The sequence below is a fragment of the Adiantum capillus-veneris genome, chromosome 18 (genome assembly GCF_014529385.1).
Source record: "Adiantum capillus-veneris isolate H3 chromosome 18, ASM1452938v2, whole genome shotgun sequence".
NCBI classification, from domain to species: Eukaryota; Viridiplantae; Streptophyta; class Polypodiopsida; order Polypodiales; family Pteridaceae; genus Adiantum; species Adiantum capillus-veneris.
Genome location: NC_140948.1, coordinates 118,146,365 through 118,434,722, shown reverse-complemented (window position 1 = coordinate 118,434,722; position 288,358 = coordinate 118,146,365). Strand labels below are relative to the sequence as shown.

General features: G+C 47.2%; 2 protein-coding genes across 5 annotated transcripts; one reads left to right on the top strand and one right to left on the bottom strand.

Moving 5' to 3' along the window:
* The first annotated feature begins 55,498 nt into the window (after positions 1 to 55,498).
* Positions 55,499 to 274,554, top strand: LOC147436281 (Zinc finger, C3HC4 type (RING finger) family protein). Of its 4 annotated transcripts, XM_086489206.1 has the most exons (14): positions 55,583 to 55,926; positions 66,191 to 66,243; positions 66,411 to 66,941; positions 87,806 to 93,717; positions 131,023 to 132,563; positions 132,638 to 132,922; positions 133,117 to 133,355; positions 169,196 to 169,467; positions 172,062 to 175,029; positions 175,109 to 175,241; positions 254,532 to 255,049; positions 255,129 to 256,046; positions 256,155 to 256,331; positions 274,085 to 274,554. In XM_086489206.1, exons 1-14 carry the CDS (start codon positions 55,713 to 55,715, stop codon positions 274,280 to 274,282), a joined length of 13,959 nt encoding a protein of 4,652 aa, XP_086345332.1. In that variant the 5' UTR covers positions 55,583 to 55,712; the 3' UTR covers positions 274,283 to 274,554. The 4 variants fall into 4 exon arrangements, with proteins under 4 accessions (XP_086345331.1, XP_086345332.1, XP_086345333.1 ...); XM_086489205.1 differs by having other exon boundaries at positions 55,499 to 55,926; positions 66,191 to 66,941; XM_086489207.1 differs by lacking the exon at positions 66,191 to 66,243 and having other exon boundaries at positions 55,756 to 55,926.
* LOC147436282 (uncharacterized) lies at positions 145,316 to 149,463 on the bottom strand. Its single transcript, XM_086488829.1, has 3 exons — positions 149,124 to 149,463; positions 148,835 to 149,072; positions 145,316 to 145,409 (listed from the first exon to the last, which is right to left on the bottom strand). The coding sequence occupies exons 1-3, from the start codon at positions 149,461 to 149,463 to the stop codon at positions 145,316 to 145,318; spliced, it is 672 nt and encodes a 223-aa protein (XP_086344955.1).
* Positions 274,555 to 288,358: the final 13,804 nt, after the last annotated feature.

The window sequence follows — 288,358 nt, the reverse complement described above, 5'->3', positions numbered from 1 at the left end:
CAGGCTAGAGGTATGCCAAAATGGATGGTGCACACTTTGCGTGATAGTAAATTGGATGCACCTTTGTCTAGTCATACTCGTTCGGGTTCTTGCCATGCCTCTTATGCATCAGATTGTTACACTTTGGTTGTGTCTAGCTTACATGATGTTGAGGAACCTTTGTCTTTCATGAAGCACAAAGTACAGAAAATCGGATTGGCTGCCATGCAGTCAGAATATGATGCACTTACAAAAAATGACACATGGACTTTATGTGATTTGCCTCTTGGCAAAAAGGCCATTGGTACAAAGTGGGTTTACAAGTTGAAATGCAAGCCGAATGGTGAGATCGATCGCCATAAGGCTCGACTTGTTGCAAAAGGCTATGCGGAGCAAAAAGGTATAGATTATGAAGAAAAAATTTTCTACCACTTGTCGTATGACTACTGTTCATTTTCTATGTGCATTGGCAGCTCATTTTGGTTGGGATGTACATCAGTCAGACATTGTTACTGCTTTCTTGAATGGTGACATATTTGAGGAAGTTTATGTAACACAGCTTCGCGGTTTTGTCAAGAAAGGACAAGAGGACAAAAGTGTGCAGATGTAAGAAGGCTATGTATGGGTTGAAGAAATCTCCTCGTGCTTGGTATGAGAAAGTTGACGCTCATTTGGTCAAACGAGCTTTTGTAACAGTCCAATAGAAAGCACATTGTATATCAAGCATGAGGGCAATGTACTTCTCATTGTTGTTCTTTATGTGGATGATTTGTTGATCACTGGTCCCAATGAGGCATATATTGCTGAATTTAAGGCTGATTTGAATGCTACTTTCAAGATGAAAGATTTGGGGCTACTGCATCATTACTTGGGCATACACTTTAAGCAGTGTGATGGTGGTATTGCCTTGTGTCAGAAAAGTTACATAGAGACATTGCTATGTAAGTTTGGACTTGAGAATTGCAAACCTATTGCCACTCCCATGTAAACAGGTTTGAAGTTGAGTCTACATGATGTTGGTGATCCTGTTGATTTCCCTCTTTACCAAACTGTTGTTGGCTGACTCATTTATGTATGCAACACAAGGTTGGATATTCAATTTGCAATCTCATAGGTCAGCAGAATTATGCATAGCCCAGGCTCTAAGCATTGGCAGGTTGTCAAGAGGATTTTCCGCTACTTGAGAGGCACTTTACCTCTTGGATTGTTTTATCCCAAGGGGGGATCATTGCCGCCAAACTTACATGCTTTTTTAGACTCAAATTGGGCTGGTTGTTTTGACATGTGAGTGTCCACTAGTGGTTTTTGTTTCATGCTTGGCAGTTCATGTATATCATGGTTGAGCAAGAAGCAACCTACTATGGCCACTTCAAGTTGTGAGGCTGAGTACAGGGTATTCTTCACAACTACGGTTAAGTGTGTATGGCTCATACGCCTTATGGCTGATTTGGGTGTTGGACAGGACACTGCCAACACTATCTACACTAACAGTCAGAGCACATTGGAGTTGCAAGGAACCCAATTTTTCATGCTCGCACAAAGCACATTGAGATGCATTATCACTATGTCAGGGAGAGGCTCTCAGCAGGAGAAATCGGCTTGTCTTAGTGCCAACACAGGACAACCTTGCAGATCTTTTCACAAAGGCATTGTCTCATGAGAAGTTCGAAGCTTTTTGCAAAGCTTTGGGTTACTCCCCTTTGTGGAGTGATCATGTCCTCAGGTCATGGCACTCCCCTTAACTCATATGCCATCTCTCGTTCACCGCATCACTCCAGGGGGGATTTGTTAGCATATACATGTGGTAGTGTGTGTGAACGCACTTAGGATCACCGGGGCATTTTTTCCCTGTTCAGGAGGTTTTTTTCCCCTGTGCATCGTATACACGCCCATCACTCTAGGGCTATCTATCTTTCCATTTCACACTAAGTATTATACTCTTTGTTGTGTGCCTTGCGCTTGCTTTGTCTTCTCCAAGCTGTGTGTGTTTTCTTGCAACCCTAATTCCAACACGTACATGAAGAAAATGCATTTTATTTTTTTGCGTAGACGAATATTAACCCGCCAATTGCTTGCCTTAAAAGTGTGCAACTCCATGTAGCTTGCATCTTGTATATATGGCTCTCACAAAAGCATCACTCTATTGATGTCCAAAATAATCAATCTCTGCAAACATTGTGTGGAACGCATAAGTAGTTAGAAACGAGAAAGACTCTTTTATTTCACTACCTTGGATATTACCGGAACAACCATGTCTACTTATAGCAAAGGTCCATACTAGCTTCCACTATTGTTGAGGTTGCCATGTCCAGTGTCCACATTGTCATCTATTTTTTTTTCAAGGTTCTCCTCCTTAGGCCTTTGTGCTTCCATGTTCAGAGGATTGTGTTTCCATGGCAAAGGTGTCAACTTCTTGAGATTTATGGTCTTTTGTTTGAGACTTAGGCATTGTTTCAGCCTTAGGAGGTTGAGGCTCTTTTGTTTGAATGCGAGAGGACTCTGGTTGGTACTATCATCCATTGTTGAGAAATCTCAATCTCCTTTCTCCTCATGGTCCCCTCCCTGTGCACATAGAATATCTTCCTCTTCCTCTTGTGCATTTTGTTTATCTTGCATTGTCTTTTAAGGACCAAGTCTCTTGAAGAAGACTCGTTCTTTTCCATCGGCTTAAGTACCTCACCAATCATTGTAAACAACATCGCATGATTACGGCCACCAAGCTATCTTTTGCATCCAAAATTTGAGGATCAGGTTCAGCTAGTAGATGTCAAATAAGTGTAGTGTGGTATCGTTGCAGATATTATAAGGTGTATCTCTCAAATGCACTCTACAAAATTAAAAGAAATTTTTGTCATTCAAATTTCTATTAGTCGTTCAATCTATATAACTAGCGAAGTTATTGTAATACATTGCAAAATGTCTACCTTTGACATGAATGGTTTTAATGCAAAGAGACTCTACCATATTCCGTTTGATTTGGGACGATGATATCTATAATGTCTACCTTATACATCTCAAAATTGCTAGATAACCTCCCATATGCATGCAATAATCTCTTTATGCAGCTGCAAACAAAAAAAATGGTCGATTAAGTACAAGGATTGCTTTATGCACCTCTAGCTATACTAAAAAATAATTTTAAATTTTAGACACTCACAACCTTAGTTCTGGATGGGTTCCTTGAATTGAATTGAGAGTCCCTACCATTGACTTGTCAAGCTCAGTGCATATTAGGCTCTAGTGATTGTTGCTTTTGTATGGAAAAACAATCATAGTTACTTGGAGCATAGGGCAATGAGCAGACCATCTCTCTAATGTATCTCGAGGGGTATTTCTCATTCAAAGAAGCACAAACAGTTGTGGATCCAAAATATATATTTTTTGGTTTGTCGTTGTTGAGGAAGTTGTCTCTTTATTAAATTGCAAACAGTAAATGCAAGTTATTATCCAATCAAACTCCAGAAGCTAATAAGTAAGTTAAAGCAAGAGGATAAGACTTACTTTAGGCCTATATAGATAATAGAATTGGTATTGTGTGCATCTGGATCTCATCTAGATCCTGCAATATATTAATATCCATGGAGTTGATGGCTAATTTCTTTGACCCATCTTCTAGTGGTATCTATGTTAACAATCCTTCTTTCATTGAGGACAAGATTTCTTTATTTCTCTCATCCATCTCACATGTGACTCTGGTATAGTTTCCTTATAGCAACTGAAAGCTTTTGCTTCTCCCTTAGTTTTTTAGCATCTTTAAGATGGTGGGCTTCCTACTCAGGTTTGGCCTTGGTGTTAACTTCATGAGCCATTTCTACAATTTTTACTTTTGGTTGTGCTCGTGCAAGAGGTAAAACAAAATCTCCCTCATTTTGTTGTCAATGAATTCATTGGGCACGAGGAGCTTGTCATATCTCTAGCGGATTGGAATGGAGCGATTTGAGCGAGCTATGGAGTAAGGTTTTTTTAATATATTGCTCAACTAACTAAATCTATTAAAAAAAAGCTCGCTCCAAAAAGAGTTTTTGAAGTGAGCTTTTCAGAGCAAGCTTTCTCTCTCTCTCTCTCTCTCTCTCTCTCTCTCTCTCTCTCTCTCTCTCTCTCTCTCTCTCTCTCTCTCTCTCTCTCTCTCTCTCTCTCTCTCTCTCTCTCTCTCTCTCTCTCTCTCTCTCTCTCTCTCTCTCTCTCTCTCTCACACACACACACACACACACACACAGCATAATTGAAACGTGAAAACAAATTCTTTAATTGTAAGTACGTCATTACATTTTTACGAACACCATGATATCTACATGTGGAATTTTTTTTCTCTCACTATTCAAGTACATTCTTCCATTTACACCATCCAATAACTAGGGTATAAACTAGGACACATCGAATTGCAGATTCACCTATAGTCCACATAAATTATCCTGGTGTGCCACAGTTGAACATCTCAATTTTGATATACATGACAAATATTCCAGTCACAACAATGAACCTACTGAGAACAAGTGTTGATGTTGTGAGTATGACACCCATTTGAAGCAAATGATATTGCTTGTCATTAAGCATAATGTTAATGTAATCTTCAATATCATACACATAATCGGGCAATGTAGAAAATTTATTCAAATATGTACAAAGTATGCCTCCAAAAGCATTTCAAGCTCTTCAACATCGATATGCTTAGAATGTCCATTGCTTCTAGTATTTGTGTTGTTTATGCTTTCCATGTCCATTCCAATATCATTGAATACTATAGTACCTTGTGCGTCTGTGGGAGTAGACCGCACATTCTGTGACTCCCTGACATTGCCTCTAGCCACATGAACTGTATCATGCTCCACCTCTGAGAAATTGTCAGCAGGTTTAAGCTGGTTGGTAAAATCATCAATACCATCTAATGACATTCGTGAAGAATGTCCATTTGCTTGGCCCATCAATTTGTCGGTCAAGTACATCTCTACAATGTCACTATCATTGTCGAATAATTGCTCAAGCTCATCTCGGACTTTTTGTATGCCACCAGAGATGGCTATGAGGTGGCTTTTTATATGTCAAACACATTCCAAGCTCTCTCTATCTCTTTATCTCTTTCCCCCTTCTCTCTCTCTCTCTCTCTCTCTCTCTCTCTCTCTCTCTCTCAAGCACATGTAGAGGTGGGTGCTACCTCTACATGTGCTTGAGAGAGAGAGAGAGAGAGCTACCATGTCATCAGACTATCATCTGCATGGATACTACATCAAGGCACGCATCATACAACATCATGGTGTCCATGGGGAGGGGAGTGAGAGTAGCAATGTTTCTCCAGTGGCACATGTCTATTCTTTTGCACAAGATGAGTATAACCAGTCAAGAAAAAAGTTGGAGGTTTTGTGCACTGACAACGAGCTAGGGAGAGTTGTTGAACTATAATATTTATGTGCACAAGTACCTAGGCAAGCACTAAGGTCTAGGTGATTTGAGTGGTCACCTAGGAAGAGGTGTCAAAGGCCATGGAGAAGTTTTAAAGTGAACCTATGCTTTGTAGCAAGACTCAATCAATCAATGAGCAAGCCTAGAGTGCCTGTTCGTGTCTCTCTCTCACACACACGTCATCTCTCTCACGCTCTCTTCCTACCCGTCGTCATCTTTCTCTCTAGTATCTGTGGGCAAAGGGGTTTTACACATGGCGATCTTGTTATTTGTCGCTTTATAGAGATGGAAACAACATCCAAGCGTCTTCGGAGAAATGGCGGGGTGGTTACACTGGTGGATTGAAGTTACTTCGCGTGCATGAGAAGTGTTCAAGTCTTGCGAGGTTCCAAAGTTTTGCTAAATTGCGCTTGCAAAAATATGTTTACTTCACTCGCATGACAGTGGGTATGGAACTAATGATAGGGCAGTTACAACAAAGATGTGAAACCACTAGGGGAACACCATTTCATGTTCAACAAGTAATATTGATATAAACTAATTATTATTGTTCATTGTGAGGGTAGCATAACGATGACTACGAGGAAGTAGTCAATGGCAAGGATTTTTGTGTGCAAAGATAAGGTAGTAGTGTTGTGACATTGAACGCAGGATATGAACAACATCAACACATCAATCTATTGCTTGGATACCCTTAGTGTGTTTGACATTGTGCAATTTATAATGCATGTGCTTTCTGAAATGTAGTAAAACAACCAAATGTGGAGGATTTGAGTACAGCAAGAGAAGACAAAAGTGCCAATTGTAAAATGGTGTTTGTGCCATGATAAGGGAGGCTATTTACCATCTCACGCAAAGCGGTATAAGGGTCATCTATAGGGAGGCAATCCATTGCAGATATTTTTGTGCGCTTGGCCAAGACACCACTGCAACAAAAAAGCATCGAACTTGAGAAATGGTTGCAATAATCCAACGTTCAACCATAGATTTCATGCTCACATTCAATTTACGTAACACATATTGATGCTAATTATTTGTTAACCCTCAAGGCTCACGGACACCCCATCACCTACGACGGACGTGTATTATGTATTTGGTAGAGTCAAGTACCGGGCTTGTCGGACCAATAGGAAAAGGGTAAGAGTGATCTCCGATGAGAGGCGCACTCTAACTGGGACATTCAAGGGATTAGTTGGCTAAGCATGGGCGCCCAAGTGTGAATGGGGTGAGCTCATATAAAAGCCAACTAAACCTAAAATTCACTCATTCTCTCATTTGTGCAATAGAAGAGTGCTCTTGCTCCATCTCCATCTCCATCTTCTTCTTCTTCACCTCCTTGTGTGTGTGTGTGTGTGTGTGTGTGTGTGTGTGTGTGTGTGTGTGTGTGTGTGTGTGTGTGTGTGTGTGTGTGTGTGTGTGTGTGTGTGAGAGAGAGAGAGAGAGAGAGAGCGCGATCGAGCATTGCGGCAGCCCGACGGCGGTTGAGCGTGACGTAGCGGCGTCTCCTTCTTCTTCGCGGAGAGGAATCCTCCACGGTAGGAGCATAGAGCGGTGAGTGACACACCATTGCCCTCTTTTGAGCTTACTAGTTAAGCTAGTTGCGTGCTTGGAGCCGTCTATGGCTCGCACACAGTGTTAGGCAAGGCCCTTGCTTCGACAGTGCGGCAAGGAGTGCACATTTTTGGCGCTGCTGCCGGGGAATCGCCCTGCACTAAGCCCAAGAGGCACTTTGTGCTTCTCCTATGAGTTGTTTGTAGTAGGAAAGAAGAGGAAGAGGAAGAGGAATGAGTTATTTTTCTGCAAGTTGTTAATTTCTGTATTGTCTGCAAGTTCTGTGATTTCTGCATAATGTTGTGTTTTCCGTTTGCACACAGTTTTTGCACAATTAGTAGTCGTTAGCTTGTTTGCAGTGAATGAATAAGTAGGAAGGCAGTTAGCAATTTCTGTTTGCACACAGTCTGTACACAGTTTTCTTTCAAGGTTTGCCTGCACACAGTCTTTGCACAGTAAGGTAGTGAGAGAGGAAGTAGGTGGACAGTTGGCTCACTGTCAGTAAGCAGTTAACAGATTAGTTAGTAGATTAGTTAGTGGTTAGCAGCACTGTTAGTAAGTAGATAAGGTAGTGAGTTGTCTTTGAGCTGGTGACAGAGAGGTTAGGTAGGTGTTGACAGTGTGTGTGGCCAAGAAAGGGTCACCTAAACCGCGTGCTGTCGTCGCCTTTAAAAAAATAAAAAATAATCTTAAAAAGAACCGAAAATATTTAAGCATGAGTGACTGGGGGGCTACACTAAAATTTTGATCGGGATCGGGATCATTTGCCCAGGCCCAGGCCTCAATCCTCAGTCTTATGATATATACTAGACTCACTCTTATATATATACCCTACCCCCTCAAGAGGGAATGAGAGCATGTGGGGCAAGTCCTCCACTCTCCTCCCTTCTCTTCCCACTTGCACCCTTAGACTTTCTAATTTGGGCCTAGTTCCCTACTAGAAATTGACGGTTTTAGGGATTCCGAGGGCATAAAGTGACCAAACGGAGGGTTGTAAAGCACGGCACGTCCCTCTGACCGAGACGCTCGTTTTGAGCTATCATACGTTCTATTCTATAGCTGGGTCAGAAAAAAAGGACCAAAAAATCAAAAAATAAATAAATAAGAAAAAACTTGGGTTGCAAAACACCCAAAATTACTAGGTGAGCAGCCTTCACGGGCACTCACTGACACTTCTAGGGGATCCAAGTCATATGAACCTACGCTCTGGAGGAGTGTTAGAGCATGAGCATATTGGTAGTGCCTCCATTTACGCGGGCACCCATTATTCCTCCACCCTAGGTTCTGGACCATCGACCGGGACTCAAGGTAGCGCGACCCAAGATCCTCATATCGCGTCTAGTGATTCTTCCTCTGACTACGAATTCATGGAGGGGTATCCTACACCAAACCCTGATAGTTCAAGTCAAGACATGCATGCCATGGGCCCACGGCCCGGGTCCAGCGTGTTTAGCCGCTTAAAAGAGACCCTTAGTAGACCTACTCGCTCCGAACATGCGGTTAATGAAATAAATGAAGTGAGTGGGGAAGTAAATTCGTCATTCATGCCTAAAATAGACCCTATGCTTCTTGAGAGTGTGCATGTGAATGTTCCATCCACTGCACCTCCTGATCCTTTAGGACTATCTCCCTCTGAGGTTCTACTACCCGATGGTAGCAGTCTTGCCGAAGTGCAAGAGATCGAACGCTATATGCAAGCAACAAGGGAGAGGGAAATTGAGAACCTACGAAGGCTAGAACAAAGTCGAGCCCTAAAAGCAAAGGCTCCTATGACAACAATCATGCCAGCCGAGCAACCGAGTGCTCCCAAGGTAGCAGTCACGGAGGGGCAAGCGATGGGGAGCAATAATGCTTCCACTTCAAGGGAAACCTCCAGCACGCCAGGCCTAGATGGGATATTCCTAAACGAAAATTGGGAGTATGACCTACAAGCAGAAGCTTTAACTGATCGGTACATAGGACACACCTATCATGTGGGTTGGTTAGATGTTCTACAATCCACATCGGGTGCTACTAGCATAGATGAGCAACAACAGAAAGTCTGTGATGTCCTCCATAGGATTGTCGAGTTAGAAAGACAGAACACAGGGATCAACATGCCTTCAACAGGCCTAATGAGATTCTTGGATACGGGAAAGGCCAACCAACCAACCCTGTCACAAATGGAGACTCCCTCAGTGAGCCCCATTGATCCTCCATATGTTGTTTCGCCAGGAGCCTCAGTACAATCTGAGCCCACAAGTGGCAGCTTTACCTTCCCAGATCTAGCTCATCTTTCTCTTAATGACACTACGGCTACCATGCATATCCCAGTGGTGAGCATGACAAGAAGTACACCATGGAGTTCATTTGTTAACACTGCGCCGATGCCTAGTAGCACAGTGCCCCCAACTATACCAACATGTATGTATCAATCATGTGCACCTGTCGTACCTCAGCCTCATGTAGCTCCTACACCTCCGATTATTCCAAGAGCTTACAATCCACAATGGAATTATCCAAGCTCTTATACAAGTGGAGCCATGCCATTTAATAATAACATGCCATATCAGGCACCCCCTATGCCTAGGGCCACGCCTGTAAACTTTGGACCACCGTCTGGTACACCACCATACGAAATATGGGACCCAAGAGCCGCGCGTATGCCAAGGCCAAGGCCAACTCCCATCTCACATGTGGTTCCAGGAGCACATACACCCATTATACCTGCTCAAATAGGAGATTTGGCAGCATCTGCTCAAACTATCGGTCGCTCTATTGTGGAAAACATGCGTAGTGCACCTGATAGAGAGCCTAGGAGCAAGGCAGTTCAAGTAGCTAAGCTCACACAGAAATTCAGTGGAGACGGAGATGCTAGAAAGCATATGGAAGTCTTTGAACATGTGTGCGATTCCTTGGAAGAGCACAATGAGCTACATAAGTGTAAGGCTTTGAGTTTGACCCTAAGCGGAAAGGTTGGAGATTGGTATAGAACCTTAAGAGTAGAAGAGAAAACGATCTACTCTACTCTTAGGAGACTGTTCTTAAAAGAATGCATACGAGAGGGAGTACTTTGGGGTGTAGCCTCTCAGCTCCAGAAAGCCCAACGAGAAGAAGGTGAATCCGTGAGAGACTTCATTAGTCGCCTAAAGAATTTGAATTCTCGATGCAATCCAAACGAGCGATTCAACAACAACCAATTGCTCGATAGATTCATTAGGGGACTACGACATGAAAGTATCTATAATGGCCTAGTCATTAGAGGTATCACTACTTGGGAAGCAGTCACCATGAATGCAATCCAATTGGAGGATAATTTAATGATTGCAGGAGAAAGAGTGTCCGCCGAGCCGAAGTCTAGTAGCTCGCAAGCGTCAGGGCATGAGCCAATGAAGATAAAGCCAATCGTGAAAGAGCAAACGATATCTGAGATGACTTTGGCAGATCTCACCAAGGCCATCCAAGAAAGCCTTAGGGGTAATCGTGCTCCACAAAACACTCATATGTATCCAAGATGGGAGCAACAATGGTGCTCAATTTGCTTGGGCCCACATACTACGAGTGAATGCCCTACTTTCAGAGTAAAGTTTAACGAGACTTGTAACTCGTGTGGTAGGTATGGCCATCAAGCGAAGGATTGCCTAATGCTTAAACGCATCATGGAAAATAGACCGCCTATAGCTTGGACAGACTCACCTGGAGTTCCTGCATTGATGCCTACCCCACCCATGGAGCAACAGTTGCCATTACAGCACATGGTCCCTAGAACCCAAAATGTGGTCCAAACCACACCGTTGCCACCTCCAATGCTAGGACCGCAACCCCCTCATCCAAGAGTTACACCTATGAACCAAATAGGTTGCGACTCATCTAGTACTTATGTAGATTGCGAAGAGGACATAGACTCTAGTATCACCTATGGAGTCGACATGCTTGAGGAGTGTCCCATGTACTATATGGAAGACCATTGGGGACAAATCAAACCGGTATATCAAGCTACTGCGCTAGCAGCAAGAGGCCAAAACATTAATAGTTTTGCCAGGAGACCACCTCTTCAGTGCTACGAATGTGGTGGACCACATCGAGTAGTTGAGTGCCCCATTAGAATGCAAAAGAATGCTGCACTAATGCAAACAAGTCAAGGGAGTGCATTGGCAATGCCAATACTCACTTGTAATCGTTGTGGCATAGATCATTTGATCGCACAGTGTCCTAACAATCCAAACGCACCGAAAATCACACCAGTGAACATAATAGAGATTGTTAATGGGACACCACCAACTATAAACATAGCACCAGTGAATGCACTCACACGGTCGATGCTCCAAAAGCAAAATTACATCCTCGAAGAGAGAGATGCTCCATCCATTGGCCGAGCGAGAAAGAAGAAAACACGAAGAAAGAAATCCCTTAATGCTTCTAGCTCAAAACCTAGTTCAAATACTAACATAGGGATAGGAGAGGATCCCGTGTATATGAATGACCCTGAGGATGACTCAGATTCGATAGAGACCACGGAGACCAAAACTGTTACTACAAAGGAAAAAGCCAGTGAGGAGGATCACGAGAGGGAATTACGACGAACACCAAAAGAGTATTCAAAGTTAAACCACCCAGTTGCGAACCCCCAAGATAAGCCACGAGAGACAAAAAATGAGGATTGCAAGTGAAAGATTGGAACCTATCCAAACCCAACAGTGGAAATTGAACGAGTCCAACAACTGAGGGGTTTGGTGGAAGAAACTCAACGAACATTAGAACCTGAACCCAAACATATCCAGTTGTCCGACACAGTGTTTCCCGCACAAGTTCAACCTCACAAGAACTACAGGCCATTAGCTATACCCAGTATCATTTGGGAAGAGAGTGAGGGTAGGACATCTGAAAGTGGACACACACCTTTCCTACTAGAGAGAATGTTTGGTGAGGGAATGCCCGACCCCCTTGAGGAAGTGGAGATTCCATCTTCACCATTCTCTTGTCAGGGTCCTACATCCCACAAGATGCCATTAAATGTTGCCAAATTGATGGATTTCATGTCTTCAAAAGTTAGAACCACCATCATGTCCAAACTATATAAAGACCTCGAGCTAGTCTCAGCTCTTCGAGCCTTCCTCAATGGAGAATTACAGGCCGGATTACCACAGTTTGCACATATGAACAAACCTGACTCGGTAATGAATGATGAGGAACATTTAGCACCACCATCTGACCTAGTGGGACATGAATCTGTAATTGAAGTACCCGTTAACAAGTTGGGGCAATACTTTGAAGGTGATGAATCTAATGCTACTCTACCAATCACTACTAAAGGATTAACTATAAAGGGGGTCCTTGACGGTGGTGCAGGAGTCAACATGGTGACAAAGAGTTGTTGGGAGTCTATGGGGCGACCTCACCTTGAAGCCACAAGCGTAGTGGTAAAAATGGCTAATGGATCTATTGTTACGCCTATTGGAATGCTAAAGGATCTCAGGATCAAGGTCTTGGGACACAAGGTAAGGCAGACTTTCATTGTTATGGATTTTTCCAAGCATCCTATGTCATTTGAGATGATCTTAGGGCGTCCATTCATGAGGGAAGCAAAAATGGTGCATGACTGGTCCAAAAACCACGTCTACTTACAGTTCCAAGACTCTGTCATTCAAGTTGATCTTTTAAGTGGTCGAACGCATCCTCTAGGAAAAAAATTCATCATTGATAATCGATCAGACACAACAATTCACTCAGCTCCATTATAGTATTGTTACACATGTAACGAAGACACGGATATTAGGGAGAACTCTCCTTATATGGATATCCTACCCGTAATGGCTGAGTCAGACAATGTCGATTGGGTGCACCTAGCGGAAACTATAGATACATGGGGAGCTAGAGGAACAACCTGGGTAACACCAGATGGGGAAGAGATACCACACATTGCACCAGTAAACATGTTAGGTGTAGCGCATGTAACATCCGATGATAAGAAAGAGGCACACCTACCTAAGAGTGAAACTGATGATTCCTCAAAGGCTTCATGCCAATACACATCGGAAACAGAATCTCAGGAAGAAATGGATTCAGAACCTGAGGAAACATCGAGTGAACCAAGTATAGAAACTGAACACTCAAGGCCTAGTACGACCGTCTATGGTAATTTATATGAGAGTGAAGAAGATACAAGCGAAGACCTATCAGGCGAGTCGAGTTCAAACATTTACCAAAATCAAAACCTTAACAAGAAAAAAAGGACATATAAGAGACGGCGATATCGAGAAAATGTGAGAGCTAGGATAAACAAGGAAAGATCTACTGTAGAATGGCTTAGCTATCTAGGGGCATGTGATGCTCATCGAAAGCTAGTAGACAATTGGGGTGAACATCTCCAGAGTGTCATGTGGTGCAGCCCGCGACCCATTGACCTCGCTCAATTGGAGGTTACAGAGCCGAAATTGAGTCGAACTATAAGAAGACGTCAAAACCGAGAGTTAGCTCAACAACAAAAGGAGGCAGAACTAAAAGAAAGGTCTCTATCAGGACAAGAGCCTGCTGAATTACATACGGCTCCTAAACATTTTAAATCTTATACCAAGGGGGAGCGAAAGGTTGTGTATGCCAAAGCCCAACGAATACCTACCAATGGAAGTAGTGGAGTCTATGATGGTCCAGCGGTAGTTAAAGAGATAGAATTAGCAGAACCAGGGGAGGAGTCTAAACCAGTCTTTATTGCTCAAGACCTTACCGAAACTGAAGAGGTTGTACTTAAGGAGCTCCTCAAGGAATACAAGGATATCTTTGCTTGGACATATCATGACATGAAGGGCGTTCCACCTTCTGTGGTGCAACATACAATTCCCATGATCAACACTGCTAAGCCCGTCCAGCAACGACCCTATCCAATGAATCCTAAGTACGCCAAAATTGTACAAGAGGAGATTGAAAAACTTATCCAATGTGGATTCATATACCCTATTGAGCACTTAGAATGGGTTTCTCCAATAGTCATTGTGCCAAAAAAGAATGGGAAACTAAGAGTGTGCGTGGACCTCAAGAAAGTTAATGCAGCTACTAGGAGAGATCATTATCCCTTGCCATATTCAGAACATGTGCTTGAAAGAGTTGCGGGCAAGGAAGCTTATAGCTTTTTAGATGGGTACTCTGGTTACAATCAAATCACAATTGCATTAGAGGACCAAGCTAAAACTGCTTTTATCACAGAGTTTGGAGTGTTTGCATTTCGTGTTATGGCTTTTGGCTTAACAAATGCCCCTGCTACATTCCAACGATTAATAAACACTGCGTTTAAAGAATTTCTAAGGGAGTTTTGTGAAGCTTTCCTAGACGACCTTTGTGTTTATTCTTCTTGGGAGAAGCATTTGTTATATCTACGAAAAATATTTGAAAGGTGCAGATTTTATCGCATCTCATTGAACCCTTTCAAATGCCAATTTTGGGTTAAGCATGGAGTCATTCTAGGGCATATAGTGTCCAAGAACGGGATATCCACAGATGAGAGTAAGATTAAAGCCATTGCTGATTTGTCACCACCTACTAACTATAAAGGAGTTCAAAGATTTATGGGCCATGTTGGTTATTATCGAAGGTTTATTTTAAACTTTGCCGAGATAGCGCGTCCATTGTACAAGCTTCTTATCGAGTTTCACTGGACGGAAGAATGTCATCAATCTTATGAGTTATAAAGAAGGCCCTAACAAGTGCTCCAATCCTGCGAACACCCGATTGGAATGTACCTTTTCATGTGCATATTGATGCATCAAATTTTGCCATTGGGTGTGTTCTAACTCAACCAGGAGAACATAAATTGGACTACTCTATTAGCTTTGCAAGTCGCCAATTAAATGATGCCGAGATGAACTACACTACTACAAAGCGCGAAGGTCTAGCTATGATTTACGAAGTAAAGAAATTTCGCTATTACCTTCTTGCTACCAAGTTTGTGTTTTATGTTGATCATCAAGCATTGCTATATTTGGTAAACAAGCCGTGTTCCACAGGTCGAATTACACGATGATTGTTAATTCTTCTTGAGTTTGACTTCACCGTTGTTGTGAGGCCTGGGAGGAAACATGTCATGGCGGATCATTTATCTCGTATCCCTAATGGCGAAGCTCCTACGGGGGTTGATGATGAATTGCCTGATACTCCTTTGTTCATTGTTGAGACAATGCCTGAATGGAGTGAAAAGATTGTTAACTTCTTAGTTAATGGTTTTCCACCCAAAGAGCTGCGAAAAGATATAGCTCGAAAATTAATCAAGGAATGCGAACCCTATTGCTTACTGGCCGGAACTCTCTATAAGAGAGGAAAAGATGATGTTCTTAGACGCTGTGCCCGCGAGGATGAGTATTTATATATTCTACAAGAGGCACACATGGGCGTAGCTGGTGGTCACTTTTCAGGAAAGTTGACTGTCCGAAAGATCTTACAGTCAGGCTATTGGTGGCCCACTCTGTTTAAGGATGCATCACTTTTTGCAAAGGGATGTGATGAATTCCAACGCTTCAAGAAGCCACAAAGAAGTGATAGGATGCCTCTACATCCCATCAAGGTAACCCAACCATTTGAAAAGTGGGGCTCAGACTTTGTAGGACCGATTAGTCCGGTTGCACGTAACACGCAATCACGATATATCATTGTGGCTACCGACTATGTAACCAAATGGGCTGAAGCAAAAGCAACACGAAAGGCGGATGCAAAAACAACAGCTAAGTTCCTCTTTGAGAACATTATCACACGTTTTGGATGCCCCTTTGAACTTGTGAGTGACAATGGAACTCATTTTATAAATGAAGTAATAAAAGAACTCACATCAAACTTCATGATATCTCACCACAATTCTACACCCTATTATCCCCAAGCAAATGGCCAAGCTGAGAGTACCAACAAAACTCTCATATCCATTTTGACAAAGACAGTTGAGGCTCATCGCACTGATTGGGACCTAAAGCTTACATCAACTTTATGGGCTTATCGTACTGCATATAAAGTTGCTATTAATTGCACACCGTTTAAGATGGTGTATGGCCAAGAAGCAGTTATGCCATGGGAGTTTGTCATTCCTAGTCTTCGAGTAGCTTCTCAAGAAGGTTGGGATGGTAACCCCTTAGTGGAGCGATTATATATCCTGGAAAGGCTAGATGAAGAGAGGCAATTAGCTGTGCGAAATGCTCTAATGGAGAAGGATAGGAGAAAGAAGTGGTTTGATAGCCATTTAAAGGATAAAGACATCAAGGTTGGTGATAAAGTTCTTATGTACGGGGTACGTAATGAAAAGAAGAAATTGAAATACGCTGGTAAGGGACCATATCGAGTGTGTGAAATTACCCCGCAAGGTACTATTCGTGTGGAGACTCTAGATGGAGTTGAAACCATTGGACTCCTTAATGGGAGTAAATTCAAAATATATTATGATCCTCTAAGCCAGGAAGAGTTGCAAGCCATCCATCAAAAGAAGGATGCCAAGGAACAAGCAAAGCTTTAAAAAATCCAAGCAAGAGTTGAGGCTCGAGAACGACAACAACGTCTTAGACGCCAACGAGAGGCTAATCTGGGAATCACGCAAGCATTTTTCGAAGACACAAATGACGACTCATTAGAATGTGAGCCACCCCTACGATACCCAATTGAGCTAAATAGCCCCTATGGGAAAGTACTATACAATGCCTTACTAGATACGGGAGCTAAACACAATTTGTTATCCTATGGAGTTTGGTGTCAATTAGGGAAACCGACCCTATCCCCGAGTACGATGCAAGTCAAGGGCATTAATAAAAAGAAAACTGCTATTCTTGGAGTCCTTCAGACCCCTGTTGTCTATGACAATGGAAGCATAGTGCAGAGGTTTCTAGTCATGCCCGCGGGAGCTATGGAAGGCAACGTAAACCTGGGACGCACGTGGATGTTGGCAACCAAATGCACTATTGATTGGGATACTGGTAGTGTCACGACGCGACCACCGATTCTTACCCCTATCATTCAAGCAAGGTCACCTACGTTGCAAACTCTAGCAAAGTTGAAGGATAGCCAACATTCACAAGCCAAGGTGGTTAACTCGTCTTTGCCGGCTACCCATGAACCTAGCACTTCAACACTTGTAGTTGCAGCAAGCAGTAATATTGCAAGTACTCAACCTGCACGACCGAAGAGTACATATCAATGGGTCCCCAAGGCCTTACTTCCAACTGCCTCAACCCTCCCATCCATTCCAAGAAAAAATTTCCCTGGAAAACCAAGAGCGCGCTCTAAGAGGGTCAAGACCAAATCACGATGGATTCCAAAACGACTATTAGAAGCCCAAGGCTACTATGATGGAAATGAGAAAATCTGGGTACCTAAACGTAAAATGTGTCCTTCCCTATCGACAACAAACCCATATAAGTCAAACAGTGTAACGCTAAAGCCAATGGCAGACCGTGGGAAGGGAAAGATCACAGAATGCTACACCCCTAGTCCAGAGCTAGTTTGGGCTCCAAGGCAAAACCAATTTATTCCACCTAGCTCAGGAAGGGGGGAGTTCCATGAAGCTTCTAGCTCCTCATGTAATACATCCATAGAGGTAAAATCTTCTACACAGCCTCCACCTACAATAGTGGACCTCCATGAAGCTACAAAGGAATCCACACCTTCCAGTGTTCAAGAATCACCTAATGAACCACTTCAAGTTCGATCCTGGGAGAGTACCTTACCACCCTTGCAACTCGACGAGGCACCTAAGGTACTAGAAAACTACTGGGAAAAATCTTCACCTATAACAACTTGGAACAACTGGTTTCAAAGGGTGACGACATCATTTCAAACGATATGATCTACCCAAGGAAGGGGGGAGTGTTTGTGGACATCTATTATTCACTTGCTTCCCTCTCAACCTTTCTCCCTGACCTCTTAATCTCCAATCTTAGGGAATGTATATATAAAGCCTTATACTCACAAAAACAAGATAAAAAAGTAAAAGAGCAAGAGCCATAACACAAATCATAAAAAAAAATTATGCACAAGAACATGACCCTTGTAATATTTGCACTCTAACCATCATCTATTTGCGTGTACAGATATGGCTAGTACGCTAGAGTCATCCATTACTGCCTTGGGTGAGAGGTACCCTCGTTACTTTTCACAAATATTTCACATGGTCTTTCCAGTGCTTGCATGTGAATGGGATTTGATAGGTACGCTAGCATGTGAGAGGAATTTTGAGGAGTTAGAATGGTTGATACGTCTCTTGACCACATCTGATCCATACTTAGTAGAGAGCGTTTCTCCCATTGCACAAGCCTACCCTTTTGACAAAGATGACTATAGACGTCTAGTGACCTTCTTAGTAAACATGGGCACCTATGATGAAGAAGAAAATTTACAGGACTACACGGATGGCACATATGGTCTCATGGATGATGACTTTGTTTATCTCGACGACGAGGATAGGGGTTTAGCCTTAAGGTTTCCCCCCAACCTCTACAATATCCTATTCCCTTGACTCTCTAGGGGAGTGCAAATAATTAGGTTAGGGTTCCTTATGTTTTTTGTTGTGTTCAATAAGTGTTGGTACCTTTTCCCACTAATGTGCCTCCTGGAGGTATTCCTTTTGTTTCCTCGTGTGTATAGGAGCGTGTTGCTATTGATAGGATTTGGACCTTCATGGAATCTTTATCTCGACTCACTCTTCAAATCAAGCGCGACCATCGACACAAACAGGTGTTTCTTGTCCATTAGCATTGCCCCTTATCTTTTTTGCATCTATGATTGTCTGCTTTAATTGTGATTGGTAGGATAATATCCAGCACATTTGCTTAGTAACAAACATTTAATTCAATGTAATTTTTTGTCATAATCACTTGTCTAGGTTTAAAAATCAAGCAGTCCGACTAAGCTAGTTTGACCAAGTTAGGTGTTAGAGATCTTCTCTTAATACCATGGGGAATGCCTTCCTAATAATCAATGGTTACTTAGGTTCTTAATCCGATTTAGGTAGCATTGTGTGAAATGTACTAGGGCTTTCTAGTGGGCTTGACCCTATTGACCTTTAGCTTAAGTATTATAAAGGGAGTTTACTAGTGTGATGAGCCTGGGGAGGTGTATCAGTGTTATATGACCCCCCAAAGTTACAAAATTAAAATGCTGAAAATGAACAAACAAAAAATCAAAGTGCCACACTGTAAAATCTTAAGCTGGAAGAAAATCTCAGCTTGATTTGGTACTTCACTCACATGTATTGCCTATGGTACTAGAGCCCTAGAGGTTCCCAGTGTGGGCGCTTTTCCTTGAAAAGCAAAAAACCCAAGGCATACAAAATAAGCACACACATCAAATTGAATCACTGTGAAAAGACTTTGGGGGGTCAAAGAAAAAGTAATCAGTCCGGCGATGATTTCATGAGAAATTCCTTTTATGGTAGCTTAACTACAAGGTCTTCTAGATATAGCCTCTAGTCAGCCCTCGAACATGAATACTTGGCTCTCGCGATTAAACAACTTAATTGACCACAGAAAATTAAGAAGCTTACCCATGGTATTAATATTCGATCTCTAGTGCCTTTCGACCGTCAAATTAGCGACCCCAAACTTGTTTAATTTTTTACCTTTACATCTGTTTATGCATTTGATTACATTGCAATTTAATGTTCATTGCTGACAAATTGTTTGAAATTCTTTTACCAATCAATTTGTCTACCTAAAACTGCATATGCTTTTTAATCACTTATGAGAATGCAATTACTGTGCCAATGTTGTTTGATTTTTCAGTGACTGAAGAAGGCTAAGGACATTCATCTCAAATGCTCTTCCACCTCGACGAACGAGCTTCAACTCAATAGCTTCCAAGGACGGAATCTACATCAAGAAGGGGGGCATGTTAACCCTCACGGCTCACGGACACCCCATCACCTACGACGGACGTGTATTATGTATTTGGTAGAGTCAGGTACCGGGTTTGTCGGACCAATAGGAAAAGGGTAAGAGTGATCGTCGATGAGAGGCGCACTCTAACTGGGACATTCAAGGGATTAGTTGGCTAAGCATGGGCACCCAAGTGTGAATGGGGTGAGCTCATATAAAAGCCAACTAAACCTAAAATTCACTCATTCTCTCATTTGTGCAATAGAAGAGTGCTCTTGCTCCATCTCCATCCCCATCTTCTTCTTCTTCACCTCCTTGTGTGTGTGTGTGTGTGTGTGTGTGTGTGAGAGAGAGAGAGAGAGAGCGTGATCGAGCAGTGCGGCGGCACGACGGCGGTGAAGCGGTTGAGCGCGACGTAGCGGCGTCTCCTTCTTCTTCGCGGCGAGGAATCCTCCACGGCAGGAGCATAGAGCGGTGAGTGACACACCATTGCCCTCTTTTGAGCTTACTAGTTAAGCTAGTTGTGTGCTTGGAGCCCTCTATGGCTCGCACACAGTGTTAGGCAAGGCCCTTGCTTCGACAGTGCGGCAAGGAGCGCACATTATTCAAAAAGTAGTAGAATTTTCAGCTTTTTAAGAGACAATTCCCATGCTCCTGCCATGGAGCTCATAAATGATAACTAAAATATGTGTGTATGAAAACAGTCAGTGGAACATGCCAAAAAACCTTACATCTGAATAATTTTTTGTCGCAAAGCTCAATTCTAAGAGATATTAATGTGCATGTTATGTTATGGAGGTAAAATGAAGCCATGGGAAAGAAGTGTAAGCAACCTTACATTTTTTGCAAGGAGAATGGCCACAGATGGGAGAAGTGTCGCAATAAGCCATCGTCTCAATGTGATCATGAAGACCACAAAGCACGACATTTCTCAATAACCCTTTTAGAGCAATATTATGTTCTTGAACATGATGGATCACAAAATCATTTTCATAAACCCAAGGCATGGTTGGATGACTTTGTTGATGTAGTAGAGAAAGCACATACATGGTTTTACAAGCATGGAGGGAACTCACACAATGCATATTTGCATTTGAAACGCATTAAAGAGCTACAAGAGAACACTCAAAATTTACATGAGTTTCTTCATAAATGGAGGTTTGGTTTAAAAAAATGTTGAGAGCATGGCATTCCATAGCTGTTGAGGGAAGATGATTACTCAAGTGATGATGATGACCGTGATGAACGTGAAAATGGTAGGAATAGGGTGGTGATTGAAGCAAAGAGAGAGGACCCTATGAGCCAAGAGAGCCAAGGAGAGTCCCCGAGTAGCGCAACAGTCACATCCTACCCCATCAACCAAAGCATTTTGGGTCAAATTCCATATATTTTTTATGGAGAATTCCATAAATTTGGTGTTGATAGCGATGAAATAGATTTATTATCATGAGATAAATCGATAAATAAATGTTTGCAACTCTAAATTAAATAAATCGTTTGATGAACTTTGTGATGAAACTTTGAAGAAAAATGATGATGAAATCTCACTTCTTGTTGATGAGGGAAATGATGTCATCAATGCTTTTGTAAGCTCGCTTGCATTGAAGAAGATTTTTGTGTCTCACATGAAATTGATGTAACCAAACTGAAGTTCTTCATGATGAATTTTTCAAGCAACAAAATGCGGTGTGTGTGAAGCATCCTAATCATGGTATTTTGAATGAATGTTTGCTTGCGGCAATGTTATGTGATGGGATATGTATATCTATGCACGCAATTTGTGCCTATGTAAGCATGATGGGGCTTGTATGCCTATCCATGCTAGAAAAGGTGATGATGTTCTGATTTTGACCAAACTAATGCTTATTTTTGTGCATAATGATGCAAAGATCTTATGCCTTGACACCACAAGGATGACTCGGAGAGCAACCACAATCGATTATTATGATGCACAATCCATATATCAGACTGAAGGATGGCATATACACTGCCAGCTGAGATGCAGTCCAATCTAGTCGTAGCCAGATTCCAATCAGAGAAGCGAGAGTCCACATCCAAAGGAGGGATGGGTGAGTAATCAGCAAGCATCCTTTGAATTCTCCGCCAAAGAGAAGCATAGTGAGGACCCAACCGAAAGCGGGACACTGCATCAACGAACGAAATAACATAACCCGAGCCATCCAACACCTGATGCACCTGACAGATTCCTTTTTGGGCAAAAAAATATGCTTGGCGAGGAGACCACTGAACCAAAGTGAAAGTGAAGGCCCTGCTCCAATGCAGACTCTCCAAACGAAGAGAATTACCTACAGCTGATGGTCGACCATTCCAAGCCAAATGCGAAGTGACAACTTTCCAATCAACAATGAGAGAAGAAGTAAAGGGACATCCAGGAATGTGTCCTTCAAGCTTCCCAAAAACAACATCCCAATAAGTCGGTTGCCAATGACCAAAAGCTGGAGTGACAATGTGTCATAATAATCAATATCTAATTCTCCTAAATGATTTTCTCATATTTTCAAGTACCATGGCTTGCCGATGTCCATAGTGTCGGATAGAGATCCTAGAATGACCAGTAATTTCTGGAAGGGTCTCTTTGAGAATTTAGGGACAAGGCTAAACTTCTCTTCGGCCTATCATCCACAAACGGATGGCCAAAGTGAAATAGCTAACCTAACCATTCTCGATCTACTAAAATCCTATGTAACGGAAGTAGATCAAATATCCCAATGGGAGAAGTAATTACCCTTAGTGGAGTATGTTTACAATAACACTGTACATACTTCCATGGGAAAAGCACCTTTTGAGGTAATTGAGGGAAGATCAAAAAGTCCCTTGGTACTTAAGGTACATGGGAAGATCTTCGCTGCAGATGAGTATAGCCGAGACCTACAAGAATCTTTTCAAAAGATTAAGGATGCTATCTCTATCTCACAGCAAAGGCAAAAGGTTGCTGCTGACAAGCACAGAAGAGCCCAAGCCTTTAAAGAAAATGATTGGGTCTTATTAAAGTTTCCCAAGGCTCGATTAAGGCACACGACGGGCAAGAATCCTATGGGCCACCAAAAGTACTATGCTAAACTAGAAAAAAGGTACTATGGTCCCTTCCGGATTCTTAGGCCAATCAATGAGATGGCCTATCAACTCAAGTTGCCCAAACATTGGCTCATACACAATGCTTTCCATGTGAGCCTATTAAAGCCTTACAAAGGAGAGCCACCTCAAGAACCAACTATTGAAGACCCACCGGAGATCGAGGAGCAAGAGGAGGTGCTGCAGCCCGAGTCCATTCTCCGACATGAAGACAAGGTATTAAGAGGCGGTAAGACTATCCGACGATACCTTATTAAGTTTAAGAATTATCCTTTTGAAGATGCTAGATGGATGCAAGGCATACAATTAAAGGATAACCTAAACCTTGTCAATGCTTACAATGCTTCCCAAGAGTAAGCAAATGTACAAAATGTGAAAATGAACAAAGTTTTTTTTGTCTTATAAGACTCTCTTTTTCTTTATTGTGCACAAAAATAAAGTAGTATGCATGCTTAGATCCAGTTTGCGGAGACGACGTCTCCCAAACACCAAGTAGAACTTGTCACTCTACTATGGAAGACTGATAGGACTAATGTGCAGACATGCTTGCGGCAGCCTCAGGCTCTCAAGCGCCAAATGGACTAGTCATCCATTGTGGAATGATGTCGTAGGGTAACATAGGGATCCTCTACCCGCTAAGAAAAGGACTCATGAATATGCTTTATCTTCTCTACACCATAGTCGAGGACGACTATGATTTCAAGAGAGAGGTAATGTCATAATAATCAATATCTAATTCTCCTAAATGATTTTCTCATATTAAACTGATCATTTAATGTGGGGAAGTGCCAGGGGAGAAAAAGCTAGAATATTGGTTAAGCTAGCAAACCGGCCACTGTAGGGATCCAAAGGAGGGAAAATAGGGATCCAAAAGGGGGGCCATCTACAAAAGATCCATGTGCAACAATGGGCTAAAAAGACCCTAAGGTTCAGCCCATTAAGACTTCCAAAATGCTAGGGTTCCAAAATTCAAAGGTTGTGTCCAAAGGTCAACCCTAGGGGAAATTGGATGCTTTGTGTGTGACCAAAAAGTCTTTGCAATCCCTACTTGGGAGGGGGCGAGCCTTTCATGTAGGGGATGAGAGAGAAATCCACACATACACACACACACACACACACACACACACACACACACACAAGCTCCCTTTACACAAAGGGAATGAGGGACACATGTCAGCTCCCTAGGCCAGATGCCCACAAGGTGTACCCAGTTCCTATTGGATGGCCTTGGAGGTGGACCAATGAGAATTAGGCTAGGGTAAATCTAGTTTAATTAATTTAAAAACACTTAATAAAAGAACCAATGAGAATTAAGTCCTCTAGAAGACTATTGGACAATCTCCCAAGGGGTCCAATGAGCATTCAACAGCCCAATGGCTTGCCTGATTCCTATTGGCCATGAGCCAAAGGGGTCCACCAATGAGAGTTTAATTGAATTATTAATTTACCTAAAGCTCTCACAAAAGGGGAAAGGGGGACACATGTCAGAAGGCTATTACTTATGCTGCTTAATTGTCATTGGCTTGACTTGGGGAGGTCCAATGAGGGTAGAGGAAGAGCAAATAGCAAGAGGGCTCGCCCAAGAGAGAGAGGGGGCTGATTTTTGCAAGGCATTATCACACACACACTCACACACAGTCTATGTGTGAAGCAAAGAAGACTATCTCTTCCCAAGCTTTAATGGAGAGCTCATCACCTACTCCAAGCTTGTGAGATAGAAGCCTACATCGACACACTCTTGGCATGTGGATGCAAATCCAACCAAGAGCCAAGCTTCAATGCATGCTCATCTCCTCTACCAAGCTAATTACTAAGCTAAGCTATGCTAATATGAGTGATTATGTGAGGAGATGTACATCTTTCTCGTAAGATACTCCTTCTTCCTCTCAATCTACTCTCATACCCTGCTAGCTCTCACCATCTTCGAAGGTGTGTGAGGTCTTGGGTCTGAGACTGGGGATAATTTATGTTGTGTTTGCTAAGTGTTTTGCTTAGTGCATGAAGCTTTCATCTTCATTGCACTAACTAGTCTTGAAGGAACACAAAGAATTGTATTGTACAATGTCTCTCTTGATGGGAGAAACCATAATACAAAGCCTTTTGGAGGGGCCCGGCTCCATGCAAATCCGGTCCTCGACTGTTGTCAATAGCTTAATTTCTCTCTCTTTTGAAAGTATTGTTCATGCTATCTAACTAGGTGTTATGCTTTCTGTTGCTCTCTCCACCCAAGCACTCTTGTAATTCTCATTAGGAATCTATTCTAATGAAATGCCCACTATGTTCATGCTAATTTCCGCTACACACAAGTTTTTAGGCCATTAAATGTTACACAATGTGCGTACACAAATGTGTGACCATGAGAGCCCAGGGTTGCTGCTACTGCACCAAGACTGGCAATAGCATAGCTTTTCGGGCCAAAAGATGACGTCGCAAGTCCAAAATATTTAACCCTCTATACCGCTTGGGAGAACACAGCTTGTCCATAGAGAGAAGCCGAAGACCCTTCTTGGTAGACGAGGTCCGCCAAAAATGCTCTAAAATATTGGACATGAGGGACTGCAAGCGCAATCGAGGCCAGGATAACAAAGGCAATTAAAACTGCACATAAGCCACAAGGATGCATTGGACAATCCTGAGACGTACATGAAGGTGGCCACGTGGACAGTTTCCAATAATTTAACTTGGAATGTAGATGTTGGAGCACCCAATCTAGTTTTTGCATAACCGATACATTCCAACCCAATGGATAACCCAAATGACGAACCAAAACATGTGGAGGAACAATCTCCCCAGGCCATAATATCCGATGCCAGTCACACTCCTTCAGAGGCAATACCTTGGATTTACTAAAGTTAACTTTGAGACCCGCCGCCAATCCAAACAAGTCAAGAGTATGCATAATTTGATGTACATCATCATAGTGGTTACGAGGCATAAACAAAGAGTCATCCGCATAAGCCTGACCAGCAAATTGCCGTCCCAAAGGTAAAGACAGGCCATGTAGCGTGCCACTGGAAGTCAAGGAATCCAAATACATAAACAAGGGGTGAGTGGCAATCGCATAGAGCATAGCACTCAAAGGGAAGCCCTGTCTCACCGACCGTCCCAAAGGCCAAGATTCTGTAAGGGTTCCATCCAGCAAGCCCGCATAAGCACTATGTGCATACAAGAACAGCACGACACGGGATATCCTAGGCCCAAATCCCAAGTGTTGCATGGTGCCCGCAATATAATCCCAAATCACAGTATCAAAGGCCTTTTCAATGTCAACCTGCATGACCAATACATCCTGTCGAGTTTATTTTGCATATTCCATACCAATGATGACATTCGCGAGGTTATCAGTAATTTGACGTCATGGAATGAAGCCGTATTGAGATTGATGCAAGCCTTCATGCAAAAAGCACTTGAGTCGGTTAGCTAGCATTTTGGCCATTAATTTTTATACCACAGGCATAAGTGTAATAGGCCGCCAATGAGAGAATTCTTCGCACAATGCATGCTTAGGTATCAGCTTGAGCAAACCTTCTTTCCAAGAGGAGGGCAATTCTTGTTGTTCCCAAGCTGTATTCATCATGAACAACAGAGGCATCTTCAAATAATCCCAAAAGGACAAGAAAATTCCACAGAGAGGCCATCCCAACCAGGAGCCCTCCATCGACCCAAATCAATCAAGCTAGCATGCAATTCCGGCTCAGTGAAAACAGCCTCCAAGTCTTGAGCCTGCCGCATCGAGAGGATGGGAGTAACATGGGCTAGAAAGATGCGACGCACTTGACAAGCTGCGCTCGTGGGAGAAGAAGGGGCCTCAAAAATCTTTCCATAATGAGAATGTAAGGCAAGTGCTAGCTCTTGTAAAGTAGAGGTCCATTCCCCTGACAGTAACTTAACTCTTCGTATAGCTTGAGACTTCCTGGAGTGATGCAAATGCTGGAAAAATTGTTTAGAAGAACAGCCTTTATCTGCAAAAGCTTGTTGTCGAGCTCGAGTTTGCCATTTGGCCAATTTCCTCTCATCATTGTGCCGTAACACATCGCAAGCAGAAAACAACTCAGTCGCTTGAGTGTCAGTAAGAGAAGAATGATTCACCAAGTGCATTAGTCTACTACAAGCATCCTTTGCCTGAGTAACTTGTTCCCTGAATTGTGACAAATAATCCCTGCCATAATCCTGGATAACACATTGAACACGCATAACAAAGCGGAACCAGGCTATGTCCATATCAACATACATCTGGGAGATCAAAGGCGGGATGATATCCACAATCATAGCCCAAAAAGGCTCATGCTTGAGATAAGCATTATTGACATGCAAGAGCCTCTTCTTGGGCAGGCGATCATTGGCACCAAAAGAGCCAAAACGAAGCTTCAAGCATACAGGAAAATGATCCGAAAGACACATAGCATAATCAATCTTCAACTCACATACAAAGTTATCATATTGTTGCATGTGAAAAAGATACCAGCGATCAAGCCGAGCGCGATACATAGATTGAGCATTATGTTGAAAAGTGAATCATGGATCAGTAGCATGCGATAGGGGCCACAAGTCAAGTCCATTACATGGCATCATAAATGGATCCCACGATTGTCGTTCCGTATGAAGCATGTGAGAATCCCAGTAGTATTATCTGCATGGTTAGGTGCATTATTAAAGTCCCCACAAAGAAATGCATTAGAACGCCAACAATAAGAGGAGATAGCGCTCCACAATCATGCCCTATCTGCAGAAGCTGTGTATGCATATAAGCCTCCAAATTCAAAAACTTTCCCATTAACAATACATTGGATGACCATCCATCTCCTAGCCGGGTCATTGAAAACCAAGGTCGGGAAGAGTTCATGTGAACAAGTATAAGCACTCCAGAAGACCCAGCTGATTCTACATAAGCTATCCAGTAGCCCGCAAAGTAAGAAGTCTGTCCTGCAAATTGATGCTGATGATGCTCTTGAAGAACGACAATGTCCACTTTACATGTATGTACATAGTGCCAGGTAAGTAGCCACTTGTCGTGATTGCATAACCCATGCACATTATAGGAGATGCACTTCAAAGAACTATGCATTCTGATATGGTATATACAGTGGGCGAGAAAATGAGAAAATGGGAAAAAACTCAAGTACCAGCGCCCATCGACACATCCTCCCCGGCTGCAATCACCTGAGGAGGTGGGTCAAGACCTGGACTTGGAAGATTGAAAGTAAAAGCACCTTGCGATGAAGAGGCTTCGCCTGTAACAACTTCCTTATAAGAACGGACCACCTTGTCCCAGGCTTCAGCCAAAGACGTGTTGTCATTACAAGGGAGCTTTTTTTGAGCAACATTCTTCAAAGGGGGCACATAATTATGAGAAGATGCCGAAATACGCACTGTAGCAGCTTTAACGGGTTTCTTGGGCAACATCCAAGCTTGGGAGGTTGAAGCCGGTTCTTTGCCTTTGTCTTTAATATTCGGGGAGGCAGAAAGTGCAGACAATTGTAGTTGTTTCCCCTTGCCTTTATTCACCCCGGCTGTCGGAGAGGAGGTTGAAACACCTTTGGTTTGAGAGTTAGCAGAAGATTTCAAATTTGAGTGGGGTTGAGGAGTAGGAACAGCTGAAGGCGGTGGTTGCAGGTTGGGTTCCGGACATTCGAACTGCATATGGCCGAATTTGCCACATCGAAAATAAGAGTTTGCAAACTTGCCCCACTTAAGCTTAAATGGACGCTTGCCAACCACTGCATCCCCAAAATCGATGGAAATACCTCCTGGTGTGGGTATATCTGTGTCCCACATAATACAAAAACGGTTTGTATTTGCGTCCAGCTTCGGAGGACAAATGACTTTGCCCAACTGAGCAGCTAGCAAAGGAAGGAAGTGACCCCAGGTGCGAGGAAAATCGACCACCTCAACCCAAACGGGACACTTGTGACGAATGAGACTTTGATAGTCCTTGGTGAGAGCCCAGGGCAGTACATGAGTCATCTGCATATTGAAGAAAAGAGGAGACATTTCAAGCAAAGCGTCCCGAGCATCCATGTCGGCCAACAAGAATTCATAGAATGCGCGCCGAAGCAAATCCCTCGGACAGCTTGCCGTTTGAGCAAGAAATTAACCCATTGGCCTACATCCTGAGCCGTAGGCATTCTTCCCGGGAAAAAAAGAATCACCACGTTGAGCGCATATTGAGCAATGGGATCCATAAGCTCCTGTATAGGAATGCGCACTTCCATGTCAGGAGCGGATCCTTCCCAGGCTTGACGAGCATCCTCGAAATCCTCATGCAAACATTCTTTGATAAGTCTTAAAGCATCCATATCCGAAGATTCCATGGCCTTCTGGCGCTTGTATATACACTGCTCGGCCGAATCCATGTGAAGCTCCCACACACACACAGTCTTGTTTTTTTTGGGTTTTTGGATATTTGACTGCTATCGACACCGACAGACACACACAAGCTAGCTGTACAGGAACCTGTTGCTTGAAAAGTTTAATCAAACTGAAAAACCTAAAGATGTACAGAACCTGCGTCGGAAGCAAGCTGTCAAGGCAAAGCCTGAACTGCAGATGGTACAGAGTTGAGGGAGGCCACAGGGAATTCTCTGGTGGGACACCGCACGCACACCCAAGCTACCAGTTCCGAGACCTTCACGCTTTGATGTTCCACTGTGAACCCCTAACTCGCTGCTGCTTGACTGTGAAACCCTGACTTGCTGTAGTCCGATTTTGAAACCCTAACACTACTGCCCGACTGTCAAAGGCGCTGGCACAGCAGGCGTCAACCCACACACATGCGCGCACACACACACACACGACGTGCTACTGCCCTGCTGGTCACGAGAGAGAGAGAGAGAGAGAGAGAGAGAGAGAGAGAGAGAGAGAGAGAGAGAGAGAGAGAGAGAGAGAGAGAGAGAGAGAGAGAGAGGAACAGTCTGTTCGCCTCTGTTTTAGGATTCGCGAAGATCTGTTGGCGTTGTTTTTAGGGTTCGTGATAATGACAGTCTGATCGTCTCTATGTTTTAGGGTTCGCGCATGTGTTGCTGACACACACAGACCTGCGTGCAGCCCACAGACCATGCACACAGACATGCGTGCGGCTCACAGACCATGCACAGGGACCTGCCCGCTGCTCCACAAACCCCACACCACACACACACACACACACACACACATCTCACACACACGCACATACACACACACACACACACACACACACACACACACACACAACAAGCTTCAATTGCTTTAGAGATGGCCAATGGTCTAGGTAGTTGATGCATCATGGAAATTGGAGATTTGCCGATCCAATCGTATGCAACGATGCTATGTGGAAATTGTTGGATATTCACCAATTGTTGTAAGAGCCAGTTTAAAAAGACAATTTGAAATTGTGGAGGGTGGTTGAGGCACCCCCAGAAGGTAGCGATCACCAACGGTGTCCACCTTTATCAGAATTGTGCAAAGAAAATGGGTATGTGGCACGCGTTTTGTGATTTGAGGCCCCTCCAAAGGTGCCTTTAGAGGACCTATGGGGGAGTCCTCTTAACAAGGGAGAATGTAGCGAGCCATCTGCATAAAATATTGGCTATATTTGAAGAGGTGCAATAAGGGCTTGCGGGAGAGGAGCCGAAAACATCCAACCACCTCTTCTTGTTGACTCCATTACCACCAACAAGTGGAAGATTTCAGCCAAGGGTTCACACAAATATAAATTAGATACATTTTTTTACCATCTGCTAATCCTGTTTTGATCAATAGAGGGCTCATAGATGGAATGCTACCGGGGCCTTTACCTCTTATGGATCCATACTCTTACGATGTATATGTCATAAAATCTAATATCTAACCAATCCAAATGATTTTCTCATATTAAATTGATCATTTAATGTGGGAGAATAAATGGGAACAAGGGTTAGAATATAGACATGTGCTTATGGATCTATCTCAACACGGAGCCAAGGTTAAAGGGGTCCAAATCAGAGATGGTTTGTTAAAGAGCAATGCTACCTAATGGAGTTTAAAGACTTAGGGTTATCTTCATTAAAGACCTCCAAAAGTTAGTGTTAAAAAGTCCTTTGATCTTAGGCAAGTTAGGGCTGACCTTGAGGTGGGAATCCTACCCAACCATGAGGTGCTTGTCGGGCTTGCTAAGTGTTAGTGGGAACCTTACCCAAAAGTTTGAGGTGCTTCTCGCATGTTTAAATGACTAAGCTTCTTGAAGTGTTCAATTCAAAAATAAACTCTCAAGAGGCATCAATGTTTACATGCTTGATTGACTAAGTGCTTGAAGTATTCAATTCAAACCAAATGACTTAATAAGCATAAAAGATACATGTTCAATGATCCTCTACATGTGGCCCTCATGATGTGCTTGAATGCTATTGGATAAGTTTTAAAGGGGTCCAATGAGAATTTAGATACATAAAAATAAATAATTAAGTTCTTTCTCTCAAAGAGGAAAAAGAAAACACATGTCCAAATGAAATAATTAAATAATACGAGAGAGAGAGAGAGAGAGAGAGAGGTGGACCAAGCATGAGAGGGGAGTATACTCTCCCACACACACACGCTCTCTCTCTCATTGTGTGGAGTGCAAAGTGCAAGAGCTCCATCTCGTTCTCCAAGCTTGTTGAGAAGTGGAGAGCCTATACCAACACTCTTGGCTATGGAATGCAAATCCAACCAAAAGCCATGCTTCAATGCTTAAGCTTGACATCTTCTTCATCTTCATTACTATGCTATTATGCTATGGTAAGCAAAAAGAATGATGATAAGTGAGGAACTATTTCTCCTATGGATGATTCTTCTTCCTCTTCCCTACCCTCATTCCCCGCTAGCTCTCTCCACCTTCGAAGGTGTTTGAGGCCTTGGGACTGAGGCTTGGGATAGTTAATGTTTTTTGCAAAGTTTATGTTATGCTCGTGATGCATGAAGCTTTCCATCTTCATAGAATCACCAAGGTCACAAGGAACACAAAGATTGCATTGTAACAAGTCTCTCTTGATGGGAGAATCTATAATACAAATGCCTTTTGGAGGGGGGTCTGGCTCCAAGTGAATCTGATCCTCAACTATTGTCATGTTCTCTAATACTCTCTCTCTTGCAAAAGTATTGTTCATGCCAAGTTAATTAAGTACTATGTTCATGTTGCTACCATCAATTAAGTTCACCCTCTATGTTCTTAAAGTAATTTCCCTAGAATGCTCACTCCAATTCTCTTATTCTCAAAGTTCATAGGCTATTTCCGTTACAGTATATGCAAGACCTACCCATAGAATTTCTCATGATGACTTGTCAGATGTGCAATGGTGGAAGCAACAACATTGTGACCCTACTCAACATGGTCCAAATAAATAAGTTTACTTTATTTTTGTGCATTCACAGATATAGGTGTAGTATTTTGTACTTGCTTGTATGTATTTTCTTATTTTCTATGGTGATAGCTCATTTTGTTCATTATATCTGACTGCGTATAAAAATTAAGAAAGATCATATATCCCCTATGACCTAAATATGGGTATGCAAATTAATTGTTTTCATGCACTAATTGCACTAATGTTGGATTAAGAGAGAGAGAGAGAAGGATATATATATATATATATGTGTGTGTGTGTGTGTGTCTATACACACACACACACATATATATATATATGTATAGACATAGATATATATATATATATATATATGTATATACATATACATATATATATATATATAGAGAGAGAGAGAGAGAGAGAGAGAGCAAGAGAGAGGGGAGAGGGAGAAAATTGAAAAAAAGGTCACTCCAAAGGCTCGCTCTGTATCAATCACAGACGCGTTAGGAGCGAGCTAGGAAACGTAAGCAAAAAGAGGAAGAAAGCTCACTCCAAAGCTCACTCCAAAATCTTGCTCCATATCAATCCCCCAAGAATCAATCAATGAATGAGCAAGCCCAATGTGCCTATTCATCTCTTTCTCTCTCTCATGTCACCTCTCTCAGGCTCTCTTGCTAATCGTCGCCTCCTTCTCTCTCTTATCTATGGGCACGGGGGTTTAACAAGAGTACGTCTCTACTGAGTTTAAAAGTTTCTTGACTTTCATAGATGAGTCTACTCAAAAGGTGTGGGTCCACCTCTTGAAGAGGAAAGACAAAGTCTTTGGTGTCTTCTATAAGCTTCTAGCTATGGCAAAAATCCAGTCAGGTAAGAAGTCAAAGGCTTTACACACTGACAATGGGGGAGAATACATCTCCATTGAGTTAAAAAAAATTTGTGGCAAATGAGGCATTTGTTGGAATTAGGGTTGCAGAGAAACACACACAGCTTGGAGAAGACGAAGGAAGCTCAAGGCACACAATAGAGAGTGTGTTACTTACCCTGGAGTGATGCGGTGAACGAGAGCTGGCACATGAGTAAAGGGAAGTGCCATGCCCTGAGGACAGGATCAGTCCACAAAGGGGAGTAAGCCCAAAGCTTTGCGGAAAGCTTCAAGCTTCTCACGAGACAATGCCTTTATGAAAAGATCTGCAAGGTTGTCCTGTGTTGGCACATAAGCCAAGCTGATCTCTCCTGCTGAGAGCCTCTCCCTGACATAGTGGTAATGCACCTCAATGTGCTTTGTGCGAGCATGAAAAACTGGGTTCCTCGCAACTGCCAATGCGCTCTGACTGTCAGTGTAGATAGTGTTGGCAGTGTCCTGTCCAACACCCAAGTCAGCCATAAGGCGTCTGAGCCATACACACTCAACCGTAGCTGTGAAGACTGCCCTGTACTCAGCCTCACAACTCGAAGTGGCCACAGTAGGTTGCTTCTTGCTCAACCATGATATACATGAACTGCCAAGCATGAAACAAAAACCACTTGTGGACACTCGCGTGTCAAAACAACCAGCCCAATCTGAGTCCGAAAAAGCATGTAAGTCTGGCGGCAATGATCCCCCTTGGGATAAAACAAGCCAAGATGTAAAGTGCCACTAAGGTAGCGGAAAATCCTCTTGACAGCCTGCCAATGCTTAGACCCTGGGCTATGCATAAATCTGCTGACCTGCGAGACTGCAAACTGAATATCAGGCCTCGTGTTGCATACATAAATGAGGCAGCCAACAGCAGTTTGGTAAAGAGTGACATTAGCAGGATCGCCAGCATCATGTAGACTCAACTTCAAACATGCTTCCATGGGAGTGGCAATAGGTTTGCAATCCTCAAGTCCAAACTTACATAGCAATGTCTCTATGTAACTTTTCTGACACAAGGCAATACCACCATCACACTGCTTAAACTGTATACCCAAGTAATGATGCAACAGCCCCAAATCTTTCATCTTGAAAGTAGCATTCAAATCAGCCTTAAATTCAGCAATATGTCTCTCATTTGGTCCAGTGATCATCAAATCATCAACATAAAGAACCACAATGAGAAATACATCATCCTCACGCTTTACATACAATGTGCTTTCTGTTGGATTGTTACGAAAGCTTCGTTTAACCAAATGAGTGTCAGCTTTCTCATACCAAGCACGAGGAGATTGCTTCAACCCATACAAAGCCTTCTTACATTTGCACACTTTGTCCTCTTGTCCTTTTATGACAAAACCGCGAGGCTGCGTTACATAAACTTCCTCAAATATGTCACCATTCAAGAAAGCAGTAACAATGTCTGATTGATGTACATCCCAACCAAAATGAGCTGCCAATGCACATAGAAAACGTACAGTAGTCATACGACAAGTGGGAGCAAAAGTCTCTTCATAATCTATGCCTTTTTGTTGTGCATAACCCTTTGCAACAAGTCGAGCCTTATGGCGATCGATCTCACCATCCGGCTTGCGTTTCAACTTGTAAACCCACTTCGTACCAATGGCCTTTTTGCCAAGAGGCAAATCACATAAAGTCCATGTGTCATTCTCTATAAGTGGATCATATTCTGATTTTATGGCAGCAATCCAATTTTCTGAATTCTGTGCTTCATCAAAAGACAGAGGCTCCTCAACATCATGTAAACTAGACACAGCCAAAGCATAACAATCTGATGCATAAGATGCATGGCGAGAGCTTGAACGAGTACGACTAGATAAAGGTGCATCCAATTTACTGTCACGCAAAGTGTGCACCAGCCATTTTGGCATACCTCTAGCCTGCTCATTTTCAGCCCTTTCCTCATCAAGTACATCATGTACATCTGCATCAGTAATAGGCTGTTCTAAAACATTTTCAGAAACCCCCATAGGCTGTACATTTGCCTCATTGGAACTTACATTCGTATTTCCACCACTGAAAAGAGGCAACAAAGTGTCATAAATGTCCTGTGAGCTTACATTACTGTCTCTAGTACATGACAGCAAGGGCTGAACAGAATCTTCCACAAACACTACATCCCGTGAAACCAGAATACGTTTTGTTTGCGGATGATACAACCTGTAACCTTTGCTTTCAGCATTATAACCAACAAAAATACATTTGACAGCCTTATCATCCAATTTTCTACGCTGCACTTGTGGCACCAAAGCATATGCCAATCAGCCAAAAACACGCATGTGCTCAATAGAAGGCTTTCTATCATGCCATGCTTCATATGGAGTAATAGACTGCAAAGCTTTTGTAGGACACCTGTTAAGTACATAAGTGGCACACATGATGGCCTCAAGCCAAAAAGAATGCGGCAAAGCTTGACTTTTGACCATACATCGTGCCATTTCCGTTAGTGACCTGTTTTTCCTCTCAGCAACACCATTTTGCTGAGGTGTATAAGGCACTGTACATTGGTGTTTTATCCCACAACTAGCCAGAAATGCATTAAATTCATGAGACATATACTCCCCCCCTCGATCGGAACGGAGGGTGCCCATAGTACATTTTGAGACATTTTCAGCCATAGCCAAAAATTGTTTGAAGCACATAAAAACTTCGGACTTCGCTTTAAGCGGAAATACCCATGCATGCCTGGAGTAATCATCAATGCAAGTCACGAAGTACAGGTAATTGCCCAAGGACGGAGTTTGCATGGGCCCACAAACATCACTATGCACAAGCTGCAACCTGCATGTGGCCCTAACTGAACCATCCTTTGGAAACTTAGAACGCTGCATTTTACCCAGAATACAGCCTTCACAAACATGTTTGACAGGTGCTTCAAGAGGCGGCAAAGAAGCAACCATATCAGATTTCTGCAAACGCAGCAAACTGGCAAAATTCAGATGACCAAAACGTGCATGCCAAAGTTTTGCATCTGAAATAGCCCTTGAATCTGCAACAGCATTTGCAAAATTTTGTCCACACTTGTCATACAAAGTGAGCTTATACAACCCACGGCACGAAAGCCCAAATGCAACAATTTCATCACCAAAACTGAGATCATGAACTGTACATCTGTCATCCACAAATTTGACTACAAGTCCAAGTCTAGCAAGTGCGGATACAGACAAGAGATTCTTCTTGATCCCAGGTACATAAAGTGCATCAACAAGTGTGAAGGAGCTGCCATTAGCAGCAGTAAGCACAATCTTTCCAACTCCCTGAACTGGATAAGAGGCGTTGTTGGCACAAGTGACTGAATTCCCATGAGGGACAGACTCGAGAGAGGTAAACAATTCACGATGTGAGGTAATGTGCTTTGTAGCACCACTGTCGAAATACCACACATGTGAATCTGCAGCAACTGACAAGCATGCATCATGGACAGCAGGATTGTAAGTGCACTCTGCGCTAAAAGCCCATTCTGCATCAACATCAACATCACAATCTCCTTTCACAGAAGACTCAACAATGGCTGCATTTGTAGTGGAACCAACATTTGCAGTGGAACCACCCTCTTTCTTCTTAGCCTCTTTGGCCTTCAACTTAGGACACGACTTGATCAAGTGATCATTGGCTTTACAATAATGGCAACGCATCTTCTTTTTGCCCTTATCACCAGAATTGCCAGACGAAGTGCTGCCACCAGAAGCATTAGGAACAGAATTTTTGCCACTCGCAGCAGAACCATAAGAAGTGGCTGCATTACTGTTACCACCCTTTCTTTGAGAAGCAATAAAAGCCTGTTCAACTGCACGCTGCCTAGTCCTGTTTTTTCTAGAAAGTGACTCTTGCAACAGCAATGTGCATAATGCATCAAACTTGACAACTTCAGGATTTCCTTGGGTCATGAGTCTCCAAGTACTAGCAAAAGTCTGGTAGGAATCTGGTAAGGCATCAAGAATAGTCTGCACAAGGGAACTGTCCGAAATGACTTCACCTGCAGAAATGAGTTGCTCATTGATATCCTTGACACTAGCAAGGAAAGTGTCCATATCATCTTCCTCATGCATAATCTTCGACTCTAGCTCTTTACGCAGCAAAGCAATTTTAGCCTCATTGCGGCTTGCATAAAGACTTGCTAGAATATCCCAAGCCTGTTTTGCAGATTTTGCTGAGCGGATGTGAGGAATGATGGTGCGCTTCACAGACAACGCAATCAATGCATGAGCCTGCGCATCCTTAACATCCCAACGAGCTTGTTCTGCCGTAGGCAAAACAACTCTAACAGCTGCAATCCTTGCAGCAAGACCTGCAACATCCTCAACATCGCCTACATCTTCAGAACCAGGACGTACATCAATGCCCTGCACAATGTTCTAGACACCTTTTGACACAAGAACATGTTGCATCATATAAGCCCACATAGGGTAGTTGTCCCCATCCAACCTGTCCTCAACAGCAAACATCTTGAACACATCTGTGTTGTTGTTGTCAGCCATGGTAAATGCTGCACCTGATGTGAAAACTGCCCGAAAATAGGAGAAATGGAGCGGGAACAACTTGTGCTATATAGCACAAACCGTAGAAGACTATAAGGCACCTGTTATGCAGAAAACGGCACTGACAGAAAATCTGCACAAAATGACGAAATAGCCTGTGCAGTACTGCCTGTAGTGGAAACGGAGGCCGAAATGAGCCCAAATCAAAATTCTGAGCAGACCAGGCTCTTTGAGCTCACCCAAAATATTTGTCGACCTGCGAACGCTCGCCAAAGCTCACTGAAATCGGAGAAAGTGAGCAGGCGTGTGCTGGAGCAGCTGGCGACTAAGCCCGGGAGGACGTGACCTGCTCTGATACCAATTGTTGGAATTAGGGTTGCAGAGAAACACACACAGCTTAGAGAAGACGAAGGAAGCTCAAGGCACACAATAGAGAGTATGTTACTTAGTGTGCAATGGAAAGATAAGTAGCCCTAGAGTGATGGGCGTATATACAATGCACGGGGGAAAAAACCTCCTAAAGAGGGAAAAAATGCCCCGACGGTCCTAGTGTGTTCACACACATCACTACCACATGTATATGGTAACAGCATTCTGAGGTAGTTTACTATGCCATATACACCTACTCATAATGGAATTGTTGAGCACATAAATCGGACTATTCAGGAGAGGGTGGCAAATTTACCTCAAGAATTTTGGGGAGAGGCTATTACGACAGCGGTGCATATAATCAATAGGTCCCCTAGTACACCATTGATTATAGGATTCCGCAGGATATGTGGACAGGAAACAAGCCCAATTATGACAAATTACATGTATTTGGGTGTGAAGCATTCTCACATGTGCCTAAAGAGCGTAGAAAGAAGCTGGACCCCAAGTCTTTAATGTCTTCCATAAGTTCCTTGCTATGACAGAAAGCCAGTCAAGAAAGAAGCTGAAGGCTTTGCACACTGAAAATGGAAAAGAGTACATCTCCACTAAGTTTAAAAATTTATGTGGCAAATGAGGCATTAGGAGACAATTTACTACATCATATACACCTACTCGGAATGGAGTTGTTGAGTGCATGAATAGGACTATTCAGGAGAGGGTCACTGGTGTACAAATTGCGTAAGGCATTGAATGCCCTAAAACAAGGCTCAAGATAGTGGTACATGAAGTTTGACAAGTACATGCAGTCCCAAGGGTATGAAAAGAGCCAGGAAGATCACTGCTTCTATACGCGGGAGTCGAACGATGGTTCACTTATCATCTTCATACTTTATGTCAATGATATGCTCATTGACGGGAAGTCCAAAGACAAAAATATCATCTTGAAGAAGTCACTTAGCATGCAGTTTCTATGAAGGACTTGGAAGATGCAAGTCATTTTCTTGGTATACATATCAAGAGGGATAGAAAACATGGAATACTAGGGTTGTCTTAGGAAAAGTATATCCACAAAGTTCTGCAACATTTTAATATGCAAGGAGGGAAGGCTACATTGAGTAACCCAATGTAGGCATATGTAAAACTTAACAAGAATGATACTCCCAAGTGTGATGCTGAGAATGTGAAAATGGCCAAGGTGCCATATTTATCAATTGTTGGTAGTCTTATGTATTCCATGGTAGCCACGAGATGGACATTGCTTTTGTAGTGGGAGTGGTCAGTAGATTTATGGAAAACCTAGTAGAAAGCATTGAGAAGTAGTGAAGTACATCTTGATATATATGAACAGTATGACAGACAAGTGCTTACGCTTTGGGAATAGTGATGCATCCATTGTGGGTTATACTAATGTGGATTATGCAGATTGTATGGATAATAAAAAATCTATGCATGGCTATTTTTTTGTATTTGTTGGAGCGGCAGTGTCATGGAGATCATGTCTCTAGGACTGTACATCATCTTCCACCACAGAGGTAGAGTATGTAGCAATTTCTGATACTAGCAAGGAAGTTGTGTGGTTAGCTTGCCTAGTGGAAGATCTTGGCATTACTCAGACTCCAATGTTGCATTGTGATAGTCAGAGTGCAATTGCATTAGCGAAGAACCCCATGTTTCACTACAAGTCAAAACACATAGAAGTTCGTCATCACGTGATACACAACATATTGGCTAGCAAGCACAATGAGCTCGACAAGGTTCATATGGATGACAAACCTACAAATGATCTCACAAAGAGCCTACCCTCAGAGCAGTTTGCACATTGCATGGAGATCATGGGTGTAGGGGGAAGCCACATGATTGCTTCACGGTTGTAAAGGTTGTACATACATAGGCCACTTGGGCAAAGCATAAAAAAGGGTGTTTCTTGAAGATTCCCTTTAAGGATGGATTCTTAAAGGATGAATTTTAAATTATGGTGGTTTAAAACTGTTATAGATTTTTTGAATACTTATTGAAGTTGAGGCTGTCGATACATTGAATTGAGAGCGGGTCTCGGGCTGCGGGTGAGCGGAGCGTGAGACAAACCCTCGAGATATTGCAGCAAGCAGAACGTAGGTTCAATGCGCACTTATTCACCAAAGCCATGCCTCTCTCTCTCTCTCTCTCTCTCTCTCTCTCTCTCTCTCTCTCTCTCTCTCTCTCTCTCTCTCTCTCATGCGAGCGTAGCCATCCTCATATACGGGTGTTGTTGCAGAGGTTGAGGCAGTGTTAGTGGTGGCAAGGTGGACAAGGTTGTGGGTGGGCATGCGTCTGATTCGGGCGAGCCTGCAACATCTTCAAGCCACACACACACACACACATAATACACACCGCTAAGCCTGCATGGGGCGAGTGCAGCTCGGGAGTCATTGCGGGCGCCACGCCCTCGCAATGCATCCACGCCGTGCATCCGTAGGTCATGTACAACTCTGCAGCTACATGCAATCCGCTCTCTCTCTCTCTCTCTCTCTACCCATGAGTGGATGTATGATATGTTCAACCTTGCACTTCAACATGGTATGCCTTATGATTGGAGTACTAATTGGGTTAAGCCTTTGCATAAAGGAGGGGATGTAAAGAATGTAAGCAACTACCGGACTATAATGATTGGGTATCTTATGGCAAAGTTGTTTGGGTGCATAATGGAGATGAAATTGAGTGATTGGGCTGAAGAGAATGACAAGCGTACAAAGGGATAAGCGGGTTTTCGTCGATGCCATAGCACCATTGATCATCTTGTCACTCTTCGTGTTCTCATGGAGGAAAGTCGGTTGAAAGGCAAGCGATTGTATTGTTGTTTTGTGGACTTTAAGAAAGCCTTTGATATGATTCCACGTAACAATTTGTGGAGAAGGATGGAAGAACTCCAAGTGCCAAGTGAGTTTATGCTTGCGGTTTCTCGAATCTATGAGAAGGTGATTTGTCAATTGCGCATGGGAAGAGAAATTTCAGAAATTTTTGTAAGCACTATTGGGGTTAAACAAGGATGTCCATTGTCACCAACTCTCTTTGGTCTATGCATCGATCAATTGGAACAAATGGTACTTGACTTTATACAAGAAGAAGGCATTGAAGAGGTCACTATTTGCAATGCGGTAATCATGCTTTTGTTGTATGCGGATGATGTAGTGCTTCTAGCACACACTTTAGAAGATGCACAAAAGCTTATGGTTGTCCTTGAGAACTTTTGCTTGCATAGTGGGCTGATTGTAAATGAATCCAAAACAAAGGTTATGCTTGTGAAAACCAACCATAAGGAGAAGCCATGCATTGTGTACAACAACGAGACACTTGAAGTTGTTGAGAGCTTTAAGTACCTTGGCCTTGAGGTTCCATCCAATCAGAAGTGGCATGAATGTGCTATGCGTCATTTGGAAGCGGGAAAGAGAGCATATTATGCATTTGAGAACATGTGTAATGCGGGAAACATCAAGTGTTGGGCTCTCAAGAAGTATCTTTTTGATGCATTGGTGACACCGGTTCTTCTTTATGGAGTTGAAGTGTGGGGCGGGAGCATCTCAAAGTCTACTTGGAAAGAGTTTGAGAATGTCCAAAAGCGTTTTCTTACAAACTTTCTCCAAGTTAAGACACAAACACCATATATGCTCCTACTTCTTGAGTCGGGATCTCTTCCAATTGAGGTTATGGGCATGGAAAGGGTTGTGGAGTACATGATAAAGATGCGTCAAAACCCCTCACATCGAATTCCTACAATTGGATGGGAAGCAATCAAAAAAGTTCAAAAGACGCATAAAAGCAAGATCTTGAGCACGGGATGGATGCAAGACATAAAGAAGTGGTTTGGGAGATGGGATGCATTACACTTGCTACATGATGCTTCAATTGACTCTCAAGTGAATGAAGCTTTTCTACAACGCCAATGTATTACGGCTTGGGAGAAATCCGGTGGGTCATGCTTCATACATTACACCACCTATATTGCCCCTAACTACAAAACCATGTTCTTCGCTGAGAGAGGAAACCGTACTCACACTTACATGCTTGAGCCTATTCCCTTGTCCGCGATACGCACTATCGCAGCAATTCAGCTTAGCTCCCATTTCCTTCGATGCGAGATAGGGCGTTGGGGCAATGGAGAAGAGTCAAATCGATTGTGCACATTATGCTCACTGCAAGTTCAAGAGTCTGAGTACCACACACTACTAGAGTGCTCAGCTTTTGATCACATCCGAACTTGCTTCTCTCACATTTTCAGCCATAACTTAGACCTACACACTTTCCTCTCCCAGCCAAAGTGTGGGCTCTCCATTGCGACTCTCATCACTACAATTTTGGAGCATCGAGAGTCACTCATCAGCCATGCACATACTACATCACATGTAACTTTGGTCCCATAGGTCATATTTGACCTCCGAGGATGATAATAAAATCTATCTATCTATCTATCTCTCTCTCTCTCTCTCTCTCTCTCTCTCTCTCTCTCTCTCTCTCTCTCTCTCTCTCTCTCTCTCTCTCTCTCTCTCTCTCTCTCTCTCTCTCTCTCTCTCTTGCGGACGCAGCCACCTCATATATGGGTGTTGTTGGGGGGGCTAAGGCAGTGTTGGTGGTGGCAAGGTGGACAAGGCTGCGGGTGGGCATGCTTCTCTGATCCGGGCAAGCCTGCAGCATCTTCAAGGCATACATAGACACACAGTACACACCGCTAATCTTGCATGGGGTGGATGCAGCTCTGGAGTCATTGCGGGCGCCACATTCTGGCAATGCATCCACGGCCTGCATCCCTAGGTCATGCACAGCTCTGCAGCTACATGTAATCCACCCTCGCACAACTGGCTGCACTTCACGGAGCTGTGCCTACAGAAGTTCAATCGCCATTTGTCGATAGAGAGAGTTGATGCGCAGGTGTTGGGTCCGGAGACACCATATAATTGTCTTTTTCTTTTAGTGAAAATGAATTGGCAAAACGTTTACGAGATCATGATAGCGAGAGAGAGAGAGAGAGAGAGAGAGAGAGAGAGAGAGAGAGAGAGAGAGAGAGAGAGAGAGAGAGAGAGAGAGAGAGAGAGAGAGAGAGAGATAGATAGATTTTATTATCGTCCTCGGAGGTCAAATATGACCTATGGGACCAAAGTTACATGTGATGTAGTATGTGTATGGCTGATGAGTGACTCTCGATGCTCCAAAATTGTAGTGATGAGAGTCGCAATGGAGAGCCCACATTTTGGCTGGGAGAGGAAAGTGTGTAGGTCTAAGTTATGGCTGAATATGTGAGAGAAGCAAGTTCGGATGTGATCAAAAGCTGAGCACTCTAGTAGTGTGTGGTACTCAGACTCTCGAACTTGCAGTGAGCATAATGTGCACAATCGATTTGACTCTTCTCCATTGCCCCAACGCCCTATCTCGCATCGAAGGAAATGGGAGCTAAGCCGAATTGCTGCGATAGTGCGTATCGCGGACAAGGGAATAGGCTCAAGCATGTAAGTGTGAGTACGGTTTCCTCTCTCAGCGAAGAACATGGTTTTGTAGTTGGGGGCAATATAGGTGGTGTAATGTATGAAGCGTGACCCACCGGATTTCTCCCAAGCCGTAATACATTGGCATTGTAGAAAAGCTTCATTCACTTGAGAGTCAATTGAAGCATCATGTAGCAAGTGTAATGCATCCCATCTCCCAAACCACTTCTTTATGTCTTGCATCCATCCCGTGCTCAAGATCTTACTTTTATGCGTCTTTTGAACTTTTTTGCTTGCTTCCCATGCAATTGTAGGAAGTCGATGTGAGGGGTTTTGACGCATCTTTATCATGTACTCCACAACCCTTTCCATGCCCATAACCTCAATTGGAAGAGATCCCGACTCAAGAAGTAAGAGCATATATGGTGTTTGTATCTTAACTTGGAGAAAGTTTGTAAGAAAACGCTTTTGGACATTCTCAAACTCTTTCCAAGTAGACTTTGAGATACTCCCGCCCCACACTTCAACTCCATAAAGAAGAACCGGTGTCACCAATGCATCAAAAAGATACTTCTTGAGAGCCCAACACTTGATGTTTCCCGCATTACACATGTTCTCAAATGCATAATATGCTCTCTTTCCCGCTTCCAAACGACGCATAGCACATTCATGCCACTTGTGATTGGATGGAACCTCAAGGCCAAGGTACTTAAAGCTCTCAACAACTTCAAGTGTCTCGTTGTTGTACATAATGCATGGCTTCTCCTTATGGTTGGTTTTCAGAAGCATAACCTTTGTTTTGGATTCATTTACAATCAGCCCACTATGCAAGCAAAAGTTCTCAAGGACAACCATAAGCTTTTGTGCATCTTCTAAAGTGTGTGCTAGAAGCACTACATCATCCGCATACAACAAAAGCATGATTACCGCATTGCAAATAGTGACCTCTTCAATGCCTTCTTCTTGCATAAAGTCAAGTACCATTTGTTCCAATTGATCGATGCATAGACCAAAGAGAGTTGGTGACAATGGACATCCTTGTTTAACCCCAATAGTGCTTACAAAAATTTCTGAAATTTCTCTTCCCATGCGCAATTGACAAATCACCTTCTCATAGATTCGAGAAAGCGCAAGCATAAACTCACTTGGCACTTGGAGTTCTTCCATCCTTCTCCACAAATTGTTACGTGGAATCATATCAAAGGCTTTCTTAAAGTCCACAAAACAACAATACAATCGCTTGCCTTTCAACCGACTTTCCTCCATGAGAACACGAAGAGTGACAAGATGATCAATGGTGCTATGGCATCGACGAAAACCCGCTTGTCCCTTTGCACGCTTGTCATTCTCTTCAGCCCAATCACTCAATTTCATCTCCATTATGCACCCAAACAACTTTGCCATAAGAGACCCAATCATTATAGTCCGGTAGTTGCTTACATTCTTTACATCCCCTCCTTTATGCAAAGGCTTAACCCAATTAGTACTCCAATCATAAGGCATACCATGTTGAAGTGCAAGGTTGAACATATCACACATCCACTCATGGGTAAAATCTCCCGTCCATTTGATCATCTCCGGCTTGATACCTTGAAGATCTCCCGCTTTGCGAGTGGCCAACTTTTCAAGCCCACCGCATACATCCTCAATAGTAAAAAAAGACGGCATACATGGGAGTGAACCATAAAATGGCATTTTTTCAGTATTTTCTTGCTCATATAATTGCCTACAATGTGTGTACATATCCACTAGACTCAAGTTACCAAAATTCTCAACCCGCTTGCCTCTCAAGTTTCTCCAAAATCTTCCACATGCATGTGCCTTTTCTTGGACTTGAAATTCTTGTTGCTTTACTTCCCATCTTCTTCTCTTCTTTTGAATCAATGCCTTGTATGTACGCAAATGACTTTGATAGTTGTCTTTGTCCATAGTTGCATCAAGCTTTATCAAGGACTTTCGAGCATCTTGACATTCTTTATCAAACCACCTTTTGCGTGATCTATCTTTGTGGATACCATGGAGATGCTTTATGGCAAAGCATTCTTCCGCACAAGAACAAATAGCTTTCTTGAAAGCTTCCCATTTAGTTTCCAATGGTGTATCACATTGAAGCTTTGTCATCCATAATTTTTGCTCAACCATTTCAATGTACATTGGTGCCCGTTTGAAATCCATACATAGTGATAACTTCTCTTTCCTTTGGCTGAGATTATCATGCTTAGTTGCTTCTCCACATGAAAGGTCAATACATAAGGTGCGATGGTCGGATTCCGGGGTCCATTGACCAAACATAAAACTCTTTATGCGATACATGATGGCTTCAGAGAGTAGCATATAGTCAATCACACTATCCCCATTATGTCTTCTACATGTAAATCCATTGGTTCCACTCCACAAAGATACACCATTGGCAATGAGCATACCCGTGCTATTACACATGTGTAAAAGTAACTTTCCATAGTGATCCGGCTCTTTCTCATCCATTGAAGTACGATCATACAAGTGAACTTCCTCCAACTCCCTTGAAATGTATGGCATATCAAATTGTTGAGTATCATGTTGCAATGTTTTTGTGCGAGCATTCATATCCCCAAATACAATAACATCACCTTCACCTTTGAAATAAGCAATATCCTCTTCCAAATCAGAAAATGGTTGATCTCTATCCATGAAAGCATAAAAGGGAGAATCATGATGAGGAATGTAGCAACCGGCTACAAAAATGGGTGCTCTTTTTGGTGTCATAATTTTCAACCATACATAATGTTTGTACTTGTCATCTTTCACAATTGATACAAAATCTTCCAATCCTTTCTTAACCATACATGCTAACCCTCCTTGTCCTCTTCGTTGCTTGAGATTCTTTGACCACATCAATGAATGTACATTGTAATCCTCCAAGCCGTTAATCCTTTGTGTATCATGCTCCCAAGTTTCAACAAGAAGTACAACATCGGCTTTGCTTGTTAGTTCATCAATGCCAACCCCCGCATTCCATGGGTATCCATTACAATTCCAAAAGCATATTTTCAATTGTAACTCGGTCTCATAGGTCACGCATCCCTATTTGCTTGAGAGACTTGCCTCCTCCTTGGGCACATTTCTTCATGAGAGATCTCCTTGTTTTTATTATTCTTTTCCTCATATGCCTTGCGACGCATATTTTGTTGCTTAATAGTGCGATCTTCACATACAAAACATTTTGTATCCCTCAAATAGATCCAACTATTATCAAGGATAATCTTTCGCTTGGTCTCATCCGGCATGGTGCATACAATTGGCCGTTCTCCCGAGCGAGGAGCTCCTTGCTTCCCCACTCTATGTGCTCCATAGACCATAACTCCGGACATGCCAAAGTGGGTTTTGAAGAAATCTTCAATAACAATGGCAAGAGAAGGAGGTGTCTCTAACTTCTCTTCGGGAATTCCACGAATAACAATGTTCTTGGAACGTCGCTCCCGTTCCTTCAACTCCTCCACATCCACATTCTCAACATTCTTTGTTTGAACCATAGCTTGCATGAGTGAGGAATTAGAAACCACATTGCTACCACATACATCAGCCCAAGACTTGTTTGTGCATACATTTTTCATGTCGCATACATCCCGGCTCATAGTGTCAAATTTCTCCTCTTTCAATACATGGTCATGCTCTACTTTGCTCACCCGCTCCTTCAAAGCATTCAAGTCCACAAGAGAGCGTTTACATTCCTTGACTTCCTCTTCAAGTTGCATCAAACGTGTTGTTTGCATCTCAAGTGTCCTCTTGAGATTCTCATTCTCAACCACAAGTACCCTTAGTGTGCCATTCTCCATTGCAAGTGCTCGTAAGTCTTCGCCTTGTTTGTTTACGGTCTCTTGCAATGATACCAAGTACGCCATGATCATGGTTTCCGATGTCGTTGGTTGGGTGGTTGTGTTGCTATCTCCATACTTAGGAGATTTTGGATCATTTTCCACAATGGTTGTGGACCTTGTTGAAGAAGAAGAACCCTTGCGAGTGCCGGAAGACATTGTATGTAAAATAGGAGATGAGAATCAATTTTGTTGAACCTGTTCACTTCGGAAATGCTGCTACAGAAACGCCTTCCATAACTCTGAAAATTTCTGTCTTTACATCAATGCGTAGAGGACTTCGTGCTCTTCGATTGAGGCTATAGATCACCCAAATCGGAGTTCGGATGAAGAAGTTATGATCAAAAGAGTGGACTGTTGTCTACTAGGTTAAAAAACGGCTGCACTGAGAGAGAGAGAGAGAGAGAGAGAGAGAGAGAGAGAGAGAGAGAGAGAGAGAGCAAAGAACTCCTCCAAATCTAAATTTAAAGGTGAGAAGACCTATTTTCTTATGTAGGTTTGCCAAGTTTTTGGAAAAAAATTTCTTTCGAGCATTGGTGTTGTTCCATTAGAGAGGGTTCAAACTACCCAACAACCTCAACTATTTTCCAAGGTGGACCAATGGCAGCAGTGCCGATGGAGAACTTGGTTCACGCAGCCCATGGCTGCTCCACTTATTGTGCTTACGTGGCAGACGAGCAACCTATATGACCAAAAGGTTACAAAGTGATGAATCTCATGTCTGAGTACCAAAAAGGACTCATGCCTCCTCTACAGAAACACTATTCACACATATACGAAAAAGGCTATAACCTTAAACTAGCGCAGAGCAATCAACAATGTACAAAGACATCGTGGTTAAAACGTATGTATATTGCATGCATAGTCAATATGATATGTTGAGTTCAATATATTGTGTGAGAGCAACCCAGAGCACAGGGAAAAGGAGGAGAACTGTGATGAAGAGTGTCTTAGGATGCGGAAGTAAGGTCAAGCAAGATGGTGCTGGTCAGTTGGGGTGTAGAGCTGGACTAGAATGTCATTGAAGAGGTCGAGGTATCTTGGTTTTGTGAACATAGAGCAGTGCAAGAAAGCAGTAATATCCACCACACAAGCAAGCATGGAGGGAAAGAGAACAAGTCATTCTTTTGTGAGCTCAACAGGTCCTCGGCGCTTCCTACCGCAATGCTCTCTCATGTAGTGCATTGATTTGCACCATATGTCCAACAGGGTCAGGAAGCTTTCTGCTGTTTTCAACAGATGTAGCACAAATGTTGTGCATGTTTCCAAGTGTAGTGCATTGATTTGCACCATATGTCCAACAGGGTCAGGAAGCTTTCTGCTGTTTTCAACAGATGTAGCACAAATGTTGTGCATGTTTCCAAGTGTCAATCATGTACATGCATGTGGCAGTACAAAAAATGCTGATACGGGCAAAAGAATTCACGATGATATTGTTAGTCAGGGATTGTTGAAAAAAAATGTCGTACTTGGCACTACCTTGGTCGACATGTATGCCAAATGTGGCGCACTTCATAAAGCACAAAAAGTGATTGAGGAGCTTCCTGTCCGGGATGTCGGTGTCTCTTCGAATGCACTGATTGCGGGATATGCCCATCTCAGGTAGAGCCAGTAATCTCTGGGCTGTTTTGGCAGATGCAAAGTGAGGGTGTCTCTCTAGATGCAATCACATAATCTTGCATCTTGAAGTGAAGGGTTAGGAAGCTTTGGGCTATTTTCAGCAAATCCCAGAAGAGAGCATTCTCCAAATGCAATCACATACAATTGCATCTTGAGGCACGTGGCATTACACAAGATGCTAATATGGGAAAAAGAATTCATGATGATATTGTTAGTTAGGGGTTGCTCAAGAAAACTCCACATTGCATCGCGCGAAGGCCGCAATGTCATACTAGTTATATTAATCTATACAAAACTTAGCGTGGTATTTTCTGGGATATAAATCCCAATGTGGTCGCCCAGGTAAGTGGGCGGGCCGCCAGGTATGTACACATATTCTTTTGTAAAAACCTAATAAGAACTCACTATGCACTACACATTACAGTAGAGCGAGTTCACCATATCATCGTGCTCTTCTTCTCGCACTCTCTCTTGCGTCGCACTTCCGCTCGTACTCCTTCAACTGGTATCACAGCTCAGATCGAGGCTCGGGGCAGCATTTGCAGGTAGCCACAGTCACCTGCTCAGATTGGAGTGAGATTCGACAGGCGAAGACACGGCCCCAAATCCTGTGGAAAAGCCCGAAGGGCTTGGTGTTATTCTAAGGTCATCTCAGCCACCATTCGGCTTCGACAAAGTTCTGCGCATGCCATTTTCGACTACGTGGTCTCGGCGGGTGCAGATCCGATTCTGCAAATTTGGGGTCTCAGCCTACGACTGCAGGTGCTGAGGATATCGGCACTCCCAGAGTGTTTATTTGTGGCTGTCTACACATCGAAGGACGGCTCACAGTTCTTGGAGGCGTGTCACATACGACACGGGCGCATCTACACACAGACTGTAGTAGGCGACATCCACTAGTTCATCAGGTAGCTTGTGTTTGCTGCTTGATATTCCAGATTTCATCCTGACATTGCAGGTACTTCCACATGGGATGTATTGTCAGAGATGATGTATGCCTGTTGAGGGTTTGCTGGCTGTGAGTCACGCAGTAAACAACCGCCGCATCGGTTACAGCATATAGTGGGAAATTTGTGGATGTATGACTTTGTGGGAAGTCTATGTATTGTCAGATTTACTGCAGCCTTTGTTGAGGGTCGAGTGAGGTTTTATTGAGTTGGGGGATTCTCGAATGTTGAGATCCTTTCGGTGATACAGGTCTTGGAGCGATCCCTCGAGCACCCTTAGATAGGCAGCTAGGATGTATTGACTGTGAGTTAGACAGTTGGGATTGCATCTTTGCTTTACTTCCATTGAGGCATTGTCGCAGTCTATGCTTAGAGGACAGTGAGAGACAGTACAAGTGCATAACAAGTTTACCCGCAGCTTACAGTGTTAGAGAGACAATGTTTTTTGAGCTGTTTTTGGTTTGTTTTTTGAGTACACCAGAGCCATTTTACAATAGGTTGATATTGGTTCAGAGGTCAGTTTACAAAGGAAACTCTACCGAATTTTTCCCAAGAAAGTAAACTAATGTGAAGCGTAGCTATGGCTGGGGATCATAGGACACTGCTCTTTACAATATTAAGAAGCTGGATGGAACCAATTTCCCATTGTGGAAGAAGCAAATTTGGCACGTGTTGGTACAAAAGAAGCAGATAAAACCTATAAAGCTCAAAGGGATATAACCACAAGATATGGAAGAAGATGAATGGAGCGAAATGGATGAATTGGCACTTTCTACCATTATGCTGACTTTGGCAGAAAGCGTTTACTTCAATGTAGCAGACGATATGTCGACTTATGTAACATGGACAAAGTTGAGTGATCTTTATGAGAAGCAGAGTGCAGCTTCACAGGTATAATGGCTCAAGAAGCTTGTTGACTTGAAGATGAAAGAAGGGACACCTATGTCCAATCATCTGAATGAATTCAACACCATCTACAGTCAGTTGTCAGCTCAAGGTGTCAAGTTTGATGAACCTGCTAGAGCTATGTTCCTGTTGATCACATTGCCGGAAAGTTGGGACACTTTTCGCACAGCTTTGAGTAATTATGCACCTCCAGATGCTTTGACCATAGCAGGTGTAGAAGGCAGTCTGCTTACTAAGAAACCAATAGAAAGACAATGGACAAAGGCAAAGGAACAACCTTAGTTGTCAGGGGAAGGACCAAAGAAAAGTACAAAGGTGGAAAGAGGAATCAGTCTCGTAGCAAGTCCCGCAGTGCTAAAGGCAAGAGTGACATAGAATGCTACCATTGTGGCAAGAGGGTCACATGAAAAGAGACTACAGAGAATGGAAAGCAGAAAAAGGCAAAGAGAAAGCTGAAGACCATGATGAGAAGAACAAGTCCTCAATGAAGATTCAAGAAATAAATGTGACAAACACTGTTGTAGAGGATGATAGTCTAGTGTCAGGAGACATCTACTTCTTGAAGAATACAATGGACTCAGCTCTTCTTACAGCATCTAATGGAAATGCACTGAGTGACTGGATTATAGACTCAGGGGCATCACTTCACGTGTCTCCAAACAAGGAGTGGTTTACCTCTTATGTGACCACTAAAGATCATGTTCAGCTAGGCAATGGGCAAACATGTGAGATCTTAGGTGTTGGAGATGTTAAATTGAAGTTTCAAAATGGCTCTTCTTTCACGCTGAAGAATGTGAGACATGTTCCCGCAATTACAAAGAGCTTGATCAGCACAGGTTTACTTGATGATGCTGGCTACATCACCACTTTTGGACAGAACATGTGGAAGATATCCAAGGGTTCTATGACAATAGCACATGGAGTAAAGTCTGGAGGACTTTACATGATTTATGTATCAAATGTCTCTAAAAATGTAATCAATGTAACCGAGCAGCCAAACGTTTCTTTGTGGCATAGCCGGTTAGGACATATGTCCAAGAAGGGAATGGAAATCTTGTCTCGTTCTGGTTATTTGCTTGGCTTTTCATTTAATGATTTTGAATTCTGTGAACATTGTCTGTATGGTAAGCAAACACAGCAGCCACATAAGCATAGAAGCAGTAGAAGAGATACACAGTTGGCACTTGTTCATAGTGATTTGTGTGGACCTATGCCTAACCTATCTCTAGGGGGAGCTTCTTACTTTATGACATTTATAGATGATTACTCGAGGAAAGTATGGGGTTACTTTCTCAAGCACAAGGATAGTGTTTTCAAAACGTTTGTGACACTTGTGGAGAATCAGAGTGGCAAGAAGCTTAAATGCTTACACACTGACAATGGTGGAGAGTATGTTTCAAAGGCCTTCCAGGACTTTTGTGAGTCAAAAGGTATAAAACGTGAACTTACTGCTCCTTACAATCCTCCTCAAAATGGTGTTGCTGAGAGGATGAATAGGACCGTACAAGAGAAGGTCAGAAGTATGTTGTCTAATGCACAGCTGCCAAATGGGTTTTGGGCTGAAGCTGTATCAACAGCTGTTCATCTTATAAATAGATCTCCTAGAAAGGTTTTGCAGAAGGATTCAGTGCCAGAGATGGTATGGTTAGGCAAAATTCCCTCATACAAGCATCTCAGAGTCTTTGGTTGTGAGGCATATACTCACGTTCCAAAGGAATTTAGGAACAAACTTGAGCCAAAGAGTAGAAAGTGCATCTTTCTAGGCTATGGTAATTCTGGTGAGATGGGGTACAAACTTTGGGATCCCGAATCCAGAAAGGTTATCCGCAGCAATGATGTTCTCTTTAATGAATCCAAATATCATTCTAAACCAGAGAGGGTTGAGGAGATTAGAAGAGTTGTCTTCCAAGAAGATGCACCTGCACGTGCAAGACAAAATGTCAGGGCTCAAGAGGAGCAAGGACAGGATAGATTGGAACCACAGGTTGTGGCTGAGCCTGAGCCACCTATTTTGTGTAGATCTGGACGTATCACGCGACCTCCTGATCGGTTTGTTCCATCTATGAACTATGTCATGTTGACTGATTGCAATGAGCCTTCATGTTACAAGGAAGCAGTGCAAATGAAGGACTCCGGGAATTGGCAATTGGCCATGCAGTCAGAGATGACAGCTCTGCATAAAAACCAGACATGGAAGCTAGTTAAATTACCACAGGGCAAAAAGGCTCTACCTTGTAAATGGGTTTACAGGTATAAGATCACCACTCATGATAGTCAGCCAAAGTACAAAGCAAGGCTTGTTGCCAAGGGCTTTAAGCAAGAACAAGGCATTGACTTTGATGAAGTCTTCTCTCCGGTGGTTAAGATGACTACATTGAGATGCTTTCTTGCATTGGTTGCCATATTAGATTTGGTGTTGCACCAAATGGATGTCAAGATAGCATGGTGATTTAGATGTGGAAATTTACATGCAGCAGCCAGAAGGGTTTGTTGAGAAAGGCAAGGAAGATTTGGTATGCCAGTTGTTAAAGAGTGTTTATGGCTTAAAACAATCACCGAGGGCATGGTACCATAAATTCCACAAGTTTATGCTTTCTCAAGGCTACAAACGTAGTGAGTTCGATCACTGTCTATATACAAAGAAGGCTAAGGATGGTAGTTGGATGATCCTTATTTTGTATGTGGATGACATGTTGATTGCTGGCAAGCACTTGGAAGAAATTTCAGCTTTGAAGTCAAAGATGGTAAAATCGTTTGACATGAAAGACATGGGTGAGGCAAGTCATATACTTGGTATGCGCATTGAGAGAGACAGATCAAAGAAGTTGATTTGGTTATCTCAAACAGAGTATATTGACAAGGTTTTGCAACGTTTCAATATGGAGAAGGGAAAGGCATTGAGTGTTCCATTGCCACCATATGTGAAACTTAGCAAACAAGATTGTCCTTTGTCTGAGGAAGAACAACTGAAATGGATAAGATTCCATATGCGTCTGCAGTGGGTAGTTTGATGTATGCAATGATTGCTACTCGCCCAGACATTGCATTTGCAGTGGGAGTAGTAAGTCAATACATGTCAAACCCAGGCAAGAAACATTGGGAGGCAGTGAAAGGAATATTGAGATACTTGAAAGCTACAAAGAGTATGCGTATATGCTATGGGAGTCAGGAGCTAAGTGTAAAGGGTTTTACAGACTCAGATTATGCAGGTGACTTAGACAACCGAAGGTCTCCATCAGGGTATGTCTTTACATTGGCTGGTGGAGCAGTATCATGGCGTTCTAGATTACAAGATTGTGTTACTCAGTCTACTACAGAGGCTGAATATGTTGCAACATCAGAGGCATGCAAAGAATCAATTTGGCTTAATCGACTAGTAACAAATTTGGGAATCAAAGAAGAGACGCCTGTGTTATATTGTGATAGTTAGAGTGCTATACAATTGGCTCGCAATCCAGTTTATCACTCAAAGACAAAGCATGTGGATGTGAAGTATCATTTCATCAGGGAAATGCTCGAGGATAAGCAAATTCAGCTTGTCAAAGTTCACACCACAGAAAATCCTGCTGATCTACTTACAAAAGGACTTCCCTCAAAGAGCTTTGCGCATTTTCGCAAGCAGTTAGGTGTAGGGTAGTACATCACTTCTCTACATCTCTTGTATATTAGCTTGTATAGTAGCTTCTCTCACACTTAAAGTACCACATTGGACTTTAAGTGGGAGGTTATTGGGATATAAAGCCCAATGTGGTCGCCCAGGTAAGTGGGCGGGCCGCCAGGTATGTACACATATTCTTTTGTAAAAACCTAATAAGAACTCACTATGCTCTACACATTACAGTAGAGCGAGTTCACCATATCGTCGTGCTCTTCTTCTCACACTCTCTCTTGCGTCGCACTTCCGCTTGTACTCCTTCAGTATTGAAACTAGCAAAACTTAGAGGGGTATTGAAACTAGGGAAAATTACCAAAATACCCCTATAATTTGTGGAATTCCCCAAATACCCCTCATATTTCAACAAATTCCCATAATACCCTTGTATCTATTTTGGTTGGATTTTCCAATCTTTATTCCTTTTTGACAACTCAGATACATTTCTGAGTCCTTAGCATGTAATTTGTCACAAATTACCTCACAAAAAAAGGCATTTATGTCTAAAACTCAAATTCTAGTTTTAACATCTTATATTGATAGACAATCAATCTTCTTATGAGAAGCTACAATTTTTTTAATCTTTGGAGAAATTTAATTTCACAACTAGGAGTATTCTGGAAAATTTTGAATTTTTTTGGGAATTTATGACAAAATAGTGGGGATACTTTGGTAATTTTTGAAATTAGAGGGGTATTTTGGGAATTTCCTCAAATGAGAGGGGCATTTTGGTAATTTTCCCTTGAAAGTATTAAAAGAAAATCTTTCATTGAAATTTTTGTAGGCAGTAGGAGTGTAGTGTGAGAACTTTGAAAGTATTAAAAGAAAATCTTTCGATGAAAATTTTATAGGCAGTAGGAGTGTAGTGTGAGAACTTTTAGGAACCCCTCTTATTGGTGGAAATTCCCAAAATACCCCTCAAATTTCAAAACTAGAATTTGAGTCGATTATGTAGACTTTGGAGATGAACTGTTTCATTATTTTCAGACATAACCGCCCTTTTTTGCGAGGCAATTTGTGACAAATTACATGCAAAGCACTCAAAAACGGATCTTACTTGTCAAAAAGGGTAGATACAAGATTATTTTGGGAATTTTCACAAATTAGAGGGGTATTTTCCCAAAAGAAAAACAAACAATTGACTTTTTATTAAGAAAGCCGACAGCATACGATCGACGAGCTATTCTCAAGGCAGCGCTCAAAACGGCTGCTATCAAAACGACACAACACAGCTCGTAGCCCTTTGATCAGAAATGGCATCTCCTGGCACTCCTTCCCCTCATGAGATAGCAGAAGATTTTGGGCAGAGAGTGGACTTGACAAGGCGAATCCGAGAAGTTCTTTCAAACTATCCAGAGGGTACCACTATGCTGAAGGAGCTCATACAGAATGCTGATGATGCTGGCGCTACACAAGTTGCCTTCTGCTTGGATAGACGACAGCACGGAGAGGACACTTTACTCTATAAAGAACTCGCTCCATGGCAAGGCCCTTCACTTCTGGCATATAATAATGCGGAGTTCTCAGCTGATGATTTTGAGAGTATTTCGAAGCTTGGTGGTAGCAAGAAGGGAAGGCAACCATGGAAGACTGGGCGATTTGGGTAAGGAAGCATAAGCATAACACAGTCCTCCTTTTTTTTCTCGGTAAAAACCAAGCACCTATCACTATACAATGGTGGTAGATTGTCTGTTGTTTTCTTGTTTGTTTTGTGAGCCTGTTTGTTTGAATGTGCGTGCGTGCGAGTGCAGTTGTGTTGTCCATGGGTGCTTGAGCGCCAGTCGTGCACTGTGGATCCTTCCCACATGTTTTGGTCAGTAGCGAGTGGGGCTATGTTTCGTAGCGGTGGTGTATGTATCTCTATGGGTCCCATCCATGCTTTCTCCGATATGAGATCTTGGGACTTTTGCCCCTAGTTAAGATATTTGCAGATTGGTGATGCATTGATAGGGGCCATGTCTGCGTTAGAGCATGATTCTTGCAACAAGACATGTGCTTTCCTTTGCCACGTACGGAGTTGTAATTTGCTCAAAATTTAATACAAAAAGAAATACCGAAAGGGGCGTCAGTCTTTGGGATCAATCTCTCTTGGCATGGAACTACGCAGAGCAACGTCGACTCATTTTAACTGTGATTTCATTTTGCGAAGTGTTTTAAGTGAATCTCTCTCTCGTGTCGCGACGAATTCTAGACTTGGGGTGCCCAAAATTGTTACATGATCTCCGGGACCTCTCGGAATAGTCAAAGCTAGACCAAAAGCCTCAAGGTAAAGTTCCAGTATCTGTGGAGTATCTACTAGGTTCTCCTCCATCCACTTGGCATCCAATGCCGGAGAGTTCTTGACTAAGTAAGAACCGCCGTTCACTTTACCTTTCACTTTCCTTTCCTGGTGAGAGAGTATTTGTTCTAGAATGAGAATCTCCTCGCTCTCTTTCACTTCAGGTTGCTCCTCAGGCTCCCTGTCCATTGGCACCTTACTCTTGAAAGGTTTCAACAGACTCACATGAAACACATTGTGAATCTTCCAAGTATCTGGCAACTTCAGTCTGAAGGATACATCATCATCTTCTCTTGAATCTGGAAAGGGCCATAATACCACATACTTAACTTCGGAAAAAGCCGCTCCTTTCTCTTTCGTTTCCCTAGGCATGCCTGCTCAAATCGTAAGAGCACCCAATCATTTTCCTTCAGCTGTAAGTTGCACTGATGCTTGCCCGTTGCCTTCTTATGCCTTGAGACTTCTCAAGAGCCTCGTACGCTTTGGCCAAAGCAATATCTAGATCTAGATTATACCGATCTACTTCAAAAATCTTATCTTGGCTTTGGGGAATTCTCTGAAGACGAAGAAAAAATCTGAGTCATTCTCGAAACGAGTACGCTTCTTAGATCTGCTTGCCACCTCAAAACTCGACTTCTGGCCCAAATAATTGGGAAAATCCACCGATTTCCTCTACTTTCGAGAGTGCTTCAAGCCTTTCATTATCTGGTTCATCTTCCGGTCAACAGCTCAGTGCAGCTCTTCCTGCGAGTACAACTTTTGCTTTTCTGCACTCGTTTGCCCTTTCAGGTTTCCTCCCGATCTGAGAGGAGAATCAATGGTCTCTCTCCATCTCGAGTAAATCTCATCAATCAGGTAATCCTTCAGGTGTTTCGCAAATCTTGGGTCTCTAGAGTACTTGACTAGTCTTTTTACACATGCGTCAACTTGCAGCGGACGCTTGGACTCTGCTCTGAAAAACTGCTCCGCCGAAAATTTGCCCAAATCTTCATTCTTTTTTTTAGTTCCCGCGCCAGATTTCAACTTTTCTTCGCCTCCCCCTCGAGAGATGGTTTCTTTGTCAAATTCTTCGCGAGAACCCATGTGTAATCTGGGGTTCTTTATGGCTTATGCCCTGTAAGAGAGCAATGAAGACGGGAGCGCGCTTGATGCTTGATGGACAAAGGTTGGGAGTGGCTAATAAGTACGAGGTCAGGACACGAAGATTCTTTCACAAAAATTTGCGTGTGATTCTTTCATGAAAACCCGCGTCTGCTGCAAAAAGGAACGGATCCTGAGCTCTGATACCACTGTAACAGGCTTGGACACTCCAAGCGAGAAATCAATAGCAACACACGAACATAAACTTCAAAATCATTGTACTTTAATATATATATCTATATATATTGTGGTGTGTGTGGCGGGACGGCCTTGGTGTGAACCTACCCTCATGTAGATGCCAAGATAATTAGTTGGCTGTAGTCTCTCTTGTTTTCAATATAAGGAGCTGCCTACTCGTGGAGAAGGTAGACTCAGTTTGAGCCTAATCCGGTGCACACCACATTGGTGGAGTTGACGGGCATTAGGAGGGTTCTTTAGAGGTTTCGTTTTCAGTTTCTTGGTGCACTGCAATAGAGTAGGCAGCTATGGCGACGTTCTTGGTTGACCTGGGGTAGTGATTTCAGTTTGCATCCTCACTGCTCGCTTTCTTGCTAATCTGCTCCCGCCATCACCATTGACCAAAGACCTCTAGTGTGTGAGACCCCGTCGGCAAGAAGCCCCCCTTCTGCTCCTATACTGTGCCGTCAATTTTGTTGATCCATTGCAGCACCCAACCACGTCATCATTTACCCTAGCTTCTCGCTACTGCGTGCTACCTGCAAGTCCTCTTCTTTTGATGAACATCCCTTTTGAGCCGCAGCCCCAGTCTTGCCTCACACTTCTTGGTGTACCTCCACCTTACCTTCATGCATGGCTTTCTTGTTCGACACAGGGTGATACCGCTTACATTTTCCCCAGTTATCATACCCTCGCAATCTCTACTCAAGACGAGAATTGTGTTTATGGAGAAGCTCCTTGATTGCTCTATTTCTTGTCGCAAATCCTGAGCCAACATTGTCTAATCGTGCATCAAGATCAAGGCCACGTCTTGCCGTGAATCAGGAGCACACACTGCTGCGTCTGTGGTTCTTGTCGTTCCAAGCTCAGCTAATGAAGGCGGTGGTGTTCCTCTCAGCAGTAACAACAATCCGATGACCTTCATCACCCTTCAACAACCTTTTCTTGACCCAGTTATCCTGAAGCTTTGCCTTGCCCCATTAATGTGCCCACACAGATTTCACGCCTTGCCTCTCCAGATGAGCTCTTTAGCTCCTGCAGCAGCCGCAAGAAGAGAAGGAAGAAGTCAGTTATATGCTGCTCCTCAACCGTCTTTCAATGGTCAGGTGGCTTTCACAATTGCTAGCCGTGGAAAGCTCGAACACAATTTGCAGAGAAGCTCAGAGTTCACGAAGCTCAGAGCCTTATGGTGCTTGCACATGGCCATTGCCACAGATTCGTGCGAACATGCAGCAATGCTCGTGGGGAGGGCGAAAGATCAAGAACCTGGTCAGCTCATTTCTTGGCGTGTTTCTTGCTCTTGTAACAGTTTTTGTAGCGCATGTTCTTGTAACAATAATGTTCTCCATTCCTGCACTGCTAGTCCTGTGTTGCTCGTTGGGGTCCAAGTGCAACATGCAATGCACTCACATTGTGCCAACAAAGGGAGTTACTGCAACTTGGTTGCAGAGGTGCCTTTTGCTACTGATTTCAGTTCTTGGAATTTTCAGTTTTTGTTCAAATAAACTCACAATCACACCAAGTCTCTTGTGGAAATGGATTTATGTCGCCAAAATATCGTGTCTAGTCCTCAGTTTGTCCTCCCTCGTCTTGTCCATTACATTGGGATAGCGATCTAGTGTTTGCATAAGCGAGATGTTCGAGTTCCATGCCTTGATGATGATCGGCATGATGTCAATTCTAGCCCCCAAATTCAGACCCTAGCCCCCAAATTCAGACCCCAGCCCCCAAGCCGTTGTATGATCACTCCCCCCGGATGAGGCGTTGGAGTTGATGTAGTCCCTTCAGTCATGTCGAGTCCCTACCCAGTCCAAAACTAGTAAAAAGATGTTCATCTTTTTCTCCCTAAGGGGGGAGGTGTGGTGTGTGTGGCCGGACGGCCTTGGTGTGAACCTACCCTCATGTAGATGCCAAGATAATTAGTTGGTTGTAGTCTCTTTGGTTATCAATATAAGGAGCTGCCTACTCGTGGAGAAGGTAGACTCAATTTGAGCCTAATCCCGTGCACACCACAATATATATTTATATATATATATATATACACACACAGAGAGAGAGAGAGAGAGAGAGAGAGAGAGAGAGAGAGAGAGAGAGAGAGAGAGAGAGAGAGAGAGAGAGAGTTCCATGTCTAGAAGCATTGGCCCCAAAGACTGGCGCCCTTTTTGGTATTTCTTTATTTATTGATCACAACAAGGTACAACTCCCAAGGGACCTCTGCTCTCAGACTCTGCGTCCAGATGCTCTGTAGAGTGAGGTCCCAGGGGCGCTTTTATCATCAAAAGGGATGCCCCAAAAGCAGAGCCCCAAAAGCAATTAGAAAAGCACTTTTCCCCAAAAGCATATGCTTTCTGCACCAAGCGTAATTTCGGGAAATCCATACAACTTGCCACGTCAGCACAACATCACGAAATTTGGAAAATCCGTACAGTCCTGCCACGTTACCTTCCGTACGGACTGCCACGTCAGCATGTCAGTGCATTTTATGAAAATCTCCTTCAAGGTTCAAGCTTTTGTCTGTCAGGTTGAGCGGAATTGAAATGGTGAAGATCTAGTTTTACACTTCACAGATCCTTCAACTTCGTTCCTTGCGTTAGTGATTCCTTTTAGTTGAGATGATGGTTCCTTTTACTTTTTCTTGAAGAGAGGGGTTGGGAGAATGCAATAGAGAGGTGTAGAGGGAGAGAGAAAGAGAGAGAAGAAGAGAGCGACACCCGATGGGGTCCCAACAAACCCTCTCAGGGCCCCCCGCACCGTTGCCGATGTGGTATTTGCCTTAGATTGCGTAAATGGAACATACACACAATGCAATACCTCATGTGTAGACTCTACCGACTCGAGTGACAACAATCACCTCGCAACTCCTCAAGACAAGGCACCTCCAGGGCTGATTTGATGCACCTTTGGATCCTTCTCGATGTGGGAATGGGGATGGCCAACAAGGGTAGATCTGGGGCTGAATTGCGCTCCCGATGTGAGAGGAATGAAGGGCTGAGAGCTGGCTGCAAAAACGCAGATCTGCGACAAAAAACATAGTCTGTTCCGTCTATTCTTTTCCGTTGGCACGTGGTGCCCGTCCCGTGATAGTGGTATCAGAGCTTCAGGCGTGTGCTTTTCTCAAAGCATACCGGTTCTACCAAAGAGCAGACAGAGCAAGTTGGCGCTGCCAAAGCTTACATGATAAATTTTATTAAAGGATCTTTGTGTCCCAATCCCAGACAAATTGTTGTTAAATTGGCTTTATCTGATAGAAATATAATTCTAAATGAATTATTGGATTTATAAGTGAGAGGGTTTTCTCGCTTGGAAACACCAAGGAAAAATAATTCTAAATGAATTATTGGAATTTTAAGTGAGAGGGTTTTTCTCATTGGAGACATTCGAGTACAGAGTATTTCTAGTGCGTCATTCAGAGAAATGACGGGAGCACTCTGAACGGGAATATCTGTAAGGCCACCAGGAACGGGTACTTTTGATGCGTCACATTGGATGGATGACAGAGAGCATCGGGAAGAAGTATCCGACCATTCGGGAACGACATCTCTGTTGCCTCATAGGATGGGTGACACAGAGCATCGTGAAGGAGATTGTACCTTAAGTTCGGTAGGAAAGGACTAGGTGATGGATGTTCCTGATGCGTCTCAAGTTGGGTGACGGGTGCATCGGAAAGGGAATATCCATAGTCAGGAGGAAATTCCGAACTGTGTTAGAATTGTGCACAAGGAAAAGCAAGCACTTGAATGAAGATGGGTCATTGTTTCTTTATAAATCTTTTCTCATAAATCTGTGCTGTCAATTCTGGCCTTGAAAACAATCGGCTTTCATAGGCAATCACATGGCCTTCTTGCATTAAGACCGCACCCAAACTACGACCACAAGCATCACAATATACTTCGAATGACTTTTGCAAATCAGGCAAAGTCAAAACTGGTCCCGTAGTCAATTTCTCTTTCAAAGTCTGAAAGGCAGTCACTTGTGTGGGTCCCCACAAAAAAGGGACTCCTTTCTGTGTCAGAATGCGCAAAGGGTAAGCAAGCTCTGCAAATTTTCCAATGAACCACCGGTAGTAAGAACATAAGCCCAAGAAGATTCTAACTTTATGAACATTCTTCAAATCGGGCCAATCACGTATAGTTTCAATCTTGGTCGGGTCCATCTGTACTCCTGCTGTTGAGATGATGTGTCTTAGAAAGTGTATCTCCGGCAAAAAAAATTTCGCTCTTTTTTCATATTTATAAGCAATTAATGCTTCCTCAGTGTCTGGAAAACCCACAAATGATCGGTATTCTCGGAAAATCCAAAAAGTCGTCCTGAAAGCTGTCTTATAGACTTCTCTAGGAGCAATACAGATCTGATGATAATCACTCTTCATATCAATTCGGCAAGTAGAATTCTGAAGTCTGTCGAGTATATCATCGATCCTCATAATGTGGAAATTTGTTTTGGTTCATTATTTCTTTATCTTGGCCTCGGCTAAAGTTGTAAGGTGGCCGGTTCGGTGGTGTACTACCATGAATCAATCATGTGATCTTCACGACGTAAAGGAGGTAACTCGCTTTATACGCCTTCAGAGAAATAGTCAGCCTCTATTGCAGAAAAATCTTGTCATTTCTTTTCGAGGTCAAACATATTCGACCTTCAATCATCATTCAATTCTCTCAAGAAAAATCAAGTAAAGAAACTGAATTTCATCAAGTACAATCTCTCTTGCTCTGCATGTAAGGTGCAGCGGATGTGAATGTTGAACTTTGCTCAAGATGAGTGTTCCGGACTGTGCTCAAGGGTTCCTTTTCCTTAGGGAAGGGAGACTCTTCCGTTCCTTTAGCCTCGAGTTAGCAAGCTTCCGATCAAAAAAACGTGTGTCCACATTCAAAGGAGGAACAGGGGAAAAATCAGCAAGCATCCTCTAAATCTCCCGTCAAAGAGAAGAGTAATGGTGCCCCAAGCGAAAGCGAGATGCAACATTGGGAAATGAAAGAACATGTCCAGTATCATCCACCACCTGATGCACCTGGCATATTCTTTTTTGCGAAAGAAAATTGGCCTGGCTAGAGACTGCTAAGCCAAAGTCGAGGAGAAAGCTTTGCTCCAATGCAAACTCTCCAATCGAAGGGAATTGCCAAGAAGGTGTTGGCGACCATGCCAGATGCACCTAGCATACTCCTTTTTGCGAAAGAAAATAGGCCTGGCAAGGAGACCGGTGAGCCAAAGTCGAGGAGAAAGCTTTGCTCCAATGCAAACTCTCCAATTGAAGGGAATTGCCAAGAAGGTGTTGGCGACCATGCCATTGCATATGCGAGGTGACAACCTTCTTGTCCACAATGAGAGAAGAAGTAAAGGGGCATCCTGGAATGTGTCCTTGAAGCTGCCCAAAAATAACCTCCCAATATGTCGGCTGCCAATGACCAAATGATGGCGTAACAATATGCTCACACATATGTGACACCATAAGTGTCCAGGGCTGCTGCTGTTGCACCAAGATTGGTAAAAACATAGCTTTCCGAGCCAGAACATGAGTGCGCAAATCCAAAATGTTCAACCTGCCAAGGCGCTTGGGAGAACACTTGTCCAGAGACAAAAGTCGGAGACCTTTTTTGTGAAATGAAGTACGCCAGAAGTGCTCCAAAAAAGTAGACATGAGGGACTGCAAACGCAACCGAGACCAAGGTAACAAGGATAAGAAAAACTGCACATAGGCCATGAGAATGCACTGGACAATCCTGAGACGTACATGTAGTGGCCAAGTCAGACGCTGAAGCACCCAATCCAATTTATGCGCAGCCGATACATTCTAGGCCAACAGATAACCCAAATGGCGAACGATGACATGTGGAGGAACAATCTCCCACGGCCATAAGAGCTTATGCCAATCATACTCATTCAAAGGCAATAACTTGGATTTACGAAAATTGACTTTGAGGCCCAACGAATCCAAACAAGTGAAGAGTATGCATAATCAGTTCAACATCGTCAAAGTGATTGCGAGGATAACAAAGAGTCATCCGCATAGGCCTGACCAACAAGATGCTTCGCTGATGGAAGCAAGAAATCCAAATACACAAGCAGGGGTGAGTAGCAATTGCATAGAGCAAAGCACTAAGAGGACAACTGTGAGAGTGCGCGTGTGCGGAAGTGTGAGAGAGGAGAGAGAGAGAGACTGTAGACACAAACGCTGGTGTGTAGGGAAGAGGGGGCATGACTACCAGAGCAAGAAGACCCGTACAATGATCAGATGATGTATCCTGTGGGTACCCCCCTGCCCCCATATATAGGTGCCCAAGGGGAGGTAGGGCGATGCATGGAAAAATCCAGACGACCCAAACAAGGAAGAATAACCCATGGTGGGCACCCAGTACAAGTGGGCGGCCAGCCCCAATGGCGGCTGGAGCAGGTACAACCTAGACTATGGGTGGCCAGCCCGAAGACATACTAGCCGTACAAGTATGCTGTAGACCTGAGTGAAACGACAGAGAGGTTTAAGTCTAACACCCCCTCTCAGCACTTGCTGCTGAACAAACCGCATGAAGCCGAAGATGTGAGGCAAATGATGAAGATGTTTGCTGCGAAGTCCACTGAAGGACAATACTTCGGCGAACTCCGCGAGTGTAGCAGTAGTCTGGGATGTCCCAACCTTCGAAATATCACCATGATAAAGTGCCATCACGAGCAGTGTAGCAAACTACTGTGCTCCGTCGATGCAGTGTGAAAATACTACGTGAAGGTCCCGAACTCAGTGTGAAAATAACTCCTTGTCGTGAAAGAAGTGCCAATAGACCTGCAAGTGTCCTGCCCAATAGGATCTGTGGTGTCTGTAGTCAAACCGTCTAGAGAAAATGAGGAAGCTCAGGAACCGTCTTGAGAATGACCGGAAGCCTGTCAATGCATTAACTTGCAACCCAAGGTGACCAGGTGGCTAAGCTGTGAAAAACTCCAGGAAGGCCAGATGTAGCAATCTGCGTCGTAAACTCCTCCGAAACAAGGAAAGCTAGACTAAACAGTTTGCACTGTAGAAGCTACCGTAAGCTGCGGGAGTCACCGAGAGACCGCACGGACCACCACCGGATGGTGTCCTGTCAGTAGGTAGGGTAATCCAAGATGAGGGGGAAGCCAGACTCAACAATTTGTGCTGTGAAGGGCTTACGAGAAGAGGTGTGGTCAGACCAAGCTGTCTGCACTGTGATCATCCTCTAGCAGTAGGGAAGCCAGACTAAGCAGTCTGCACTGTGAAGATCCTCTGAGAAGAGGACTCAGGAAAGGCCAGACCAACCTGTCTGCGTTGTCTTGCTTGTATCTCCTGCCTCCAATCCTCTGGTGTCAACCAAAACAAAATCCACGCCAACATTGCCACCAAACCACAACTTGGTGTGGCTCTCAATGTGAATGAGCTGGGAGTGGCCTACTGCCCAGGTCGGGGGATAAATCTGCTGTAAGGTTACTGAGGGTGAACCGTGAGTGTAAGCAACTCTGAAGGTAACAATCCAAATGATCAGGAGTATAGAAGAGCAACTGCAGTACCATCCAAGCCAAGCTCCTGGTGACTCCGGATGTCGCGTAATGATGCCTGATCTCCCGCATCTTGCGGGCTTACACCCCCATTTTGATATAGGGTGGAGTTAGTCAGCTTGATGCACTTCATGATTGTACTCCCGTGAGCATATAGACGTGCCCCCATACCTATTACTCCCTATAGATATAGCAGCGCCCCCCCCCCCCCCCCCAAAAAAAAAAAAAAAAAAAAAAAAAAAGAAAAAGAAAAAACCATGTAACTTGCATTCTAGCCTCCCATGGATCACCACATTTTGTTACTTTTTACTTTTGTCCTTTCCTAATAGATGGAGGACACACGCATGTACATTTTATTTGTCTCATAGGCCGACTTCGGCCCGTAAAAGGTTATTCTTTCTTTCTTTCTCTCAATTTGTTTGGTTGTCTCGCATCTGTACAGACCGCAAGATAAAACCATATGTAGTATGGCTTTAGTTTTCATTCATATGTTTAATGGACTTGTATCACCACTGATCGAGGATATTGAAACCAGGCGGCACACTATTATTTACCTCTTATTGAATATTGCCCTTAAGTGCAGTTCTCTTGTCATTATGATCAAAGCTCCTGTAAATAATCTATATCCGATTTGGCTGCATTGTTGTTGCAAACTCATCAAAATTAACTGCATGATAGAAGTTGGAACTCTAAAGTTTGTATTGTTTTTGTTCATGTTCATGCATTTTTTTTTTATAACTTCAAATGTGATAGCTTTGGTCTTCCTTTTCAGTGTCGGCTTCAACTCGGTGTATCATCTTTCAGACTTGCCATCATTTGTTAGTGGTAGGCACATTGTGTATTTTGATCCACACTGCAAATTTCTTCCCAATGTCTCAGCAGTCAATCCAGGAAAGCGAATTGATTTTGTCAAGTCAGCTGCCTTAAGTTACTATAAAGACCAGTTTTTACCCTACTGCATGTTTGGTTGTGACATGAAAACACCTTTTCAGGGTACCCTTTTTCGATTCCCTTTGCGAACAGTTAGTCAGGCAGCTCAGAGCCAGCTCTCTAGGCAATATTATGATGAAGACGATATCACACAGTTATTTGACGAGCTTTTTGGGGAGGCAAGTTTGTGCATGCTTTTCCTTAAAAACGTGGAGACAATCAAGTTCTATGATTGGCATCCTGGTTCCAACAATCCTTGTGTGCTCTATTCGTGCTCATTGGCATCTCCAACATCTCAAATACGATGGCATCGACATGCCTTAACCAGGCTTGCACATGCCTGGACTTCTCAGCCACGGGATGACGCGCCAATGCCAAAGCATTTTGACTCCTTTGTGTTGAAGTTCGACATTGAGAAATTAGCTGGAGTTGGAAACATTGAGGTGAGGTCCGAGTCCTTCATGATAGTTCAGTGTATGGAGACACTGGCAAGCAGAGTGGGAGCATTGTCAGCTGTTGCTGCCAACGAATACGGTGTATGCTTGCTTCCATGGGCGGCAGTAGCAGCAAAAATTTCAGGAGATAGTACACAGGTACATAATGTTAATGTCTTCTTAAGTTTTCAAGTAGCTTTTAAATTTATTGCTGCTTTTTAATTGCGTGCTTTCCAAATTATATGCTTATAAAAGAACCTCTAATCAAGCTCAAATAATACTCCAATCAGTGTGGAAGTCCAGCATATAGTAGAGAATCCGACTTTAGATAGCATGGTTTGAGCACTGCAGCCTAAGCTTTGTATTCTTTCACATCAGCAGAGAACCAAATCATTACCAACCGTTGGGCTGATGATGATTTAAGATTGGGCATCCTTTTGAGGCGTATGAACATAGTAACTTGTAAGCTGCCCCTGCCCTTTACTACTAATATAGATCTATCAGAGCCAACCCTTTGATGCTCACTTTGTTTGTCGAGCAGCAAACAGTTTTGGAAAGTGCAGGCAAGTTTGAAATTAGAGTCGAATGAGATTGCACAAGAAGGATCCCACTGAAATCAGGTTTTGTCCATTCACTTGTATTGAGAATTGTTTATCTGAAAGGATCTTTACGCTCGATGGTGCTGTTTAATGGTACTTATGCTTCAACAAAGGCAAGTAATTTATTAGAGAGGGCTTGCTACACGTTATCCCTGGCATTGCTCGGTGACCCAGCAAGTTTTGGGAGAAATTGGGGTTTTGAGGTTATTTCTGTTCTTTTTTTTTTTTGGCAAGAAAAAGCTCCTTCCATTAGTCAAGAAAAACTGCCCAATGGGCTACAATCTGCCCATGCTAGAGAGGGCTAGATCAACATGTGGGGCTGTGGCTGGCGTGCAAGGTGGAGCGCTTAGATTTTTCCAAGTGCTCTAGAGGTCCACCTTTGCTAAAGTCAGACATATGGATCAGCTATCGGATTCGATATCGGTGCAACGAGGAGTCTGCCAAGGTTGCCCGGCATCGCCCTGTCTATTCAATGTGTGCATCCGGAGAATTAAGGGACTAATGACCTGGTCATGCTTGCTGATTCACCTGAAAGCCTACAAACGAGCCTTGACAAGGTAAGTGAATGGGCAAGGACCTGGAGCATGAAGTTTGGAATTGATAAATGCATGGTCACGGTTTTCCACGGTGACCTGTAGGACCTCTCTGTGAGGATCTTTCTCCTAGGGGATGAGATGGTTCTAGTTGGTGAGACTTAGAAGTACCTTGGTATTGACGTAGACTTTACCTTCTCCATTGAATGCATCATTAAGGAGCAGTCGGACAAAGGTAAGAAGAGCCTATTCGCATGCCAACGCCCACTGGCTAACCGAGCCATCCCCATTTGGTCTCGACAAACTGTCTTTAAGGCGTGTGTATATAGCGATCTGTTATGGTGCGGAAATTATGGGGGCCCATGATCAATGTGTGCTCCATTCTTTGCAGCGCCTTGTCTTCACTAGGATGCGCACCTCTGTGGGGATGGCGACCCTCCATCACAAATTTAACATCCCTCCCGGACTTGCATTTTGCGGGAGACAACAAGCTAGGGCTTTTGACAAGTACCGCTTGATTTCATCTACTTGGATAGGCTCCTTGGTAAACAAGAAGCAACCGTTCAAGAAATGGACTAGGACAACTAGAACCGAGAATTGGATGAATATATCCGTGCGGTTGACTTTAGCTCAGTACGCTACCCAGCATGGGACAAGTGGGACGAGTGGCACTCGTGCCTTGCGTTGGAACCCTATAAGACGGGCGGCTATGAACAGACTCGTGGATAATTACTGTAGTTCAATAGGAGCACTGTAGTAGATAGGCGAGATGAGAGAGTGCTGGTTCTCGCGAGGATAGGTGGGCTCAAACTGGTAGATATTTGGAGGTGCGGACACAATGTCTATCCACTGTGCTTCGAGTTAGAGGGTCGATTGCTTTCGCATTTGATGATGAATCACTCGACGCTTGATGGTCCTAGGGGGCAATGGCTAAACCAATTCAACGCCACCTTCAATGATATCAACCTGCCGTTGGACCCAGACGAGATGACCATTATCCTCCTTGGCGAGGAGGCTTGCGGGAAGTGGATGTCACAAACTGCTGACGTGCCAAGCCACTGAAGAACGGAGCCAACCTGTAGATTCCGGCCGAGGGGCCTAAAACCTAAGAAGCAGCAGCATCATAAAAAGAAGCAGCATAAGAAGTACTTACAGGTCCTTGCTGAGTGGGGGCAAATTAATAAAAGTTTACCAACTTATGGGACCCTCGTCCGATGGGGCCCAAGTGACCCAAAGACAGTTAATGTAAAGCCGGACCTACCTACCTACACACACAAACAGTCAATCGTGTATGAAGTTGATGACATGGAAGGCCTGTACGGACAACCTACAATTCACGTTGACATGCTGACGTGGCAATGTACGGATTGCCGCAATTCGTGTTGACAGATTGCTGACGTGGTAGTACGGATTTCCGTGAAACACATTGACAGCTTTTTGGACTCCATGCTTTTGGGGTCCAGATGCTTTTAGAACTCGATTCTTTTCATGTACTGCGTTTGATAAGCCCAGGGTCTTTAAATACGTGCCAAGCATGGAGGTGCACAACATGGAGTATCGAGTTGAAGCAATATAAAGAAATACCAAAAGGGACGTCAGGGTTTATGGCCAGTGCTCTCTTGTGGGTGGAATTTCGCCACTTTTCGTCACGTGTCTCGTGCATCTCTTTCAGTTCAGTGTTATTTGAAGTACTTAAAAGTCTACTTAGTGTGTTCTTTCCCGTTGGCATGTCGTGCCCTTCCGGTTACACTCGTATCAATGTCCAGTTGTGTGCTTTTCTGAAAGCATACTGTCCTATCAAAGAGCCGACAAAGTAAGATGGTGCTTCTAAATTTTTCAAAATTTTTGATCAAAGAATGTTGGCGTCCATGCCCCAAATTTATTAGCCACTCCCACCCTTAGTCCATCGCTCATTGAAGCGCGCTCCCGTCTTCATCGCTTTGTCTTAAGGGGCGTAAGCCATAAAGAACCCAAGATCACTTGTAATAGAAGGATCAAAGAGTTTTTTTCAAGCCACTGCTTTCCTCAAAGGTAGTGCCTTGAAGTGGTGGATGTCTATAGGTACCAAGCCACACACTCTAGGGACTCGCCAAGCTTTCAATAATTTTTTTTTCCGAAGTTACATGCCTTCAGACATCTTCCTTCGAAGTGCAGCTTGTGGCAGAGTGGGGTATTTTGAAATGCTTGCCATGGAAACCCTACCAGATTACAACTTGAAATTTCTCGACATCTCTCAGTAGGTGTCTCTTCTCGAATCGATAATCTTGGAGGCTTAGTGTGATTGCTATATCATTGGAGTATGATCACTGCTACAAGAACACTGACTGACCAAGCAAGTTTTGACGATTCAAGAGCTTATGGATCATGCTCAAGTTGGCTACACATTTTTGGAAGAAACCTAACCCTAATTTTTGGTGCAGGTCTCAGAATGGAAAGCTAGTCGTCTTTTCAAGTTCGACTGACATCGAGAATGCTTTTTCACTTTGACTTAGCAGTTTTTTGAATTTTGTTTGAGAACTTGTTTGGTGATCCTGTTTGGAATTTGTTTGAAATGGATGTCTGTTTTAAACCTATGTTCATACCAATTTGAATTGTTTTACTCTGCTTTTAATACTGGTTTCAATGCTTGGTGATTTACTCCCGGGTGGAGTAGTGAGAATGCTGTTTTGATAGTCTGAACCTCGGAACGACACAAACGGGATGTTTGAGGAGCGTTCGTTGTATGCTTGAAAACCTCGAAACAATGCAGATGGGATGTCTAGGGAGTGTTTTGTTGTATGCTAGAAAATCTTTGAGCGATGTAGACGGGATGTTTGGGGAGCGTTTGGTTGAATGCTTGAAACCTCCATGGGATGCAGGTTACAGTCTGGGGAGCCTTTGGTTGTATCAGTCCTCTGAGCTCATGGCCCAGACCTTTTTAGGTTATTTGCAGGGGGAGTGATGAGGTAGTCGTTGAGTAGCTTCATACCACAGACCATCTCTCTCGGGGGAGTGCTCAGCGGCGCTGTTTGTTGTGTCTTGTAACATGCATATGTGAGCATTTGTGTTGCATTGTGATCAACTACGGAATATTCCTAATTGGGTGAGATTGCCTAGGTATGTAATTTTACTGCATCTAGACACCCGTTACAGATGAGCGCAGTCTGGGTGTGATTGCTACGCCAGAATATCAAGAGCTCCAATTTGGAATGAGAAAACTCATTGTCCCCGGAATGTCCCTCGGAATGACCCTCGGAAATCTTTGAGCTAGTTTGAGCTGTTTTGCAGATATACAGTAATCACGGACGATTACTCTTCTTTCAAGAAGGGGGGATGTCACAAACTGCTGACGTGTCAAGCCATTGAAGAACGGAGCCAACTTGCAGATCCCGATCGAGGGGCCTAAATTCTAAGAAAAATGAGCAGAAGAAGAAGAAGAAGAAGAAGAAGAAGAAGAAGAAGCAGTATAAGATGTTCTCACCAACTTACAGGTCCTCGCCGAGTTGGGGAAAATTAATAAAAGTTCACCAACTTATGGGACCCCGTTCGATGGAGTACTGAATTGTACTGTGCCACAAACTGGTCACGTGAAAGAGCCACCCGGTCAACCCCCCCCTAATAAAGTTGTCCCAACTTATGGCCAAGGGACGAGGGGGCCTCAAGGACATAAAAAATAAAGTGAAGAGGCTGCTGACGTCGTAGGGCGTACGGATTTCCGCGAATCCTGTTGGCTATACGGACCTTCGCAAATCGCGCTGACTTTACGGACGTCCGCTTTTTGTGCTGACAACAGCGTACGGACCTCCACAAATTACACTGGCAGCTTTTGGAGATTATGGCTTTTGAATTACTTGCTTTTGGGGCTCTACTTTTAGCAACCCTTCATAAATTGTTATAAGTGGCCTAGGTGAGAGCGAGCACCCGCGGGCTTTATTGTACTTTGCTCAAAGATTAATATAAAAATAAATACCGAAAGGGGCGCCAGTCTTTGGGGCCAAAATCTCTTGGCATGGAACTAGGCCAGGCCTTGTCGACTCTCTTTTGGTTTTGTTCAATTACTTTGAAGTGAATCTTTGCTGTGTCGCGGCAGAATCTTGACTTGGGGTGTCCAAGTTTGTTACAGTGGTATCAGAGCATGGCCGATTTCTCTTCTACCGGGAAATCCAATCCTTTTTTCCGCGACACTCATGGATTCCGACAAGAATCAGTCTTCTTCTTCTACATCCGTTGATGCGGGAGGAGACCACGCAAAAGATTTTAACGAATTAACAGAGGTAGAGTACGGGTCACCTCGGCCTACTCAGTATGAACTTCAAGAGATGGAGCGTCGACAACAGGTTGACGAGTGCACAAAGCAGATGATTAAATTTGCGAAAGACCTTGAGTTTGCAAAATTTTTGTTTCAGCAATCCATCACTGAAGTGCACACTCAGTGGCAAAAAGCCACCGAACCTCCTTCTCCGAGGATGTTTACAGAACAAGAACTTCAAGAGGTGGTGATCAATCAGCTTTTGGATGCGAAAAATCAATCAAAAAAGCAATTGAAAAAGCGCAAGAAGGGGACTGACTACCCTGGTTATTTGGGCCGTCAATCTTCTTTTGTATCTGCAAGAAAGCAAAAGAAGCGTGTACGCTGTGGGGACTACCGAGTTCTTCTTCTTCCTCTTCTTCTCACAATTCTTCTAGCTCTTCTGACTCGAGCAAGGAGGATAGAAAGGGCAAAAAGCGAAGCAAAAAGCAAAACTTCGGAAAGGGCAAGAAAAAGGCAAAGAAACTCAGGTTCCACCGAGTATCTGATAGCTTTACAGAGGAGTTATCCTCTGATAGTTCGGACTCCGATGACCATATGTTTTATGCAAAGAAGCACTTCTACAGAGCCAACCAATATGACTTCCTCGAAGACAAGAGCAAGAAAGAAAAAGAATTTAAAGAAGGTGGATAGTCGATAAAATTTGGGCTTTGGCCTTCATCCAGCAGTTTGACATAGCCTTCTCTGGAGGGCATTACTCAGAGCACTCCAAGATTAGGAGGGCTGCATCTTTTTTCAAAGGAAATGCTCGAACATTGTGCTGTGAAGGGCTTAATGCAAGAAGGCCATGTGATTGCCCATGAAAGCCGACTGTTTTCAAGGCCAGAATTGATAGCAGAAATTTATTAGAAAGAGCGTTTGGTAGTGATCCATGCTCTTACTCAGTGGCGACATTGCCTACTTGGAGCCGATTTCATGGTCTTCACCGATCATCAGAGTTTACGCTACTTCTTGTCACAGAAGCAGCTATCGGAAAAGCAGATGCAGTGGGCTAACATCTTGTCACAATTTCACTTTCAAATTTGTAGCAGGCTACAGTGTCACTTTCACAGGACACACAGTTAGTACAATTGGTCTGGTCTGGTTCATACTGGACGGACTCCCTGGGCTGGGCAGTGACACGTGGCAGGGATAGGGACGGTGGTCTAGTGGACATCGTGGCCAGGTTACCACCGCCACTCAGTTTGGTGATAGACTTAGATGGCTGACATTTATGAGCCATTGATGGCTCTTTATGGTTGTACATATGAGTAGTAGCTGTCGGGTCATCATTATCATCTTCTTCGTTATATGGTCCAGCGTCGTCTAGAGTAGCGAGTCTATACACAGCACGTCTACACCATCCTTGCACATCTGAGCCTCTACACCCCCATTGTACCCGTGAATTCTAGGCTGGAGCTGAGTGTGCTGCCACGCCAGAGATAGTATCGGTTCTTTGAGATAGTTGAGTCCATATGTTGCCTCTATGTTGATCAGCTATATTGTTTCCTTTGTTTTCATTCTGTTTTGAGTGAGATGTCACGCACATTGCACTGAGGAGCACCCAATGTAGAGAGCACGACACACTATCCGCGCTACAGGTGCTCTAATTTTTGGCACGCCAGGTGGGACCTCAACTGAAGTCTCATTTTCTGTTGAGTTACAAATCGAGGAGCTAGCTGGGTTTACCTAGCCTCGTCTACTTCACCTTGCACAGTGCAGCCTACTGGTCTGGTCCAGTTTCACCCTAGACAACTTACTCTAGCTGACCTAGTCTCTCGCCCTGCTGGTGTGGTCCTCTCTCGCCCTGGTCCAACCAAGCTCTTGTCCCTGGTCTAGTCCTTCCTCGTCCCTCGTCGAGCCAGGTGGTCTAGTCACTTGCCCTGGTCTAGTAGAGTCTAGACTTGTGTTTAGCTAGTTAAAGGTCTTCTTGCCCAAAGCTTGGTTGGGTTTGTGGTTGCATGACACATACAAGGCGGTCATTAGAGCGTCAAAGCGCACTACTAAGTCCTTTGAAGTAATACAATAGATGGCGTCAACCCTTGGTACCTAGTAGAAGTCCACCAACCTCATCACCCATACCTCCACATACGGCATCATCCATTCCTCCATCCGGTTCTACATCTTCTAGGTCACCTTCCCAGTAAAGCTCTCTCCCATTTTGTTACAGCAAGCTATTGAGCAAGAGGCCATGGAGGCGTTGACCAGTGTTTTGGCCAAGGTAAACATCAAGTTTCCTACTTTCAAGGGACTCTCCTCAGAAGATGCAGCCGACCATGCAAGGAGGTTTGTATCTCTCTGTAGAGGTCGTGGTCTTAATAGGGAAGATGCTTATTTGGTACTCTTTCCATCTACCTTGGATGGCTTATTAGACAAGTGGTACAGTCAGTTTGCAAAGAACCACTTTGCAACTTGGGCCACTTTACGACAACAGTTTTGTGCAGCATTTAGGCTTGGTGAATTCTAGGAAAAGGTTTTGGATGAGTTGGCCAACATGTCGCTCCAGCTAGAGGAGACTTTTGTAGAACTCATGACTAAAACCAAGTCTCAGCTTCCTCAGCAACCATGGGAATTTATGGTTAAGAAGTGGGTGGAGAAGGCTCTTCCCAAAACTTCCCAGCAAAAACTCCGAGAGTCTCCGACTTGACGCCACTCTGGAGGAGTTTGTCGCGGCTGCTACTAGGATAGAGGGAGCTAGGAAGCTGTTCACCAACTCTCCTCAGGTAGAGACCCCGTAAGTGTTTTTGGAAAGTCCTTCTGATCCTTTAACTTCTTTACGTAGGGAACTGGAAGCCCTAAAGTTACAGCGAGCTCAAGAGGAGAGGTCCTTCTCTCTTAGACAGGAGAAGCCTCCACATCACGAGGCATTGGAACAGATCAAGCGCGAGCTAGAGGAGCTCAAGTCTCAGCAGGAGACTAAGGCTATGGTTTGGTGTAGCTCATGCCGCTCTCTAGGGCACCCTCCACACGAATGCCCCCTTCGGGTTTACTGCCACTTTTGTGAAAAGTCTGGACATGAGGACAAGGACTGCTACTACCTCAAGGGATTGCGACAAATACAACAAAGTCATGGTCCTACCCTTCAACCCTACCCTTCAACAAGGGCCAGCACCTGCATCCAACATGGTTTCTCCCTGTGGCCATCCACACCACATGCCACCTTTATTGTGAGCCCCTCCTATGCAAGGTATGCAAAGTACTTTTCCGTCTTAGAGCTTTATCATGCCCATGCTCCCTCATCCCTTCAAAGCTTCTATGCCTCCCCTCCAACTCCATGCACCAAGAGCAAGGACCACCTCGCCCTTCAATTCGCCCATTGAATCGGCCCATTTTGTGCTACAGATGTGGGGAATATGGCCATTACGAAAGCAAATGCCCCTTGCCAGAAGGGTCTCCTCCCTGTCGTCATTGCCCTGAAACGAAGGATCACCACAATAAAGATTGCCCTAAACTTCGTGCATCCACGGTTGCGAACCCAAGTCAAAGCCAAAATGAGTTTACCTTTCCCAAGATCAATTTGGTAGCAGTTAGCACCACTCCTCAACCACCCCCTTCCGCCCATGTGGTTACCACTCAAGAGAAGTTGCAGTTGGTAGAGGAGCCAGCCGGCGTCCTCACCCGGGCCCAGAGAGCCGCTCTCGGTCTTTGTATTCCAACACGTTCAACTCCCCACACATTCTCCCAATAGTGGATACTCTACCTTTAGCTGGCGCCAAGCCCTCACTCAGTGACAAGCAAGAATCCAAATCTTTCCTCTTTGATATTGATGAAGCCTTCTTTGAAGCAGTGGCTGATCTAGAGCAGATCAAGGTACCAGAAAAGCCACTGGAAGAAAAAGAAAAGCCTATAGCAGAGACAATCTTGAAGAACACTTTTCAACAAGTGTCGCTCTATGACATGCTGCGGCTAGATGCGAGTTTTCGAAGTGACACCCTTACAGTTATTCAATCACTTTACCCCGGAGCAGGTCCTAGTGGCGGGCACCTCCCAGTGCAACCATCCGAGTCCTATATGATATCCCATCACGCTGCTCCGTTCACGGATTATAGAAGCCCTCGTCTCACCGTGTCCATCTTGGGACAACAATTTTCAGGAGTAATGCAGGGCATCAGCTTGTTGCTTCTCAGGCATGCCCTTCCCAAGAATCAGCTCAAAAAGAACCAACTCCAAGTCTCTAAGATGAGTAGTCTGCATTCCAGGATCCTGCAATAGAACATCATTAGTATTTACATGGCCAGATGCCCTCTGCAACAACAGATCTTTGTCTAAGGAGAAGGCATTTAGGTGCAAGCAGAGTTTTTCCATCTCTGAATTAGCCTGGGTAAACAGGCTCTCAGAAGTTGCCTTTTCTTCATGTAAATGATCAGCCTCTGCAACTCCTTGAGGAGCCTCTCATATGCCTCCTTTAGAGCAACTACACTTCTTTGGTTTTCAGCTCGAGAAGTGCCAAGAGTTTGTTGCAGCTCTTCACACTCTACTTGAAACTTTCTAGAATTCTCCTGAATTGTCATCATCTTTGCATGAGAATCCGCCATCCTCCTCTTCCAAGTGTCGAATTCTCTCGCCAGCTGCAATCATTTCTTGCAGTCCGTGGCCTCGAGCTTCAATGAGTTGACTTTTCTCTTCCTTGCAAGTAATCAATCCACTTTTGAGGCATGTAAAGTCATGGTTGGGCCTAGAACCTGCTTCAAGAAATTTTAGATGTGGTACCTAGTGGTTTTCTTTCACAGTTTTTCAGTATTTTGTAAGGTGGAGCGGAAGTGAATGTTGAACTTTGCTCAAGATGAGTGCTCTGAACTGTGCTCAAGGTTCCTTTTACTTACGGAAGGGAGAGCCTTCCGTTCCTTTAGTGAGAGAGTGCAATGGACACAAACAAAGTGGATAAACACTGTGAATGAAGGTGCTGAGACTGAGAGATAGAGAGAGAAGAATACGACACCGGACAAGTTGTCAAACCCTCCTCCGAAGGCCCCACTCTCTATGGCAAGAGCGGTCTACTATTGATTGCACAAATCTCTACAATGCTTGGACTTGCCGACGATGTCGACGACGATGAGGACGACGACGAGACGGGCTGAAATCTGAAAACACTAATGGCTGAAATCTGCAAATCTTTATATGCTGAATTCTGACTCTATGTCGGTGACGATGTCGATGGCGACAATGCAACGACGACACGCTGAAAACGCAGATGCTGGACCAGGTTGAAATTGAAAACTGTGGCTGATCTGACCGTGTGGCGAGGATCTGCTGCGGGAAGGTGAGATCTGCGAGGTTTGGGACTTGTCCTGCGATGTCTGACTGCTGAAAACTGAAAACGCTGGTGCTTTTGGTGAAATCGTCACGGAGAATCTGCAAAACGCCAAGGGCTGATCTGCAAACCAAAAATGCTAGGGCTGAAAACTGTCCTGCTTGTGGAAATCCGCTAACTCTAGGGCTGCTATGTGGTCTTGCTGTCGCCAGGCTACTGCAATGCAAAAACGCTGGGCTGATCTTGGTGCAAAACGCTAGCTTGTTTGCTGATGCAAAAACACTAGGTTTGCTGATGGGGGTCCTGCTGAGAAGGTGCCTGTCGAACACGAAGTTTTTACTGCCTCTTCTGCCAGAAATGCTAGTGCTAGGGTTTTAACTTTTCTTATATATATTCTTATTAGAATTTCCCTACCCAGTTCCAACAAAAGTCACTTAAAAATAATAAGTGAAAAATGCCAAAAATAGGGAAAATAGGTCTATGTACTGTAAAAATGCTCCCGATGGGTTCTGATGGAAATCTGATGATCATGCTATGTGCAACCAGAGGATATGGTCTATTCTAAGTGCCTGGACATGCACGGTCTGCGAACAGACTCACAGAAGTGCCAGATCACTTCCTAATCTAGGCTGACTGAACTGAACTGAACCCATATCATGAAGTAGCTTGTCCACGTACACATAGGGTTAGATGTGCACGTGACATATTTCCTCTCATCGAGATGGTGAGCGGTCTTGTGGCGCGCAACCTGTAGCAGGCTACAGTGTCACTTTCACAGGACACACAGTTAGTACAGTTGGTTTGGCCTGGTCCACACTGGACGGATTCTCTGGGCTGGGCAGTGACATGTGGCAGGGATCTAGACGGTGGTCTAGTGAACATCGTGGCCAGGTCACCACCGCCACTCAGTTTGGTGATAGACTTAGATGGCTGACATTTATGAGCCGTTGGTGGCTCTTTATGCTTGTACATATGAGTAGTAGCTATTGGGTCATCATTATCATCTTCTTCATATATGGTCCAAGGTCGTCGTCTAGAGTAGCGAGTCTATACACAACACGTCTACAACATCCCTGCACATCTGAGCCTCTACACCCCCATTGTACTCGTGAGTTCTTGGCTGGAGCTGAGTGTCCCGCCACGCCAGAGTCTGTATCGATTCTTTGAGATAGTCGAGTCCATATGTTGTCTCTGTGTTGATCAGCTGTTATCTATTGTTTCCTTTGTTTTCATTCGGTTTTGAGTGAGATGTCACGCACATTGCACTGAGGAGCACCCACTGTAGAGAGCACGACACACTATCCGCGCTATAAGATTGTCCATGTTCAGGGACAGAAAAGCTTGGTGGTAGATGCATTGTCTCGGAAGCCCCTAGTCTTGGCTATTTCCGCGATTCATCATAGAAGCTTCAAGGACATGAGTGATTAGTTTGCTACAGATCCGGATTTTTATGATGTATTCACTCAAATATAGAATGGGGAGGTAGTAGCGGGATATTCCATACGGGATGGCTACTTGATGAAGAAAACGATGTTGTGCATCACACAGCCGTTGAGGGAAAAGGTTTTTTGACTGAGTGCCACTGTCCACCTTTTACGGGTCACCGTGGCATTGACACCACCTTGAAAGGTGTAGAGCGTTACTTCTCTTGGCCGAGACTCAAGAAAGATGTGGACAACTTTGTTTGCAGTTGTTTAGTATGCCAGAAGGTCAAGTTTGACAGGCATAAGGCACAACGATTACTACTGCCTTTACCCATTCCCACCCGCCCTTGGGAAAGTATTGCAATGGATTTCATTTTTGATCTTCTGAGGACAGAGAGTGGGCATGATGGCATTTGGACTGTCATCGACAGCTTTAGCAAGCAAGCTCACTTTATTCCTGTGAAGAAAACAGTCAAGCCGGACCATTTAGCGAGACTGTTCATTGCACAGATTTTCCGACTACATGGCATACCTGAGACAATAGTCTCCGACAGAGATCCCCAATTCACGAGTTTGTTTTGGAGGGCTATTTGGGAGAACTTTGGCACACGGTTGCAGTTCTCGTCATCATTCCATCCGCAGACAAATAGGCAATGTGAGATTGCAAATTCAGTTATTCTAGATTCATTGAAGTCTTACATCTCCAATCAGAAGACTCAATGGGAAAAATATTTTCCTTCGGTGGAATTTGCCTACAATAACACCATATACTCTTCGACGGGGAAGGGGCCATTTGAGATCATTGAAGGTGCTAGATAAGCTTTTTGAAGCCGACCAATACACGAGGGACTTGGACAGTGCTTTTGCCAAGGTTCGGGAGGCTTTAGCAAAATCTCAAGAACGACATGAGGCGGCATATCGACATTACGAGATTTGAAATTACAGGAAGACAATTGGGTGCTCTCACGTTTTAAGAAGGCACGCCTAAGAAAACGAGTCCATTGAGATGCCTTACGATGGAAGGCAAACTCGTTGCGCCGCTCCTCTATGGTGATGAGCTCATATGGAACTTGCTGCATCTGCTCCTCCAGCCAAAAGCTACTTGGGTGACGCTCTTGCATCCTCTGTAAGGAAGCAATGCCCCGTCGGAGCTGCTTCTCCTCCTTCCTGGTCGCAGTCAGACGAGTAGTAGACTCTTGGAGGAAGAAATGAATAAGCTCCACAAGGCCAAAGGTTGCTCTAGTAGCAAGGTCCCCTGTGTGTCCTTACTCGCTGTACAAAGCGTTGCAACCTGCTGTCTGAGCTCTGTATCTAGCCAAATCTTCTCTAGAGTGTGTAGCATGACACTACCACTGCTCTGCCTATCTGACACAGTAAGAATCACCGGCGCATGATCGAAAAAAGTAGTCTTGCCAAAATGCATACTGAACCGCCTATGTCACAAATGTGGTCACTCAAAGTCATACATAGGCACTCCCAAGCAACCAACTTTACATTGTGAACAGTAGCTTGTTGTCTCCAATCCTATTCGAGGGGTCCTCTAGCATATTGAAGTCCCTCCCAATGTGCCACGACTCTTCATGAGGAAAGGACTCCACAATGTGTGACTAAAACTCAGCACGTGTCACGTGACACATCCCAACCCTATGTGTCCGTGGACAAGCTACACCACAGTAGGGTTCAGTCAGTTCAGTCAAGTCTAGATTAGCATTGATCTGGCACTTTTGTGAGTCTATTCGTAGACCGTGCATGCCTAGTCACTTAGCATAGATGCATATCCTCCGGTTGCACACAGCATGATCATCGGAATTCCCATCAGAATCCATTAGCATTAGTGAGGGGAATTTTCCAGTTCATTTAGCCTATTTTCCTATTTATTGGGATTTTCACTTATTATTTTTAAGTGACTTTCCAACAAAAGTAGGTAGGGCAATTTTGCTAAGTTACTATATAAGCAAACCCAAGTTAGCACTTTTTGATAGAAGAGGCAGCAGGAGCTTCCCGCTCAACAGGCAACTTCTTAGCAGTACCCCCTCACCATCAAGATCCATCGCCATCCTTGCCTAGCCTTGGCGTTTTTCACAGCATCAGGTTCCCAGCCTCTTCCCTTTGCATGATCGCCCTACAGTGCCTTTCAGCCAGCGTTTTTCATTTGCAGAAACGCCCCATCTTCAACAGCGTTTTTCTTCACAAAAACACCAGCAGACCTCAGTTCTTCCCAGCGTTTTTCAGCCCAATACTAACACTAGCATATCTACAGTTCAGCCTTGAAGAAAACGCAGATTCTCAGCAGATAACAGTAGCAGATTAGCCCTCAAGTTGGTTGCAGATGTTCCCCCATTTTCAGTCATAAAAACGCAGCCAAAACAGTCATTTTCAGCCACCGAAACAGTCCCCGAATTCAGCGATTAGAAGCCTACAGATTTCAGCCATCGAGTCGTCGCCGTCATCGGCATAGTCCCATTGCATCAGTCCATTGCATACGTATTGTACACCTTTGTGCAATCAAAGAATAGACCACTCTCGCCGACGAGAGTGGGGCCTTCGGAGGAGGGTTTTACAACCTCTCGGGTGTCGTATCTCTTCTCTCTCCTTCTCTCAGTCTCATTCACTTGCACGCACAATATCCACTCACTTTGTTCGTGACCACATCACTCTACAAACGGAAAGCTCTCTCTTTTCCGAAGAACTAAAAGGAACCTTGAGCAATAAAGATCACTAATCTTGAGAAAATACAAGATTCATTCCGCTGCACCTTACATTGGTATCAGAGCTTTGGAAGTGTTCTACATTACTCAAGGAAAGAACCACAAGAACCACAAGAACCACAAGAATTTTTTTGCTTGTTGCGATCGCACGAACCCAAGTTTACTTAGGCGCGGCGATTCCTAATCGTGTTTTGTTGAAGAGTGACAGGAATCCCAAGAAAGAAGGGCTTGTCCAGCCTCCCCTTGTGTCTCTTTTCACTCATTGAGAGCGGACCGTGCACGTAGCGGCCGGCCAATCGATGTTAGGTGGGAAAAAGCAACCTTGGTGGAGCGCAAGGCCGCCAAGGGGTGCGCCCGCAGAAAAGGGTACAACTCGGGTGAAGAGAATATCCTTCTCCAACGCGATTTGCAAGCGAAAGAAAACCTCAAGAACCCCAAGAAGCCAAGACCCTCAAGAACCTCAAGAACCCAAGATTCTCACGAATCAAGGACCTCAAGAACCTCAAGATCCTCAAGAATCCAAGTTCCTCGCGAGCTTAAGACCCCAAGATCATAGTGCATGGTCGTCACCCGAAGCGGAATGGATACTTCACATACAGGTAATGAGCATGAGAGGCGACGAAGACTCGTCCCCACCCGGAGATCCCCCTTCGCCATCTACACCACGAGTTGCACTCACTCCTATGGAGATGATGGTCAAGTCGATGTTGGACATGATGGCACAACAACAAGAAACGAATCGAGTTGCATTGGCACAACTCGCAAGCAAAGCAGAAGCACAAGAAGCCAAGGACCGCGAGCGCGATGAAAGAAACGCCACTCTTGCCGCAAAGCAAGAAGAAAATCGCCTTGCTCAGGAACGTGAGCGCATTGCTCTTGCCGCAAAACAAGAAGAAAATCGACTTTCTTTCGAACGCGAGCGCGATGAACAAGAGGCTCAAAGGGAGATTCGTCATCAAGAATTTATTTCCCACATCCTAGCCTCAAAGACCGAACCACCCAAAGATCGTGGGAGTTCGTCAAGTGGCGCAAGCCACGACGCGGATTCCACCCAGTCAGTCACAGAAAAGTTGACTTTCAGTAAGTATGACGGTAAGATGGATGCTACAGTTATTCATTCTTGGTTGCATCAATTTAATGCTTATTTTGCGACAACTAAGAAGACAGGAAATAGCAAAGTTTTAACGGCAGCTATGTACCTTGCCGGTGATGCCATCAATTGGTACCACGCATGGCAAGAGGCATAGCTAGCCGCGCACCTAGAGGTAGCCGACGATTTCACGCCCCTCTTTTAGTTGGGCTGATTTCCAAGACAAGCTCAAGGCGCGGTTTATGGCACCTCAGTACCTTGCACGATTGAAGGACGATTGGCGAGCTCTCAAGCAAAATGGTATGCCGGTTATGTCTTTTTCTAATCGTGTTTTGTAGCAATTACGCATGTCGGATGATGAGCGCAAAGAGGCTTTTCTCTTTGAATTGGACGAGTATATCAAGTACGATGTCGAGGTATTCGATCCAATCGATCTCAACAAGGTGGTTGTGATTGCTCTCGCACAGCAGATGAAGCACAACAAGGGAAAGCCTAAGGAGAACAAGACTTCCACAAGTACCTCGCAGACTTCTCAGAACCCTCAGAACGGTAAGAATGGTAAGAATGATAACTCTTCTAACCAATCTTCCAACAATCTCTCATCAAAGAATTCTTCCAATGAATATAAGGGTAAGGCTAATACAACTGCTAAACCTAAGCTTACTCTAGATGAAAAGGTAGCACAAGGAATTGTAGGAGGATACATCACTTTGGAAGAACAAAGCACGTATTCTAAAGAAGGTCGTTGTTTTCATTGTCACATTAAGGGTCACATAAAAAGAACATGTCCTAAGCTTGAATCGAATGAATCTAAAGAACCCACAGCACCCACTACATCTGTCAATGCAATGAATGATAATACGATTGTGCCCACAGTTTCTTAGGACCCTCCCATTGATGATTCTCTCATTAAATGTTATGGTCGTACGTCGGGGCACCGTTTTGTCATATTGTTTGACCCAGGTAGTATGCATGATGTGATCAGTTCCTCTCTTGTTGAGAGAGCCCGCCTCGAAGTTAGTCCGAGATCTCCTATCGAGGTCTCTGGCTTTCGTCCTGGTATGGACGCTCTCATCATCGAGGAATGCCTTGATGTGTTATTTGCAATTAAATAGACTGTCTTCACTAGAAGATTTGTTGTTTCTCTTCTCTCATGATGTGATATGATTTTGGGTATTCGATGGTTTCGTGATAATGACGCTCTCATGAAATTTAAGGCTAACACTATAACTATCAATGCCGATAGTGATTCTCCTATTGTCTTTCATGGAGAGGACATTGCTCTGTCTCCATCTCTCATTGCTACTATGCAGGACAAGGTTGAAAGGATTCGGGATAAGGAGATTCTCTCAATCTCTTTTTCTCCATAGCATGACACACAGAACTTGCATGATTATGAGAAGCATGATGATTTGAATGCTAATGATTTGCATGATGATTTGGATGAAAAAGATAAGCATGATGAATTGCATGAAGATGATGTGATTGTTCACAAGGATGATGTGTTAGTGGATGCTTTTCCTAGCGAAGCTAACCTCGTGGTAGAGTTGATCAATCACGCAGAACCGATCTTGGCTTTCGAGTCGAGGTCCAAAGAACCCCCACAAGAAGATTCGATAGATCCGGAAGAACCGATCTTGGCTCTCGAGCCTTGGTCCAAAGAGCCATCACAGGAAGTATTATGTGTTTGCATGATTGATACGCACGCATTGTTCGAGTGTTTCATTCGTGAAGGTTTCCTGTATTTTAGTCAGCATCGTTATGTGATCCCTTTTCCTAGGCATGACATATTGTATGTTGAGCACGTTTCTCTCATGGATGAGCACGAATGTATGCGGATTGTTCATGAAAAGCTGAAAAGTTTGTATGTCAGGAAGTCACATTCCATGTCTCTTCCTTGGCATGACACAGTTTCCGAAAGAGCACATGATTGTATGAGCACCAAGCATGGGTATTTCCATTGTGATTTGCCACAGTTGAATGATTTTCATCACACAAAAGATTCGATCTCATTGTTTGCATGTGTTTGATGAACGGGTTGTCACTCCGTCTCTATGTTCATCTACATTGCATACACAGTCTTTAGAGAAGACAAGATTTTTTTCTTTCACTTTACATGGAATGGGTATGTTAATGGTTTTGTGTTGGAGATGGTTTCAGGAATTTTCAGCCATGGAGATTCTTGAAGACGAAAGAAGCAGGACTCTAGACGAAGTTGAAGCAAGAAAGGAGATTCAGAAGACTTATGTGTCGCTTTCGGCGCGGCCCAAAGAAGCAAGCTTTGTAGACCTTTATGAAGTTCAAGTACCGCTCGATCCACCCAGCAGAGTGGGCCGGCGAAGAGTCCCTTGCAGGATTCCGGATGCTGTTGGCGATCTCCCTCGACGCCATACAATTCGGTACCAGTACCTCACTTTGAAAAGGAGGGGATGTCACATGACACATCCCAACCCTATGTGTCCGTGGACAAGCTACACCACAGTAGGGTTTAGTTAGTTCAGTCAAGTCTAGATTAGCATTGATCTGGCACTTTTGTGAGTCTATTCGTAGACCGTGCATGCCCAGTCACTTAGCATAGATGCATATCCTCCGGTTGCACACAGCATGATCATCGGAATTCCCATCAGAATCCATTAGCATCAGTTAGGGGAATTTTCCAGTTCATTTAGCCTATTTTCCTATTTATTGGGATTTTCACTTATTATTTTTAAGTGACTTTCCAACAAAAGTAGGTAGGGCAATTTTGCTAAGTTACTATATAAGCAAACCCAAGTTAGCACTTTCTGGCAGAACAGGCAGTAGGAGCTTCCCGCTCAACAGGCAACTTCTTAGCAGTACCCCCTCACCATCAAGATCCATCGCCATCCTTGCCTAGCCTTGGCGTTTTTCACAGCATCAGGTTCCCAGCCTCTTCCCTTTGCATGATCGCCCTACAGTGCCTTTCAGCCAGCGTTTTTCATTTGCAGAAACGCCCCATCTTCAGCAGCGTTTTTCTTCACAAAAACGCCAGCAGACCTCAGTTCTTCCCAGCGTTTTTCAGCCCAATACTAACACTAGCATATCTGCAGTTCAGCCTTGAAGAAAACGCAGATTCTCAGCAGATAACAGTAGCAGATTAGCCCTCAAGTTGGTTGCAAATGTTCCCCCATTTTCAGCCATAAAAACGCAGCCAAAACGGTCATTTTCAGCCACCGAAACAGTCCCCGAATTCAGCGATTAGAAGCCTACAGATTTCAGCCATCGAGTCGTCGCCGTCATCGGCATAGTCCCATTGCATCAGTCCATTGCATACGTATTGTACACCTTTGTGCAATCAAAGAATAGACCACTCTCGCCGATGAGAGTGGGGCCTTCGGAGGAGGGTTTTACAACCTCTCGGGTGTCGTATCTCTTCTCTCTTCTTCTCTCAGTCTCATTCACTTGCACGCACAATATCCACTCACTTTGTTCGTGACCACAGCACTCTATAGACGGAAAGCTCTCTCTTTCCCTAAGAACTAAAAGGAACCATGAGCAATAAAGATCACTAATCTTGAGAAAATACAACATTCATTCCGCTGCACCTTATAGCACGTGGACTAGCATGGTTGGGTGCATAAATGTACAGGAAGCCCACAAGGCTACCTTGAACCTGCATGGTGATTGTATGCAGAGTCCACTCTGTGTGATCCGTGCCACAAAGTAGGAAGGAAACACGAATTGCTGTATCCAAGGCCTTGGTACCTCTACGTGCAAAAAAGAGAACATGCACTTTGAAACACACTACCTCGAGGTCAGGAGATGGTTTGCCAAGAAACCGCATAAAGTCGTAGTCAGATATGAAGCTGGGTCGAAACCATGGCGCCACAATCGAAATGAGCCCTGATTGCTCGGATGGCCAACGGGCTCATGATTTTGGAAGCCATTTTGGAGTCTTTAACTTGATCTGATAGGAATCACGCCCAAGGAGATGCATGTCGATGATCTTTCCCACCTCCGCAAGAGGGTGAACATGGAGGAGGTCGTGCACCTCACCTCTGCTGGGTCGGATGCCGATGATCTTGTAGATGACGGAGGTGGAGTAAAGGTGCTCCACCTTTGCTGCCAGGCTCGCCTGCTCCGTCGGCAATAGAGCAAGTCGGATGGTTGGCTCTGTGGGGTCTGGCGAGGGGGCTTCGTTAGAGTCCCTTTGGGGCGGAGCAGGGCGTCCATCTGTGTGTGCTACATTGGGGGTTGGGGAGGAACGGTTGTGCTGCGGGTAATGCGGGCAGAGAAGGCAACGGGCATGCATACAATTTTATTGGGCCAGCATTGTCAATCTCTAGGGACTAGCAGCAGTCTGAGGAGATTCAAAATTAGAGGTTGAGTTCTGTCCACAGTTTTCAGCATCAAGGAGGTCTGAGCGGCAAGAGGGAAGGCCGATACAGTGAAGAGGGGGACATGAAAGAGATAAAAGCGGGGGGGGGGGGATTGTGCTGCGGGTAATGCGGGCAGAGAAGGCAACGGGCATGCATACAATTTTATTGGGCCAGCATTGCCAATCTTTGGGGACTAGCAACAGTCTGAGGAGATTCAAAATTAGAGGTCGAGTTCTGTCCACAGTTTTCAGCATCATTATTGTGATGCTGCTTGATAACAGATCCTCAGCTTCACAAATGGAAGGTTTGTTATCCGTGCTTAATGACTCGTGAAAGACCACAGTTTTCAGCATCGTTTTTGTGATGCTGCTTGATAACAGATCCTCAGCTTCACAAATGGAAGGTTTGTTATCCGTGCTTAATGACTCATGACAGACCCAAGCATCTTGAGAAGCTTTCTCTTATGTTTATTCTGAGTGTGCTTTAATACTGGTGGTACTTATGCATCGCAAATTGTGTGAAGTGCGGGGATTTGCAGGATGGCACTTTATCATATCCTGATGATAGAATATTCTAAAGTAATTGTGCAATCATTAACAGAGTTGACACTGTAATTCTGTCACTTTACTGGCCGAATGCTTGCTTTGCCTCATACTCTCTTGCACTCTCTCTCTAGAAATCACTTGCTAGACTTTCTAGACATGTCTGGAGCCGCAGCTTAATTCAGTGAAGGATTATGCTGACTTTCTATTTCATTTGAGATTGCTGTTGTTTAGCATTTTCTCATCAAGCTGCTACTTTGTCTTTTTTTCAGGGCAGTTCAAAATGTGTCAATGATGGAAAGGCATTTTGTTTTCTTCCGCTTCCCCTTAGAACCAATCTTCCCATACATGTCAATGGTTTTTTTGAGCTTTCTTCAAACCGCAGAGACATATGGCATGGCACTGATATGGAGGGCATGGGAAAGATACGGGCAGATTGGAATACCTTTCTTTTACATGATGTTGTTACATCAGCCTATCATCATTTGCTGTCAGTCGCTCCAGAAGACTACCGCTTAAACTATACACTCTGGCCTTCAGGATCTTTCGTTGAACCTTGGAAGAGTATGGTGGATGTTCTTTTTGACAGTATTTCCAAATACCCCATTTTACATTCGGGTATTGATGGTGGACAATGGCTTTCACTGTCACAAGCTGTTCTACATGATGAGGGGATGCCAAATGGTGAGAAACAGGTAGCAGCCTTGATTGCACTTAGGTTACCACTTGTACGGATTCCAGAAAAATTGTTTGAGAGAATCTCTACTCATTGTGATGCTAAACTGGTCTGCCCAAGTCTTCTTAGGCAGCATCTCAAACGTAATGGTGTTAGTCACATAGAGTGGGATTCAGGACTTGATTTTCTCGAGTACTGTTTGGGTGATGTAATTGATAACGATGCCTCTGCAGAACTGTCTGGGTTGCCTCTTATACCCCTAGCAAACGGTAAATTTGGTGTTTTTGAAGACAAGAGGTCAAGGTTACCATACTTTTTGTGCACTGAGAAACAATATTTTCTGATGGAAAAACTCAAAGGCAAGATAATAAACAGAGATATTTCCCAGTTTCTTCTTCAAAGGATGCATCAAATGGCTGAGGCCTCGAGTGTTAACATCAGCTTTTTGAGCATTACTGATCTTGTCAGATTTCTCGATGAGATTCTCCCAGCAGAGTGGAAGGGTGAGGATGTTGTTCAATGGCTACCTACTGACAAGAAAGGTCATCCCAGTGAAGGCTGGCTCGTTAAACTTTGGGAATACTTGAGAGAGTTTTGCGAAGACCTGATCTTGCTGGACTCATGGCCCTTACTTCCTATCAACAGAGGGCTTCTGTGCAGGGCAAAGAAAGGCTTGGGGATTGTGGGCAATGACGGGTCGTTGCCAAAAATAATGGAGAAGATTTTGATGAATCTTGGGTGCTATCTTCTGAGATACGATCTTTGCACAGGTCATCCTTGGTTGTCAAAAATTGTGCAATCTCCTTCAGCCATGGGGATTCTAGAGGCAATCAGTTGTGTGGCTCTGCGAACCAGTCACACCATTCTCTCAGAACTTACGTCTGAACATAGACGTGAGCTTCGCAGTTTCCTGCTTGATGCTAGGTGGTACCAGGACAGTCTAATGAAGGAATCCCACTTGCAAATTCTTAAAAGCTTGCCGATTTTTGAGGTATACGGTGTTTGTGGTACCAAACATGAGGATTTTGTTGATCTTCTAAACTCAAAGCTCTATCTTTCACCCAATGATGTGGATGAAACTTTATTAAGTCCAGATTTTATTCGTGTCCAGTCACTGGCAGAGATTGATGTCCTGACAAAGGTACTTGCTATACCACAAATGGAAAGGGTCACTTTCTACAAATTTACAGTCATTGATAAGATTGCAGACCTTACAGCAGTTATAAGAGATCAAGCAATCCTTTCTATTCTGAAGGAGCTGCCTGTTTTGTGCCTACATGACCCACGTTTCAAGAGTACTCTAAGGAACTTGGCTTTTGTTCCAACACCGAGTGGCGAGCTTCAATCTCCGAAGCTTTTGTATGATCCTCGTGTTGAGGAGTTAAATTTTCTCCTGAACGAAAAAGAGTCGTTTCCTTCAGAGTCTTTTAGAACAGAGGAAATTCTTGATGCTTTACGGCTACTCGGCTTACAGACATCCATCTCACCTAACACAATAATTCAAAGTGCACGCCAAGTTGAGCTTATGCTTAAAGAGAGGCCTGATGAGGCAAGTGCTCGTGGGTTTTTTCTGCTTTCTTATCTGGCAGTAAATGCAGCAAAGTTATTCCATAGTTCGGTGTCGGATGGGGTTAGTAGTATGTTTTCAAAAGTGACTGATATGTTTCAGATTCACAGACCTGAGTCAGACCTCTCAAAAAAGTTTTGGAATGAGCTTGCTTCAATTTGTTGGTGTCCCGTTTTGGTGCAATCTCCTCACCCGGGCCTGCCTTGGCCAACTGTAACAACTCCACTTGCCCCCCCAAAACTCGTCCGGCTTCCTACAGACTTATGGTTGGCATCAGCCAGCATGCGGATTCTGAATGGAGATTGCCAATCTGGTTTCTTAGCTCAGAAGTTAGGCTGGACATCACCTTTGGGGGGTAATGTACTTGCTGCCCAGCTTTTGGAGCTTGGAAGAGATCAGGCTCATGCTGGCAGTCAATCCTCGAAGCAAACTCTTGCAACTGTCATTCCAAAGATGTATGCACTACTGACTGACAAATTGGGCACAGAAGAGCTTGAAATTGTCAAGACTATATTGGAAGGAAGCCAATGGGTTTGGATTGGTGATAGATTTGTGAGTGTGCATGAAGCTGTATTAACTGGACCACTTCATTTAGCTCCATATATGTGGGTCATACCGGCTGACCTTGCTGTTTTCAAAGAGCTCTTGTTGCATCTGGGCGTGAAGGAATCGTTGGTAGTACAGGATTTTGCTTCCGTACTTTCAAAAATGGCCACTCTCAAATCTAATGGTCCTTTGGATTCCCTTGAATTAAAGACAGCTATTTGGATACTCCAACATCTTGCTGATTTGGGTTTTCTTGAAAGGGACAATACTTTGTTCATTCCTGATGCCAGTGGTATTTTATTACCTTCTTCCCAGCTTGTATACAATGATGCTCCTTGGCTTCTCGATGAGTCTCAAGCGGGTGGGGTGCCTCTGGATGCCATGATTGATAACAGAAGCTTACCAAGATTTGTTCATGCTAACATTTCCAATGATGTAGCAGAGAGGCTAAGCATCAATTCTCTGCGCAGATCGCTTCTTGCAGAAAGTGCAGATTCAGTTAATGTGACCTTGCATGGTGCAGCAGAGGCCTTTGGACAACATGAGGCCCTAACAACTCGCTTAAAACATATTGTGGACATGTATGTGGATGGACCAGGGATTTTATGTGAGCTTTTACAAAATTCAGATGATGCTGGCGCGTCAGAGGTGAGCTTCCTACTTGACCTAAGTCAGTATGGGTCATCTTCTCTACTTTCGCCAAGAATGTCAGATTGGCAAGGGCCAGCTTTATACTGCTTCAACAATTCTCTCTTCACATCAAAGGATCTGCACGCCATATCACGTATTGGACAGGATAGCAAGCTGGAAAAGCCTCATGCTGTGGGAAGGTTTGGGCTGGGATTCAACTCCGTATATAACTTTACAGATATTCCAAGCTTTGTTTCTGGGAATAACTTAGTGATATTTGATCCTCATGCTTGTCATCTGCCAGGAATATCCCCATCTCATCCTGGTTTGAAAATTAACTATGTGGGGAAAGGGTTAGCTCAGCAATTTCCTGACCAGTGCCAGCCTTACATGGTTTTCGGTTGTGACCTTCAGCACTGTTTCAATGGAACACTATTTCGATTTCCACTTCGAACGTCTCTAACAGCTGCTCGAAGTCAGATCAAGCAGACTGCTTACAGCCCTGAGATGGTATTGGCCTTGCTCAGAGATTTTCAGACTATTGCCTCTGAGATTCTCCTTTTTTTGCATAGTGTGACGAGCATCAATGTATTAGTTCGAGAAGAATTGGGTCAAGAAATGCACATGCTTTACAAGGTCTCAAAACATGGTCCTGCATACAACAACAGTAAGTCAGTGTACACATTTATTAGAACTATGAGGGAACGGGCACAAGATAATGCCAATTTTTACCAGAAGCTGCATGATATCCGAGAAGACTGTTTAGCATCTGATTGTCAGCTAGTGAACATCACAACAGATGGGATTGAGAGACAATCTACTCAGGTTTGGATTGTGAGTGAATATCTAGGAGGAAGGCAAGCAGTCACTATGGCAAGCAGCTTGGGAAATCGCAATTATGGGTTTGTTCCATGGGCAGGTGTTGCAGCTAAAATTGGAGCAGAATCCAATTTCACCAAGATTGGCAGCTTGATAGAACCTGAGCCAGCATCATCTGGTTCAAGAAGGGCTTCATTAGAAGGACGTGCTTTTTGTTTCTTACCTTTACCTGTGAAAAGTGGCTTGCCTGTGCATGTAAATGCTTACTTTGAGCTTTCATCAAACCGCAGAGATATCTGGTTTGGGGATGACATGGCAGGTGGAGGCAAGCTACGGTCCGAATGGAATAGTTGCCTCTTACAAGAGGTGGCATCTGCTGCTTATGTTCGGATGCTTGCCATTGCTGCATGCCAATTGGGTCCATCAGAGGAGTACTACTCCTTATGGCCAACTGGGATGCCTTCAGAGCCTTGGGCCTCTTTGTTGCGTGGTGTATATGTATCAGCAGTTGAACTGGACATGCCTGTCTTATTTACAAGTGCTAAAGGTGGCCAGTGGCTTCCACCAAGGAAAGCTGTCTTTCCAGATTATTCCTACTCACAAGCTGCTATGCTTGGGAATGCATTGTCTGATGCAGGACTGAGCTTGTTAAATGCACCTGCATCTGTGGTAAATCAATTCCAACAGCATTGCCCTAGGCTAAGGTACCTAACACCACAATTACTGAGAAGTCTACTTATCAGGCGCCAACGAGCTTTGAGTAGTCACGAAGCAATGCTGGCATCTTTAAAATATTGCCTTCGTGATGTAAAGAATGCAGATTCTGTACAGAAATTAGAGGGCCTGCCTCTCATACCACTTGCAACTGGGATGTTTGAAACTTTTAGCTGCTCCAGCTTGAATGACAAAGTATTTGTAGCAGATAAACTAGAGTTTGAATTATTGAAAGATACACATATGGACAGGCTTGTGGACCGCAATGTTGACTCTGAGCTTTTTGAAGAGCTGCGTTGCATTGCTGAGTTTGAAGGCACAAACTTGGTTTTCCTGTCTCCTGTCCTTTTGGGAGATCTTCTTCCTTGTATTCTTCCTCAAGATTGGCATGGCAAGCGCTTAGTCCACTGGAACAGTGGCGAAGCTGGCCATCCCAGTCAAGCATGGATTGAACTTCTATGGAGATTTTTGTGCTCACGCTCTGCAGACTTGTCTATGTTTACGAAGTGGCCCATTCTGCCCACTATCGGTGAACATTATTTACTGCAGCCAATCAAAGGTTCATGTATCTTGATGGGTGATAATTGGAGTGAAAACATGGTCAGCTTGCTTCATAAGGCCAACTGTTTCTTACTGAGTTCATCATTTGGGATAGATCATCCGCAATTAAGAGAGTATGTACATGATGTCTCTGCTTCTGGGCTTTTAGGGGCTCTGTTTGCAGCAGCTGGTGGGTTCAAAGGCCTGCCAGACATTTTGAAAGATATTTCAGAGTTGGAGATGCAGGAACTTAGAGGCTTTTTAATGCAGAAAAAGTGGTTTGTGGATGATTCTATGGGTGCTGTACAGATTGAAATTTTAAAACATCTTTCTATTTACAAATCTTACAGAACTTCCACCTTGGTGTGCCTAGCAAAGGGCATACATTATTTTCCTCCAACAGATGTAGATGTGCATCTTCTTGGTGATGAATTTGTTTGTCCAGCATCAGATAAGGAGGAGGAAATACTGACTTTTTATTTAGGAGTAAAGAAGCTAGGGAAAAAGGAGTTCTTTGAGGATTATGCATTTAAACACCTGGACAGTATTCTACCTGACATATGGGAGAAAGTGATTCTAAAATTGCTTCAGGACTTAGCTTCTCTGGAGGAGGAAGTACCATGCATTAAGAAAGTGCTTTCACAATTGGAAATAGTTCCAACTATGCGTGGCAAATTGAAGTCTCCAACAGAGTATGTTTCATCTTTATACTGCAACAAGCTGGATGTCTTTATAGTTTTGAAAGATTCATGAAATACATTGATGGTTGTCACTGTGCTTTATGTTTTCCTGTTAGCTTTTTCAGAGACTTTAAAAAGGTGTAGCAGTAAAGCTTTAGCATTGTTTTATGGACTCTAGAGCTCTTGTGACACCATACTTTTATAAAAGTTTCCATGTCGTTAACTTTGATCGTGTTTTCTTGTGATGGTATAAGCTTATTACAGTGTTGATTGCTAGTGCCTTAACAGGGGTCTTCTTAGTGCGCACTTTTGCTAGGCAGATGTGTGGGCTAGATGCCCTTGCTGGCCTAGTGTGCTGCTGATTTTACTCATACTTTCCCCTCACTGAAGGGTCTTATGGTAGCTGTGCCACTTTGAAAAAATAATATTAATTCATATTCTCTGGCGAGTGCATAGACCCATAATACTATTATGTGTAGCAGGGCTACAGTGTCACTTTCGCAGGACATACAGTTAGTACAGTTGGTCTGGTCTGGTTCACACTGGACGGACTCTCTGGGCTGGACAGTGACACGTGGCAGGATACGGACGGTGGTCTAGTGGACATCGTGGCCAGGTCACCACCACTCAGTTTCGGGATAGACTTAGATGTCTGACATTTATGAGCCGTTGGTGGCTCTTTATGGTTGTACATATGAGTAGTAGTAGATTGGTCATTCATCATCTTCTTTTACACCTGGTCTAGTGTCGTGGTCGACAGTCTAGAGTCTATACACAGAGCACTTATTCACCATCCCTGCACATCTGAGCCTCGACACCCCATTGTATCTGAGAGTCCTGGGCTGGAGTTGAGTGTGCTGCCAGGCTAGAGTGTGTACCAGTTCTTTGAGATAGTCGAGTCATTTGTTGTGGTCTACTGTTGCTGTTGTGTCTCTGTGAGCTCAGTTGTTGTCTATTGTTTCCTGTTTTCAGTCTGTTTGCGTGAGATTGTCACGCACATTGCACTGAGGAGCACCCATGTAGAGAGCACGACACACTATCTGCGCTACAGGTGTTCTCATTTTGGCGATCATGGTGGCACCTCAACTGAAGTCTCACTCTCTGTGAGGTGCAAATCTTGAAGCTAGTTGGGTTTATCTAGCTTTGCCTACTTTGCCTGGCACTGTGTAGCCTGGTGGTCTGGTCCTCTCTCGCCCTGGTCCATTTGGTCTGGTCCTCTCTCGCCCTGGTCCATCTGGTCCGGTCCTATCTCGCCCTGGTCCAATTGGTTTGGTCTCTCTAGCCTGGTCCAATCAGTCCTCCTCCCTGGTCTAGTCCCTCCTTGTCCTTGGTCCAGCCTGGGTCTAGTAGAGTCTAGACCTATCTTCAACCAATACAGGTTTTCTTGCCCAAAGCTCGGTTGGATTGGTGGTCACTGCATGACACATACAAGGCGGTCGGTCGAGCATCAAAGCGCGCTACTGAGCCCTCTGAAGTACTACAACAGAAGACGACCCTTGGTACCTAGTAGAAGTCCATCAACCTCGTCACCCATACCTCCACATACGACATCACCCATTCCTCCATCCGGTTCCACATCTTCCAGATCACCTTCTCCAGTAAAGCTCTCCTATTCTGCTACAGTAGGCTATCGAGCAACAGGCTCAGCAAGGGGCCATGGAGGTGTTGGCTAGTGTTTTGGCCAAGGTAAACATCAAGTTCCCTACCTTCAAAGGACTCTCCTCACAAGATGCTGACGACCATGCAAGGAGGTTTGTATCTCTCTCTAGGGGTCGAGGGCTTTACAGGGAAGATTCTTATTTGGTACTCTTTCCATCCACCTTGGATGGCTTAGCAGACAAATGGTACAACCAGTTTGCAGAGAACCATTTTGCAACCTGGGGCCTGGGCAGCCTTAAGGCAACAGTTCTGTGCAGCTTTCAAGCCAGGTGACTACCAGGAGAAGGTGTTGGATGAGTTGGCCAACATGGTGCTCCAGCCAGAGGAGACTTTTGCCGAGCTTATGACTAAGACCAAGTCTCTGGTTGCCAAGCTTCCCCAGCAACCCGGTGAATTCATGGTTAAGAAGTGGGTGGAGAAGGCGCTTCTCAAAACTTCTCAGCAAAAACTCCGAGAGAGTCTTCGACCCGACGCCACTTTGGAGGAGTTCATCGTAGCTACTACTAGGATAGAGGGGGCTAGGAAGCTGTTCAACAACTCCACATAGGGACCCCCTCTGTGTTTCCGGAAAGTCCCGCTGATCCATTGACTTCTTTACGTAGAGAACTTGAAGCCCTAAAACTACAACGCGCTCTTCAAGAGGAGAAAAATATCTCTTTTCGCCAGGAGAAACCCCCACATCTTGAGGCTGTGGATCAAATCAAGCGAGAGCTAGAAGAGCTTCAGTCTCAACAGGAGACTAAGGCTATGGTATGGTGTAGCTAGTTTCGCTCTCCTGGACATCCTCCACAGGACTGTTCCCTTCGCGCTTATTGCCACTTCTGCGAGAAGTCTGGGCATGAAGACAAGGATTGCTACTATATCAAGGGATTACGGCAGATACAACAAAGTCTAGGTCCTTCTCTCCAACAAGGGTTAGCACTTGCATCAAACATGGTGTCACCATATAGCCATCAGAACCCGATGCCACCTCTACTGACAACATCTCCTATGCAAGGTATGCACAACAACTTTACATCCCCCAGCTTTTATCATGCTAGTACTCCTTCAGTTCCCCAAAGCTTCTACACGTCAGCATCCGGTCCCATGCAGCAAGGGCCGAGACCGCCTTGCCCCTCAAATAGGCCAATTTTGTGCTACAGGTGCGGGGAGTATGGACACTATCAAAGCAAATGTCCCTTACCAAAAGGGTCCCCTCCTTGCCGACATTGCCCTGAAGCTAAGGATCACTATAGTAAGGATTGCTCAAAACAACGAGCGTCCACATCGGTAAGCACAAGCCAGAACCAGCAAGAGTTTACATTCCCGAAGCTTAACCTCATCACAGTAAGCTCCATTCCACAGGCCCCGCCTTCCACTCTTGTAGTTGCCTCTCGAGATGGGTTGAAGCAAGTGGAAGAGCCGGCTAGTGTGCTCACACGGGCACAGAGAGCTGCTCTTGGCCTCAGCCTCCCTGGCGGTCCAGTTTTTCCATCTCTTGTCACACAAATGGGTCAAACTCCATTAGTAGCTGACAAACCAGCAGGTAGTGTCAAGAGCCAACCTACCTCGCTTCTATCAGATATTGATGGTGCTTTCATGGAAGCAGTAGAGGACTTGCAGAAGCTGAAGATACCAGAACAAGATCTAATCAAAGGAAAGAAGCCCACAACAGAGTCTATCTTGAAAAACACTTTTCAGCAACTGTCACTGTACGACATGCTTCGACTTGATGCAAATTTTAGAAGTGACACCCTTTCCATCATCCAGTCTCTGTACCTTGGTGCAGGGCCTAGTGGTGGGCACCTACCTGTGCGGCCCTTGGAGTCCTACATGATTTTATATCCAGCTGCTCCCCTCACTGACTACAAAAGTCCTCGTCTCATTGTGTCTATTCTTGGGCATCAATTCTTAGGCGTCAGTGTGGATGGTGGATTTGGGATCAATCTGATGCCAGAATTTACTATGTTGGCCTTAGGTCTGTTGCCTACCCGCCCTGCTCCATTCAAGTATGAGCACCAAGCATGGGCATTTCCATTGTGAATTGCCACAGTTGATTGCTCTAGATCAAAAGAGAAAGATTCGGTCTCATTGTTTGCATGTGTTTGATGACAGGTTGTCATTCCGTCTATTTGTTCATCTACATTGCATGCACAGTCTTTGAGAAAGACGACATTCTTTCCACTCACTTTACATGGAATAGGTATGTTAATGGTTTTGTGTTGGAAGTGGTTTCAGGAATTTTCAGCCATGGACATTCTTGAAGAAGGAAGAAGCAGGTCTCTAGACGAAGTTGAAGCATCGAAGGAGCCACAAAAGACTTTGTGTTGCTTTCGGCACGGCCCAAAGAAGCAAGCATTGCAGATCTTTATGAAGTTCAAGTACCGCACGACCCACATATCAGAGTGGGCCGGCGAAGAGTCCCTTCCAGGATTTCGGATGCTATTGGCAATCTCCCTCGACACCATACAGTTCGGTACGAGTACCTCACTTTGAAAAGGAGGGGATGTCACGTGACACATCCAACCCTGTGTGTCCGTGGACAAGCTACAGCATGATCAGGGTTCAGTCAGTCAAGTCAGTCTAGATTAGAAGTGATCTGACACATTTGTGAGTGTATTCGTAGACCGTGCATGGCCAGTCACTTAGTGTAGATGCATATCCTCTGGTTGCACACAACATGATCATCAGTATCCCCATCAGAATCCATCAGATTCTATCAGGGGAATTTTCCAGTGCATTTAGCCTATTTTTCCTATTTTTGACAATTTTTACTTATTATTTTTAAGGGACTTTCCAATAAAAGTAGGTAGGGCAATTTTGCTAAGTTAATATATAAGCAAACCCAAGTTAGCACTTTCTGGCAGAAGAGGCAGCAGGAGCACATGCTCAACAGGCACCTTCTCAGCAGAACCCCAGCAGTACCCCGAGCGTTTTTGGTCTCCATCACCATCTCCCTCTAGCCCTTGGCGTTTTCAGCTTGCATCATCTCCAACAGTTCTCCAAGCCTTGGCGTTTGCAGATCACTAGCAGCAGTATCAGATCCCCTAGCGTTTTCCAGTATGCCATTGCCGGAACTTCCCAGACAGCCTAGCGTTTTCGCTAGCGTTTTGCAGATGCAGCAGCGTTTTCATTTTCAGCCATAAATGGAGCACCTGCAGCAGTGTTTTCAGCATTCCCCACAGTAGCAGATTCAGCCCTTGAAGCATTGCAGAAGACCCCCATTTTCAGCCTCGAAAACGCAGCCAAAACAGTCATTTTCAGCCACCGAAACAGTCCTGAAATTCAGCAGTTAGAAGACCACAGATTTCAGCCCTGAAGTCGTCGTCATCACCATCGTCGTCATTGGCATAGTCCCAAGTTGCATCAGTCTATTGCATACGCATTGTACCACTTTGTGCAATCAGTAAGTAGACCACTCTCGCCGACGAGAGTGGGGCCTTCGGAGGAGGGTTTTACAACGTCTTTGGTGTCGTATCTCTCTTCTCTCTCTATCTCTCAGTCTCATACACTTGCACGCACAGTGTCCATTCACTTTGTTTGTGATCGTAGCATTCTCTCATTAAGAACGGAAGGCTCTACCTTTCATAAGAACGAAAAGGAACCTTGAGCACAGTTCGGAGCACTCATCTTGAGCAAAGCGCAAACATTCATTCCGCTGCACCTAACACCCAGATGGTTTCCCCACACCTTTCACTGAGCGTGTGCTCGAAGATGTGGTAGGGCATGTTTTGTACAGTTTCATGGATGGGTTTAGTGGATACAATCAGTTGGGCATCCATCCAGGTGATCAGCTGAAAACGGCCTTTGTGACTCCCTGGGGTATTTTTATCTACACTAGAGTGTCTTTTGGGTTGAAAAACGCTCCACCTTCTTTCAATCGGGCGGTATATCTCATCTTTTGTCCTGTGCTGATGGATCATCTTCGCATCTTCATGGACGATTTTTCGACCTTCTCAGGTGCTCAATGTTCAACCCCAAGTGGAAAATCTAGAGGAACACCTCGCTCAGCTCTCTGTTGTCTTCCTCTGGTGCAGAGAGGCACGCCTAAAGCCAAATCCTAACAAATGTCATTTTTTGCTCACTTAGGATACACGTCTAGGCCATGTGGTGTCTGCTAAAGGTTTAGCACCTCACCAAGAGAAGATTGTAGCAATCTTAAAGTTACCACCTCCCATCAACCCAGAAGGGGTGCAGAGCTTTGTAGGTCACACAGGCTATCATCGCTGGTTTATACGTATGTATGCACAGATGGGTCAACCCCTAACACGCTTAACCAGTGCTACTGTTTCCTTGCAATGGTCAAATGCAGAGGCTGAAGCTTTTGCATACCTCGAAAAACGCCTCACTGAAGCGCCTATCCTAGTAGCTCCCGATTGGTCTCTCCCTTTTCATGTGCATACTGATGCCAATCAACTGGCTATGGGTGCTGTGCTGACTCAGCCTAGTAAGGAGTACAACTTGGATCGCCCTGTTCACTATGCAAGTCGCCTACTCACCAAGGCAGAACACAACTATAACACCACAGAAAGCGAAGGTTTAGCTATTGTGTATGCTCTGCAAAAATTTCGCCATTATTTATTAGGGGGCCACTTCATAGTTATTACTGATCACCATGCCCTGCGCTATCTGCTCAACAAGCCACAAGTTGCAGGTCAAGTATAGCGATGGCTACTCTTATTTCAAGAATTTGATTTTGAAGTGGTACTCATGCCTGGCAAACATCATGTCCTTGCAGACCTCCTCTCTTGCATTCACACGGGTGAAGAAGCAACGGGGATTGCAGACGACTTTCTAGATAGCAGTCTCTTTAAGGTGGATACCACTCTGGAATGGTACGGCGATGTTTTGCATTTGCTTTCTACTGGCGTGTACCTAGAGAACGCTTCTCCACTGCAGAAGAGACGACCGTTGTTGAAATCTAGGCCATTCACACTAATTGGGGGCCAGCTATACAAGTCAGGACAGGATGGTGTTCTGAGGCGGTGTGTCTCCCCTCATGAACTGGAGTATATTTTAGAGGATGCCCACAGTGGTCCCACTGGTGGCCATTACCCTGGTCATATTACTGCTCAGAAGATTCTCCAGTGTGTCTTATGGTGGCCCTATATTTTTCGAGATGCAATTGCCTATGTAAAGTATGTGATGTGTGTTAGCGCTGTGGTCCTAAACCAAGCAAGCAGTCAAACCGTCCTTTGCAGGTCTCTATGGCATGGTAGCCCTTTGAGAGATGGGGCATTGATTTTGCGGGTCCAATTACTCCCTCCGCCCAACCAGGCAATCAGAAGTATCTACTAGTGGCTGCAAATTATGCAACAAAGTGGGCAGTGGTACTGGCAACAACTGATTGAACTGGCACTACTATAGCCAAGTTTCTCTACGAAAATATTTTGTGCTGGTTTGGGTGTTCCCTGGAAATCATCAGTGATAGTGGTAGTCACTTTGTGAATGAAACAATTTCAACCTTGCTTGCCAACTACAAGATTTTTCACCGAAAATCTTGTTCCTCTTACCCTAGAGCAAATGGGCAGACCGAGAGCACTAATAAGGTTCTGATAGCACTTCTGCGGAAAGCATGTCATCTCCACCTTGCAACTTGGGCTCAAGCTATCCACGGCACCCTTTGGGCATACCGAACTTCTTTCAAAGCCACAACCAATCACACCCCATTTCAATCAGCTTTCGGTTTGGAAGCGATAGCACCCTTTGAATTCAATTCAGGATCTCCGCGAGTGGGTAGTGTGCGTGCCAATGGAGATTTGGCATGATCGCCATCTCCGAAAGCCGCAAATAAAGCAAGGAGCACTGGTGCTACTTTATCAAGCTAAGTATCTGAAAAAGGCTAAAAAACTGGTTCTAGCCTGGCAAGGGCTATTCAAGGTGCATGAAATTTTGCCACAAGGAGCAATGCAATTAGTAACTTTGGATGGTGTTCCATTGCCTCTGGTAAATGGCTCAAGAATCAAGTGCTATTACTCAACTACCTTTCCACCAGAACGGGTGTTTTGTTATTGTCTCAGTCTCTGCTAGGTCTGTAGAAGTTTCCATCTTTCCGCCTAAAGTTTCCTTTCTTCACTCAGTCTCGGTAATTGGGTATTGTCTTGAACTTCTTACACTCCAATCACTCTTTTTCTAATTGTTTCTATCATCAGTGTTTGACGTTAGCACTAAGGTATTTCCAGTTAAGCTCCTAGTGTCTTTTGTGATATTTTCTTTAAGTTTACACGCTTCTCTCTGTAGCATAGAGTTGTCTGTCTCTATGTTAAACCCTTACCATCTCTACTCTCTAAAGCCCTAATCAGGTGCCTTGGCATTGGTGATTTCCAAGCACATCCTCGGCTGTCTTTGAGACAAACTTAACCTCTACTTACTCCAAGGAGCTATGGTTGCAGTCTCATCCCAACCGACTAACAGGCTCCTATCCTCCAGAAGAACAACCCCGCCTGGAAGTGCATCACCCATTCGACCTCTACTCTCGTATAGGCATAACCAAGGGATCTCTTTGTTAACACGGCCAACCCTAGTAGACAGAATTTGCCCGACACTGGTAATCAAGCCATACAGTTGTGCTTCATTGGAATTGGGATCAAGGTCTCCCACATATAAGGAGTTTGTCCTGTAAGAGTGGGTAAGTAAATTCTTAGCTTTGCCTGGCCTTCCTCAAAGATGGCTCGGCATTGTTCCCATTGTGGTCACAATGGGCAAAATTCAAGGACATGCAAAAAACAATCAAGCAGGGTTTAAGCTCTTTGGTGTACGCCTCTCTACAGAGTGTTGTATGATATCCTCACCGGCGGGCACAACCTCAGAGTGTTCGTCTTCATCATTAACTGCCAATCACCCCCTCCCAAAACTCGCTCCTCCTCTTCCTATTCGGCCCCTCCCAATTCGTCCCTCCCCCCTCCCCTTCCAATTCGTCCCCCTCCCCCTTTCTCTAAAATTTGCTCCCTCTCTCCCCTCCCAATTCCCCCCCTTCTCCTGCCCAATTCGCCCTCCCTCCTAATCCCTCCCTCCCTACCAATTCGCCCTGCTATCAAATTCGCCCTACTTCTTCAATTTCGTCCCCCTCTCTCCTCTCCTATTTCGCCCCTCCCTCCCTATTCGCCCTCTACAAATTCGCCCCCACCCCAATTCGGCATATTAGTCCCTCCCTCCCTATTCGCCCTACCTTTGCAAATTCAGCCCCCCTGCCCAAATTCGCCTTGCAGCCCGAATTCGCCCCTGCCCAAATTTGCCCCCCTTGCCATTTGAATTTCGACCCTCTCCCAATTTGTCCCCCCTGCCCTCCCAATCTGTCCCCTCCCCTCCCCTCCCAATTCGTCCCTCCTCTCCTCTCTCCCCAATTCGTCCCTCCCTCCTTTTTCCCAACTCGCCCCTTCCCCTGCCGAACCTCTCAATTTATGGTTGACCTGTTCCGAATTCGCCCTGCCCTCTCCCAATTCGCCCCCTTCCCCCAATTGGCCCTCCCCTCATATCCACCCAATTCGGCGTGCTTTCCCTTATTTCCAATTTCGCCCACCGTTCCCAATTCGGAAGTTTCCAAATTCGCCTACCCGTTCCAAATTCGAAACTAGGTCGCCTCGGCCATCTCTGGTCCCATCTCGGGTTCGTCAAAACCAACTCGACTCGACATTTTTAAGATGGTAAGCTTTGCTTCCAAGCGACCGCGTCCTTGATAGCGAGCATCTGCGCCTTCATTCAGCAATTCGGATTTTAGGAGTTCTGTGAAAGTCTGGATATGTAAGCAGTTGTGGATCAGTTTTGGAATTTGTTCAGTGTCTAACGTTCTTCTGCTCTGTATTGGTTCAACTTCAGTCTCTCTGCACGAGGTATGCACATCAGTTAGTTCAAGAAGAATTGCAATTATCATGGCAGGTACCAGCAAACCCTCCAAAAAAGCAGTCAAGAAGCCACCACCTCCGCAACTGAGTTCTGCTGAAGAGGAGGAGGATTCGGAAACTAACAGCCAAGATGTGGATGACTACACTTCAAGTGATGCCAGCGATGAAAGTTACAAAGCATCCCCAACTTCAGAGTTGGAGTCAGAAGCTGTCTCTGAATTGGATGCATCAAAAGAAACAAACTTAAAAACAGCAGGTAAAAAGAAACGCAATCAGGAAATCATCCATTAGGAAATTGCTAGGCCGGCTACATCTAAAAGTCGCACACCATTCTCCTTGGCTGTTTATCTACAGCCACCTCGACCGTCTCTCAGCCAAATCCTCTCCAAGGACCAGCTACAGACTATGGGTCTCACAACACTAGCCGAAGATCTCCCAACCACTGTTCCTATAGAGATGATTCATGATCTTCTGAAGAACTTTCCCAAGGTCAGGGGTCATAAACTCACTGCTACAAGGATAGGCCATGCTATGGGTATGAAAATCTTTCCAGTTGTGAAGCCTGCCACTCGAACCTTCTCTCAGATTTCTAAGGAGGCCACAATTCAGTCATGCGAGGAAATGCTCAGTACAAATCATCCGAATTATGAAAGAAATAAACAGATCTTGGCAATCTTTAGATACTACTTTCTAGCTAGAGATGCCAAAGAAGATAAAGGGAAATGTGAACTGCCCACTACAGTATCTCATCGGGACGGTCTTTACTGTTTGCTCCATGCCCGACCCTGTGGATTTCACCAGATCCTTTTTTCATCTTTACAGTCTCGGGCCAAAAGATTTCGGACCCAGGTGAGATCTGTGCAGCTCAGCTTCAAATGCTTTGCAGCCACTCTCTTGGCGTGGGTTGTAAGTATTCATGTTACACCAGACGAAGTAGATGATGATACGCGAAGTGTGCAAGGGAAAAGGAAACCACTAAACATTCATGCTGATCCTACAATCCACAAGAAAAAGAAGATAAAAGCAAAGGTGGCCAAAGATACAGCAGAGTCTCTAATCTCCTTGCCAATATCAGAGAGCCAACAGACTGAAGTAACACATCTTCCGCGGCGATCTCTGTCTACCACCCCTCTCTGTACGCCACCAGTGTCGACTCCCGAATTTCATGACAAATCGGCGGCTTCTCCCTCGGAGGTTCCTCTACCTTCTTCCCCAATATTCACCCATATGCATCTGAATCCACCTGCAACTACCATCTCAGATCTCGTCTCAGCTCCTACTTCAGCTCCTACTCGACCAGTAGTACCTCCTCGTAGCGAGCCACCTGTGCCACTTGGGACATCATCATGGGTGGCCGACTCTACTTCTCTGGTACATCTTTCGGAGAAAGTATTACAAGACTCTAGGAATGCTATCGCCACCATAGAGCTTGGAGCGGGACAGTTAGCTGCTACGCACCAGCGCCACTCTGCCATATATGCAGCTATGGCGGGATCTCTGAAGGTGGCCGAAAGTGCCATCTCGGATCGGGATGCTACGATTTTCGCGCTACAGCAAGCTTTGAAGATAAAGTCGGACATCATTGAAGACCTTCGGGCACAGGTACAAATGTTTAGGGAAATGCTTCTACATGGAGATCGGCAGGCTTAGGCTCAGGCTCAGGCTGGCGGAGGGTTTGGATGGACTAGATCCGGGCCACCATTGCAAGCTGCAGGTCCTTCTCAGCACTTTATGGGACTATACACACAGCCTCAGCCTCCAGTTTAGTACTACAGTCCACAGTACCCTCACGGGTTTCAGTCTTCATCGTCCCACATGCATAGCGTTCCTTGTTGCGACGGTGTTGCTGGGGCACACTGCCATGGCTGTGTCACTCGTCGTCCTCAGTTCACTTCCGGACAGGTGTTACCCTCTGTTGTGCAACAGCTGGCGGCTCCTTTCACAGGCGGCCAGGTTATGGACAACAGAGCCCAGCAGCCTCTACCAGCTCAGCAGTCCCTACAACGAAGTTCCACCATTGATTTGATGGCTCCACCTCCGGAGATCGATCCTTCTAGTGCAGCTATAGCGACTACTATTTCTCTGGGATGATGAGTGACAATCTTTTCACCATGACAGTACAGTAGTCATTTATTATTGCAATTCAGTCTTTTAGCAGTTTCAGCGGTTCTCTCATCGAGACGGTGAGTGGTTTCGTGGCGGGCAACTTGTAGCAGGGCTACAGTGTCACTTTCACAGGACATACAGTTAGTACAGTTGGTATGGTCTGGTTCATACTGGACGGACTCTCTGGGCTGGACAGTGACACGTGGCAGGATACGGACGGTGGTCTAGTGGACATCGTGGCCAGGTCACCACCACTCAGTTTCGGGATAGACTTAGATGGCTGACATTTATGAGCCGTTGGTGGCTCTTTATGGTTGTACATATGAGTAGTAGTAGATTGGTCATTGATCATCTTCTTTTACACTTGGTCCAGCGTTGTGGTCGACAGTCTAGAGTCTATACACAGAGCGCTTATTCACCATCCCTGCACATCTGAGCCTCGACACCCCATTGTACCTGAGAGTCCTGGGCTGGAGCTGAGTGTGCTGCCACGCCAGAGTCTGTATCAGTTCTTTGAGATAGGCGAGTCATTTGTTGTGGTCTACTGTTGCTGTTGTGTCTCTGTGAGCTCAGTTGTTGTCTATTGTTTCCTGTTTTCAGTCTGTTTGAGTGAGATTGTCACGCACATTGCACTGAGGAGCACCCACTGTAGAGAGCATGACACACTATCTGCGCTACATTATGTAATAAGGGTTGCTTGGAAAGGCCAAACTTTAGTGTTGACTGAGGCAGTTATGCTATCAAAAAGAACACGACGTGTCTCAAAGGACTCTATCTGAGCCGCGTTAGTGTGGTTTCCACCCTCAGCAATGGGTCTTATCTATCCAGTATAATATTTATCCTGCAAATTTTGTAATCCTGCTTGACCCCTTGCTCACAACTTCACATGTTTGGTTCATGTGTGAAGATATGGCCTTGCTTTGCCTCGATGGCTGGAGTTCCACTCCTAATTTTTTGAAGCCTTTAATTGAGGGTTGGTTTGTCGAGTGCGTGCAGCTAGCTGGTCATCATGATTAATTTGGCAGCTATAGTGACCATGCTAGCTCTTGTGCTTGTAAATTTGAGTCATCTGCTCTAAATCGTGCATGTTTTTGAAGGTCATTTCTGTCACAGTGGTCGTGTAAAAAATGCACCATGTTGTTGTAGGTAGCTCCGCTAATGGTAAGTACGTACTTATCCCATTTGGATTTAACGTTAAAGACATAACACTTCTACAAGTCCAAAACCATTGACTTGGTAGTCTCAGATTGACCATTTTTGTGTGGAAGTAATGATCAAAATACCTGAGAGGAGTACTCAAATTCCCACATAATGCCCACCAAAAGCAACGTTATCATCGTGGGGTCTCTGTCTAATAGAGTAGACTCGTGCACCCGTTGATATCAAAGAATACAAAAGCGGTTTGTGTTGCGTCCAGCTAAGGAGGGCAAATGATTTTGCCCAGCTGAGCAGCCAACAAAGGAAGAAAGTGACGCCAAGTGCGAGGAAAGTCGACCACCTCAACCCAAACGGGACACTTGTGACGAATGAGACTCTGATAGTCCTTGGTGAGGGCCCATGGCAGGACATGAGTCATTTGCGTATTGAAAAAAAGAGGAGACATTTCAAGCAGAGCATCCCGAGCATCCATGTCGGCCAACAAGACTTCATAGAACCCTCGCGTGCCAAAGTAAACCCCTCGGACTGCTTGCCGTTTGAGTAGGAAATCAACCCATTGGCCTACATCTTGAGCCGCAGGCATTTTACCTGGGAAAAAAAGAATCACCGCGTTAAGTGCATATTGAGCAACACGATCTATAAGCTCTTGTATAGGGATGCGCACTTCCATGACGGGAGCGGATCCTTCCGAGGCTTGACATGCATCTCGAAGCATAGTTACTCGGAACGGGAACGGGAGGGTCCGGAATGGGACGGGAACGGGGGGGAGGAGGGGGGCCCGAAACGGGAACGGGTCCGGAATGGTTGACGAAAGTAAGGCTTGAATTACCTCCATTCAGCTTAGTCCCAAATAAACTCCGAATCTGCCCCCAAATCTGCCCCCGAACGTGCCCTCAGACTGCACCAAATATGTTCCCCAAACAGCCTCAAATCTGTCCCCAGACGCCCACTTTTTTGCCCCAAATGTCTACTTTTGCCCGTTCCGCCCTTCCGTCTGATGTTCCGCCCCGTTCCCCCCATTCTGGAACACCGTTCCGGTTACACCCGTCCTGGAACGGCGTTCCGTTCCCGACTCCATTTCAGGAACGGGAATCGTCCAGAACGCCGTTTCGAAACGTTTGGGTTGTGTTTCCCCCGTTCCCTGTTACACTGTCTCGAAGTCCTCATGCAAACATTCTTTGATGAGGCTTAAAGCATCCATATCCGAAGATTCCATGGCTTTCCAACGCTTGTATATACACTGCTCAACCGAATCCATGTGAAGCTCACACACACACTCTCTCTCTCTCTCTCTCTCTCTCGCACAAAGCTGAGGAGACGGAAGAGAGGAAACCCTAAACTGAGAGACGAACACTCACTAAGCTATATGCACAGAGAAAGACACAAATGCAGATGCGCACCGAACACACACACAAGTTTTTTTTTTTTGTAAATCTGCTTTGATTAATTTACAAGTGGGAAACCTCAAAGCGAGGAAAACCCACGAAAAGAAAGAGATACAAAAAGCAGAGCACTATGAGGCTCCGAAGGCTAGTAAAGTAAATCCTGTAGGTAGCAAGAGTGATGTCTCCAGCGTCATAGGCAAAATGCAGCGCTTGACCAAGAGATAATTTGAAATAGGGAAAGGGGTCAACAGAAGTGCCTATGAACATTAAGGAGTTCCTATGGTGCCAGATGGCCCACATAGTCCAAAATCTGACCCAGGTGAAGAACACCACAAATTGAGATTGTGGTGACTGGAATACCCCAAAAAGCCAAAAGCGTCTGTGAAAAGAGCCGGAAGGAAAACGCAGCAGAAGAGCAGTTGACACTTGCCGAATGAAGGCTCTGGAGTGATGACAACGTCATAGTAAGTGTGGTACGGTCTCCTCAGCTTCAAGGTATCTGCGGCAGCGGGAAGGCTCAATATGCTGAGAATGTAACACACTACCAACAGGCAGAGCTCCACCAAGCAGCCCCACAAGAAAACACGTTCCTTCAAAGGCAGATGACTCTGCCAAATGCAAGACAATGTGTGTTGCCACCACAAGGATGATTCGGAAAGCGACCACAGCTGATTACCCTGATGCACAATCCAAACATTAGAGTGAAGGATGGCATAGACACTGCCAGCTGAGATGCAATCTAGTAGTAGCCAGATTCCAATCAGAGAAGCGAGAGTCCACTTCCAAAGGAGGAATGGGTGAGTGAGAAGCAAGCATCCTTTGAATCTCCCGCCAGAGAGGAGAATAGTGAAGACCCAACCGAAACCGGAACACTGCATCAACCACCTGATGCACCTGACAGATTCCTTTTTGGAAAAGAAAATACGCTTGGCGAGGAGACCGTTGAACCAAAGTCAAAGAGAAAGCCCTGCTCCAATGTAGATTCTCCAAGCGAAGAGAGTTACCCAAAGAGGATCGTCGACCATTCCAAGCCAAATGCGAAGTGACAACCTTCCAATCAACAATTAGAGAAGAAGTGAAGGGACATCGAGGAATGTGTCCTTCAAGATTCCCAAACACAACATCTCAATAAGTCGATTGCCAATGACCAAAAGTTGGGGTGACAATGTGCGTACACAAATGTGTGACCATGAGAGCCCAGGGTTGTTGCTGCTCCACCAAAACTGGCATCAGCATAGCTTTCCGAGCCAGAAGATGACGTCTCAAGCCCAAAATATTTAACCCTCCAAGTCGCTTGGGAGAACACAGCTTGTCCACAGATAGATGCCGAAGACCCTTCTTGCTAGACGAGGTCCGCCAAAAATGCTCTAAAATATTGGATATGAGGGACTTCAAGCGCAACCGAGGCCAGGATAACAAAGGCAAGTAAAACTGCACATAAGCCACAAGGATGCATTGGACAATCCAGAAACGCACATGAAGTGGCCACGTGCACAGTTTCCAATAATTCAACTTGGAATGCAGACGTTGGATCAACCAATCTAGTTTCTGCATAGCCGATACATTCCAACCTAGCGGATAACCCAAATGGCGAACGAGAATATGTGGAGGAACAATATCCCCAGGCCACAATATCTTATGCCAGTCACACTCTTTTGAGGCAATAGGTTGGATTTGCAAAAGTTAACTTTGAGACCTGCTGCCAATCGAAACAAGTGAAGAGTATGCATAATCTGCTGTACATCATCATAGTTATTGAGAGGCATGAACAAAGAATCGTCTGCATAAGCCTGACTAGCAAACTGCCGTCCAGAAGATAAAGTCAGGCCATGTAGCCTACCTGTGGAAGTCAAGGAATCCAAATACATAAAGAAGGGATGAGTAGCTATCGCATAAAGCAAAGCACTCAGAGGGCAGCCCTGCCTTACCGACCGTCCCAAAGGCCAAGATTCTGTGAGAGATCCATCCAGCAAGCCTGCAGAAGTGCTGTGTGCATACAAGAAAAGCACGTCACGGGATAGCCTAGTTCCAAAGCCCAAGTGTTGCATGGTATCCGCAACATAATCCCAAAGAACAATATCAAATGCCTTTTCAATGTCGACCTGCATGACCAAGACATCGTGTCGAGTATATTTTGCATATTCCATTCCACTGATGACATTCGCGAGGTTATCAGTAATTTGACGTCGTGGAATGAAGCCGTATTTGAGATTGATGCAAGCCTTTAAGCAGAAAGCACTTGATTCGGCTAGAAAGCATTTTTGCCATTAATTTATATACCACAGGCATGAGTGTAATAGGCCGCCAGTGAGAGAATTCTTCACACAATGCATGCTTAGGTATCATCTTGAGCAAACCTTAGAAAGGAGGGCAATTCCTGTTGCTCCCAAGCTGTATTCAGTATGAACAATGGAGGCAACTTCAAATAATCCCAAAAAGGACAAGAAAGATTCCACAGAGAGACCATCCCAACCAGGAGCTCTCCATCGACCCAAATCAAGCAAGCTGGCATGCGATTCCAACTCAATTAAAATAGCTTCCAAGCTGCCAGATGGAAAGAATGGGAGTAACATGCGATAAAAACATGTGACGCGCTTGGCGAGCTTCTCTCGTGGGAGAAGAAGGGGCCTCAAAAATCTTGCCATAATGAGTGTAGGACTAGTGCTAGCTCTCTGAAAATGGAGGTCCACTCCCCGGACGGTGATTTAACTCTCCGTATAGCTTGAGACTTCTTGGAGTGATGCAAATGCTGGAAGAATTGTTTAGAAGCACATCCTTTATCTGCAAAAGCCTGTTGACGAACTCGAGTCTGCCATTTGGCCAATATCCTCTCATCGTTGTGCCGTAACATAACGCGATCAGAGAGCAACTCGGTGGTTTGAGTGGCTGTAAGAGAAGAATGATTAGCCAAGTGCATTAATCTGCTACAAGCATCCTTTGCCTGAATAACCTGTTCCCTTACTTGCGACAAATAATCCCTGCCATAATCTTGGATAACACAATGAACACGCATAACAAAGCGGAACCAGGCTATGTCCATATCAAACATACATCTAGGAGATCAAAGGCGGGATGATATCCACAATCATAGCGCGAAAAGGCTCATGCTTGAGATAAGCATTATTGACATGCAAAAGTCTCTTCTTGGGTAGGCGGTCATTGACATCGAAAGAGCCAAAACGAAGTTTCAGCATACCGGAAAATGTTATGAGAGACACATAGCATAATCAATCCTCATCTCGTATATAAAGTCATCATACTGTTGCATGTGAAAAAGATACCAGCGATCCAGCCAAGCGCGATACATAGATTGAGCATTATGCTGAAAAGTGAATCCTGGATCAACAGTCGCATGCAAAAAGGCCACAAATCAAACCCATTACATGTCGACATAAATTGGTTCCATGATTGCCATTCCATATGAAGCATGTGAGAATGGCCAGTAGTATTATCCGCAAGGTTTGGTGCATTATTAAAATCCCCGCAGAGAAAGGCATTTGAACGCCTACCATAAGAGGAGATAGCACTCCACAACCGTGCCCTATCTGCACAAGCTATGTATGCATATAATCCTCCAAATTCGAAAACTTCCCCATTAACAATACATTGGATGACCATCCATCTCCTAGCCGGGTCATTGAAAACCAAGGTCGGGAAGAGTTCGTGTCGAACAAGTATAAGCACTCCAGAATACCCAGCTGATTCTACATAAGCTATCCAGTAGCCCGCAAAGTAAGAAGTCTGTCCTGCAAATTGATGCTGATGATGCTCTTGAAGAACGACAATGTCCGCTTTACATGTATGTACATAGTGCTAGGTAAGCAGCCACTTGTCGTGATTGCATAACCCACGCACATTATAGGAGATGTAATTCAAAGAACTATGCATTCTATATGGTATATAGACAATGGGCGAGGAAACGGGAAAAACGGGAGAAAACTCAAGTACCAGTGCCCATCGACACATCCTTCCCACTGTAGGTACCTAAGGAGGTGGGTTAGGATCTGGACCCGAATAATTGAAAATAAAGGCACCTTGCGATGAAGAGGCTTCTGCTGTAATAATTTCCTTGTAAGAGGAAACCACTTTGTCCCAAGCTTCAGCCAAAGAAGTATTGTCATTACAAGGGAGTTTTTTCTGAGCATCATTCTTCAACGGGCTGTAGCAGCTTTAGCGGGTTTCTTGGGCACTATCCAAGTTTGAGAGGTCGAAACCTGTTCTTTTCCTTTGTCTTTAATATTTGGAGAAGCAGAAAGTGCAGACAATTGTAATTGTTCCCCTTTGCCTTTATTCGCCCCAGCTATTGGGGAGGAGGTTGAAGCACCTTGGTTTGAACCTCAGTAGAAGATTTCGGAGGGGAGCGAGGTTGAGGAGTAGGGATGGCTGGAGGAGGTGGTTGCAGATTTGGTTCCGGACATTCGGACTGCATATGACTAGATTTGCCACAGCGGAAGAAGGAATTTGCAAACTTGCCCCATTTAAGCTTAAATGGACGCTTTTCAACCACTGCATCCCCATAATCGATCGAAATACCTTCTGGTGTGGGGATATCTGTGTCCCACAGAATACAAAAATGGTTTGTGTTTGCATCCAGCTTAGGATGGCAAATGACTTTGCCCAGCTGAGCAGCCAACAAACGAAGAAAGTGATGCCGAGTGCGAGGAAAGTCGACCACCTCAACCCAAACGGGACACTTGTGACGAATGAGACTCTGATAGTCCTTGGTGAGGGCCTAGGGCAGGACATGAGTCATCTGCATATTGAAAAAAAGAGGAGACATTTCAAGCAGAGCATCCTGAGCATCCATGTCGACCAGCAAGACTTCATAGAACCCTCGCGCGCCAAAGTAAACCCCTCGGATTGCTTGCCGTTTGAGTAGGAAATCAACCCATTGGCCTACATCTTGAGCCGTAGGCATTCTACCCGGGAAAAAAAGAATCATCGCGTTAAGTGCATATTGATCAACAGGATCCATAAGCTCCTGTATAGGGAGGCGCGCTTCCATGACGGGAGCGGATCCTTCCCTGGCTTGACGTGCATCCTCAAAGTCCTTATGCAAACTGTAGCAGGCTATAGTGTCACTTTCACAGGACACACAATTAGTATAGTTGGCCGAGGCTGGTTCACACTGGAGTGGACGGAGTCTCTTGGCTGGAAAGTGACACGTGGCAGGGGATACGGACGGTGGTCTAGTGGACATCGTCGCCAAGTCACCACGACTGAGTTACCACTCAGTTGGAGATAGATTTAGATGGCTGACAATTATGAGCTGTTGATGGCTCTTTATGGTCGTATATATGAGTAGCAGCTGTTGGGTCATCGGATTATCTTCTAGCTCTATGGTCCAGCGTCGTCGTTAGGAGTAGTGAGTCTATACACACACCACGTCTTCACCCTCCCTGCACATCTCAGCCTCGATACCCCATTGTACCTGTGAGTCTTGGGCTGGAGCTGAGTGTGTTGCCACGCCAGAGTCTGTATCAGTTCTTTGAGATAGTCGAGTCATATGTTGTGGTCTGCTGCTGTTGTGTCTTTGTGAGCTCAGTTGTTGTCTATTGTTCCCTTGTTTTCAGTCTGTTTTGAGTGAGATTGTCAGACACATTGCACTGAGGAGTACCCACTGTAGAGAGCACGACACACTATCTGCGCTACAGGTGCTCTCATTTTGGCAATCACGGTGGGACCTCAACTGAAGTCTCACTCTTTGTTGAGAATACAAACAGTGAAGCTAGTGGTTTTTACCTAGCTTCGCCTACCTTGCCTTGCACTGTGTGGTCTGCTAGTCTGGTCTCCTCTCGCCCTGGTCCAAGTCGTCTAGTCCTCTCTTGCCCTAGTCCTCTCTCGCCTTGGTCCAACTAGCCCTCGTCCTTGGACTAGTCCTTTCTCGACTCTGGTCTAGTCCTCCTCGTCCCTGGTCCAGCCTGGGTCTAGTAGAGTCTAGACCTGTCTTCAGCCAGTTAAAGGTTTTCTTGCCCAAAGCTTGGTTAGATTGGTGGTCGCTGCATGACACATACAAGGCGGTTAGTCGAGCGTCAAAGCGCACTAGTGAGTCCTCCAAAGTACTACAACAGAAGACGACCCTTGGTACCTAGTAGAAGTCCATCAACCTCATCACCCATACCTCCACATACGACATCACCCATTCCTCCATCCGGTTCCACATCTTCCAGATCACCTTCCCCAGTAAAGCTCTCTCCTATTCTGTTAGAGCAGGCTATTGAGCAACGGGCTCCTGAGCAAGGGGCCATGGAGGCGTTGGCTAGTGTTTTGGCCAAGGTAAACATCAAGTTCCCTACCTTCAAAGGACTCTCTTCACAAGATGCTGACGACCATGCAAGGAGGTTTGCATCTCTCTTTTGGCGTCCTGGTCTTAATAGAGAAGATGCTTATTTGGTACTCTTTCCATCTACCCTGGATGGCTTAGCAGACAAATGGTATAGCCAGTTTGCAGAGAACCATTTTACAACTTGGGCAGCCTTAAGACAACAGTTCTGTGCAGCATTCAGGCCAGGTGACTACCAGGAGAAGGTTTTGGATGAGTTGGCCAAATGGTGCTCCAGCCAGAGGAGACTTTTGCAGAACTTATGACTAAAACCAAGTCTTTGGTTGCCAAGCTTCCCTAGCAACCCGATGAATTTATGGTCAAGAAGTGGGTAGAGAAAGTGCTTCCCAAAACTTCTCAGCAAAAACTCCGAGAGAGTCTCCGACCCAACGCCGCTCTGAAGGAGTTCATCGCAGCTGCTTGTAGTGCGGATAGTGTGTCGTGCTCTCTACAGTGGGTGCTTCTCAGTGCAATGTGCGTGACAATCTCACTCAAACAGACTGAAAACAAAGAAACAATAGATAACAACTGAGCTCACAGCTCACAAAGACACAACAGCAGGCCATAACATATGACTCGACTATCTCAAAGAACCGATACAGACATTGGCGTGGCAGCACACTCAGCTCCAGCCCTGGACTCACAGATACAATGGGGGTGTCGAGGCTCAGATGTGCAGGGATGGTGAAGACGTGCTGTGTGTATAGACTCGCTGCCGTAGACCACGATGCTGGACTAGATGTGAAGAAGATGATGATCTTGACCCCACAACTACTACTCACATGTACCACCATAAAGAGCCACCCACGGCTCATAAATATCAGCCATGTGGTGACCTGGCCACGATGTCCACTAGACCAGTCCATATCTCTGCTGCCACGTGTCACTACCGAGCCCAGAGAGTCCGTCCAGTGTGAACTAGCCTAGAGCAACTGTACTAACTGTGTGTCCACTAGACCAGTCCATATCTCTGCTGCCACGTGTCACTACCGAGCCCAGAGAGTCCGTCCAGTGTGAACTAGCCTAGAGCAACTGTACTAACTGTGTGTCCTATGAAAGTGACACTGTAGCCTGCTATAGGTTGCCCGCCACAAGACCGCTCACCGTCCCGCTGAGAGGAATACTGAAAAAACTGTGAAAAAAAACCACTAGGTATTGCATCCGTATATCTTTCGTGAAGTAGGTGCTAGGCCCAACCATGACCTTACATGCCTCAAATAGTGAAGTGAAAAACACTGCACTTCTTGCAAACGCCTTAAGCCTTTGAATAGGCAGGAACCCTATATGATTGCATAGTCGAAGAATCCCAATTAGCAAAACAGAATGAGGCTCCACTGCAAAGAGATATGCTCAGTTTGGATCCAGCACATCTTTATTGTCCCTAACCATAGTGAGAGGAAAATGACCTGGTCCGTACTTGCAGATGAACCTTGCACTCGTCTCGAAAAGAGGGATGATTATAAGCTCGAGTAACTCCGCAAATAAGGTGAAGCTCCATCGTGATGACAAAACGAAAAGCATTAACAGCAACGGGATGGCAACCAAGTGAATGCTTGAAAGCCACGAGGAAACAACCAAAAGGCTCTGCTGTGATCGGATTACAAAAAAGTTGCTCTCTCCCTTTGTTTGTTGACCATCTTCAGCTTGACCCAAATTAAATAGTATATGCAGACAAGGTGGGGGTGATGGTGAGTTGGGGGGGGGGGGGGGGGGGGAATTTGCACTAGATAGGGGCGAGGGGGAGGGGGAACTAGATAGGGGCGAGAGGGGAAAGGGTAGGGGCGAGGGGGTCTAGATAGGGGCGAGTGGTGGAAGGGGGTGGATAGGGGCGAGGGGAAGGGAGGGGGTGGGTAGGGGCGAGAGAGAGTGAGGGGGTGGGTAGGGGCGAGTTGGGAGAGAGTGGGGGACGAGTTGGGAGGGGTGGGGCGAGAGGGTGTGAGGGCGTGGGGACGAGCTGGGTAGGGGGGGACGAATTTGGGAGGGGTAGGGGGACGAATTGGGTAGGGGGGGGCGAATTTGGGAGGGGTAGGGGAGGGACTAGTTGGGAGGTGGGTAGGGGCCAATTGGGAGAGGGGGAGGGGGGGAATTGTTGAGGGGGAGGGGGACGAATTGGGAGAGTTTGGGAAGGGGAGAGGGGCGAATTTGGGAGGGGGTAAGGGGTCGAATTGGGGAGAGAGGGTGTGAGGGGGTGACTATATTCCCCGCATCTGTAACACAAAATAGGCCGATTCAATGGGCGAGTCGAAGGGCGAGGTCGTCCTTGCTCCTGGTGCATTGAGTTGGAGGTGGAGGCATAGAAGTTTTGAGGTGATGAGGGAGCATGGGTATGATAAAAGCTCTGAGACGGAAAAGTACTTGGCATACCTTGCATAGGAGGGGCTGTCAACAAAGGTGGCATATGGTGTGGATGGCCACAGGGAGAAACCATGTTGGATGCAGGTGCTGGCCCTTGTTGAAGGGTAGGACCAAGACTTTGTTGTATTTGTCGCAATTCCTTGAGGTAGTAGCAGTCCTAGTCCTCATGTCCAGACTTTTCACAGAAGTGGCAGTAAACCCGAAGGGGGCATTCGCGTGGAGGGTGCCCTGGAGAGTGGCATGAGCTACACCAAACCATAGCCTTAGTCTCCTGCTGAGACTTGAGCTCCTCTAGCTCGCGCTTGATCTGTTCCAATGCCTCGTGATGTGGAGGCTTCTCCTGTCTAAGAGAGAAGGACCTCTCCTCTTGAAGAGCTCGCTGTAACTTTAGGGATTCCAGTTCCCTGCGTAAAGAAGTTAATGGATCAGCAGGACTTTCCGAAAACACAGAGGGGGTCTCTATGTGAGGGGAGTTGTTGAACAGCTTCCTAGCTCCCTCTATCCTAGTAGCAGCTGCGATGAACTCCTCCATAGTGGCGTCGGGTCGTAGACTCTTTTGGAGTTTTTGTTGAGAAGTTTTGGGAAGCGCCTTCTCTACCCACTTCTTAACCATAAATTCACCGGGTTGCTGGGGAAGCTTGGCAACCAGAGACTTGGTTTTAGTCATAAGCTCTGCAAAAGTCTCCTCTGGTTGGAGCACCATGTTGGCCAACTCATCCAACACCTTCTCCTGGTAGTCACCTGGCCTGAAAGCTGCACAGAATTGTTGTCTTAAGGCTGCCCAAGTTGCAAAATGGTTCTCTGCAAACTGACTATACCATTTGTTTGCTAAGCCATCCAAGGTGGATGGAAAGAGTACCAAATAAGCATCTTCCCTGTTATGACCTCGACCCCTACAAAGAGATACAAACCTCCTTGCATGGTTGTCAGCATCTTCTGAAGAGAGTCCTTTGAAGGTAGGAAACTTGAGTTGGACCAGGCGAGAGGAGAACAGTGCAAGGCAAGGTAGGCGAAGCTAGATAGACCCAACTAGCTTCAAGATTTGTACCTCACAGAGTGAGATTTCAGTTGAGATCCAATCGTGGTCGCCAAAATGAGAGCACCTGTAGCGCGGATAGTGTGTCATGCTCTCTACAATGAGTGCTCCTCAGTGCAACGTGCATGACAATCTCACTCAAACAGACTGAAAACAAAAGAACAATAGATAACAACTGAGCTCACAACTCACAAAGACACAGAAACAGACCAGAACATATGACTCGACTATCTCAAAGAACCGATACAGACTCTGGCGTGGCAACACACTCAACTCCAGCTCAAGACTCACAGATACAATGGGGGTGTCGAGGCTCAGATGTGCAGGGATGGTGAAGACGTGCTGTGTGTATAGACTCTCTGCCCTAGACCACGACGCTGGACCAGATGTGAAGAAGATGATGATCCTGACCCCATAGCTACTACTCACATGTACCACCATAAAGAGGCACCCACGGCTTATAAATGTTAGCCATGTGGTGACTTGGTCACGATATGCACTAGACCAGTCCGTATCTCTGCTGCCACGTGTCACTGCCCAGCCCAGAGAGTCCGTCCAGTGTGAACTAGCCTAGACCAACTGTACTAACTGTGTGTCCTGTGATAGTGACACTGTAGCCTGCTATACTGCTACTAGGATAGAGGGGGCTAGGAGCTGTTCAACAAACTCCCCTCACATAGAGACCCCCTGCTCTTCAAGAGGAGAAATCAATCTCTCTTCGACAGGAGAAACCACCACATCTCGAGGCTTTGGATCAAATCAAGAGAGAGCTAGAAGAGCTTCGGTCTCAGCAAGAGACTAAGGCTATGGTATGGTGTAGCTTGTGTCGCTCTCCAGGACATCCTCCACAGGACTGTCCCCTTCGGGCTTATTGCCACTTTTGCGAAAAGTCGGGGCATGAATGCTACTATATCAAGGGATTGCGGAAAATACAACAAAGTCTAGGTCCTTCTCTCCAACAAGGGATAGCGCCTGCATCCAACATGGTTTCACCCTATGGCCATCAAACCCCGATGCCACCTCTGCTGACAACACCTCCTATGCAAGCTATGCACAACAACTTTGCATCCCCCAGCTTTTATCATGCTAGTACTCCTTCAGTTCCCCAAAGCTTCTACAGTTCAGCATCCGGCCCCATGCCGCAAGGGCCGAGACCACCTCGCCCCTTCAATAGGCCAATTTTGTGCTACAGGTGCGAGAAGTATGGACATTATCAGAGCAAATGTTCGTTGCCAGAAGGGTCCCCTCCTTGCTGACACTGCCCTGAAGCTAAGGATCACTATAGTAAGGACTGCCCAAAACAACGTGCATCCACATCTGCAAGCACAAGCCAGAACCAGCAGGAGTTTACATTCCCAAAGGTTAACCTCATCATAGTAAGCACCATTCCACAGGCCGCGCCTTCCACTCTTGTAGTTGCCTATCGCCATGGACTGAAGGAGGTGGAAGAGCCGGCTGGTGTGCTCACATGGGCACAGAGAGCTGCTCCTGGCCTCAGCGTCCGTGGCGGTCCAATTTTTTCATCTCCAGTCACACAAATGAGTCAAACTCCCTTAGTAGCTGACAAACCAGCAGGTAGTGCCAAGAGCCAACCTACCTCTCTTCTATGCGATATTGATGGTGCTTTCATGGAAGCACTAGAGGAATTGTGAAAGCTTAAGATACCAGAGCAAGATCTAATCAAAAGAGAGAAGCCTACAGTAGAGTCTATCTTGAAAAACACCTTTCAGCAAGTGTCACTGTACGACATGCTTCGACTTGATGCAAATTTTAGAAGTGACACCCTTTCCATCATCCAGTCTCTGTATCCTGGTGCAGGGCCTGGTGGCGGGCACCTGCCTGTGCAGCCCTTGGAGTCCTACATGATTTCTTATCTAGCTGCTCCCCTCACCAACTACAAAAGTCCTCGTCTCACTGTGGCTATTCTTTGGCATCAATTCTTAGGCGTCATAGTGGATGGTGGATCTGGAATCAATCTAATGTCAGAATTTACTATGTTGGCCTTAGGTCTGCAACCTACCAACCCTGCTCCATGCTGTTACATTGGCAGACTAGAGGATAGTCTACCTTGTGGGCATAGTAGAGAAGGTGCCTCTGATGGTACAAGACTTCACATTTAGCTTGGATTTTGTGGTGGTCAGTCTTCCTCAGGTGAAGGGAGGATTTCCTTTGCTTATTGGTAGACCATGGTTGCGGCATACTAATGCACTTCACGATTGGGGAAACGACGCCATGTGGATACATACTCCTGGCTTCCCTATGCAACCAATCCGGCTTGAAGGAGGTATGGATCCAGTGGTTCATCACAGCTCATTGGTAGTATAGTCGAACCCCGACCCTGAGCAGGCCATCCTACCTGACGGGTCTGATGAAGACCTGCTGCAGTGGCTAGAAGCTACCACATCGATGCCGTGCTATGTAGTCTCTATTCAAGCCTCACGTGTGCCTGTAACACTCTCTCTCCCAGCTCCTCAGGCCGACATCAGTGTCCCAAGCCCTACAGCCGAAAGTGTGCCAATCAAAGAAGTAATTCGGTTAGTCCCTGACGACCATGATTCGAGTGTTCATCTGATGGAAGCCGTCGGCCTTGGTGAACCTATAAAACATCACCGAAGGGGGAAGAAATATCCTCTGCATGAGCTCGCCAATGTTCCACCTCTTGCTCTAACATCCCCGGGGCTGAAGCCCCGCCCACTCAAAAGCACTTTGCTATGTCTGTGTCTGATGACTTACCCTTCGAGGAGCTTCCACCAGGATGGTTACAAGAGGAGTATGCAGAGTTTGCAATCGATCAAACACTAGCCTATGATGTCTCGAAGCTCCAAGAGGCAGCCCACTTTTCATCTTCCGAAGCACCCTCCCCAGTTATACCTCTTGACCCGGTCAAAGAAGCCAACCTGGGCGACCCTGACAACCCTCAACACGTCCTATTAGCAGCCTAGTTATGGGAGCATCCTTACTTGATCAGGTAGTTTCTTTTATACACTCTTTTATAGATGTTTTTGCTTGGTCCTACAAGGATTTGGAAGGGATCCCACCAGAATTGGGTGTCCACACTATCCCTCTGGTTGAAGGGGCTAAGCCTGTCAGAGGTCGAGCTTACAAGCTCAACCCAAAGTATGCAGAGGCTGTCAAGTCAGAGCTCGAGAAAATGCAAGAGGCATGGATCATTGTACATGTGGAGCACTCTGAGTGGTTATCACCCATGGTGATAGTGAAGCAGTCCAATAAAATCTGTGTGTGCGTAGATTACTGCGCTCTGAACAAGGTAACTATCCCAGATGGTTTGCCCACACCTTTCACTGAGCGTGTGCTTGAAGATGTAGCAGGGCATGTATTATACAGTTTCATGGATGGGTTCAGTGGATACAATCAGTTGGGCATCCATCCAGGTGATCAGCTTAAAACGGCCTTTGTGACTCCCTGGGGTACTTTTATCTACACTAGAATGTTGTTTGGATTGAAAAACGCTCCACCTTCCTTCAATCGAGCAATATATCTCATATTCTGTTCTTTACTTACAGATCATCTTCGCATCTTCATGGACGATTTTTCGACCTTCTCAGGTACTCAATGTTCAACCCCAGTGGAAAATCTAGAGGAGCACCTCGCTCAACTCGCTGCTGTTTTCCTCAGGTGCAGAGAGGCACGCCTAAAGCTCAATACTAACAAATGTCATTTTTTGGTCACTGAGGGCACACTTCTAGGCCATGTGGTGTCTGCCAAAGGTATAGCACCTGACCCAGAGAAGATCGTGGCCATCTTGAAGTTACCACCTCCCATCAACCCGAAAGGTATTCAGAGCTTTGTAGGCCACACAGGCTATCATCGCAGGTTTATACGAATGTATGCACAGGTGGCTCAACCATCGACCCGACTCACTAGTGCTACTGTACCGTTTAGATGGTCAAACCCTGAGGCTGAAGTATTTGAATACTTGAAAAAGCGCCTAACTGAAGCACCTATTTTAGTGGCTCCAAATTGGTCTCTCCCTTTTCATGTGCATACTGATGCCAGTCAACTGGCTGTGGGGGCTGTGCTGACTCAGCCTAGTAAGGAGTACAACCTGGATCGCCCTGTTCACTATGCAAGTCACCTGCTCACCAAAGCAGAGCGCAACTACATCACCATTGAAAGGGAAGGTTTGGCTATGGTGTATTCTTGACAGAAGTTTCGTCATTACTTGTTAGGGGTTCACTTCACTATCATCACGAATCATCATGCACTACGCTATGTTTTGAATAAACCCCAAGTTGCAGAAAGAGTCTGGAGGTGGCTACTAATATTCTAGGAATTCGGTTTCGAAGTAGTTCTTAGTCCAGGCAAGCGGCATGTCATGGCCAACCATCTCTCTCGCATACATACAGGTGAGCCTGATACTGGGGTTGATGATGACTTTCCGGATAGTCATCTCTTGAAGGTCGACATGACCCCAGAATGGTATGGAGACGTGTTACATCTGCTCTCTATTGGCCTATATCTTGAGAATGCTTCTCCCTTGCAAAAAAGAAGACTCTGTCTGAAGTCTAGACCCTTCTCTTTGATTGGCGGACAGCTCTACAAATCTGGGCCAAATGGTGTGCTGCGCAGATGCGTCTCCCCTCATGAAGTAGACCACATTCTGGAGGATGCACACAGTGGTCCTACAGGTGGCCACTACCCTGGTCACATCACGACGCAAAATATCTTACAGACCGGCTTATGATGGCCCTATATATTTAGAGATTCTATTGCTCTTGTCAAGATTTGTGATGTCTGTCAGCGATGTGCACCCAAGCCTATCAAGCAATCCAATCGCCTTATGCAAGTATCTATGGCGTGGTTGCCCTATGAGCGATGGGGCTTGGACTTTGTTGGTCCCGTTACTCCACCTCCTCAACTTGGCAATCGTAAGTATCTCGTGGTAGCAACGGATTATGCAACAAAGTGGGCCGAAGTGGTGGCTACCATCGACTGTACAACTGCCATTGTCGCAAAATTTTTGTATGAAAATATTTTTTGCAGGTTTGGGTGCCCTCTAGAAATCACCAGTGATCGAGGTAGTCATTTCGTCAACGACTTGATCTCCACACTCCTTACGAACTACAAAGATTTTTCATCGCAAATCTTGCTCTTACTATCCTAGAGCAAATGGGCAAGCTGAGAGCACTAACAAAGTGCTATTCGCGCTTCTCAGGAAAGCTTGTCACCTGCATCCAACGTCTTGGGTTCAGGCTATCCTCGGCACAGTTTGGGCTTATCGCACCTCTTTCAAGGCAACCACTAACTACACCCCATTCCAGCTAGCTTTCGGTCTAGAAGCAATTGCACCATATGAGTTCAACTCAGGTTCAGCAAGAGTGGGAAGTGTTCGTGTCACAGCGGGGATTGCTTCCGCAAAACCTCTCTCATCTCTCAATGTTGGAAGAAAGCAGGATGTTAGCTTCACATGCTCTCTAAGTCGAGCAACTTCGTCGCAAAGCGTGGCATGATCGCCATCTCGGAAAGTCGAAAATAACGCAGGGTTCCCTGGTGCTACTCTATTAAGCGAAGTATCTGAAAAAAGCTAAGAAGCTGGTCCCAGCTTGGAAGGGCCATTCATGGTACAAGAGATTTTGCCACAGGGGGCTGTCTAATTAGTCACTCTGGCAGGCGTTCCGTTGCCACTGGTAAATGGATCAAGAATCAAGTGCTATCACTCACTTACCTGACTCTTTAGAAATCTGGGTATTTTATCCCTCCCACCAACACCTTATGATTGTCCCGTCCTCAGACTCCGGCTCTACCTCTGACTCGAACTCAAAGTCTTCTAGCCAACAGGAAGATGATGAACATGAAGATGATGTGAAAAAGAAAAAGAAGAAGGCAATCACGCCGTTACTGAGCCATCAAATTCCTTGGCCTCCTTCTTCCAAAACTCAAACCAAATTCACTTTGAACTTCCATCTGCAGCAGCCTCATCCGTCTCTTCGAGAAGTTTTATCAAAAGATCAGCTACATACGCTAGGTCTGTCAGCATTAGCAGAGGCCGATCTGCCTTCTGATATTCCCATGGATATGGTGCATGAGGTTGTCAAGTTTTTTCCCAAAGTAAGAGGGCACCCACTGACTGCTACACGCATTGATCACGCTTTGGGGATGACAACCTTTCCTGCAGTAAAACCTGCTACGAGAACCTATTCACAACTTTCGAAAGATGCGACCATTAAGACATGCAAAGAGCTACTTAGTACTGGTCATGCTGACTATGCAAGAAATAAAAAGCTCTGGGCCATTTTCAAGTACTACTATTTGGTCAGAGCTGCTAAGTAAGCAAGGGCAGATGTGACGTGCCTACTATATTCTCGCACTGCGAAGGCCTATACTGCCTCATCCACACTATCCCGTGTGGCTTTTATCAAATTTTATTTACCTCTTTACAGTCGTGGGCAAAAAGATTCAGAGCTCAGGTGCAATCTGTGCAATCTAGCTTTCAATGCTTTGCAGCTGCCATGTTGGCCTGGGTCATTAACATACCTGTTAGTCCTATGGTAAAAAGCTCTGGGCCATTTTCAAGTACTACTATTTGGTCAGAGCTGCTAAGTAAGCAAGGGCAGATGTGACGTGCCTACTATATTCTCGCACTGCGAAGGCCTATACTGCCTCATCCACACTATCCCGTGTGGCTTTTATCAAATTTTATTTACCTCTTTACAGTCGTGGGCAAAAAGATTCAGAGCTCAGGTGCAATCTGTGCAATCTAGCTTTCAATGCTTTGCAGCTGCCATGTTGGCCTGGGTCATTAACATACCTGTTAGTCCTATGGATGTGGATGCGGATATGCGGCATAAAAGCTCTAAGGCAAAAGGGAAAGATATTGAACAGACAATGGATCTACCTGGGAAGCCTAAGAAAAAGAGGGCGAAGGTAGTGAAGGACACAGTAGAATCTTTAATATCACTGCCAGTTTCGGAAAGCCAGCAGCTTCGAGTGAAGCAACCTGTTCGACGTTCCTCGCATACACCCGCTACTGGTTCGATGGTAAGTTCAGGCGTTGCAGATCACACTATGCATGTCATAGCTGTGGCTTCTACAGTGTGTGTTCGTCTCTCTACTGCTGCTATTTTTACTCCTACCACACTGACTAGCCCCCAAGCCCGAGTGGGAGTTGCTTCTTCTCTTATGCCTAGTCCTGCTGCAACCACTCCCACCGTCTCTACTCCGCCAGAGAGGCATGCTCCCAATCCACCACCACGAGCAGTGCCACTTGCCACGCCAGTGCCACCAGCTGTACCACTTGCCAGCTCTCTTTACCCTGACACTGTTACAGGACCTTCCACAGTGTCGGACTCTACATCACTTTTTCGGCTATCTGAGGATATACTGCAGGAGTCGAGGCAAGCCATTGCCACCATTGAGCTTGGAGTAGAGCGGTTGGCAGCCACTAGCGTCATGCAGCTACCTACGCAGCTATGGAGGGATCTCTGCGAGTTGCTGAGAGCGCCATCGCCGATCGGGATGCTACTATTTTCGCACTCCAACAGGCCTTGAAGTTAAAGTCTCAAGTGATTAACGACCTTCAAACTCAGGTACAAGGATTTTGAGAACTGCTCTTACATGAAAATAGGGCAACCCAACCTACGATGATGGATATGGGGTATGGATGGACTGGAGCAGGTACACCAGTGCAAAATACAGCAACCGGTCCTTCTCAACAATTTATGGGACTCAACTTACGATGATGGATATGGGGTATGGATGGACTGGAGCAGGTACACGAGTGCAAAATACAGCAATGGATCCTTTTGAGCAATTTATGGGACTCTACCCACAGACTCCAGTTCAATACTACAATCAACAATATCCTCAGGGGTTTTAGGCATCACCATTGCCTCAGATGCAGAACGTTACTTGCTGTGACGGTATTGCTGGAGCACACCGTCATGGCTGTGTTACTCGACGTCCTTAGTACACAACAGGACAGGTGCTACCCTCTGCCAAGCAGCAGGTGGTTGGTCCCTTCCCAGTTGGCCTAGTTACAGACAGGAGAGCTCACATACAGTAGGGCCCCACCATTGATTTGATGGCTCCACCTTCAGAGACTGATGCTTCGGGTGGTGTGGCGACTAATCTTTCTCTTGGGTGACTGGGCAGTTCTTTATAATGACAGTGATGGGCAGTAGAGGTTTCTTTGTGGTCGATTAGCAGTTTCAGTTGTTTCTCTCACCGAGACGGTGAGCGGTCTTGTGGCAGGCAACCTGTAGCAGGCTACAATGTCACTTTCACAGGACACACAGTTAGTACAGTTGGCCGAGGCTGGTTCACACTGGACTGGACGGACTCTCTTGGCTGGGCAGTGACACGTGGCAGGGGATACGGACGATGGTCTAGTGGACATCGTGGCCAGGTCACCACCACTCAGTTACCACTCAGTTGGGGATAGATTTAGATGGCTTACATTTATGAGCCGTTAGTGGCTCTTTATGGTTGTACATATGAGTAGCAGCTATTAGGTCATCGGATTATCTTCTAGCTCTATGGTCCAGCGTCGTCGTTAGGAGTAGTGAGTCTATACACACAGCACGTCTTCACCATCCCTACACATGTGAGCCTCGACACCCCATTGTACCTGTGAGTCCTGGGCTGGAGCTGAATGTGCTGCCACTCCAGAGTCTGTATCAGTTCTTTGAGATAGTCGAGTCATATGTTGTGGTTTGCTGCTGTTGTGTCTCTGTGAGCTCAGTTGTTGTCTATTGTTCCCTTGTTTTCAGTCTGTTTTGATGAGATTGTCACGCATATTGCACTGAGGAGCACCCACTGTAGAGAGCACGACACACTATCTGCGCTACACAAACACTCTTTGATAAGACCTAAAGCATCCATATTCGACGATTCCATGGCTTTCCGGCGCTTGTATATACACTGGTCAAACGAATCCATGTGAAGCTCACACACACACACACACACACACACTTTTTTTGGGGTTTTTGATATTTGACTGTTATTGACACAGACAAACACACACAGGCTGGCTGTACAGAAACACTAACACCTCTCTCTCTGTTATTGACACAGACAAACACTAACACAGGCTGGCTGTAGAGATTCAGGAGAGGCTTGGCGTCTATTCCATGAGAAGTCTCCCCCACCAGTGATTACTTCTACAGAGATATGGGGGCAGTATGCAACATCTTTATACACTGTACCTGGACAACCACCACTATCAGACGCACCACAGCCATGTCCGGCTACGAGCACCTTCTTTACCACTGAGATGGTAAAGGAGGCCATTGACAGGATGAAGACCAGACAGGCAGAGGATCATGAGGGTTTGGTAGCAGAGCACATTATACATGCTGGGGATTTGTTGGCAGAGATGCTTGCACGGCTTTTCAACCGTGTCATGTGTGAGGTCTTCCCTGAGTCTTGGAGATTATCTACTATTGTATCTATCTTCAAGACAGGAGACCCCACTGTGCCAGGGAATTACCGTACTATCATGGTAGGACACACATTGGCACGGTTATATGCATCCATCCTCGAGCATAGGCTGAGCAGTTGGGTAGAGATTATGGGCATACGGGCACCTGGGCTAGCTGGTTTCAGAAGGGGTTTCTCCACACTAGATCATGTCTTTACACTCAGAGCTATCATTGAGGAGGGGCGAGCACATGGTAGACGGATATACTGCAGCTTTGTGGATTTCCGCAAAGCTTTTGACACAGTACCGAGGGCCAGATTGATGCACTGACTTATGGAATTGGGGGTACCCACAGAGCTGATCTGGGGGATTATGGCATTGTACAGTTTAGTGATGGGTCATGTACGCACATCAGAGGGGATATCTGACATAGTTCACTCCACTATCGGAGTGAAACAGGGATGCCCCCTGTCCTCTACTTTATTTGGCATGTATGTTGATGGGGTCTCTGATTATATTGACAGAGGTGGAGATAGAGGTGCTCAGCTTGCAGGGACATGGATCCCTCTTTTATTGTATGCTGATGATATCGTGTTGATATCAGAATCGCCAGAGGGTATGCAGAGACATTTGGACGCATTGCATAGTTTTGCAGAGGATAGTGGATTGTCTGTCAACCTTGGTAAAACCAAGGTCATGGTATTTAATACCACGCTACAGTGGGTTAGGAGATCAGCACCTACTTTCACATATGGGCAGGACAATATGGAGTACATTGGGGTGGTCTTTAGTGGATCGAGGTTCACACTGAAAGTGGCAGCAGACACTAGATTGACTCGTGCCTATGCAGCCCTAGGTGGTTTAGAGAGGATTTGTTCGCAGGTTCAGTCCCAGGAACCTCGAACAAAGCTTTGGCTTTTCGATACTTTGGTCGCTTCAGTTATGCACTACGGGGTTCAGGTTTGGGGACCGTCTATTGACAGTGCTGGATGGAGTAATATGGAGAGACCCTTGATATCTATGATTTCTAGGCTGATTAGAGCCAAGGCCTCAGTCCCACATGACATCATACGAGCGGAGCTGGCTGCCCCACGTATGGAGGTTGAGGCACTCACCAGATTAGTATCATTTGTACACAGCTTATGGGACACCACCAGGGATAGGTATGCCAGGCTTGCTCTTGAGTCATCCAGACAGCTGGCATGACAGGGAGATACATCATGTTGGTATGCACAGATGAGCTCATGGTTTCAGAGGCATGGTTTCAGCATGGACAGGCTGCCCCCTTTCCAGTATTCTCTTGATGCACCACAGAGGCAGAGGGGACACCACCACCACAGAGCTCGGTTCCCACCCATACACACACACCAGCGGTACTCTCATTGATCGAGGTATAGAGTTAGGGAGATCGAGACGACCGTGACTGAGGAGGGGAGCCACGCAACACCGGCGGAGATTGCGGCAAAGGATCCACAGGATTCTAGCACGACACCCAGAGTGTCGATCAGGATAGGCTTCATGTTACTACTATATTGTATCATGGTGACACTTATCCCCACTTTGTACCTTTATGGCATGATACCATTGCTCAGCCTACCAGCCACCCATAGGAGTCAGTAGCACTCCTATCAGTTCTTTGTTTGTAGTTTTCTTTGTTTGTACCCAGACTTGGTACTAGACTCATCATTGTAATCAGTTGGTCTCATAGGTCATTTTGGCCTTTTGTAGACGTTAATATATCATTTCATTTCTCTCACACACAAAACGACAGAAGGACCGCGTGCAAGCGAAATCAAACTTCAACCACCGAGGCGCTGTGAAGGGCCTGCATAGGGTAGAAGATGTGCAAAACAGAGTCGCGCGACAAACGAGTGGCAGAAGGATTTACCACGCACCCAAATTCCCCAGGCGCGCACGGGCGCGCGCACACACACACAGACTCTTTTTGGGGTTTTTGATTTTGACTGCTATTCACACACACGCACACAGAAGGTGGCTGAACACGAAGCCACTCTCACACACACGCACACTGGCTATGTAGCGCTGCAGAAAAGATGGCAAACGATATGCTTTAATTAACACACACACACACACACACACACACACACACACACACACACTCGGTAGCAAACACTACAGCAGGACTACGCACCCGGCTGGTTGCAGCAGCAGGCCGCACAGGTCGCAGGCAAGGAACAGGGCGCATAGCAAGCAACAAAATCTCCTTGGGCGACAGGGAGCACGGGCAAGTGCGCTGAGGGTGCTGCAGGAGATCGCGCAGGTGGACAAGGGGGGCGCCCCGCAAGGGCACACGCAGGGTTCAGCTGGACAACTACCACACACACTCACAAAACACACTTTTTTTTTTTCGTAATGTCATTTTGAATTACCAATGCGAAACCTCAAGACGAGGAAAACCATGAAAAATACTACAAAGGGGAAATCAGAAACAGTTAAAGTAGAGTTGGTAATGGCTAATAGGAATCTCATCCAAGTCATAGGCCACTTGGAGAGACTGTACAAGAGATGTCTTAAAGAAGAAAACATAGTCCACTCGCATTTGCTGAAACATGAGGGAGTTACGTGCTCTCCACAGCGTCCAAAGCACCCAGAGTCTGACCCAGCCAAAAAAGTATGTGTGCAGCTGAATCAAAGGCGGAAGCACTCCAGATAGCCAGAAAGATCTACCGAAATGTATGCCAGGAAAACGCGTGCGAAGAGCCGTAGAGATGCAGTCCACAAACTGTAGCGTATGAGGACAAGACCACAGTCAATGTGGAATGGTCTCAACAGCTGCACCACATCGAACACATCGCGAAGAGGCCAATCTTCTAGATCGCAGAAATTTGCCAATCGGGAGAACCCCAACAATGCATCTCCACATAAACAGTCTCTCCTTCAGAGGCAATTTCGCATGCCACACTGTCATGACTTTACTCCGCCACCAAGCAACACTCTTGTTCATATTCCATACTTATTACAGTGCTCGTAGATCCAGGAGAACGACTGCAAATGGCCGTAACTTTCTTTGCAGAATTCAAAGAGGCCGAAGAACCAGCATAGCGCCAATCAGAAATTCGGTTTTCCACAACCAGCGGTGGAACAGGAGATATGGAGTCAACCAAATTTTTAACGGTGTCCCACATGCGCCTATAGTGCATCCCAAGCCCAAAGATAAGAGCATAAATACGCGTTTGGAATGCAACCTTGATTATTTGAGCAGCTTTCCCTCACTTTCCTTTCCTTGTGTGCGAGGACCTGCTCAAGTATAAGAATCTCCTTAGTTTCTTCTACCTTTAATTGCTTCTTTGGCTCCCTGTCCTATGACACTTCATCTTTGAGAGGTCTCTATAGACTCACTTGAAATGCATTATGACATCATTCAAGTGTGTGGCAACTTTAGTCTGAAGGATACGTCCTTGTATCTTTTTGGAAATATGGCAGGGTCCATAGTATTGCATACTTAACATTGGGAAAAGCCTCTGCTTACTCTTCTTCTTTCTAAGGCATCCTGTTGTTCCTTGGTCTGAAGCTGAGAGTGCTTCCAGCCAGTCACTTGTGGATGTTACATTGTGAATTTTATGGGTTCAGCTGAGCATCGACTCCACTGTGGTTATCTCTGTTGTCCTATGTTATCCGTCCATTTAATTTGTTATACAAGTTGCTTATGATTTTGTTGTCTTAGTCTCTTTGAGGGTGAGATTTTACTCGCACTATATTGAGAGGCACCCACACTAGAGAGGACTTGGCACATTACACTTTTCATTCAACACAGCCTACTCGGTAGGAATAAGTGGCAGTACATGCCCAGACAGTGATGTGTCTGACTGAAGGCCTGGCACAGCTGCAAAACAGCCCTTCTCCCTACCATCTCCTGGGAGATACTGAAGCTATCACATATAGGAGGTAACTCTAACAGGCTCCTTTGTCCTATAATGCCATTTTTGTAATTTATTAAATCCTTTATGAGAAAGTGCTTGTTGAGTTGCATGCATGTTAGGATGTTACAGATTGGGGTGAATGAGTGAATAACAGTGCGTTCATTGTTGAATAGAGATGCTCGACAATGGAAGTGATTTATTCCATTTTTTCTGCAGGTTGTATGATCCTCGTGTGGCAAAGTTACACTCATTGATCGAAGATAGTTTCTTTCCATCAACAGAGTTCTCAGAAACTAAAGTTTTGGAGGTGTTGATTGAATTAGGGCTGAAAACTTCCTTGGGCTTAAAAGATTTATTGGACAGTGCAACTTCTGTAGCATCTGTAGGTTTGATTGATGAAAAACGAGCCTTTATGATGGGAAAATGCTTACTAGCTCACATTGATCGGTTGGGTCTGGATCTTGAGGTTGAACCTGCTGATACAATCATGACTGCAGATACTGTTTTCAATCCAGAAACAGGTGTCGTGTACCCAAAAAATGAGTCTTCTGGCGAGCAGAAGGGTCAGTTTGAGTACACAAAAGCATTTGAATCAGCTCATGATGCATCTGAGCGAATCACAGATAGGCAGTTTTGGGTTAACTTGAGTGGTATTAATTGGTGTCCAGTTTTGACTGCCGCACCAGTCCCAGACCTTCCATGGCCCAAAGAACTAAAAAGCTCATTAGTTTCTCCCAGGATTGCAAGGCCCAAATCTCAAATGTGGCATGTGTCTGCAACTATGCGTATTGTTGATGGTGAATTTTGTTCAAGGCTTATGATGTCTAAGCTTGGTTGGCTAGAGAAACCTAACTTGAGTATATTAGCTATGCAGTTAATTGAACTTTCAAAGCATCATGCTCAGCTACAATCAGAGCAGTCTTTGAGATTGGACATGGAAGAATTGGACACGAGTGTTGCACAGTTCAATAAGACTCTTGATGAGGTGGTTCCAGTCCTATACAGTCTCATGGAGGAGTCTTTGACTTCTGAAAGTGCCTATAGCTTGAAGTCAATGCTTGAAGATATATGTTGGGTTTGGGTGGGAGATGCTTTTGTTCTTCCTACACAGGCTGCTTTTAGTTCACCATCTCATTTTCAGCCCTATCTGCATGTAATTCCTGCAAATTTAGGTGGCTATCAAGCTCTTCTTTCAGGATTAGGTGTCAAAGAGACATTTGATGTTTTTGATTTAGCAAATGTACTGCAACACGTTTCAGCAGACAGAAAGGGGGCAGTTCTGAACAAAGAGCTCCTTGATTTTGTTGTACGAGTGCTGGAAGCCATTTACGAAATTCTACTTGTAGGTGATGGGATCCCAAGTCAAAGCTTCCTAAGTGCCATCCTGGTTCCAGATTCAAATGGTTTTTTGACTCCTGCCAGAGATCTTATTTATAATGATGCTCCTTGGCTTGCCGAGAGCATGCTCAGGCCAGCAGAAATGAAGCATTTTGTCAATGTAAATGTGCCAAATGAACTGGCGGACAGACTTGGAGCTAAGTCGTTGCGTTATCTATCTTTTGTAGACAAAGAGATGACAAAAGACTTGCCATGCCTCTCCGCAGACAACATCCAAAGTATTCTCTCCAAGTATGGGAAGCAGTCAACATTAATATTTGATCTTCTTGAGATAGCTGATAAATGCAAAGCACAGAAGGTACATATTCTGTATGACAAGAGGTCCCATCCTGAGACCTCTGTTCTTCAACCAAACCTAGGTATAGTACGACACTGCGCTCAGAAAAGGAATTTAAAATCATCTTGCTCAATTTATGTTTTTTAAAACTGTCAGGCCAGTTCCAGGGTTCAGCTTTGACAGTTGCATTTGAGGGTGTGGAACTCACAACAGAGGAAGTATGCAACTTACAGTTGTCTCCATCATGGAGTCGTCGAGGACAAAACAATAACTATGGTCCTGGTCTTTTGAGCTGCTATACCATAACAAATCTACTGCAATTGGTATCGAAAGGATGCTTTTATCTTTTTGATCCGTCTGGTTCAATCTTAGCACATTCTATCACCAACAACAAACCTTCAGTAACAAGCTCAGCCCAAGGCAAAGTGTACACACTGCAAGGTTTTTCTCTCATCATATTAAGACTTTTGCTCTCTGCTTCTGTTAGACTGACATATGATGCATGTCTTCTTTGTGTAAAAGCAAGGGGTGAAGAACACTATTCTGACATTATGTCTAGTTAACACAATTACATACTATCTTTTATTTGGTGGGGTACTTACCTGACAACAATTTTAAACATATCTTGTATACAGAAACAGATATACCTCAGAGATTTGCCGATCAGTTCATTCCATTCAGATTTAAACAGGAAATTTCTTGGGAAAAGCCAAATGTTACCATTTTACGCATGCCTTTGTACACAGATGTAGCATTGGGTGAAGATAAAAAATGGTTCAGAAGTGAAAGCAGTGAAGCTCTTGTTGATCACATTTTTGAAACCTTCATCTACCATGCACCCACATCATTGCTGTTCTTAACTTCAGTTGAAGCAGTAAGTATGAATCATGGGATCCTCTCATTTGTCCTTCCTTTTCCTTTTATAATATATATGTCTATTTCTAGAATCATGTGTGTGTGTGTGCCAAAGTAGCAGGGCGATTAATATAAAGCCCTCCTCGTGTAGCTCCAGTCTGATCCACATAAATCGGGCCTACAGGTCACGCGCCATGATCAATATCTTCCCTTTTACATGCCCAAAATGGTGGGTTTAAAAAAAAAAATAAAAAAAATCTACGAAGTTCTTGAGCAGAGCTACGCACTAGAAAAGGTCCGGAGGGGATCGAGAGTAACCTCTTGGCATTTACCCCCAACATATAGTTGCCAAAGATCCTGTCTGAGTACTTTGTTCCTCACCGTGTAAAAGGTGTGTATGGGGGGAGTTGGGGTCCTACTGGAATGGGGGCAGGTCCATGATGTCCAAGCCATGGGATGTAAACCACTCTGTGACGTGTGAATACCATGATCTTGTCTCTCCCTCTTGATGCAGCTATATCGATGCCTCAAAAGATCTGCATGTAAGTCTGGACTCTGTTTGGTGGGAGCTCTCTCATGCGCCGGATGAAGCAGTGTCTGAACTAAGGCCTTCACTAGCATCGGCGGTGCAACTAGCTCTGCTTTGATAATGAGTGTAGGTTTGCTAGTAATGGTGTTTGATAAGTCCACCTGGGCATCACACTCTACCTATGACCTGTGCATATAGAGAGTGAATGGCCCATTTTATCTCAGATGGTATCTTTAGCTCCTGGAGGCGCTGAAAGAGTCTCTCACTAAGAATAGTATCAAAGGCCTTGCTTTCGAGTCAGCTGAGTCTATCTCCAAACTGAGTGGTGGTGATGACATGGCCACGATGTCCACTAGACCACCGTCGATACCCTGCCACGTGTCACTCCCCAGCCCAGAGGGTCCGTCCAGTGTGAACCAGACCAACTGTAACCAACTGTCCAACTGTCTGTCCTGTGAACTGACATTGTAGCCCTGCTACAAAAGGCCACATCCCACCACCCCCTTGGAGAACCCTCGCATATCGCATGACTATGCAGAGCACCTATACCAGGCTGACTATCTCAACTATCGACCACACCTTCGTGCTTCGCTGTCTGATCGATGGAGTGAAGGCATGGAAGAGGAGCTCTATTGCTACTTTATGATTGTACATATGAGTAGTCGTTTTGGGTCATTACCATCATCATCTTCATATATGGTCGAACGTAGTCGTTGAGAGTGAGTCTATACACAGAGCACTTATTCACCATCCCTGCACATCTGAGCCTCGACACCCCATTGTACCCGAGAGTCCTGGGTTGGAGCTGAGTGTGCTGCCACGCTAGATTCTGTGTCAGTTCTTTGAGATAGTCGAGTCATTTGTTGTGGTCTATTGTTGCTGTTGTGTCTCTGTGAGCTCCGTTGTTGTCTATTGTTTCTTGTTTTCAATCTGTTTTGAGTGAGATTGTCACGCACATTGCACTGAGGAGCACCCACTGTAGAGAGCACGACACATTATCTGCGCTACAGGTGCTCTCATTTTGGCGATCACGGTGGGACCTCAACTAAAATCTCACTCTGTGAGGTACAAATCTTGAAGCTAGTTGGGTCTATCTAGCTTCGCCTACCTTGCCTTGCACTGTTCTCCTCTCGCCTGGTCCAACTGGTCTAGTCCTCCCTCGCCCTAGTCATCTCTCGCCCTGGTCCAGCCAGTCCTCGTCCCTGGTCTAGTTCTCCTCGACCCTGGTCTAGTCCTCCTCGCCCCTGGTCCAGCCTGGTTTAGTCACTTGCCTGGTCTAGTAGAGTCTAGTCCAGTCTTCAACCAGTTCAAGGTTTTCTTGCCCAAAGCTTGGTTGGATTGGTGGTCACTGCATGACACATACAAGGCGGTCAGTCGAGCGTCAAAGCGCACTACTGAGCCCTCTGATGTACTATAACAGAAGACGACCTCTGGTACCTAGTAGAAGTCCATCAACCTCATCACCCATACCTCCACATACATCACCCATTCCTTCATCAGGTTCCACATCTTCAAGATCACCTTCTCCAGTAAAGCTCTCCTATTCTGCTACAGTAGGCTATTGAGCAACAAGCTCAGCAAGGGGCCACGGAGGCTTTGGCAAGTGTTTTGGCCAAGGTAAACATCAAGTTCCTCATTCTCTTTAGAAGATGCTGACGACCATGCAAGGAGGTTTGTATCTCTCTGTAGGAGTCGTGGTCTTAATAGAGAGGATGCTTATTTGGTACTCTTTCCATCTACCTTGGATGGCTTAGCAGACAAATGGTACAGCCAGTTTGCAGAAAACCATTTTGCAACTTGGGCAGCCTTAAGACAACAAATCTGTGCAGCATTTAGGCCAGGTGACTATCAGGAGAAGGTTTTGGATGAAATGGCCAACATGGTGCTCCAGCTAGAGGAGACTTTTTGTAGAACTTATGACGAAAACCAAGTCTCTGGTTGCCAAGCTTCCCCAGCAAACCGGTGAATTTATGGTTAAGAAGTGGGTAGAGAAGGCGCTTCCCAAAACTTCTCTGCAAAAACTCCGAGAGAGTCCCCGACCCGACGCCACTCTGGAGGAGTTCATCGCAGCTGCTACTAGGATAGAGGGGGCTAGGAAGATGTTCACCAACCCCCCTCACATAGAGACTCCCTCTGTGTTTTTGGAAAGTCCTGCTGATCCATTGACTTCTTTGCGTAGAGAACTTGAAGCCCTAAAACTACAACACGCTCTCGAAGAAGAGAAATCAATCTCTCTTAGACAAGAGAAACCACCACATCTTGAGGCTTTGGATCAAATCAGAGAGAGCTAGCAGAGCTTCAGTCTCAACAGGAGACTAAAGCTATGGTATGGTGCAGCTCTTGTCGCTCTCCAGGGCATCCTCCACAGGACTGTCCCCTTCGGGCTTATTGCCACTTCTGCGAAACGAAGAGAAGGATTGCTACTATATCAGGGGATTGCGGCAAATTCAACAAAGTCTAGGTCCTTCTCTCCAACAAGGGCTATCACCTGCATCCAACATGGTCTCACCGTATGGCCATCAAAACCTGTTGCCACCTCTGCTGACAACACCTCCTATGCAGCAAGGTATGCACAACAACTTTGCATCTCCCAGCTTTTATCATGCTAGTACTTCTTCAGTCTCCCAAAGCTTCTACACGTCAGCATCCGGTCCCATGCAGCAAGGGCAGAGACCACCTCCCCCCTTCAATAGGCCAATTTTGTGCTACAGGTGCGGAGAGTATGGACATTATCAGCGCAAATGTCCGTCGCCAGAAGGGTCCCCTCCTTGCCGACATTGTCCTGAAGCTAAGGATGACTATAGTAAGGACTGTCCAAAACAACGAGCATCCACATCTGCAAGCACAAACCAGAACCAAGAGGAGTTTACATTCCCGAAGCTTAACCTCATCACAGTAAGCTCCATTCCTCGTCTCACTGTGTCTATTCTTTGCCATCAATTCTCAGGCGTCATAGTGGATGGTGGATCTGGGATCAATCTAATGCCAGAATTTACTATGTTGGCCTTAGGTGTGCAGCCTACCCGCCCTGCTCCATGCTGTTACATTGGCGGACCAGAGGACAGTCTACCCTATGGGCATAGTAGAGAAGGTGCCTCTGATGGCACAAGACTTCACATTTAGCTTGGATTTTGTGGTGGTCAGTCTTCCTCAGGTGGAGGGAGGATTTCCTTTGCTTATTGGTAGACCATGGTTGCGGCATACTAAGGCACTTCATGATTGGGGAAACGACGCCATGTGGATACATACTCCTGGCTCCCCCATGCAACCAATTCGGCTCGAAGGAGATATGGATCCAGTGGTTCATCACAGCTCATTGTCAGTACAGTCTAACCCGACCCTGAGCAGGCCATCCCACCTGACGGGTCTGACGAAGACCTGCTGTAGTGGTTGCAAGCTACCGCCTCGATGCCATGTTATGTGGTCTCTATTCAAAACTCACTTGTGGTGGTAACACCCTCTCTCCCAGCTCCTCAGGCGGACACCAATGTCCCAAGTCCTACAATAGACAGTGTACCAGTCGAAGAAGTAAGTGTGTTAGTCCCTGATTCTCATGATTCAAATGTTCCTCTGATAAAAGCCGTCGGCCTCGGGGAACCTATAAGACATCACCGAAGGGGGAAGAAATCTCCTCTGCATGAACTCATCAATGATTTCCCGTTCCTCTAACATCTCCCAGATCGGACGCCCCACCCCGTCAAAAGCACTCTGTTATGTTTGTGTCTGAAGATTTACCCTTCGAGGAGCTTCCACCAGAATGGTGACAAGAAGGGTATGCGGAGCTTCCAATCGATCAAACATCCGCACATGATGTCTGGAAGCTCCAAGAGGCAGCTCACTTCTCAAAAGCTCACTTCTCAACTTCTGAAGTACCTTGCACAGTTACACCTCCTGACCCTCTCAAAAAAGTCAACCTGGGCGACCCTGACAACCCTCAACACGTCCTCTTAGCAGCTTGGTTATGGGAGCACCCCACATTACTTGATTAGGTAGTTTCTTTTATTCACTCTTTTAAGGATGTTTTTGCTTGGTCCTACAAGGATTTGGAAGGGATCCCACCAGAATTTGGTCTCCACACTATCCCTCTGGTTGAAGGGGCTAAGCCTGTCAGAGGCCGAGCTTAGAAGCTCAACCCAAAGTATGCAGAGGCTGTCAAGTCAGAGCTCGAAAAAATTCAAGAGGTAGGGATCATTGTACCTGTGGAGCACTTTGAGTGGTTATCACCCATGGTGATAGCGCCTAAGAAGTAGTCCAATAAACTTGGTGTGTGTGTAGATTACCACCTCCCATCAACCCAAAAGGGGTGCAGAGCTTTGTAGGCCACAGAGGCTATCATCGAAGGTTTATACGCATGTATGCACAGGTGGCTCAACCCCTAACACGCCTAACCAGTGCTACTGTTCCCTTTCAATGGTCAAATGTAGAGGCTGAAGCTTTTGCATACCTCAAAAAACGCCTTACTGAAGCGCCTATCCTAGTAGCTCCCAATTGGTCTCTTCCTTTTCCTGTGCATAGTGATGCCAGTCAATTGGGTGTGGGGGCTGTGCTGACTCAGCCTAGTAAGGAGTACAATCTGGATCGCCCTCTTCACTATGCAAGTCGCTTACTCACCAAGGCCGAACGCAACTATAACACTGCAGAAATTTTGGCATTATTTATTAGGGGTCCACTTCATAGTTATTACTGATCACCATGCCCTACGCTATCTGCTCAACAAGCCGCAAGTTGCAGGTTGAGTATGGCGATGGTGACTGTTATTTCAAGAATTTGATTTTGAAGTGGCAGTCAGGCCCGGCAAACATCATGTCCTTGCCGACCACCTCTCTCGCATTCACACGGGTGAAGAAGCAACGGGGGTTGCAGACGACTTTCCAGATAGCAGTCTCTTTAAGGTGGATACCACTCCCGAATGGTACGGCGATGTTTTGCATTTGCTTTCTACTGGCGTGTACCCAGAGAACGCTTCTCCACTGCAGAAGAGACGACTGTTGTTGAAGTCTAGGCCATTCACTCTGATTGGGGGCCAGCTATACAAGTCAGGACAGGATGGTGTTCTGAGGCGGTGTGTCGTCCCTCATGAAGTGGCGTATATTTTGGAGGATGCCCACAGTGGTCCCACTGGTGGCCATTACCCTGGTCATATTACTGCCCAGAAGATTCTCCAGTGTGTCTTATGGTGGCCCTATATTTTTCGAGATGCAATTGCCTATGTAAAAGTATGTGATGTGTGTCAGTGCTGTGGCCCTAAACCAAGCAAGCAGTCAAACCGTCCTTTGCAGATTTCTATGGCATGGCAGCCCTTTGAGAGATGGCGCATTGATTTTGTGGGTCCAATTACTCCCTCCGCCCAACCAAGCAATCGGAAGTATCTACTAGTGGCTACAGATTATGCAACAAAGTGGGCAGAGGTACTGGCTACAACGGATTGCACTGGCACTACTGTAGCCAAGTTTCTCTACGAAAATATTTTGGGCACGTTTGGGTGTCCCTCGGAAATCACCAGTGATAGGGGTAGTCACTTTGTGAATGAAACGATTTCAACCTTGCTTGCCAACTACAACTTTTTCAGCGCAAATCTTGTTTATATTACCCGAGAGCAAACGGGCAGGCTGAGAGCACTAATAAGGTTCTGATAGCACTTCTACGGAAAGCATGTCATCCATCCTGCGACTTGGGCTCAAGTTATCCACGACACCCTTTCGGCATACCGAACTTCTTTCAAAGCCACAACCAATCACACCCCATTTCAATTAGCTTTCGGTTTGGAAGCGATAGCGCCCTTTGAATTCAACTCAGGATCTCTGCGAGTGGGTAGTCTGCGTGCCAATGGAGATTTGGGATCGGCATCTGTCTCTCGTCTTTACCTTGTGGATGAAAGCCGAAGTTTGGCTCCTCTGGCTCTAGAAGCAGAGTAGCTTCGTCGCACAGCATGGCATGATCGCCATCTCCGAAAGCCGCAAATAACGCAAGGAGCAGCGGTGCTACTTTATCAAGCAAATTATTTGAAAAAAGCTAAAAAGCTGGTTCTAGCCTGGCAAGTACCATTCAGGGTACAGGAAATTTTGCCACAAGGAGCAATCCAGTTAGTAACTTTGGACGGTGTTCCATTGCCTCTGGTAAATGGCTCCACAATCAAGTGCTATTACTCCTCTAAGTAAACAGTCTGAACTATTCCGCCATCTGCAGGTGCTATATCCCATCTCTCTCCTCCCCACTATCTTTCCGCCAGAACGGGTGTTCTGTTACTGTCTCAGTCTTTGCTATGTCTGTAGAAGTTTTCACCTTTCCTCCTAAGGTATCCTTTCTCCACTCAGTCTCGGTAATTGGATATTGTCTTGAACTTCTTACACTCCAATCACTCTTTCTTTAATTGTTTCTATCCTCAGTGTTATTTGATGTTAGTACTAAGGTCTTTCCAGTTAAGCTCCTAGTCTGGAGTCTCCAAGGGTCGTGGTTTCGTTCAGTTTGAACAAGTGGAATCTGCCCAGATGGCGATTGAGAAAATGAATGATATGTTAATCAATGCATGAGAGAGAGAGAGAGAGAGAGAGAGAGAGAGAGAGAGAGAGAGAGAGAGAGAGAGAGAGAGCTTTATTAACGTCTTCGAAAGGCCGAACTCGACCTATGAGACAATATCATATACATGTGTTGATGCTCTAGGCATCGGAAAATAAAAAAAAGGTACAAACTGAAATGAGCCTATACTATGCAAAAGGGTGTGGTAGGGTGGTGCATGTGGTGTACAATGTATAGTGTGGGTCCTCGTGTCGAGGTGTGCTCACGCATCATCAGGCTCAACTAGGGGCTGCAAGGTGATACCACCATGAGATGATAGGGAGGGTATCTAAAAACAAGCAACATATGTAGGGTAGAGAATGTGGTACATCGGTGGTGGCCTGTTCGGGTATCTCTGGAATGCTGGATCCCCTGGTGCTGGTACATGACTCTGCTCTAGATACTGATGGTGTAGAGCTAGTATCCTCGAGATCTCCCTCTGGTGACACCCATGTGTCCTGTATCCTGGGAGCCTCGGTCTCCGACGTGCCCTCTGAGACTCTGCTTGCAGAAGGGTAAGCCCTCTACTCTGTGTAGGTAGTGTGGGGGGGTCTGGCCCTGCTCGTCGGAAAAACTGTGTGATGGTAGTCTGTGTCCTGCTATCCTGACTCTTGCGTGGCTGTAACAACTGCTCTCGAACCTCTAAAGCCGCAAGCAGGAACTGGCCAAACCTCCTCTGCTCTCGGCCTATCATATGCTGCTGTAATGAGTCTCCAATGCCATATCTCTCTCTCAGCTGTGTATACGCTGGGCATCTCATGACAAAATGCTCCTCACTCTCCACCTCCGTCTGGCAGATCCGGCATGTACGCTCCTCTCGTGGTATGCCTCTGGCTCTGCCACTCTCAATCTCTAGCTGATGTGATGACACTCGTAGCTGGCCAATGCTGACCCGAAGTCGGTGTGGCATGTACTCCTGCATGTATAATGGAATCTCAATGAATCCCTGCTCTGAGAACCTCAGAAAATGCTCATAGTAATATAGCATTTTAGGAGGTAGGGTGTCTGTGGGCCTGCGCCATGTCCTCTGAAGATATGTATGCCATATCTCCTGTCTGATGACCCTATTCCGCTCAGAGCGTGAGAGGGAATAGGTCGGGGCCTGGGTGTCATACTGGAGTGGTGGTAGTCTATCGATATCAAAACCGTGTTGAGCTAGCCAATCTCTTGTCTGGGCATACCATGAGCTAGTGTCCCCTGCCTGTGCCATCTCTCTAGATGCAATGAAGGCTCTATGAGAGATCCTATGTGGATCCATATCTTTGAATTTGTGAAGAAGGCAAACAGTCTGAAAGAGTGCCTCTACCAACATCGGTGGTGCAGCCAGCTCAGCTCTAATAATGTCATGTGGAACTGATGGCTTGCTGCGAATCATCTTGGAGATCATAATAATTTGTGGCCTCTCTATCTGTGTCCATACTGAGTCTGCCAGTCCCGGTCCCCAAATGGCCGAGGCATACATCAGTGCAGGTGTGACCAGTGTGTCAAAGAGCCACCCCTTCGTCCGGGGCTCCTGGAAGTGGGCCTGGTGGCGCTGTCTCTCCATCAGAGCTAGTGACGCGTATCCTCTGGTAAGTCTATCTCTGGCTGCCTGTGTCCTGGAGAAGGTCCCTGATGTTGCGGTGAATGTAACCCCCAGATACACATATGAGCATGTCACCTCTATATCCCCTCTAGCTACTGTAAATCTACTCTGTCGGCGAATCTGAGCCGATGTATGAAATATGAGAACCTTGGTCTTGCCAAGGTTCACTGTGAGTCCTCTCTGTGAGCAGAAATCATGCAGGGCCTACAGATGTAGTTGTAGTCCCTCTGCCGTCTCTGACATCAAGACAATATCATCTGCATATAAGAGTATGTGTACAGTAGTCCCTGCAATATCCACACCCTCTCCACCCCTGTGCAAGATGAAGTCTACAATCTCGTCAATGTATAGACCAAAGAGTGTAGGTGATAGGGGGCAACCTTGTTTCACACCAATGGTGCTCACAAGGGTGTCAGATAATCCACCCGGGCATCTCACTCTGCCAGATACATGGTCATACAATGCATAGATCCCCCATGCCATCTCCTCTCCAATCCCAAGCGCAGCTAGACGTCTGAAAAGTCTCTCTCTAGGTACTGTGTCAAATGCTTTGCGGAAGTCCACGAAGCAGCAATATAATCTCCTCTTCCTCACCCGTGTCTGGTCGATTAGACAACGAAGGGTGAAGATATGATCAATAGTAGAGAAAGCTCGGCGGAAGCCGGCCTGTCCTAGTGTCCTGATGCCCTCTCCTTCTGCTAGAGAACTGAGCTCCTCCTCTAAAACCGCGCCATATAGTTTGGCCAGTATAGGACCAATCATGATAGTGGGATATGTGCTAGGATCCATGGCATCCCCAGATTTGTGGATAGGCACGATGGTGTGCTCTGTCCACGACTCTGGGAATCCCTCTGAAAGCGCGCGGTTGAAGAGGTGGGCAATGAGTGGTGCCAATGCATCACAGCCATATATAAGATGCTCTGCCTGTAGGCCTGCCTGATCTCTAGCCCTCCCATGCTGTAGGAGGGATATAGCTTTCTTCACCATGTGGGTGGTGAAGAAAGTAGATGATGTGGGTCGGGTAGCCGATGGCGCAGGTATGGGTGGCTGTCCTGGGATCTCGTATAAGCTCTCGGCATATCTGTGCCATGTCGGTGGGTCCTGAATAGGAGTGAATGGCCTGGGAGGTTTGATCCGACGACATGCCTCAGCACTATCCTTGCTCATGAGTAAATGATAGATGTCCCAATACTTGTGCTCCCCACTGCCGTCTTTTACGACGGGTAAGTGTCTGCATCTTGCGCTGAGCCTGGCGATGTGTAATCTCCCCTCTAATCTCCAGTATACGTAGGTGTCTGTGTAGATCTCGACATTCGTCGTCGTACCACCTGTTTTGTGGCATAGTGCCAGTGCGTGGAGGGTGTGTGTGTATGCGACGTGGGAAACTTTGAGTGGCTGACTCGTGTAAGATGGATGTAATGTGTGTGGTGAGTGTGTCCAGAGGTGCTGTGGGGTCTAAGTGTATAAGGTGCTCATGCAGGTGATGTATATAAACAGGAGTGAGCTCATGAGTGAAAGAAATGGTAGTGTAAGTGTGAGGGGGGGAGGCGGGGGGGTCAGCAAGCTGTGTAGCAAAAAGGGAGAATGTAAGATAAGTATGATCCGTCCCTATCGGTGTGCGTGCAACGCTGAAGGAGTGTATAAGCTCTACTGTCTGGGTAGAGCCCAACAAATAGTCTACTGTGCTCTCTCCGCCACTGTGTGGGAAGCAAGTGAATCCCCCAGAATCTGGCCACCTCGCCATCCCGTTATAAATAACGAGATGGTGCCTGCTGCCAAGCTCAAGAAGGTGTCTGCCATATCCAGTGTTGTCCTGTCCCCCATCTGCAGACACTCTACTCACCTCCATGTCCTCTGCATCAAGTGCCCTCATGATCTCCGGCTGCTCCATGTCATAGATCTCACACTGTCGGCTCTGTGTCCTCCCATTGAAGTCCCCCATGAGGAGGACTTCCTCGAGTGATGTGTAGTGAGAAATGTCCTCCGACAGTCGAGAGTAGGGGTCCTGGATAGCATATCGTGATCCATGTGGTGAAAAGTAGCATATGGCAATGTATAGCCCTCTCTCGTGGGTGAGCTCTAGCCGTACCCACATATAGCATGCCTCCTCGTCTCTACTCATCACCTGTATCCGGTTGTGTAAGCTCTGTCTGAATAGTATGGCCAACCCTCCTGACCCCCGAGCTGTACTCTGTCTGGTGATGGTCCTGTAAGTCGACTCCCATTGGAATTCTGTGACTACAAGTAGTCCTCTCTCTGGGCTCTCATGTGTCTCCGTAAAACATAAAAAGTCATGCTCACTGATGATCTCCTCTAGGCGCTCCAGATGTGTCCATATAGAACCATTGCAGTTCCAGACTGCCCCTCTGAGTGGTGTCTCCTGTGCTAGTGTATGTGTCTCATAGGTCCCGAATCCCTATGAGATTGGGCGGCCGTCGATGAAGATTCTACCATCTCGAAAGAAGGCCTTTTTACCTTCTTTCCGTGCCTGAAGGACCCTGGGCATGCATGATTTCCTGTGCTCGATCTGCATCCTAGTGAGGTCCTCGTCCATAAAGATGTGGCCGCCCTGGAGGCCTCGTAAGAGCACCCTTTTGCGAAAAAAGGTGGTGCGGTCCTCATCTCCTCGTAATTGCATGATCAACGGGCGAGCTCGAGTGGTGTGACGGCCAGCTCGCCATGCCTTTGTAAAATGCATAGTCTCTTTGTAGCCTAGTTGGCTACAAAGCTCTCGTGCATCCTCCTCTGCTGAAGGTCCCTCTTTAAGGCCAGTGATCCTAACATTGTGTTTCCTCATATGGCGCAATCGCTCCTCCTGGAGAGTAAGCTGAACCCTCAAGTGCTCTCCCATGTGAACCTCCTCGCATACCTCCTTCTTGATATTCTTTTTAACTACTTCCACCCATCCCGATTGTTTGGCCTCCATTTCTGTCTGGATCTCTTCTTTGATGTCTGCTTTCCATTTATTTTTTATCTCTACTTCTATGTGTTCGAAGCTCGAGATTTCCCCCTCTTCCCTGGAGATCCGGAGGTGGTTGATGCTTTCTTGTATACGGTGTATCTCCGTGTTGGAGGTGTCACGAAGTTCTTCGAATGCTTTCTTCGAGGCCTCCTTTTCTTCTGTGAGGCCTCTGATGTTATCCTCCATCTGCTTCATCTTTTCCGTCATCCTCCTTACTTCGGCGTTCAGTGCCTTGTCGGCATCTTTCTTTGCCTGTGTGATAGCTCTGGCTATCATGTCCTCCACTTCTTTCCTGTCAAGAGGTGCCATGGTCCAGCTAGAGGAGGCGAGGCTGAGCACACGGAAAGCCTAGTGTTTACAGCCCATCCCCTTGAATGTTGAGCTACTAATGGATATGAGGGTGGCCTGGGCTGCCCGTCTCTGGGCTGCTGTGATGGTGGAGCTGCAGCACAATGCAGCACAAGGCGAGAGGTGTGCAGGGGCGAGAGGTGGGCTGAAGGCGAGGGGTGGGCTGGAGGCGAGTGGTGCGCTGCTGAGGAGGCGAGTGGTACGAATGGTGCAGGCTGGGCGATGGCTGGCGGGAGGTGCTGTGCGGGCAGGCAAGGTGGCGGGCAGGAGAGAGAGAGAGAGAGAGAGAGAGAGAGAGAGAGAGAGAGAGAGAGAGAGAGAGAGAGAGAGAGATGAAATGTTATATTAACGTCTTCAAAAGGCCAAAGTGACCTATGAGACCAGAAAGTTACAATGCGGTGTATCTGATACAAAGTCAGATTAACAAAATAAATTAAACTAGGATAACAAAATATAAATACTGCGGGATCCTAAACTAAGCAGTACAATGTGAAGACAATATGGGAGGGGAGTAGAGATCCATCTTCATCTGCACTCTGGACGACGAAAGAGTATGGCTTAAATCCTTTGCCATAGCCTCCTTCGAAATTGTGTAGCTCCTCTCCTCCCTCGGGGTCGTCTAGATCTCCCTAGCTCCAATGCTCGGTCGATGAGAATGCCAGTAGTGCGGGTAGACCTCTCCACCGTCGTTGGTTGCTCCTTTGTCTGTTCTTCTGGGTGTACAGTATCTAGTGTAAAGAAATCTGTGATCTGTCTCTGGGGATGTCCCTCTTCACCTCTCCTCAGTAAGGTTTCTCTATGCTTGTGTAACTCAAGTAGATAAAGCCCAAGACATCTTTGATCCTCATAACTCATGACCCTAGATAGAGGCCCAAAAGCTTCTCTGAATAGATAGTGAAAACGACCTCGTATCTCATAGTACATTGTGCAATGACATATGTAATGTACTTCTATCTCTGGCTCTAGATGGCATAAGCGGCATATTCTGTTATCTGCTGGTGTCCCTCTGAATCTGCCAGTCTCAATCTCGAGCTGATGTGAGGACGTGCGTATCTGGCCAATGGCACAACGCAAACCATGCGAAAGATGAGTGTCCATATAGCTAGGTCGAATGACAAACCCATCCCCCGTGAGGTGGAGAAGATGCTCTCTATAGAAAGCCATCTTTGTGCCCAACTCTTGTAACTGCTCTATCCATGTCCTCCTCGTGTCCAGCTGGATCAAATCTTGACGGATGAGTCTATTAATCTCTACACGTGTCAGAGACCTCAAGGGTGCCTGAAGAGAGTATTGAAAAGGAGGCAACCTGTCCATGGTGTAACCATGTGTCTGAAACCATGATGTCATCTGAGCATACCAGCATGATGTATCCCCGTTAAGAGCTAATTGTCTGGAGGACTCTAGAGCCACCCTAGCATATCTGTCTCTGGTAGTATCCCACAGACTGTGTACAAAGGAGACTGATCTTGTGAGCGCCTCAATCTCCATAGGGGAGGCAGCTAATTCCGCTCGAATGATATCATGCGGTAGAGAAACCTTGGCTCTAATCAACCGAGAGATCATAGATACCAGGGGCTTCTCCATACGCCTCCACCCATCCTGGCCTATAGAAGGTCCCCAAACCTGCACCCCATACAACATAGTAGAGGCAACCAAAGTATCAAAGAGCCATAACTTTGTCCTAGGTTCCTGGAACTGAACCTGTGAACACATCCTCTCCATTCCTTCCAGAGCCGCACCGGCTCTAGTTAGTCTAGTCTCTGCTGCTCTTCTCAAAGAAAATCTCGGCCCAGTGAAGACTACCCCCAGGTAAGTGTATGCATCTGTATACTCCACAATCTCCTGACCATATTTGAAAGTAGGTACTGATCTCCTGACCCATTGCGGTGTGGTGTTAAACACCATAACCTTTGTTTTACCTAGGTTTACACCTAGTCCACTATCCTCTGCAAAACTACGTAGTGCGTCCAAATGTCGTTGCATACCTTCTAGTGAGTCAGATATCAGTACAATATCATCAGCATAAAGCAACAATGGGATCCACGTCCCTGCCAGCTGGGCACCCCTGTCACCCTTTCTGTCAATGTAATCAGACACCTCATCAACATACATACCAAATAGAGTAGGAGACAATGGGCAACCCTGTTTCACTCCAATAGTAGAGTGAACTAAATCAGATACCCCTTTTGGAGTGCGTACATGTCCCACCACTGATCTGTACAAAGCCATTATCCCCCAAATTACCTCTATGGGCACCCCCATCTCTTGCAGTCTGCGCATCAATCGAGCCCTTGGTACCATGTCAAATGCTTTGCGAAAATCCACAAAGCTACAATAGATCGGTCTTCCATGTGCTCTGCCCTCCTCAATGATGGCCCTGAGTGTCAGAATATGATCAAGAGTGGAGAAACCCCTCTTGAAGCCGGCCTGACCTTTTGCTCGTACACCCTCGCCCTCTGCCCAGCTACTCAAGTGTTGCTCCAGAATAGATGCATACAATCGTGCCAATGTGTGTCCAACCATAATAGTGCGGTAATTCCCAGGCTCCGTAGGGTCACCAACCTTGAAGATGGGCACAATATTAGACAACCTCCAGGTCTCAGGTAATCCCTCACACATGGCATGATTGAACAACACTGCAAGAACCTCCATCAGCATATCCTTGGCATGTATAAAGTGCTCCGCTACTAGACCGTCATGATCATATGCCTTCCCGGTCCTCATCCTGTCGATGGCCCTTCGTACCATCTCAGGTGTAAAGAAAGTGCTCGTAGCTGGGCAAGGCTTGGTAGGGTCTGGAAGGGGTTCTTGTCCCGGAACCGTATATAATGATATCGCATATTGGCCCCACACATCAGGTGAAGTAATCACTGGGGGAGGAGCGTGTTGATGGAAGAGTCGCCATGCCTCTCCTGAGTCCCTACTCAAGAACATCTGATATAAGTCTCGCTCCATCTGAGCTAGGTAAGCTCGCTTCTTCCGTCGCACAAGGCGTCCGAAGCAATCCGAGACTGTCTGTAAGTGATGACTCCTAACAGAAGATCCCTCTGAAGCTGGGCTCTCATCTCTCTGCATTCCTCATCATACCAACTATTCTGGGGCATGCTCCCAGAATGTCGTCTCTTACTTGGCTGAGTGTGTGGGTATGCCACTGATGCAGCCCCATGCAGTGTCTCAGTCAGTATATTGGTGCACTCCTCCACTGAGAGGCCTGTACCATTTGTGCCAGCTGTGCCTTCCAATAGACAGTCCCAGATCTCCTCTGTATAAACGAAATCAGTCTCTGGTGTAAATGTATAGCGGGTGTGTGGCCTGCCTCCTGGTGTCTGGGTTGTACTATACTGAAATTTAACGGACAGTGTCAATAGAGCATGATCTACTGCTATGCCCACTGGCCTGGCTCCCACTGTGAAATCCTGAATGCAGGGGACAAAGCTTGGTTGTGTCATAACAGAATCCACTGTACTGGCCCCATGTCTGTGTGGAAAGCATGTGAAATCGGCTGCTTTGGGAAATCGCTGTAAGCCATTAAGTATGGCTAATCCATGTGTAGTCGTCATTTCCATGAGGTATCTTCCATACTCCGTCTGCTCTCTATCATCTGAGCATCTGTCCAGTCCCAACTCACCCACATCCATCTCTCTCAGCATCTCATCTGAAGTGTCGTAGAAGACTGTCTGCGAGTTGCCCGTTCGGGCATTAAAGTCCCCTAGGAGAATGATATCACCATCCCTAGAAAACTCCCATATGTCATCATCTAGAATAGAGAAAGGTGACTACCCTCTGGATGCAGCGTACATGGATGTACTGGGAGGAAAGTAACATATGGCAATATATAGGAATCGACCTGTGTCAGCTCTCAGTCTCACCCACATATATCTAGCATGATCATCTCTTCGTACAATATGTAGTAATGGCTGTAGTTCCTCTCTAAATAGCACTGCTACTCCTTCTGAACCTCTGCTCCCATGTTGAGATCTCGCATTTGTCCTGTGAACTGTCTCCCTTTTGTAACCCATCACATGTGGCATTACCTGTCCAGGGGCTTGATGAGTCTTTGAGAAGAATACAATATCCTTGTCTTTGAAACTGTCCTCAAATGCATCCACGTCCAGCCTCATAGACCCATTACAATTCCAGGTAGCCATCTTCAGTGTGGTCCCATAGGTCTCGTACCGTCATGTAGTGCGTCGCTCTAAAATCACCACCCGTCCATCTCTGTAAAAGGCTATCTTTCCCTTCTCTCTTGCCGCTGTAATCTCTAGCATTATCTCTCTCATGTATGCGAGCTGTGAGAGAGTCAGGTCATCCCCGAGGAAAATACCTGTCTTTTTAAGAGTAGGCCTCTTCCTCAAGAATTCCTTCTTCTCTTCCAACGAGTGGAAGCGTAGTATGAGAGCTCTCCCCTTTGAAGATTCTCCTGCGCCATCACTTTTCTTACCTACCCTCCATGCTTTTGTGTGCAAAGGTTTCTCCATCTGCATCATGGATGTAAGGCTTGTGACCTCTTTCTCCACATTATTTATGTCCTTGAGCCCGGTCACTCTCACATGCAGTGCTCGCATCTGCCTTCTTGGTTCCTCTTCGAGGGTCATGTTGATAAGCGTCGGTGTACAAGGAGTTTCTTGACCTTTCCCTTTCTTGGCGACCTCAATCCATTTTTCGGCCTCGTCCGCCTTTTCCTGTGTCCTTGTTATCATCTCCGCCCATGAAGATGTCTTTGCCACACTCAGTTTCTCTTCCTCTGTGATCATCCTTACCTGTTCCTTGATTTCCTTGATTTCATCTATTACCGAGGGCTGAAATTCGCCTTCCTCCAGCCCACTGCTTACTCTATCAGCAAGCTCCTGTTTAAGGGCTGAGACTTCATTTTTGAGTGTCCGTATCTCGGCGTTTGGGTTATCTTGTTTGAGGGCTAAGACTTCTTCTTTGAGTGTCTGTATTTCTGCGTTAAGGCTCTCTTTATCCTTCTTCCACTGTGCGCCTTCTGCAGCCCTGGAGCTACGATTAAGCTGCCAGTCAGAAGGCGGTTGGAAGCCTGATCGTCTACGTATGAAGCTTCTGTTAGATCGCCCAATGCCGCACGTAGCCGTGGAGAATAATGCGCGCCTACTGAGAAGAGAGAGAGAGAGAGAGAGAGAGAGAGAGAGAGAGAGAGAGAGAGAGAGAGAGAGAGAGAGAGAGAGAGAGAGAGAGAGAGAGAGAGAGAGAGAGAGAGAGAGAGCAATAGGGGGGGGAACCGTGAACGAGGGGTAGGGGGAGAGAGAGAGAGAGAGAGGCAATAGGGGGGGGAACCGTGAACGAGGGGTAGGGGGAGAGAGAGAGAGAGAGAGAAATGAAATGTTATATTAACGTCTTCAAAAGGCCATAATGACCTATGAGACCCAAAAGTTACAAAGTGGAGAGAGAGTGAGAGAGAAGCAGGCGGGGGGGGGGGGGGGGGGGGGGGGGGGGCGGGGAGCGATAGAGTGAGAGAGAGAGAGAGGGGGGGTGCGGTGGGGGGGATAACGCGTGGGGTAGAGAGAGAGAGAGAGAGAGAGAGAGAGAGAGAGAGAGAGAGAGAGAGAGAGAGAGAGAGAGAGAGAGAGAGAGAGAGAGAGAGAGAGAGAGAGAGAGAGAGAGAGAGAGTTAAACGGCGGTGGAGGTGGGGGGGGGGGGGGGTTTGTGCGCGATAGAAAGAAAGAAAGAAAGAAGGAAAAAAGGAAAAAAGGGGGGGGGGGGGGCAGCGCGATAGAGAGAGGGGCCTATCGCGATAGAGAGAGAGGGAGCGCAATAGGGAGCGGGGGGCGAAAGTGACCTATGAGACCAGAAAGTGACCAACGTCTTCAAAAGGCCAAAGTGACCTATGAGACCAGAAAGTTACAATGTGGTGGATCTGATACAAAGTCAGAGTCAGAGTAACAAGATGACAAAAATGAAATGACAAATGTCACAATAAAATACTATGGAATCCTAAACTACTAGGTGTGAACTAAGTAGCTAGCTGGGATAGCTAGATCACTAGAGATCCAGCATGGGTCGCTGGCGGATCTCATCAATCTCCTCCATGGTCAGTAGTCTGACCGGGCGCGTCATGCATGTCAAGCCAAAGTAATCCGAATCCTCTGATGCAGCCTCCACCGATGCTGTGTAGTCCTCCGCAGTTGTGGGCGTCTGGATCTCCCCAGCTCAGTCGCTCGGTCGATCAGTGTGCCTCTAGTGTGAGACGAGGAGCTGTGCTGTGGTAGTAACTCCTCCGAGCGTCCAGTGGCAGCTTTAAAGAAATGTGTGATATCTGTCTCTGAGACTGGCTAGCCTGTCCTCTCATCAGGCTCTCTTTGTGTCTGCGTAGCTCGAGCAAAAACAAACCCAAGCATCTCTGATCCTCGTACTGCATGACTCTGGAGAATGGTCCAAAGCCCTCTTTGAACAAGCAATGGAAGTGGCCTCGTATCTCGTAGTAGACGGGGCAGTGGCATGTGTGTAGTGCAACTCAGTCTCAGGCTCGATGTCACACAGGGGGCATGTCCTGGTCTCTGCTGGTATTCCGCTGTATCTCCCAGTCTCGATCCGTAGCTCGTGTGAAGATGTGTGTATCTGGCCGATAGCACATCATATCCCATGAGACAAGTGGGTGTCCATGTATCTGGGCCTCGTCACAAAACCATCAACCGTAAGCTGGAGGAGATGCTCTACATTGATTGGGCTGCTTGGGACACTGGCCCTGCTGCCTCTATGCGGTTGTTTCATGAGACACGTATGCTGGATGCAGATTTTGTGGCAGAACATTATGACATTGGTCGCGGGGTGACAGACAGACTGCTTGAGATTGACTCCGCCGTTCCTTCACTGTGGGATACAGTCATGCGAGGCACGGTTCAGATGCCTCCACATTGTGGCTGGGAAGGCCTCTTTGCTCAGAGCACTCTCTTATTAGTTCGTTTAGACACCATGCTGTTCACAGTTGCTACCGACTACTCTCAGGGGATTGATGCTAGATTGACATATGATGCCACGTCTCCCCACCCTGTCTTCTCTGGCGCTCGATGGGAGGCCATACGAGTAGTCGGCTCCCGCGGGAAGCGTCGTTGTGTTGACCCCCGTTTCGCTTCCGCTGATGCTGCACTTTGGAGGCTCTGGGTGTGGGAGGGTCATGCCCTATCTCAGGTTTATTGGGACCCAGGAGAATGGCATTGGCCTCACTCTGACCCCACCGGTGCACCTGTATCATTCTTTGAGTACACTGTCAGGATTGGAAGGTTAGCATTGATGAGACAGCAACCAGAGCAGCCCACTCGTATGCGTTTCTGGTTATATTCAGGTCTCTCCTATGCCTATGTACAACAGTTTTGGTCAGCCATCTGGGATTTACATGCGGCTCGTCGTATTTCTTTTTTCATGTGGATGATTGCACATACAGGACTTCCAGTTGGGACTTGGCTAGCTACTATGGGTCATGATCCGCTATGTACTCGCTGTCCTTTGCGACTACTTGAGTCACCTGCACACTGTCTTTGGTCATGCTCAACTTCTCATGTAGTGTGGCTTGCAGTTTGCTTTTTACTTAGCAGAGCGGGGGTTGAGCATGGATTTCTCACTTGGGGATGTGTCTCATGGTTGATGCCAATGCCCGGACCGCATCTTTTCTACGAGGGCTCAGACACAGATCCAGCCCTCATGCTTACCTCGACTGGTTACTGGCGAGGAACTTTGGCTATGCTACCACAGATTGCTTGACAGGGGGATCCTCAGACACGTGATGAAGTTTTCTCAGTCATCACTAGCATTACACTATGGAATGTTTGGAGAGCTCGTTGTCTTCACATTCTCAGTGCAGCTGCACAGCTACTCCAGGATACCCTCACTGCCATTTGGCTGGACATCATTCACACTGATTTGGCAGTGGGATTCTTCCTCAGGTACATCTCGAGCAGCCGAGGCTCGTCGATTTGCCTTCCTTCGGCGTTGGGCCCGATTCCCACTCTTCTTCACACTTACAGGTGGCCAGATTACATGGCATTATGCCCCTCCTCGGTGTTTTCTCCTCCACTCACCACACCGACCACCATGAGATTGTTCTAGTCGAGTTGTCACTATAGTGGCTCTCATTCTTACATTCAGCTTGTACACCCTACGTGAGAGGCTATTTTGGCATCCGCTGGGGATTATATTGTACTCAGTAATATACAGCCCTGAGTTTTTCCCAAAAAAAGAGAGAGAGAGAGAGAGAGAGAGAGAGAGAGAGAGAGAGAGAGAGAGAGAGAGAGAGAGAGAGAGAGAGAGAGAGAGAGCTTTATTAACGTCTTCGAAAGGCCGAACTCGACCTATGAGACAATATCATATACATGTGTTGATGCTCTAGGCATCGGAAAATAAAAAAAGGGTACAAACTGAAATGAGCCTATACTATGCAAAAGGGTGTGGTAGGGTGGTGCATGTGGTGTACAATGTATAGTGTGGGTCCTCGTGTCGAGGTGTGCTCACGCATCATCAGGCTCAACTAGGGGCTGCAAGGTGATACCACCATGAGATGATAGGGAGGGTATCTAAAAACAAGCAACATATGTAGGGTAGAGAATGTGGTACATCGGTGGTGGCTTGCTTAGGTATCTCTGGAATGCTAGATCTCCTGGTGCTGGTACATGACTTTGCTCTAGATACTGATGGGGTAAGGTTAGTATCCTCGAGATCTCCCTCTGGTGACACCCATGTGTCCTGTATCCTGGGAGCCTCGGTCTCCGACGTGCCCTCTGAGACTCTGCCTGCAGAAGGGTAAGCCCTCTACTCTGTGTAGGTAGTGTGGGGGGGTCTGGCCCTGCTCGTCGGAAAAACTGTGTGATGGTAGTCTGTGTCCTGCTATCCTGACTCTGGCGTGGCTGTAACAACTGCTCTCGAACCTCTAAAGCCGCAACCAGGAACTGGCCAAACCTCCTTTGCTCTCGGCCTATCATATGCTGCTGTAATGAGTCTCCAATGCCCAGACAGCAGAGCTTATACACTCCTTCAGCGTTGCACGCACACCGATAGGGGCGGATCATACTTATCTCACATTCTCCCTTTTTGCTACACAGCTTGCTGACCCCCCGCCTCCCCCCCTCCCAGCTTGAGAGAAAGAAAGATTTTTAACGTCTATGTCAGGCCGAAATCGGCCTATGAGACAAATCAAATGTACATGGTGTGTATGTCATCTGTCTATCGGAAAGACAAATGAAACAAAACTGATACAAAACTGAACTGAATGTAGGTAGTGGAGTATCTGAGGAGGGATGGAGCTCTATCTCTAGGGGTATATGCATGTCAATATGCTCAAGGTAGTACAATCATGAGAATGTATCAAGCTATCTAGCTCCATCCTGTACTAATGGGGGGATGTAAGATGTGGTACATGGGCGGGTCTGGTGCCAAGGCTACCCGGATGAAAGCTGTCGGGTCGGCCCTCATCTGAGCCACTCGCTCCTCAGTGGCACGGCGCTCCCGGGCTCGGATCTCCTCGATCTGTCGGTGGTGGGAGCTCGCGCCCCTGTAGCCTGTGACTCGTGGTCGTCGTCTAGCTCGGCTCACCTCCGCCTGTGGGAGTGTCACTCCCCTCTGAGTGTCTGGTGAGGGAGGGGCGTCAATCCTCTGAAAGAAGTCTGTGAGCTGCGACTGTCTCCCCTCTGTCTGTGTAGCTGTGTGTGGCTGTAGTAGTGTGTCCCGATGGCTCTGTATCTCTAGTAAGAAACGTCCGAGCTGTCTCTGATCTCGAGAGTCCATGATCTCTCGGAGAGTGGGCTGTCCTCTGAATAAGGCCTCATTCCTGCCTCTGATCTCAGTGTATGCTCTGCATCTACATACAAAGTGCTCCTCACTCTCCACCTCCTCTGTGCAGGCTCTGCAGACTCGCTCCTCCCTGGGAACACCAGTATGTCTCCCGATCTCAATCTCTAACCTGTGTGAAGCCACTCTCAGCTGACCAATCGCCACCCGTGAGCTATGTGGCATATATGTGTCCATGTAGCGTGGTCTCTGTATGAACCCCCCAGACAATATAGTGAGAAACTGGTCTCTGTAATCTGACATGCTCGTCCCCAAGCCAGGTGACTCCCAGACTCTCCTAGTGTATAGCTGCCACAGATCCTGTCTCAATACCAAGTTCCTCTCACTGCGAGAGAGGTGAACATATGGTGAGTGGGGGTCCTACTGGAATGGTGGTAGGCTCTCCATGTCAAGACCGTGTCCCTCAAACCATGCTCTGACCTGTGAGTACCATGCTCTCTCATGCCCACTCTCTGATAGCTGTATAGCTGCCTCAAATGCTCTACGAGTAAGTTTGTCACGAGGTAGCTCTCTCATCCTCTGGATGAAGCAGACTGTCTGGAATAGTGCCTCTACAACCATAGGTGGTGTGGCGAGCTCGGCTCTAATAATGTCATGTGGCACTGTCTTCTTGCTGCGGAGCAAGCGTGAGATCATACATACCTGTGGCCTCTCAAGCTGTGTCCACTGGTCAGCTGTCAATCCTGGTGCCCATACTGCCGCCGAGTACATCAAGGCCGGGGTGACTAAGGTGTCGAAAAGCCACCCCTTCGTGCGGGGTTCCTGAAAGTGTGCCTGGTGGCATCTCCGCTCTAGCATGGCCAGAGCTGCATATCCTCGGGTGAGCCTGTCAGCAGCAGCCTGCCTCATAGTGAAGGGTCCTGGTAGGCTGGTGAATGTGATGCCAAGGTAGACATAGGAGGTGACTACATCAACCTGTCCTCCTGCTGCTGTGAAGGTGGCAGCGCTCCTCACTGCACTGGGTGTGTGAAAGATCATAACCTTGGTTTTGCCAAGGTTCACAGTCAACCCCCTGTGTGTGCTGAATTCGTCCAAGGCCTCAAGATGGCGTTGCAAGCCCTCGGGTGACTCTGAAATCAACACAATATTATCAGCATATAACATGATGTGGACCGGAGTACCTGCCAAGTCGCTCCCCTCTCCTCCTGCTCGCAGTATGTAGTCGGAGATCTCGTCGATGTAGAGCCCAAAGAGTGTCGGGGAGAGTGGGCATCCTTGCTTAACACCAATGGTGCTAGCAATGGTCTCTGAAAAACCGCCTGGGCAACGAACTCGACCCGTCACCCTCTCGTAGAGAGCATATATGGCCCAAATCATCTCTGTTGGTACCCCAATGCTATGAAGGCGCTGGAAGAGTCTCTCGCGTGGGACTGTGTCAAAGGCCTTGCGGAAATCCACAAAGCAGCAGTAAAGCCTCTTCTTCCGCGCCTTTGCCCCATCAATGAGGCAACGCAGAACGAAGATGTGATCAGTGGTGGAGAAAGCTCGTCTGAAACCTGCCTGGCGTGGAGCTCGTAAACCCTCGATCTCTGCGTAGCAGCTGAGCTGTGCCTCAAGTACTGCTCCATATAGCTTGGCCATCGTGTGGCCAATCATGATAGTCCTGTAGTTCCCTGGGTCCAGGGTGTCGCCAGATTTGTGGATAGGCACTATGGTGTGCTGTGTCCACTCCTCTGGGAAGCCCTCCCCTATAGCCCGGTTGAAGACATGTGCAATCAACGATGTAGCCTGCTACAGTGTCACTTCACAGGACAGGCAGTTGGACAGTTAGCTATAGTTGGTCTGGTTCACGCTGGACGGACCCTTTGGCTGGGAGTGACACGTGGCAGGGTACCTACGGTGGTCTAGTGGACGTCGTGGCCAGGTCACCACCACCACTCAGTTTGGAGATAGACTTAGCTGGCTGGACATTTATGGGCCGTTGGTGGCTCCTATGGTTGTACATATCAGTAGTCGTTTTGGGATAGTTCCAGCCTATCTTGCACGTAGTGGTCTAGAGAGTCTTACACAGAGCACTGCTTCACCATCCCTGCACATCTGAGCCTCGACACCCCATTTGTACCTGTGAGTCCTGGGCTGGAGCGGAGTGTGCTGCCACGCCAGAGTCTGTACATGGTTCTTGGAGCTAGTCGAGTCCACATGTTCTGGTCCACTGTTGTGTCTCTGTTGTTATCCATTGTTTCTGTGTTGTTATCCGTTGTTTCTGTGTTTCATTCTGTTTGAGAGAGTTTTCATTTGTTTGAGTGGGATTGTCACGCTCATTGCACTGAGGGGTACCCACACTGTAGAGAGCACGACGCATTATCCGCGCTACAGGTGCTCTCATTTTTGGCGATCACGGTGGGACCTCAACTGAAGTCTCACTCTGTTGAGTAGCTGGGTTCTTCGCTTCGCCTGTGCAGTCTAAGTCTCTCGCCTTGCTGGTCTGGTCCCCTCTCGCCCTGGTCCAGCTTGCCCTCGTCTCTGGTCTAGACCCCCTCGACCCTGGTCTAGCTGGTCCAGTCACTTCTCTGGTCTAGACCCCCTCGACCCTGGTCTAGCTGGTCTAGTCACTTGTCTGGTCTAGACCCTGGTCTAGTCCTCCTCGTCCCTGGTCTAGCTGGTCTAGACACTCGTCTGGTCTAGTATGATCTAGTAGAGTCTAGACCAGTCTTCAGCCAGTTCAAGGTTTCTTGCCCAAAGCTTGGTTGGTTTGGAGGTCACTGTATGACACATACAAGGAAGTCAGTTGAGCGTCAAAGCCCACTACTGAGCCCTCTGAAGTACTATCACAGAAGACGACCTTTGACACCTTGTAGAAATCCTTCAACCTCATCACCTATACCTCCACATATCACATCACCCATTCCTTCATCAGGTTCCCCATCTTTGCGATCACCTTCTCCGGAAAAGCTCTCTCCTATTCTTCTACAACAAGCTACTGTGCAACAGATTCAGCAAGGAATCATGGAGGCACTAGCTAGTGTTTTGGCCAAGGTGAACATCAAGTTCCCTACATTCAAAGGGCTGTCTTCAGAAGATGCTGACGACCATACAAGAAGATTTGTATCTCTCTGTAGGGGACGTGGGCTGAACAGAGAAGATGCTTACTTGGTACTATTTCCATCCACCCTGGATGGCCTAGCAGATAAATGGTACAGCCAATTTGCAGAGAACCATTTTGCAACTTGGGCAGCCTTAAGACAGCAGTTCTGTGCAGCTTTCAGGCCAGGTGACTACCAGGAGAAGGTGTTGGATGAGTTGGCCAACATGGTGCTCAAACCTGAGGAGACTTTTGCGGAGCTTATGACGAAAACTAAGTCGCTGGTGGCCAAGCTTCCCCAACAACCCGGTGAATTCATGGTTAAAAAGTGGGTGGAGAAGGCGCTTCCCAAAACTTCTCAGCAAAAACTCCGAGAGAGTCTCCGACCCGACGCCACTCTCGACGAGTTCATCGCAGCTGCTACTAGAATAGAGGGAGCTAGGAAGCTCTTCAACAACTCTCTTCAAATAGATACTTCCTCTGTGTTCTCGGAAGGTAGTCCTACTGATCCTTTAACTTCTTTACGTAGGGAACTGGAAGCCCTAAAGCTACAACGAGCTCTTCAAGAGGAGAGGTCCTTCTCTCTTAGACAAGAGAAGCTTACACATAATGAGGCATTGGAACAGATTAAGCGCGAGTTAGAAGAGCTCAAGTGTCAGCAAGAGACTAAGGCTATGGTTTGGTGTAGCTCATGCCGCTCTCGAGGGCACCCACCACAGGAATGCCCCCTTCGGTTTTACTGCCACTTCTGTGAAAAAGCTAGACATGAGGATAAGGATTGTTACTACCTCAAGGGATTGCGTCAAATACAACAAAATCTTGGTCCTTCTCTCCAACAAGGGTTAGCACCTGCATCCAACATGGTCTCACCCTACAGCCATCAAAACTAGTTGCCTCCTCTGCTGACAACACCCCCTATGCAGCAAGGTATGCACAACAACTTTGCACCCCACAGTTTTTACCATGCCAGTACTCCCTCAGTTCCCCAAAGTTTCTACACCTCAGCCTCAAATTCCATGCAGCAACCACCTCGTCCCCCGTTTCGTCCTTCCAATCGGCCCATACTCTGCTACAGATGCGGAGAATATGGGTATTATCAGAGCAAGTGTCCTTTACCCGAGGGGTCCACTCCTTGTCGTCATTGCCTTGATTCGAAGGATCACTACAGTAAAGATTGTCCCAAGCAAAGGGCATCCACGTCTTCAGGCTCGACTCAGATCCAGCCCGAATTCACCTTTCCGAAGATAAATTTGATTACTGTGAACACCGTGCCTCAACCTTCACCTGCTACTCATGTGGTTAAGCCTCTGCAAGTGGAGGAGCCTGCTGGTGTCCTTACTCTGGCACAAAGAGCAGCTCTTGGTCTCAGTCTACCCACAGGTCCACCTCGCCAGTCTCCACTTCCTCACTCTGGTCTACCTGACCCAAAGGACAAGTCCTTCCCAATTGCTCAGAGCAAACCAACTTCCTTGTTATCTGACATTGATGGAGCCTTCTTAGAAGCAGTGGCTGACTTGGAACAGATTAAGGTCACAAAAGGAGCCCAGTTCGAAGGCGCCAAGCCCCCAGCAGAAGCCATCTTGAAAAATACTTTTCAGCAGGTGTCACTATACGACATGCTAAGGCTTGATGCAACACTTAGAAGTGACACCTTGTTAGTCATTCAGTCTCTGTACCCGGGGGCTGGGCCTAGTGGCGGGCACCTCCCTGTACAGCCCTCAGAGTGCTATTTGATTTCCTATCCATCTGCTCCCCTCACCGATTATAAAAGTCCTCGCCTCACTGTATCTATTCTTGGGCACCAGCTATCCGGCGTCATCGTTGATGGAGGATCTGGAATCAATTTGATGCCCGAATTCACTATGATGGCCTTAGGTCTAAAGCCTACCCGACCTGCTCCTTTCACTGTTACATTGGCTGATCAGAGAACAGTCTACCCAGTGGGCATAGTCGACAAGGTGCCTCTGAAGGTACAAGATTTCACTTTTAACTTGGATTTTGTGGTAGTTAATCTTCCCCTGGTAGAGGGAGGTTATCCCTTGCTGATTGGTAGGCCATGGCTGCGACATACGAAAGCACTTCACGACTGGGGAACCGACGCCATGTGGATACATACTCCTGGCTCTCCAATGCAACAAATTCGTCTCGAAGGAGGTATGGATCCGGTCGTTCAGCATAGCTCTTTGTCAGTAGAGTCCAACCCTGACTTGGACCAGCCGATCCCCTCCCGATGGGTCCGATGAAGACTTACTGCAGTGGTTAGAGGCCACCTCTTCGATGCAATGCTATGTAGTCTCTCTTCAACCTTTGCCAACAGATTCACCCTATCCCCCTGATCCTACATCTGAAGCTACACCTGAGACCAAGAATCCCAGTCAGCCAAGTGAGCCAGAACCAAGTGGACCAGTCTCTGGTGCCCATCCTTCAGAGGGTCCCTTGATGGAAACCTTCGGCCTGGGTGAGCCTATAACCCACCATAGAAGGGGAAAAAAGTCTCCCTTGCAAGAATTGGCCAACACCCCAACACCCTCCTTAGCCTCTACTCCATCTGACTCTCCACCCATGCCGGAGCACTTTGAGGTATCTGAGGATTTACCATTTGCAGAGCTTCCATCAGGTTGGTTGCAGGAAGAGTATGCTGATTTCAACATTGATCAGACGCCAGCTCATAATGTCCAAAGGCTAACAGAGGCGGCACAATCTTCTCCACCTGACGCAGCCTCAACCACTGCACCGCCTGACCCCGTCAGAGAGGTCAACCTAGGAGGCCCTGACAGCCATCAGCCCATCTTATTAGCCACTTGGTTATGGGATCACCCCGCTCTACTCGACCTGGTAATCTCCTTCGTGCGCTCTTTCAAAGATGTGTTTGCCTGGTCCTACCACGATTTAGAAGGAATCCCAGCAGAGCTAGGAGTCCACACAATTCCTCTGGTTGAGGGGGTTAAGCAGGTCAGAGGACGTGCTTACAAACTGAATCCCAAGTATGCAGAAGCAGTCAAAATCGAGTTGGAAAAGATGCAAGAAGCAGGTATTATTGTACCAGTAGAGCACTCAGAATGGTTGTCTCCTATGGTTATTGCCCCAAAGAAGCAGTCCAACAAAATTCGAGTTTGTGTCGACTATCGGGCTCTGAATAAGGTCACAATCCCGGATGGATTTCCGACACCTTTTACTGAGAGAGTCCTCGAAGATGTCGCTGGCCATGTACTGTATAGTTTTATGGACGGGTTCAGCGGCTACAATCAGTTAGGAATACATCCTGACGACCAAATCAAAACAGCTTTTGTGACTCCCTGGGGTATTTTCATCTACACTAGGATGCCTTTTGGGCTTAAAAATGCACCGCCTTCTTTCAATCGCATAGTATATCTCATCTTTTGTCCTCTGCTTACTGATCACCTTCGCATATTCATGGATGACTTTTCCACCTTCTCGGGTGCTCAATGTTCGACCCCAGTAGAAAATCTAAAGGAGCATCTTGCTCAGCTCTCTGCAGTCTTCCTCAGGTGCAGAGAGGCACGTTTGAAGCTCAATCCGAACAAATGTCATTTTTTGGTCACAGAGGGCACATTGTTGGGCCATGTGGTGTCTGCTCAAGGTTTGGCACCGGACCCAGAGAAGATAGTGGCCATCTTGAAGTTACCTCCTCCCATAAATCCCAAAGGTGTTCAGAGCTTTGTGGGCCACACCGGCTATCATCGCAGGTTTATACGTATGTATGCATAGGTGGCTCAACCATTGACCCGGCTCACCAGTGCTGCTGTTCCCTTCCGGTGGTCAACACCTGAGGCCGAAGCATTTGCATACCTCAAAAAACGTCTCACTGAAGCGCCTATTCTAGTTGCCCCGGATTGGGCCCTACCTTTTCATGTGCATACAGATGCCAGTCTGCTGGCTGTGGGTGCTGTGCTGACTCAGCCTAGCAAAGAGTTCAACTTGGATCGCCCTGTACATTATGCAAGTCGCCTGCTCACCAAAGCAGAGCGAAACTATAGCACCACAGAGAGGGAAGGATTGGCTATAGTGTATGCTCTACACAAATTTCGTCACTATTTGCTAGGGGTCCACTTCACAGTTATCACTGATCACCATGCCTTGCGCTATCTGCTTAATAAGCCACATGTTGCAGGTCGAGTATGGCGATGGCTCCTCCTATTCCAGGAGTTTGATTTTGAAGTGGTACTCCGTCCTGGTAAGCATCATGTAATGGCTGACCACCTCTCTCGCATTTACACAGGCGAAGAAGCTACCGGGATTGCGGATGACTTTCCAGATAGCAGTCTTTTTAAAATAGATACAACACCGGAATGGTACGGCGAGGTCCTACATTTTCTATCTACTGGGCTGTACCCAGAGAGGGCATCCCCACTGCAAAAGAGGAGATTGCTGTTGAAGTCCAGGCCTTTCACTCTGATCGGGGGCCAGCTCTACAAAGCGGGACCAGATGGTGTTCTGAAGCGTTGTGTCTCGCCTCATGAGGTGGAGCATATTCTGGAGGATGCCCACAATGGTCCCACTGGTGGCCATTATCCTGGTCACATCACTGCTCAGAAGATACTACAGAGTGGTCTGTGGTGGCCCTACATTTTTAAGGATGCAATAGCATATTCTAAGGTTTGTGATGTGTGCCAGAGATGTGGGCCGAAGCCGAGTAAGCAATCCAACCGTCCTTTGCAGGTCTCGATGGCATGGCTACCTTTTGAGAGATGGGGTTTGGACTTTGTGGGACCAATATATCCCCCGGCTCAACCAGGTAATCGCAAATATCTGCTAGTGGCTACAGACTATGCAACAAAGTGGGCAGAGGTACTAGCGACAGTAGATTGCACCAGCAATACAGTGGCCAAATTTTTATATGAAAATATTTTATGCAGATTTGGATGTCCCTTAGAGATCACCAGTGATAGAGGCAGTCATTTTGTCAATGACATGATCTCAAATTTGCTGGCCAATTACAAGATTTTTCATCGCAAGTCGTGCTCTTATTACCCTAGAGCCAATGGACAGGCCGAGAGCACCAACAAGGTTCTGATCGCTCTACTGAGGAAAGCATGTCATCTCCATCCAGCATCGTGGGCTCAGGCTGTGCACGGCACTCTTTGGGCATACCGCACATCTTTCAAAGCAACAACGAATCAAACGCCTTTTCAACTCGCTTTCGGTTTGGAAGCCATAGCTCCATTTGAGTTCAACTCCGGTTCCCCTAGGGTGGGCAGTCTGCGTGCAAGTGGGGGCATGGAATCTGCCTCTATCTCCCATCTCACCTTATTGGATGAAAGCCGCCTTTTAGCTTCTCGTGCTCTGCAAGCGGAACAACTTCGTCGCAAAGCGTGGCATGATCGCCACCTCAGAAAGCCAAAAATAACGCAAGGCACATTGGTGCTACTCTATCAGGCAAAATATTTGAAAAAAGCAAAGAAGCTGGTTCCAGCTTGGCAAGGGCCCTTTAGAGTACAGGAGGTTTTGCCACAGGGGGCTGTCCAGTTAGTCACTTTGGAAGGCGTCCCTTTGCCACTGGTAAATGGCTCCAGAATCAAGTGCTATTACTCCTCTGAGTAAAGGGTATGCAACTTTCCGCCATCTGTAGGTTCTATGGCCCATCTCTCTCCTCCCCTCGAGCTTTCCACCAGAATAGATGTTCTGTTACTGTCTCAGTTTTTGCTATGTTTGTAAGTTTCCACCTTTCCTCTAAGATATCTTTTCTCCACTAAGTCCTCCTGGTAATTGGGTATTATCGGAACTTCAACAGTTCAGTTCAGTCGCTCCTCTAATTGTTTCTATCCTAAGTGTTATTTGCAGTTAAGTATTAAGGTCCTTCCAAACTGCTGCTATCAGTCAAGCTTCTAGTCAGAGTGTTTTTTGTTCAGTTTGAAAAAAAGTGGAATCTACTTGGGCATTCTGCTTAGACGACGATTGAGGTTGTCTATATAAAGAATATGGCAGAGTTTTGGCAAAGAACTTTTGATTCCAATACCAGCAAAAAACCTTTGGTGCAAATAAACTTTCAGCTTTGCTGCAGAAAGAAAGAAAGGGGGAAAGTACTCTTTGGTGCTCCAAAGCTGGCTACTAATGATCATTGCAAACCTTAATACCCTTCTTTATCTGAGTCCTCTCTTCGTGTCTGCTCAAAATTATCCTATCTTTGTATCTGCTAGCACTTTGCTACTGTTGTGCTAACTCTCATTAGGCCTTAATAAACCCTCTCCCAGCTTCCCCTCTCGCTCCTACCCTATACCCTCGCCCCCTACCCTCCCCTCTCGCCCCTATCCTCTCCCACACCCCCTCTCGCCCCTATCCTAAAACTCGCCCCCTACCCTCTCCTACACCCCTATCGTCCCTATCCCCCTCTCTCGCCCCTACCCTCACCTCTCGCCCCTATCCTCTCCCACACCCCCTCTCGCCCCTATCCTAAAACTCGCCCCCTACCCTCTCCCACACCCCTCTCGTCCCTATCCTCACCCTCTCGCCCCCTACCCTCTCCCGCACCCCCTCTCGCCCCTATCCTCCCCTCTCACCCCTACCCTCTCTCAGCGCCCTCTCGCCCTAACCGCCCACTTTCGCCTGGTTCGAATTTACCCTGCCTTAACTTACTCGCCCAGCCTAACGATTTAGCAGAAGAAATCTAACTCGTCTGCATCCTACTACTTTTCCATTGGCTACTCAGTGGCTTTGTTTGTCATCCTCTGTTTGTCATCAGACCTCACATGGCAGGGGTAGCAAGAAAAAGGTAGAGATGAAGAGGAGAAAAGCTAGGGTGGAACAATCAGAGAGCGAAGCAGATGAAGTATCTGCAAGCGGCAGCAGCCATGACATAGATGACTTTACCTCCAGTGACCCAAGTGATGAAAGCTACAAAGCAGACTCAGCAGCATTTGAGGATTCAGATGTAGATTCAGAGTCAGGTGCTTCCAGTGATCCAGAGGAACAATCAAAGGTGGCTCAGAAAAAAGAAAAGCCGCAAATTATCACTCATGAAATCAAGAGGCCTGCTTCTTCAAAAAATCGCACAGCATTTTCATTACATTTTCATATGCAACAACCTCAACCATCTCTCAGTGAGGTGCTTTCGACTGCTCAGCTACGGACTCTGGGTCTCACAGAATTGGCTGATGCAAATCTACCTGATACTATTCCAGCAGAACTGATACATCAACTGCTGAAAAACTTTCCAAAGGTCCGGGGCCACAAGCTAACAGCTACAAGGCTTGGCCATGCCATGGGTATGACCAACTTTCCAGCTGTGAAGTCTACTACTCGCACTTTCTCTTTGTTGTCCAAGGATGCGACAATTCAAGCATGTAAAGAGCTATTGAGCTCGGATCACCCAAATTATGAGCGAAACAGACGGCTTCTCGCAATCTTCAGGTATTACTTTCTGGCTCGGGATGCCAAAGAAGACAAGGTACAAACAGATATTCTCACTACATTCTCCCACTGCGACGGGCTATACTGTTTAATCCACACTATCCCATGTGGATTCCACCAAATTCTCTTCAGCTCTCTGCAGTCTAGGGCTAAAAGATTTCGGGCCCAAGTGCAGTCTGTGCAGTTAACTTTTAGATGTTTTGCGGCGCCTCTCTTGGCATGGATCATAAACATACCTATCAACATAAATGAAGTGGATGAGGAACAGGGAACCTCGAAAGGGAAAAGGAAACCCGTGAGCATGCAAGTAGACCCCACAGTCACCAAGAAAAAGAAGATCAAGGCGAAAGTGATGAAGGATACAGTGAAGTCTCTACTCTCCTTGCCAGTTTCTGAGAGACAGCAGACTAGGGTACATCTTCAGCGTCATACGTCCACTGCTACACCTAGTTTTGCTGTGCCGACACCAGTGTCTACTGCCGCTCCTCAAGAGAAGATGGTCACTTCACCCATACAGGATCCTCTTCCTTCTTCTCCCATCTTCACTCATACACCGGTCAACATATCACTCGCTGCACCTACAACAACAATCTCTGAAGCACCTTCTACACCGAGTGTCCCTACTTCTAGCTCGCCGGTTGTGCCACCATCTGCACCTACTTTTAGCTCGCCCGCAATGCCTCATGTGCGCCCTCCAGCATCACATCCATCTGAGGGATCTTCAGGTAGGACCGACTCCACTTCTCTGTTTCAGCTTTCAGAGAAGTTGCTTCAGGACTCCAGAGCTGCTATTGCCACCATCGAGCTAGGCGTGGAGCAGCTAGCTGCAACCCACCAGCATCACTCCGCCACATACGCAGCTATGGAGGGATCCCTGCGAGTTGCCGAGAGTGCCATCGCAGATCGAGATGCAACGATTTTTGCACTACAACAGGCATTGAAGATAAAGTCGAGAATCATTGATGACCTCAAAGCACAGGTGCAAGGATTTCAAGAAATGCTTATGTATGATAACAGGCCTACCCAGGCTACTGTGGGATATGGATGGACTAGGCCAGGGATACAGGTCCAGAGTCCAGCCACCTTTGCAGCGCCAGCAGGTCCCTCTCAGCCCTCTCAGCAGTTCATGGGACACTACCCAGCAGGGCCCTCTCAGCCCTCTCAGCAGTTCATGGGACACTACCCAGCAGGTCCCTCTCAGCCCTCTCAGCAGTTCATGGGACACTACCCACAGCCCCAGGTCCAGTACTTCACTCAGCAAGAGTCTCAGATCCAGATGCCACACATGCAGAGCCAGAGTGTTCCTTGCTGTGACGGTGTTACTGGTGCACACCGCCATGGTTGCGTTACTAGGCGTCCGGAGTTCACTTCAGGGCAGGTACTCCCATCCGCTGTGCAGCAGATGGCTGGTACAACCACAGGAAATCAAGGTATGCAAAGCACAGGACAGCAACCGCATGGTTACACTATTGATCTGATGGCTCCTCCCGATCCGGAAGCTTCTGGAGCAGCAGTGAGGACGACCCTTTCCCTTGGGTGACAGGACTGTGCTCTTACCTCATCTTTCATGGTACATATAGTTACTTTTGCAGTTTCATTCAGTTTTGGCTCACCGAGACGGTGACCACTCTTGTGGCGGGCAACTTGTAGCCTGCTACAGTGTCACTTCACAGGACAGGCAGTTGGACAGTTAGCTACAGTTGGTCTGGTTCACACTGGACGGACCCTTTGGCTGGGAGTGACACGTGGCAGGGTACCTACGGTGGTCTAGTGGACGTCTTGGCCAGGTCACCACCACCACTCAGTTTGGAGATAGACTTAGCTGGCTGGACATTTATGGGCCGTTGGTGGCTCCTATGGTTGTACATATCAGTAGTCGTTTTGGGATAGTTCCAGCCTATCTTGCACGTAGTGGTCTAGAGAGTCTTACACAGAGCACTGCTTCACCATCCCTGCACATCTGAGCCTCGACACCCCATTTGTACCTGTGAGTCCTGGGCTGGAGCGGAGTGTGCTGCCACGCCAGAGTCTGTACATGGTTCTTGGAGCTAGTCGAGTCCACATGTTCTGGTCCACTGTTGTGTCTCTGTTGTTATCCATTGTTTCTGTGTTGTTATCCGTTGTTTCTGTGTTTCATTCTGTTTGAGAGAGTTTTCATTTGTTTGAGTGGGATTGTCACGCTCATTGCACTGAGGGGTACCCACACTGTAGAGAGCACGACGCATTATCCGCGCTACAAACGGGGCTATAGTGGAGGCCACATAAATGATGTGCTCACTCTGTTATCCAGTATGGTCAGCTGATCGTCTGTGCTGCATGCGGCGTATGGCCCTCTCCACCATCTCTGCTATAAAGAAGGAGCATGTGGGGCGTGGCTCGTGTAGAGAGAGAGAGAGAGAGAGAGAGAGAGAGAGAGAGAGAGAGAGAGAGAGAGAGAGAGAGAGAGAGAGAGAGAGAGAGAGAGAGAGAGAGAAATGAAATGAAATGTTATATTAACGTCCTCAAAAGGCCATAGTGACCTATGAGACCAGAAAGTTACAAGGTGGTGGATCTGATACAAAGTCAGAGTAACAAAATAACAACAGTACAAAACAAAGATATATACTATGGGATCCTAGACTGGTCGATGTGAACTAAGCAAAAATGGGCGGCTTGCTGGGATAGTTGAATCACAGGAGATCTAGCATCAGTCGTTGGCGGATCTCATCAGTCTCTATGATCTCGTGGCTCATTAGAGCCAAGGCATTAGTACCACGGGCCATTATCCGAGCAGAGCTAGCGCCCCCCCCACTAGTGGTGGAGGCGCTCACCAAATCAGTCTCCTTCATAAACCGCACATGGGAACTTCCTAGAGACAGATATGCTCGCATAGCACTTGAGTCCTCTCGACAATTAGCCATGCAAGGAGATACAACATGCTGGTATGGGGAGATGGCATCATGGTTTCAGGCGCATGGGTTCAGCATAGACAGGCTGCCACCATTCCAGTACTCATTGGATGCACCATCTCTCACTCTTACACAGTCAGAGATCACCAAGCTCATCCGCCAAGACCTGAGAGAGAGAGAGAGAGCGAGAGAGCGAGGGGTGGGCAGAAAGGCCGAGGGTAGATCATAGACTCAAACTACCATCACCATCAAGAGCATTGTCTTCCTACGTTGTATAGGAGAGAGCAATGGGCTGCAAACCCTAGCTCTTGTGTGAAATCTGTTTCCGGCGACCTGCTCTGCCCTTGAGAATGCCAAAATGACCTATGAGACCAAAAGGTTACATGTAGTGAATCTAATACCAGGTCTAGGTACAAAAAGTACAAAGAACTGAAAAGAAAATAGTGGGTAGGGGTGGGGTGAAAGCTGAGAGAGAGAAATGACGTCTTCAAAAGGCCGAAATGACCTATGAGACCAAAACATTACATCCATGTGTGACTCTAGTACAATGTCTGGGGAAGATAGAAGGCAGATAAATGTGGGTACCTCGAGTGGGTAGGTATGTAAACTTACCCTGCATCCTCCTTTTCATCATCATCATCATCTCAAAACATATGGGGGTACAATCACATGAGGGCTAATGAGGTGCACAATGGAGAAAGTATACAATGGTGATCACCACAATAACTCTCTCATGGGTCTTTGCAGTGTGAGAGGCAGCAATTTTTTCCCAAACAATTAACTATGTCCATGTATCATTTTGCGTAGGTACATTTATCAAAGTGGGAGATTGAAGATCCATATCCACATGACTTCTTTTCTGTCAAAGTGGACCCAGCATGCTCTTTTCTACGCAATCCATTCATAGGGAAAACCAATAAAAAATTTCAGCTTTCGACAATCTTCAATAGCTCTAATGCTGTCACAAAAATGAACACAATAGATGTTTTCATCAATCAAGATGGTAATTGTATCATGGATAAGTGGTTGGTGGTCCTGAGCTTTGGATGTGGCCAGACGAAGACTCTTGCTATTGACAGGTACTGCCAAAGTTAATGCAAGGTAGATGTAGTTATGTTAATGAATAATTTATTGGCAGGTACTGCTTTGCACGGTATAAAGTTAATGCAAGGTAAGTGTAGTTAAGTTAATGAAATGCTTTGTTTCACTATCAACGTGGTGGTTACTTGGACTGATAAAAGGAAATGCTCAGATTGTCATATCTCAATAGAAATTGCTAGGCACAATTGGTATCGATGTGAGCTAGATGTTAGCACAACTCTGTTTGAGATCTGCTTGACGCAACATATTGAGACAATGAGTGCCAACTTTTTATGCTATAATGAAGAACACAACCTTGATATCCTGCAATGAACTAAGGGCAAGCGCAAGAGACTGGCTAACAGTATGCTCAGCTGTAGACAAAGAATTGTGACTCGGATATAAAGTATGCTCAGCTGTAGACAAAGAATTGTGGTACTGCTTTGCACGGTATAAAGTTAATGCAAGGTAAGTGTAGTTAAGTTAATGAAATGCTTTGTTTCACTATCAACGTGGTGGTTACTTGGACTGATAAAAGGAAATGCTCAGATTGTCATATCTCAATAGAAATTGCTAGGCACAATTGGTATCGATGTGAGCTAGATGTTAGCACAACTCTGTTTGAGATCTGCTTGACGCAACATATTGAGACAATGAGTGCCAACTTTTTATGCTATAATGAAGAACACAACCTTGATATCCTGCAATGAACTAAGGGCAAGCGCAAGAGACTGGCTAACAGTATGCTCAGCTGTAGACAAAGAATTGTGACTCGGATACCAAGGGGTTGGTCATGTGTGCTGAGTGTAGAGTGATTGACCAGATTCTAGAACCAAGGGCAAGCGCAAGAGACTGGCTAACAGTATGCTCAGTTGTAGACCAAGAATTGTGGCTCGGATTCCAAGGGGTTGGTCAAGTGTTCTGAGTGTAGAGTGATTGACCAGATTCTAGAACGAAGTACAAGAAACTGGCTGGTTCAGACCAAGAAATGTGACTTGGATAGAAAGGGGGTGTCAAGGTTAGATAGTGCAGGACAAGTGTGCTGAGTGTGGATTGAGTGCGTCCGTACTTGGAACACTAGCCCAGATCCATCGGTCCACAAGTCCAGCAAGTAGAGACTAGGGACTAGAGACTAGAGACCAGCCTGCTGCCACATTTACTCCAAGTCGGCCATCAATAAACTGAATACTAGCACTGTGGCTGGGCTACAGTTTTCCCTCTTCAAATATACTCACCATCCTAGTGTGTGCCAATCACTCCAACAACTGAACTAGACATGCAACTAATTGTAACAACTAACCGGAAGTTTGCAAGAACGTGAAACTTTGGTGGCATGGTGGGCAAAGCTTATGTCTGTGGGTGAGCATAAATTTGGCTGTGAACGTGAAGAAAAGAAACTGAGCATGAGGCACTATAGCAGCTGGGCAGTTGTCTAACAGACTGGCGCACCGTCGAAAGGGGTGAAACTGCTAGTCTTGAAAATCCTCAGTGTGTAAACAGAAATCTTTATTCTCCCCGTTGAGCAGAGTGGTGAGAAATAAACATGGCCATGCGGGGTGATGAGGGGTGCTTGGATGGTGAGGCACTGTAGGAGGTGGGGCCTGAAATAGTGGTCCGTAGGCTGGCAGACTATCGAAAGCAGGTGAAATTGTAAGTCTCAAGAATCCTTAACATATTGATGCAATTTTTCATTCTCTTAGTTAAGCGAGAGGATATAGTTATGCAGGTCGTAGAAAATAGCACCACAATTGGAAATTGCCTTGTTCCATAAACCTGGAGGTGATTTGAGTGCATTCAATATGCGACCACAAGCTCATCTTGTGCGCTATGAATAGTAGGCTCAATAGCTGGCTTTGCTTGACACATAATTTAGAGGTCTCAATTGTGAGATAGAGCAGAGCCGATAGCTACGGAGAGGTGCTGACATGGCAGCCCTGCAAAATATGGTGTAGAATCTGGGACCTAAAGCCTGCTGACATTTCGTCCATATGCTGATGACTTGAAAAGCTCTCACGTGGAAAATCTCTACACATGCTTTATTTCTGCAGATATCCCCCATGCATAATGGGCCACATTTGCTTTTTGGGCCTATGATGTAAATAGGAGATGATTTAAGAGCCTTTGATCACTGTTGTAAAGAGCAAATGTCTTCGTTGTTTTTTTTGGGGCCAGCTTCTAAAATATAGGCTAGGTTAGAATATGTAACTGAGCTCACATAGATGTAATTGCGACAATTGATTGATACAACAAGTACTGCAAGGGCACCTGTCGAGGTCCAATATCTTTGAGAGGGGAACTCTGCCCCTCTGTGTCTCTTGATTCAAGTGTTATTTCTAGTTCAGTTTTATGTTGTTGCAATATTCTTGGTGCACATGGATGAGAGGCAAAGGGGTGGGCAAAGAATTAAACAGTTGCGCACATTTTTGCATGCCTATCAAGTGTGCATGGTTTTTTGACACCTTAACATTTATTGAGTCATTCTTGTTAAGTCTTTCTTCACTTCTCACATCTTGGTGCAAAGTTCAATTGATCATCATGGTGCTCTATTCAGCATGCTGGGAAGGTGCTTGAGCTTTTGTCTCTATGTTTGCAGGAGATTTCTGTCATACAATCTGAGTCCTGTTGCTGGTGTAGCTGCACTTGTATCACGGAATGGTTCTCTGCCTTCACATTTGATTAAAAGTACAATCCTATGTCCACTACCATTACTAGTGGATTGCAGGCTTCCAGTAGCAATTTTGGGTTGCTTCATTGTGTCACATGATGGATGTAGGCGTGTGTTTCCAAACTTTTCAGCAAATGAGATTTCTGTTCAGTCTCACCAAGCAAGCCTAGCTATACACTCAATGTGGAATCAGGAATTAATGGCTTGTGTTCGTGAAGCATACATACAGCTTCTAAGTGAATCAATGTTCGTGAAACAAGAGATCTCTTCTAAAAGTGTGTCGCATGGCAACTCACAGGTTCCTACAGCAACCTGGAAGATGCTGAGCAGACAATCATATCTGCTGTGGCCTATGTCCCAGAAGATAAAATTAACCTCTGCCGAATTGACAGAAGAGTCGAGCACTGATGATTTTGAAAGAGATTGGCTTGTAAAACTGCTGGTAAGACCAGTGATTGTACGACTCGCAGATCTTCCCGTATGGAAACTGCATGGGGGGTTTCTTGCAAGGGCCACAGAGGGCATGTTTCTTTCAAATCCTGGAACAGGTAAGCTTCATCCACCAGATGCTGTCTGTGAATTCTTAAAAGAACACTACAAGGTTTTTGAAGTACCTTGTGAGCTAACAGAAGAGCTACAAGATGCCCAGGTTAACATCAAAGTTATAACACCTAAGATGGTCCGATATCTTATGTGTACACTACTGGCCGTGCCTAAATTCTCCAATGTTGACAGATATATTGACCTCCTTGAGTACAGCTGTGCAGATTTTTCTGTTATCTCTATAGAAAATGAGGCCAGACCTGACAGCTCCAACATTGTTGCCTTACGACATGAGGATTTTGAATTTGATAGTTCCAATGTCCATCTTTCTCCTGTAGAAGAACTGGCACTGTTGCGAAATAGAAGCTCTACAGAAATTCAAGCTACAGGAAGGGAATCTTCAGATATTGTAACTAACATTCGGCGTGCCATTTCACAATTTGGAAAGGTTGTGGAAGAATTAAGTACAGAGGCAAGCCAAAAAATCTCACTACAAAAGCAAACAGCTGCAGTACCTGGGAGCACGTCGGTAGCAAGCTATTTTGACAGGTGGATAAGTGAGCTCAAGGGCTTGCCGTGCCCAACGGCTGCTGCTAACCTTCTTCGCTTAGGAAGAACTGAAGCTTGGGTTGGAAGTTTTAAGCAACAGAAGCTTTTGATCCCCCTAGCTCCAAAATTCATTCATTCAAGATGTCTTGACAGGCCGCTCCTTTCAAAAATATTCAGAAATAGTTCTGTGCAACAAGCTTTAAAGATAAAGCCTTTTACAACCAAGCTTTTATTTGATAATATGACATATTTACTGCCTAGACAATGGAATAGGGGGGTATCTCAATGGGCAGAGTGGGATTATCATGTTGATCAGAGGCTTAACAGTCCCACCAAAGAATGGCTATGCTTGTTTTGGGAGCATGTTGGCACTTCAACAGAGGAGCTTTTATTATTTCAACATTGGCCTTTAGTTCCAGCTGTACTTGGCTCTACAGTGCTTGTCAAGGTACAATATCGTCATTTGATCTTTATGCCACCACAATTGAACTCTTCGATGGAAAGTAATGGGCCTTTTGAAGATTCTAGTCAAGAGAATTCAGAAAGTCTACACTTGAGTGCGTTTACAAAAGCTTATACAGAAGTCCACGAAAATCATCCTTGGTTGTTTCCATTTCTGCAACACTGCAAGGTGCCCATCTTTGATCAGAACTTCCTAGACAATGAGGTGGTCAAGGTCTGTTTGCCATCAGAAGTTCAGACCTTGGGTCAAGCTATCAGGTTAAAGCTGGTGACTGCTAAGGACAGTGGTAATCTAGTTGTTGCTGAGCTGAACATGGCGGCACCAGACTGCGATGCATTGTTCTCACTTTTTGCAAATGAATTTCATTCTGCACCCTATACAGCTCAAAATTGCACAACTGCTGAACTTGAATTGTTAAGATCCCTACCCATACATAAAACTACCATAGGAACATATACATCTATTGATCTCTCTGTTCATTGCATTGTCACACCAACAGCATTTTTCAAACCACAGAGTGATTTATGCTTGCAGCATTTTCCTCCTGAACTGGGTGGGGCTTACTATAAAGCTCTTGGTATCCAAGAACTGTCCAATAGTGAGACACTCGTGAAATTTTGCTTTCCATTATTTGGTGTCCTCAGTTTTGAAGATCGAGAGCGGGCATTATCATATCTGTACATGCATTGGGAGGATTTGCAACAAAATGAGGTTTTAGTGGACGCTCTGAGGAACACAAGGTTTATGTCAAATGGGGATGAGAATAATGATGTGCTATTCCAACCACAAGAACTGCTAGATCCAACTGTTTCACTGTTCAGGGAAGTTTTCAGGGGAAAGAAAACCAGGTTTCCACATGCAAGGTTCCTAACCAATAAATGGCTTGATATACTTCGTAAAGCAGGTTTACACAGCACATTAGATGCAGAGGCCTTACTAGGTTGTGCAAGAGAAGTTGAAGATTTGGGACGATTGGGTTCCTTCGCAGTTGTGGAATCTCAAGACTTCAAAGAACTTTCCACATTAGCTTTCCAGACTGCTGGCCATGTTGTTGAGGCCATCTTGGCAAACTTTGCAGCCCTTTATGGAAGCAGTTTTTTGGAACCATTAAGTGAAATAGCCTTTGTTCCCACAGAAATAGGGCTTCCTTTCACAAATGGAAGTGGTGGAAGAAGAGTACTTGCTTCTTACAGGCAACTAGTTCTACTGAAGGATTGGCCCTTGGCTTGGACATGTGCTCCTATACTGACCAATACAAGCTTGATACCTCCTGAATTCTCCTGGCATTCATTACGTTTGAAAAGCCCCCCTCATCTTCACACGGTTCTCGAGCATATTCAGGTGATATTAGCACATACAATGGTATGAAATTTAATGAATGATTTTGTTAGTTCAAGTGCTGATAGAACTTCATTCATAGAATTTGGGAGCGTGTGATGGAGAGGATATCTTGGCAAGGTGGCCTTCTGCAGATGATATGATCACTGTGGAGGATGCTTTTCTTGAGATACTTAAGTATCTAGAAAAGCATTGGGAAAGCCTTTCTGTTCAAGGTGAAGTTGATTTAAATGCTTTTCTATAATTAGACCTTTGGAACTCGTACACAGGCACAGCGATTGCACAGTTGTTTTAGGGATGTGATGTATATTGGTAGAATCAATTGGTGAAGACACATGTGAGCTTGAGTGCCAATTCTATCTAGGTCTACCTTTTTGGTAAGGAAAAAATATTTCTCATCACATCTAGAAAAAAAGACAAGGCTAATAAATTGAATTTGGATGTGTGTGTGTGCGCGTGCGCGCCTGCGTGCTCCTATTTTGGACACCATCGAGGTGCAAAAGCTTGAAGCCCCATTTACCAAAGATATATTGAATGCTGCTTTAAAGGCTCTTGGAAAGTGGAAAGAACCAGGTTAGTTTCAAAATATGGATTTGTTCCAAGGTGTCAGATAAATGATAATATAGCTAATACCCTCATAGCCATTGTATATATGAAGTGCACAGAGCAAATGTTCTCATTTTGCAGATTGATGTAGCTAAACCTTTCAATTCTGTACATTGGGATTTCATCTCTCAAACCATGCTGACATTGAGATTTGGTCCTAAGCTTGTGCAAGTAATTTGTAGATCCGTTTGTCAAAGCTGCCTGCTAAGTGCTTTGCTCTATGCCATAGCTACTCATTTGTTGTTAATATTCCTGGACAAATTAGCACATGCTGGTAGAGGTATCTGCCTGTTTCTGCCTTCAGTCTCACCCGCATGTTACTAGCATGCTCATCCCTCCCAGCTATATGTATCAGAGGCTGTAGCTCCTCCCTGAATAAGACTACCACTCCTCGTGAACCTCGTCCTCTGTGCTTTGATCGAGTCTCATGTCTTGTCTCCCATCTATATCCGCTCACATGTGGCATGGACTGCCCCGGGGCTTGATGTGTCTCAGAGTAGAAAATGATGTCCCTCCCTGTGAAACTATCCTCAAAGGCCCCTATATCAAGGGGCAAAGATCCATTACAATTCCATGTAGCCAATTTGAGTGTGGTCCCACGGGTCTCGTGGTGTCATGCGGGGCGCCTCTCCAAAATAACCACTCGTCCATCCCCGTAGAAGGCCACTTTTCCCTTCTCTCGGTCTGTCATTATCTTGGGCATAACTTCTTTCATATGAGCAAGTTGTGAGAGTGTGAGATCATCTCCAAGGAATATGCCCGTTTTCTTTAGTGTAGGACGCTTTTTCAAGAAGTCCTTTGCCTCCATGGATGGGAAACGCATGATTAGAGCTCTCTCCTTTGAAGTCTCCCCATTTCCTTTTGTCTTCTTCCCTACCCTCCATGCCTTTGTATGAGTATCCTCAGTACCCATCATGCACAGAAGTTCTTTGACATCCCCTGCCACATCATCTCGGTCTTTTAGACCGGTTACTCGTACATGCAGAGCTCTAGTCTTCCTTCACTGCTCTTCTTCTAAAGTCATGTTGATGATTGTAGGAGTGGGGATAGATGTGGTTTCTTTCCCTTTCTCTTTCTTAGCGACTTCTATCCATTTCTTGGCCTCATCTAGATGCCATCTTCTGTGTCCTCGTGATCACATCCATCCACGAAGACGTCTTTGCCACATTCTGTTTCTCTTCCTCTTTGATTTTCTCTATCACCAAGGGCTGGAATTCACCTTCCTCTAGTCCACTGCTTGCTCTATAAGCAAGCTCTCGCTTGAGGGCTGAGACCTCTTCTTTGAGTGCTTGTGAATCCTCCTTAAGTGCTTGTATAGCTGTGCGCAGGTCGTGTTTCTCTTGCTTCCATTGCGCGCCATCATTGAGGAACATTTGAGTAGGGTTGGCCTTCTCCTTCCACCATCCTTCCATCTCTGCTTTCCATTCCTTCATTCATCTCCCTTTCCACTTGTGTTATCCGCTTGTTTGTAAGCATGAAGGTTGCCTTCGTACGGGACTTGCAAACTGGTGAAGCGCTAGTGACCTCCATCATAACAGTCCCTGTTGCGCAGGCCCTCAGTTTTGCTCGTGTTTAGTAACACTGCTGAATATTGATGGGGTTTGGCTGCTCCAATCCGCACTGGCTAAACAGAATGCGATGGATGGAAACAGTGGAGCGATGACTGATACTGAGGTTGGACAGCTGCAAACAGAGGACCAGGTGTTGTTGGAGCTCCACGCAATGGGCTGGTTAGGCCGGATGCGCAAGGGGTTGAAGTGATGTCCCATGCCAGAGCTGTTGCGAAGTGTGAGAAATGAAATGAAATGTTATATTAATGCCTTCAAAAGACCAAAGTGACCTATGAGACCAAAAAGTTACAATGTGGTGAATTTGATACAAAGTTAGAGTAACAAGATGACAAAATGACAGAATGACAAAATAAAATACTATGGAATCCTAAACTAAACTGCTAGGTGTAAACTAAGCAGCTAGCTGGGATAGCTAGATCACAAGAGATCCAACATCGGTCGCTGGCGGATCTCATCAATCTCCTACATGGTCAATAGTCTGATTGGGCGTCGTGCATGAGAGAGAGCTTCTAGAGTTTCACGCGATGGGTTGGCTGTAGCACCTCACGCACACACACACACACACACACACACACACACACACAAATGAAATGAAATGAAATGTTATATTAACGTCTTCAAAAGGCCAAAATGACCTATGAGACCAAAAAGTTACAATTGGTGAATCTGATACCATGTCTGAGTACGGAATTCACACACACAGAGAGAGAAATGAAATGAAATGAAATGTTATATTAACATCTTCAAAAGGCCATAATGACCTATGAGACCTGAAAGTTACAAAGTGGTGGATCTGATACAGAGTCAGAGTAACAAAATAACCTAACAACAGTACAAAACAAAGATATATACGATGGGGTCCTAAGTAGGTAGGTCGGTGTGAGCCAAGCAATAACTAAGCAAAAAATGGGCGGCTTGTTGGGATAGCAAAATCACAAGAAATCTAGCATCGGTCGTTGGCGAATTTCATCAATTTCCTCCATGGTTAGTAGTCTGACCGGGCGTCGTGCATGCCTGGCCAGCGTGCTCCGAATTTTCTGTCGTAGCCTTCGTCGATGCTGGGTAGTTCTTCGCAGTCGCGGGCGCCTGGATTTCCCCAGTTCAATCGCTCGGTCAATCAGTGTGCCTCTGGTGTGGGACGAGGGGGAGCTCCGCTGTGGGAGTGGCTCTCGTGGTTGTCCCTGTCTGCTCTGAAGAAGTCTGTGATCCGCTTTTGAGACTGGCTAGCCTCGCCATTCATTAGGCTATCTTTGTGTCTGCGCAGCTCGAGTAAGAACAAACCCAGACATCTCTGGTCTTTGTATCCCATGACTCTTGAGAGTGGTCCAAAACCCTCTCTGAACAAGCAATGGAAGCGGCCTCGTATCTCGTAGTAGACGGGGCAGCGGCATGTATAGTGTAGCTCTGTCTCCGGTTCCATGTTACACAAGGGGCATGTCCTGTCGTCTGCTGGTACTCCGCTGTATCTCCCAATCTCAATCTACAATTGGTGAGAAGGTGTGCGTAACTGGCCAATAGCACATCGTATCCCATGAGACAAGTGGGTATCCATGTATCTGGGTCTCGCCACAAAACCATCTTCCGTAAGCTAGAGAAGGTGGTCTCTATAGAAAGCCATCTTCGTGCCCAATTCTTGGGCTGGTTGTATCCATGTCCTCCTGGTGTCTAGCTAGGTCAGGTCTTGGCGGATGAGCTTGGTGATCTCTGACTGTGTAAGAGTGAGAGATGGTGCATCCAATGAGTAATGGAATGGTGGCAGCCTGTCTATGCTGAACCCATGTGCCTAAAACCATGATGTCATCTCCCCATACCAGCATGTTGTATCTCCTTGTATGGCTAACTGTCGAGAGCATTCAAGTGCTATGTGAGCATATCTGTCTCTAGGAAGTCCCCATGTGCGGTTTATGAAAGAGACTGATCTGGTGAGTGCCTCCACCACTAGTGGGGGGGCTGCTAGCTCCGCTCGGATAATGGCCCGTGGTACTGATGCCTTGGCTCTAATGAGCCGCGAGATCATAGAGACGAGAGGTTTCTCCATGTTCCCCTATCCGTATGAGCGACCTGGCCTCCCGTGGTGATCCAGTGAAGGTCCCCATATCTCGGTTCCATAGAGCAATGTTGAAGCCACCAAGGTGTCAAAGAGCCATAGCTTTGTCCGGGGTTCTTGAAACTGAACCTGCGAACACATCCTCTCCAATCTACCCAATGCTGCGTGGGCTCTAGTAAGTCTGGTCTCCGCTGCTCTTCTGAGTGAGAATGCAGGTCTGCTAAAAACCACTCCGAGGTAAGGGTAAGCGTCTGTGTACTCCACAGTCTCCTGGCCGTATGTGAATGTAGGTGCTGACCTCCTGATCCACTGTGGGGTGGTATTAAACACCATAACCTTGGTTTTACCCAGGTTGACAGACAAACCACGTTCGTGGGCCAACGTATGCAAAACATCCAATTGACGTTGCATTCCCTCTGGGGATTCAGAGATCAACACTATGTCATCAGCATATAACAAAAGTGGGATCCATGTCCCTGCCAACTGAGCACCTTTATTCCCATCGCTGTCAATGTAGTCAGAAACCTCATCCACATACATACTGAAAAGAGTAGGAGAGAGCGAGCAGCCCTGCTTCACTCCAATAGTGGAGTGAACCGGTGTAGAAAGTCCCTCCGGGGTGCGTACATGCCCTACTACTGATCTATACAATGCCACGATCTCGCGAATGAGTTCTGTCGGTACTCCCATTTCCTGTAATCTGCGCATCAGTCTAGCTCTGGGTACCGTGTCGAAAGCTTTGCGGAAGTCCACAAAGCTACAATAGATCCGTTTCCCATGAGATCTGCCTTCCTCGATGATGGCCCAGAGTGTTAGGATATGGTCAAGAGTAGAGATGCCTCTCCTGAATCCTGCCTGCCCAATTGCACGTATTCCTTCCCTCTCTGCCCATCTACTTAGCTGTTGCTCAAGAATGGATGCATACAACCGTGCCAGTGGGTGCCCAATCATAATAGTGCGATAATTCCCAGGCTCCATGGGGTCTCCTGATTTGAAGTTAGGTATTATCGTAGATAGGCTCCAAGTGTCCGGTAGGCCCTCACATATGGCACGGTTAAACATAACTGCTAGAAGCTCTGCTAGTAGGTCTTTCGCATGCATCAAATGCTCAGCGACTAGTCCCTCATGATCATATGCTCTCCCAGTCTTCATCCTGTCAATAGCTTTCTTCACCATTTCAGCGGTGAAAAAGGCACATGCGTGTGGGCATGGATCGGGGGGGTTGGGGAGGGGCGGCTGTCCAGGTACTGTGTAGAAAGATGATGCGTACTGACCCCAGGTCTCTGTGGAGGAAATAGCGGGGGGGGGGGGGGGGGGGGGGGGACTGCTCATGAAAGAGCCGCCACGCCTCATGCGAGTCCTGGCTCAAGAATAGCTGATATAGATCTTGCTCGAGTCCGAGCCAGAAAAGCCCTCTTGTTTCGCCGCACCAGGCGTCGGAAGTCAATTTGTGACTGTCTGTGAGTGACGTCCCCCAATAGCACCTTCCTCTGAAGTTTGGTTCTGGTCTGGCGGCACTCCTCATCGTACCAGCTGTTCTGAGGCATGCTCTCTGATCGGCGGTTCTGCTCAGGTTGGGTGTGTGGGTATGCCTCTGCTGTTGCCTCATGTAATGTATGTGTCAGTATAGTAGTTAGCTCCTCCAGAGGTCGCCCCGGGTTCTCAGTGCATAGGCGTGTGTAGATTCCGTCCATGTATACAGAATCCGTCTCCCGTGTGAATGTGTAGCGAGTAGGGGCTGCTACTCGTGGCCTGTGTGCTACACTGAACTGGAAGGAGATGGTCATTGACACCAGAGCATGATCCACTGCCACCCCGACTGGTCTGGGCCCAACTGTGAGATCCTGGATACGAGAGATGAGATTCGGTTGTGCCATGACATAGTCCACCGTGTTGGCTCCATGTCTGTGTGGGAAGCATGTAAAACCTCCCGCAGCAGGAAATCTCTGTAGGCCGTTCAAGATGGCCAATCCATGTGCAGTGCCCATGTCTATCAGGTGTCGCCCATACTCAATATATTCCATATCGTGTGATAGTTTGGAAAGGCCCGTCTCTACCACATCTAGCTCTCTTAACATCTCCTCTGAAGTATCATAAAACACTGCCTGGTGATGGGCAGTCCTAGCATTGAAGTCCCCGAGGATGATAATGTCACCGTCCCTAGAGAACTCTCATATGTCATCATCCAAAATAGAGAAAGGGGACTGTCCTCTGGGTGGTGCATAAACTGATGTACTCGGGGGGAAGTAACAAATAGCTAGATAAAGGTATCTGCCTGTCTCTGCTTTCAGTCTCACCCACATGTACCTAGCCTGCTCGTCCCTGCGGGTTATATGTATTAGTGGTTGCAGATCCTCTCTAAATAACACTACCACTCCTCCCGAGCCTCGTCCTCTGTGCTCTGAGCGTGTCTCTTGTCTATAGGCTGTCTCCCAACTGTATCCACTGATGTGAGGCATGGATTGCCCAGAGGTAATGGATTATTGGAAGATGATGTCTCTTCCAGTAAAGCTATCCTCAAAAGCGCCCACATCAAGATGCATAGATCCATTGCAGTTCCAGGCAGCTACTTTGAGTGTGGTCCCATAAGTCTCGCACCGTCATGTGGAGTGTCGCTCAAGTATTACCACTTTTCCGTCTCGGTAAAAAGCGATCTTGCCTTTTCCCCTTGCCGCTCTAATCTCCGGCATTACTTCCTGCATATGAGCGATCTGCGAGAGGGTGAGATCATCCCCGAGAAAGATGCCAGTCTCTTTAAGACTTGGTCTTTTCTTCAAAAATGACTTCTTTGCTTCCATCGAGGGAAAACGGAGGATGTGCTCTTTCTTTTGAGGTTTCTCCACTGCCTCCATTTTTCTTTATGTTGCCCACTCTCCATTCCCTTGTGTGTGTCGGCTCATGAATCCCCATCAAGGCTGTGAGTTCTTTTACTTCTTCGTCCACATTGCCTTTGTGTTTTGAGACCGCAAATTCTCACATGTAAATCGCGCACCCTTCTCCTCTGCTCCTCCTCTAGTGTCTGGTTAATGATGTTGTTGGGTGTGGACGTGGGCGTTATCTCCTTGTCTTTTCCTTTCTTGGCCACCTTGATCCATTTCTCGGCTTCGTCCGCCTTCTGTTGGGTTTTGGTAAGAACATCCACCCAAGAAGTCGTCATTTCTTTGTGTTGTTCTTCTCCCTCTTTGATGGCCCGTACTTGTTCCTTATTTCTTCGATTACTGAGGGTTGCAGTTCGCCCTCTTCCAGTGTGTTTCTTGATTGGGCTTCGGCGAGTTCTTTCTTGAGTGACGCGATCTCTTCCTCTTGGGTCGTCACTCGGTCTTCCAGTGTGGTTATCTTGCTCTCTTGGATCAGCACACGTCCTTCGAGCATGTTTATTGTGCCCCAGAGATATGCGGTTCATCTTGGTAATGGTCTCCGTCATTTCCTCTTTGCATTTTTGAATGGCATCCTCTAGGGGGTCGGCTTTATCGTTCGTCTTCCTCACGCTTGATCGCCGTCCGCAAGGGGGTTAGATGTACGTGTTCACCCACCTTAGCAGCGAGCGCGGCAGTTGGGCGTGTGGGGGAGTCGTCCGCAAGGGAGTCGCTAGATGCACGTGTGCACCCACACTAGCGGCCGTCTCGGCGAGTGGTGGAGCGCGAGGCGGTACGGCCCGGGGGAGATAGCGGTAGTTACAGATTGGAGAGAGAGAAGGGGGGGTTGGGGGGGGGGGCGAAAGTATGGTAGAGAGAGTGGGGGAAAGGGGGGCGGGCGAGAAAAAAATAAAATAAAAAATTTTACTCCCTACGCGTAGAGGATGGACATCCTACGCGTGAAAGAAAAAAGGGGGGGGGTGGGGGGGGGGGGGGGGGAGAGACAATCTATGCGTAGGAGAGGGGGGGGGGGAGACATATTACACGCAGAATTTGGGGGGCTAGGGCAGCGTGTAGTGGGCGGGGGGGGGGGGGGGGGGGGGAGAGCGCATGAGCGGGTGCACAGCAGGGCGCCATGGGGGTGCAGTGCGCGAGCAGGGCAGGGCAGCGGGCGCGCGGGTGCAGGGCAGGGCGGGCGCGAGGGTGCAGCGCAGGCAGCCGGGGCGCGAGGGGCAAGGCGGGCGCGAGCAGGGCAGGGCAGCGGGGGGGGGGGGGGGCAGGGCGGGCGCGAGGGTGCAGCGGGGAGAGAGAGAGAGAGAGAGAGAGAGAGAGAGAGAGAGAGAGAGAGAGAGAGAGAGAGAGAGAGAGAGAGAGAGAGAGAGAGAGAGAGAGAAATGAAATGTTATATTAACGTCTTCAAAAGGCCAAAGTGACCTATGAGACCAGAAACTTACAATGCGGTGTATCTGATACAAAGTCAGATTAACAAAATAAATTAAACTAAACTAGTATAACAAAATATAAATACGCAGGATCCTAAACTAAGCAGTACAATGTGAAGACAATATGGGAGGGGAGTAGAGATCCATCTTCATCTGCACTTTGGACGACGAAAGAGTATGGCTTGAATCCTTTGCCGTAGCATCCTTCGAAATTGTGTAGCTCCTCTTCTCCCTCGGGGTCGTCTAGATCTCCCTAGCTCCAATGCTCGGTCTATGAGAATGCCAGTAGTGCAGGTAGACCTCTCCACCGCCGTTGGCTGCTCCTCTGTCTGTTCTTCTGGGTGTACACAGAGAGAGAGAAATGAAATGAAATGTTATATTAACGTCTTCAAAAGGCCATAGTGACCTATGAGACCAGAAAGTTACAAGGTGGTGGATCTGATACAAAGTCAAAGTAACGAAAATAACCTAACAACAGTACAAAACAAAGATATATACTATGGGATCCTAGGTTGGTCGATGTGAGCTAAGCAAAAGACTAAGCAAAAATGGGCGGTTTATTACAAAAAATCTAGCATTGGTCGTTGGCGAATCTCATCAATTTCCTCCAAGGTTAGTAGTCTGACCGGGCGTCGTGCATGCCTGGCCAGCGTGCTCCGAATCTTTTGACGTAGCCTCCGTCGGTGCTGTGTAGTCCTTCGCAGTCGTGGGCGCCTGGATTTCCCCAGTTCAATCGCTCGGTTGATCAATGTGCCGCTGGCGTGAGACGAGGGGGAGCTATGCTGTGGGAGTGGCTCTTGTGGCTGTCCTGAGAGAGAGAGAGAGAGAGAGAGAGAGAGAGAGAGAGAGAGAGAGAGAGAGAGAGAGAGAGAGAGAGAGAGAGAGAGAGAGAGAGAGAGAGAGAGAGAGAGAGAGAGAGAGAGAGAGAGAGAGAGAGAGAGAGAGATGAAATGAAATGATATATTAACGTCTACAAAAGGCCAAAATGACCTATGAGACCAACTGATTACAATGATGAGTCTAGTACCAAGTCTGGGTACAAACAAAGAAAACTACAAACAAAGAACCGATCTAAGAGTGCTACCGACTCCTATGGTATCATGCCACAATGGTACAAAATGGGGATAAGTGTCACCATGATATAATATGCAGTAGCATGAGGCCTATCCTGATCGAAACTCTGGGTGTCGTGCTAGAATCCTATGGATCCTCTGTCGCAATCTCCGTCGGTGCTGCGTGGCTCCCCTCCTTAGTCGTGGTCGTCTCGATCTCCCCAACTCTATAGCTCGGTCAATGAGAGTACCGTTGGTGTGTGTATGGGTGGGACCGAGCTTTGTGATGGTGGTGTCCCCTTTGGCTCTGTGGTACTCAGACTGAAGAAATCTGAGATGCGTCTCTGGGGCTGTCTCTGTCTTTGCCCTCTCAATAGAGCGTCTCTACGTCTCTGTATCTCAAGTAGAAATAATCCGAGACATCTTTGATCCTGATATCTCATGACTCTATCTAACGAGTCAAAACCATCTCTGAATAAACAATGAAAGCGTCCCCGTATCTCATAGTAGACTGTGCAATGACATATGTAGTGAAACTCTGTCTCTGGCTCTGCATGGTATAACTGACATATCCTACTGTCTGCTGGTATGCCTCTGAATCTACCTGTCTCAATCCCAAGCTGGTGTGAACATGTGCGAATCTGGCCTATGGCACATCGTAACCCATGAGATAGATGTGTGTCCATGTATCTGGGCCGTGTGACAAATCCGTCTGTCGTGAGTTGAAGAAGATGCTCTCTATAGAAAGCCCTCTTCGTACCCAACTCCCGTGATGGCTCTATCCATGTCCTCTTGCTATCAAGCTGGATAAGATCCTGCCGAATGAGTCTAGTAGTCTCCATCCGTGTAAGAGCCAAAGATGGTGCATCAAGAGAATACTGGAAAGGGGGCAGCTTGTCCATGCTGAAACCATGCCTCTGAAACCATGAGCTCATCTGTGCATACCAACATGATGTATCTCCCTGTAATGCCAGCTGTCTGGATGACTCAACAGCAAGCCTAGCATACCTGTCCCTGGTGGTGTCCAATAAGCTGTGTACAAATGATACTGATCTAGTGAGTGCCTCAACCTCCATGGGTGGGGCAGCCAGCTCCGCACGTATGATGTCATGTGGAACTGAGGCCTTGGCTCTAATCAACCTAGAAATCATAGATATCAAGGGTCTCTCCATATTACTCCATCCAGCACTGTCAACAGATGGTCCCCAAACCTGAACCCCATAGTGCATAACTGAAGCGACCAAAGTGTGGAAAAGCCAGAGCTTTGTTCGAGGTTCCTGGAACTAAACCTGCGAACAAATCCTCTCTGAACCGCCTAGGGCTGCATAGGCACGAGTGAATCTAGTGTCTGCTGCCACTTTCAGTGTGAACCTCCGTCCACTAATGACCACCCCAAGATATGTGTATGCATCAGTGTACTCCATACTGTCTTGCCCATATGTGAATGTAGGTGCTGATCTCCTAACCCACTGTGGCGTGGTATTAAATACCATGACCTTGGTTTTACCAAGGTTGACAGACAATCCACTATCCCCTGCAAAACTATGCAATGCGTCCAAATGTCTCTGCATACCCTTTGGTGAGTCTGATATCAACACGATATCGTCAGCATACAATAAAAGAGGGATCCATGTCCCCACAAGCTGAGCGCCTCTATCTCCTCCTCTGTTAATATAATCAGAGACCTCATCAACATACATACCAAATAAAGTAGAGGACAATGGGCATCCCTGTTTCACTCCGATAGTGGAGTGAACTATGTCAGATATCCCCTCTGATGTGCGTACGTGACCCATCACTGAGCTGTACAATGCCATAATCCCCCATATCAGCTCTGTGGGTACCCCCAATTCCATAAGTCGACGCATCAATCTGGCCCTCAGTACTATGTCAAAAGCTTTGCGGCAGTCCACAAAGCCGCAGTATATCCGTCTACCATGTGCTCGACCCTCCTCAATGATAGCTCTGAGTGTAAAGACATGATCTAGTGTGGAGAAACCCCTTTTGAAACCAGCCTGCCCAGGTGCCCGTATGCCCATAGTTTCTGCCCATTTGCTCAACCTATGCTCAAGGATGGATGCATACAACCGTGCCAATGTGTGTCCTACCATGATAGTACGGTAGTTCCCCGGCACAGTGGGGTCTCCTGTCTTGAAGATAGGTACAATAGTAGATAATCTCCAAGACTCAGGAAAGCCCTCACACATGACACGGTTGAATAACCGTGCAAGCATCTCTGCCAACAAATCCCCAGCATGTATAATGTGCTCTGCTACCAAACCCTCATGATCCTGTGCCCGTCTGGTCTTCATCCTGTCAATGGCCTCCTTTACCATGTCAGTGGTAAAGAAGGTGCTCGTTGCCGGACATGGCTGTGGTGGATCTGGTAGTGGTGGTTGTCCAGGTACAATGTATAAAGATGCTGCATACTGCCCCCATATCTCTGTAGAAGTAATCATTGGTGGGGGAGACTACTCATGGAATAAACGCCAAGCCTCTCCTGAATCTCTACTAAGGAAGAGCTGATATAAATCTTGCTCCATCTGGACCAAGAAAGCTCGCTTCTTCCGTCGCACTAGTCGTCGTGTAGCAATACGAGACTGTCTATAGGTGATCACTCCCAATGCAAGCTCCCGTTGTATCTGAGCTCTCCTCTGTCGACACTCCTCATCATACCAGCTATTCTGAGGCATATGCCCAGAACTACGTCTCTGACCAGGCTGAGTGTGTGGGTATGCCTCTGTCGCTGCCCCATGCAATGTCACTGTTAGCATAGATGTGATCTCCTCCACTGTGTATACTGGCTCTGATGTGCATAAAAGCCTACGTATCTCCTCTGCATAGACTGAGTCAGTCGCTGGTGTAAAAGTATAGCGTGGATGTCTACCACCCCGTGAGGCCTGAGATGTATTGTACCCAAAGGAGACTGATAATGTCAAAAGTGCATGATCTACTGCTATCCCAACAGGCTTGGGCCCCACTGTGAAATCCTGAATGTGAGAGATAAAGCTCGGATGTGTCAGAACATAGTCTACAGTACTGGACCCATGTCTGTGTGGAAAACAAGTAAAACCTGTAGACGATGGGAAAGTCGGTAAGCCATTCAGTATGGCTAAACTGTGAGTAGTTGTCATCTCCCTCAGGTATCTCCCATACTCTGTATGCTCTCTGTCGTGTGAGCATCTCTCAAGCCCCATCTCCTCTGGCTCTAGCTCTCTGAGCATCTCCTCTGAGGTGTCATAGAAGACCGTCTGTGAGCTACCTGTACGTGCATTGAAATCCCCCAAAAGTATGATGTCTCCATCCCTGGAGAACTCCCAGATATCATCATCAAGTACAGAGTAAGGAGACTGTCCTCTAGGTGAAGCATATACTGAAGTGCTGGGAGGAAAATAGTATATGGCGATGTACAAGAAAGGTCCAGTCTTTGCCCTCAGCCTCACCCACAAGTATCTGGCCTGATCATCTCTCCGAACTATGTGCAGTAGTGGTTGGAGCTCCTCTCTGAAAAGAACTGCTATACCTCCTGATCCTCTAGTCCCATGCGCAGATCTAGTGCATGTCATGCACAGATATATGCGGCATCAATTGTCCTGGAGCCTGATGAGTCTCGGAGTAGAAGACAATGTCTCTGTCTCTGAAGCTATCCTCAAAGGCCCCCACATCAAGTCTATACGAACCATTACAGTTCCAAACCGCTATCCTGAGAGTGGTCCCATAGGTCTCGCACCGTCATGTAGAGCGGTGCTTTGTAATCACTACTCGTCCATTTCTGTAGAAGGCTAACTTTCCCTTCTCCCTTGCTGCTATAATCTCCGGCATGACCTCTCTCATATGTGCAAGTTGTGAGAGCGTAAGATCATCTCCTAAAAAGATACCTGTTTTCTTGAGGGTTGGCCTCTTCTTTAAAAAGTCTTTCTTTTCTTCCATGGAGGGAAAGCGCAAAATGAGAGCCCGTTCTTTTGAACTCTCCCCATTACCTTCACTCTTCTTGCCCACTCTCCAAGCTTGTGTGTGCGAGGGCTTCTCCACCCCCATCATTGACATGAGGCTCTTCATCTCTTGGTCCACCTTATCTGAATCTTTTAGGCCGGTCACTCTTACGTGTAGAGCGCGTACCCTTCTTCGTTGTTCCTCTCCTAGTGTCTTGTTGATGATGTCGGGTGTAGTCCGAATGTCCTTGCCCTTTCCCTTCTTGACAACTTCAATCCACTTTTCAGCCTCTTCCATCTTCTTTTGCGTTTTGGAGAGAACCTGCACCCATATGGTCTTCTTTTCTCCTTCCTCCTTTATTTCTTTGACTTGTGCTCGTATACTATTCAGCTCATCTATTATTGATGGCTGAATTTCTCCATCTTCAAGGCGTCCTCCCTCTTTGGTTTCATCGAGTTCCTTCCGAAGGGCTGAGATGCTACCTTTTAGAGCTTGAATTTCATCTCGGAACTCCTTGCGCTCTAGTTCCCTCGCCTGTTCCTCCCTCTTTTTCCATTCAAGAATTAAGTTCTTCTCTTTCTTCCACTCATCCATGTGAGCTTTCCATTCTTTCAACTCCCTTTCAATGAGAGAGATGAAAAATTGAAATGAAATGTTACATTAATGTCTTCAAAAGGCCAAAGTGACCTATGAGACCAGAAAGTTACAATGTGGTGGATCTGATACAAAGTCAGAGTAACAAGATGACAAAATGACAAAATGACAAAATAAAATATTATGGAATCCTAGACTGCTCGGTGTGGACTTTTAGCTAGCTGGGATAGGTAGATCATAGGAGATCAAGCATCGGTCGCTGGCGGATCTCATCAATCTCCTCCATGGTCAGTAGTCTGACCGGGCCTTGTGCATGTCGAGCCAAAGTGACTTGGATCCTCTGATGCAGCCTCTGTCGATGTTGTGTAGTCCTCCGCAGTCGTGGGCGTCTGGATCTCCCCAACTCAGTCGCTCGTTCGATTAGTATGCCTCTGGTGTAAAGCGACGAGCTCTGCTGTGGTAGTATCTCCTCCGGGTGTCCAGTGGCAGCTCTAAAGAAGTCTGTGATCTGTCTATGAGACTGGCTAATCTTTCCTCTCATCAGGCCCTCTCTCTGTGTCTGCGTAGCTCGAGCAAAAACAAACCCAGGCATCTCTGATCCTCGTACCGCATGACTCTAGAGAATGGTCCAACGCACTCTATGCCTCTGGTGTAAAGCGACGAGCTCTGCTGTGGTAGTATCTCCTCCGGGTGTCCAGTGGCAGCTCTAAAGAAGTCTGTGATCTGTCTATGAGACTGGCTAATCTTTCCTCTCATCAGGCCCTCTCTCTGTGTCTGCGTAGCTCGAGCAAAAACAAACCCAGGCATCTCTGATCCTCGTACCGCATGACTCTAGAGAATGGTCCAACGCACTCTCTGAACAAGCAATGGAAGCGGCCTCGTATCTCGTAGTAGACGGGGCAGTGGCATGTGTAGTGCAACTCTGTCTCAGGCTCGATGTAACACAGGGGGCATGTCCTGGCCTCTCCTGGTACTCCGCTGTATCTCCCAGTCTCGATCCGCAGCTGGTTTGAAGATGTGCGTATCTGGCCAATAGCACATCGCACCCCATGAGACGGGTGAGTGTCCATGTATCTGGGCCTCGTCACAAAACCATCCTCTGTAAGCTGGAGGAGATGCTCTCTGTAGAAAGCCATCTTCGTGCCTAGCTCCTGTACTGGCTGTATCCATGTCCTCTTGGTGTCTAGCTAGGTCAAGTCCTGGCGAATGAGCCTGGTGATCTCGGACTGTGTAAGAGTCAGAGAGGGCGCATCCAATGAGTAATCTATGCTGAAACCATGCGCCTGAAACCATGACGTCATCTCCCCATACCAGCATGTTGTATCTCCGTGCACGGCTAACTGTCGAGAGGACTCAAGTGCAAGGTGTGCATATCTGTCTCTGTGGAGTTCCCACATGCGGCGTATGAAGGAGACCAATCTTGTGAGCACCTCAACCACCAGTGGGGAGGCAGCTAGCTCTGGTCATATAATAGCACGTGGTACTGAAGTCTTGGCCCTAATGAGCCGCGAGATCATAGAGACCAGAGGCTTCTGCATGTCCCCCCATCCATCACTTCGGCTGTCCTCCCGTGATGGTCCAGTGAAGGTCCCCAAATCTCAGCTCCATAGAGCAATACAGAAGCCACCAAAGTCTCAAAGAGCTAGAGCTTTGTCCGAGGCTCCTGAAACTGGACCTGTGAACACATCCTTTCCAATTTACCCAATGCTGCATGGGCTCTGGTCAATCAAGTCTCTGCTGCCCTCCTCAGTGAAAATGCTGGCCCACTGAAAACCACTCCAAGGTAAGTGTAAGCATCTGTATACTCCACCTCCTGTCCGTATGTGAAAGCGGGCGCTGACCTCCTCATCCACTGTGAGGTGGTATTAAATACCATGACCTTTGTTTTGCTAAGGTTGACGGACAAACCACTTTCTTGGGCAAACCTATGCAAAGCATCCAGGTGACGTTGCATCCCCTCCGGAGAGTCAGAGATCAAAACAATATCATCAGCATATAACAGTAGTGGAATCCATGTCCCCGCCAGCTGTACACCTCTATCACCATCTCTCTCAATGTAGTCAGAAACCTCATCTACATACATACCGAATAGAATAGGAGAGAGCGGGCAGCCCTGCTTCACCCCAACAGTGGAGTAAACTGGTGTGGATAGACCCTCTGGAGTGCGTACATGCCCCACTACTGACCTGTATAATGCCATGACCCCCAAATGAGCTCTGTGGGTACGCCCATGTGCTGTAATTTGCGCATCAATCTCGCTCTGGGCACTGTGTCAAATGCTTTACGGAAATCCACAAAGCTGCAATAGATCCATCTCCCACGCGATCTACCTCCTCAATGATGGCTCTGAGTGTGAAGATATGGTCAAGAGTAGAAAAACCCCTCCTGAAACCTGCCTGCCCAGCTGCGCGCATCCCGTCCCTCTCTGCCCATCTTCTCAACTTCTGCTGAAGAATAGATGCGTACAACCGTGCTAGTGTGTGTCCAATCATGATGGTGCGATAGTTCCCAGGCTCCATAGTGTCTCTCGACTTGAAGATAGGTACAATAGTAGATAGGCTCCAGGTATCAGGCAAGCCCTCACACATGGCACGGTTAAACATAACTGCTAGAAGCTCTGCTAGTAAATCTCTGGCATGGATGAAATGCTCAGCCACTAAGCCATCATGATCATATGCTCTCCGAGTCTTCATCCTGTCAATGGCCTTCCTCAGCATCTCAGCGGTGAAAAAAACACGTGTGTGGGCATTGATCGGGGGGGCTGGGAAGGGGAGGCTGCTCATGAACTGTGTACAAAGATGATGGATAGTGGCCCCAAGCCTCTGTAGAAGTGATGGCATGTGGGGAGGACTGTTCATGAAAGAGCCTCAACGCCTCACGTGAGTCCTGACTCAAGAATAACTGGTATAGATCCTGCTCTAGGCGAGCTAGGAATGCCCTCTTCTTCTGCCGCGCTAGGCGTCGGAAGTCAATCTGTGACTGCCGATGAGTGATGTTCCCCAAAAGCACCTCCGTCTGAAGTCTAGTTCTAGTGTCCTGACATTCCTCATCATACCAACTGTTCTGGGGCATGCTCCCTGAACGGCGTCTCTGCTCAGGCTGGGTATGTGGGTATGCCTCTGCTGCTGCATCATGTAGTGTCTGTGTCAGTATAGTAGTAAGCTCCTCCAGAGGTCGCCCTGGTTTCTCTGTGCATAGGCGTCTGTAGATCCCATCTATGTATACAGAGTCCGTCTCCCGCATGAAGGTGTAGCGAGTAGGGGTGCTGCCCGTAGCCTGTGTGCTACACTAAACTGGAAAGAAATGGTCAGCGATATAAGAGCATGATCCACTGCCACATCAACAGGTCTGGGTCCAACCGTGAGGTCCTGAATACTAGAGATGAGGCTTGGTTGTGCCATGACATAGTCCACTGTGCTGGCTCCATGTCTGTGTGGGAAGCATGTGAAACCTCCAGAAGCAGGAACCTCTGCAGGCCATTCAAGATGGCCAGTCCATTTGCGGTGCTCATATCTATCAGGTGTCGTCCATACTAAGTATGTTCCGCATCGTGTGATAGTATGGACAGGCCCGTCTCTACACCATCTAGCTCTCTCATCATCTCCTCTGAAGTATCATTAAACACTGTCTGGTGATGGGCAGTCCTAGCATTGAAGTCCCCTAGAATGATAATGTCACCATCTCTAGAGAACTCCCATATGTCATCATCCAAAATAGAAAAGGGGGACTGTCCTCTAGGTGATGCATAGCCTGACGTACTCGGGGGAAAGTAGCAAATAGCAATGTAGAGATATCTGCCTGTCTTTGCTTTCAATCTCACCCACATCTACCTAGCCTACTCATCCCTACGGGCTATATGTATCAATGGCTGCAAGTGCTCTCTAAATAACACTGCCACACCCCCCGAGCCCCGTTCTCTGTGTTCTGAGCGTGTCTCCTGTCTGTAAGCTGTCTCCCATCTGTATCCACTGATGTGAGGCATGGATTGCCCAGGGGCCTCGTGTGTCTCAGAGTAGAAGATGATGTCTCTTCCAGTAAACCTATCCTCAAAAGCACCCACATCAAGACGCATGGATCCATTACAGTTCCAGGCAGCCACTTTGAGTGTAGTCCCATAAGTCTCGCACCGTCATGTGGAGCGTCGCTCCAGTATTACTACTCTTCCATCTCGGTAAAAGGCAAGCTTGCCTTTTCCCCTTGCTGCTCTAATCTCTGGCATTACTTCCTGCATATGAGCAATCTGCGAGAGGGTAAGATCATCCTCGAGAAAAATGCCCGTCTCTTTAAGAGTTGGCCTTTTCTTCAAGGACTTTTTCGCTTGGAGGGAAAACGGAGGATGAGTGGCCTTTCTTTCGAGGTTTCCCCACTACTTCCATTTTTCTTTATGTTGCCCACTCTCCAAGCTTTTCTGTGCATCGGCTCATGAACCCCCATCAAGGCCATGAGTTCTTTTACCTCTTCATCCACATTGCCTTTGTCTTTAAGACCGCAGATTCTCACATGTAAAGCGTGCACACGTCTTCTTTGCTCCTCCGCTAGTGTCTGATTAATGATAGTGGGTGTGGACGTGGACGTTGTCTCTTTGCCTTTTTCTTTCTTGGCCACCTCGATCCAATTCTCGGCTTCATCCGCCTTCTGCTGAGTTTTGGTAAGAACATCCACCCAAGAAGTCGTCATCTCTTTGTGTTGCTCTTCTCCCTCTTTGATGGCCCGTACTTGCTCCTTGATAGTGTTGATTTCTTCAATTACTGAGGGTCGCAGTTCGCCCTCTTCCAGTGTGCTGCTTGATCGTGCTTGTGCGAGATCTTTCTTGAGTGACGCAGTCTCTTCGTCCTGAGTCGTCACTCGGTCTTCCAATGCGTTTATCTTGCTTTCTTGGATCAGGACGCGTCCTTCCTGCATTTTTATTGAGCCCAATAGATTGCGGTTCATCTTGGTAATAGTCTCTGTCATTTCCTCTTTGCACTTTTGAATGGCATTCTCTAGGGGGTCGGCTTTATCACTCAGCTTCCTCATGCTTAATCACTGTTCGGAAAATAGCCACTAAGCGTACATATGCATCCACACTAAGCATACATTGTCTCTCGCATCAAGCATACATCCGCATCAAGCATTCCACTGCGTGTAAAGGTACAAGCACAGCCCACTGCGGGCGTCAGCCTTAAAACAAAAATAATGGGGGGCCTTGCGCCCAAAGTCCTGGTCTGCTCTTGTTCTAGCACCTGTAGGAGAATCGGCCTTACTGATTTTTGTGATTTTTCGGTGGGCAGTGCTTTCTGCAGGGGAAATCAAATAATTAAAGCAAAGCAGAGCAAAGCAATGCCATGCAATTTTCAATTGATTTGTGTTTTAATGCCATGGGCGATGGCGACCTTTAGGGCGAGGACGAGGAAAAAAGGAAAAAGAGAAAAAAATAGGAAAACGGGGGGGGGGGGGGGGGGGGGGGTGAGGGGCAAGAGGTGAGGGCGAGGGGCGAGTGGCGAGGGCTAGGGGCGAGGTACAAGGGGCGGGGGTGCAAGGCGAGCTGGTGCAGGCCAGGACGAGTGCGAGGAGGTGCAAGGCGAGCGGGTGCAATCCAGGACGAGGGTGAGCAGGTGCAGGGCCCGCGGGTGCATGGTAGGCGAGGGGCGAGGGCTAGGGGGGCCAGGTGGGTGCAAAGCGAGCGGGTGCAGACCAGGACGAGGGCGAGCAGGTGGAGAGAGAGAGAGAGAGAGAGAGAGAGAGAGAGAGAGAGAGAGAGAGAGAGAGAGAGAGAGAGAGAGAGAGAGAGAGAGAGAGAGATGATTTGGAGTCCCCTTGCAAGGATCTGCATGGCATAACTGACATATCCTACTGCCTGCTGGTATACCTTTGAATCTACCTGTCTCAATCCCAAGCTGGTGTAAAGATGAACGAATCTGGCCTCAGGCACATCGTAACCCATGAGATAGATGTGTGTCCTTGTAGCTGGGCCGTTTGACAAATCCGTCTGTTGTGAGTTGGAGAAGATGCTCTCTATAGAAAGCCCTCTTCGTACCCAACTCCCGTGATGGCTCTATCCATGTCCTCTTGCTGTCAACATGGATAAGATCCTGCCGAATGAGTAGTAGTCTCCATCCGTGTGAGAGCCAAAGATGTTGCATCAAGAGAATACTGGAAAGGGGGCAGCCTGTCCATGCTGAAACCATGCCTCTGAAACCATGAGCTCATCTGTGCATACCAACATGATGTATCGCCCTGTAATGCCAGCTGTCTGGATAACTCAAGAGCAAGCCTAGCATACCTGTCCCCGGTGGTGTCCCATAAGCTGTGTACAAATGATATTGATTAGTGAGTGCCTCAACCTCCATGGGTGGGGCAGCCAGCTCCGCACGTATGATGTCATGTGGAACTGAGGCCTTGGCTCTAATGAGCCTAGAAATCATAGATATCAAGGGTCTCTCCATATTACTCCATCCAGAGAGAGAGAAATGAAATAAAATGAAATGTTATATTAACGTCTTCAAAAGGCCAAAATGACCTATGAGACCAAAGCGTTACAATGTGGTGAATCTGATACAAAGCCAGAGTAACAAAATGAAATGACAAAATGATAAGATAAAAGTACTATGGGATCCTAAACTGGTAGGTGTGAACTAAGCAGCTAGCTGGGATAGCTAAATCACAAGTCACGAGAGAGAGAGAGAGAGAGAGAGAGAGAGAGAGAGAGAGAGAGAGAGAGAGAGAGAGAGAGAGAGAGAGAGAGAGAGAGAGAGAGAGAGCTTTATTAACGTCTTCGAAAGGCCGAACTCGACCTATGAGACAATATCATATACATGTGTTGATGCTCTCGGCATCGGAAAATAAAAAAAGGTACAAACTGAAATGAGCCTATACTACGCAAAATGGTGTGGTAGGGTGGTGCCTGTGGTGTACAATGTATAGTGTGGGTCCTCGTGTCGAGGTGTACTCACGCATCATCAGGCTCAACTAGGGACTGCAAGGTGATACCACCATGAGATGATAGGGAGGGTATCTAAAAACAAGCATCATATGTATGGTAGAGAATGTGGTACATCGGTGGTGGCATGTTCAGGTATCTCTGGAATGCTGGATCCCTTGGTGCTGGTACATGAATCTGCTCTAGATACTGATGGTGTAGAGCTAGTATCCTCGAGATCTCCCTCTGGTGACACCCATGTGTCCTGTATCCTGGGAGCCTCGGTCTCCGACGTGCCCTCTGAGACTCTGCTTGCAGAAGGGTAAGCCCTCTACTCTGTGTAGGTAGTGTGGGGGGGTCTGGCCCTGCTCGTCGGAAAAACTGTGTGATGGTAGTCTGTGTCCTGCTATCCTGACTCTTGCTTGGCTGTAACAACTGCTCTCGAACCTCCAAAGCCGCAAGCAGGAACTGGCCAAACCTCCTCTGCTCTCGGCCTATCATATGCTGCTGTAATGAGTCTCCAATGCCATATCTCTCTCTCAGCTCTGTATACGCTGGGCATCTCATGACAAAATGCTCCTCACTCTCCACCTCCGTATGGCAGATCCGGCATGTACGCTCCTCTCGTGGTATGCCTCTGGCTCTGCCACTCTCAATCTCTAGCTGATGTGATGACACTCGTAGCTGGCCAATGCTGACCCGAAGTCGGTGTGGCATGTACTCCTGCATGTATAATGGAATCTCAATGAATCCCTGCTCTGAGAACCTCAGAAAATGCTCATAGTAATATAGCATTTTAGGAGGTAGGGTGTTTGTGAGCCTGCGCCATGTCCTCTGAATATATGTATGCCATATCTCCTGTCTGATGACCCTATTCCGCTCAGCGCGTGAGAGGGAATAGGTCGGGGCCTGGGTGTCATACTGGAGTGGTGGTAGTCTATCGATATCAAAATCGTGCTGAGCTAGCCAATCTCTTGTCTGGGCATACCGTGAGCTAGTGTCCCCTGCCTGTGCCATCTCTCTAGATGCAATGAAGGCTCTATGAGAGATCCTATCTGGATCCATATCTTTGAATCTGTGAAGAAGGCAAACAGTCTGAAAGAGTGCCTCTACCAACATCGGTGGTGCAGCCAGCTCAGCTCTAATAATGTCATGTGGAACTCATGGCTTGCTGCGAATCATCTTGGAGATCATAATAATCTGTGGCCTCTCTATCTGTGTCCATACTGAGTCTGCCAGTCCCGGTCCCCAAATGGCCTAGGCATACATGAGTGCAGGTGTGACCAGTGTGTCAAAGAGCCACCCCTTCGTCCGGGGCTCCTGGAAGTGGGCCTAGTGGCACTGTCTCTGCATCAGAGCTAGTGATGCGTATCCTCTGGTAAGTCTATCTCTGGCTGCTTGTGTGTTGGAGAAGGTCCCTCATGGTGCGGTGAATGTAACCCTCAGATACACATATGAGCATGCCACCTCTATATCCCCTCCAGCTACTGTAAATCTACTGTGTCGGCGAATCTGAGCCGATGTATGAAATATGAGAACCTTGGTCTTGCCAAGGTTCACCGTGAGTCCTCTCTGTGAGCAGAAATCATCCAGGGCCTGCAAATGTAGTTGTAGTCCCTCTGCCGTCTCTGATATCAGGACAATATCATCTGCATATAAGAGTATGTGTACAGTAGTCCCTGCAATATCCACACCCTCTCCACCCCTGTGCAAGATGAAGTCTACAATCTCGTCAATGTATAGACCAAAGAGTGTAGTTGATAGGGGGCAACCTTGTTTCACACCAATGGTGCTCACAAGGGTGTCAGATAATCCACCCGGGCATCTCACTCTGCCAGATACATGGTCATACAATGCATAGATCCCCCATGCCATCTCCTCTCCAATCCCAAGCGCAGCCAGACGTCTGAAAAGTCTCTCTCTAGGTACTGTGTCAAATGCTTTGCGGAAGTCCACGAAGTAGCAATATAATCTGCTCGTCCTCACCCGTGTCTGGTCGATCAGACAACGAAGGGTGAAGATATGATCAATAGTAGATAAAGCTCGGCGGAAGCCTGCCTGTCCTGGCGTCCTCATGCCCTCTCCCTCTGCTAAAGAACTGAGCTCCTCCTGTAAAACCGCGCCATATAGTTTGGCCAGGATAGGACCAATCATGATAGTGCGATATGTGCTAGGATCCATGGCATCCCCAGATTTGTGGATAGGCACGAAGGTGTGCTCTGTCCACGACTCTGGGAATCCGTCTGAAAGCGCGCGGTTGAAGAGGTGGGCAATGAGTGGTGCCAATGCATCACAGCCATATATAAGATGCTCTGCCTGTAGGCCTGCCTGATCTCTAGCCCTCCGATGCTGTAGAGAGAGAGAGAGAGAGAGAGAGAGAGAGAGAGAGAGAGAGAGAGAGAGAGAGAGGAATGTGAAGAGTGGCCTTAGGATGCTTATCTCGCTGCTAGACAGACAGAGCTCACGAAGGAAATTCGTCGCGTACAGGAGGCTAGGTCTGAGTTCACTCATCATGCTTCAGTATCTCATTGGATAGCTAAAGCTGATCGAATGAATAAAGCCTTCTTCGCTACGCATAAAGAGCGTCCTCCTGGCACCACCCTTCGGACTTTGTGCGATGCTCAGGGGACACTTCATATGCATCCTGATGTTATTCTTGATATGTCTGCAGATTATTTTGAGGCATTGTTCACCTCTTATGTATGTATTACTGAGGGTTTACTTGCCCGTGAGCAGATTTGGCATCACACCCGACGCCGTTGTACACACTATGGCCGAGATCTTGTTGGCACCCTTCACACTTGCAGAGCTTCATGCTGCTATTGAGAGTCTCGATCCATCCTCCTGCCCAGGAGAGGATGGCCTGACTAGAGGTTTCTTTTTGACTTATTGGGATGTATTGCATATACCACTGCTTTGCGTTTGTGAGGACATCGTTGCATCAATATATATGCATCCGGATCTTTGCTCAGGTCTCATATCTCTTATTCCGAAAGGGGGTGACATCGCTCAGCTCCGCCAGTGGAGACCTATTACCCTACTCCCTTCGGTCTATAAGATACTAGCGTTACTGATCAGCCATCGCTTGCGACCGTTCTTACCAGATATTATTCATACTTCTCAGACAGGCTTTGTCATAGATCGATGCATACTGGATAATATCTTCACTTTTTATGAGGCAGTAGAGTGGGCCAGAACATCTTCTGAACCTCTCGCTTTTTTCATCCTTGACTTCGAGAAACCATATGATCGTGCTGAGTGGGACATTCTCGAAGGATCATTAGCCCGGATGGGTTTCCCTTCGAGATGGATCACAGCCATTTCCGCTCTCTTTAGGACTGCCAGCAGTGCTATTACTATTGGTGGTCGTGTCAGTCGCAGTTTTGAGCTTTCTCGATCTGTCCGTCAGGGATGTCCTTTAGCAGCATATCTGTATCTATTTGTCGGAGAGACTGTCTGATTTTCTTCGTGCTCAGAGTCATGCATTTCGTGGCTTGACCATGCCAGTACCTTCAGCTCTGGACCTTATCGATCAGGAGTTTGCTGATGACACTATGCTGATGTTGCGCTATTTGCTAGTAGCTCTTGATGCCATGCGGGAGGCCTTGGAGGTTTTCTCCATTGCCAGTGGTGCACGCATTAACTTGCATAAATCCTATGGGTTACTGGTTTGCAGTGATGACATACCTACTTGGGGGGTAGCTGATGGTTTCACATGGCTGCAGCCGGGTGAGACATGCAGATAACTGGGCTTTCAGGTTGGATTTGACGTTTCCTCGTAGCAGCAGTTTGCACCCGTACTACAGTCTATTCGCAGGAAGCTATGTCATTGGTCTTCTCGTCATCTGTCATTGGTTGGCCGTGCTTTGGTCGCCAACCAGGTTATTCTGGCTACAGTATGGTATACAGCCTCTTGTTGGATGCTACATTCTGGAGTGATAGCTCAGTTCGCAGACTAGTGCGGAACTTTTTATGGAGTGGCACATATGGGACTACTCATACTCGTGCTCGAGTTCGTTGGTCCACGATTATTCGTCCTAGGTCAGAGGGAGGCCTTGGCATTATTGATCTAGAATTACAGAGCCGCGCCCTTCTTACCAAGCTTATTGTTCGCGGTCTTTTTCCTGGCCAAGAACCTTGGAAGATGCTTCTTCAGGCCGCTCTTTGCACAACAACCCCACGCCTCGGCACTAGAGATGGTCATACTTGGCATTCAGGGCATCGTTTTCTCTTTACGGATGCCCCCTTGTTCACCAGCACTCTCTCACCCTTCATCCGATCACTCCTTCAGATTTGGGTCTCCATGCGAAGGGCTATCATACGCTCACCTCCCTCATGTCGTGAGGAGATTGAGCGCCAACCTCTCATTTGGAATGATGCAGTTCTTGATTCTTCGGTTAATCCACCCCGCCAGCTTGGAGAGCGGACTCACATTGATTGGGCTGCTTGGGACACTGGCCCTGCTGCCTCTATGCGGTTGTTTCATGAGACACGTATGCTGGATGCAGATTTTGTGGCAGAACATTATGACATTGGTCGCGGGGTGACAGACAGACTGCTTGAGATTGACTCCGCCGTTCCGTCACAGTGGGACGCAGTCATGCGAGGCAGGGTTCAGATGCCTCCACATAGTGGCTGGGAAGGTCTCTTTGCTCAGAGCACTCTCTTATTAGTTTGTTTAGACACCATGCTGTTCACAGTTGATACAGACTACTCTCAGGGGATTCATGTTGGATTGACATATGCTACCACCTCTCCGCACCTTGTCTACCCCGGCGCTCGATGGGAGGCCATACGAGTAGTTGGCTCCCGCGGGAAGCGTCGTTGTGTTGACCCCCGTTTCGCTTCCGCTGATGCCGCCCTTTGGAGGCTTGTGGTGTGAGAGGGTCGTGCACTATCTCAGCTTTATTGGGACCCAGGAGAGTGGCATTGGCCTCACTCTAACCCCACCGGTGCACCTGTATCTTTCTTTGAGTACACTGTTAGAATTGGAATATTAGCATTGATGAGACGGCACCCAGAGCAGCCCACTCGTATGCATTTCTGGTTACATTCAGGTCTCTCCCATGGCTATCTACATCAGTTTTAGTCAGCCATCTGGGATTTACATGCGGCTCGTCGTATTTCTTTTTTCATGTGGATGATTGCACATGTAGGACTTCCAGTTGGGACTTGGCTAGCTACTATGGGTCACGATCCGTTATGTACTCGATGTCCTCTCTGACTACTTGAGTCCCCTGGACACTGTCTTTGGTCATGCTGCTCTTCCCATATAGTGTGGCTAGCAGTTTGCTTTTTACTTAGCAGAGCCGGTGTTCAACATGGATTTCTCACTTGGGGATCTGTCTCATGGTTGATGCCGATGCTCAGGCCGCATCTTTTCTACGAGGGCTCAGACACAGATACAGCTCTTATGCTTACCTCGATTGGTTATCGGCGAGGGACTTTGTCTATGTTACCACAGATCGCTTGGCAGGGGGATCCTCAGACCCGTGATGAAGTTTTTTCAGTCATCACTAGCATTACACTATGGAATATTTGGAGAGCTCGTTGTCTTCACATTCTCAGTGCAGCACCACAGCTCCTTCAGGATACCCTCACGGCCATTTGGCTGGACATCATTCACACCCTCATTTGGCAGTGGGATTCTTCCTCAGGTACATCTAGAGCAGCCGAGGCTCGTCGATTTGCCTTCCTTCGGCGTTGGGCCCGATCACCACTCTTCTTCACACTTATAGGTGGCCAGATTACATGGCATTATGCCCCCCCTCAGTGGTTTCTCCTTCACTCATCACAGAGACCACCATGAGATTGTTCTAGTCGAGTTGTCACTATAGTGGCTCTCACCCTTTCATTCAGGTTGTACACCCCACGTGATAGGCTTTTTTGGCATCCGTTGGGGATGATATTGTACTCAGTAATATACAGCACTGATTTTTCCACAAAAAAGAGAGAGAGAGAGAGAGAGAGAGAGAGAGAGAGAGAGAGAGAGAGAGAGAGAGAGAGAGAGAGAGAGAAATGTTATATTAACGTCTTCAAAAGGCCAAAGTGACCTATGAGACCAGAAAGTTACAATGTGGTGGATCTGATACAAAGTCAGAGTAACAAGATGACAAAATGCAGAATGACAAAATGAAAAAATAAAATACTATGGAATCCTAAACTGCTAGGTGTGAACTAAGCAGCTAAACAACTAGCTGGGATAGCTAGATCACAGGAGATCCAGCATCGGTCGCTGGCGGATCTCATCAATCTCCTCCATGGTCAGTAGTCTGACCGGGCGTCGTGCATGTTGAGCCAAAGTGACCCGAATCCTCTGATGTAGCCTCCGTCGATGTTGTGTAGTCCTCCGCAGTCGTGGGCGTCTGGATCTCCCCAGCTCAGTCGCTCGGTTGATCAGTATGCCTCTGGTGTAAAGCGACGGGCTCTGCTGTGGTAGTAACTCCTCCGGGTGTCCAGTGGCAGCTCTAAAGAAGTTTGTGATCTGTCTCTGAGACTGGCTAGCCTCTCCTCTCATCAGGCTCTCTCTGTCTGCGCAACTCGAGCAAAAACAAACCCAGGCATCTCTGATCCTTGTACCGCATGACTCTAGAGAATGGTCCAAAGCGCTCTCTGAACAAGCAATGGAAGCGGCCTCGTAGTAGACGGGGCAGTGGCATGTGTAGTGCAACTCTGTCTCAGGCTCGATGTCACACAGGGGGCATGTCCTGGCCTCTGCTGGTACTCCGCTGTATCTCTCGGTCTCAATCCGCAGCTGGTGTGAAGATGTGCCTATCTGGCCAATAGCACATCGTATCCTATGCGACAAGTGGGTGTCCATGTATCTGGGCCTCGTCACAACACCATCCCCCGTAAGCTGGAGGAGATGCTCTCTGTAGAAAGCCATCTTCGTGCCTAGCTGCTGTGCTGGCTGTATCCATGTCCTTTTGGTGTCTTGCTGATTCAAGTCCTGGCGAATGAGCCTGGTTATGTCGGACCGTGTAAGAGTCAGAGAGGGCGCATCCAGTGAGTACTGGAAGGGGGGCAATCTGTCTATGCTGAATTCATGCGTCTGAAACCATGAATTCATGCGTCTATCCCCGTACGAGCATGTTTATCTCCCTGCATGGCTAACTGTCGAGATAGCACGTGGTACTGAAGCCTTGGCTCTAATGAGCCGCGAGATCAAAGAGACCACAGGCTTCTCCATGTCCTCCCATCCATCACTGCGGCCTGTCCTCCCGTGATGATCCAGTGAAGGTCCCCAAATCTCAGCTCCATAAAGCAATGCAGAAGCCACCAAAGTGTTAGAGAGCTAGAGCTTCGTCTGAGGCTCCTGAAACTGAACCTCTGAACACATCCTTTCCAATCTACCCAATGCTGCATGGGCTCTGGTCAATCTAGTCTTTGTTGCCCTCCTTAATGAAAATGCTGGCCCACTAAAAACCATTTGTATACTCCACCTTCTCCTGGCCGTATGTGAAGGCGGGTGCTGACCTCCTAATCCATTGTGGTGTGGGGTGGTATTAAATACCATGACCTTGGTTTTACCAAGGTTGACGGACAAACCACTTTCTTGGGCAAACCTATGCAAAGCATCCAAGTGACGTTGCATCCCCTCGGGAGAGTCGGAGATCAACACAATATCATCAGCATATAACAATAGTGGAATCCATGTCCCTGCCAGCTATGCACCTCTATCACCATCCATGACCCCCAAATGAGCTCTTTGGGTACTCCCATCTGCTGTAATCTGCGCATCAATCTAGCTTTGGGCACTGTGTCAAATGGTTTGCGGAAATCCACAAAGCTACAATAGATTCTTCTCCCATGCGCTCTGCCCTCCTCTATGATGGCTCTGAGTGTCAAGATATGGTCAAGAGTAGAGAAACCCCTCCTGAAACCTGCCTGCCCGGCTGCGCGTATCCCCTCCCTCTCTGCCCATCTACTCAGTTGCTGTTGTTGCTCCTCTATCGATAGAGAGAGAGAGAGAGAGAGAGAGAGAGAGAGAGAGAGAGAGAGAGAGAGAGAGAGAGAGAGAGAGACCCGCCTGCCTGCCGCCGCGTACCTGTCTGCCTGCAGCCTGCCGCCGCGCGAGCTCTGACTTGTGCCGCGCGATTTGCCTGCAGACTGCTGCCGCGCACGCTTTGCCTGTCGTGCGCGTCATCGCCTGCGAGTACTTGCAGCCCACCTCTACAAACCCTAGTTCCGTGAAACCCTAACAGCGCCATCTTCAAACCCTAATTCCGTGAAACGCTAATTCCCAAAACTCTAACAGCCCGCAATTCCTAACTGTGCCAAACCTTAACTGTGCGCTCCTTTCTATTGCCTGCAAGAGAAAGAAAGAAAGAGAGAAAGAGAGAGAGAGAGAGAGAGAGAGAGAGAGAGAGAGAGAGAGAGAGAGAGAGAGAGAGAGAGAGAGAGAGAGAGAGAGAGAGAGAGAGAGAGAGAGAGAGAGAAAGAGTCCAAGCTTCACTTCGGGTCTTGCTTTGTCGGTTTGCCAGTCTTGCCCATTCTTCATGGCGGCTTTGCCGGTCTTCAGTGCTACACACGGCGCTCCATCACCACTTGCTTGTCGCGTGGATTGTACTGGTGACCTGTTGACACGCATTGACTCCAAAATTCAACACTTGGCACAGCATGCCTTGGTTGGCCGGATGATTGGACAGTCTCCACCTCGCTCTTCTATACGTGATTGGTGTCAGACTGCATTGGGCACTACTCAGGGACGGGTCTCGGAGCTTACATTCCTTGGCAGGGGCATATTCATGGTACGTCTTTCAGATCCCGCCACTGCCTCAGCCCTCCTGTCGCGCTCTCCGATACTCTTTGATGGCAGAATGATATACTTGACGAGGTGGTATCCCGAGTTTACTACTGAGGAGTTTGACAGTCGACATCTTATTCCCAGATTCCCTCTGACGCTCTCCTTCTCGGATATGCCTCTCCATTTTATTGATGAGCATCTCCTTCAGATGATTGCTGCTCATTTTGGCACAGTAGTTCCAGGATCCTGGATCTTCTTATATGGTCCACCTCGCATTCAGGTCCTGGTGTTTGGGGATACTTCATTACCAGATACAATTACTGTGGCTGTGCGTGATCGAGACTACTCTTGCCGCATGGTAGTCACTGGCCGCCCAGGACAGTGCTTACGTTGTCACGAGATGGGACGCTTGGCACGAGATTGCCCCACCCTGCCACGCCATCGGCGACAACAACAGTCGGCTCGTGGCACTGATGCTCAGCCACGTGGTCAGCGTCCGCAGCCGGTTTCTCCTACTACTACTCGAGCACCTCAGCAGCCCGCGGGTGCTCCTCGAGCTTCGACCCTCCATGTTCCTCCCTCTGCTTCAGCTCCTACTGAGGCTACATGGCAGACAGTGGGTCGTAATCATTCTTTCCGTCCTCGTCAGCAACCTACAACGCATGCAGCCCCCAGTGTTACCTCTCCTGCTCCCTCTCAAGTTTCAACCACCCCCTTACCCCCTGCTTCTCCTCGCCATTCTTCTTCTTCAGCACAGGATCACTTACCTCTGCTACTAGCTCCTCCTTCACTTGCCATTCCCCCGCCCGCTCCTTCCCCTCTTCCCGAGGTCCCGATTCCCATGCAGATGGATCTTTCACCGCTATTACCTCTCCCTTTTCCTCCTCTCCCTCTCGCCCTTACTCCCCCCCCCTCCACCTTCTGGCCCACCCCCTCCCTCAGCCGCTCATACTTACGTCCCACGCAGTTTTCTCAGCTCTTGCCCTCTTTCCTGGGGCACTCATCGGGCTGAAATGTGCGGTGACTCAGAAGGACCATTGCGGGTGCAGCTCTACCTTATGCATCACAAGCCAGGTTGTGTTCCCTCTTTAATAGGCAGTCGCTCTCAGCCTACCCATTCCTTTTTCCTTCCATTCCATGCAGCTCAGGACGGGTCCGAGGATCAAGTTCTGCATTTTGTGCATGCACAAACTATGGCTCAGCTTCATTTATGGTTGTCTACTACTGCTCCGGATGTATTGTCTCCACACTTCCCTTCATGTATTGGTGCTATGGAATGGAGTGATGTTTATGCTTGCTATTCATTGCCTATGATCATTTATGTATCCTCAGATGTGGTGCTTCCTATGTCTATGCGCATTTGGGGTGTCAAAGCTGCAGCATTGGTAATGCAATGTAAACAAGCTGAGGTCCTCAGTTGGTGCAATGAGACACCATATGTTAGAGAGGGCTTACGGGTTGCTTTCCTACCGCCCGAAGCTCATCCCTTGGATGGCCCAGCTGCCTCCAAGAAGATGCGCAGTTAGTCAGATGCTTTACCAATTCTTTCATGCAGACTATGGATTTACATGTAGTTTCTTGGAATGCTAATGGTTTACAGACTTCTCGGGTAAGAGGTTCACGTAAGCTTTTACTTCGCAGAGATTTACACGCTCATGTAGTAGGCACTGTGGATATATTACTAGTACAGGAGCATAAGATTGCCACTCCCTTTGGTAATCTCATGCCCTCGGGCGCTCACACTTTTTGGGAGCCTGCTCTGGGCATTCATGGACAGAGTTGCGGTGTATGCATTTCAGTGGGGTCACGTTACTTGGCATCAGTTCAGCAGCATGGCACCCTTGTCGCTGGCAGAGCAGTCTATGTTTCTATTCGGATTCGGGACTCTATCATTGGTTTTATGTCAGTCTATGCACCCACTACTCCTCGGGAAAGAGCTACTTTTGGTCCTCCTTAGCTGCTGTTCTACCTGCTGTAGACTCTTGGGTTGTTGGAGGCGACTTCAACAATGTTGAGAGCGACTCTGACTGGCGATCGATCACACCTCTAGTTCTATCATCCATTTCTCCTGATAAGCAGCCAGCTTGGGATCGATTTCTTCTAGCTATTCAAGGTGTTGACGCCTGGCACATACCCTCTTTTGGTCATGGGGGTTTCAAAGACAGCAGGGAAGATTATTAGAGCGACTTGATCGTTTTTACATTGGCCCTTGGGCAGCAACTCTAGGTGGATTTACCACTATTTGGCAAGGGACCAGCCTCTCAGATCATTTACCCATCTCATTGTTTATCTTCTTCACTAGATCCTCTACACAGAGACGAGGCTACCGCATCCCTGACAGTGTTCTCACCACTGAAGTTTTGCAGCAGCAGATTTGTGACTTGTGGTCCACGGGTGCTTCTTATTGTGGTCCCCCTGGAGAGTTCCTTGCCCATTGCATTACTCAGTCTAGTATTTACTGCCGTGATCAGACTGCTATTATTCATCGTCAATTGAGAGTACGCGAGTCTGATCTCCACATTCTTCTTGGTTCCACACAGCGCTTGCTTAAGGAGTGGCCTCAGGATGCTTATCTTGCTGCTAGACAGACAGAGCTCACAGAGGAAATTCGTCGCGTACAGGAGGCTAGGTCTGAGTTCACTCATCATGCTTTAGTATCTCATTGGATAGCTAAAGCTGATCAAATGAATAAGGACTTCTTCGCTGCTCATAAAGAGCGCCCTCCTGGCACCACCCTTCGGACTTTGTGCGATGCTCAGGGAACACTACATATGCATCCTGATGTTATCCTTGATATCTCTGCAGATTATTTTGAGGCATTGTTCACTGCTGATGTATGCACTACTGAGGTTTACTTGCCCGTGAGCAGATCTGGCATCACACCCGACGCCGTTGTACAGACACTATGCCAGAGATCTTGTTGGCTCCATTCACACTTGCAGAGCTTTATGCTGCTATCGAGAGTCTAGAACCATCTTCCTGTCCAGGAGAGGATGGCCTCACTAGAGCTTTCTTTTTGACTTATTGGGATGTATTGCATATACCACTGCTTCGCGGTTGTCAGGACATCTTTTCATCAGGCTATATGCATCCGGATCTTTGTTCAGGTCTCATATCTCTTGATTGGGCTGCTTGGGACACAGGCCCTGCTGCCTCTATGCGGTTGTTTCATGAGACACGTATGCTGGATGCAGATTTTGTGGCAGAACATTATGACATTGGTCGCGGGGTAACAGACAGACTGCTTGAGATTGACTCCTCCATTCCTTCACAATGGGACACAGTCATGCGAGGCACGGTTCAGATGCCTCCACATAGTGGCTGGGAAGGTCTCTTTGCGCAGCGCACTCTCTTATTAGTTCGTTTAGACACCATGCTGTTCATAGTTGATACTGACTACTCTCAGGGGATTCATGCTAGATTGACATATGCTACCACCTCTCCGCACCTTGTCTACTCCGGCTCTCGATGGGAGGCCATACGAGTAGTTGGCTCCCGCGGGAAGCGTCGTTGTGTTGACCCCCGTTTCGCTTCCGCTGATGCAGCACTTTGGAGGCTTTGGGTGTGGGAGGGTCGTGCCCTATCTCAGCTTTATTGGGACCCAGGAGAGTGGCATTGGCCTCACTCTAACTCCACCGGTGCACCTATATCATTCTTTGAGTACACTGTCGGAATTGGAAGATTAGCATTGATGAGACAGCACCCAGAGCAGCCCACTCTTATGCGTTTCTGGTTACATTCAGGTCTCTCCCATGCCTATCTGTAGCAGTTCTGGTCAACCATCTGGGATTTACATGCGGCTCGTCGTATTTCTTTTTTCATGTGGATGATTGCAGATGTAGGACTTCCAGTTGGGACTTGGCTAGCTACTATGGGTCATGATCCGTTATGTATTCGTTGTCCTTTGCGACCACCTGAGTCACCTGCACACTGTCTCTGCACACTGTCTTTGGTCATGCTCGTCTTCTCACGTAGTGTGGCTAGCAGTTTACTTATTACTTAGCAGAGCCGGTGTTCAGCATGGATTTCTCACTTGGGGATCAGTCTCCTGGTTGATGCTGATGCCCGGACCGCATCTTTTCTACGAGGGCTCCGACACAGATCCAGCTCTTATGCTTACCTCGACTGGTTATCGGCGAGGGACTTTGGCTATGTTACCAGAGATTGCTTGGCAGGGGGATCCTCAGACACGTGATGAAATCTTTTCAGTCATCACTAGCATTACACTATGGAATATTTGGAGAGCTCCTTGTCTTCACATTCTTAGTGCGGCTCCACAGCTCCTTCCAGATACCCTCACTGCCATTTGGGTGGACATCATTCACACCCTAATTTGGCAGTGGGATTCTTCCTCAGGTACATCTAGAGCAGCCGAGGCTCGTCGATTTGCCTTCCTTCGGCATTGGGCCCGATCTCCACTCTTCTTCACGCTTATAGGTGGACAGATTACATGGCATTATGCCCCCCCTCGGTGGTTTCTCCTCCATTCATCACACAGACCACCATGAGATATTTCTAGTCTAGTTGTCACTATAGTGGCTCTCACCCTTACATTCAACTTGTACACCCCACGTGATAGTCTATTTTGGCATCCGTTGGGGATTATCTTGTACTCAGTAATATACAACATGGCATTATGCCCCCCCTCGATGGTTTCTCCTCCATTCATCACACAGACCACCATGAGATTGTTTTAGTCGAGTTGTCACTATAGTGGCTCTCACCCTTACATTCAACTTGTACACCCCACGTGATAGGCTATTTTGGCATCCGTTGGGGATTATCTTGTACTCAGTAATATACAGCCCTGATTTTTCCAAAAAAGAGAGAGAGAGAGAGAGAGAGAGAGAGAGAGAGAGAGAGAGAGAGAGAGAGAGAGAGAGAGAGAGAGAGAGAGAGATGAAATCAAATGAAATGTTATATTAATGTCTTCAAAAGGCCAAGATGACCTATGAGACCAAAAGGTTACAACTGGTGAATCTGATACCATGTCTGATTACGGAAATTACAAAGTTACAAGATTACAAAGTTACCAAGCTAACAAAGAACTAACACTAAAACACTAAGGAGAAAGGAAATAAGGGGGGGAGAAGGGTGGGGGGGGGGGGGGGGGGGGGGGGGGGGCGCGTGGGTTCAGATGAAATCTCTCATCGATCGCCGTCGGATCTCATGGACCTCCTCCATGGTCAGAACTCTGGTTGGGCGTCTTGCATGTCGAGCTAGAGTGATCTGTATCTTCTGTTGCAACCTTCGTCGGTAGTGTGAGACCTCCCGAGGTCGTGGACGTCTGGATCTGCCAAGTTCAGTGGCTCTGTCAAGCAGTGTACCTCGAGTATGAGTAGGCTCTGAGATCTGCTGGAATGACTGCTCCGTTGGCCCTCCTCTGTCTCTGTCTGGTGTAAGGAACTCTGTGATTCGTCTTTGAGACTGTCTTATGCCTGATGTCCTCAGCAAGCTCTCCCTAAGTCTGCGCAGCTCTAGCAGGAACAATCTGAGACACTTCTGATCCTTGTATCTCATGACTCTAGAAAAAGGTCCGAACCCTTCTTTGAACAGGCAGTGGAAGCGGCCGCGTATCTCATAGTATGCCGGGCAGTGACATGTGTAGTGCTGCTCTTTCTGTGGCTCTAAGTTACATAGGTGACATATCCTGGCTCCTGTCGGCACCCCTCGAAATCTGCCAGTCTCGATCTGGAGCTGATGTGAGGATGTGCGTATCTGTCCAATAGCGCATCTTATCCCATGAGATAAGTGTGTATCCATGTATGTTGGCCTAGTCACAAAGCCGTCCTCCATGAGTTGGAGAAGATGCTCTCTGTAGAAGGCCATCTTCGTGCCCAACTCCTGTGTCGGCTGTATCCATGTGCTCCCGGTATTTAGTTGAATCAGATCCTGGCGTATGAGCCTAGTTATCTCTGTCCGTGTGAGAGACAAGGAGGGTGCATCCAAGGAGTATTGAAGCGGGGGTAATCTATCCATTTTGAGACCATGCGACTGAAACCATGATGTCATCTGTCCATACCAACATGCTGTATCGCCTTGTAGAGCTAGTTGTCGAGATGACTCCAAGGTAAGACTAGCGTATCTGTCTCTGGGGAGATCCCATAGACCGTGCATAAAGGAAACTGATCTCGTCAGTGCCTCTACCACGAGGGGGGGGGGGGGGCTAGCTCGGCTCGAATAATCTCATGTGGTACTGAGGCCTTAGCCCGAATTATCCGAGCGATCATAGAGACCAGAGGCCTCTCCATACATCTCCATCCATCTGTGTTGCCAGATCTCCCATGGTGGTCTACTGAGGGTCCCCATACCTGAACTCCATATAGCATAGCTGGAGTTACTAGCGTGTCAAAAAGCCAAAGCTTTGTTCGCGGTTCCTGAAACTGAACCTGTGAACACATCCTCTCCAGTCCTGCCAAAGCTGCATATGCTCTCGTCAGTCTAGTCTCTGATGCTCTCCTTTCTGAAAACACCGGTCCACTGAATACTACCCCAAGATAGGTATATGCATCTGTGTACTCCACCGTCTCTTGGCCATACATAAATGTGGGTGCCGACCTCCTGACCCACTGCGGTGTGGTGTTGAACACCATAACCTTGGTTTTCCCCAGAATGACCAACAGTCCACTATCACGAGCAAATGTATGCAGAGCATCCAAATGACGTTGCATCCCCTTTGGGGAGTTTGAAACCAGCACAATATCATCAGCATATAGTAACAGCGGAATCCATGTCCCTGCTAGCTGAGCCCCCCTGTCCCCCTGCCGCTCTACATAGTCTGAAAACTCATCCACATACATCCCAAAAAGAGTCGGGGATAGGGGGCATCCCTGCTTTACTCCAATAGTGGAGTGGACCATGTCAGACATTCCCTCAGTGGTGCGTACCCGCCCCACCACTGTCCTTTATAGAGCCAGAATATCCCATATCAGCTCTGTAGGCACACCCATGTCCTGTAGTCTGTGTATAAGTCTGGCTCTCCGCACTGTGTCAAAAGCTTTGCGGAAATCCACAAAGCTACAATAGATTCTCTTGCCATGGTGTCTACCCTCCTCAATAATAGCTCTGAGTGTCAAAATCTGGTCAAGAGTGGAGAAACCTCTCCTGAAACCTGCTTGCCCTGGTGCTCTTATGCCCTCTCCCTCTGCCCATCTACTCAGCTCCTGCTCAAGAACGGATGCATACAACCTAGCTAATGTGTGGCCGACCATGATGGTGCGATAATTCGCGGGAATCATGGGATCTCCTGACTTGAAAATAGGCACAATCGTAGACATACTCCAAGTCTCCGGGAAGCCTTCATACATGGCTCGATTAAACATCATAGCCAAGAGCTCTGCAAGCATATCCCTGGCATGGATGAAGTGCTCTGCTACCAGACCATCATGATCATGTGCTCTCCTTGTCTTCATCCTGTCAATGGCTTTCCTTACTCTCTCGGCAGTAAAGAAAGAACATGTCTCTCGGCATGTCTCTAGTGGGTCCGGCAGAGGTGGTTGCCCTGATGCTGTGTAGAGAGATGTCGCATATTCCCCCCATGTCTCAGTGGAGGTGACCGCGGGCGGTGGTGAATGCTCGTGGAATAGCCTCCATGCTTCGCCTGAGTCCTGACTTATAAATAGCTGATATAGATCCCGCTCTAGCTGAGATAGATAGGCCCTTTTCTTTCGTCGCACTAGGCGGCGAAAGATAATCCGTGACTGTCTATGCGTGGTAATACCCGTGAGCACTTCCTTCTGTAGTTTGATCCTCGTCTCTCTGCACTCCCCGTCATACCAACTGTTCTGGGGCATGTTCCCAGATCGTCTCCGTGTTGGCTGGCTGTGGGGGTATGCCTTTGATGCTGCATCATGGAGCGTCTCTGTCAATATCTGAGTGAGTTCATCTAGTGGCCGTCCCGGGTCCGGGGTGCATAGCTGCCTGTATATCTCATCCATATACACAGAATCCGTCTCCCTCATGAAGGTATACCGAGTGTGTGTGGGGACGTCTCCTAATGGAGTTGTGCTGAACTGAAAGGTCAGGGTGAAAGACACGATAGCATGATCAACTACTACTCCAACTGGCCTAGTGCCCACCATGAAATCCTGAAAGAAAGGAACGAGACCCGGCTGGGCCATAACATAATCCACTTTGCTGGCCCCATGTCGGTGTGGAAAGCAAGTAAAACCTCCAGCTATCGAAAATCTTTGTAAGCCATTCACAATGGCCAATCTGTGTGCGGTTCCCATATCTATCAAGTATCTGCCATATTCAGTGTATTCCTCATCTTTTGATGGTCTGGATAGACCCATCTCTGTGACGTCCAGCTCCCTAAGCATCTCTTCGGAAGTATCATAAAATATTTTCTGGTGGTGGGCAGTCCTAGCATTGAAATCCCCTAGTATGATAATGTCAGCATCCTTGGAAAACTCCCATATGTCATTATCCAAAATAGCAAAGGGGGATTGTCCTCTAGGTGATGCATATACTGACGTACTAGGAGGAAAGTAACAAATAGCAATGTAGAGGTATCTGCCCGTCTCTGCCTTGAGCCTCACCCACATGTACTTAGCCTGTTCATCCTTGTGTGCTATATATATCATTGGCTGTAGTTCCTCCTTGAATAGAACTGCCACTCCCTCTGAGCCCCGTCCTCGATGCTCCGATCTGGTCTCCTGTTTGCAGGCTGTCTCTCATCTATATCCGCTCACCTGTGGCATGGATTGTCCCAATGCTTGATGCGTCTTAGAGTAGAAAATGATGTCTCTCCCCGTGAAGCTATCCTCAAAGGCCCCTACATCAAGACGGAGTGACCCATTACAATTCCAGGTTGCCATCTTTAGTGTGGTCCCATAGGTCTCGCACCGTCATGTGGGGCGTCGCTCCAATATCACCACCGTCCCATCCCTGTAAAAAGCAATCTTCCCCTTTTCCCTTGCTGCTCTTATGTCCGGCATTACTTCTTGCATATGAGCAATTTGCGAGAGGGTGAGGTCATCTCCAAGAAAGATGCCAGTCTTCTTCAGAGTCGGTCTCTTCTTCAAGAAGTCCTTCGCCTCCATGGAGGGGAAACGGAGAATGAGTGCCCTTTCCTTCCAGGTTTCTCCGTTGCTCCCGCTTTTCTTTGTGCCCACACTCCAAGCCCTCGTATGTGTTTGCTCGTTGACCCCCATCAAAGTCATGAGTTCTTTGACCTCTTCCTCCACATTATCTTGGTCTCTGAGGCCACATATCCTTACGTGTAAGGCCCGCACACGTCTCCTTTGCTCCTCTTCTAGTGTCAAGTTGATGATGGTTGGTGTGGGGGTGGGTATTATTTCCTTGCCTTTCCCTTTCTTGACAATCTCGATCCATTTTTCGGCATTTGCTGCTTTTTGTTGGGTCTTTGTGATGACATCTACCCACGAGGTCGTCATTTCTTTTTGTTGCTCCCCACCTTCTTTGATGGCCCGCACTTGTTCTCTAATCATGTTAAGCTCTTCAATTATTGAGGGTTGAAGCTCTCCCTCTTCGAGGACATTCTGCGATCGCACCTCTGCAAGCTCTTTCTTGAGTATTGCGATTTCCTCATCTTGGGCCTTCACGCGATCCTCGAGTGTATGTATCGTGCTTTCCTATGCTACCACGCGCGCGTCGAGTATGTTGATAGTACTTAGGAGGTGGCGGTTGATCATGTTGATGGACTCGCTCAGCTCTTCTTTGCAATTTTTATGATGGCATCCTCCACCGGGTCATCTTTTCCATTCTGCTTCCTCATGGTCGGAAAGGCCGTCACAGGAGATGGATTGGGAGGGGGGGGGTTTCTCTCTCTACGCGGCTAAGTCACCTCTCTCTCTGTAACTTTCAAATTTCTCTCTCTGCCCTCTTTCTCTCTCTGCGCACCATTCTCTTTCTCTCCCTACGCTTTTCTGCTTCTCTTCTTCTCTCTCTACTCTTGATTCTTTCCTTCCATCCTCTCTCTAGGCTCGGACAGCAAAAGGGGGGGGGGGGGGGGAGCGGGGGGGAAAGCGCATCAGCAAGAGGGGGGGGGGGGGGAGCGGGGGGAAAGCGCATCAGCAAGAGGGGGGGGGGGGGGAAGAGGCGAGAGCAAGGGCACAGGCAGGGGGGGGGGGCAACAGCGCAGCGGATAGCGGGAGCGGGGGGGGGGGTTTGCAAAGCAAAGGCGGAAGGGAAACGCGAGCAGGTGAAAAATGTGGCGGGGGGGGGGGGCGAGTGCGGAGCAGAGCAAGGAGTAGGGGGCGGGCGAGAGAGAGACCAACTGTGGCGGTGGGGTCGAGCGCAGCACAGCAGGGAGCAGGGGGCGGGCGAGCGCGCAGCAGTGCAGGGAGTAGGAGAGAGAGTGCGTGCAGGGAGCAGAGGGCGGGCGAGCGCGCGCGCGTGAGAGAGAGAGAGAGAGAGAGAGAGAGAGAGAGAGAGAGAGAGAGAGAGAGAGAGAGAGAGAGAGAGAGAGAGAGAGAGAGAGAGAGAGAGAGAATGAAATGAAATGTTATATTTACGTCTTCAAAAGGCCAAAGTGACTTATGAGACCAGAAAGTTTCAATGTGGTGGATGTGATACAAAGTCACAGGAACAAAAAATGACAAAATAAAATAATATAAAATTCTGAACTGCTAGGTGTGAGCTAAGCTGCTATGTAGGACTGCTAAATCACAAAAGATCCAGCATCGGTCGTTGGCCGATCTCATCAATCTCCTCCATGGTTAATAGCCTGACCGAACGTCGTGCATGTCGGGCCAAAGTGATCCGAATCCTTTGATGCAGCCTTCATTGATGTTGTGTAGTCCTCCGTAGTCGTTGGCGTCTTGAAAAAGATCTCCCTAGCTCGGTCGCTCGGTCGATCAATGTGCCTCTGATGTGAGACGACGAGCTCTCTTGTGGTAGTAGCTCCTCCGGGTGCCCGGTGTCTGTTCTAAAGAAGTTTGTGTGATCCTTCTCTAAGACTGGCTAGCCTCTCTTCTCATCAAGCTCTCTCTGTGTGTGCGCAGCGCGAGGAAAAACAGACCCAAGCATCTCTGATCCTCGTACCGCATGACTCTGGAGAGTGGTCCGAAACCCTCTCTGAACAAGCAGTGGAAGCGGCCACGTATCTCGTAGTAGACGGGGCAGTGCAACTCTATCTCAGGCTCCATGTCACACAGGAGGCATGTCCTGGCCTCTGCCGGTACTCCACTATATATCCTAGTCTCGATCCACAGCTGGTATGAAGATGTGCGTATCTGGCCAATATCACATCGTATCCCATGAGACAAGTCGGTGTCCATGTATCTGGGCCTCGTCATAAAACCGTCCTCTGTAAGCTGGAGAAGATGCTCTCTGTAGAAAGCCATCTTTGTGCCCAACTCCTGTGCAGGCTGTATCCATCTCCTCCTGGTGTCTAGCTCAGTCAGGTCCTGGAGGATGAGCCAGGTGATCTCGGACTGTGTAAGAGTCAGAGAGGGTGCATCCAGTGAGTACTAGAAGGGGGGCAATCTGTCTATGCTGAACCCATGCACCTGGAACCATGACGTCATCTCCCCATACCCGCATGCTGTATCTCCCTGCATGGCTAACTGTCGAGAGGACTGTAAGTGCAAGACGGGCATATTTGTCTCTGGGAAGTTCCCACATGCGGTGTATGAAGGAGACAGATCTGGTGAGCGCCTTCACCACTAGTGGGGGGGCAGCTAGCTCTGCCTGGATAATGGCACGTGGCACCGAGCCTTGGCTCTAATGAGCCGAGAGATCTTAGAGACTAGTGGCTTCTCCATGTCCCCCCATTCATCAATGCGACCTGTCCTCCCGTGATGGCCCAATGAAGGTCCCCAAATCTCAGCTCCATAAAGTAATGCAGAAGCCACCAAAGTGTCAAAGAGCCAGAGCTTCGTCCGAGGTTCCTGAAACTGAACATTTGAACACATCCTCTCCAATCTGCCCAATGTTGCATGGGCTCTGGTCAGTCTAGTCTCTACTGCTCTCAATGAAAATGCTGGTCCACTAAAAACCACTCCAAGGTAAGTGTAAGCATCTGTATACTCCACCGTCTCCTGGCCGTATGTGAATGCGGGCGCTGACCTCCTAATCCACTGTGGGGTGGTATTAAGAAAAATACCATGACCTTGGTTTTACCAAGGTTGACAGACAAACCACTTTCATGGGCGAACCTATGCAAAGCATCCAAGTGACGTTGCATCCCCTCCGGAGAGTCGGAGATCAACACAATATCATCAACATATGACAAATAGTGGAATCCATGTCCCGCTGGCTGTGCACCTCTATAACCATCTCTCTCAATGTAGTCAGAAACCTCATCCACATACATACCAAATAGAGTAGGAGAGAGCGGGCAGCCCTGCTTCACCCCAATAGTGGAGTGAGCCGCTGTAGATAGGCCCTCTGAGGTGTGTACATGCCCCACTACTGACCTGTATAATGCCATGACTCTCCAAATGAGCTTTGTGGGTACTCCCATCTCCTCTAATCTGCGCATCAATCTCATTGTAACAGGGAACGGGGGGAACACACCCCAAATGTTCCGAAATGGCGTTCCGTAGGAGTCCCGTTCCCGAAACGGAGATGGGAACGGAACGCCGTTCCGGAACGGGGTGTAACCGGAACGGTGTTCCGGAATGGGAGGAACGAGGTGGAACATGAGGCGGAACGGACAAAAGTAGGCATTTGGGGGCAAAAAAGTGGGCTTTTGGGGGCAGATTTCGGGCTGTTTGGGGAACATATTAGGTGCAGTTTGAGGGTAGGTTAGGGAGTAGATTTGGGGCCAGTTTTGGGGTTTAGGAGTTTATTTGGGACTAAGCTGAATGGAGGTAATTCAAGCCTTGCTTTAGTGGACCGTTCCGGCAACGTTCTCGTTCCACCCCCCCCCTCCTCCCCGTTCCCGTCCCGTTCCTGTCCACAAAGCTACAATAGATCCTTCTCCGATGTGAACTACCCTCAATGATGGCTCTGAGTGTCAAGATATGGTCATGAGTAGAAAAACCTCTCCTCAACCCTTCCTGCCCGGCTGCACGTATCCTCTCTCTCTCTGCCCATCTGCTCAGCTGCTGCTCAAGAATGGATGCGTACAACTGTGCCAATGTGTGTCCGATCATGATAGTGCGATAATTCCTAGGCTCCGTAGGGTCTCGTGACTTGAAGATAGGTACAAAGTAGATAGGCTCCAAGTATCAGGCAAGCCCTCACACATGGCACGGTTAAACATAATTGCTAGAAGCTCTGCTAGTAGATCTTTGGCATGCATGAAGTGCTCAGCCACTAAGCCATCATGATCATATGCTCTCCCGGTCCTCATCCTGTCAATGGCCTTCCTCACCATCTCAGCGGTGAAAGAAGCATACGTGTGGGGGCATGGATCGGGGAGGTCAAGAAGGGGCGGCTGTCCAGGAACTGTGTAAAGAGATAACGCGTACTGGACCGAGGCCTCTGTAGAGGTAATGGCAGGGGGAGGGGATTGCTCATGAAAGAGGCGCCATGCGTCCCGACTCAAGAATCACTGGTATAGGTCTTGCTCTAGGCGAGCCAGAAATGCCCTCTTCTTCCGCCGCACTAGGCGTCGGAAGTCAATCTGTGACTGTGTGAGTGATGTCCCCCAAAAGCACCTCCCTCTGAAGTCTAGCTCTAGTCTCGCGGCACTCCTCGTCATACAAGTTGTTCCGTGGCATGCCCCCAGAACGGCGTCTCTGCTCAGGTTGGGTGTGTGGGTATGCCTCTTCTGCTGCATCATGTAATGTCTGTGTCAGTATAGTAGTCAGCTCCTCCAGAGGTCGCCCTGGTTCTTCTGTACACAGGCGTGTGTAGATCCCATTTATGTATACACAGTCCGTCTCCCGCGTGAGAGTTTAGCGAGTAGGGGCTGTTGCCTGTGGCCAGTGTGCTACACTAAACTGGAAAGAGATGGTACACAAGAGCATGATCGACTGCCACACCAACAGGTCTGGGTCCAACCGTGAGATCTTGAATACTAGAGATTAGACTCGGCTGTGCCATGACATAATCCACAGTGCTGGCTCCATGTCTGTGTGGAAAGCATGTAAAACCCCCCGTATTTGCAAATCTCTGTAGGCCATTCAAGATGACCAATGCATGTGCAGTCCCCATGTCTATCAAGTGTTGTCCATATTGAGTATGTTCCCCATCCTGTGATAGTCTAGATAGGCCCGTCTCTACAACATCCAGCTCTCTCAGCATCTCCTCTGAAGTATCATAAAAAACTGTTTGATGATGGGCAGTCCTAGCATTGAAGTCCCCTAAAATGATGATGTCACCATCTCTAGAGAACTCCTACATGTCATCACCTAAACTAGAATAATGTAGCGCGGATAATGTGTCGTGCTCTCTACAGTGTGGGTGTCCCTCAGTGCAATGTGCGTGACAATCTCACTCAATAAATAGAAACTCTCTCAAACAGAATGAAACACAGAAACAATGGATAACAACAGAGACACAGCAGTAGACCAGAACATATGGACTCGACTAGCTCAAAGAACCATGTACAGACTCTGGCGTGGCAGCACACTCAGCTCCAGCCCAGGACTCACATGTACAAATGGGGTGTCGAGGCTCAGATGTGCATGGATGGTGAAGTAGTGCTCTGTGTAAGACTCTCTCTAGACGACTACGTGCAAGATAAGATGGGACTGGCCAAAACGACTACTCATATGTATACCCATAAGAGCCACCAACGGCCCATCAATGTCCAGCCAGCTAAGTCTATCTCCAAACTGAGTGGTGGTGGTGACCTGGCCACGATGTCCACTAGACCACCGTAGGTACCCTGCCACGTGTCACTCCCAGCCCAAAGGGTCCGTCCAGTGTGAACTAGACCAACTGTATCTAACTGTCCAACTGCCTGTCCTTTGAAGTGACACTGTAGCCCTGCTACAGGTTGCCCGCCACAAGACCGCTCACCGTCTCGGTGAGAGGAAGACTGAAACTGTGAAAGAAAACTACTAGTATGTACAATAGTGAGTTCCTGAATCTGTCATCCAAGAGATAGAGTGGTGGCCACTGCTGCATCCGAAGTATCAGCCTCTGGAGGTGGAGCCATCAGATCGATTGTGGGGCCTTGCCCAGCCATCGTAAAGCTAGCTCCCTGGCTCGGTCGATGTGCAGTGTGCAGGGTGAACTCTGAGATGCAGAGATGAGATATGTTGCGTTGTAGTTGGAGTATACTGTTTTGGAAAACTGTACCCGGAAAGGCTTGATTAAGCAAGAAGGGAGAAGCCTGTACTTCCAAAAAAGCGTTGGCCTGTTATTTAAAAAAAAACGTTGCTGTACTTTTAAAAAGCACTGGATTGGTAGGGTGCTGGCCTGTACTTCAAAAAAAAACGCTGGATTGGTAGGGGCGAGGGTTGCAAGAAGTATATGGGAGAGGGTAGGTAGGGGCGAGGGGAGTAAATGAGAGGGTAGGGGCGAGGGGCAGGGGAGGGTAGGTAGGGGCGAGGGGTTAAGCGAGAGGGTAGGGGCGAGGGCAAGGGAAGGGTAGGGTAGGTAGGGGCGAGGGGAAGGGGGAGGGTAGGGGCGAGAGGGAGTGAGGGGGTGGGTAGGGGCGAGAGGGGAAGGTGAGGGAGGGTAGGGGCGAGAGGGAGTGAGGGGGTGGGTAGGGGCGAGAGGGGAAGTGAGGGGGAGTGTAGGGGCGAGAGGGGAAGTGAGGTGGTGGGTAGGGGCGAGGGCGAGGGGGATAGACAAGGGGGTGGGGTAGGGAAGGGGGCGAGGGCAAGGAGGGAGTGGGATTAATAGGGCAAGAGCTGGGGCAATGGAGAGGAGGTCAAGGGGGTAAGGGTAGATAGGTACAAGTAAGGAGCAGACAACTATCATGAGCAAGACAGCAATCATGATCTTGGAATTCATCTTGCAGGACGGCCTCTGAGAAGGTAGTTTGCTAGGCACATAAGAGAACTTTGTTCTGGTCGGAGAAGCAGACACCAAAGGGGTTGATGTTTGAGGAGGAGCGAACTCCTGTAGAGGGGATTTCTTGCTGCTTCTACGCTTCTTCAGAGGCTCACGTGGCTCATTAGGTTTAGTTACTATGGAAATATTTGAAGAGGATGTACCTTTAGGCAAAGAGTGAATAGAGACTCCATAACAAGGCATAGATTTGGTAGTCTCGAGCCACTCCAGCAGATCTTCGTCTGACCCTTCAGGTGTAGTAGGCTGTTCTTGTTCGGGGTTGGTTTCCATTGACAAGGAAACTTGTTGCACCACTGGATCCATGCCTCCTTCTAAGAGGATGGGTTGCATCGGGGAGCCAGAAGTATGTATCCACATTGCATCGTTTCTCCAATCATGGAGTGCTTTAGTGTGTCGCAGCCATGGTCTTCCAATAAGCAAGGGAAATCCACCCTCAACCTGGGGAAGACGAACCACCACAAAATCCAAGTTAAAAGTAAAGTTTTGTACGTGCAGAGGCACATTGTCTACGATGCCCACTGGGTATATTGTTCGTTGATTGGCCAATGTAACTGTGAAGGGAGCAGGGCGAGTAGGCTGTAGACCTAGAGCTAACATAGTGAACTCGGGCATCAGGTTGATGCCAGATCCACCATCCACTATCACTCCTGAGAAATACCGACCCAAAACGGACACTGTCAAGCGAGGGCTTCTATAATCAGTGAGTGGAGCAGCGGGATTGGATATCATATAGGACTCTGATGGTCGCTCTAGGAGGTGCCCGCCACTAGGACCTGCTCCAGGATAAAGTGATTTAATAATAGCAATGGTGTCACTTCTAAACTTTGCATCTAGTCGTAGCATGTCATTGAGGGACACTTGTTGAAAGGTATTCTTCAATATAGTCTCTACTGTAGGTTTTTCTCTTGGGATCAGTGTCTTCTCAGTTTCCTTGATCTTTTGTAAGTCAGCAACTGCGTCTAAGAAAGCCCCATCAATATCGGAGAGCATAGTAAAAGATCCTTTCTTAGCATTAGTGGATGGCATGTCCGCTGCTGGAGGAGGTGTAGGCATTGGGGAGGAAAGGGCTGTACCTGCTGGAAGATTGAGGCCGAGGGCTGCCCTCTGAGCTCGTGTGAGGACACCAGCTGGCTCCTCTACCAACTGCAACTTGTCTTGAGAGGCAATCATATGGGCAGAAAGTGGTGGCTTGGGGTTGGTACTAACTGCTATCAAATTGATCTTGGGAAAGGTGAATTCGGGTTGGCTCTGACTTGGGCTCGCAGAGGTAGAGGCGCGTTGTTTTGGACAATCCTTCATGTAGTGATCCTGAGCCTCAGGGCAAAGTTGGCACGGAGAAGAGCCTTCTGGCAGTGGGCATTTGCTCTGATAATGCCCATATTCTCCGCATCTGTAGCAGAGTATGGGCCGATTGGAAGGATGAAACGGGGGACGAGGTGGTTGTTGCATGGAGTTGGAGGCTGAAGTGTAGAAGCTCTGAGGGGTTGAGGTGGCATTAGCATTATAAAAACTTTGAGTCGGGAAAGTACTTGACATACCTTGGATAGCAGGGGTATTGAGCAAAGGTGGCATGTAGTTGGGATGGCCGTAGTGGGAAACCATGTTGGATGATGGTGCTAACCCCTGTTGGAGAGTAAGACCAAGACTTTGCTGTATTTTGTGCAATCCCTTTAGATAATAGCAATCCTTATCTTCATGACCCGATTTTTCGCAGAAGTGGCAATAAGAGCGAAGGGGACAGTCCTGTGGAGGGTATCCTGGAGAGCGGCACGAACTACACCATACCATAGCCTTAGTCTCCTGCTGAGACTTGAGCTCTTCTAACTCTCTTTTAAGTTGATCATAAGCCTCTTGATGTGGAGGCTTCTCTTGTCTGAGAGAGAAGGATCTCTCTTCGTGAAGGGCCCGCTGTAACTTTAGGGCTTCCAGTTCCCTTCTTAAAGAAGTCAAGGGGTCTGATGGACTGTCCATGAGTACAGGGGCAGTATCTGACTGAAGCGAGTCAGTGAATTGCCTTCTTGCTCCCTCTATTCTAGTAGCAGTAACAACAAAATCCTCCAGACTGGCTTCAGGACGGAGACTTTCTCTGAGCTTTTGTTGAGAAGTCTTAGACAGAGCCTTCTCTACCCACTTCTTCACCATGAATTCCCCTGGTTGCTGAGGCAGCTTGGCGACGAGGGACTTTGTTCTGGTCATGAGCTCTGCAAATGTCTCCTTGGGCTGGAGCAACAAGTTGGCCAACTCATCTAGAATCTTCTCTTGATAATCCCCTGGTCGGAAAGCTTCACAGAACTGCTGTCTTAACATGGTCCAAGTAGTAAAGTGGTTTTCAGCAAACTGACTGTACCATTTATCTGCAAGACCATCCAAGGTGGAAGGGAAGAGCACCAGGTATGTGTCTTCTCTATTGAGGCCACGACCTTTGCAAAGAGAGACAAACCTCCGAGCATGGTCGTCTGCATCTTCTGCAGAGAGACCTTTAAAGGTAGGGAACTTGATGCTCACCTTTGCCAGAACACTTGTGAGCTCCTCCATGGCCTCTTGCTCCTGAGTCAGTGGCTCCCTAGCTTGCTGTAACAAAATGGGGGAGAGCCTTACCGGAGAAGGTGACCTGGAGGATGTAGAACCGGTTGAAGGAATGGAGGTAGCCGTATGTGTAGGTATGGGTGATGGGGTTAATATGCTTCTACTGGGCACCAAGGGTTGACGCCTTCTGTGGTAGTACTTCAGAGGACTCAGTAGTGCACTTTGACGCTCCAAAGACCTCCTTGTATGTGTCATGCAGTAACAGCCAACCCCACCAAGCTTTGGGCAAGAAGACCTTCTCTTGGCTGAACGTTGGTCTAGACTCTACTAGACCAGGGCGAGTGACTAGACCACCTGGCCTAGACCTGGATGAGGAAGGACTAGACCAGGGACGAGAAGAACCAGACCAGCACTAGCACTGGGTGGACCAGGGCGAGAGAGGACCAGATCAACAAGGCAAATGACTAGACCACTAGGTTAAGCTGTCAAGAGACTAGACTAGCTAGGTTAAGCTGTCAATGGGTGAAACTGGATCAGGCTGCACAGGCGAAGCGAAGAAACCAGATACTCAACAGAGTGGGACTTCAGTTGATGTCCCACCGTGATCGCCAAAATGAGAGCACCTGTAGCGCGGATAATGTGTCGTGCTTTCTACAGTGTGGGTGTCCCTCAGTGCAATGTGCGTGACAATCTCACTCAATAAATAGAAACTCTCTCAAACAGAATGAAACACAGAAACAATGGATAACAACAGAGACACGGCAGTAGACCAGAACATATGGACTCGACTAGCTCAAAGAACCATGTATAGACTTTGGCGTGGCAGCACACTCAGCTCCAGCCCTGGACTCACAGGTACAAATGGGGTGTCGAGGCTCAGATGTGCATGGATGGTGAAGTAGTGCTCTGTGTAAGACTCTCTCTAGATGACTACGTGCAAGATAAGATGGGACTGGCCCAAAAAGACTACTCATATGTATACCCATAAGAGCCACCAACGGCCCATAAATGTCCAGCCAGCTAAGTCTATCTCCAAACTGAGTGGTGGTGGTGACCTGGCCACGATGTCCACTAGACCACCGTAGGTACCCTGCCACGTGTCACTCCCAGCCCAAAGGGTCCGTCCAGTGTGAACCAGACCAACTGTAGCTAATTGTCCAACTGCCTGTAGCTAACTGTCCAACTGCCTGTCCTGTGAAGTGACACTGTAGCCCTGCTACAAATAGGGGGACTGTCCTCTTGGTGGTGCATAAACTGACGTACTCGGAGGAAAGTAGCAAATAGCAATGTAAAGATATCTGTCTTTCTGTGCTCTCAGTCTCACCCACATATACCTAGCCTGCTCATCCCTACGAGCTATATGTATCAATGGCTATAACTCCTCCCTGAATAACACTGCCACTCCTGCTGAGCCCCGCCCTCTGTGCTCTGATCGTGTCTCCTTTTGGTCTCCCATCTGTATCGACTAATGTAAGGCATAGTTTGCCCAAGGGCCTGATGTGTCTCAGAGTAGAAGATGATGTCTCTCCCACTAAAACTTTCCTGAAAAGCACCCACATCAAGACGCATAGATCCATTACAATTCCAGGTAGCAACTTTGAGTGTGGTCCCATAGGTCTCACACCGTCATGTGGAGCTTGGCTCCAATATCACCACTCCTCCATCTTGGTAAAAAGCAATCTTACCTTTTTCCCTTGCCGCTCTAATCTCTGGCATCACCTCCTTCATATGAGCGATATGTGAGAGGGTAAGATCATCCCCGAGAAAGATGCCCGTTTTCGTTGGTCTCTTCTTCAAAAAGTCCTTCGCTTCCATGGAGGAAAAACGAAGGATGAGTGCCCTTTCTTTCGAGGCTTCCCCCTTGCTCCCATTTTTCTTGTTGCCTACTCTCCATGCTCTTGAGTGCATCGACTCATGAACCTCCATCAAACCCATGAGTTCTTTTACCTCTTTGTCCACATTATCTTTGTCTTTAAGGCCGCAAATTCTCACATGTAGAGAGCACACTTCTTTGCTCCTCTTCTAGTGTCAGGTTAATAATGTTGGGTGTGGACGTTGTTGTTTCCTTGCTTTTCCCTTTCTTGGCAACCTCAATCCTTTTCTCGGCCTCATTGGCCTTCTGTTGAGTCTTTGTAATAATGTCCACCCAAGAGGTCGTCATTTCTTTGTGCTGCTCTTCTAATGGCTCGCACTTGCTCTTTGATTGTGGTGAGATCGTGTTGAGCCTCTTGAGTGACGCAATCTCATTGTCTTCGGCCGTCACACGATCTCCCGGTGCAATGATTTTACTTTCTTGGGCCACAACGCGATCTTCGAGCAGATTTATTGTACCTAAAAGGTGGCGGTTAATCTTGTTAATTGTCTCGACCATTTCTTCTTTGCACTTTTGGACTGCGTCTTCTAGGGGGTCGCGCTTGTCATTCTGCTCCTCATGGTTGGTCGTACTAACAAACGAGACGAGACGAAATGTTGCGGAGATCTACACGCACCCGGGCTTCCACATTATGCATACATATTCGCGCATTAAGCATACATGGCATATTCAATTTTTGCAATTTTTAAAAAATCTGCAATTTCTGAGTTTTGTTGTATCTGAAATCTGCTATTTTCTGAGAAACTGCAGAAATTGGAAAATTGGAAATCTGCTCTGATATTTGAAAGAATCTGCCTGCTGTACTTGGAAAATTTTGGCTGCTGTATTTAAACGACTGCAGAATTTTAAAATTTGGAAAATCTGCAGCGGGGGAGGGGGTGTGTATGCGGGACTGCAGGTTAGCTGGCTGGACGGGGGGGGTGGAGGGGTGGAGAGAGAGAGAGAGAGAGAGAGAGAGAGAGAGAGAGAGAGAGAGAGAGAGAGAGAGAGAGAGAGAGAGAGAGAGAGAAATGAAATGACATGAAATGTTATATTAACGTCTAGCAAGTGACCTATGAGACCAAAAAGTTACAATGTGGTGGATCTGATACAAAGTCAGAGTAACAAAATGACAAAACAAATATACTATGGAATCCTGGACTGCTAGGTGTGAACGGGAGAGAGTAGGTAGCTGGGGTAGGTAAATCACAAGAGATCCAGCATCGGTCGCTGGCGGATCTCATCAATCTCCTCCATGGTCAGTAGTCTGACTGGGCGTTGTGCATGTCGAGCCAAAGTGATCCGAAGCCTCTGATGCAGCCTTCGTCGATACTGTGTAGTCCTCCGCAGTCGTGGGCGTCTGGATCTCCCCAGCTCGGTCGCCCGGTCGATCAGTGTGCCTCTGGTGTGAGGCAACGGGCTCTGCTGTGGTAGTGGCTCCTCCGGGTGTCCAGTGTTTGCTCTAAAGAAGTCTGTGATGTGTCTCTGAGACTGGCTAGCCTCTCCTCTCATCAAGCTCTCTCTGTGTCGGCGCAGCTCGAGTAGAAACAAACAGAGAGAGAGAGAGAGAGAGAGAGAGAGAGAGAGAGAGAGAGAGAGAGAGAGAGAGAGAGAGAGAGAGAGAGAGAGAGAGAGAGAGCACTTGTTGTGTATAGTGGAGCTGGATGCGCAAGGGGCTGAACTGTTGTCCCACGCCAGAGCTGTTGCGAAGTATGTGAGAGAGCACCAGGAGTTCCATGCAATTGGCTGGCTGGAGCACCTCACTCGCGCGCGCGCGCGCGCACACACACACACACACACAGAGAGAGAGAGAGAGAGAGAGAGAGAGAGAGAGAGAGAGAGAGAGAGAGAGAGAGAGAGAGAGAGAGAGAGATGAAATGAAATGTTATATTAACGTCTTCAAAAGGCCAAAATGACCTATGAGACCAATCAGTTACAAAATAGTGAATCTAATACCATGTCTGGGTACAAAAGAACTAGAAAAGAACTAGAAGTGGAACAAAATACTACTACTACTACTACAATCTAAAACTACGTGGGTGTAGCAGCTGATACAATAGGTACCCGGTAAACTGGATGTAACAGTGTGTGAAACAAAGATGGAAGAAATGGTGAGGATCCATCCTCATCTGCACTCTGGATGTCGAGAGAGTATGGCTCGAATCTTCTGTTGTAGTCTCCGTCGATGCTGTGTAGCTCCTCTCCTCAGTCGCGGTCGTCTGTATCTTTGTAGCTCCAATGCTCGGTCGATGAGAGTGCCAGTAGTGGTCGAATGAGTGTGGGACGAGCTCTGCAGTGGTGGCTGCTCCTCTGGCTGTCCCATATCTAGTGAAAAGAAATCTGTAATGTGTCTCTGGGACTGCCTCTCTCTAGCTCTCCCCAGTAAACTGTCTCTACACCTGTGTAACTCAAGTAGATATAGTCCAAGACATCTCTGATCCTCATAACTCATGACCCTAGATAGAGGACCAAAACCCTCTCTGAATAAGCAGTGGAAACGCCCACGTATCTCATAGAACACTGTGCAATGACATATGTAGTGCAACTCTGTCTCTGGCTCTCTCTGGCATAATCGGCATATCCTGCTGTCTGCTGGTATCCCTCTGAATCTACCAGTCTCAATCTCGAGCTGATGTGAGGATGTGCGTATCTGACCAATGGCACAACGCAAACCATGAGACATATGTGTGTCCATGTAGCTGGGTCGAATCACAAACCCATCTCCTGTGAGGTGGAGAAGATGCTCTCTATAGAAAGCCATCTTCGTGCTCAACTCCTGAGGCGGCTCTATCCATGTCCTCCTGGTGTCGAGCTGGATCAGGTCCTGACGAATGAGTCTAGTGATCTCCACCCGTGTAAGAGACAGCGAGGGTGCCTGAAGAGAATACTGGAAAGGGGGCAACCTGTCCATGGTGAAGCCATGCGTCTGAAACCATGAAGTCATCTGTGCATACCAGCATGAAGTGTCCCCCTGTAGAGCTAACTGTCTGGAAGACTCAAGGGCCAGTCTAGCATATCTGTCTCTAGTAGTATCCCATAGGCTGTGCACAAAGGACACTGATCTGGTAAGCGCCTCAATCTCCATGGGGGAGGCAGCTAGCTCTGCTCGAATGATCGCGTGAGGTACGGAGGCCTTGGCTATAATCAATCGGGAGATCATAGATACCAAGGGCCTCTCCATACGTCTCCAACCATCCTGGCCTACAGAAGGTCCCCATACCTGTACCCAATACATCATAGCTGAGGCTACTAAAGTATCAAAGAGCCATAACTTTGTCCGAGGTTCCTGGAACTGAACCTGCAAACACATCCTCTCCAAGCCTCCCAAGGCCGCATAAGCTCCGGTCAGTCTAGTCTCTGCTGCTCTCCCCAAAGAAAACCTCGGCCCAGTGAAGACTATCCCAAGGTAAGTGTATGCATCTGTATACTCCACAATCTCTTGACCATACATAAAGGTCGGTACCGATCTCCTGATCCACTGCGGTGTGGTGTTAAACACCATGACCTTGGTTTTACCAAGGTTTACAGACAATCCACTATCCTCTGCAAAATTGTGTAATGCATCCAACTGTCGCTGCATACCCTCTGGTGAGTCAGAGATCAAGACAATATCATCAGCATATAACAACAATGGGATCCACGTCCCTGCCAGCTGGGCACCTCTATCACCCTCTCTGTCAATGTAATCAGACACCTCATCAACATACATACCAAATAGAGTAGGAGACAATGGGCAACCCTGTTTCACCCCGATAGTGGAGTGAACTAAGTCAGATATCCCCTCTGGGGTGCGTACATGTCCCATCACTGATCTGTATAAAGCCATAATTCCCCAAATCAACACTGTGGGCACCCCCATCTCCTGCAGTCTGCGCATCAGTTGAGCTCTCGGTACCATGTCAAATGCTTTGCGGAAATCCACAAAGCTACAATAAATCCGTCTCCCATGTGACCTGCCCTCCTCAATGATAGCTCAAAGAGAGAGAGAGAGAGAGAGAGAGAGAGAGAGAGAGAGAGAGAGAGAGAGAGAGAGAGAGAGAGAGAGAGAGAGAGAGAGCTTTATTAACGTCTTCGAAAGGCCAAACTCGACCTATGAGACAATATCATATACATGTGTTGATGCTCTAGGCATCGGAAAATAAAAAAAGGTACAAACTGAAATGAGCCTATACTATGCAAAAGGGTGTGGTAGGGTGGTGCATGTGGTGTACAATGTATAGTGTGGGTCCTCGTGTCGAGTTGTGCTCATGCATCATCAGGCTCAACTAGGGGCTGCAAGGTGATACCACCATGAGATGATAGGGAGGGTATCTAAAAACAAGCAACATATGTAGGGTAGAGAATGTGGTACATCGGTGGTGGCCTGCTCAGGTATCTCTTGAATGCTGGATCCCCTGGTGCTGGTACATGACTCTGCTCTAGATACTGATGGTGTAGAGCTAGTATCCTCGAGATCTCCCTCTGGTGACACCCATGTGTCCTGTATCTTGGGAGCCTCGGTCTCCGACGTGCCCTCTGAGACTCTGCCTGCAGAAGGGTAAGCCCTCTACTCTGTGTAGGTAGTGTGGGGGGGTCTGGCCTTGCTCGTCGGAAAAATTGTGTGATGGTAGTCTGTGTCCTGCTATCGTGACTCTGGCGTGGCTGTAACAACTGCTCTCGAACCTCTAAAGCCGCAACCAGGAACTGGCCAAACCTCCTCTGCTCTCGGCCTATCATATGCTGCTGTAATGAGTCTCCAATGCCATATCTCTCTCTCAGCTCTGTATATGCTGGGCATCTCATGACAAAATGCTCCTCACTCTCCACCTCCGTCTGGCAGATCCGGTAGGTACGCTCCCCTCGTGGTATGCCTCTGGCTCTGCCACTCTCAATCTCTAGCTGATGTGATGACACTCGTAGCTGGCCAATGCTGACCCGAAGTCGGTGTGGCATGTACTCCTGCATGTATAATGGAATCTCAATGAATCCCTGCTCTGAGAACCTCAGAAAATGCTTATAGTAATATAGCATTTCAGGAGGTATGGTGTCTGTGGGCCTGCGCCATGTCCTCTGAAGATCTGTATGCCATATCTCCTGTCTGATGACCCTATTCCGCTCAGAGCGTGAGAGGGAATAGGTCGGGGCCTGGGTGTCATACTGGAGTGGTGGTAGTCTATCGATATCAAAACCGTGTTGAGCTAGCCAATCTCTTGTCTGGGCATACCATGAGCTAGTGTCCCCTGCCTGTGCCATCTCTCTAGATGCAATGAAGGCTCTATGAGAGATCCTATTTGGATCCATATCTTTGAATCTGTGAAGAAGGCAAACAGTCTGAAAGAGTGCCTCTACCAACATCGGTGGTGCAGCCAGCTCAGCTCTAATAATGTCATGTGGAACTGATGGCTTGCTGCGAATCATCTTGGAGATCATAATAATTTGTGGCCTCTCTATCTGTGTCCATACTGAGTCTGCCAGTCCCCGTCCCCAAATGGCCGAGGCATACATCAGTGCAGGTGTGACCAGTGTGTCAAAGAGCCACCCCTTCGTCCGGGGCTCCTGGAAGTGGGCCCGGTGGCACTGTCTCTCCATCAAAGCTAGTGATGCGTATCCTCTGGTAAGTCTATCTCTGGCTGCCTGTGTCCTGGAGAAGGTCCACGATGCTGCGGTGAATGTAACCCCCAGATACACATATGAGCATGTCACCTCTATATCCCCTCCAGCTACTGTAAATCTACTCTGTCGGCGAATCTGAGCCGATGTATGAAATATGAGAACCTTGGTCTTGCCAAGGTTCACCGTGAGTCCTCTCTGTGAGCAGAAATCATCCAGGGCCTGCAAATGTAGTTGTAGTCCCTCTGCCGTCTCTGACATCAAGACAATATCATCTGCATATAAGAGTATGTGTACAGTAGTCCCTGCAATATCCACACCCTCTCCACCCCTGTGCAAGATGAAGTCTACAATCTCGTCAATGTATAGACCAAAGAGTGTAGGTGATAGGGGGCAACCTTGTTTCACACCAATGGTGCTCACAAGGGTGTCAGATAATCCACCCGGGCATCTCACTCTGCCAGATACATGGTCATACAATGCATAGATCCCCCATGCCATCTCCTCTCCAATCCCAAGCGCAGCCAGACGTTTGAAAAGTCTCTCTCTAGGTACTGTGTCAAATGCTTTGCGGAAGTCCACGAAGCAGCAATATAATCTCCTCTTCCTCACCCGTGTCTGGTCGATTAGACAACGAAGGGTGAAGATATGATCAATAGTAGAGAAAGCTCGGCGGAAGCCGGCCTGTCCTGGTGTGCTCATGCCCTCTCCTTCTGCTAGAGAACTGAGCTCCTCCTCTAAAACCGCGCCATATAGTTTGGCCAGTATAGGACCAATCATGATAGTACGATATGTGCTAGGATCCATGGCATCCCCAGATTTGTGGATAGGCACAATGGTGTGCTCTGTCCATGACTCTGGGAATCCCTCTGAAAGCGCACGGTTGAAGAGGTGGGCAATGAGTGGTGCCAATGCATCACAGCCATATATAAGATGCTCTGCCCGTAGGCCTGCCTGATCTCTAGCCCTCCCATGCTGTAGGTGGGATATAGCTTTCTTCACCATGTGGGTGGTGAAGAAAGTAGATGATGTGGGTCGGGTAGCCGATGGCGTAGGTATGGGTGGCTGTCCTGGGATCTTGTATAAGCTCTCGGCATATCTGTGCCATGTCGGTGGGTCCTGAATAGGAGTGGATGGCCTGGGAGGTTTGATTCGACGCCATGCCTCAGCACTATCCTTGCTCATGAGTAAATGATAGATGTCCCAATACTGGTGCTCCTCCCACTCCCGTCTTTTACGACGGGTAAGTGTCTGCATCTTGCGCTGAGCCTGGCGATGTGTAATCTCCCCTCTGATCTCCAGTATACGTAGGTGTCTGTGTAGATCTCGACATTCGTCGTCGTACCACCTGTTTTGTGGCATAGTGCAAGTGCGTGGAGGGTGTGTGTGTATGCGATGTGGGAACTTTGAGTGGCTGACTCGTGTAAGATGGATGTAATGTGTGTGGTGAGTGTGTCCAGAGGTGCTGTGGGGTCTAAGTGTATAAGGTGCTCATGCAGGTGATGTATATAAACAGGAGTGGGCTCATGAGTGAAAGAAATGGTAGTGTAAGTGTGAGGGGGGGAGGCGGGGGGGTCAGCAAGCTGTGTAGCAAAAAGGGAGAATGTAAGATAAGTATGATCCGCCCCTATCGGTGTGCGTGCAACGCTGAAGGAGTGTATAAGCTCTGCTGTCTGCGTAGAGCCCAACAAATAGTCTACTGTGCTCTCTCCGCCACTGTGTGGGAAGCAAGTGAATCCCCTAGAATCTGGCCACCTCGCCATCCCGTTATAAATAACGAGATGGTGCTTGCTGCCAAGCTCAAGAAGGTGTCTGCCATATGCAGTGTTGTCCTGTCCCCCATCTGCAGACACTCTACTCACCCCCATGTCCTCTGCATCAAGTGCCCTCATGATCTCCGGCTGCTCCATGTCATAGATCTCACACTGTCGGCTCTGTGTCCTCCCATTGAAGTCCCCCATGAGGAGGACTTCCTCGAGTGATGTGTAGTGAGAAATGTCCTCCGACAGTCGAGAGTAGGGGTCCTGGATAGCATATCGTGATCCATGTGGTGAAAAGTAGCATATGGCAATGTATAGCCCTCTCTCGTGGGTGAGCTCTAGCCGTACCCACATATAGCATGCCTCCTCGTCTCTACTCATCACCTGTATCCGGTTGTGTAAGCTCTGTCTGAATAGTATGGCCACCCCTCCTGACCCCCGAGCTGTACTCTGTCTGGTGATGGTCCTGTAAGTCGACTCCCACTGGAATCCTGTGACTACAGGTAGTCCTCTCTCTGGGCTCTCATGTGTCTCCGTAATACATACAAAGTCATGCTCACTGATGATCTCCTCTAGGCGCTCCAGATGTGTCCATATAGAACCATTGCAGTTCCAGACTGCCCCTCTGAGTGGTGTCTCCTGTGCTAGTGTATGTGTCTCATAGGTCCCGAATCCCTATGAGATTGGGCGGCCGTCGATGAAGATTCTACCATCTCGAAAGAAGGCCTTTTTACCTTCTTTCCGTGCCTGAAGGACCCTGGGCATGCATGATTTCCTGTGCTCGATCTGCATCCTAGTGAGGTCCTCGTCCATAAAGATATGGCCGCCCTGGAGGCGTCGTAAGAGCACCCTTTTGAGAAAAAAGGCGGTGCGGTCCTCATCTCCTCGTAACTGCATGATCAACGGGCGAGCTCGAGTGGTGTCACGGCCAGCTCGCCATGCCTTTGTAAAAGGCATAGTCTCTTTGTAGCCTAGTTGGCTACAAAGCTCTCGTGCATCCTCCTCTGCTGAAGGTCCCTCTTTAAGGCCAGTGATCCTAACATTGTTTTTCCTCATATGGCGCAATCGCTCCTCCTGGAGAGTAAGTTGAACCCTCAAGTGCTCTCCCATGTGAACCTCCTCGCATACCTCCTTCTTGATATTCTTTTTAACTACTTCCACCCATCCGGATTGTTTGGCCTCCATTTCTGTCTGGATCTCTTCTTTGATGTCTGCTTTCCATTTATTTTTTATCTCTACTTCTATGTGTTCGAAGCTCGAGATTTCCCCCTCTTCCCTGGAGATTCGGAGGTGGTTGATGCTTTCTTGTATACGGTGTATCTCCGTGTTGGAGGTGTCACAAAGTTCTTCGAATGTTTTCTTCCAGGCCTCCTTTTCTTCTGTGAGGCCTCTGATGTTATCCTCCATCTGCTTCATCTTTTCCGTCATCCTCCTTACTTCGGCGTTCAGTGCCTTGTGCGCATCTTTCTTTGCGTGTGTGATAGCTATGGCTATCATGTCCTCCACTTCTTTCCTGTCAAGAGGTGCCATGGTCGAGCTAGAGGAGGCGAGGCTGAGCACACGGAAAGCCTAGTGTTTACAGCCCATCCCCTTGAATGTTGAGCTACTAATGGATATGAGGGTGGCCTGGGCTGTTGTGATGGTGGAGCTGCAGCACAATGCAGCACAAGGTGAGAGGTGTGCAGGCGCGAGAGGTGGGCTGAAGTCGAGGGGTGGGCTGGAGGCGAGTGGTGCGCTGCTGAGGAGGCGAGTGGTACGAATGGTGCAGGCTGGGCGATGGCTGGCGGGAGGTGCTGTGCGGGCAGGCAGGGTGGCGGGCAGGGTGGCAGGAGGTGCTGCGCGAGCAGGCAGGACAGAGGCAGGGTGGAGAGAGAGAGAGAGAGAGAGAGAGAGAGAGAGAGAGAGAGAGAGAGAGAGAGAGAGAGAGAGAGAGAGAGAGAGAGAGAGAGAGAGAGAGAGAGAGAGAGAGAGAGAGAAATGAAATGAAATGTTATACTAACGTCTTCAAAAGGCCAAAGTGACCGATAAGACCAAAAAGTTACAATGTGGTGGATCTGATACAAAGTCAGAGTAACAAAAATGACAAATGACAAAATAAATATTATGGAATCCTAAACTGCTAGGTGTGAACTAAGCAGCTAGTTGGGATAGCTAAATCACGAGAGATCCAGCATTGGTTGCTGGCGGATCTCTTCAATCTCCTCCTTGGTCAATAGTTTTATCGGGCGTCGTGCATGTCGGGCCAAAGTGATCCGAATCCTCTGATGCAACCCTCCGTCGATGTTGTGTGGTCCTCCGCAGTCGTGGGTGCCTGGATCTTGCCAGCTCGATTGCTCGGTCGATCAGTGTGCCTGTGGTGTGAGGCGACGAGCTCTCTTTTGGTAGTAGCTCTTCTAGATGTCCACTGTCTTGCTTTAAAGAAGTCTGTGATCTGTCTTTGAGACTGGCTAGCCTCACCCCTCATCAGCGTAAGAGAGAGAGATTATGAAATGAAATGTTATATTAACGTCTTCAAAAGGCCAAAGTGACCTGTGAGACCAAAAAGTTACAATGTGGTGGATCTAATACAAATTTTGAGTACGAGAAATAAATAAAAGGTGCTGAAAAAAAGGGGTACCAATGTATTGAATGAATGGGGGCTAATACAACCCAATGTGGGCGTATGCTCAAAAAAAGAGCTAAATCATAGGAGATCCATCATCGGTCATTGGCGGCTCTCATCAATCTCCTCCATGGTCAGTAGTCTGACCGGGCGGCGTTCATGTCGAGCCAGAATGATCCGAATCCTCTGATGCAGCCTCCGTCGATGTTTTGTAGTCATTTGCAGTTGTGGGCGTCTGGATCTCCCTAGCTCGATCGCTCGATCGATCAACGTGCCTCTCGTGTTAGGAGAGTGTGGACTCTACTGTGGTAGTATTTGCTCCGGCTGTCTAGTGTCCGCTCTATAGAAGTCTGTGATCCATCTCTGAGACTAGCTAGCTCCTCCTCTCATCAGGCTCTCTCTGTGTCTGCGCAGCTCAAGCTGGATCTCCCTAGCTCGATCGCTCAATCGATCAACGTGTCTCTCGTGTGAGGAGAGTGTGGACTCTGCTATGGTAGTAGTTGCTCCGGTTGTCTAGTGTCCGCTCTATAGAAGTCTGTGATCCGTTTCTGAGATTGGCTAGCTCCTCCTCTCATCAGGCTCTCTCTGTGTCTGTACAGCTTGAGCAAAAACAATCCTAGGCATCTCTGGTCCTCATACCCCATGACTCTAGAGAGTGGTCCAAAGCCCTCTCTGAACATGCAATGAAAGCCGCCTCGTATCTCATAGTAAACTGGTAAGTGGCATTTTGTAGTGCAACTCTGTCTCAGGCTCCATGTGACATAGGGGACATGTGCTGGCCTCTACTGGTACTCCGTTGTATCTACCAGTCTCGATCCGAAGCTCCTGTGCAGATGTGCGTATCTGGCTAATAGCACATCATATCCCATGAGATAAGTGGGTGTCCATGTATTTTGGTCTTGTCACAAAGCCGTCCTCCGTAAGGGATCTTCGTGCCCAGCTCCTGTGTCGGTTGTATCCAAGTCCTCTTGGTGTCTAGCTGAGTCAGGTCTTGGTGGATGAGCTGGGTGATCTCGGATTGTGTAAGAGTCAGAGAGGGTGCATCCAATGAGTATTGGAAGGGGGGCAATCTATCCATGCTAAACCCATGTACCTGAAACCATGATGCCATCTCCCCATACCAGCATGTTGTATCTCCCTGCATAGCTGACGGTCGAGAGAACTCAAGCGCTAGGCGGGCATATTTTTCTCTGGGAAGGTCCCATAAGCGGTGTATGGAGGAGACTGATCTGGTGAGCGCCTCAACCACTAGTGGAGGGGCAGCTAGCTCTGCTCGAATAATGTCATGTGGTACTAAAGCCTTTGCTCTTATAAGCCGTGAGATCATAGAGACCAGACGCTTCTCCATGTCCCCCCATCCATCAGTGCGACCCGTCCAATGAAGGCCCCATATCTGAGCTTCATAGAGCGATGCGGAAGCCACAAGAGTGTCAAAGAGCCAGAGCTTTGTCCGAGGTTCCTGAAACGAAATCTGTGAGCACATCCTCTCCAATCCACCCAGTGTTGTATAGGCTCATGTAGAGGTCCCACCACCCCAAGGTAGGTGTAAGCATCTGTATATTCCACTGTCTATGACCGTATGTGAATGCGGGTGCTGATCTCCTGATCCACTGTGAGGTGGTGTTAAAAACCATAACCTTGGTTTTACCAAGGTTGACAGACAAACCACTGTCGTGGGCAAACCTATGCAGAGCATCCAAGTGACGTTGCATCCCCTCCCAAGAGTCGGAGATCAACACAATATCATCAGCATATAACAATAGTGGAATCCATGTCCCTGCAAGATTTTTTTTTTCCCGAGAAAAAGATCCTTCTATTAGTTAATGAAAGCTGCCCATAGGGCTACATCCACCTCTGCAAGAGAGGGCTACAACAAACATGATGGGGAGACTCTCCCAATGAAAAAAAACAGCATATATACAATGGGGCTAAATCAAGAGATGGGAGGAGGGAAAAGCCACACAGGTGGACAATAGTGCCATCTGAGCACCCCCTGGACCATGGAGTAAAACGGCCCAGGGCGCCAGAGACGAAGGAAAGCCTCGCGGCGCTCCCGCATGCGGTCGGAGCTGCCCTGTAGTCCCTCAAGCTGTCCTCTAAGAGTGTGGATCAGCTCTAGCCAAAAGTCACGAACAGTCTCCGCTGGTGGTACAGGGCGAGCCTCAAAGATGCGGAAACAACGGGCCCGCCAGATGAACCAGAGAGCTAGGCCGCTGATGAGCTCCCAACACTCCGCTCTCTCACTGCTCCACTCCTGTGGAGTAAGGTCTGTAGCAGGCTGGAGTGTAGGTCGACCCCCCTGTATCACTATCATCCTGCTGGTGGAAGATAGCTCAAACTGAAGTGCCGGGCCCGTGAGGGTGGACCAAGCCGCCGCCCCCCAAGTGTACTGTCGAGCCGTGGAGAGGGCAGGCATCAGCCGAAGAACTCGTAGCCACACCTGCTGGGCCGAGGGGCAGTCCCAAAGACAGTGTCGCTGACTCTCCACCAACTGGTCACAGGCTGTACATGCGGCCGAGAGACCACTATGTACAAGCCAGCTCCCTACTGCTGTGGCTCTGTGTGCAACCAACCACTGGAACAAGGTGACGCGCCTCGGCTGTCTGGAGTCCCACAGCCTCTGCCAAAAAGCTGCCAAGAACTCAACTGTGAGACCCTCCTTCTGCCAATGACGTGCTGCAGCGGGGCGGGCCTCTCTCTGTGCTGCAAGTATATGATGTCCAAGCCGAACAGTGTACTGAAAGAAAGGGACTCCTGGGCGGTCTGCAGAAGAGAATGGGTCCCTCCATAGCCACTCACCAGGATCCCACTGTACTCGTGCCAGTGGACAGCACTCCCAAGCCCATAGCCTCCAGTGTCCTGTCTCAAGAGCTGCTGGGTCAGGGTCTATGACGCAAGTCCTCCCACAGATGCCCACAACTCGGATCCTCTGGAAACAACACTCTGCTACCTGCGGGGCCTCTACTGCAACTCTCTGTAATCGTCCCCCACCCTGAAGCTCGAAGAACAGGGCTGGGACAGTCTCTGAGCAAGCCCTGACTGAAATGAGAACCTCCAGTCGTGTGAAGGCTCCCATCCATCGGGGTGCTACTGGCTCGAGAGGCGTGAGCCAATCAGCTGGAACTGACTCTGAGATGTCCTGACACATGCTCTGAACCCCTCTCATGCCCTGTGGCTGGACAACCTGCACCTCCTCTGACAAACCTGTGAACTCTAGCCAGTCACCTAGAGAGCGCGCTGGACCTGCTGCCATGGGACCCCAAGAAACATGAGGCCTACTCCCAACCAAGTGGCCTCTCTGAGTGCTAACCATGGGGTTCCAGACGAGGGGCTGCCGTAGGCGCTCCTCCGTGCACGTCGGCTGCCGCTGCTCTAGGCCATGCCGCAATAGCTCCAAAGAACGAAGCAAACTCACAGCGAATCGGTCCTCTAGTCTCCTGCTCAAACCAACTCGGCGCAACTCTGTAAAGATCCATCTGGTCGAAGGTTGCCAAGGGCCTCCTGACTGAGGCACCCTAGCACGAAGCCTCTGCAACAAGAACTCCTTCGAGGGCTCCTCGCCTGGAAGAAGTCCTCTGACGACGAACTTCCCAAGAAGGGTTCTGCTCTGCTGTGCTGGATCAATGATCCCAAGCCCTCCCTGAGAACAAGGAAGTGTGATGACCGACCAAGCCACCTTGGCTCGGGCAATCTGAGTGTCGCGACCAGACCAAAGGAAGTTCCTGATCAACCTCTCTACCTGGCTGATGCAAGAACTCGAGAAGATCCAGCAAGAAGTGATGTACCACATAGTCGCCAACAACACCTGGTGGGCAACTACTACTCTACCAGCCAGCGAAAGTCGTGCTGAGCTCCAATGTAACAGCTTTCTCCTGATGGACAGGAGAAGAGGAGCAATCTGCTGCTCGGGGGACAAATCCAAACCAACCTGACAACCCAAGTACCGAACTGCAGTCCCTGGAGGAATCCACCTGAAACCCTCTCCTGGCATCCAATCTGGCACAGGAGCACTACCAACTGAGAAAGCCACTGTCTTTCTCCAGTTGATCAGTGCGCCCGATGCACAGCAGAAGGTCTCCAAGGCCTGCCCACATCTGTGTAAATTGGCCTCCTGGCCCTCTAAGTACAAGGCTGAGTCGTCGGCAAACTCAGCGTCCAGAAGCTCATCTCCCCGTATAGGGAGTGCTAAGCCCCTCAAACCAACCTGCTGTGACACCAAAAATCTGCTCATCGCCTCCGCATAGAACAGAAAGAGAAAGGGGGCAAGAGCACAACCCTGTCTGACCGATCGTGTGAGCATGAAGCGCTCACCTCTACCTCTTGCCAAAAGCACCTGACTGTGGGCCTGCCTGTACAAAGCTGACACCCCTCTGATCCAAGCCTCTGAGAAGCCCATCCTACGTAGCGTGCCCTCTAGAAAGTCCCAGTCAACTCTGTCGTATGCCTTCTCAAAATCGAGAAGAAGAATCACAAGGTCCTCCCCACGGAGCCGTGCAAGGGCAGAAGCCTCCCAAAAAGTGAAGATGTTGTCAAGGATACTGCGTTCCTTGACAAAACCTGTCTGAGTCCCATGTATAAGGCTCTCCAAAAGTGGCTGAATCCTCAAACTCAGAGCTTTGGCAAGAATTTTGTAGGCTGAGTTGAGAATGGTGATGGGACGCCACTGTCGAATCTCATCCAAGGAGCCACCCTCCTTTGGAATGAGGTAAATCAGGCCCTCACTCATGCTATCCGGCATCACTCCTGTGTGTAGAATGTACTGAAAGGCACTACAAAGATCTGGGCCAAGCAGGTCCCAGTACTCCAAGAAGAAGGTGAAAGTCAGCCCATCCTCACCTGGACAGCTACCACGAGGGAGGGCCCTAAGGGCCGTGTGCAGCTGCTCAAGTTGAAGAGGTAACTCAAGCCTCTGCCGCATCTCCTCAGTCACAAGACAAGGCATCTGTGCCCAGACCTGCTCCCTGCATGCATCCTGTCTCTCTAACTCGGGCTCAGCCGACAGTAGCTCACGGTAAAAGTCAGTAGCAACTGCACGCATATCCTCTGGCTCACAAACAACTGACCCATCGGTTCTCCTCAACTGATTGACCTTGGCATGCGAGTGCCGAGGTCCCACTGTCTCAAAAAAAACACCTGTCACTCTGTCACCCACCTGAGTCCACTGAGATGCCTGTCGGTGGAAGGCAAACTCATGGCGCCTCTCCTCTGTGCAAGCAAGCTCCTGTCGAGCCTGCTGTAGCTGCTCCTCCAACCATGGACTGTCTGGATGCTGCTCCTGCATCCTCTGTAGTGAAGCAATGCCTCGTCTGAGACGCTGCTCCTCCTCTCTCGCTGCAGCCCGTCGAGCCAAAGACTCCTGGAGAAAGAAGTGGCTAAGCTGAGCTAGGCCTGAGGCCACTCTGTCTGCAGGTGGAGCCTGGCTGTCCATGCCCTCTGTCCATAGAGCCTCGACCCTCTCTCTGAGTGCTGAGTCCAACAAGACCCGCTCTGGGATGCGAAGCATCGTGCTCCCACTCCTCTGCCTATCTGCCACTGTGAGGATCACTGGTGCATGGTCTGAGAAGGATGTCCCTGCCAGGATGCCCACTGATCCCCCCAAGTCACTGAAGTGGTCACTAGTGTAGAAGCGATCTATGCGCGATAGATTCACTCCTCCCACTCTGCGGTCCGATCTAGAGAAGGCAAGACTCTCTGGAGGCCTCACAAAGCCAGAATGCTGCCATGTATCCGAGACCCTCAACGTCATACAAAACCTCTCCCAAGCTGCTAACTCGACTCCATGCAAAGTAGCATGGCTGCCTCCGATTCTGTCAGAAGGGTCCTCCAACATGTTGAAGTCCCCTCCTACACACCACTGGTCAACCTGTGGCAAAGACTCAACAATCTGTGACCAAAACTCTGCACGAGCACTCGCCACATTGGGCGCATAGATGTTGAGGAAACCCACAAGGCTACCCTGAACCTGCATAGTAATCCACTGAGCCCTGCCTGGTACAATAATCCCTCTGCCCACAATGGCCTGCTGTAATGAGTCCGCAATAGTCATACATACCCCACCCTGGATGCCTCCAAGCCAAAAGCAGCTGACCAAAAGGTATCATAGCGTCCACGCAAAATCTGACCACATCGTCGAATGCGGCTCTCAGACAAATGGTACTCTTGAAGCATAAGGAGATCAATCTCTCCTCCCACAAGGCAACGCTGAAGCTCCTGACGCAATCGGCCCCGCTGTCGCTGAAACTGGGGCCCACCTAGTCCCTGCACGTTCCACGAGACGATCCTCATGGGGAGCGAGAGAGAACAAATGCTGCCGCAGCAGCAAGACGAGCTATCTTCAGAGCAGGCTTGGATGGGGAGTAATCCGCATCCGAGCGTCCTCTAGATAGGCGAGACTGCAGTGAGTGCCTGGTCCAAGCCCAAGTAGAGCGAGCCGTGCGTAAAGCAACCTCCTCTGTCCAGGAGTCCTCTTGAATGAATACATAGCAAGGCAAACAGTGCGTATCAGCAAAAAAGTACACCACAATGTGTCTACATCCTGCAGAATCTGGGGGTGTCACCGCAAACTTGGCCAGTGGCCACAAAGTCTGCAGCAAATCTGTAATGCCAAGTTCTCCCATGTGGTGAGAGAACTCGAGAACCTGTGTATGCAACCATCCCACCACTGAGTCGAGGGACCACTCTGTCTCAGTCCTGCCACATAGGGGGAAGGAGAAACCAACTGCTGAGTCCAAGGCCTCTGTCCCCCTAGCGGCGAGGAACAAAGCGTGGACTCTGAAGCAGGCTGCCTCGTGGTCTGCTGCGGAATCGCCAAGAAAACGAGTAAACCCGTAATCGAAGAAATCCCAGCGGCGTCGGAGGTCAAAGCTCGTCAAACCACGAGGGATAGCTGCAAGAGGAGAATTCTGAATCTGCAGTGGGGGCCGCATGAAGGGCTGACCCTCTCTCGCTAGGCGACTCGTGGCGAAGGCGTTGCCAAGAGATCTCCTGGCCGCCGGCAAGGGTCCAGTCTCCTGAGCCGACTGTGGTACTGAAGCAGGAGGAGGGGGAGAAGGGGCTGGGGGGGCGGGGGAGAGGAGAAGCGGGGTGGGGCGGCAGAGACATGGGGGGGGCGAGGTGGGGAGTGAGCGGTAGCAGAGGGCGGGGGAGGGCATGAGGAGGAGGAGGGGAGATCGGTAGGCGGAGCGGCTGGCGAGGATGAAGCGGAGGTGGTGGCTGGCGTAGGGGGCTCCTCCTGCTCAAGAGGACCAAAGCGGTTTCCCGTGGGAACCCACTGCTGTTGAGTAGGCACCTGAGGGCAACTCTGAGTGCCAAGCTGTCGCTGTGGCCCCTGGCGTCGACGGCCACGGGCCTGCTGCCACCCCTCCTCCGCTAGAGCCCCAGGCTCGGAGGGTGGCGCTGAATCTGTGCTCTGTCGCTGGCTGTGGCTGCGGCCCAGCCTTGGCAGGCTGGGGCTGAGGCTGGGGTGCGGGTCGTGGTCTCCTCCGTGGACAGGCCTTCGCTAGGTGGCCCATCTGTCTGCAAATGAAGCACTGGTTCGGGAGACCCGAGAACTCCACACTCTGTCTAAACCAACCCCCACTCACCCGAGGCAGAAGGATGACCTTCGGGAACGTGTGGGTATCTCTGACCAAAACTCGAACTGAAGGGATGCCAGCCGCCTTGGCAGCTACTGATGCTGTCGTACGAGGTGTCTCCAGGATAGTTCCGATGGCGGAGCCAATCCTGGAGAGAAGTGGAAGGTACTCCCTCCGTAAACCCGGAAAGCAGACTGAGATGGGGATGTCCGCCTCCCCTACTAGCACATCCGAAGACGGGTCAAAACCATGTCGCCACTGTCCAAAGTGGGCGCGTGATGCTCGGATGGCCAATGGACTCATAGCTATGACCTTGGAGGCCATCTCGGAAGTCTCGAACTCAATCTGGTAGTACCCCCGTCCGAGAATCTGGACATCCAAGATCTTGCCCACCTCTGCGAGGAGGCGGGCCTGGAGAAGGTCTCGCAGCTCTCCTCTGCTGGGACGAGTGCCGAGAACCTTGCAGATGACAGAAGTCGCCTGCAAGCGTTCTACCTCTGTGGCAAGGCTCGCTTGCTCTGCCGGCGTAAGAGCAAGTCGAATGGTGGGCTCAGCGGGGTCGGGCGAGGGGGCTTCATTGGAGTCCCTCTGCGGTGGAGCATGAGCCGCCATTTGTGTCTGCTACTGGTAAAGAAAAGGCGGAGGATCGTCGACGAAAAAAAGGGGGGGAAGACTTGTTGGACCGAGCACGTCAATGGTGCTGGCGACGCCCGTCAAGCAAGAATGGAGAGGGAGAAGGCTAACGGTAAAAAGCAAGCGAGGGGGGCGGACAGTGGGAGGGGGCGGGCTGGCATGGTTGACTGCGGGAACTGCTTCGGGCTGGCTGGGCAGCAGGCAGCAACGGGGGGCAGCGCGAGGGGGGGGGAGGGGGGGAGCGGTAGGGAGAGCTGGCTGAGCTGGCTGAGCTGGGCAGCGGGCAGCTGCGGGCTGCCAGTGCAGCGGACAACAGCAGGGGTAGCGCGAGGGGAAGGGGGCAGCGCGAGGTGGACAAGCGGGAGAGCAGCGCGAGGGAGTGAGGGAGGGCGATGGCGCAAGGGGGGATAGGTGCGAGCAGCAGCGAGCCGAATCTCCTCAGTTTTCCCATGCAATTGTCCCTGCAAGTTGTGCACCTCCATTGCCATTTCTCTCAATAGTCAGAAACGTCATCCCCACACATACCAAATAGAGTAGGAGAGGGCGGGCAGCCCTGCTTCACCTCGATAGTGGAGTGAACTTGAAACTGGCCCATAGGGCTGTGGACTTTGGTTTCACCCGATCTCTACTTTACTTGAACTTTAGGACACAAAGGAACTTCACGAATAAGCCCGTGACTGGAATTCAACACTTCCAGACAAACCATGGCCTGGCTGCTAGAGTGCTACCAAGCAGACAACGACACCCTATTGGCCCCAAAGACTGGTGCCCCTTCCCGTATTTCTTTATTCTTATAATACTTGAGAAAAACATGTAAAATTTTACAAGCTGTCCTGCTTTTATCAGGCTGAAATTCCTCTACTCTAACCCGATTTCGGCAGCATAACCATAGTAGAAGTCTCCACGGACAAAATCCGAAGTAAACATTGACTTTCCACGCACTTTGCAAAACCTGGCGAGAAATTACAACACGCTGAAATCTTTGTTTTTGGCTTCCAATTTGCACCAGAACACCTGTTCGGTGATTCCCTAGTTTCCCCGAAGCTCCTGGGATCTGTAGGCATTAAAATTGGCCAAAACCAAAAACCTGCAAAAAATAACAGCAAGCTGTAATTCTCTTTTTTGCGCTCCAATTCGTGTATCGATCACTTTTTTGGGTAGCCTTCGAGCTCTTGCAGCTGTAGGGTCACTTGCCCCTTGAATTAGATGAGATTCCTTGCGGGAAATCTCTCTAAACTGTATTGTACAAGCACCCAAGGCCTTCGCGAGGCTCCTTTGGCGATACCTTGCCGTTTAGGTGTAAAACCCTAAACCTGCAAGAAAACACAGCAGGCTGTAATTTTTTGTTTCGCATCATTTAGCTAATCCGGTTCCTGTACAAAAGGCTCTTGCCTTGGCAAACGCGCATAAAACCCCCATCACTGTACATGGTCATCTGAGAAGCCCAACTAGAGGGGCATTACCATATGTGCAAAGGGGAGAGAGAGATGCGTGAGAGCAAATCGTCATGCTACATAGAGCAAGGGAGAAGGTAAGCTTTCCATTAAAGCTGTGAGCATCTGCACCTACTACTCACACACTGTCATGCAATATGAAGAAAAATCAGCCCCCTCCCTTGAAATGGGCGCCCCCTCTTGCTGATGCTTCTCGCAGATGCATCTGGAGCCGCCATGTGTCCCTTATGCCTCTTTTGAGTTAATTTCCTAGTACCCACCAACTTATAAGTGTCGCGAGGGGCCTAAATGACTTTGAACTGAGCTTAGACACCCTTTTACTGCTCGGGTTCCAGCGCCAATTGGCCCGACCAACTCGTGGTGACCTGCCCTTCGTGACTGCGGGTGAAACTCTCGGCCGTCGGCCGTTTCACACCGGCCATACAATGTCTGGCCATTTGCAACTTCAAAAAGAGGGTCCTAAAAATTAAACAAAAACCATGGGAAAGAAACCAACAACTCAAGTTAGCAATTGCCACCTCCTCGTGACAAAACTATTGTAAATAGCCCCTCTAAAGTGCGTACATGTCCTACTACTGACCTGCATAATGTCATGATCCCGCAAATCAGCTTTGTGGGTACTCCCATCTCCTGTAGTCGGTGCATCAATCTAGCTCTAGGCACTGTGTCGAATGCTTTGCGGAAGTCCACAAAGCTACCATAGATCTGTCTCCCATGTGATCAGTCCTCCTCAATAATGGCTTTGAGTGTGAGAATGTGGTCAAGAGTAGAAAAACCTTTTCTGAACCCTGCTTGCTCGGTTGCGCGTATACCTCCCTCTCTGTCCATCTACTCATCTGCTGCTCAAGAATTGATGCGTACAAGCGTGCCAATGTGTCCAATCATGATAGTGTGATAATTCCTAACGTCCATAGGATCTCCTGACTTGAAGATAGGTACAATAGTAGATAAGCTCCAAGTATCAGGCATACCGTTACACATGGCACGATTGAACATCGTTGTTAGGAGCTCTGCGAGCAGATCCCTGGCATGTATAAAATGCTCAGCCACTAAGCCATCATGATCATATGCTCTCCCAGTCCTCATCCTATCAATGGCCTTCTTCACCTTCTCAGCGGTGAAAAAAGCACATGTGTGTGGGCATGGCTCGGGGGGTTTGGGAAGAGACGGCTGTCCATGAACTGTGTACAACGATAGTATGTCCCATCCCATCTATGTATACAGAGTCCGTCTCTTGCGTGAAGGTGTATCGAGTAGGGGCTGCTGCCCATGGCTTGTGTGCTACACTAAACTGAAAAGAGATGGTCAATGACACAAGAGCATGATCCACTGCCACACCAACATGTCTGGGTCCAACCGTGAGATCCTGGATACTAGAGATGAGGCTCGGCTGTGCCATGACATAATCCACTGTGCTGGCTCCATGTCTGTGTGGAAAGCATGTAGAAGCCTCCGCAGCGGGAAATCTCTGTAGGCCATTCAAGATGGCCAATCCATGTGCAGCCCCATGTCTATCAAGTGTCGTCCATACTTAGTGTGTTCCCCATCCTGTGATAGTCTGGACATGCCCGTCTCTGCAACATCGAGCTCTCTCAGCATCTCCTGTGAAGTATCATAAAATACTGTCTGCTGATGGGCAGTCCTAGCATTGAAATCCCCTAGAATGAGGATGTCACCATCTCTAGAAAACTCCCATATGTCATCATCCAAAATAGAAAAGGGGGACTGTCCTTTGGGTGGTGCATAAACTGACGTACTCGGGGGAAAGTAGCAAATAACAATGTAAAGATATCTGCCTGTCTCTGCTCTCAATCTCACCCACATGTACCTAGCTTGCTCATCCTTGCGGGCTATATGTATCAATGGCTGCAAATCCTCCCTGAATAACACTGCCACTCCTCCCGAGCCTCGCCCTATCTATATCCACTAATGTGAGGCATAGACTTCCCAGGGGCCTGATGTGTCTCAGAGTAGAAGACGATGTCTCTCTTCCCCTAAAACTATCCTCAAAAGCACGCACACCAAGGCGCATAGATCCATTACAATTCCAAGTGGCAACTTTGAGTGTGGTCCCATAGGTCTCACACCGTCATGTGGAGCGCCTCTCTTTTTTTTTTTCCGAGAAAAAGATCCTTCTATTAGTTAATGAAAACTGCCCATAGGGCTACAACCACCTCTGCAAGAGAGGGCTACAACAAGCATGATGGGGAGACTCTCCCAATGAAAAAACAGCATATATACAATGGGGCTAAATCAAGAGATGGGAGGAGGGAAAAGCCACACAGGTGGACAGTAGTGCCATCTGAGCACCCCCTGGACTATGGTGTAGAAAGGCCCAGGGCGCCAGAGTCGAACGAAAGCCTTGCGGCGCTCCCGCATGCGGTCGGAGCTGCCTTGTAGTCCCTCAAGCCGTCCTCTGAGAGTATGGATCAGCTCTAGCCAAAAGTCACGAACTGGCTCTGCTGGTGGCACAGGGCGAGCCTCACAGATGCGAAAACAGCGGGCCCACCAGATGAACCAAAGTGATGAGCTCCCAACACTCCTCTCTCTCTCACTGCACCACTCCAGTGGAGTAAGCTCTGTAGCAGGCTAGAGTGTAGGTGGCCCCCCCTGTATCACTATCATCCTGCTGGTGGAAGATAGCTCAAACTGAAGTGCCGGGCCAGTGAGGGTGGACCAAGCCGCTGCCCCCCAAGTGTACTGGCGAGCCGTGGAGAGAGCAGGCATCAGCCGAAGAACTCGTAGCCACACCTGCTGGGCCGAGGGGCAGTCCCAAAGACAGTGACGCTGACTCTCCACCAAATGGTCACAAGCTGCACATGTGGCCGAGAGACCACTATGCACAAGCCAGCTCCCTACTGCTATGGCTCTATGTGCGACCAACCACTGAAACAAGGTGACTCGCCTCGATTGTCTGGAGTCCCACAGCCTCTGCCAAAAAGCTGCCAAGAACTTGACTGTGAGGCCCTCCTCCTGCCAATGACGTGCTGCAGCGGGGCGGGCCTCTCTCTGTGCTGCAAGTATATGACGTCCAAGCCGAACACTGTACTGAAAGAAGGGGACTCCTGGGCGGTCTGCAGAAGAGAAGGGGTCCCTCCATAGCCACTCACCAGGGTCCCACTGTACTCGTGCCAGTGGACAGCACTCCCAAGCCAATAGCCTCCAGTGTCCTGTCTCAAGAGCTGTTGGGTGAGGGTCTATGACGCAAGTCCTCCCACAGATGCCCACAACTCGGATCCTCGGGAAACAGCACTCTACTACCTGCGAGGCCTCTACTGCAACTCGCTGTAATCGTCCCCCACCCTGAAGCTCGAAGAACAGGGCTGGGATAGTCTCTGAGCAAGCCCTGACTCAAATGAGAACCTCTAGTCGTGTGAAGGCTCCCATCCACCGGGGTGCTACTGGCTCGAGAGTCGTGAGCCGCTCAGCTGGAACTGACTCTGAGATGTCCTGACACATGCTCTGCACCCCTCTCATGCCCTGAAGCTGGACAGCATGCACCTCCTCTGACAAACCTGTGAACTCTAGCCAGTCACCTAGAGAGCGCGCTGCATCAGCTGCCATGGGACCCCAAGAAACATGAGGCCGACTCCGAACCAAGTGGCCTCTCTGAGTGCTAACAATGGGGTTCCAGACGAGGGGCTGCCGTAGGCGCTCCTCCGTGCACGTCGGCTGTCTCTGCTCTAGGCCACACCGTAAGAGCTCCCAAGATCGAAGCAAACTCAAAGCAAATCGGTCCTCCAGTCTCCTGCTCAAACCAACTCGGCGTAGCTCTGTAAAGATCCATCTGGTTGTGGAGCGCCTCTCTACAATCACCACCCGACCATCTCTGTAGAAGGCCGTCTTTCCCTTCTCCCTTGCTGCTTGAATCTTTGGCATTACCTCTCTTATATGCGCAAGCTGTGTGAGAGTGAGGTCATCTCCAAGGAATATGCCCGTTTTCTTTAGTGTAGGACGTCTGTTTAAGAAGTGCTTCTTTGCCTTCATGGATGGGAAACGGATGATTAAAGCTCTCTTTTGAAGTCTCCCCATTTCCTTGTGTCTTCTTCCCTACCCTCCATGCCTTTGTATGAGTAGCCTCACTACCCATCATGCGGAGAAGTTCTTCGACTTCCCCTTCCACATCATCTCGGTCTTTTAGACCGGTTACTCTTATATGCAAAGCTATAGTTTTCCTTCGCTTCTCCTCCTCTAGAGTCATGTTGATGATTGTAGGAGTGGGGACATATGTGGTTTCTTTCCCTTTCCCTTCTTAGCGACTTCTATCCATTTCTCGGCCTCATCCGCCTTCTTTTGTGTCTCCGTGATCACATCCATCCATGAAGACGTCTTTACCACCTTGTGTTTCTCCTCCTCTGTGATCATCCGTACGTGCTCCTTGATGACCTTGATTTCCTCTATCACCGAGGGCTGGAATTCCCCTTCCTGTAGTCCACTGCTTGCTCTATCAGCAAGCTCTCGCTGGAGGACTAAGACCTCTTCTTTAAGTGCTTTTGAATCCGCCTTAAATGAGAGAGAGAGAGAGAGAGAGAGAGAGAGAGAGAGAGAGAGAGAGAGAGAGAGAGAGAGAGAGTAGCGCAGATAGTGTGTCGTGCTCTCTACAGTGGGTGCTTCTCTGTGCAATGTGCGTGACAATCTCACTCAAAACAGACTGAAACAGGAAACAATAGACAACAAGACAACAACTAAGCTCACAGTGACACCACAGCAGCAGCAGACCACTACAAATGACTCGACTATCTCAAAGAACAGATACAGACTCTGGCGTGGCAGCACACTCAGCTCCAGCTTAGGACTCTCAGGTACAATGGGTGTCGAGGCTCAAATGTACAGGGATGGTGAAGACGTGCTGTGTGTCTAGACTCTACACTCTCGACAACGACGACGCCGGACCCGCTGTCAAAGAAGATGATCCACCAATGGCCCATAAATGTAAGCCACCTAAGCCAATCTCCAAAGTGAGTGGTGGTGGTGACCTAGCCACGATGTCCATTAGACCACCGTCCGTATCCTGCCACGTGTCAATGCCCAGCCCAGAGAGTCCGTCCAGTGTGAACCAGACTAGACCAACTTTACTAACTGAGTGTCCTGTGAAAGTGACACTGTAGCCTGCTACAAGTTGCCCGCTACAAGACCGCTCTCGTCTCGGTGAGAGGAAATACTGTAAAACTAGGAAATAAAACCACTAGGTACCGCATAGTACATCTTTCTTGAAGTCGGTGGTAGGCCCAACCATGTAAGATTTGATTGTAGCTGGCAAGAGAATTCAACACTTGGAGGAGGAGGTTTCTCTGCTCGAACACAGGATGGCGGATTCTTATGCAAAGATGATGACAGTTTAGGGCTGAATTGGGAAGGGACTAATTGGGCAGAGGGCCAATTGGGGTTCGGAGAGGGCTGAATTGGGAGGGAAAGAGGGGACGAATTGGGAGGGGGCTGAATTGGGAGGGACTAATTGGGCAGAGGGCCAATTGGGGTTGGGGCGAATTTGGGAGAGGGCTGGATTGGGAGGGAAAGAGGGGGACGAATTGGGAGGGTGGGTCGAATTTGGGAGGGGCTGAATTGGGAAGGGACTAATTGGGGTTGGGAGGGGCGAATTTGGGGGAGGGTTGGATTGGGAGGGAAAGAGGGAGACGAATTGGGAGGGGGCTGAATTGGGAAGGGACTAATTGGGCAGAGGGCCAATTGGGGTTGGGAGGGGCGAACTTGGGAGAGGGTTGAATTGGTGAAAAGGGCGAATAGGAAGAGGGAGTAGGTGGACGAATTGGGAGGGGGGGGCGAGTTGGGGAGGGGGAAAGGGGGACGAATTGGGGAGGGGGACGGACTAGTTTGGGAGGGGAAGGGGCGAGTTTCGGAGGGTTGGGTGAGTTGGGGAGGGGAAGGGGGACAAGTTGGGGAGGGGGAGGGTAGGGTAGGGTTGAGGGGATAGAGGTAGATAGGGGCGAGTAGGGAGCAGACAACTATAATGAGTAGGGAATTTATCAAGCAGGACAGGCTTTGTGAAGGGATTTCGCTAAACATAGATGATAGCTTTGTTCTGGTTGAAGAAGCAGACACCAATGGGGCTGATGTTTGAGGGGGGGTGAACTCCTGTAGAGGAGATTCCTTCCCGTTTCATAGGCTCATCAAATTCAAAGACTTTCACCAAGGGCGTAGCAGGAGTAGCATCTATGACCTTCAATCTTTGAGCTGTCTCAGGCTCATTAGGTTTAGTTACTCTGGAAACATTGGAAGAGAGTGCACCTCTAGGCAAGGAGTGAATAGAGACTCCATAATAGGGCATAGATTTGGTAGCTTCCAACCACTCCAGCAGATCTTTGTCTGAACCTTCAGGTGTAGTAGGCTGTTCTTGTTCAGGGTTGGTTTCAATTGACAAAGAAACTTGTTGCACCACGGGATCCATACCTCCTTCTAAGAGAATGGGTTGCATCGGGGAGCCAGAAGTATGTATCCACATGGCATCATTTCCCCAATCATGAAGTGCTTAAGTGTGCCGAAGCCATGGTCTTCCAATGAGCAAGGGAAATCCGCCCTTTACCTGGGAAAGATGAACCACAACAAAATCCAAGTGAAAAGTAAAGTCTTGTACCTGCAGAGGCACATTGTCCACTATGCCCACTGGGTAGACTGTCCTCTGGTCGGCCAATGTAACTTTGAAGGGAGAAGGGCGAGTAGGCTGTAGACCTAGTGCTAACATAGTGAACTCGGGCATCAAGTTGATGCCAGATCCACCATTCACTATCACTCCTGAGAATTGCCGACCCAAAACGGACACTGTCAGGCGAGGGCTTCTATAATCAGTGAGTGGAGCAGCGGGATTGGATATCATATAGGATTTTGATGGTTGCATTGGGAGTGCCCGCCACTAGGACCTGCTCCAGGGTAAAGTGACTGAATAACAACAAGGGTGTCACTGCTAAAACTCGCATCTAGTCGCAGCATGTCATAGAGGGACACTTGTTGGAATGTGTTCTTCAAGATTGTCTCTGCTGTAAGCTTCTCTTTTTCTACCTGTTGTTCCTCTGGTACCTTGATCTTCTGTAGATCGGAAACTGCTTCCAAGAAAGCTTCATCAAGATCGGAGAGCAAAGATTTGGATTCTTGCTTGCCACTGGGTGATGGCTTGTCAGCGGCTGAAGGCTGGGTATCCACTATTGAGAGAATGTGTGAGGGAGTTGAATGAGTTGGAATACTAAGACCGAGGGCAGCTCACTAGGCCCGAGTGAGGACACCTGATGGCTCCTCTACCAACTGCAGCTTAGTTTGAGGGGTAACCACGTGGGTAGAAGGGGGCGGCTGAGAAACGGTGCTAACGGCTATCAAATTGAGCTTCGGAAAGGCAAACTCATTCTGGCTTTGACTTGGGTTCGAAGCCGTGGATGCAAGAGTTTTAGGGCAATCCTTACTTTAGTGATCCTTCATTTTGGGGCAATCACGACAGGGAGGGGACCCTTCGGGCAGAGGGCATTTGCTTTGGTATGACCATATTCCCCGCATCTGTAATACAAAATGGGCCGATTCAAAGGGCGAGTCGAAGGGCGAGGTGGTCCTTGCTCCTGGTGCATGGAGTTGGAGGTGGAGGCATAAAAGTTTTGAGGTGATGAGGGAGCATGGGTATGATAAAAGCTCTGAGACAGAAAAGTACTTGGCATACCTTGCATAGGAGGGGCTGTCAGCAAAGGTGGCATATGGTGTGGATGGCCACAGGGAGAAACCATGTTGGATGCAGGTGTTGGCCCTTGTTGAAGAGTAGGACCAAGACTTTGTTGTATTTGTCGCAATCCCTTGAGGTAGTAACAGTCCCTGTCCTCATGTCCAGATTTTTCACAGAAGTGGCAATAAACCCGAAGGGGGCATTCCTATGGAGGGTGCCTTGGAGAGCGGCATGAGCTACACCAAACTGTAGCCTTAGTCTCTTGCTGACACTTGAGCTCTTCTAGCTCGTGCTTGATCTGTTCCAATGCCTCATGATGTGGAGGCTTCTCCTGTCTAAGAGAGAAGGACCTCTCCTCTTGAAGAGCTCGCTGTAACTATAGGGCTTCCAGTTCCCTACGTAAAGAAGTTAATGGATCAGCAGGACTTTCCGAAAACACAGAGGGGGTCTCTATGTGAGGGGAGTTGTTGAACAGCTTCCTAGCTCCCTCTATCCTAGTAGCAGCTGCGATGAACTCCTCCAGAGTGGCGTCGGGTCGGAGACTCTCTTGGAGTTTTTGCTGAGAAGTTTTGGGAAGCGCCTTCTCATCCACTTCTTAACTATAAATTCACCGAGTTGCTGGGGAAGCTTGGCAACCAGAGACTTGGTTTTAGTCATAAGTTTTGCAAAAGTCTCCTCTGACTGGAGCACCATGCTCGCCAACTCATCCAACACCTTCTTCTGGTAGTCATCTAGCCTGAAAGCTGCACAGAACTGTTGTCTTAAGGCTGCCCAAGTTGCAAAATGGTTCTTTGCAAACTGGTTGTACCATTTGTCTGCTAAGCCATCCAAGGTGGATGGAAAGAGTACCAAATAAGCATCTTCCCTGTTCAGACCACGACCCCTACAGAGAGATACAAACCTTCTTGCATGGTCGTCAGCATCTTCTGAAGAGAGTCCTTTGAATGTAGGGAACTTGATGTTTACCTTGGCCAAGTGAACGCTAGCCAACGGCTCCATGGCCCCTTGCTGAGCTTGTTGCTCAGTAGCGTGTTGTAGTAGAATAGGAGAGATCTTTACTGGAGAAGGTGATCTGGAAGATGTGGAACCGGATGGAGGAATGGGTGGTGTCGTATGTGGAGGTAGGGGTGATGAGGTTAATGGACTTCTACTAGGTACCAAGGGTCGTCTTCTGTTGTAGTACTTCAGAGGGCTCAGTAGTGCGCTTTGACGCTCGACTAACCGCCTTGTATGTGTCATGCAGTGACCACCAATCCAACCAAGCTTTGGGCAAGAAAACCTGTAACTAGTTGAAGACAGGTCTAGACTCTACTAGACCCAGGCTGGACCAGAGACGAGGAGGGACTAGACCAGGGAGGAGGACTGATTGGACCAGGCTAGAGAGACCAGACCAATTGGACCAGGGCGAGAGAGGACCAGACCAACAGGCTACACAGTGCCAGGCAAAGTAGGCGAAGTTAGATAAACCCAACTAGCTTCAAGATTTGTACCTCACAGAGAGTGAGACTTCAGTTGAGGTCCCACCGTGATCGCCAGAATGAGAGCACTTGTAGCGCAGATAGTGTGTCGTGCTCTCTACAGTGGGTGCTGCTGTGTGCAATGTGCGTGACAATCTCACTCAAAACAGACTGAAACAGGAAACAATAGACAAGACAACAACAACTGAGCTCACAGTGACACGACAGCAGCAGCAGACCACAACAAATGACTCGACTATCTCAAAGAACAGATACAGACTCTGGCGTGGCAGCACACTCAGCTCCAACTCAGGACTCTCAGGTACAATGGGGTGTTGAGGCTCAAATGTGCAGGGATGGTGAAGACGTGTTGTGTGTCTAGACTCTAGACTCTCGACGACGACGCTGGACCAGCTGTCAAAGAAGATGATCCACCAACGGCACATAAATGTCAGCCACCTAAGCCAATCTCCAAAGTGAGTGGTGGTGGTGACCTGGCCACGATGTCCACTAGACCACCATCCGTATCCTGCCACGTGTCAATGCCCAGCCCAGAGAGTCCATCCAGTGTGAACCAGACTAGACCAACTGTACGAACTGAGTGTCCTGTGAAAGTGACACTGTAGCTTGCTACAGAGAGAGAGAGAGAGAGAGAGAGAGAGAGAGAGAGAGAGAGAGAGAGAGAGAGAGAGAGAGAGAATGCTTGTCTATGAGCGCTTTACTTGCTTAGTTTGTGTTTTTGTCATTGAGATGATGTTTCTTTGTTGTGTTTGTGTAGACAAGCTTATTCTGGAGACGGTACCCTTCATTCCCATCGCAAATGGCACGCGTCTTTGCCTTGCAAGCAGGATCTTTTTGCACCTTGAAATGAATCTGGCACCCTTCGTGTTCCAGCTTCCAAATTCTTATCTTCCATTTGTAAAACTGCTCACAGAACTTGGAATGCAAGAGTCGCCTACTTTTTCAAGGATGCAATCTCTTCTAAATCATGTGCAGAATGCATCTGGTTATCAACGTCTAAATCCTAATGAGTTGTGCGCTGTAATGAGAGTTTTGGATTATATGTGTAAAGATATCGGAAGTGATAATCAGCATCACCATTCAACAGATAATTCGGTTGTGCCTGATGATGCTGGTCGATTACTGCATGCTCGGGCGTGTGTGTACATTGATGCATCTGCCAGCGCAATGGTAAGCAGAATCGACACATCAAGGTTCAGATTTGTCCATCCCTATTTGCGTCTCGAGTATTGTATTTGCCTTGGAGTTCGAAAACTCTCTGAAGTAGTGGAGGAGGTAATAGTTGAGAATTATTCTCTAGCTCTTGCACCACAATAATGGCTATGTTTCTCAATTAACTCAACAATATGTGCAGGTTATAGATGAATCTTTGCCTCTTGAATATATTGATCAATTTGGAAATATATCTAAAGCTCATATTATTGAGAAACTGAAGAGTGAATCCTTTCAAGATGCTGTTTGGACTCTACTCCAGGACTTTTCTAGAGAAATGCCAAGCTTGGAACCTTTGGCCCAACATGAAGTGGCAAGGAGGCTTCTCTGGTCAGCTGAGAACTTGCACTGTGTCAAACATTTAAGGACGCAGTTTTTAACAGTAAGTGGGAAGGTGGACATCACAAGAGAGAAAAGAGTTGATTTACCTGCTGAAGTAAACCATTCTACTTACGAGTTTATTGACAAGCAAAATGGAAGAATAATACTTGCAGAACCCCCTGATTACGTGATGATGTCAGAAATTCTCTCTGTTATGGTTAGCAAAGTCTTAGGTAGCCCAGCATGTCTTCCACTTTCTGGCCTATTTAATGTGACTGTGGGGACTGAGTGCCGTTATTTAGAAATCATGCGGCTAAGGCCTTATCAAGATAAATACATGAAACCTAGGCTTGATAGTTATCAAGGCATTGCACCTGGAGATGAGCTCTCAAGAAGTGATGCTGCTCAAGTACAAGTTCACCCTTTGAGGCCTTACTATTCTGGAGAGATTGTAGCATGGTGCTCTGATTTTGCACCAGACACTAAGCTGAAGTATGGTATCATTGTAGAAGATGTACGAGCTCCTTCAGGGCAAGCCATTTATTATCTGCCAGTTGAGATTTGTCCTGGACGGATTGAGAGTTTATTATCATCAAATGTTTTTTCCTTCAAAAGTGTTCTGACTGGAAATAAATTTCAGTCTTTACCTAAACATATTCATTCATCACCATCATCTCATTCTCAGGCAGGGGATTCCCTTAGAACAGAACACGTGGCTAAGGATGGTAGTTTGGATCAAGTAAGTTTTGAAACCTAGTGTTACTTTTGCCAACATTGCTATTTCATTTGACCAAATTTTTTATTCGTACAGCTGATTTTATTGACGTCTATATTCCCTCTGGTACAGGACAATGAAAAAAAGTTTTTGAAGAACGTGCAGGCTGCAGCAGTGGTGCATGCAGTGAATGATATGATGTCTGCAGTTGGGTTTCCTTTGGGTCTGGAACAAAAGACTCTCTTAAGTCAAGCTTTAACACTTCAAGAGCATCTGACAGCTGCCCAGGCAGCCCTATCATCTGAACAAGTAAGATTTTATAGAATGCATATGATATATCTGATTCCTCAGTTTGAATTCATTCCATTCTGAATTGAGGATCCAGCAATCCTTGTTAATATTTTTAAATTGATAGTGAGCAGTGCCATCCCAAAAAAAAAAAATCTTCTTGGTCCTTTCAAGGTTAGGGAGAGGACGCATGGCCAATAAGCTGCATGTGCTGCATCGACCAGATCTGTGAGGACATGGAGAGGCAGTTGGGAAAAGCCTCAAGAAGCACTAGCAAAGAGTGTCTCTCTTTGGAGGATGTGTGAGGGGAGCCTAGTTTAATTTTGATTCTTGAAAACTGGTTTCAGTCTAGATGATTTGAGAAATCTAGTTGATGAGCCTTTTCGGCTGCATTTGCTCACATGTACCAGCATTTGAGTTTCAGACATATAGATGGGCTGCCTTTTCAGCAGTACGATTTACATCCAATGGATTGACTCGCATTGGTGGTCTTCTATTTTGGAAAAAATTGCAAATTGATCATATTTTCAAAGCCTCTAAGGGTATTCACGTTTGTCCTGGCAAAGGATAAAATTTGTGAGTAGAAAGGTACAATAAAAAATGACCTGCTACCTTTGAGATCTGTGTCATAAATTTTACCTTTTATTTTGGGAGAAAGGTAGGTGGTCAAGGTGGAGCGGGACCAATCCTGGACAGTCTCAATGAGACCCCGGACTTAGCTTCTAACATCTAGGTTGAGTGTGGACCGGGTTATTTTTATGGGTTTCCCCACTCCTATCCATTCATACCGTTGTTGTGGACTTTGCTTTTTGGTAGCCAGAATTTGGCATGGTCATTTTTCTCTTTCATTATCTTGTCTACTTTACAAGGGCTTTTGTTCTTCTGATACTTTTGATTTGTATCAGATGTGTCTAATATTAAGAGGTTTTTCCCTTGGTCTGTTATACTGACTGTGCCAATCCACCACTAGAGGTGGAGGTTGATCCTGTAAACAAAGAAAGTTGTATTAACTTTGACGATGCTTAAGTTCACCTATGAGGAAAATAAAAAAACTAATTGTCAGTGTCCCCTGGGTATCCAACAGATATTGACAGGTTATGTAAGACAAATTAACAATACTGTTAAGTGTCATCTGCATATCTTGGTAGTGAATACAAAAGGACAAAGCTAAACACTGAGTTGAAGTGACCCGTAAAGATAGAAATGGAGATGCAAGTATTCTGCAGGAGGCATATTGGCCTATGTGACAAAGCGATATGTAAAGGTGTCCATGTTGAAGTGTATCATGAATGCAACTAGAGCAACATGTACAAAGTGAACACCTGTGTAGCTAGTCTACAGGCTGGGCTGCAGAGGCATACAAAACCCCTCGGCTCAGTCTCCATCCTAGGTAAGCAATCCACAGGGGTCATTGTGGATGGCGGTTCAAGCATCAATCTGATGCTGGAGTTTACGATGATGGCTCTCGGCTTGCACCCAAGTTGCCCAGTACCTTTCTCATTTATTTTAGCTGATCAAAGGACAGTGATGCCATTGGGTATAGTTGAGAAGATGCCCTGCAAGTTCAAGGTTCACCTTCGAGCTTGACTTTGTGATGCTTCGCCTTCCTTAGGTGGAGGGTGGATTCCCGTCATGGGCTTAGATGCTATGTGGTTCACATAAGCAGTAGCTAGGAAACCAATTCTGTTGTTTGAGGCTGGAATGGACCCAGTTATTGCTCAGGCTTCACTTGCCATAGACTCCGTAGAGACTAAAGAAATGAAATGATATATTAACGTCTTCAAAAGGCCAAAATGACATATGAGACCATCAGATACAAAGTGGTGAATCTAATACAACGTCTGAAGTACAAGTACAAAAAGTACTGAAAGTAAAAATGAAAACTGAAAAACTGAAAATGAGTGTGAAATGTGAAATGTGAAAATGTAAAATAGGCCCTCAATGACAATCTGGGTGTCGTGCTAGAATGCCTATGATCCTCTGTTGGAGTCTCCGTCGATGGAGTGTGCTCCTGTGTCTCAGTTGTGGTCGTCTCGATCTCCCGAGCTCAGTCGCCTTGTCAATGAGGGTGCCTCTCGCATGAATGCGGGTACAACCGTGTGCTGGTGGTTGGTCTCTTGGCTCCCTCGATCCAAAGAAGTCTGTGATCTGTCTCTGCGACTGTCGTGCTCCATGTCTCCTCAACAGACTATCTCTATGTCGGTGTAGCTCAAGTAGATATAAGCCAAGGCATCTTTGATCCTGATACCTCATGACTCTATCTAGGGGTCCAAAACCCTCCCTGAATAAGCAATGGAAGCGCCCTCGTGTCTCATAATACACAGTGCAGTGGCATATGTAGTGTAGCTCTGTCTCTGGCTCTCTACCGCATAGTTGTCATATCCTAGACTCCGGCGGTATCCCTCTGAATCTACCTGTCTCAGTCTCCAGCTGGTGTGAGGATGTGCGAATCTGACCAATAGCACATCGCAGACCATGAGACAGATGAGTGTCCATGTAGCTCGGACAAGTCACAAACCCATCTCCCGAAAGTTGGAGAAGGTGATCTTTGTAAAAAGCCATCTTCGTGCCCAACTCCTGCATCGGCTCTACCCATGTCCTCCTGGTGTCCAACTGTATTAGATCTTGCCGAATGAGTCTAGTGATCTCCTTCCGTGTGACTGGCAGGGAGGGTGCATCTAGGGAATACTGAAAAGGAGGCAATCTATCCATGCTGAGACCATGCCTCTGAAACCATGAGGTCATCTGCGCATACCAACATGATGCATCTCCTTGCATCGCTAACTGTCTAGAAGACTCAAGAGCCAATCTAGTATATCTGCCTCTATGTGTATCCCATAGACTGTGCATAAAGGACACTGATCTAGTAAGAGCCTCAATCTCAATAGGAGGGGCGGCTACCTCCGCTCGAATAATCGCATGTGGTACGGAGGCCTTGGCTCTAATCATCCAAGATATCATAAATACCAAGGGTCTCTCCATGTTCCTCCAACTGTCATGATTCACAGATGGTCCCCAAACTTGGACCCCATAAAGCATAGCTGAAGCAACCAAAGTATCAAAGAGCCATAGCTTTGTTCGTGGTTCTTGAAACTGAACCTACGAACACATTCTCTCTAGCCCTCCCAATGCCGCATAGGCTCTGGAGAGTCTAGTCTTTGCTGCTCTCCTCAGAGTAAACCTCGGTCCCGTGAATACCACCCCCAGATATGTATATTCATTTGTGTACTCCACAGTGTCCTAACCATATACGAGTGTAGGTGCCGATCTCTTGACCCACTGTGGTGTGGTGTTAAACACCATAACCTTGGTTTTACCAAGGTTCACAGACAGTCCACTATCCTCTGCAAAGTTGTGCAATGCATCTAACTGTCTCTGCATGCCCTCTGGCGACTCTGATATCAACACAATATCATCAGCATATAATAATAAAGGAATCCATGTCCCTGCTAGCTGAGCGCCTCTGTCACCCTCTCTGTCAATGTAGTCAGAGACCTCATCTACATACATACCAAAAAGTGTAGGGGACAAAGGACACCCCTGCTTCACTCCAATAGTGGAATGAACAATGTCAGAAATCCCCTCAAGAGTGCGTACCCAAAGAGAACCAACCCTAGGTCCCAGTGGAAGATAATGAGCTGCTTGAATGGCTTGGTGCTACAGAGTCACGCCCATGTTTGAGGCTGGAATAGACCCAGCTATTGCTCAGGCCTACCATAGACTCCGTAGAGACTAAAGAGAACCAACCCTAGGTCCCAGTGGAAGATAATGAGTTGGTCGAATGGCTTGGTGCTACAGAGTCACTCCCATGTTATGTAGTTACAGTGCAAGCATTTTGACTCTCCAACTCTGACAACATCCCCAAACCTAAGGTCAATCCCTATGCACCTCTTGTGGGTTCTCACTCTGAGCCTAAGGGTGACTCTCGACTCCCAGGTAGAGGTTGAGTCTTGTGGGCTAGGAGAGCCAATGACTAACCACGTTGTGGAAAGAAGCCACCCATAGCACGAAGTGCTTCAATGTGAACCACAGAGCAGCATTCTGCCCTTCCAGAGATGAAGCAAGGTTCTCTTGAAGACCTCCCACCGGTGGATGAGCTACCTGAGAGCTGGCTAAAACACAAGTTTGCAAACTTTGACATTGACAGAACGTGACTTAAGAGCTACTGCTGAAGCCTCTGATGGAGTTCCCCTATTATCTCAGTCAAGGAATTCGGTCTTGGCACTGATTAGGACCCAAGGCCTATCTTGTTGGCCACATGGTTAAGGACCATCCCTCGCTACTTGAGGTGGGACAGTATCTTGAGCAAATTTGGATTGTATACGTTCAAGAAATAGATGATGTGAAGGAGACATTGTAACAGAAGGGCACCACTTGCCAACGGAAGGGAACAGATTGAGACGCTTCAAAACAACTGAACTGAAAGAGATACACGGCACACGAGACAGTGGCAAAGTTTCACCCCAAGAGAGCACTGGCCCCAAACTCTGGCGCCCCTTTCGGTATTTCTTTGGCAGAGTTTCACCCCAAGAGAGCACTGGCCCCAAACCTTGGCGTCCCTTTCGGTATTTCTTTATATTGCTTCAACTCAGTACAACACCGGCAACACAACTCTACATCTCCACACGGAAGCATGCAAAGGGTGAGCCCTTGGCACATATTTAAAGGCCCCTTGGCCATCAAAGGAAGCTCACATGAAAAGCAGCTTATCCAAAAGCAAAAACATCCCCAAAAGTCACGAGCGCAATTTGCAAAAAATCCATACAACTGCCACGTTAGTAGCGCAAAACGCGAGCATCCATACACCTGCCACATCATCAGCATGTCAGCGCGTTTTCAGACCGTCCGTACAACTTGCCACTTCATCATCTTTTTACGCAAGTTTATTTATGTGTACTGTTTTGCTTTATTTTAGGCCCTATCGGACGGGGTCCTATAAATTGGGGGTTGGGTTAGTGTTTAATAATCCTAACCCCTTGTATTTTTAGGCCATTTGGCAAGAATCCCCAAGTACTTCGCCTTCTTTTGCTTCTGCTAGGGTTTAGGCCCCTCGGCAAGGATCTGCTGGTTGGCTAGGATTAGGGCTAGGATGCCCAACCCAGTTGGTCTTTAGTGGCTTGTCACATTTAGCAATTTGTGACATCCCCCCTTCTTGAAAGAAGAGTAATCGTCTGCAATTACATTTGAAAACAACTCAAGTTAGCGTAAAAATATCCGAGAGTCATTCTGAGGGTCACTTAATTTAGAGTTCTTGATATTCCGGCATAGCTAAATTAGTCATCACACCCAGACTGCGTTGATTTGTAACAGGTGTCTCGATGCACTAAAATTACATACCCAGGCAATCTCACTCTAGTGGCACATCACAATGCAACACAAATGCTTGCAAATGCATGTTACAAGACACAAAAACATATAGTTGCCGATCTGCAAATAACCATCCTGGTCCCGGCCATCAGCCGTTCAATGACTCCCTCTTCACTCCTTCCGCAAATAACCCAAAGAGTTCTATGCCATGAGATATAGAGGCCTTTTACAACCAAACACTCCCTAGACCGCAGCTTGTATCGCTTGGAGGTGTTGAGAGTAACCATTGCTCAGACTATATCAACTTAATAGCCCCCCCATAAATAACCATCCAGGTCCACACCATGATTAAAAACAACAGTTTCAAACATTCAATACTGCCCCCGTACCGGGCCATGAGTAAAACCACCACTTTTTCAATCATTCAATACTCCCACCGCAAAGAACCACAAGGTTCTAGGCCATGAGTATGTGCAGGCATTATCAAGCATCAATTTTCTCTTCAGTATCAGGAGAGTAAATCACAAATCATTGAAACCAGTATCGAAACCAGAGTCAAACAATTCTCAAATCAGCACCAAGACAAGTTCAAAATAGATAACATTCATTTCAAACAAGACAATATATTCAAAAAAATTCTCAAACAGGTTCTCAAACAAAGTTCAAAAAGTATCTAAATCAAACTTAAAAAGCATTCTAGATGCATCTTGGTCAATCAAGCTTGAAAAGACGACTGTATTTCTATCCTGAGACCTGCAACAAAATCAGGGTTAGGTTTCTTCCACAAGGTTGTAGCCAACCGCAACATGGTCCATAAGCTTTTGAATGGTCAAAACTGGCCTGGACAGACAATGTTCCTGTAGCGGTGATGCCACTCCAATGATATAGTAATCACATTGGGCCTCCAAGGTTATCAGCTCGAGAAAAGAACCTGATGAAAGATGTCCAAAACTTTCAAATTGTAATCCGTTAGGGTTTCTGTGGCAAGCATTTCAGATACCCCTCTCTGCTAGAAGTTGCACTCCGAAGGAAGATGTCAAATGTCATGTAACTTCAGGCAAAATTTTTCTTTAAAGCTTGCCTTAGTCCTTGGAGTGTGCGGCTTGGTAGCTATAGACATCCACCACTGCATGGCATTGTCTCTGAGAAAAGCGGTGGCTCGAAAGATCTTTGATTATTTTGAGTAGTTCCCCATGGCATAGATGTTGTCAAATTGCTGCAGAAACTGTAAAACTTTCCTTGGATCTCTCTCCCGAAAAGTGAAAAAATTCTCTTGTGAAATCTGGAAGCGCCATCTTGCTCTATCTGCTCTTAAAAAGACTGGTATACTTTCAGAAAAGCACACGACTGGAGCTATGATACCACTGTAATAGAAGGGCACCACGTGCTAACCGAAAAGAACAGACTGAACAGACTTTAGACGCTTCAAAACAACTAAATTGAAAGAGATACACGGCACACGAGACACGGACTGGAGGAGTTCCACGCCAACAGAGCACTGGCCCCAAACCCGAGCGCCCTTTTTCGGTATTTCTTTATATTGCTTCAACTCGATATAACACCAGCTCTGCATCTCCACGCGGAAGCATGCTAGAGAGTGAGCCCTTGGAACATATTTAAAGGCCCCTTGGCCATCAAAAGCAATTTACATGAAAAGTAGCTTATCTAAAAGCATCAGGTCCCAAAAAATAGCGCCCAAAAACCACTGGTGCAATTTGCAGAAAATCCGTACAAGTGCAATTTCAGCAGTGCAAACCGCGAACATCAGTACAACTACCACGTCATTTACATGTGATCTTGATTTTCGGCCATGCGTACAGTCTGCCACCTCCTCATCTTTTTACACAAGTTTATTTGTATGTAGTGTTCTGCTTTATTTTAGATCCCATCGGATGGGGTCCTATAAGTTGGGGGTTGGGTTAGGATATAATCCTAACCCCTTTTATTTTAAGGCCATTCGACAAGAACCTGTAAGTTGGTGAGAACTTCGTCTTTTTTTGCTTCTGCTAGGGTTTAGGCCCCTCGCCTAGGATCTACAGGTTGGCTAGGATGCCCAACTGGTCTTAAGTGGCTTGTCACGTCAGCAGTTTGTGATAGAAAATTTGCACTTCTAGTTGTTGTCTCACCCGACCAATAAAAAGTTCTCTGCTAATTAGGATGTCTGATGTGTCATAAGAGTGTGGCATGGCAATGTGAAGATAATTGCCTAGAGGCCCGAGGGGGTTAGGGGCTATTAAATCCCTTAAAAACTTTAACCCCTCCCAACTTATAAGGCATGGGCGAGGGGCCTCCTAGCCCTAGCCTGAAAGCACTACCAGTGAAAAGCTCTGGCTATGAGGGCCATGCCACTGATCATCGACTATACCATCTCGAAATGGATACACAGAGATCCTTGACATCCCTCCCTCTTGAAGCCGACACCAAGGTATAACTCCTCCTCCTTTTTGATGCCAACTCAAGGGGGTGATAACATTCACTTTTCTCATACGAATCCCTTAACCCCGAAATATCTTTCCTTATTGATTCAAAACATTTCAATCAAAGCCATTAGACTAGATTTGAACTCTACCTTTTAGGGTCAACTGGTGAGAGTTCTCTAATTCATCCTTGGTTCAAGGTCACTGATGCTTTTTTCCTTGTTATGACTGAGCACAGCTGTCAGTGTGTCCCCCTAAGATGACTGTATTACTAACTACACGAATCCCTCGTTCCCAAGTTTGATTCCCACTCCGTAAATCGAAATCTCTTTTCCCGTTCTTTACTTAATCAAATGGACAACATAAAACTGGATACAACTTTCCAGCCAACAAATTAACCCTCCGGAATCCACCCTCCCACCGAACCATTCGATAAATGCACATTTCCAAGGTAGTACTATGATACTAGGAAAAATAGTATTCCAAACATGTCGAACCAAGAATACATTTCAAGCATTTGAAAGCGACATGCAAATTGTTGCATACTGTTGCAAGTGTGCATTTATCAGGTCGTTCGCACATTTTTTTAATTATAGAATATTTTACTTCTTTTTGGCTTTAGTATTATTAAGATTATCTAGTTAAAAAAAATAAAAAAATCTTCAGACAGGCGTGCTCGCTACTGCCTTCGCCTCGCCCCCCCCCCCCCCCCCCTGTTGCCTCCCCCCTCACTTCCCTCGCGCTGCCCCCAACCCCCGCCTGTCCTCGCGCGCCGCAGCCCAGCCTCCCCCCCCCCCCCCCCTCCTGCTGCGCGGTTCATTCCCGCCCGCTGCCCCACCTCCACCCGCTGCCCTCTCGCGCCGCCACCCCCCCACCCGCTGCCTCTTGTGCTTTCGCCCCCTTGCCCGTCTTATCCACTCCCCCGCCCTCCTCTTTCCCGAAGTCACCCTGCAATTGGCTATGGGGCATTGTTCTTTGGACAGTGCTCGGCGCGCTTGGTTGCAGAGTCCTTTCTCCGTCCGCTTCTTCGCCACAACAGTAGACACAGATGGAGGCTCCAGCTCCGCCACAGAGGGACTCGTCAGAAGCCCCCTCGTCCGACCCCGCTGAGCCCACCATTCGACTTGCTCTTTCAGTGACAGAGCAAGCGAGCCTAGCTGCAAAGGTAGATTGCTTGGAGGCAACTTCTGTCATCTGCAAGATTCTTGGCACCCCACCTAGCAAAGGAGACCTGTGTGACCTTCTCCAGGCCCGCCTTCTCATAGAGGTGGGCAAGATCTTGGACGTACAGATACTTGGACGAGGCTACTATCAGATCGAGTTTGAGACCTCCGAGATGGCGTCCAAGGTCATCGCCATGAGTCCATTGACCATCCGAGCAGCACGAGCCCACTTTCGACAGTGGAGGCATGGTTTCGACCCTACTTCGGATGTTCTAGTAGAGGAGGCAGACATCCCCATCTCCGTCTGCTTTCCGGGTTTGCGGAGGGAGTACTTACCACTTTTGTCCAGGATAGGCTCAGCCATTGAGACTGTCCTGGAGACACTTCGCATGGCAGCCTCAGTAGCTGCCAAGGCGGCTGGCATTCCCTCTGTTCGCGTTTTGGTCAGAGACACTCACACGCTCCCGAAGGTCATTCTTCTGCCTCGGGTGAGTGGGGGGTGGTTTGGACAGAGTGTGGAGTATTCGGGCCTCCCGAACCAATGCTTCATTTGTCGACAGATGGGCCATCTTGTGAAGGCTTGTCCACAGAGGAGGCCTCGACCTACACCACAGACTCAGCCCTAGCCTGCAAGGACTGGACAGCAGCCACAGACAGAGACACAGCACACACATGCAGAGCCACCCTCTGAGCCTGGGGCTCCAGCGGAGGAGGGATGGCAGCAGGTTCGTGGTCGACGTCGACAGGGGCCACAGCGAGAGCCTGGCACTCAGAGTGGTCCTCAGGCGCCTACTCAGCAGCAGTGGGTTCCCACGCGGAACCGGTTTGGTCCTCTTGAGCAGGATGAGGTCCCTGAGCCGGCCCCCACCCCAGCTTCACCCTCAACGGTCCCTCCCTCCCAGAGTTCCCCCCCTCCTCATCATCCTCCCCCCCGCCTCCTGCTCCCGCCGCCTCTTCCCTCCGCCCCTCTACCTCTGCCGCTCCCCCCCGCCCCTCTTCTCCACCGCTCCCCCTGCTCCTACTCCCCCCCCTCCGGCTTCAGTTCCACAATCGATCCAGGGGGCAAGGCCTTCTCCGGCTGCTAGGAGATCTCTTGGCAGCCCCTTTGCCACGAGTCGCTTGGTGAGAGAGGGACAGCCTTTCTTGCGACCCCCTCTACAGGTACAGACGTCTCCCCTTGCAGCTATCCCTCGTGGTCTGACGAGCATCGACATCCGGCGCCGATGGGACTTCTTCGACTACGACTTTACTCGTTTTCTCGGCGACCCCTCAATAGACCATGAGGCAGCCTGCTTCAGCGTCCATGTTCTGTTCCTTGCAGCTAGGGGAACAGAGGCCTTGGACTAAGCAGTTGGATTCTCCTTTCCCCTTTGCGGCAGGGACCATACTGAGTAAACTCTCGACTTAGTGTTGGGATGGTTGCACACATAGGTCCTAGAGTTCTCTCACCACATGGGAGAACTAGGAGTTACAGACATGCTTCAGACTTTGTGGCCATCGGCCAAGTTTGCGGTGACACCTCCAGATACAGCAGGATGTAGACACATTGTGGTTTACTTCTTTGCCGATACACAGTGCTTGCCATGCTATGTACACATTCATGAGGACTCCTGAACAGAGGAGGTTGCTTTACATACGGCTCGCTCTGCTTGGGCTTGGGCCAAGCACTCGTTGCAGTCACGCCTATCTAGAGGACGCTCGGATGCGGATTACTCCCCATCCAAGCCAGCCTCGAAGATAGCCCGTCTAGCTGCTGCGGCAGCATCTGTCCTCTCTCGCTCCCCATGAGCATCGTCTCATGGAACGTGCAAGGACTAGGTGGGCCCCAGTTTCAGCGTCAGCGGGGCCGACTGCGTCAGGAGCTTCAGCGCTGCCTTGTAGGGAGAGATTGATCTCCTTATGCTTCAGGAGCACCATCCGTGTGAGAGCCGCATTAGACGTTGTGGTCAGCTCTTGCGTGGACGATATGATACTTTTTGGTGAGCTGCTTTTGGACCTGGAGGCATCGAGGGTGGGGTATGTATGACTATTGCGCACTCTTTGCAGCAGGCCATTGTGAGCAGAGGGATTATTGTGCCAGGCAGGGCTCAGTGGATTACTATGCAGATTTAGGGTTGCCTAGTGGGCTTCCTGAACATCTATGCGCCCAATGTGGAGAGTGCTCGAGCAGAGTTTTGGTCACAGATATTAGTCTCTGCCGCAGGCAAAACATAGGTGCATAGGAGGGGATTTCAACATGTTGGAGGACCCTTATGACAGGATTGGTGGTAGCCATGCTACTGTGCATGGAGTTGAGCTGGCAACTTGGGAGAGGTTTTGTATGACTCTGAGGGTCTCCGATGTTTGGCAACACTCTAGTTTTGTGAGGCCCCCAGACAGCCTTGCCTTCTCTCGTTTGGACCGCAGAGTGGGAGGAGTGAATCTATCGCGGATAGATCGCTTCTACACTAGTGACCATTTCAGTGACTTGGGAGGGACAATTGGCATTCTGGCAGGGACCTCCTTCTCGGACCATGCACCAGTGATCCTCACAGTGGCACACAGGCAGAGGAGAGGGAGCACGATGCTTCGCATCTCAGAGAGGGTCTTGCTGGACTGTGCACTCAGAGAGCGAGTAGAGGCTCTCTGGACAGAGAGATTGGACAGGTAGGATTCTCCTGCTGACAGAGTGGTCTCAGAACTAGCTCAGATTAGCCGTTTCTTTCTCCAGGAGTCTTTGGCTCGCGGGGTTGCAGCGAGAGGAGGAGGAGCGTCTCAAACGGGGCATTGCTTCGTTATAGAGGATGCAGGAGCAGCATCTAGACAGTCCCTGGTTGGAGGAGCAGCTACAACAGGCTCGACAGGAGCTTGTTAGCACAGAGGAGAGGTGACATGAGTTTGCTTTCCACCGACAGGCATCTCAGTGGACACAAGTGGGCGACAGAGTGACTAGTGCTTTCTTTGAGGCAGTGTGACCTCGGCATTCGCATGCCAAGGTCAATCAGTTGAGGAGGCCCAACGGGTCAGTTGCTTCTGAGCCCGAGGATATGCGTGCAGTTGCTACTGACTTTTACCGTGAGCTGCTGTCTGCAGAGCCACAGTCAGAGCGTGAGGATGCATACAGGGAGCAGGTTTGGGGACAGATGCCTTGTCTCGTGACTGAGGAGATGCGTCAGAGGCTTGAGTTGCCACTTCAGCTTGAGGAGCTGCACACGGCTCTTAGGGTCCTCCCCCATGGTAGCTGTCCAGGTGAGGTTGGGTTGACTCCCAATTTTTTCTTGGAGTACTAGGACCTGCTTGGCCCAGATCGCTGCGGTGCTTTTCAATATATTTTGCACACAGGAGTGATGCCTGACAACATGAGTGAGGGCTTGATCTACCTCATTCCCAAGGAGGGTGGCTCCTTGGATGAGATTCGACAGTGGCACCCCATCACCATCCTCAACTCAGCCTACAAAATTCTTGCCAAGGCTCTGAGTTTGAGTATCCTTGACAACATCTTTACCTTTTGGGAGGCTTCTGCCCTAGCACGGCTCCGTGGTGAGGACCTAGTGATTCTTCTTCTCGATTTTGAGAAGGCATACGACAGAGTTGACTGGGACTTTCTAGAGGGCACTCTACACAGGATGGGCTTCTCAGATGCTTGGATCAAAGCGGTGTCAGCTTTGTATAGACAGGCTCACAGTCAAGTACTTTTGGCAGGAGGTAGAGGTGATCGCTTCATGCTCACACTTTCGGTCAGACAAGGCTGTCCTCTTGTCCCAGGACTTGGGTATTCTGTGGAGGCGACGGCTCTATACAATTTTCAATTCCTATTTTTCTTTATATTGTGTGGGAAAGATTTATTATTAATCTACCTTAAGATCTTTTTAAATAAATAATCTGAGAAGCAAAGCAAAGGTCCGGCTGATGAGGACAATTGCGGAATAGTCTATTTAAGTTCCTAACCTTTCCAAGGTTCTTTTTTACCAAACAATTAGAAGAGTTTCTTAATTAAATTACATCCTTCTCCCTTATCCAATGCCTTCTTGGATCCATTTTCCTTTCTTCTTTTCCCGTCGACATCAAGCCTACCCGGACTAGGCCAATTTTCAAACGTATTCGCGGGTCTCACCACTCGGCCGGGACTCACTTCCATCCAATCCCAATTCTAGGGTATTGAATAAACCAGAGCTCAAAATTTAGACCAACGGTTATCAATCCTAACCGAAAATGACTATCCCCTGTTGCATCCCACAGGTAAACACTTGCGCCGGCCTTTTCCAAACATGCAAGACAAAGTTCACACTTAAATCTTTTATATTATGCCAGGGCTATCTACGTCAAGTCTGCTCGGTAAAGTTTTAATCTTAGTTTAAATTTAGATTAAGTTCCTTTAATTATAATCCTTTAGTTTCTAGTTCATTTTAATTTTTACTCAAACAAGACCTTAAAAAAACAACGAGTCTCTTGGGAGTTTAAGGTTTTTGTCTCGACGTAAATTTCAAGTTAACACCGTTTTGGTCAATTCCCATTTGTTTTCTTTGCATCATTTGCCATCCATGGGAAATCTTGATAGAAACGATGAGAGTTTTATGTTCAAGCAACACGGTCATCACTTCCGTGAAGCTATCCCCTTACTCCCCTCTTCTTCGTAGTTGCAAAACAAACTTGGAATGAACAATCCATATGCTCTACACAATGACCTTTGCTTAAGCGTCTACCATGAGTAGTAAACACTAACATTTAGAATGCATCAACTTTTGATTTTTATAACAAATAATCTAAAACTTCCTTTAATTGATTGTGCAAGATTAAATGATGGTTTATGCAAGAGGAGAATCCTTTGATGAATGATAGTCATTTGTAAAATTTCTTAGAGTGGACATACTAGTGTCGTGTAAAATGCTCATGCAATGGAGTACGAATGATCAACAAATTCTTCTTAAGATAGGGTTTAGGTTGACCTCTTACTTCCATGGAGAGGATTAATCACACAGCTAGAAGAGTCTTAAAGATTTGATAATTAAAAATATTAGTCACCATTCAATCATGCACACTATTTAGGTAAATATGATCTCCAGTCACCTATGGTTAAAGAGAGTGCGTTCTACTCTCTCTATGCAACCTTAGTATGGTAATCTAAGAAACTTGAAATATTTAGATAATTATGACCTCCAATCTCCTATGGTTAAAGAGAGTGCTTTCTACTCTCTCTATGCTATATTAGTCTGGTAATCTACGAAACTTGAAATAATAGAACTTGAAATAACATCGTGGTTGGTTGTTAGCAACATGGTTAATTATGATGATTTTAATGAACCATAATTAGAAGGAAACAACAAAATTAAGAAGTTATTTCTTCTTTCAAAAGGCTTGCTTATGGAAACATGAGAGCTTAAGCATGAATTTAAGTAAGCATAAAAGTAAATCACTTTCAAAAAAGTGCAATAGCATAAAGAGAATAAAAAAACATTACTTTAGTGTGTATATGTTAAGTCTTTTCCTTGATTTGGAAGAGTATTGAAGAAGTGTGTTGATGTAGACGACTCTTTCTCTTTTCACTTCACTTGAAGACCACCAATTTGGCTACTTGGAATGAGAGAATGGCAAGAGGCAAAATGGAATTCAAGCTATGGAAATCTTGAGAATTAGGAGAGAGGAGAGGGAGAGGGTAATGGGAAGAAGAAGATCAAGTTTTGACAAACTTGATTAGGGTTTTGGCGATGGCTTCTCTTGGAGAGGGTGTGTGTGTGTGTGTGTGTAAGAGGTGTGTGTGAAAGAGGCTTGGCTATGGATTTCTCAAGTTTACTGTCAAGTTTGCACCTTGAGAAAATGAAGGAGAGAAGTGTAAAATAAGAAGAGAAGCCCTCTTTTTATGCACATTATAGATAAGTGCCTTCTCTTATCTTGATAGTTTATCTTCCTTATAGATAAGTTCTTTTTAATTAGTTTGCTTTTCAAACCTTCTTCAACAAGTTACTTACTCACCTTATTCATATCCTTATCTTCTCTTTCTTTTTCTTTTCCTTTTTCCTTGTCTTTTTCTTTATGCTAATTTATGGAAATGAAGAGCTAATTTCCCATGCATTGGTTCTTCCCATGTTCCCATGGTGTAAACCTAAAGTGACTCATGGGTAAACTTTGGAGCTTGGATTTAGCCCAAATTGACCGGAATAATTTTTTTCCCGAGTTGATGGTTTAGATGCATTGGCTAAGAGTAAGGGCTAGAAGGAGGTCCTTACACTGGCCTTGCCCTCTGGGCAATTCCATAAGACGCATGCTGGTCCGTACTGCCACGTCAGCAGTTTTTGCAATTTTCCGGTTGGACTCGTACAGGATGCCATGTCAGCAACTTACATGAGTTTTTTTTTTTAATGGTTGGATTAGGCCCCTTGGCCATGCCTTATACGTTAGGAAGGGTTCAGAGGCTTAAAGTCTTAATTATACAAAGCTAGATACGGGAAGGCGGGAATCAACATTGAAAGGCAAGAGAGCTTGAGGGTGGTTGTGTCAGGGATTCTGTAGTGTGGGAGACTTTGTACTTTTCTTTACAATAGGTACATGAGACTATGATGGAGGTCCTTGTGCGGCGTCTAGTACCACTGCTGCGACGTGGAGAAGGCTTGAATGCACGAATCGAGGTCACAAAATTTATCAGTTTGCTGATACACCAACAATTGTGCTCTTAGTCACTCACAAGGTGCAATGCAAGACAGTAGTAGTAGTAAGTACACGGCGCAGTAGGCAAAAACAAGATAACCACATAGCATCTGAGAACTGAAATTGTACACGACAAGCACCGAGAACTTGATACAGCACACTCACTGAACTTAGATTGCCCCAAAGATGACCACAAGACCGCGGCTGGTTGGTAGCACACCTAGTTCCAAACCAAGACTTGGATACAAGGTACAATCGGGGTGTAGAGGCTAAGGTGCAATGGTTCAGAGTAGTGAAATGTCAACCCTAGACTGAAACTGAGATGTGTACCACCCTTTGTGGAGAGTATCACCCTTAGGAAAGTACCAAACCTAGCCCCAGGCAACTGATGACTATTAGTGGCTCCACCTACTGATGAGACCGATGATGATCGCCTAAACTGTCATGTTATCTAAGTGAGTGTAGTGGTAAAGATATATTGTGGAGATATTTGAGTGTGTTGACTCCTGCAATCTGCATCCACTACCAGAAGTTGAGGGTAAGATAGGGCAGGCCCACCGGGGTGTAAAGGATGGTACCTTGCTCACATAGCTACACCTTGTTCCTTGGTCCACACTGTGTCGTAGGTATACTTTGGGTCCACCACCCCTAAGGTACATTAGGTGCACTTGGGGTCCACTGACCTAAGGCGACCCCTTAGCTACGCTACAAGCACTTAGGTAGACCTGTAGGTACGTTGGGTACTTAGGTACACTAGTGCACCTTGGTCCAGCGGCTTGGTACATAGGGGATAGTGCACCTTGGTCCGTTGGCTACCTGGGTATAAGTTGACTCCGATGTCTGTTTGGATCACTTCTACCCACTTATGAAAGATAACTATAGTTGGCTACACCCCTAGGTCATCCAACCTTTCCGGGTTGTTTCTGATGCAGCACTCTTATGGAGGTAAGGTTCCATATTTCATGGATTCTGATGGAGTCTCCATTAGAAATAGGCTTTTAGCAGATACACTTTGCTCCATTCATAGTTCAGTGGCTCCTTTAGAGTATTGTTGCTTGATATGCAAGGTGGTGAGATATAGGCTATCCAGTAGACACTTGAAAGACTATCCCGAGGCTGCTTTTGTTGACAGACTTGCCCCTCTCCTCCCTTTTTCTTTGAAATGCATAAAGGACCATTCATAAGGTTCTCTTCTACACACAATTTATGAATGATTGCTTGTGCCGTGCACTCATACTATGATTCAAACAAGAAAGTATGCCTTTATCTCATGGTAAATGAGTTGAAGATTTATTTTCTGAGTGCAATGCCAATTTGACACCGGGAAGAGGATGATTGTACTCGACTGTCAAATTGAGGTACATAATCCAGCCTTTGTTTTGCAACCAGCAACTCATCGTTGGAAAAGGGGGTGTGTCCTCAAATTGATGACATGGCAATTCTGTCGGACACCCACACACGCAAGCAAACTGTATGGACGCTGACGTGGCAGGTTGTACAGACTCCCCTGATTTTGTGCTGATTGCTGACGTGGCAAGATAGTACGGATTTCCGAGATTTATGTTGATAGTGCTGACGTGGCAGCCTGTACGGATTTCCGCAAATTGCGCTGGTGCTTTTTGCTGGCAGATTTTGGGAACATTTGCTTTTCGGAACAAGTTGCTTTTGGGATCATTGCTTTAAGAACCAATCGCTTTTGAGTTTAATTGCTTTTGGGGCTTTGCTTTTGACATCCCTTGTAAGAATAAAAGAGCCTTAAGGGCCTCACTTCTCAGAGCATATGGACGGAGAGTCTGAGAGTGGAGGTTCCCGACGGGAGTTGTACTTTGCTCAAAGATTAATATAAAAGAAATACCGAAAGGGGCGCCAGTTTTTGGGGCCAATATCTTTGGGCACGGAACTACACCGGGCCGTGTCGTCTCAAAATTGAATTGTGATTTAAAGTTGTGAATTGTTTTGAAGTGAATCTCTTTTGTGTCGCAAACTTGGGGTGTCCAAGTTTGTTACAGGGTGGCAAAGAGCATGCATGGTTAACGTGGAAATTTCAAGGGTTGCTGGAATGGACAATACATCGTTTCCAGTTTGTGTTTAGTACAGCGTCAATCTTTAAGTGTCATTTCCGCCATGTTTTTATTCAAGTTTGTTTTAAAATACTCCAATGCTAACAAGAGCATCGCAAGGGTACAATCCCAGGTCGATCACTTTATGTAGTTTGAGAAACCTTTTCCATAAAGAACAGAGATGAGTTATTTACTGCTGTGAACAGGAAAGGGCCAATATGGCAGCGAAGGAAGCGGAGGCGGCGCGGGCATCTTGGATGTGCAGAATTTGTTTGAGCTTGGAGGTTAATAGTGTACTGGTACCATGTGGGCATGTGATGTGCCGGAATTGTTCCTCCGCGGTTTCTCGATGTCCCTTTTGCCGTCAAGCTGTTACTAAGTGCCTCAATTTGTATCGCCCGTGATCTCAAGGGGCAGTTTCTCTCCTGTGTCATTTGTGCAGACATAAAGTATTCATTGTATGCATATCTAAGTAGATCCTTGCATGTGAAACTTGTGCAGGGCATTCTTTTTCCTCTACCTATCAATCATCCTTGTACAAGACATTAGTAAATTAATAATGGGTTTTCTATGTGTGCTTTGTTCCTTTTGCCCGCCACCTCTCATGGAAGATAAAATTTGATTTTAGCACACATAGCAGTTGCTACCCCCACTTCTATGTAATACAGTCCAGCCATTGATTAGTGTGCTCTATTCTTCAATTATTTTGGGTGTTTTTTGCATGGAACGTGATCGTTGAATACACAAATTGCCTCACTTTTGTTAATAAGAAGGTGGTGATCCTCTGGTGGAGCCTTGTCTCACAAACTTATTTGAGCACTGAACCTCGCACATGTACATAAGAGCCACTCATGTCTCCTTACAGCAGGAGTTTGTTTAATTTACATACTACATAGGCTGGCATGATATTGCTCTGTATAAAACTGTCCCACAGGGCCTTTTTTTGCCTTTAAACTCACTCTCTCTCTCTCTCTCTCTCTCTCTCTCTCTCTCTCTCTCTCTCTCTCTCTCTCTTGTGATGCTGGATCTCTTGTGATTTAACTGTCCCAGCTAGCTGCTTAGTTCACACCTACCAGTTTAGGATTAGATAGTCTTTTTATTTTGTCATTTTGATACTCTCACTTTGTATCAGATCCACCACATTGTAACGCTCTGGTCTCATAGGTCACTTTGGCCTTTTGAAGACGTTAATATAACATTTCATTTTCATCTCTCTCTCTCTCTCTCTCTCTCTCTCTCTCTCTCTCTCTCTCTCTCTCTACTGTAGCATTGAGACAGCATCGACAGAGACTACAGCAGAGGATTCGAGCCATACTCTCTCAACATCCAGAGTGCAGATGAGGATGGATTCTAGTAATAGCAGTATTTTTGTTCTAGTTTTTTTTGTACCCAGACATGGTATCAGATTCACAATTTTGTAACAGTTTGGTCTCATTGGTCATTTTGGCCTTTTAAAGACATTAATGGATACACACTTATCTCATGGAATAAGATGCACTATTGGACAGATACGCACATCCTCACATCAGCTCCAGATCGAGACTAGCCGATTCCGAGGGGTGCTGGTAGGAGCCAGGATATGTCACCTATGTAACTTAGAGCCACAGACAGAACTGCACTACACATGCCACTGCCCAGCATACTATGAGATACGCGGACGCTTCCACTGCTTGTTTAGAGAAGGGTTCGGACCTTTTTCTAGAGTCGTGAGACACAAGGATCAGAAGTGTCTCGGATTGTTCCTGCTAGAGCTGCGCAGACTTAGGGAGAGCTTGCTGAGGACATCAGGGGAAAGACAGTCTCAGAGACGAATCACAGAGTTCTTTACACCAGACAGAGGAGAGCAAACGGAGCAGTCATTACAGCCTACTCATACTAGAGGTACACTGCTTGATAGAGCCACTGAACTTGGCAAATCCAGACGTCCACGACCTCAGGGGGGTCTCCCACTACCGACGAAGGTTGCAACAGAAGATACAGATCACTCTAGCTCGACATGCAAGACGCCCAACCAGAGTTCTGACCATGGAGGAAGTCGATGAGATCCGACAGCGATCGATGAGAGATTTCATCTGAACCCACAAACCCCCCCTCCCCCCCCCCCCCTTATTCCCTTTCTCCTTAGTGCCTTAGTGTTTTAGTGTTAGTTCTTTGTAGCTTGGTAACTTTGTAACCTGGTAATTTCCGTACTCAGACATGGTATCAGATTCACCAATTGTAACTTTTTGGTCTCATAGGTCATTTTGGCCTTTTGAAGACGTTAATATAACATTTCATTTCTTTCTCTCTCTCTCTCTCTCTCTCTCTCTCTCTCTCTCTCTCTCTCTCTCAATGTTGGGAAATTAAAGGTGGAATCCAACAATCCTCTCTGTTTAAAGAGAGATCTTTCTTGAGTTGTTGCCTGCGGCTGCCTGCGCACTGTTACACGCAGCCCCCCTCAGCGCCGCTCTCGCCTCGCACCCTCACCCTTGCCCCCCCCCCCCCCGCCCCCTCTCTCTATCGCGCTGCCCCCCCCCCCCCCCCCCCCCCCCCCCCGCTATCGCCTATCACCTAAACTCTTTACATTTTTTCCTTTTTTAACTCAATCGCCTATCGCCCCCTTTTTAACTCTATCACTGTAGCAGGGCTACAGTGTCCTTCACGGCACAATGTCTTCAACAGGACAGGTCTAGGTTGGTTCACACTGGATGGACACTGGACGGACCCTCTGGGCTGGGGAGTGACACGTGGTAGGGTATTGACGGTGGTCTAGTGGACCTCGTGGCCAGGTCACCACATGGCTGACATTTATGAGCCGTTGGTGGCTCTTTATGGTGGTACATATGAGTAGTAGCGGTTGATTATTCGATTATCTTCTTCACCTCTGATCTTGTATGTAGCCGTCTAGAGTGAGTGGATACACAGAGCACGTCTTCACCATCCCGGCACATCTGAGCCTCGACACCCCCATTGTACCTGTGAGTCCTAGTCTGGAGCTGAGTGTGCTGCCACGCCAGAGTCTGTATCAGTCGTTGAGATAGTCGAGTCATATGTTCTGGTCTGCTGTTGTGTCTTTGTGAGCTCTGTCGACGTCTATTGTTTCCTTTCTGTTCAGTCTGTTTGAGGAGATTCACTCTGTTTGAGTGAGATTGTCACGCACATTGCACTGAGGACCACCCACTGTAGAGAGCACGACACATTATCCGCGCTACAGGTGCTCTCATATTGGCGATCACGGTGGGACCTCACATGAAGTCTCGCTCTCTATGGAGATACAAATCGTGAAGCTAGTTCGTTGTTACCGAGCTTCGCCCCTTTGCTTGCATTTGGGTTGCTAGTCTGTTGGTATGGTCCTCTCTCGCCCTGGTCCAACCAGTCCTCATCGTCGTCTCTGGTCCTGGTCTAGTCCCTAGTCTCTGGTCCTCATCTCTGGTCTTGGTCTAGTCCCTAGTCCTGGTCAAGTCCTTCTCGCCTTGGTACAGTTCTCCTCGTCTTGGTCCAACTAGGTGGTCTAGTCATTGGTGGTCCTGGACCAGGTGGTTTGGTCATTATCCTCATTTGTCCTAGTCTAGACCTTTGTTGTTCAGCCCACAGTTAAGGGCCCTTTTTTGCCAAAGTTGGCTGGATTGGTGGTCACTCCATGACACATATAAGGCGGTCAGTCGAGCGTCAAAGCGCACTACTGAGCCCTCTGAAGTACTATCATAGAAGATGACCTTTGACACCTTGTAGAAGTCCATCAACCTCATCACCTATACCTACACATACGACATCACCCATTCCTTCATCCGGTTCCGCATCTTCTCGATCACCTTCTCCAGTAAAGCTCTCTCCTATTCTGCTACAGCAGGCTATTGTACAACAGGCTACACAAGGGGCCATGGAGCCGTTAGCTAGTGTGTTGGCCAAGGTAAACATCAAGTTTCCCACCTTCAAAGGACTCTCCTCGGAAGATGCGGACGACCATGCACGGAGGTTCGTATCTCTCTGTAGAGGACGTGGTCTTAACAGGGAAGATGCTTATCTGGTACTTTTTCCATCCACCTTGGACGGCTTAGCAAAAAAATGGTACAGCCAGTTTGTAGAGAATCATTTTGCAACTTGGGCAAACTTAAGACAACAGTTCTGTGCAGCTTTCAGGCCAGGCGACTACCAAGAGAAAGTGTTGGATGAGTTGGCCAACATGGTGCTCCAGCCAGAGGGGACTTTTGCAGAGCTTATGACCAAAACCAAGTCTCTGGTTGCCAAGCTTCCCCAGCAACCTGGTGAATTCATGGTTAAGAAGTGGGTGGAGAAGGTGCTTCTCAAAACCTCTCAGCAAAAACTCCGGGAGAGCCTCCGACCCGACGCCACTCTGGAGGAATTCATCGCAGCTGTTACTAGGATAGAGGGGGCTAGGAAGCTGTTCACCAACCCCCCTCACATAGAGACCCCCTATGTGTTTTTGGAATGTCCTTCTAATCCTTTAACTTCTTTACGTAGGGAACTGGAAGCCCTAAAGTTACAGCGAGCTCTTCAAGAGGAGAGGTCCTTCTCTCTTAGACAAGAGAAGCCTCCACATCACGAGGCATTGGAATAAATTAAGCGCAAGCTAGAAGAGCTCAAGTGTCAGCAAGAGACCAAGGCTACGGTTTGGTGTAGCTCATGCCGCTCTCCAGGGCACCCTCCACAGGAATGCCCCCTTCGGGTTTATTGCCACTTCTGTGAAAAATCTGGACATGAGGACAAGGATTGTTACTACCTCAAGGGATTGCGACAAATACAGCAAAGTCTTGGTCCTTCTCTTCAGCAAGGGCCAGCACCTGCATCCAACACGGTTTCTCCCTGTGGCCATCCACACCATATGCACCTTTGCTGACAGCCCCTCCTATGCAAGGTATGCAGAGCACTTTTCCCTCTGAGAGCTTTTATAATACCCATGTTCCCTCATCTCCTCAAAGCTTCTATGCCTCCACCTCCAACTCAATGCACCAGGAGCAAGGACCACCTCGCACTTCGACTCGCCCTTTGAATCGGCCCATTTTGTGCTACAGATGCGGGGAATATGGGCATTACCAAAGCAAATGCCCCCTACCAGAAGGGTCCCCTCCCTGTCGTCATTGCCCCGAAACAAAGGATCACTACAGTAAGGATTGCCATAAAATTCATGCATCCACAGCTTCGAACCCAAGTCAAAGCCAGAATGAGTTTGCCTTTCCGAAGCTCAACTTGATAGCAGTGAGCACCGTTTCTCAGCCGCCCCCTTCTACCCACGTGGTTACCGCTCAAAATAAGCCGCCGCAGTTGGCAGAGGAGCCATCAGTCGTCCTCACCCGGGCCCAGAGAGCCGCTCTCGGTCTTAGCATTCCATCAAGTTCAACTCCCCCACACATTCTCACACCAGTGGATACCCTGCCTGCAGCTGTTAACAAGCCCTCCCCTAGTGCCATGAAAGAATCCAAATCTTTGCTCTCAGATATTAATGAAGCTTTCTTGGAAGCAGTTTCCGATCTACAGGAGATCAAGGTACCAGAGGAACAACAGGTAGAAAAAGAGAGCTTACAGCAGAGACAGTCTTGAAGAACACTTTCCGACAAGTGTCCCTCTATGACATGCTGCGGCTAGATGCAAGTTTTAGAAGTGACACCCTTGCTGTTATTCAATCACTTTACCCCAGAGCAAGTCCTAGTGGCGGGCACCTCCCAGTGCGACCATCAGAGTCCTATATGATATCCAATCCCGCTGCTCCACTCACTGATTATAAAAGCCCTTGCCTGATAGTGTCCGTTTTGGGTCGGCATTTCTCAGGAGTGATAGTGGATGGTGGATCTGGCATCAACCTGATGCCCGAGTTCACTATGTTAGCTCTAGGTCTACAGCCTACTCGCCCTGCTCCCTTCACAGTTACATTGGCCGATCAACGAACAGTATACCTAGTGGGCATCGTGGACAATGTGCCTCTGCAGGTACAAAACTTTACTTTTAACTTGGATTTTGTGGTGGTTCGTCTTCCCCAGGTTGAGGGCGGAATTTCCTTGCTTATTGGAAGACCATGGCTGCGATACACTAAAGCACTCCACGATTGGGGAAACGATGCAATGTGGATACATACTTCTGGCTCTCCGATGCAACTGATTCTCTTCGAAGGAGGTATGGATCCCGTGGTGCAGCAAGTTTCTTTTTCAATGGAAACCAACCCTGAATGTGAACAACCTACTCCACCTGACGGGTCGGAGGAGGATCTGTTGGAACGGTTGGATGCTACCAAGTCTATGCCTTGTTATGGAGTCTCTATTCACTGTTTGCCTGAAGGTACACCCTTTTCAAATGTTTCCATAGTTACGAAACTTAATGAGCCACCTGAGCCTTTGAAGAAGCAGAGAAGCAGGAAGAAATCTCCTCTACAGGAGTTCACTCCCCCTCAAACTTCAAACCCTTTGGTGTCTCTTTCTTCTTCAACCAGAAGAAAGCTCTCCTCTTTGTCTAGCAAACTCCCTTCTCAGAGCCCGTCCTGCAAGATGAATTCCAAGATCTTGATAGCTGTCCTGCTCATAATAGCAGTCTGCTCCTTACTTGTACCTATCTACTCTTAACCCCTCGACCTTACCCACAATCAGAATGCCCACATCCTTCGGGTTCACAGTTGTGGCAAAGAGATCATCAAGAGCGCCGAACATTGTTGTTCCCATCATCTACATGAGAGTCACCAAAACAATAGAGAGCATGCACTAATGTTCTCCCCTGCTGCTGTAGGCTCCTGGTGGCAGGCCCTCCATTGGTGCTGGCTCCTACAGAATCCTCCCTTGGTGCCGGTTCCTGCATTCTGTTGTTCAGTAGATGAAATTGTCGCGATCGCTTGTCTATCCTGTTGTTGTTAATGCTTTTTGTTCTGCCATTAAGATAGAGCTTAACCTCACCTGCGTTATTACTCGAGCTTCTGATCATCAGTCTTTTCAACAATTTCATCTGCAAGTGAGGACCATGTCATTTTCTTCTCACTATGGTTATGGAGGATAAAGATGCGCCAGATCCAAACCGAGCATATCTCTTCGCTGAGGAGCCAAGCTGTCTGTTTTGCTGATTGGGATTCTTGGACTATGTAATCATATTGGGTCCTTGCCTATTAAAAGGCTTAAGGCGTTGCAAGCAGGGCAGTGTTTTACTCCACTTTTGAGGCATGTAAGGTCATTAGCATCTGCTTCAAGAAATGTACAGATGCAGTACCTAGTGGTTTTCTTTCACAGTTTTTTTCAGTATTCCTCTCACCGAGACGGTGACCGGTCTTGTGGCGGGCAAGCTGTAGCAGGCCTACAGTGTCCTTCACGGTACAGTGTCTTTCACAGGACAGGTCTAGGCTGGTTCACACTGGACGGACCCTCTGGGCTGGGGAGTGATACGTGGCAGGGTACTGACGGTGGTCTAGTGGACCTCATGGCCAGGTCACCACATTTATGTGGTCTAGTGGACCTCATGGCCATGTCACCACATGACTGACATTTATGAGCCGTTGGTGGCTCTTTATGGTGGTACATATGAGTAGTAGCGGTTGATTATTCGATTATCTTCTTCACCTCTGATCTTGTACGTAGCCGTCTAGACTGAGTGGATACACAGAGCACGTCTTCACCATCCCGGCACATCTGAGCCTCGACACCCCCATTGTACCTGTGAGTCCTGGGTTGGAGCCGAGTGTGCTGCCACGCCAGAGTCTGTATCAGTCTTTGAGATAGTCGAGTCATATGTTCTGGTCTACTGTTGTGTCTTTGTGAGCTCTGTGGACGTCTATTGTTTCCTTTCTTCAGTTTGTTTGAGGAGATTCAGTCTGTTTGAGTGAGATTGTCACGCACATTGCACTGAGGACCACCCACTGTAGAGAGCACGACACATTATCCGCGCTACAATCGTCTATCGCCCCCCCCCCCCCCTCTCTCTCTCTCTCTCTCTCTCTCTCTCTCTCTCTCTCTCTCTCTCTCTCTCTCTCTCTCGCCCGTACTCTATCTCTATCACTTCCTTTTAACTCTATCGCCTGTACTCTCTCTCTCTCTCCCCTACCCCATGCCCCCTCCCCCCCCCCCCCCCCCCCCCCCCCCCCCCCCCCTCTCTCTCTCTCTTGTCCGTACTCTATCGCTGTCCCTTCCTTGCCATACCTCCTCCCATTCCCCCACTCGCCCAGCTACCGCGCCCGTTGCTAGTGTGGGTTCACACGTGCGTTTAGTGACTCCTTTTCGGACGGCGATCAAGCATGAGGAAGCTAAACGATAAAGCCGACCCCCTAGAGGATGCCATTCAAAAGTGCAAAGAGGAAATGACGGAGACCATTACCAAGATGAGCCACAATCTCTTGGGCACAATAAACATGCTCGAAGGACGCGCGCTGATCCAAGAGAGCAAGATAAATACGTTGGAAGACCGAGTGACGACTCAAGATGAAGAGATTGCGTCATTCTAGAAAGATCTTGCCGAAGCACGATCAAGAAACACATTGGAAGAGGGCGAACAACAACCCTCAGTAATCGAAGAAATCAACACGATCAAGGAGCAAGTACGGGCCATCAAAGAGGGAGAAGAGTAACACAAAGAAATGACGACTTCTTGGGTGGATGTTCTTACCAAAACCCAACAGAAGGCGGATGAAGCCGAGAAATGGATCAAGGTGGCCAAGAAAGGAAAAGGCAAGGAGATAACGCCCACGTCCATCAGACACTAGCGGAGGAGCAAAGAAGACATGTGCGCCCTTTACATGTGAGAATTTGCAGTCTTAAAGACAAAGGCAATGTGGACGAAGAAGTAAAAGAACTCACAGCCTTGATGGGGGTTCATGAGCCGACGCACACAAGGGCATGGAGAGTGGGCAACATAAAGAAAAATGAAAGCAGTGGAGAAACCTCAAAAGAAAGAGCACTCATCCTCCGTTTTCCCTCCATGGAAGCGAAGAAGTCCTTCTTGAAGAAAAGACCAACTCTTAAAGAGACTGGCATCTTTCTCGGGGATGATCTCACCCTCTCGCAGATCGCTCATATGCAGGAAGTAATGCCGGAGATTAGAGCGGCAAGGGGAAAAGGCAAGATTGCCTTTTACCGAGATAGAAAAGTGGTAATACTAGAGCGACGCTCGACATGACGGTGCGAGACTTATGGGACCACACTCAAAGTGGCTGCCTGGAACTATAATGGATCTATGCGTCTTGATGTGGGTGCTTTTGAGGATAGCTTTACTGGAAGAGACATCATCTTTTACTCTGAGACACACCAGGCCCCTGGGCAATCCATGCCTCACATCAGTGGATACAGGTGGGAGACAGCTTATAGACAGGAGACACGCTCAGAGCACAGAGGACGGGGCTCGAGGGGAGTGGCAGTGTTATTTAGAGAGGATCTGCAGCCATTGATACATATAGCCCGCAGGGATGAGCATGCTAGGTACATGTGGGTGAGATTGAAAGCAGAGACAAGCAGATATCTCTACCTTGCTATTTGCTACTTTCCCCCGAGTACATCAGTTTATGCATCACCTAGAGGACAGTCCCCTTTCTCTGGGAGTTCTCTAGGGACGGTGATATTATCATCCTAGGGAACTTCAATGCTAGGACTGCCCGTCACCAGGCAGTGTTTTATGATACTTCAGAGGAGATGCTTAGAGAGCTAGATGTTGTAGAGACGGGCCTGTCCATACTATCACACGATGTGGAATATACTGAGTATGGGCGACACCTGATAGACATGGGCACTGCACATGGATTGGCCATCTTGAACGGCCTATAGAGATTTCCTGCTGTGGGAGGTTTTACATGCTTCCCACACAGACATGGAGCCAGCACAGTGGACTATGTCATGGCACAGCCGAATCTCATCTCTAGTATCCAGGATCTCATAGTTGGGCCCAGATCGGTTGGGGTGGCAGTGGATCATGCTCTGATGTCGATGACCATCTCCTTCGAGTTCAGTGTAGCACACAGGCCACGGTTAGCAGCCCCTACTCGCTACCATAGTTACCCGGAACGCAGAACGGGAACGGCCATTGGATCCCCGCGAAACGGGGGAACGGCTAGGGGTTCGGAACGGGAGGTATAAAAAACACCCAAATAGTGCATTTTTTAGGTCCTTGTGTTTAAATACAAGGAGTATTAGAGTCCTTTGACTCTAATACTCACAAAAAACTCGTTCTGAAGACCATTCAACCTTGCTATGACTAGATGATGAGAGAGCGAGAGAGAGAGAGAGAGAGTGGGAGAGAGAGAGAGAGAGAGAGAGAGAGAGAGAGAGAGAGAGAGAGAGAGAGAGAGAGAGAGAGAGAGAGGGAGAGGGAGAGATTTGAGAGAGTGGGAGGGAGAGGAAGAGAGCTTGAAGGCTTGAAGCCTTGAGCCTTGAGAGAGTGAGTCTTGAGAGGGAGAGATCTTGAGAGTGTCAGAGGGAGAAAGCTTGAGCGTTGAGGATTAGCTTGTGGAGAGAAAGGGGGAGGGGGGTGCATTTTATGAGTCCTTGAGGCCTTGCACACTTCAAAAAGAAGCCCAAACATTTACTTCAATTTTTTCAATTTTTGCCAAATTTGTTTGTAGCCGTTGGCCATTCCGGGGGCATTCCTGAACGTTCCGGAACGGCCATTCCGGTTTGCACTGGCCACCCGGAACGTCCAGACGTTCCGGGACGTTGCAGAACGTTCAGGAAGGGAAATGCCCCCCGGAACGCCGGAACGCCGGAACGGGGGCTAGGGGACGTTCCCCGGTAACTCTGCTCGCTACACCTTCACACGGGAGACGGATTCTGTATACATGGACGGGATCTATAGACGCCTATGCACTGAGGACCCGCGGCGACCTCTGGAGGAGTTAACTACTATACTGACACAGACATTACATGATGCAGCAGCAGAGGCATACCCACACACCCAGCCTGAGCAGAGCTGCCGATCAGGGAGCATGCCTTAGAACAACTGGTACGATGAGGAGTGCCGCCAGACTAGAGCCAGACTTCAGAGGGAGGTGCTTTTGCGGGACGTCACTCACAGACAGTCACAGATTGACTTCCGACGCGTGGTGCCGCGGAAGAAGAGGGCTTTTTTGGCTCGACTCGAGCAGGATCTATACCAGCTATTCTTGAATCAGGACTCGCGTGAGGCGTGGCGGCTCTTTCATGAGCAGTCCCCCCCCCCCCCCCCCCCCCCCCCCCCCCTGCTATTTCCTCCACAGAGACCTGGGGTCAGTACGCATCATCTTAGTACACAGTACCTGGACAGCCGCCCCTCCCCAACCCCCCCGATCCATGCCCACACATGTGCTTTTTTTACCGCTGAGATGGTGAAGAAAGCTATTCACAGGATGAGGACTGGGAGAGCATACGACCATGATGGCTTAGTCGTTGAGCATTTCATGCATGCCAAAGACCTACTAGCAGAGCTTCTAGCAGTTATGCTTAACCGTGCCATGTGTGAGGGCCTACCGGACACTTGGAGCCTATCTACAATCGTACCTATCTTCAAGTCAGGAGACCCCATGGAGCCTGGGGATTATCGCACTATCATGATTGGACACACACTGGCACGGTTGTATGCATCCATTCTTGAGCAACAGCTGAGTAGATGGGCAGAGAGGGAAGGAATGCGTGCAGTTGGGCAGGCAGGGTTCAGGAGAGGCTTCTCTACTCTTGACCATATCTTGACACTCAGGGCCATCATCGAGGAAGGCAGATCTCATGGGAGACGGATCTATTGTAGCTTTGTGGACATCCGCAAAGCTTTTGACACAGTACCCAGAGCTAGATTGATGCGCAGATTACAGGAAATGGGAGTACCCACAGAGCTTATTTGGGTATCATGGCATTGTACAGATCAGTAGTAGGGCATGTACGCACCTCTGAGGGACTTTCTACACCGGTTCACTCCACTATTCGGGTGAAGCAGGGTTGCCCGCTCTCTCCTACTCTTTTCGGTATGTATGTGGATGAGGTTTCTGACTACATTGAGAGCGATGGGGATAGAGGTGCACAGTTGGCAGGGACATGGATTCCACTTTTGTTATATGCTGATGATGTAGTGTTGATCTCCGAATCTCCAGAGGGAATGCAACATCAACCGAATGCTTTGCATAGGTTTGCCCACGAAAGTGGTTTGTCTGTCAACCTTGGTAAAACCAAGGTTATGGTGTTTAATACCACCCCACAGTGGATCAGGAGGTCAGCACCTACATTCACATACGGCCAGGAGACTGTGGAGTACACAGATGCTTACACTTACCTTGGAGTGGTTTTTAGCGGACCTGCATTCTCACTCAGAAGAGCAGCAGAGACCAGACTGACTAGAGCCCATGCAGCACTGGGTAGATTAGAGAAGATGTGTTCGCAGGTTCAGTTTCAGAAGCCCCGGACGAAGCTCTAGCTCTTTGACACTTAGGTGGCTTCAGCATTGCTCTATGGAGCTGAGATATGGGGACCTTCATTGGATCACCGTGGGAGGCCGGGTCGCACAGATGGATGGGGGAACATGGAGAAACCTCTCGTCTCTATGATCTCACGGCTCATTAGAGCCAAGGCATCAGTACCACGGGCCATTATCCGAGCAGAGCTAGCGGCCCCCCCACTAGTGGTGGAGGCGCTCACCAGATCAGTCTCCTTCATAAACCGCACATGGGAACTTCCTAGAGACAGATATGCTCGCATAGCACTTGAGTCCTCTCGACAGTTAGCCATACAAGGAGATACAACATGCTGGTATGGGGAGATGGCATCATGGTTTCAGGCGCATGGGTTCAGCATAGACAGGCTGCCACCATTCCAGTACTCATTGGATGCACCATCTCTCACTCTTACACAGTCAGAGATCACCAAGCTCATCTGCCAAGACCTGACCCAGCTAGACACCAGGAGGACATGGATAGAACCAGCACAGGAATTGGGCACGAAGATGGCTTTCTACAAAGACCACCTTCTCCAGCTTACAGAAGATGGTTTTGTGACGAGACCCAGATACATGGATACCCACCTGTCTCATGGGATACGATGTGTTGTTGGCCAGTTACGCACATCTTCTCACCAGCTGCGGATTGAGACTGGGAGATACAGTGGAGTACCAGCAGAGGCCAAGACATGCCCCTTGTGTGACATGGAGCCCGAGACAGAGCTGCATTATACATGCCACTGCCCCGTCTACTACGAGATACGAGGACGCTTCCATTGCTTGTTCAGAGAGGGTTTTGGACCACTCTCAAGAGTCATGGGATACGAAGATCAGAGATGCCTGGGTTTGTTCTTGCTCGAGCTGCGCAGACACAGAGATAGCCTGATGAATGGCGAGGCTAGCCAGTCTCAAAGACGGATCACAGACTTCTTCAGAGCAGACACGGGACAGCCACAAGAGCCACTCCCACAGCAAAGCTCCCCCTCGTCTCACAACAGAGGCACACTGATCGACCGAGCGATTGAACTGGGGAAATCCAGGCGCCCACGACTGCGGAGGACTACACAGCATCGACGGAGGCTTTGTCAGAAGATTCGGAGCACGCTGGCCAGGCATGCACGACGCCCGGTCAGACTACTAACCATGGAGGAGATTGATGAGATCCGCCAATGACCGATGCTAGATCTCTTGTGATTCAGCTATCCCAGCAAGCCGCCCATTTCTGCTTAGTTTTTTGCTTAGTTCACATCGACCAATCTAGGATCCCATAGTATATATCTTTGTTTTGTATTGTTGTTATTTTGTTACTCTGACTTTGTATCAGATCCACCACCTTGTAACTTTCTGGTCTCATAGGTCACTATGGCCTTTTGAAGACGTTAATATAACATTTCATTTCTCTCTCTCTCTCTCTCTCTCTCTCTCTCTCTCTCTCTCTCTCTCTCTCTCTCAAAGAGGGCTCACGCTACAACGCTCACATATAATTCGAGCTTGCAAACAACATGGAGTGCTTTTGAAAGCAATGGCGAGCAGCAACCAACCAGCAGCGCGCAGGTGAGTAGACCAGCAGCGCAACAGAGCTGATCGCAGGGGAAGGCAGGGCTGATAGTGCGCAGGCTGGGAGGTTGACACAGTTACTGATGGCGAGAACACAATGTGGAGCGGGCATGAGTGGCACGCAGCAGCTTCACACTCACGCTTAGCGGTTTGTGATTACGTTTCTCACGTTCATAAAGTCAGCACCTTACAAGGGCTTATTGGAGTTGTTCACCCTGCGGGGTTGGTTGCCTAGCCGAGAGCATCCTTACAAAGGGGGCTGCCGATTTTCTCTGTCTGGAAGGTTCTCAGTACAAGACAGTGGGCGCAAGGCCCTTCATGCTATTTGTTTTAGTGGCTAATACCATCAGAGGGGCTGATTTTATGTATACACCCTCATCGGGTTGTGGATATTCTATTGCGGCCTGGTCTCAGCCGAGCCATAGCTGCTCGCATTTTTGAAGGTTCACGGGTCTCTCGAGTGGGTCTTGAGCCCTCATTTTTGTATGCCAATAGAAGGGCGGATCACCGTGCTCCGACCCCTTTCCATTTTGTATTGTAAGCCGTGTTAGGCTAGACGAGCTGAGGAGGAGATACCC

Excerpts from the sequence above, each read along its gene's own strand:
- LOC147436282 (XM_086488829.1), bottom strand. The coding sequence starts at position 149,463 with ATGGCTACCTGGAATTGTAATGGGTCTATGAGGCTGGACGTGGATGCA. Across the intron at positions 149,073-149,123 it reads CATATGTTACTTTCCTCCCA|ATGATGACATATGGGAGTTT; the intron begins GTACATCCATGT and ends TCTCTATTCTAG. Across the intron at positions 145,410-148,834 it reads GCCATACTTAATGGCTTACA|CTCCACCATCACAGCAGCCC; the intron begins GCGATTTCCCAA and ends ATTGTGCTGCAG.
- LOC147436281 (XM_086489205.1), top strand. The coding sequence starts at position 55,577 with ATGGCATCTCCTGGCACTCCTTCCCCTCATGAGATAGCAGAAGATTTT. Across the intron at positions 255,050-255,128 it reads TCTCTGAAGTAGTGGAGGAG|GTTATAGATGAATCTTTGCC; the intron begins GTAATAGTTGAG and ends CAATATGTGCAG. Across the intron at positions 256,332-274,084 it reads CAGCCCTATCATCTGAACAA|GAAAGGGCCAATATGGCAGC; the intron begins GTAAGATTTTAT and ends TGCTGTGAACAG.